Genomic DNA, 252,026 nt, shown 5'->3' with positions numbered 1-252,026 from the left:
ATCACTAAATCACTTTAATAATTCAAATTATTTTAACTAATAAAAACGTGCTTTGAATTAACAACGCAGAGAAACATGTTTAAACTGGGCTAGAAATTTCAAACAATTTATAACTTCACTAAGATTTCTTTTTTCTACATCCATGAGAATTTTTTGTACACAGTAATCTATCCCGATAATCCTAAAATAAATCATTTTAATGTGTCGTAGACCTTAGGATCTCGTAAACTGCTTGATAGATTAGTTTCTAATTTTGTGAGAAGCTTCATATTGGTCCATTTGTCCGTCCATCCGTGAGTTGTTCTTCGCTACTTATGGATGTTACTATCCCTTTACTTCTGGGGACTTTCTGGTAACGATTATAGAGTTGCTTTACTTTTTAAATCATACCCAACAGTTACAGGAATCATCACCCGAAATTTGACCAATTCTAACATGCCTAAATTAACGGAAAAGGCTAACCATGACATACTTACATTCGGACGGACTATAAAAAAGCTTTACTTGAAAGTAAAGAGATTATTTATAGAACTATATTAATGGCGTTAGATTGCTATTAAAGTGTGTGTGTATATGTGTGTGTGTGTATATGTGTGTGTGTGTGTATGTGTGTGTGAGATTGTGTATGAGATTGACTGTGTGTATGTGTTTATGGGATAAGAGTGTATTCTAGGATACATTACACGATGATTTTCATTCCTTAAATTAGTGAAAATTTTAACAATTTTTTCCTCTCCATACAGCAACTTTCTTTTTTATAAGTTCTTATGAATCTGCTTTATTGTTTTCCTTTTAAAAGAGAAGCTTTTCTATAATTAGGGTCGGTCCGTCCGTAACGGATAGCTTTTTTGTTAATATAGGCATGTTAGGATTGTCCTATTCGATTCCTATAATAGTTAGGTACGATTTAGAAAGCGTAGCAACTCTATAATCATCACCAAAATGTTCGTACGTCCATTTTAGACATGTTGATTTTTTACTTTTTTAACAACAAATTTTTATGTGATCTAATTATCCGATTGATCTGATTTTTGGTATATTGATTCCTGGGACAACAAAGTATAATGTAATAAGCGAAGCAACTCTATAATCAAGTCCTAAAAATGTAAGTATGTCCAGAAACATTATCCTGAATCAAGCAGTTTTTTGTCAACCAATTTACTTACAGAAAATTATGATTATACAGTTCTGACACTATACAAGTGTTAATGTCAGTTTGTCCTACCGTTTCAGTGCTTCGCTTTTATGGATGTTGTCATCCTTGTTCTCTTTCATTTTTAACTACTCTATTTAGCCTGTCTATTTTAGTAGCGCGGCAACTAGGGTTAGTCCGTCTTATACAGCAGTCTTTCAGAGTAAGTTTTAAACAATAAATTCATTCAGCTGATGTTCGTATTATTTTAGACATATTAGAATTGTCCTTTCGATTTTAAACTTTGTATAATCATTAGTGTAATTTCTATTCATCTGATTTTTGGGAATACTGATTCCTATTAAAACAAGATACAATGTTATAAGCAAAGCATCTCTATAATCAAGTACTAAATACTAAAAATCTAAGTATGTCCTTAAACAGTATAATGTATTTAAGCAGTTTGCAACAAATTTATTTTCAATTTTGTTTAGACTTATGCATTAATATTCTGCTTATTCAGTTCTGACACTCTTCAAGTATTAATGTTTGTGTCTACCATTTCAGAGCTTTGCTTCTATGGATGTTGTCATCCTTGTTTAATTTTTAAAAGCGAAGCTTTTCTATAATTAGGGTCGGTCCGTCCGTACGTCCGTCCGTCCGTCCGTAACGGATAGCTTTTTTCGTTAATTTAGGCATGTTAGAATTGTCCTATCGATTTCAAACTTTGCATGGTGATTCCTGTAGAGGTTGGGTACGAGTTAGAATGCGTAGCAACTCTATAATCATTACCAGAATGTCCGTACGTCCATTTTAAACATGTTGATTTCTTTACATTTTTAACAACAAATTTGTATGTGACATAATTATCCGATTGGTCTGATTTTTGGTATACTGATTCCTGGGACAACAAAGTACAATATTATAAGCGAAGCAAATCCTAAAAATGTAAGTGTGTCCATAAACATTATCCTGTATCAAGCAGTTTTTCAACAAATTTACTTACAACTTTGCTTTTACTCTTATACATTTACATTCTGATTATTTAGTTCTGACATTATACAAGTGTTAATGTCCGTTTGTCCTACCATTTCAGAGCTTTGCTTTTATGGATGTTGTCATCCTTGTTTATTTTTTTTGAACAAAACCGTTTACACATGGCTTTAAATATACATCTTTTTTTCATTTTCTTTTCTTTTTTTCTCTTTATTATTCTTCCATTTTCTTTCTGTTTCTATTCAGGGAAAGAGGGTACACTGAGCAGTGAACAGTGATTTATACTGCACCCTTACCCCTTAATGTTGAATATTAATTGGTTTGTTCTAACATTGTCCAAAATATCCAACGAACAATTTCAGTCTACACAAGAAGGGGTAATTTTGTTCATAATGATTTGGGGTTACATTAATTTATTGTAAATTACTGTCAAATAAGATCCCTTATTTTTATCTATCTATATTTCATTCAACTTTACTCCAGCTCTTTTCTCTTTTTTCCAACTCTCTGTCTCTCTCCAATTTTCTCTTTCTTTTTAACTCTCTGTCTCTCTCCAATTTTCTCTTTATTTCCCACTCTCTTTCTCTCTCCCTAATTTTCTCTTTCTTATTTCTCTATCTAAAAACCACACCTTTGACCTTTCCCGATATTATTTTATTTCCCTCTTTCGAGAAAATTATCCCCTTCCCCTTTGTTTCACCCAGAGTTAGTTTAGGGGGTGGGGGGAAGGGGGGAGTTATTTATTCCTTTTTGCCCATAATAATATTTCTATCGAAGATGTTTATTTAGAACCACAATTTCATAACAGCAAGCACTCAAGATTTAGGGTCCCTTTTAAATCCTCATTTGAACCCCCTCTTTTCATTTCTTCAGAAAAGAAGCTTTAACGTCCTTGTGTTAGACACTTCAAAAAATACATTATGCTGCTATATCAGGCGCATGAAATAAATGGTTTGGACGTTATTGCCGTTTATAGATAGTAGAGTGAAATAAATACTTCTTTTGTTACCGAAAATATTTTTTTTTATAAATCATTGATAAAAAAGGCAGTTTTAATTTCTAAATAGTTGTTCTATTGAGGTTAGGTTAGCTGTAGTTGAGGGTCCGTAGGGTTTCGAAAATGTTTCTATCAGCCCTTTTATATTGTTTTTACTATATTGAATAAACATATATTTCTCTGTTGCTTAACTTTTGTCCTGATATTTTTCTGTTTTCTGTAAGTTTCCTTAGAAATAACAACACAATTACTGCAAGTTGTCTGTCCATGGCAGCCTCATGCTGTAATGTGATGCCATTGCTACAGATGTCCACCAACCACTGCCGACAGTCAATGAGATTTCTTTTTACATCGAAACTCTGGCATTAAGTCAGGCAGAAATCTACCAGTTAAGAAAAACTTATCGCGCAGTTGGGTAGAAAAGGGTTGGGGACACTTAAGATAAATTATTTTGCCTCTCTGTAATACGCTATTGTTTTTCATTGGTTACTCGCAAAATGCAAATTTCGCTTTGACATGATAAGATTCTTTATTGGCAAAAAATGGTTTTTTTTTTCTCACTAGTAAATGATATTATTCGATTAAAAGTACTGATTGTTTGTATTTCCATTTTTTTGAAAATAGGTTTTAAAAGTTTCAAAATGTCTGCGCTGTTAAAGTGATTTAATAGTTATTTATCGCATCGTATTATAGACAGTTTTCGGCGGATATTAAAATGAAGAATTATAAGATCAACACTGGTATTAATTCTATGATTTTCTTCTAATGTATGTGGAAAATTGTCTGTAATGCGATGCTATACATGATTTTTCAGCATGGCTGAGAACTGGTTCTAATCCAGCGTATAGTAATCGGTTTCGAAGCCATTCTGGAATAATACTTACTGCCAAATTATTTTTGCTTTGTGCCTTCATTTTTTGTGTTTAGAAATGTTTAAAGGAGGAAAGGGCCCATAAGGGTCTTTATTTTCAAACAAGGATGACAACATCCATAAAAGCGAAGCTCTGAAATGGAAGGACAAACGAACATTAACACTTGTAGATTGTCAGAACTGAATTAGCAGAATATTAATGCATCAGTACAAACAATATTGTTAGTAAATTATTTGCAAAACTGCATAAATAGATGATACTGTTTAAGGACATACTTACATTTTTGGGACTTGTTTATTGAGATGCTTTGCTTATAACATTGTACCTTGTTGTAATAGGAATCAGTTTTAAAAAAATCAGAAGAATCGGATAATTTTAACATACAAAAAGTTAAAAATCGACATGTTTAAAATGGACGTACGGACATTCTTGTATTGATTACAGAGTTGCTACGCTTTTTTAATTGTACCTAAATAATCCAGGAATCACCATGCAAAGTTTGAAATCAATAAGACAATTCTAACATGCCTAAATTAGCGAAAAAAGCTATCCGTTATGGACGGACGTACGGACGGACCGACCCTAATTATAGAAAAGCTTCGCTTTTAAAAACAAATAATAATAGATTGTCAGGATAGGAATTAGAATAGGTTTCAGCGAAATTATCCAATTATGCTTTATGTAATCTACCTAAATTTATGATTTTAGATTTATTTATTCAATTATATTTCTTAGTTTACAATGCTATATTTTTTTTGTGAAAACACATAAACTAAATCTATTTTACTTTGAAGGGCTGACTAGAATTTGTTTTTAGCTAGATGATTCTTTTTTCTAAAGAATCATCTAATTAAGGTATACCTTTTCTATTTTACTTGAAAAATACAAATATCTTTATTCTGACGACATTCCTTACAAGTATTGTTATTAACGTATGGACGAACCTACCCTAGTTAGAGAAAAGCTTCTCTCTTAATAAGGTTAATCAACCTTTTATATTATACATTTTTTGGTAGAATCCAATTCTATGCCACAATACAATTTCATAACCCCCCTTCTTTTTTTATTTAAAAACTATAGCTAAGGAAAAGTCCTATTTATCCTTTCAAAAAAAGTAATCCTTATATTTAAGTAACAGGGTGTTTCTAGGTATGTCTGTCTGTATCGAAGGATCTCGTTAACCACTGAACCGATATGGTTCCTTTTACAATGTAGCTTCTCATGGGTCTTGGGGATTTTTTTAGTGGGGAGGGGGGCATATAACGACCTCTAAGGAAATCGCATCAAGAAAAAATACCCCCTCCTCTCTCAAAAAAAGGTATAAACCTTCCCAAGTTCCCAGGACCTCAGAGAAGATATATTTTAAAGGAGAACCATATCGGTTTCTGTGGTAAGAGAGATCCTTTTTACAAACGATCGTATTTTGAATTTGATGGGGGTTGGTGGATTTAATTTTACTCAGGTAATCAATAGCCCTGCAAGGGAAGTTTTAGCTTTGAATAATTTTTTTTATTATTTGATGTAAAAGTGAATGGTTGGGGTATGTAATGTTAATGGTTTACTTAAAAAGTATTTTCCCAACTATTATTTCTATTGTTAATGAGTTAAGTTTCTATTAGCAATTATATACAATTCTGAGAAATAAGTCCTCTTATTATATAAAGTAGTGAGGTTTTTTGTTTTATTTGTAGCTTATGATTTTGATGACTACAGAACCGATCGAGTTCTCCATTTGAAAGAAGCTTTACACAGGTCACGGGATGGTTTTTACAATATTTGATTTGGATTTAGTCTTGGTATAGTTTTAGGCTATTTTCTATTTTTCATTACCTTTTTAAAAAAAAGAGCCACAAAAAGCTAGGTGCGCAGCAACTTGTGCTCTAAAAGTCCTAAAGATACTTTTAAAATTCTAACAAAATATTGACCTTAAATAATTTTTCAAATAAAAAATGTATTAACTTTTTATTAGGACATTCATGATGTTAACAAACAGCTAATTCATCTATAATGAGGATTCTTATGATGATAGGTCATAGACATGTCGATTTTAACTGCGATAAATTGCATAAAAGATTATATGCAATGGTTAATAAGGATTCCTGGGAAAATTTAGCTTGGCAACTGTTTAAAAAAAGTTAGGTTTATTTTAAAAAAGCTTACATTCAAAATGAATTTTACGAATTTATTTATAGTGCCTATAAAAAAATTAAGTCCTACAGGCCTACCATTGCATTGGTAAATCAATATGTATACTGGCCTGCCAATGATTATTTAGTCTGTGTATTGGCTTATCATTGGTAATTTGTATTGTATGAAGTTTTTTTTACAGGCACTATAAACAGCTTCGAATTTACGACTACTAGTTTTTTAAAGTTTACTTGTCTATCTATGCTACCTAAGAATATAATTACCCTTGTTATATGTACGTCATTTGTTATATATACACTTTTTTGCTTACTTTTTTTCTTCATTAATTAACCACCTAATATTAATATAGATAATTATAATGAAAAGTTTCGGATCATGGAAAGAAAACGAAATAGTGGGGTTAGACGTATTTTCACAGTAGCTTTTTATAGGTTATCATAGGTTAGGTAAATGTCTTTGATTTCCCCCACAGGGTTAGGAAATGGCCCCGCGGGGGCTAGAAATAGGAGAAAATCTACTGTGAAAATACGACGAAACCCGATACTTTGCTTTCTTTTCATGATCCTTAGTTTCTTTTGGTATAAAAATAGATTAGATTTAAAACATATCTTAGCCCAATCCTTAAATCGTATTTAAGAGGTTAAGGGATGGTAAAGTTTTTCAATGAAACATTTCCCTTTATGTAGTTGATCTAACCTCCCCCTCTATATAAAATACCTTAAAACAGACAAAAGACTTTTATTCACCTTTCCAAAGGTCAATCGGTCAAACGCAACCTAGCCCCTAGAGGGGGCCTAAACCTTGCAGGGTGCTAACCACATCATGGGACTAACATAACCTAACTATATTCAACCTTAAAGAATCACCTAAGCCTAACTTTGTATGTCTCTAATGGCTATTCTGCAAAGCGGGTGCAATTCATCGCTATCAAAATAATTAACTTTAAGTTATAAAATAAACAATTATCTATAATACAAAGTAGAACGATGTCTGTCTGTCTGTCTGTTTGTCTGTCTGTTTGTTTGTCTGTCTGTTTGTTTGTAGCGAAGGATCTTGCTAACCGCTGAACCGATCGGGTTCTCCGTTACAGGGTAGCTTCTCATAGGTCCCGGGAAGGTTTATAAATATTTTCTTGAGGGTGGGACACCCCCAAAACCCCCAAAAAATGAAAAATAACCCCCCCCCAAAAAAAAAAAAATAAAAATTCTTTTTAAAACTAAAATTAAAATAGTGGGGTCGACTACCCCCCCCCCCCCAAATTTTTTTAAAATTTTTCTTTTAAATCTAAAATACGAAAAATTGGCTTGATCAAACCTCTTGGGGCAGAGCCCCTATAGAGGCTAGGGGCGAAGCCGCTAGTAGTCTAAATATTAAGGAATACCTTCCGACCTTGACCGAAGTAAAATTCTTTTCTTTTTGTCTGTTTATAAAACTTGGATTATACTCAGACAGACAGGCATTGATGTGAAGATTTCCTTATCTATTAATAGCTTCTTCTATGGGCGCTGTCTTCAAAGGAGAGAAAAAAGACGCAAAAAATAGCTTAAAACCTATTCTGTACTTTTTAAAAGCATCCCGAAAATATAGGAAAAAACTGATTCGGTTAAGCAGTTAGCGAGATTTTAACGGTCAAAAAAACTATTAACAATACTAGTTATTTACCACATCGTATTATAGACATTAAATATTAAAATGACAAATTATCTAAACCAGTTTTGTTAGCCCCGAATGATCAAAGGCTCGGGATAATTTTATTGCTTTTATTAAGTCATTCGTAAAAAATTGTCCATAATACAATGCTAAACATAATTTTTCAGTTAAAGTTTTAATCCATCGGATATTAATCGGTTTCAAAGTCATACTAGAAAAGAATTTTTGATTTACTTGGACGAAGCCCAAAATACATAACTTTTGCACCACGTCGTCTTCCTGTGACGTCATAAAATGAGGGAGATGAGAGGAGAAGTGGGAAAGAAAATCCCTAAAAAAGAGATGGAGAATATGACGTCACAGGAAGACGACGTGGTGCAAAAGTTATGTATTTTGGGCTATCTCATTTACTTGTAGTGAATTATTCAATTCTTTAATTGGATCATGGAAAGAAAACGATGTTGCCGGTTTCATCGTATTTTTACGGTAGCTTTTGAAGGGTTATTTTAGGTTAGGTTAGGTTAAGTAAATGTTAATGATTGCCCCACAGGGCTAGAGCCCCCCGCAGGGGCTAGACCCTTTAGTTCTTTCAGAAAGATTGAGAATTGTTTTTTTAATTGTTAAAAATGTTATTTCAACTTCAAGTGATGTAACTTAATATTAAATGCTACGCTTATGCTTCTTTTAGATATAATTGTCCTTGTTTTTAATAATTTTTCGTGTCCTTATAATATTGAACATTGAAAATTGTTTATATTTAAGTTTTGAGTTTTCAATTAACAAGACCTTTTACCTTATATTTTGTAACTTTTTTTCTCATTTTCTTAATTTTTGGAGCATTGTTTTTTATAAGCTTTAAAAACTAAATTTTTTTAACATTTCGGGTGCTTGCTCACGTTTTCAAGGTTCAGTATTTTAAATTACATCAAAATTAAAATCGATGTCTATAGTATTTATTAATGTCCGTTTGTTCAATTGTCTTTTTTTTTCAAGCTTCATATTCAATTCTAGCAGCTGTGCTCCTAGCATCTAGGAGCTCTGTATTTATAGGAGTAAAAAAATAAGAAAATAAATAGCCTGAAACATACAGGGAACTATAAGAAGCTTGCATAAAATGGAGAACTAAACCGTTTCAGTAGTTAACGAAATCTTAAGCTACAGACAAAAACCTTATTACTTTATATGATAGGATATATGGACTTTGAAATTAGTGCTTTTTAAAAGCGAAGCCTTTCTATAATTAAGGTCGGTCCGTCCGTACGTCCGTCCGTAACGTATAGCTTTTTTCGTTAATTTAGGCATGTTGGAATTGTCCTATCGATTTCAATTTTTGCATGGTGATTCCTTTAATAGTTAGGTACGATTTCGAAAGCGTAGCAACTCTATAATCATCACCAAAATGTCTGTACGTCCATTTTAAACATGTTGATTTTTTTTACTTTTTTAACAACAATTTTTATGTGATCTAATCATCCGATTGATCTGATTTTTGGTATATTGATTCCTGGGACAACAAAGTATTATATTATAAGCGAAGCAACTCTATAATCAAGTCTTAAAAATGTAAGTCCATAAACACTATCCTGAATCAAGCAGTTTTTCAACAAATTTACTTACAATTTTGCTTTGACTCTTATACATTTATATTATGATTATTCAGTTCTGACACTATACAAGTGTTAATATCCGTTTGTCCTACCGTTTCAGTGCTTCGCTTTATGGATGTTGTCATGCTTGTTTTATAATTTTCTATAACATTAAATACACTACCTGTCTTTGTAACATATATAAAACATGTTTAGAAGTTCGTTTGTATAATCTTTGTCTTGGAGCTCTATCAAAGCTTTTCCATAATTAGGGTCGATTGAGCCATTGAAATGGTTGGTGATTAATTCAATAATCCCATCCGCAATTGTTAAAAAGTAAGGATTTTAGATCATTTAACCCTTACAGATCGGGCCCCAATTCCCACCTTAATAGATCGGGGGGGGGGGGGGGGCTCAAAGAGCCCCCCCCCCCCCTCTATCTCGGCTCCTGGTACAGATGACGTAAAATTTTTTTCTGGTGGTTCATGTGTATTTTTAGAGAAAATTACTTTTTCTAGTCATAGCAGTCAGACCGCTCCTTAGCCGCTTTTTAGCGGCCAGCCGCTAAATTTTAAAACAGCTGTAGAGCGGCCAATTTTGCAGCTAGGATGACCAAATTTTGGGACAAACTTTTATTTTTCATAACAAAAAAATTACTTTTTCTGATCATCGCCGAAAAACGGCAAATAACGGAAACCGCAAATTTCCGGCGGTTGGCGGTGGTAAAACGGCGGTTGGCGGCGCAAATTAATATTTTTATCTGTTTATTATTGCTCAAGGATTTACCAAAAAAAATTATAGGTCTCTAGCTGTAATAGAAGCCACGATATTCATGATATATATCTGTAGTAAAAGCCGGACAAAAATCGGTCATAAAGTCGGTCAGGGAGCGGTCAAACGGTCATAACACCACTTTTCTCAGATGGTCATTGATATCTAAGTATTCACCAAAAAAATTTTAGGTTTTTACCTTATACACAAAAGTCATAATGTAGAAATTAAGATTTATTTAGAATTTTTTCTAATTTTTTTTGCTACCCAACCGACTTTGACCGGACACCACGACCGACACAGACCAGATAAAATAAAATCAACTCTTGCCGACGTATAATTACTAAACTTAAAAAGTCATGAAGTTACAGCTCTCCATCTTACCTACAAAAAAAATGAGATTGAAAAAACTGTAAGGGTTAATTAAAATCGGAATATCTTTGAACTTAATCATTCTTGGTGGTGTTTTTTTCTTGTGCACTTTGATGTCACTCAAAAAGGCACTAACGACTAAACAAGGATGATTACATGAAATTTTAGCGAAGCTTGCTTATCAAATAACAAATATTTAAACTTTAATGTAAAAAGATATACTTTACAAAAGGTAAAAGGGAGAGGATTTAGAAGTAAGACAAAGATGGGGAAGGCAGGGAGGGGACATAGGGTTATTAATTATACTAGACCAAAAGTTATATTCGTTGTCCTAACAACTTTAAGGACTTTTATTGAATTTTTAGTGGTTTGTTCGTTCAGCTGAGTGTAATATGCAGAAGGGGTAATTTTGTGTATCACCTTTGGGGATGTACATCAATTTATCGGCAATTGTCTTATCCGTTTAGATCACTGGGAAAAGAAAACTATGCCAAATGTACTTTACATCATAAAGGATAGTCATGTAAATCACTCAACAAGTCATATTTAACAAGAAGCCTCGCTTCTAAAATGCAAAATTTTTATTTACTTATTAAAATGCAATTTATTGCCTTATATAAGTTATTTTTACCTAAAATCAGACGTTTGGCGAAGATTAGTTTTTTTTTTTCATTGGGCACATGATCCCCTATCCTCTGGGAGGGAGAGGACGATATACAATATTAAATCTATCTTCTCCCAAATATCCAAATGAGATTTTTTTCTATTAGTCTATAAATTGGCGATTGAGAGTTGTAGATTTTTTAAGTTAGAAATGTTGATCCTAATATAAAAGTAATATAATGTTTGTCTATGGCTTAAGATCTGCTGTACCGATATGATTCTCCTTAAAGTGAATCTTCCTATAGGTAAGATTTATAGCTGTTTTGGAGAAGGTTACCTCCACCCTCAAAAGAGAAATCACCCCAGCAAAAAAACCTACCACCCCCCCCAAAAAAAAAATTATAAGTGGATGGTCGATTTACTGATCATAAAGTTTTTTTTATGATAAAAAGCAACAAAGTGTAGCAGGGTAACTAAATGCCAACCTGTTTTGCTAGTGGACAAAATTATTCCTGTCGTACGCCGTCATGCGTCACTTTAGAAGGATGACGCAAATTTCAGATCTCAGATTTCGCTATTTTATTTACTATTTTTCTCTATAAGATAAAAGCTATGCTTGCAAGATTATTTAATTCGCTCTAATATAAAGATAGATTTTTCTCAAATTACGAAATCTGGGATCTGAAATTTGCGACACCCTTCCAACGTGACGCATGACGGCGTATGACCGGGTGAAATGGCATTATTTGGTCCATTGTCCAGTGGCGTGCGAACCGAAGGGGGCATTTGGGGCAATCGCCCCCCCCTAGCGACCAAAACGCCCCCCCCTGCCCCCCCCTAGCCAACGCCCCCCCTGCCCCCCCCTAAATGTTGAAAAATGCCCCATTTTGCCCCCCCCTGGTCAACAAAAATGCCCCTTTTTGCCCCCTACCCTACAAAAAGCAAAACTATCCCAGTTTCCAAAAAAAAGATCAAGAAATACTCAACAAAAAACATTTTTTGCGCTTCGCGCCAAACAGACAGTTACTATTCATTTAAACCTTACCAAATTTTTTAATTTTTTAATTAGTGTAGAAATTAGGTTATAATCTTTTTTCACTGAACATAACAAACCAGGTAATAGGAAGTATTTTATTTTGTATAATATAAACTTTTTACCAAAGAAATTTTGTACATCCCCAATGATGATACACAAAATTACCCCTTATATAGATTAAAATTAGTGGATGAAATGTATGGAAACTCGACTTAATTAACAGACCAATCAAAATTCCGGTATTATCCTCTTAGAAATTTTTCCTTGCCTGCCTAGCCGCAGCGCTCGGCCCCCTTGCCTGCCTAGCCGCAGCGCTCCGCTCCCTAGCCTAAAACCTAACCTAAAATAGTTGTTCGTCGGTAGTGGGGGGGGGGGGGGGGGGTACAAAATTGAAAAAAATTGAAAAAAAATTTTCTAAGAGGATAACGCCAAAATTCCATTAGTTCCCCAAAGTTGTTGAGCCAACGAATAAGAAAATTTTATATGAAATATTGGGGACTAGTGTAATAAATAGCCCAAAAACCCCTCCCTCCCTGCATATTTGAAGAAAAAAATTTGCGCTTCGCGCCCTTCCAAATGGTTTCTGCTTTTTATCACATTGTATATTTTGTTTTTATTTCTATAAAAAACATGTGTAATAAGATATATAAGTTTTCCAGAATTTTAATGTTAGGGGGAGATTTGAAATCTGCATCAAATTTTAAGGATTTTTTTATAAAATTTGTTTTATGTATAATTCTTTATCTAAAAGCGGAAATGCATTTTAAGTTAATTAATTTTGACCAATAGGATAGGTGGATTTTAAACTACCTGCGCTCTAATTGGTTGAATGATGTACGCCATCCAATCAGAGCGCAGATTTTTTAAATCCACCAATCACAGATGCCAAAATTAATTAACTTAAATTGCATTTCCGCTTTTAGATAAAGAATTATAGAAAAAACTAATTTTATAAAAAATCCTCAAAATTTGATGCAGATTTCAAATCTCCCCCTAACTTTAAAATTCCGGAAAACTTATATATCTTAATGTGTAAACAACAAATATTTAATCAAAAAGTTATTTTATTTAAAAAAGAAACAGCGTTGATATTTATCTAAGCCTTTTTCTCAACACTGTATGTCTGTCTAAATAAATAACTATATATGATGTCATTTTATTTTCAGGATAAGTTTATCATTTTTTTGTGTACATACCCTTACAAAAAGACATGTTTTTTATGGCAATTTTCATTAAAAACCCTTAAAACTAGCTACACTCTATATTCCTAACTTGATAAAATACGCCACTCTTGTTGTCTTTAATTGATTTTAGTAAATTTAGGGAGTAAATTTTTTTAGGTGCGCTTCACGCACCGCCCTTATTCAAAAATTGACAGAGTTTTAAAGTGCCATTTAAAGAGGGTAGGATATGTTAATATAACTTTTTAGCTTCTCCATAATTCACTATGGCTGTCAGTATGTAATGCTAAGGGGGAAATGTGATTTTTTCAACTGCAATTAAAGATAGAAGGCTAAAACTTAATGTTAACATTCCCATCATTATGGAGTATAATTAACTATTAAAAATTCATGGAGGTCGGACTCCTTTTTAGGACGTTTTTGGCTATTTTTGTATCTTTTAAATTTCGCGTATAGTCCCTTTTGTGACATTGCCCCTTAAGGTGCATTTCATCATATTTTCACAGTAGCTTTTCACCTATTTATAGCTCCTGCGGGGCCAATTGCCTAACCCTGCGTTGAAATCACCTGACCTAACTTAACCTAGAATAACCTATTAAAAGCTGCTATAAAAATACGATGAAATGCCCCTTAAGAGGCATTGCCACAAAAGAGACTATACCCCAAAGTTTTCCATATTTCTATGAGATTTTTATATCTGTAGATGAAAGGACAAGTAATTTTTTTTATTTTTTACATTGTTCTTTATATGTTTGGTTTTTATGGTACGATAAATTTTTTGTGGATTATAATATTAAAAAAAATAAAATTTCTCGCTGTTTCGAGCATTCAGTATGTAATTTAATTTGACTGTCATCTCACAACATACAGGAAAAAGGATTTGTGACTTTTTCTACCTAAAATATATATTTATTTCAACAGATGCTCTTTAAATCTACTTGTCTGTATTCTTATTAACCCATTAGTGCCGAGCGCCACTTTTATGGGCCGATCGAGCTGTAAGTTTCAGGGAAGCTTTATAATGGTCAAAACGGAATTCGTATTTTTTTGTTTTGCTCTAGTGGCGTGCACAGGAAAGTTGCAAAAAAACCCGGTTCGGCTTGGCCATAAATACCAACCAGGCATTAACACCCGTTTTTGGTGCTTTCCCCCAGTTTTAAAACCCGGTTGACCTGTATAAACCCGGTTATTTTGACCAAAAATCGAAAAATGTAATTTTTGAACACCAAAAGTGAGATGAACACTTTTTAGAACTTTGATACGATCCGTAATTGAAAACTACACAACCTCATGTAATCTAAAGAGCTACAAGTATAATACGAAGCGATTTATTTCAAATTTAGTGTTACGGCTATAGGTGCCACCGTTTTCGGGTAAAAAAACCCGTTGCTCGAAGTTTTAAAAGACACACACTACAAAAAAAGAACATATAAAATTTGGGTGTTACATATCAGAAAACGATCATAAAACTATTGGGTGACACCTATAGAGATTACTAGGGTTATTATGGTGGCTCAAACCCTTACTAATGACGTTAATTGTTATTTTTATTGGTTGAAAAGTTAAAACCGGGTAATAAAAACCGAAACCGAGCCGGGTTTTAAAATTTTCGGGTATGTATGGCCAAGCCGAACCGGGTCATAATAGGGCGTAAAAAAACGATAAAAAAATCATATAAAAAATAATAATTTGAATAAAACGAATTCACATATAGATGTACTTGTCAATAAACATTAGATTTCACGAAAAAAATCAGCGACTTTACTATAAAAACAAAAAAGTTAGAAGGGGTATTTTGAATTTCATGATTTTCAAATTTTGTTGAGCTATACCATAAAACGGAAGTAAGCTAAACTGCCTGCTCCAGGGGGAAATGAAAGCCAGGGTAGTAGAGGAGGGATTCATACTGAGAATGATGCAATTATGGAGCCGGAAACCGTTTTTTTTTCCATTTTTCGGAACCGGGTTTTAATGTCCGGTTCGGCACTAATGGGTTAATGATTTTTTGTGTTTTGCTACTTAAAGATGTTGTCATCCTTGTTGTCATACACTAAAGAAATATTTGTTTTACATATTAGGTTAATTTTTGGTAAATTATTTCCAAAATGAGTGTTTTTATCTCCCCCCCCCCAAAATTTTTTTAATGGGGTTATTCATCCTTCCTGCTGAGATTTTATAACATCCCCTTCCACCCATAAAAAATGTTTTGTGGTGGGGGTGGGGGGGGGGGGGGAGGTTAAATTATCTTCTGTACTTTTTTTTTGAAGATGCTTTCTACCTCTCTTCCCTTCGGTCTTTGCAGGGTGGGGAGAAGGGATGGGGGAGAAGAGATGGGGGGGGGAAGAGATGTGGGAAGGGATGGGGAAGAAGGGATAAGAACTAGAAGGCCCATAATCAAATAATCCCACCCCTTAAAACGCCCTTATTTAAAATTAGTATATATAATGAAAATGCCCCCCCCTAAAGCAAAGTGCCCCCCCGGGGCACTTTGTTTTAGGGGGGGGCAAAATTTTACAAAATCTTCAAAATGCCCCCCCCTAGACAAAGTGCTTCGCACGCCACTGCCATTGTCCCTGTTTCATACTAATTACCAGAGAGTGAGGGAACAATGGGCTGTTTATTACATCAGTCCCCAAATGTTTTATAATTACATTTTTTTTATTCGTTGGTTTAACAACTTTGGAGACGTATGTGAATTTTAATTGTTTGTTTCAATAAGTTCAGTGTTCAATCGATTCAAAACTAATCTTCATCTACAGAATGGGTAATTTTGTGTATAATCATTAGGGATGCACAGAAGACGAAGAAAGTCCATCAATGACGTCATAAAAATGATGGATAAGGAGAGAAGGAGTGGGAAAGAAAACCCCTAATAAAGAGATTGATAATCCCTCGTTTTTATGACGTAACATGCTGATTTTTTTAGGGACTTTCTATGTCTTCGTATGCACATAAATTTCTCGGCCATTGCATTGTCTTATCCCTTTAGATACCTGACTAATTACGCAAAATAAAACAACAAAGACAAATTTGTCTAACCTGTCAAAAACTTTTGTTAAACTTTGTTTATGCTATTTTTCAAAATTATAAATATTTTACGTAAGTTTTATGGTTGATAACAACTATATCAGACGTGTGACATAAAAAAATGCATTATAACAACTCATACCAAGTTATCAAAAGCATTAAGCAACAAGTTATCAAGTGTCCAAATCGTTTTCTCCTAGTCCTATTATTTAAAGTATTTAGGTTTTTTTGTTCTGGAAAATTGATAGTGTTCTCCATTTTATCTCGTAGTTGCTAGAGGCGCAGAAGCTAGTAAATTATGAAGTACTTAAGGAATTTGGTTGTCGTTCATTAAAATTATATTCTTTGTCCTTTTCTACAATTTGTTGTTCATATAATACCTACTTACCTAACAAAACAATCAAAATTGTGATTGCTGTTTAGTTTCATGACTTCGTTTTTAAGGGATGTGCAAAAGTTGAGGGTGAGGTTCATATTTTAGCAGCAAAGATACTCTATAAGAGAAGCTTGCTGTCTGTCCGTATGTCCTTCGTCACAATCAGTCACACATACAGTTAACTTGCCCTCATGTGGGTGATTACTGATTATTAGCTTTTAAAGGCAGAATTTCACATCAATTATTTGCCTATTGTTGTATTATCCCAGGACGTTTAAGAAGATATTGTAAAAGACTCATATAAGACACTTTTCAATAAAGATATATTAAAATGCACGTCACATGTGCATTCTATCTCACTAATTACCACAAACGGGCGGGGATGTTGTCCATGACAATCAAATGCCAGATCCAACAACCTAGGATAACTAAGTGGAGCGAAATGTCTCCTTTTCTGTCTAAATACCCGGGGTATTAGGTTAGGTAACACCCATCAGACAATCAACTCTTAGATTGGCTTTAAGCATTCCCACTACTCAAACTATTAAAGTCGCGCATCTGACATATAAGCAGTAGGAACCATTTTAACCTCTTTAGTAATGACGCCATGTTTAGCCGAGATTCGCACCTATTACCTCTCTGACGACGATCGGATGCGCTACATGTTGAGCCACGGTCGCGGGTCATGTGCATTCTAACCCATCCCATTTTAAATGATGTGCACGCCCTTAGCTAAATCTTTTTGCAAGACTTTTGGTCGCAAACTTTGTCAGAAGTTTGCACATTATAAAACAGTTTGGAACATTTTTACTACTGTATTGTTAACTAGCGACTACGCCCCTAGAGGCCTCGGAAAGGAGTTAGGGAGTCGACCATCCATATCCAACTTTAATTTTTAAACGAAAAAAGTAAAACATTTTTCTTGTAAAGATGTATTGTTTCTATAACAATTAATCTTCAATGAGAGGAGTTACCCCCCTACAAATATTTTAAATCATCCCTAGACCTATAGAAGCTTTACTGTAAAGGAGAACCATATCAGTACAGTGTTTAGCTAGAAACTTCGCCGCTACACACAGACAGGCGGACATCCTGTTACGTTTATATAAAGATTGTTAACTAGGGATTAGATTAATTTATTTCATAAGCTGTGGGTTAATTATTTTTGGGCTGTAGCAGAGTTTTAAAAATAGCTACTATGTGTTTAATGATTATCACGCGTGTTTTCTATTTTTGTCTTGAGAATCATAAAGCCGCCAGTATAAGGCAAAGCGGAGCTGGCCGTAAAAACGGTGTCTCTTCATCGCTACTTTTAAAAATTCAATGCTATTTATTTTGTTAAAATATTTTCAAAACTTATTGCTCATGATTCAAAACATTTTCTATGGAAATTTTTAGTAGCGCAGCTACTCTGAAAATTGATTATGCCTGAAAGTACGTCAAAGTATTTGCGCTTTATGCACATATGTACACAAAGAATCATACCAATAGGATGTGTGCAATTTATATTTCATTAAACATAAATGAATATAAACTGGATTCTAGTAATAGTGTCTAACTTTTTATCTTTGTGACGTAACAAAAATCCATCTCTTTTTAGGGGTTTCCTTTCCCACCTCCCCTCTCATCCTTCAATTTTTGTTACGTCACAAAGATAAAAAGTTAGACACTATTACTAGGTTCTAGAAAATGTAACATTTCTTCAATAGATAAGTAAAGTTAACTATTATTTTTACCTAAATATTTTCTGCATTATATGTATTTATGCATTAAAGTAAAAAACCACAAAGGGCATTATCTATTGGTAATTCTGCCAATAGGATTTTGACCCTGTTGCGATTATGTATGAAGTCTTGAAAATCAGCTAATAGTGTCAGAAATATAATCCCAACAAAAGATCAGAAAAAAATTTGCCAGCAGACGAAAAGGGTCTTCACCGGTTTGGTTTGAAGTTATCTGGATTATACTTCTACTAGCGGCTACGCCCCCTGAGGCCTCTAGGGGTACTTGAGAGAGAGGAGAGTCGAATTTTATAACCCAATTTATTATTATAGGTTTTAAAAGAGATTTTTTAAAATTTTAGTTAAACAAAAAAAATTAAAAATTTTGGGGGGTGATTTTTTTCTAGGGGAGATATCTCTTGGATGGGTGGTGGTAACCTCCCCCAAAATAGTTATAAACCTTCCCAGGACCTATGTGAAGCTACCCTGTTAAGGAGAACCCGATCGATTCAGTGGTTAGCGAGATCCTTCGGTACAAACACACAGACAAACAGACAGACATCCTGTTACTTTAGTATAAGGATACTTAAACATTTATAATGTTCATAGTACCATGCTTCTTATGGATTTAACTGTGCTAGTTGTATTTTATTTGAATCTATTCGACTGCGTCATATTATAACCTTTTGACGTAAACATTTTGCCAGTATCATTTTAATTTCATTTTGGATTTTAAAAAGCCCCTTCCTATAAGTTTGACATATTCCTGACATATTAGTCAGAGTCGGAGAGGTCCAGAACAGATGTTTAGTTGTCATAAAAAGAAAAGAAAGAAAGAGAGAAACTATGCTTTAAAAGATTGCTAAACCAAGTTAATTATATACTGGATACTTATTTCTATAGATAATCTTTACTAAGGATTTCAGCTGTATATCCTTTAAAGCAGTCGAGAAAATTCCACCTATAGCGTTACAGACTGGTGGACGGAAGAAAAAGTCAGTAATAGAGTAGCCTTGATACAAATAAGTCATGTTTGTTCAGTCAAGTGTTCTTCTTAATCGCTGGTCTGATTTTCTTTTTCGTGAATTTTGATATATCTATTAACTTAATTCTAGGAGCGAAGAAGCCGCTAATCTTGCCATTTAGACCTAAACAAAAAATCACTTCCATATGAGATTAATCTATCAAATATAGTTAGGCAGTAGCTAATTTTTAGAATCCATTAAAGATATAAATATAAAATTAAGAAAGTGGGCTAAAACTGAATGCAGAAAGCAAAATTTAGGATATTACCAAGGGTTTGATTGAAAGTCTATTTGTTTCTTGCTAAAAACAATAGAATTCTTGCAAAAAAAGATATATTTCAAAATATTCAAATCAATTTATATTTTAATCACTTTTTTAAAAATTAGTTAAATCTATACAATTATACTGATAAAGTGTATAATTACTATCCCTCAGCAATTTTATGGTAAAATAGGCCTTGTATGTTTTTTGCTTTTAGATCCATCACAAAATTGTAGGAATAAAAAAATACTTTGTATTAAGCAACGCATTGCAGCCGAGCGTCAGCCGCCTGTAAGCCCAGATCAGAGAAATACCTTTTACTATTTTTTAAAAAGTCAAATCCTGACACAAATATGGCAATTTCTCTTTTCAAAAAAACTTTTCACAGCATTCAAATTTGAAACTTATCCGCGGCTGACGCAGCATCTGAATCAGTTCAGCGGCCATCACAGCTGAGCTTGCATTAGTTTCATTTGTTTCTGCTATGATTTTTCGTTTGCAAACGCAATTTAAATCTAATTATTTTACGAGATTTTGCCTATAGAATGTGGTGTTTTAATTGTAAAAATGTAATCAGTTAACGACAATCTAAGTTTCTGACAAAGATAAGGTTTTAATTTTGTGTCTAGGCGACGTAATCTAATATTGTTTTTTTTTTCTATTATGAGCGTTGGAAATCTTTCAAAAGTTTCATTGTACATAAAATATTATTTTGAAATGCCTAGAACTTTTTTGTTATTGAAGCAGAAGGCTTCAAATTTAGGGTATTGGGTCTACTTGTAGCAGTCTTTCAGCAGGCTTCCTTTAAATATGCTCTATGATGATGGGATGCTGCGATAAAATTTCAGCTGTCTATCTTTATAGAATCCGAGAAAATCACGTTTTGGAATTTTTTGAATATCTCCATCCTGGCGGGCACAGGATGCCAGCAAACCTGGCAGGGTCATCCAGGTAAAGAGCAAAAATATTTTTTTGATTAAAACAAAGCAGTTTATCATTCCAAAATACTAAAATATCCTCTAGTAGTACATCCTTATATGAAATACAGGTGTTCAAGTCACTTTCAGGTCTCCAGGTCCTAATCCTTCAGGTCTCCAGAAATCTTTAAAAGGCTCCTGTGGCCGCAATTTTTGACTTAGATACTTCAAATTTTAAACTTAAGCTTTTCTTACATGTCTACATAACATATTAAAATTTCATAAAGATCCGCTTCCGTTTTCCCGCCGGCCGCCGACTGCGGGGGCTGGCAGCTATCAAGTACAGCTGCAGCCGCTGAAATTTATATTTTGATATTTATAATGTAAAATTTACATAAAGATAAACATTTTCTGTAAAAAAATTGTTCTTCTAGCTTCAAAAATAAGAAAATTACAGCCGTTTAAAATTTGTAAGTAAAAAAAGACCTAAAAAACAAAGGTTGTTAAATAAAAGGGTGAAGGAAGCGAAAATTGACTTAGACTTATAAAAGGTCGGAAATTCATTATCAAACAGGGGACTTGCACAAAAAAATTTAGCCCTCTAGCTCTAATAGGAACTGAGATAATAAGGGGGGGGCGTTGAACGCATGCATGCATTCGTATTTACATCCAGCTATTTTAGTATATTTGTTAAGACCTTTTGCAGTTTGAATGATTGCTAAAACAAAAAAAAGTTGCAATTTCTGAAAGAAAAAGCAGTTTAAAAATGTTTTCAGACTGCAATTTGTGCCATTGAACTAAATAATAGTTGAAGAAAAAAAAAGAGTTTATTCTAACTATTAAAAATTGGAGGATGCCTGATGTAAACAAATGTTCCTAAAAACATAAAAATTTAAGTCTGCTTAAATTTAATAGATGTATAATTTTTTTACATAATCAATAAATCATTACAAGCAAATAAGTAAAATCTATTATAATAAACTCACATTATATTAAACTCTTAATATGTTTTCATGCCCTTTAATTATTTTAGAATGACATGGGAAAAAAACATGCAAACCATACAAAATATATAGATATTAGCTTGGGGATAAGATACAAATCTTATTCATGTCCCCTAAGGAGGTAATGTACTAAGTTACAGTGATGAGAATTCAAGTTCAATTCCAATCATGGTGCTATCACATGTTGTCTCAAATTCTCCTATCAATTCACACATCGTACCCAAAATTGCGGTAGAAGGGTTAATACCAACACATCCCTAGCTTTCCAGGATGAGGGATCTTTGTGCAAGTGCTGATGGCATAGTTTATCAGCCATTGAAATGGACTTTTGATCCATGGGCACAAGAGGTCTGCCTTAAATAAATGGAATAAAAAAAATGAAAAACCATGTTCCTTATTGCCTTATTGATTTTGTCACAGGTACTATCTGAGCAGCTGTATATCCAATTTTATGACGCCATCTGAACATCACAAATTATAGAAATGCTTGGCCAGGTAAGGGATGAATTACTTTGCAGGCAGTTAGATGCTTTATTAAGCCATAAAAAATAAGCCATAAAAAAAATAACATAATTAGTTGCATTTTAATTATATATTTTTATTCAATAAATTAAATCAAAAAATACTTCTTAAACACTTTGATTAAGAAAATCAAAAATATGTTCCTTAACACTTCAATGTTGCTTGCTTATAACTTTTCAAAAATCTTTAGTGTGGCTTTTGTATAGCTAAAATCAATCATAAAAAATCTACTGATATAAAAAATGTGTCTTTTTGTGCTTTTCATTCGTTTTGTTAGAACAATAAATTTATACAAAAAATAAAATTGACATAAAACCTCTTTGTCTTATTCCCCACTTGAACACACAATTCTTACATACCTAGGGTGGGTTAAATTTGATAAAATAATCATACCTGCATTAAGAAATCATAAAGCCCCAACACCACTTTCAAAAGTATTCACTTAGTACAACAATATACATTTTGTTTCTATAATGAATATCCAAACATCAATACAAAACAAAAGGAAAGCCACACATGGACATTCCTTGCCTCCAAGAGACAGACAGAACAAAAACTGCCCAACAAAAATTTCTCATGCATAGGTAATTTTTCTCTTTTTTGAAGACATACACACAATAACTATGACAGATTTTGAAATACAAAATGCAACAACTTAATTTAACTCACTTATATTTCAGATCTAACTTTAATAAAATGCACTAGAGTTTATAAATAATGATGGAGGATCTTCAGAGAGAGTGTGATCTTGTTGGTGTTCTTACTGATGCTCCTATTACTATAAAGGTAACCCACAACCCTGGCTTAACACATGGCGCATCCGTTTGTTGTCGTTGGAGGTGATGTGTTTGAATCACAGCTCAAACCTGCATCATAACTAAAGACGTTATAAATGTTTCATACTGCTGCTATGTCATATGCATGACATTAATAGATTAATAGATAGAGTAGGGGGAGCACCATGACCCAAAACTGGAGCAACTCATTGCCATATACGGTTATTCATTATCCATTATCTTATCTTTTAAGATCCCTGTTGTATGTCTATATTTATGCTATAACAGCACTGTAAATAATCAGTATTTAACTTTGTTACGAAATTTATCAGATATGCATTAATCTAAAGAGATAGGTCATCGGATGATAAATTGATGTATTCCCTTATAGATTAGGACAAAAATGACAAAATAACCTCTTCAGTACATTAAAATTATTGGTTAAAAGTTTGAGCTTTGCAAATTTTTTATAGTCCCCAAAGTAATCAAGATTTTGGGTACCAGTATAATTTACAATACAATATACAATGGTCTATATATTTCCTAAGATCTTACTGAACACACACACAGAAAGATTTTTTTTTTAAGACTTTAATGGAAAAGTACAAAGTTATTTTAAAGTTAGTATGTTTTTCAACCTATTTTTTAAAAAAAATACACTATTCTAAGACATGAAGATATATTTCGATTTTAGCAATCATTTTCAATTCATTTTGTCTAAAAAATATAGGTATGAGACATTAGATAACAGCAAATATGATCAAAGATATTAAACATACATTTATATAGAACAATGTCACAAATTATTTTGAATCTTAGGTATCACCATAAAATACAGATGACTACTGAAAAAGTTTGAAATAAAAGATTAAAACATTAGTTTTTTTAAAACAGGAGGAGTAGGGAATAATTCTTGGCCTTGTTTGAGTTATTGAGTAATAGTTTTTATTCAAGGAATTTTTTTGATGGTTAGGAAATAGGCGGAGTTTTGGATGGTGAGTTTGGTTGAAGGCGGAGACAGAAAAAAACTGGGAGGAGACAAAGTACAAAGTTTCCAAATATTAAATTAAATTTTTTATATAACTAATAAAATTCTTTTGAAATTAAATTTCAAACAACCAATAATCTGTCTTATTACTGTTTTTGTCTTTTTAAAAGCGAAGCTTTTCTATAATTAGGGTCGGTCCGTCCGTCCGTCCGTAACGGATAGCTTTTTTCGTTAATTTAGGCATGTTAGAATTGTCCTATCGATTTCAAATTTTGCATGGTGATTCCTTTAATAGTTAGGTACGATTTCGAAAGCGTAGCAACTCTATGATCATCACCAAAATGTCCGTACGTCCATTTTAAACATGTTGATTTTTTTACTTTTTTAACAACAAATTTTTATGTGATCTAATCATCCGATTGATCTGATTTTTGGTATATTGATTCCTGGGACAACAAAGTATAATTTAATAAGCGAAGCAGCTCTATAATCAAGTCCTAAAATGTAAGTATGTCCATAAACATTATCCTGAATCAAGCTGTTTTTCATAAAATTTACTTACAATTTTGCTTTGACTCTTATACATTTATATTCTGATTATTCAGTTCTGACACTTTACAAGTATTAATGTCCGTTTGTCCTACCGTTTCTGTGCTTCGCTTTTATGGATGTTGTCATCCTTGTTTTTCCACAGAAGTACAGTGAACAACAGTCTATAAGTTTGCAAAAAAAAACTAAATAAAAGTTGGTTTTATAACAGCGAATTCAAAGGCAATATTTGAAATTGAAATTATCGAACCAGTTTCCAAGAAAGTCAAGGATTTGTTTTCACAACATAGCTTAACAATGTTGTCTGACAAAAAAAAGAAATGTTTAGATTTGATTCATTTTATTGGAAAACAATCCATCTTATCGTTTTTAATTCGGGGAGTGGAAAGTTGATAATGCTATTGCTAGCATCAATAAGGGATAATTTTATTATTTCCTTTATTTGAATTAAGAACAACACCTGCCATACTCAATTATGGTTAATTGATATAAAGGAATCATATTATTAAAATGTGTCTGATTTATGATGTAAAATAATTGTAGAAATTAAGTGCTGCCTACCTTTAGATCTAGGATATACCTGGACATTGACAGGAGAAAATTTGTTGTAAAATTAGTTTAATAATATAAACCAAATTTATTGGTCAGTTCGTTCATCCAGTAGGATTGGAGGAGATGAGGTAAAGGGGTTGAATGGGGGATATCTTAATGTTAGCTAGCAGTATTGCTTAAACAGAGAACATGAAAACCTGATGCAACATCCAAGTAATGATATATCCAATGTTGAATCTCATTCTTATACATGAAAATTTAACATTAAACATAACAATATCAATGTACTATTATAATATGATTAGAAAATAAAAATAACCTTGAAAAAAATTCTAATAATAAAAAGCAAAAGTTTTTGGCCTGTAAGAACTTTCTAGAACTTTAGTTTGTACACTTTACTATTTTAGATACAATTACATAAACCTATTTTGCGTATGCTGTCAATTAAATAGTCAATTATTAAAAACTTTGGGAATAGTCCCTTCGTTGTATTTTAAAAATTACTTTTTATAGGTTATTTTAGGTTAGGTTATGTTATATTGGAGTAGGTGATTGCCACACAGGGTTAGAGCCCCCCGCAGTGGCTAGAAATAGGAGAAAAGTGAAAAATACCAATAATCGCCCCATAAGGTGCGATGTTATGAATTGGACTTTACCCAAATCTTTTTATAAAAACGTTTGTACATTCTCACAAACAAGGATTGCATTTGGAAGTGCAATTCTTTCAAATTCAAGCCAGAATGTCAAAGGTTATTTTTTTCATATTGCTTTCAAACAATGTTTTCTATCAGTATATGAATATTTGTTAAAGAAAATATTAAAATTATTTGTAATTGCAGATTTGTAGGTTTTACCAAATGGCATTACATCAAAACCATCAAAACATTTACTTCAATTGTTGTTATTACAAGAGTCTTTTAAATAGAGTGTGATATTTTTTTCCTGATTCCTACTTCCAAATTAAGCTGATAAATGTATCCCAAATTTTTTTTCTGAAACTGGAGCTATTCCTACCCCTCCTCTGCATACCTCTTGGTGCATTGATTTCATAATAATGTGAGAATCATAGTCATTGTTATTTATACTTTTCTTTATGATAAATCAATATTTGACCTTTCCTAAATTATGCATAAATATTTATTTGAACAACAAGTCATATTCTCATGGTAGAAAAGGGTTCTTTCCTTGTTTTTTTAGGCAGTATTCATACTCATCCCCCCCCCCCCCCTCCCTCATTCCTTCCAATATGATGGCAGTTTGGCTGAGTTAAATAATGACTGCAGTTGGATTAAGCCTGATAAAATGCTTTTGAAATCATATATTGTATAATTTGAAATATTTGATGCCAAATGTTGGTCACCAGCCATAATGTTTTGCAGAAGATCGAATATTATGTATTTATTTCATCTCATATGTGGTCAAAGAAAAGAAGTGCTTGAAAGCTACATCATCTATAGATTCATTTATTTTATACATATGTAACTTAAAATTTAAAAATAAATAAATAATTTCTAAAATGAAATAATTTTTTTTTTTGTTAGTCTAAATGAAAATTTCAAGTGCTTTGCAGCTAATAAAGGCTATTTTGAAGTTAAGATCCTATTTTTTCAAATGTGTTCTTTCAATTTTCTTATGCTAATTTTTCTCCAATCATTTTAATATCTATTTGCTTTGTTACTAAAATTTCAAAGTAATATTTTCAGTTATTCAAGCCAAGATTTTCATTAAAAACCAGTTAACAATAATGAGTTCAACTTTTTGAACAGACAAATGCCAATTTTTTCATTGATTTTTAGTATTGATAAATTTTGCCCAGTGCAAAGAAATGCAACCAAAAAAATCATTATTAAAAAGAATTATGAAATTGTAAAAACTGCTTTTGCTACAATTTTAATTTTGATGTACTTTTAGATAGATATCATTTATACCCACAAGACAACCAACCTTTTGATTGATTAACCCATTTAAAATCTGACCATGTATTATCATGATATTAAAATATACGTTTGACATTAAAGCAGAAGATAATGATAATAATAAGACTACTTGACTTAATTCCCAAAAGTTTGGGAAAAGGTGTTTTACCTTGACAATACAAATATAAACAAGGATGACAACATCCATAAAAGCGAAGCACTGAAACGGTAGGAAAACGGACATTAATACTTGTATAGTGTCAGAACTGAATAATCAGAATATAAATGTATAAGAGTCAAAGTAAAATTCTAAGTAAATTTGTTAAAAAACTGCTTGATACAGGACAATGTTTATGGACATACTTACATTTTTAGGACTTGATTATAGAGTTGCTTCGCTTATAACATTATACTTTGTTGTCCCAGGAATCAATATACCAAAATTCAGATCAATCGGATGAATTGATCACATAAAAATTCGTTGTTTAAAAAGTAAAAAATCAACATGTTTAAAATGGACGTACGGACATTCTTGTTATGATTATACAGTTTCTACGCTTTCTAAATCGTACCTAACTACTAAAGGCAAAGTTTGAAATCGATAGGACAATTCTAACATGCCTAAATCAACGAAAAAAGCTATCCGTGACGGACGGACGGACCGACCCTAATTATAGCTTTTAAAAAGACTAATATAATGTGCTTATCCTTTCTTATTCAACAGTTACGCCTTTAGAGGCGCTAAAGTGATTTGGGGAAAGTTGCCCCTCTCCGCTTATTCAAATTTTACTTGAAAAACCTTTCCGGGACCTTTGAGCAGCAAATTTTAAAGTAGAACCATATCAGTTCATCGGTTAGTGAGATTCTTTGGTACAAACAGATAGACATCCTTTACTTTTATATAAGAATAAACGTAACTCCATTTATTATTACATAATATATTATTTCAGGAATTAAAGAAACAATTTAAGAAGAAGTCAATGTTATTATTACCAGAGAAGCATCCCAGTGTCGCAAATGCCCATTCAAGATTTGTAGAACTTAATAATGCCTTTATTACGGTAAGTTTTTTAGTAAGTCTTGGGTACCTATCAATAATCAGGAAGGGAGGGGACATTGGGCTATTTATTACACTAGTCCCCAAAGTTGACTTGATAAATCTAAGGACTTTTATTGAATTTTGATTGAGGTTGGTTCATTAAGTTGAGTGTCAAAACGTTTCAACCACAAATTGTAATCTATAGAAGGGATATTTTTGTATCATCATTGGTGATGTATAAAAATTTTTCGGCCATTGCCTTATTTGCCAATTCAAAATTTGTATGACTCAATAATACTTTTATTGTGGCCAAAATTTTATTTTGGTCAGATCAGTGCATGCCTAATGGAGGTAGCCAGGTTTTAATCAAATGCTTTGCTTAAATCATGAAAAAATAGTTCCTTGAAAACTCAAATATTTAGGTTTTGCTGTGCCAATATGGACACAATTTTCCTTATTGAAATCAATAATTTTTGTTTTTCAAACAGTGAAAAGTTGTAAAAATCATTGCAATTGATTTTTCTTTTTATTCTCTGCCCTTCACCTCATTTAAACAACTTTATCATTTTTCCTTTTTACTACTCCATTACTTTTAGTATTGTGGCTTCTCTATATAAAAAGTCTAAAGTTGTATGTCTTTGCATTATGCTATTCTAATGGCATTAAAAAATTTTTAAAATTAAAGTGTATCCGACCTACTTTCTTGATGAGGTTGCCCAGTGCCTACGTAAGACCCTAACCCTGTGTGGCTACACTGAACACATCATTCCCCTAACTAATGCTAAATTACTATATGTTATAAATAATCATATATTAAAAAAAAAACAATGTGTCTTTTAGAATTAACTAGCGACTGTGCCCTTATGTATTTGTAGGAGTTGGATATGGCCTAAAAAAACATCCCAATACTTAAATCTAGGAATATTAGAGACTCAACCATACCCGGGACGTATAAGAAGCTTACCTAAGACTGAGAAATTTATAAAGTTTCTCTGAAATTTACAACCAATATATATAGACAAGCATTTTCTAAGATCATTAAACAATAAAAACCTACTTCTTTTTATAATATATTGTCCTTGTTAAATCAATTTAAAATCTATCAAAATATTTAATCTAGGTTACCTTCAAAATATTTTAATTTTCAAATCTATTTACAATTAATTCTTTTGTAAACACAAGGAAGAAAACATTCTGAAATAGCGAAGCAAAGCACAGAATTATGAAAAAATCTAAAATGAGATATTATATTAGACATTAAATCTATCCTATTAGATCTCATATGGATAAACGGACAGGATAAAAAAAGAGCAGTAGTCAATTGGAATCTTCCTAAAAAAGCATTCCAGTTGTCTATTTTTAATAGCAGCCGAGAAAAATAAGCAACATTTTTATTCAGATACTTGGGAGATTGGCACAGAACGGAGAACGAACGAGCGAGCTTTGCCCGGGCAAAATTAATACAAGTAAACTTCAGGTATAGATACAGATAGATAGATAGATAGATAGATAGATAGATAGATAGATAGATAGATAGATAGATAGATAGATAGATAGATAGATAGAAAGATAGATAGATAGATAGATAGATAGATAGATAGATAGATAGATAGATAGATAGATAGATAGATAGATAGATAGATAGATAGATAGATAGATAGATAGATAGATAGATAGATAGATAGATAGATAGATAGATAGATAGATAGATAGATAGATAGATAGATAGATAGATAGATAGATAGATAGATAGATAGATAGATAGATAGATAGATAGATAGATAGATAGATAGATAGATAGATAGATAGATAGATAGATAGATAAATATAGCAGTCCTAAAAAAAACTTTATTTGTTTTAGTTTTTGATACCCATAAAAACTGGGCAGCTGCAGTTTTGGAAGAAAGCCATCAAACAAACCTACCCAAATGTCATCATTGGCGCTCAGAGAAGAAACAGTTTAACATCGGTAAGATTAGGGAGGGAGGGGGTATTGGGCTGTTTATCACAATAGTCCCCAAAGTTTTTGAATTCGTTAGCTTAACAACTTTGGGGACATTTATTGAATTTTGATTGGTTGGTTCATTAAGTTGAATGTCCAAACATTTTAACTTTTATCTACAGAAGGGGTAATCTTGTATATTATCATTGGGGATATACATTAATTTATCGGCCAATGTCCTATCCTTTTAGAACCTTGGGTAAGACAGAGGGTCGGGGTTAAAAAAGTCATTCATGAAAACCAGCAATCTCAAGGGATAAGATAATGGCAGAAATTTTTAGTACATTTTTAGTACATTCTACATCCCCAATGGAGAAAAAGAAATTAACGCTTTTTTAGATTGAAATAACTTGTTAAAAGTTGCTAGTTTTAACCAACCAACTAAGATATAATAAGAGTACTCTTAAGGTTTCTAAGCTAACGAATAACATATGTATAAACTGTGTGTACCATAGTAATTTTTAGTCTAGTGTTCCTTCCCTCCCTCCATTCAATGAAAACTTGAAACCAATGGGTTGGAAAGACATTTTGGCCGCAAAATCATGAATTAAATCCTCCTGTAGACAAAAAAAAATTTTCTAGTTTTTATTTTTTGCAATAGTTCGAAAACGTTCTTGTTACATAAATAATTAATTCTTAAAAGTCTAATATTGTTTTTGTTTAAAGCAATAAAACAAGAACCAAAGAACCTTTAATACTAAATGGGTTGGTTGGAGAGACTTGTTTTGTAAAAATATTTTTATAAACCTTGTCTCTCATACTTTGATTAATCTTGGTTAATTAATTCAAACCAAAATCTTAAGAGAGGGAGGGGACATTGGAGTGTAAATTATACTCAATGTTTACAAATAGATTCCGTTTCTTTGGCTTAAAACCAATTGGATACTTTCTTAAATCTTGATTTTGTTGGTTAAAAATAGCAGTGTCCCAAAGTTAAACAAAGTTTGATACACAGAAGGATTAATATTGGTTATAAACATGTACATCAGATTATCATTCATTGTCTTATCCTTTAAGATTCCTGGGCATTTTAGAAAAAATTCATGCAATCAAAGTATAGGCCTGTAACATTAGAATGAACATTTCAGATCTTCTAATTTTCAAGGGTTACATTTTAAACCAGTATCTACAACGCGACCCTAGAGGCTTCTCCCACAGTTTGAAACCTTCCCTTGACCTATAAGAAGCTTAAATGTTTATTGGTTAGCAAGATCATTTGGTACAGACAGACAGAGACACTCAAAGATAGACATCCTGTTACTTTTATATGAAGATAAATATAGTTCTGTCTATTCTAGATGTCCAACGGAAAATCAGGAATCCGACATGTGGTGTTCTGGAAAATAACAGGAATAACAATTTAAAACTGAACTTTTTATTTCGTTTCAACACGCATAGTGTGTTTAATAAAACTTCGAATTAAACATGTTAGGATTGTCCAATCAATTTCAAACTTTGCATGATGATTTCTGTAACTGGTAAGTACTATTTAGAATGCGTAGAAACTCTATAATCGTTACTAGAAAGTCCGTATTTCCATTTCAAACATGTTTTTTTTGATAATTATTTAAATTATATAATTATCCTATTCATCGGATTTTAGGAATAATGATTCTTAGGACAAGAAGGTATAATATTCAAATCAAAGCATCTCCGTAATCAAATACTAACAAGGATAACAACATCCATAAAAGCGAAGCACTGAAACGGTAGGACAAACGGACATTAACACTTGTATAGTGTCTAAACTGAATTATCAGAATATAAAAGTATAAGAGTCGAAGCAAAATTGTAAGTAAATTTGTTGAAAAACTTCTTGATACAGGATAATGTTTATTGAGTTTATGGACATACTTACATTTTTAGGATTTTATTTTAGAGTTGCTTCGCTTAAAATATTGTTCTTTGTTGTCCCAGGAATCAATATACCAAAAATCAGATCAAACGGATAATTAGAATACATAAAAATTTGCTGTTAAAAAATTAGAAAAATCAACATGTTTAAAATGGACGCACGGACATTCTGGTAATGATTATAGAGTTGCTACGCTTTCTAAATCGAACCTAACTACTACAGGAATCATCATGCAAAGTTTGAAATCGATAGGACAATTCTAACATGCATAAATTAACGAATAAAAGCTATCTATCTCGGACGGACGGACGGACGGACGGACGGACCGGCCCTAATTTTAGAAAAGCTTCGCTTTTAGAAATGTAAGTATGTTCTTAAACAGAATCCTGTAATAAAGCAAATTTAAACAAATTGAATTTATTTGTATTATACTTAAATTAATATTCTGCTTACTAAGTTCTTTCACCATACAAGTATTAATGTTCGTTTGGCCTACCTCCAGATTTTAGAGTATTCATATTTGGATCTTTTCATCTTTGTTATAAAATCTGTTTAGATGGGTAAATTTATACTTTTCCAATTAAAAATGAAATTAAAAAGCAGGAAATTAAATTGTAAAAAAATGTTTAGATGCTGGTAATCAACCTTTGAAAGTGAATCTTATTCTTTTTGATAATGATACATTACAGGTAATTTTTATCTTTTTAGTAACTTGAGGCTTTGGCCAAGAAAAAAAATTAGGGGGTAAGGAATTCTAGTATAAGCCTTAAATATTATGTTGTCTTAAATGAACATGGATAGTATAGTAACACTGTAACTTCATTCACCAATTTATGATAAAGAATTGAAACCTAATAACCCACCAGAAATCAGTATTATCAACACTATATAGGTATACATTTTAAAGACTTAAATCAACCTTTCTATCTAAAAATTTTTCCAGAAATTTCTCCTCAAGAACAGCTATTATAATAAAGATTATATTAAATTTTCAAGAAAGGGGAAAAAATTCAATTCCCCAGCTGATTTCTATGAATCATAATAATTTTATTTCAAGGCAAAGGTTATTTATAAAATTATAAGGCACAGCATGATTATAGAATTACTGAAACTCAGGGATACAAAGGAACAAGGATGACAACATCCATATAAGCGAAGCACTAAAACGGTAGGACAAACGGACATTAACTCTTGTATAGTGTCAGAACTGAATAATCAGAATATAAATGTAAAAATGTCGAAGCAAAATTGTAAGTATAATTGTTGTAAAACTGCACGATACAGAATAATGTTTATGGACATACTTACATTTTTAGGGCTTGATTATAGAGTTGCTTCGCTTATAATATTGTACTTTGTTGTCCCAGGAATCAGTATACCAAAAATGAGATCAATAGGATTATAGATCACATAAAAATTTGTTGTTAAAAAAGTAAAAAAATTAACATGTTTAAAATGGACGTACGAACATTCTGGTAATGATTATAGAGTTGCTACGCTTTCTAAATCGTACCTAACTACTAAAGGAATCACCATGCAAAATTTGAAATCGATAGGACAATTCTAACATGCCTAAATTAGCGAAAAAAGCTATCCGTTACGGACGTACGGACGTTCGGACGGACGTACGGACGGACCGACCATAATTATAGAAAAGCTTCGCTTTTAAAAAGCAATATGAATAAAGATTTACACAAACAATTTTGACAAAAAAAAACATCCACTTTATTTCTACCGGTTGTTGAAATGGCAACGTCCAAAGAAAGGGGAAATTATTTTTAAACGCATTCTGCTATTGGTTATCTTAAAATTGCTTGTTTGGGGATAAAAAATCTCAATAATAATAGGGGATAATTTATTTTTAGATAGAGGGGTAAAGAAATTTTAAAACGCCTTTCACAAATATAAATTTTTGTGTCGGATGGGGTGGGGGGAAAGGGGAGGTTGTTAGGAAACCCAAATTACATCTTTAGACTAACAAAGTCAAATTTTAGCAGGGATCGGAAGCCTCACGTAAGCCGCGCATAAGCCTCAGTTTTAAACCTGCTTGTGAGCAGAAAAAAAAATTTCAGAAAGAAGGATTGTCTGCTGAAGAGCCGTTTTATACATCCAGCTGAATTTTATAGTGATAAAATCACGATTTCACTGAGGCTTACACGCGGCTTACGTGAGGCTTCCGATCCCTGAATTTTAGTCTTTAACTATAAAAAAACCTTACAAATAAAATGTCTTATTTAAAAAACTTAGCTGCAATTTATAGGCGTCCAAGGGGGGGGGGGGGTAATTGGGCGGTTACCCCCCCCCCCCCCATTTAAAATTTACCCCTACCCTGGGGGTGCCGTAGGCACCCCCAACCATTTAGGAGGGGGTATTCCCCCCCCCCAAAAAAAAATAAAAAGCTTGGACGTCTATGCTACAATTGTCTGTGTTTGTGTAATTAGCAGAGAGAGATGGGACAATGGCATGGTTATTACACTAGTCTTCAAAGTTTTATATCAACGTTTTTTCGTTGACTTAACAACTTTGAGAGATTCAGTAAATTTTGATTGTTTGGCTCAAACGTTTTAACCACTAAGTTTAATCTACAGAAGGGGCAATTTTGTGTATCATCATTGTGAATGTCCATCAATTTATCGGCTATTGTCTTATCCCTTTAGATTCCTGGTAATTTGATACCAGTAAAACGTGAATTCCCGATTAATAATTTTGTATTATGATTATTATTATTCCTTCTCTGTTTACAAAAAAAAAAAATATGAAAGGGAGCTAAAGTCATGTAAACAAACTAGAACATAATTATGCATTGCTCTACTAAATTAAAGCAATATCTCCATGGAATAGTATCAGTTTTATCCTTATATGTATCATAATAACAAGATGTCTATTTAATTGAAGCGAATTGTTTCTCTAACCGATAACAAATGCTGTTCTCCTTTTAGGTGAGAGGGTTCCTTCACCCTCCAAAGATAATTGCACCTAGAATATCTTTTTTTAAAGTGCAGTTTTAGGCCTCTAGGGTCGTAGTCGTTTGTCACTAATAGATTAATAAAAGCAGACCTATTTTAATCGTGTGTGAATGAGATTTTAATTAAGGAAAGATGTAATTTGCAATCAAAGGCATTATTACTAACTCGTTCCAAACAAGAGTATTTACATGACCATAGAGGACACACAGAAAACTGTCCCGAATTTGTATTAATTTTGAGGAACAAGACTCCAGTTACGTCATATTTTTCTTTCCCGAAAAAGGGAAGGGGGAAAGAAAAAAAAGGGAAGTGGGGAAGAAAAAAGAGATGGGAGAAAAGGGGGTTTTCCCCATCTCTTTTGAAGAGATTTTCTTCCCCCCTTCCCTTTTTCGGGAAAGAAAAATATGACGTCACTGGAGTCTTGTTCCTCAAAATTAATACAAATTCGGGACAGTTTTCTGTGTGTCCCATAGAGTACCACAGGGAACCTAACACTTACAAGGATATATTTCTCTTAGAAGAAAATTTCCCCTATCAAATCCATGGCATTTATTTACCATTTGCAATAAATATTTTCTTACTTTTACTTATTTTTCATGGCCAATGTGTTCTACACGGAATAAATGATAAGTAGATCGGTCCGCGTCATACAAAATGCATTGAAAATTGTAAACACTGCCGCTATGTCTGCAGGGTATGTCCGTTTTTCATCTCCTCTTTGAGGACGTGACACCATAAACTCTTATTTAAATGTATCTTGACCAGAATAACTCTTCATATCGCTCACCTGACATAGCAGCAGTAGAACCATTTATAGTGTCTTTAAATATGACGCGTTAATATGTTAAGATTCAAACCTATCACCCTTCCGACAACGAATCGGTTATTCCTAGTTATGACTTGCTTTATTTATGCTTTAATCACATTTATTTGAACAAACTGAGGTGGATTCTTTAGAAAAATAGGTTTGCTGAATCGGCTAGGGTCGCCAGATCCCAAAAATTGATTTTGTAAAAAATCCTCCAAAATCATATAAAAAATTAAAAATCTACAAAAATTAAATACATTATGTTGATAACCCTTCTATGATTTACACCTTTAAATTTCAATGTACAGTATAAATTTAATTATCTTGCTACCATAGCCGATTTAGCGATGCTTGATTTTTAAGAACGCATCTCTGATGCGTTACACACGTTGATTTGTTTATATTTCCCTTATCCTTCTTATATTTGATTATATTTCTGTTTATCCTGGACATATTGGTTGCATTTACTGCATACATTCTAGGTCAATTGACTATAAAACCATCAAGGATCTAAAGGGATAAGACAATGGCCGATAAATTGATGCACATCCCCTAATAATAATACACACAATTATCTCTTCTTATAATTAGGGTTTCAATTAAAGTTCCCAAAGTTGTTAAGCTAACGAATAAGAAAATGTTATAATAAAACTTTAGGGACTATTGTATTAAAAATCCCAATGTCCCCTTCTTCCCAGATTAACTATACAGAAAATATCAATAGGAGGAATTATTACTTGCCATGTAAAGGGAAGTTTAAGACGTAGTTTATTTATCAAACGCCTTTTTAAAGTCAAAGGGGCGTAAATAATACTTTCCTCATGGTTTTACAGTAAAATTGTCTGAAATTTTAAATACATTCGGATGAACTTTTTTAATTTTTACTTTTCTGTTGAAATTTTTAAAAAAATGTTAATTTTTTATAAGGTTCGTTCATTTAATCTCGAAAATTTGGTTATTTTGGTACTTGCGACGGAAATGAACTCCAAAAGATTGAAATAAATAAAAGTTTTGTTATTTTATTTAGTACTAGTGTATGCGCCCCCCCCCCCCCCCCCTAGCATCTAGAGGCTCTTTTTCGTAAGATTGAAAATAATAGCCTTAAACCATCCCGGGACCTATGTAAAGCTTCCTTAAACTGGAGAACCCAAACGGTTTAGTAGTAATCAAAATCTTTTACTTCATAAAAAAAAACGTAGTACTTTATATTATAGGATTTAAATATTTTTTATGAAAGTAATGTATTTAGATCATCCTTTTACCTGTGAGTCCTATTTGATCATTCTTATAATTAAGGTATCTGGATCATCCTTTTACCTGTGGGTCCTGGAGCACTATCACAACATGGCAAAATTGGCGGACACTCTGGCTAATACGGTAAGAACAGTCTTTTAGAGAAGCATTGGAAAGTGTCATGTGTGACGTCATTAAAATATGTCTAAATCCATCTCTTTTTTAGGGGTTTCTTTCCCACTTCTCCTCTCGTTCCTTCTTTCTAGGCGTATTTTTATGGCGTCACAAATGACACTTTACAGCACTTCCTTTTAGGAGTTTAGCTGCATTATACCTACTGCCCTTAAGTCAGTCCAAATATCAGAAAATTTGTCACTAAAGGATAAATCTTGTTTACTGAATATTTCATAAGATTTTTATTTAATTTCTGGTTCTTTTTCTAACTCTTTTAAAAATGACATTAAGGGTAAGTTAGATTTCAATTTTACAGCGGTTGCAGATATTTCAATTTTGGGGAAATACTGACATTAATTAAAATATGTAAAAGTTTAAGCAGTGGCGTGCAAAGACATTTGCGTCTAGTATGTTGGGTATATGAGCCTTGTAAGGGGGGGGGGGAGAAAAATACGTTGGGCATTCAACTATATTTCAATTCTTAAGAAGATGTTTGTTAAATTCCTCACCGCAGGCTTTTAAATCAGGGGTTTGGTTAGTCAATTACTTTGTCCCTTATTAGTAGTGAAGCTACTCTTAAAATCAATTTGTCTGTCAGTCAGTCCGTAACACTATGAGGGAAATGTCATTTTCTCGGCTGCTGTTGACGGGAAAATTCCTAAGACATATACGCATCTATTCAGTGAATTGTTTCGTCCAAATGTCTATTGCCATGGTTTAATTGTTTTTTTTTTTTGTTTTTTTCAAGGTTTCGTAAGTTTTTGCTTTCTTCTCTCTCTTTCTTATCTTTGTTATGTCAACTAAAAATATGCTTTACAAATCACTTTGTAAGTTTTTCAAGTCTATGATTTTTTGTCCTTCGCTCTACATTCTATCATCCTTGATAGAAATGGGATGCATTGATCATGCATATCCCATGGTTTAGATTTATCAATTTAAATTAGATCAATAGATGGACAAACGGACAAAGTGAATATAGAACAGACATTTAGTGGTCATAAACCAAGGGTATATTTATAAAGAAAAAAATCACAAAACCTTTCACATTCTATTTTTTGTAAGTTTAAATATTTATGTATATTTTTGAAGCATGACTGATAGGCCGATTTTATACTGGATGTTCAATGGCATAAGAATTTTTTCCAAAAAAATTACACTACCCTTATTGTGTTACGGTCTGAGGGACAGACAAAGTGAATTATAGAGAAGCTTTGCTTCTAAAGAGTAAAAAATACGTGATTAGCAAAGCTATTCTTCAATGTTACGTAAATATGATGTTTGTAAGTTTAACTGTAGATAATATTTATTATTAAATGTTTATAAATTGGCAGGCACTAGCCTCAAACAATGGTGAAATGGAACAGGAAGAGGTAAATTCAATGTTGGCTTACTCAACACCCCTCTATAAGATTGTGTATAAAAACAAGTGAAAGAACCTGAGATATGGCCAGGGCTCGGCAGCCGCGCGTCAACCGTAACTTAGCCTTAAATTTAAACCCATTTGGATGCTTTGATTTTTTTAAAGAGGGGTTACCATATTTGGGTCAGGTTTAGATTTCCAGTTGATTTATAAAAATGTCAAAGTTTGATATTTCCCTGAGATTTACAGGCGGCTGACGCGCGGCTGCTGAGCCCTGGTTATGGCATAGGTAGGCACTATCCTAATAGCAAACCGTACTATGCTGTAACTCAGGGTCTTTTATAGTTTCAAATAATGTTATAGAGATGAGTGTGAATCAGATAAATAAAGATTTAGGAATTAATCGCTTTGAATGTTTAAACTTTAAAATCAAAAAGAAGATTTTTGCGATGCCTCCTTCATTTCATCTGAGACATGTTACTTTATCAAGCGCAGTGGGATCCAGTGGGACATCCAAAAAATTTAAAATTGACTTTTATCTATCCTAGGAATTAATAATGGCTGTAAGTAGACAGCTAGAAAAGAAATTTTTAAAAAATATTCATTTTTGTCGGATTTATGCCATTTTTAAAAAAGGTAGTGAAAAATTTCTTTTCAGTTTTGATGATTTTCCAGATTTTTTTACACAATTTTTTCAAAGCAACAAAAAATACATTTATGTTCATCTTATGAAAATAATTTTTGATTAAGGTACTTTTCAGATACATGTACCAATGTCTAATTAAAGAAAAATTTTAAAAAAATATTTTTTTGGTGGTGTAAATTGACATTTTGTGAGAAAATTTCACCAAATATATTAAGATTTTTAACCCCAAAAAATCAGTTTTCTCCATTTTACCCAAAAATTGCCAGGATGCCCCGGGTTTTGCAATAATAATATTAATATGCAACATGTATTGTGTTTAAAACAGTTTTCATAACCTGGGGCCTCCCGGCCGTTTTTGAGTAATTGAGCATTTTACATTGCATGGTTTGAACAATTTCGTTCTTGTTAATTTGAAATTTTCCCTCGTTAGAGGGGGAAGGAGTCATTTTAGAGCCCAAAGTCATCTCTGCAATGTTTTCTAACTTTTTGAGGCGGAACTTTCTTTACTTTAGCATTATTTGCCTCCGGCCAACCGTTTCGCCGTTATTTGCCGCCGTAGGTGTGATTTTTAACGATTTTTGCCGTTCTCGCGGTTTTAATGGACATTTAAGGGAACAAGGAGTCCTTAAAAAAAGATGTCTTATAAATACTTTTATTTTAGCAATTAAATTTGCTAAATTTCATGTGTTCTGAAAAAAATTGTATTTCTAACTGGTTTTGGTTCAGCAGAAATTCAAATTCAGGGATTAATTATAATATTGCAAAAACATTATATATGCGTCTGAGAGAGACAGAGAAATATACGTTTGAGAGAGAATATAATATAAGCAATTATGTTTATATTCTTATACAAACTTTAAATGAAGATAGCTAGACTTAGAATAAAGATATTAACACAAAATCAAAAGTGTTTTGAAAATTATGTTATTGTTGTTTATATCTGTAAAAACAACATTAGAAAACATGCCTTATTAGTGTCCTATTTTACTTATACTAGACCTACCTAAAAATGCCGGGACTCGAACTGGGTGCACCTGACGTAATATTCATGTTCACAAACATTGTTTGCATTGAAGAAATATTTACATAGACGTTTATTTTGTTAAAATATTCCTATCCTAACTAAAGTTATGAAGGTTTATAGATTTTTTAAAAATAGGGTAGCTTCGCTCCTCTAAAACCGCAAGACGTACTTACCAAATGCACATTAGAAGTTAACAGGAGCAAAATTTATGTTATTTTTGAGTTAAAGCAAAAGAAATTACATCATTTCGTCAAATACAAGCTTTTTTATTGATGTTTACTTTTGTCTACCCTTAATGTCCCGTTTTTTGGCAAAAGATCCCACTGTGAAGCGCAGGATAAAAACATCATGTTATATATATTTGCTCTTGGAATAAGGTTTACTTAACCCCTCCCTCCCCCCCCCCCAAAAAAAAGAGGCTTTGTAGGTATTAAAGTGACTCTTATTCCCTCCAACATTATAAAAACTTTCATGAAAAGCGCAGACAAGATATAGCCGTTAAAAATTATGTCAAACAGATCCTAAAAACTAAATATATCAACATTTTTTTATAGAAAAAAAGAATTTTTTTATTTAAATGTTTTAAATAATTTAGAATACTAAATGAATGGCATATATTAAAATATTTTATTGATGACATAATCGTATTATAAGAGTAGTTAAAAATCTAAGAATAGACTGGATGTTTTAAATAGTTAAAAATTTAGATTGATGACTAAAATGAATTGTGAACTATGATTAGTCAGTTTTGATTTAAATTTTATTATGTTATGGTTGTGAAGAAATGGATTGTTAATAAGTACAAATGTGCTTGAACTTGGAGCTTGATTTGGCCCTAGTGGGTATACAAAAATGGCGCAGCCTAATCCCTGAGAAAATATGGCTAATCAATCAATCAAGGAACTAGAAATATCCCCAAAAAGATTTAAAATCAAGCTGCTAATATGAAAGTTCTTTATAAATTTGTTCAGCTACCCCTTTTTTAATAATTTTCAATTTGCAAATTGAAAAGCATTTACTAAACTTTATTAAAATTGATGTTTTATTTCTATTACCAACTACTTCCTCATAATGTATCATTAAGTATTAGATATGTATATTCGAAAACAGTAAAAGTGTCCGACTATGACGTCAGAAAAAATTAACAATTAACCAATGAGAGGCCGCTATATATTTTACCATTGTGAATACTGGCTTCTCATTGGTTAATTGTTAATTTTTTCTGACGTCATAGTCAGACACTTTTACTGTTTTCTGTATATTCTGACAGAGAGAAAATTAAATTATTCTATTCTATGTACTTTCCTAATCATTAAATGCATTCTTAAGTACTGAAGGGTAAATTTTTTTCTCCATTGTTTGTTGCATCCCAATCTTTTCTGTGTATTATCCATTTAACATTGTCTAGACTTCTCATAATTATTCAAATAACCTGTTCTTACCATAAAGCAAATACTTTATAATACTGGCAATACCTTCAAATTGTAAAATAAGACCTTCATAACCTAAAACGACTGCACTGTTGTATTTTTAAAAGTGAAGCTTTTCGATTATTAAGGTCGGTCCGTCCATCCGGAACGGTTAGTTCTTTTCGTTAAATTAGACATTTTAGAATTCTCCTATCGATTTCAAACTTTGCATGATGATTCCTATAACAGTTAGGTACAATTTAAAAAGTCACTCTATATTCGTTACCAGATTGTCCGTACGTCCATTTTAAACATTTTGATTTTTAATAATAAATTTCTAAATGATATAATTATCCCATTGATCTGATTTTTGGAAAAATGATTCCTAGGACAACAAAGTATAATGCTTTAAGCGAAGTATCTTTACAATCAAGTCCTAAAAATGTAAGTAGTTTTTCAACAAATTTACTTTCAATTTTGATTTGAGACTTTTATACATTTTTATTCTAATTATTCAATTCTAACACTCTACAATTGTGAATATGTTCGTTTGTCCTACCGTTTCAGAGCTTCGCCTTTATAGATGTTGTCATCCTTGGGTTTTTTTTATTGAAGTAGAGGAATTTTTTCTTTTGATTCAACCTAAAGACTGCCTAAACCATACCCAGGTTTAGAAAAAAAACTTCTTTTTACGAAAACTATATCTTAGTGTAAACATGCATCTTTTAGTTTCAAAACATTGATTTTATTATAAATGCAAGAATACAAAGACATTTTGTTATTGCCCTATTCAAATACAAAACTTTTAACGATATTAAAGAAATGTCTTAAATTATGAAGTTATCCTGAGCCAGTTCATTATTTTCATTCCTCTACTAATTTTTAAAGGCGATGCTTTTCTGTATTTTAGGACATGCAATGCATAATTCCGTAACAAAAAAACTCTGACTGTAGATTTTATAAAAGTAACATGATGTCTATCTGTACCGATGAATCTTGGTAACTACTGAACCGATATGGTTCTCATAGGTCCTGGGAAGGTTAATATTTTTTTTCTTTTTTACAACTAAACTTTTAAGGGGGGGATGGGGTCGACTTTTCCCCCCTCCCTTCCCCACCTTAACTCTTCTAATTGTGAGAACATAAACTCTAATTAGATTCAATAGCCACTCCAGTCCACTTGTATTATTTGCTTCATATTCTTGGAATTTATCAATCTTGTGTAATAATTATTTAGTCGGCTATTTTAGACTCAATTTTATAACTTTGTTTCTATTCAATTATCAACAGTTATGTAAATGAAATTTTTATATACATCAGATTACCCTCTCGAACCTTTAAAACCCCTTATTTAGAAGCAGCAGAAAAAAATAAAAATGACCAATTCAATTATCAACAGTTATGTAAATGAAAATTTTTATATTTTATTTTCAAGACACAGTGTTTCATATTGATGTCCAATTTAGAATTTTAAACAGTATTTAATATAGACGGCTAAATCGGTGTGCCGGTTATGCCACAAAATATCTGCTCTATAAATCACTTTGTCAGCTTGATCAACCATGACTTTATATGTCTCTCTTTTCCTAGATGCTTGGGGCAAAGCCATAGATTTCAAAAGTTGAGGTGATTTAGGGGTGTTATCAATCTTTGAAACCCCTTATTTATATCATCCTCAAAAATTTTAAAAATACATCAGATTACCCCCTCGAACCTTTGAAACCCCTTATTTAGAAGCAGCAGAAAAACATGACGTCATGCAATAAAAATGACCAATGCTGGGCCAGTATATACTTAACCATTGGTCATTAAAAATGTATACTGGCCCATCATTGGTCATTTGTATTATATTGCGTAATTTTTTATAGGCACTATAAGCTGCTTCCCTCATTTTACCCCCAGAAAAAATATTGGACGTCCTTGGGAAAAAACAAAATAAATCATTTTTAAAGGATAGTTTTATTAAGTTTAGCTTCGCTATCAAAATGAAATAATTTACATTGTTTTCTTCAGGCTTGTAATGATGAAGAGGAATGCTGTAACGATGGCCATGATGATTGTGGAAGTGGCGGCTCGTAAGTATTTTAAAACTATCCGCGGCATTCTGTTAAATCATGCGCATATATTGCAATTAAAATAGGGTTGGTCCCTCAATCTGTCCATATCGGGTAGCTCTTTGTGTTAATTCAGGCATGTTAGAACTGTCTTATCAAGTTCAAATTTCTGTAACAGTTAAGTACGATATTAAAAAAGTATCATCTCTGTTACTATTTAAAATACTAGCGGCTTCGCCCCTAGCCTCTAGGCCCTAGGGGCTTTGCCCCAAGAGGTGATAAAAAAAATTAAGGCGAAATTCGTAAAAGGACCAAAGACATCTTCAGCAAGAAAAGGGGGGATTTTTTTGTTTTTGGGGGGGTGGGGGGGGGGGAATAGCCTTAAACCACCACAGGACCAGTAGGTATTTTCCCTGAAGAGTAGAATCCGATCGGTTCAGTGGTTACCGAGATCTTATGTGACGAACAGACATCAAGCTACTTTGTATTATAGATGTTAATTTTACTTTAAAACAGTTTTTTAATGTTAAAATTATCCTATTCATCTAATTTTTGTATAATTGTTCTCACAGGAACAAGGTAGAATGTTATAAGCAAAAAATTTTTGTAATCAAGTCCTAATGACTTGTACATATATGTCCTTAAAAGTAACCTGTATTTAAATCATTTTCTCAACATATTTACATACAATTTTGTTAAGACTTTTGAATTTACTGCAAATGTTTAGGTTCGTTTGTCCTACCGCCTGATTATAGAGCTACGCTTTTATTACGCTTTTATGTAGGTTGTCATCCTTATAATAATCCATATTAGAACTATAGTCAGTTTTTCATCATTTGGCCTTTCATTAATTATTATATGTGAATTCGTTGTATTATTGATAGGGATTTTTAAAAATAAACATTATTACGTTCGTATCAAATTAGTGCATTTTAAAACTTAACAAAACGTTTAATATACAATTATGCTTATATAAATGTAGTCTTACTTAAAGGAACCATGCAAGAAATTCCTTTAGAATTTCCAGCCAATAAGAAGTCTAAGTCCACGCTAAGTCCAATGAACAACCAATCACAGCTGAGCATCTGTATTACTTTCATAGTCTAATTTTTTCCGGCTATGATTTTACGCTTTCAAACGCAATTTAAACCGAATTTTTAAAAAACATTTTGACTATAAAAGGGGGTGTTTTTATTGTAAAAATGTTATCAGTTACTGTCAATCTAAGTTTCTGATAAAGACAAGCTTTTAATATTGTCCATACGACGTTATTTAATAATGAAATTTTTTTTGTTATTGAAGCTGGAGGCTTCAAATTTTGGGTGTTGGGTCTACTCATGGCAGGCTTTAAGCAGTTAAAGCGGGGTATTTCTTGCAGGGTTCCTTTAAAGCATTGCTTAGTTTTTTGTTTTGATTAACAAACATTACAAATTATTTCTGCAAAACTATTCTTCAAGCTAAATTTTCGGTCAGTTAAAAGCATCCATTGTACATAAGGATCACAACGACAATAAAAACAAAATCTTTTGAAATATATTTATTAGAATTAAGTTTTGATAAAAAAACAATTAACTTTTTCTAGAATAATAATAAAAAAATACAATAAAGGGTAATAAAAATAATGTAACAAAAAAAATACTTATGAAATTGGAGTTTTCATCAAATTAAGATTTATCTTTCATGTGCTAATTTTCAACTTAATTATCCTTGTTAAAAGCAAATCCATAATGGATAGCTCATATCTATAATTTAGGCATGTTAGAGTTGTCCTATAGATCACAAATTTTGCATGGTGATTCCTATAGTTGTCAGAAACGATTTAGAAAGCAAATAAATTCTATAATCGTTATCAGAATGTCTGTATGTCCATTTAAAAACATGTTGATTTTTAACTTTTAATTTTTCATTGGATATAATTATCCTATTCTTCTGATTTTTGGAATATTGATTTATAGGACAACAAAGTACAATGTTATAAGCGAAACAACTCCACAATAAGTCAAAAAATGTAACAATTTCCTTTGAAAGTATCCTGTATTTCAGCAGTTATGCAACGAAAAGTGTTAATGTTTGTTTGTCTTACAGTTTCAGAGCTTCGCTTTTATGGATGTTATCTTCCTAGTTTGTTGACAAAAACAATATGAAACAATGTTTTAATACTATTAATCTGGGGGAAAATATGGAAAGTATGTTTAATCAAAATCACTAAGTATCCAAAGTTATTAGAAAAGCAATTTTAAGTAATAGATTTTTTCAACCCAGGATTATAAAAAAAAGTAATTTTACACCTTCCCCCCCCCCTTCCTTTACTCAACATATTGTTGTTTTATAATTTTGCCTCTGGAAGCTGGTAAACTATTGGGATGTAAAAGGTTTAATACATTGATTTTATGGTCACTATCCGTCTTAAAAACAGCTGATACCTATTCTTTATTTGAAGTGGTTTAGGACAGAATTCGAACCTTCGCCCATCAGGACATCCAGTCTAAAGGTTATACTATCCACATAATAATATCAAAACATTAACATTTTTATAAAAACACCGTAGTAGAAAGGGCTGGAATAAAAATAAAAGTTTTATAATTGATATATCATATATATAGATGTACATTTACTTGAGGGATATTTTACATCCTAATGTCCCGAGCCATGTGCTTTCTTTGTGCATTGTCAAAAAATAATTTAATAATTTTCGAACCCTGTAAAAGTGTCCGACTCTGATTGTGACGTAAAAAAATTAGCCAATGAGAGGCCACTATAAATTTTACCATTGGTCAATAACAGTGTATACTGGCCTCTCATTGGCCAATTTTTTTTACGTCATAATCAGAGTCAGACACTTTTACAAGGTTCTAATTTTCTTAAAATAGAATTAGAAAAGGCTGAAAATTTATGACTATTAGCCACTTACAGTGCTTTTTTTTCCCGAGATCTTATAGGACATACATTCCACATTACAGACATCCACTTACTTTATTATACGAGGAGAAAGGTTTTTTTCTTTATGAAAGGGACATTAGAAACCATGCCACAAAATGTCTTTTACAAGTGATCTTTATAATAACTTAGATTATTTTTCTTTTTGGAATGCAGTTTTTATGAACAGTTGATTATTGTAATCAGTGCCGATATAACTAAGACTAACTTTAACTAGCTTGGTTTTTTACCTAGATAAACTTTTATTAACTACAGTTTTATCAAAATAAAGTATTTGTCAAGGAACTTTGTGTCTAATAGTAGCGCAGCAAAAGAAATTTGTTAATAGTTTGGTGAAATTTAGAGTGCAATAAATTTTAAATCATTTATAAGAGGTTAAAATTCATTTGAATTATTATGCCATTATTCATACTTGGATCTTACACCAGATTGTCATGTTTTCTAATAAAGTGAAACTTTCAGCGGGCTAAAATAATGACAACCCCTATCAACCCCCTTTTCTCCTACTAGATGGAGTTCAGAATGGACGAATTTTTAAACCTAATATACAGATGCTACGCTTAAATATCGTTATTCAAATTCAAATATTTTGGGACAAAACAACATATACATTTAATATTCAACATTCATAAATGGTAATTACATTGCATTAAGAATTTATTAATAAACTATTTTTATAAACAATGAATACTATAGGTTTAACACAATATAATACAAGTATCCAAGGACTGAAAAACTGAACCTACTGACCATTTAATGAGCTCCATGTTAGCAACCTGAATTGACAACATTTTTTACCCTGTTATAATATCAACGTATATTCAACATCCTTTCATAAGTCCTAGTAGACAGGAATAAATCACCTAAAGAATCCATTTTTGTCTCCATCTTTTTCATTATTGCGAGGCTACTATACAATCATACACTTACAAAGCATAAAAAAGCATTTGAAAAATAAAATTTCAGAAAATAGACACCATAATTAGGTTTCAAAATGTTATGTTCAACTAAAAAAAGGTTTAAACTTACATGAATTATATTTTTTTATTATTACAGGTTGTTAAGGGCTCATTATTTTCAGGAAAGTTTCTTATTAGTCACTCCATTGCTCTTGATATGTTTTAAAGATTAAAAAGAAACTGATTTATAGAGGGAAGAATGGTCTGATCTATATTTCTCTAACTTATAGCCGTTTTTGGGGACATAATGGAAGGACAAACCAGCAAACTAATATTTAAAAATAATTATTTTAATATTATGTAAAGTTGTGCCAGCGAACAGTTCAAGAAAATAATAGAACACTTACAAAATATTGGGGAAGACATTGAGGATTTGACAGAGAAGGTAATCTTTCTACTAGCGAAGCTTCTCTAAAGATTTTTTTATGAGGGGTTGACCCCCACGCCCCCTAATTTTTAATTTTAGCTTAACAAAAAAAAATTTTTGGGGGGGGGGAATTTATTTTCTAGGAGCGATTTCTCTTGGGAGGGTGATGGTACCCTCCACCAAAATAGTATAAACCCTTCCGGGACCTATTAGAAGCTACCCTTTAAAGAAGAGTCACTACAGTTGAGCGGTTAGCAAGATCCTTCAAACAGACTGACAAAGTGACATCTTGTTACTTTATTATAAGGATTATTCTTAGGCACTAACCTCTATTTTCTTATCCCAAAAGGGAAAAGGGGTTAACCCCTACAATTTACAGCTCATATATGCATCTACGACCTTTTCCTTTGGGGGTTGCCTAAAGAGGGTACTTGTTGTAAATTTTTTCACAGAAGTCATCCGAATCTCCTAAAAAAGCTGAAAACATTTACTTTAAAGACAAAAATATAGTTAGTATGCTATCATATACAAAATATATTATAGGTGGAAGATTTGTCAATGGCCCAAGCAAACCATAGGCAAAAAACTGACGCAGATCACAACGCGACAACTAACAGGCTCAATGCTATGAGTGTAAAGGTAAAATATTATCTGCTGAACAGTTATATTGGAGATGGTTAGGGCGAACTCTTAGAAAAGGATGATTTTACCAAGGAAAGAGAAAACCAGGTAGACCAAAAACAACCTGAAGGAGAGAACTCCTAAATGTTCTTCAAGATGAGAAAATCTCATCTCTCAGAGGTGCCTCGGAACTTGCCAAATCCAAAAAAAATTTTGAAAACCATTGTGTTTAGCCTATGATAAAAGAGATTAAAGAAATCAAATAGCAGCTAAATGTTCTTTTTCATAAAAAAAATTGGTTTGGCAAATTGACATTCAATCTTAATATCTAAAAATTACGAATCTATAATTTGAAGAAAAATTTATGAATCAAAATGTTAAAAAAAATTCCAAATTTATTTTTGATATATGAACATTTATTTTTTAGGTACTTGAAATTCGGCAGCTGGTTGGCTCCTCTGCAATGGCTAAAGGCATTTAATTTTACGTGTTTTTATTCAGATTCCTTTTTATAAAAATACACTACAAAACAAAAGCTTATTTTTTTGTGTATTTACAAATTTATTCTAAGATAAAGTATAAGGATATCTTTCTGTGTGAGTGTATGTACCGAAGGAATTATCTAACCGCCGAACCAATATGGTTCTCCTTTACATGGTACCTTCTCAGGGTAGTTCCTGGAAAAATTTATAACTGTTTTCGGTAAGGGTATCATCACCCTCCCCAGAGAAATAGCAATTAAGAAAAAAAATTTATTTTTAACTTTTCTTTTTAAATCCACGCCCCCCTTAAGGACCCCTTGAGGCAACTTGGAGGAGCAACCGCTAGATTTTTTTAAAGGAAAATAAACATTAGAATTTAAAATGCATAATTTTTTATATATTTGTTTATAAGCTTAAAATTGACATAATTACTTTTAAAGACGTAATTATGGGGATGCTACGCTTCAGATTATTGTCCTAGACATTATTATTCAAAATAAATATAATTTGGAAAAACAGCTTATAGTTAAAAAGGACTATATAGCTCGTTTTCTAAAAGATTTTGCTCTCACAAATTTGAAATTAATGGGACAATTCTATGTATAGAATATAAGGATAACTTAAAGAGTAAATAGTATATCAACAAGTAAAATGGAATGTTTAGGAACGGCACCATTCAAAATGACAAAGGATATAAAGGAACCTGATATTAGTACAAGGTTGATTAAAATGCAAAGCAAAGCAACTTTAAAACATTTTAAAATTGCCAACTTAATTCCACCTCTTGCTGGGATGTTAAGGGTATTAGAAATGAACTTTAAAGCAAAGCTACTTTGTAAATAACAGTTCTGTAAATTTTACATTGACCTTTTCTACTGGCTATCTATTATCCTTATCTTTCTATTTTTAAGCATTCTTTTTTTTCCACTTTTATCTGTTTTACAAACCAATAGACATATATATATATATATATGATGTTGCAAAACTGAACTTTTTTATTAGGCAGAAATCTTATCTGAACTACTTATACAAAAATTAAATATGCCAATAATCTCAATACACTAAGAAAAACATAATTTGTATATTTGTCCTGAGCTGGATCTTTAAATCGTTTTAATGGTGCGCTGAATCAGGGCAATTCAGAGGTGAACTGTAGGTGCGCTGATGGTGCGCCACAGCGCACCTATAAAACATTGATTTTTAGAAGATTTTCGGCGCGGTGTTGTTAGATCGCTTGCGACACTCAATTAAATATCGATCCACGCCAGTACAACTTTATTACTTAAGCTGTGCCAGTACGGTATTTTATATAAAATGCCATGTCAGTATGGTATTTCATATAAAACAATTTATAATTTACTTTAAAAATAACTATAAAAATGTTATCACAATAGTTTTTCAATAAAATATTAAAGTAATTAAAAAAAAATATTTATTTATTAAATATGATTCACCCCGATTTGGCCCGGCAATGCCACTCGCTGAGTACGATTGGCGCGCAAGTACCGCGCCAAATCGCCCATGCCATTTCGATTTAAAGATTGGTATTAATAAGCTGATGGTGCGCTGAAATTAATCAACCCGGTTTAGCGCACCTATAAACGATTTAAAGATCCAGCTCTGTTCAATTTATGATTTATTTATCTAAAAGCTTCTATTAAATTTGTTCGTTCTTGTTTCTAATACACTTGATATCCAAAGCAATTGCTATGCAACCCTGATTCTAAAACCTCAAAGATAAATTCATTATTTTGCTAGTTGACAATCTAAAAAACCTCCTTACTGATTTTTAAAAAGACATAGTAAACCAGAAAAAGTAATTACGAGGGGCTGGTTTCCGTTCATTAAATAAAAGCTATTTTTTAGGGATAGGCCTGTAAAATAACAATAAGGGGGATGTTTATGGTTGTTCAGTTCAACTTGCAAAATACTTGATTTTGCCAAAACTTATCATTATGATTCTACAGAACTAGATGCAAAAAAAGTGCAAATTTTTATTGGAAAAAATCCTAGTTTTTTATTATTGATAAATACACTTGAAAATTTGTAACTTTTAAAAATTTTTTACCATTATTTTGTAGAATTATTTTTATAAATAAAAAGTTAAAATCGCATTTTTGAGAACTAAAAACTAAGGTCTTTTTTTAAATGAATTCATTGTTTATTTAAAAAATAAAACTAAACTAATAAGCATGGTGTGTGTTTTAAATTTTAGAAGATTTTTTTTTTTAATTTTAATATTTATTTTTAAGGGCATTTAAGTGGTAAATTCATTAAATTGATAAATCTTAAATATGAAATTACCACTTAAAATGTTCTACCTTTAATTTTGAACCTAAATGATGCCCGCTGGGGTGTGATTAGGAGAGGCCCCGTTCAAGCAGTTAGCCAGCCTGGCTAGAAATTTAAAGAATGGAGGTGTTGATAGTGTTATTGGGTCAGATGTTGCACCTCCACCTAGAGATATTACAAGGCATGTTTAATAGGTTGGGTCGATTTTGGACTTTTTTATCTGAGACCCAAGCGGGAACCTGCACATGATTTTTATCAGTATAAAGTATAAGTCTAAAAACCGTTGGCTTAGAACAAAGATAAATTTTGAAGCATCCAGAGGTGCATTAAACTTATAAAAATCATGTGCAGGTTTCCTCCTTGGTCTTTGATAAAAATGTCTAAAATCGACCCAATCTAATGATTATAATTGTTTTATTGCTACGCTATGGGCTCAGGGACAAAGAAAATTAAAGGCAGATATTTTACAAATAAGAAACCCTACAGTTATAATTAATAACTTTTAAGTTATCATACAAAACCTAATATACAATTGAAATGTGGGTTTTTAATCAGTAAATACCTTCAATTTTCTTCTCCCCAAAGCTCATTGTAACTAAGAAATTTTGACACTTTGTAAGAGTGCTAAGTTATTTTTAATGGTTTCAGTCACTAGTAATTGGCTTTACATTTAAGGATTATTTCAAATTTTAGAAATTGATTATTTTTGCATTAGATAAAAATTTAAATTAGATTTGAAAGTGAAGTGTCTAAATTTCTAAATCTAATTTTAGAATTGAATCCTACTTTTTTGCTTTATATATTGGTTTTAAGCTAACATGACTTTTAAGGAAATTCTATAAGTAAGGTTCAATTCTTAAGATTATTCTAAAGATGTCTGCGTTTAAGTAAGTGATTTGAGTTAAGGACTTATCCATAAGTAGCTTAGCATAAAATGCAAACTACATTTTTTAAATGAAAAGAGAACAATTAAGTATCTTACATTAAAAACAGTACACCTCACGGTAAAATGTTCCTGGTAACGATTATCTTCAAAAATCTATAAATTTTAAAGACTGCTAGCTGCCAAACGGCTGAACGTACATATCATGCCCGCACACCGTTTTTAGAGGCATAAGAAGGCATATAAATAATCTGGAATAGCTAAGATCCAATAATGCTTATGGAAAGATTCACTGAAGAAAAAAACGCTTAAAATAAAAAAATTTTGCTCATTTATATGCACTGCGAGATAATTGTGCATTATAGGTTTATGACTATTCCAGATTATTTGTAGGCCTTATTTTGTCGGTTAAAATTTTGTGCAAGCATAATGACTATAAGTTCCCCAGTTGGCCATTAGATAAAAGCGTTTAAAGTTTATAAATTTTTAGAGATAACCGTTATAAGGAACATTTTACCATGAACTGAACTTGGCCAAAAACAGTAAATTACTGACTATGATATTTTGCTGAATTAAGATGAAACGTTTTTATGTAGGTGACAATGGGGTATTCCTATCCATTTTTTTGTTTAGGAATGAATATTTTTTGCCTTTGTGAATAAATGATGAGCAGGAATATCATTCTCATTTAAACAAAAACTCATTTTTTCCCCCGAGGTAGTCATTTTTTTCCCCGAGGTAATTATGCTTTCTTTAAGTAATTAATAAAAATTCTAAAATCTTCCAAAAAAAAAATTTTAAATCTTCAAAAAAATTCAAAAATCTTCTAAGAATATTTTCTCAGATTTTCATATAAATATGACTGTATAGACATGGAAACTTCAGTCATGCGAGGCTTGTGGTGCAGAACTGAGATTCTGTTCACCAGTTGCCATGCTCGGGGGAAAAAATGACTACCTTGGGGATAAAAATGACAACTTGGGGATAAAAATGACTACCTCAGGGAAAAAAATGACTACCTCGGGGAAAAAAATGACTACCTCAGGGAGAAAAAAAAATACTTACATCCACTATTTAAGGGGTCGTTTATTTTAGAATGAAGATTCCTTCACACAAAATAGATAAAAAAAAAGCTTCCCTTAATCCCTGGGAATCTTCCCTGCAAAGGGGAGTTTTGACGATAAAACAGACGAGACTCTGTTACTTTTATCTGTTATGAAGAAAAAAGGGATCTACTGCAGTTCAGGGTAAAATATTGCTGGTAACGAATATTTCCAAAAATCTATGAATTTTAAAGGCTGCTAGCTGTCAAACGGCTGAACGTACAGATCATACCAGCACACCATTTTAAGTGGCATAAGAAGGCCTACAAATAATCTGGAATAGCAAAGATCCAATAATGCACAGGGAAAGCTTCACTGAAGAAAAAACGCGTAAAATAGGTCTTTTTCGCGCATTTCTCTGCACTGCGAGAAAATTATGCATTATTGATTTATGGCTATTCAAGATTATTTGTAGGCCTTCTTATGCCGCTTAAAACAGTGTGCGGGCATGATATGTACGTTCAGCCGTTTGGCAGCTAGCAGCCTTTAAAATTCAAAGATATTTGGAAATATTCGTTACCAGCAATATTTTGCCGTAAACTGCAGTAGATCCGAAAAAAGAAATAAATTTTGTTATAATTAATAATCTTTATTTAGCAAAAGAGATAGAAACAGCAAGTATGTATTACCTAAAATGAGAAAAAAAAAACAATACTTTATCTTATTTAGCTTTTATATTTATATTTTGTTTTTGTACATTATTATGTTATCATTATTATTCATTCGGTCGGTATGACTTTATTTTGCTTTTGAGATTATTTTTATTTTTTTTTCAATTTAGTATGTAGATTACATATTTTTAGTGTGATACATAATGTTTCAAAAATTATTTTTCATTTTTACCATATTAATAAATAAGGTAATTTTTTTAAATGGTGGAACCTAAAAAGTGCGGCTGGTATATGAGGCTGGCCAAATTTAGCACACGATAATTTTAGTATAAAAATAATCAAGAACAACCTTTACTGATGACGGTATAACAGGTTGTTACAGATGTAGTTACTGCTAGTAATTTTATGAGTAATCATAATAGGTAATATACAACATAATCATTGATTTTTTATATTGATTTTTTTGCCTATTCTTTTTTGACAATATGCAACTACGAGTTTTATTTTTATTTATTATTTCCTTAAGGCCATAACTTTGACTATCGTCCTAAAAAGGAAAATATCTTTAATTACACATTTTAATGAAAGTGCAAACAGTTTGACTATAAAATAGCATTTGATTAATTAGCAAGTAAAGTAATTAGTAATTCATTCATAATAACTTCCAATTGAAACTAAATGAATGTTATTCATCTTATAATTCATCATAATATTGATTAACAAAGGACAATAATGCTCCTAAGCGGTGCATAAATGATAAGCTTACATGTATTCTTAACCATCTTATACCAACAACGAAATTTATTCGGGGAAAAAAATCACGAACCTACACAGGATTTTCAGCTGTCATTGGGAGGCAACACATAGTAAATTTGGCAACCATTTTATTTGCCCTCGAAACATTATTTTAGATTTATTTCGCTTGTTGGCTATACCTGATTTTGACATATTTTTTTTAGATAACCGAATTTACTCACACTTTAAGTTTCTTAAAATATGCTAAAAAAAAATTTGAACAATATCTGATGTTATACATAAGAGTGTTTCTATTTTAATTTTTTTGCTTAAAAATAGTTCTTTCATATTACAAATACACAGGATACAAAATAGTATTAAATTAATGTTTACTAATTTAGTTATGAGAACAGCGATGTTGGTAATTCGTCGACAGGAACAGGTACTTCCCAAGATAGATTAAATTATAGATAAAGGGGGATGTGGAAAATAACCATCTGGGCAGGGGGGGGGGGTGTTTAATCGAGAACCCTTAGAGCTAGAGGGAGCTAATTTTGGATTTAAGCTTCTATGGGGCCAATGTTACTTTTAAAATTATCGTCGACCCCCCACCCCCCCCCAAAAAAAAAAAAAATTGGGGGGGGGGGGGGCAGGTGGATTATACTATAGGGTGTTTCTCACAAACGACTTGAGATAAATGGAGTAAACCTTAGGATACAAGTTTTGTAGGCCAATATTTGATTTTAGAATTATTAATCTATATTACAACATAATATGTACGTCCGTCTGCCTGATTCCTGAGATCTTGGTAAGCTCAGAACATATTGGGCTCTACTCTTTTAGGAATTTACATACTGGTCCTGTGGGTGTTTTTAACTATTTTGTTGGGAAGAGAACATCCCCCCCCCCCCCAACCCCTCACTTTAATATTTTTTCAGAAATATCAAATATGGCCACTATGCAATATAGGGTTCAACTTTACTTGATTTCTCATCTCATGGGTAAAATCCTCGAGTGGCTAGGAGTGAAGCCGCTAGTATTTTAAATTTTAATTATATAATGTCGGTGGACTTCTTCAAAGTGCCTTGCAAGCAAACCCCACCCCCCCCCCTTCATTTTTAAATAAATTAAAAATTAGGAGTGATAGTTCTTTGTGTATAAGTGTTTAGCTTTAAAGATAGATTAGGTTATGTTGGAAGCAGTGAAGCCCCGCAGGATTAGGGCACCGCAGGGTTATGGCCCCTCAGCGAGTTAGGCACAATAAAAGGATAAAAATATTTACCCTCCTACTTATTTTTTATTTTTTTTTAGAATCTAAACGAGGACGACAAAGAAGCCCAATGAAACGACAGCGGAGCCCAACAAAATCCGTGAAACGAGCAAGCGATGCTAATGGAGATTTTAAGGTAGATAGATAGAATAATAGAATAATTCGAAAAAGAGGACAACTTTTTTTTTCGAAATTCGACACTTTGCATCTTTGAAATGCTTTACATTTAAAGATTATTTCAAAGGTTTAAATGGATAAAAAATAAAACAAAGTTAAACAATGGTTTAAAGCATCTTTCTGTTTTTTTTAAAGCGAAGCTTTTCTATAATTAGGGTCCGTCCGTTTGTACGTCCGTCCGTCCGTAACGGATAGTTTTTTTCGTTAATTTAGGCATTTTAGAATTGTCCTATCGATATCAAACTTTGCATGTTGATTCCTTTAGTAGTTAGGTACGATTTAGAAAGCGTAGCAATTCTATAATCATTACCAGAATGTCCGTACGTCCATTTTAAACATGTCGATTTTTTAACTTTTTTAAGAACAAATTTTTATGTGATCTAATCATCCGATTGATCTGATTTTTGGTATATTGATTACTGGGACAACAAAGTATAATTTTGTAAGCAAAGCAACTCTATAATCAAGTCCTAAAAATGTAAGTATGTCCATAAACATTATCCTGTATCAAGCAGTTTTTCAACAAATTTACTTACAATTTTGCTTCCACTCTTATACTTTTATATTCTGATAATTCAGTTTAGACACTATACAAGTGTTAATGTCCGTTTTTCCTACCTTTTCAGTGCTTCGCTTTTATGGATGTTGTCATCCTTGTTTCAAAGAAGAATTAATGGTTTCAAAAGATATAATCCTTTTATAAAAGTAACAGGATGTCTGACTGCGTGACTGTACTATAATATCTCTCTAATCGATGGACCGATATGGTTCTCTTTTACAGCGAAGCTTCATATAGGTTGATGAAAAGGTTTATAACTCTGCATTGTGGGGAGGTTGTTTCCACCATCTCAAGATAAATCAACTCCGGATAAAAATGTCCTACTCACCATATTTTATTTGGGTGGGGGGGGAGGGGTAAAATTTTGAAAATAAAAATTTGGGGGGGTGGGGGTATCTTTATTTTATAGAGGCATTTTTTTATTTGGGGTGGGGGGGGGTAAAAATTGAAAATCCATAATTTTGGCAAATTCATTTGGGGGATGAAGGAAGATCTCGATCTCAGATATTAAGGATCTTTTCAAACCCGTTTACCCCTCCCCTATTTTCATTGTACATGAACCAGAAATTTCTGGATACACCCCTTCAAAGCTCTTTCAATATGTTGCTACAGTTCAACAAATTTAAATTGTAAATTGCCGTTACTAATTTATTGTTAATTACTAGCTTATATAACTATTAAATATGTAACAACGTACAGCCAGAAGTAAATAAAAACAAAAAACTATACTACTTTATATAAATGGATAAGGATAATAGTAATTTTCGATTAGTATTATAGATAGCTTCTCTAAGCCCCGGGCTAACAAAACTGGTAGGTATTAATTTTATGATTTTTATTATAAAATTCGCGAAAATTGTCTATAATACGATGCTATACATGATTTTTCAGTATTGTTGAGAACTGGTTCCAATCCCGGGGATCTTAATCGGTTCTGAAGCCATAATGGAAATTTTTAGTAGGATAAAAGTTATGCTTGAAAATTGTTTTATTAGCTATTATTATAAAAATAAATTTCATTTTTAAAAAACGTCATTTGCGTCATTTTCGCGTAATTTCTATTTTCAGATATTTTAGAGAAGCTATCCATTTGGGGAGGTGGGGGTAATCACCCCTTTACCCCCCCCCCTTGGATGTCTATTAATTTTTATCTTTACTTTTTCTTTTTAAAATTAAAAATAAAACAACCCCTGTCATAAGTGCCACTGTATATTTTATGTTTACTTTTTCTTTTTAAAATTAAAAATAAAACAACCCCTGTCTTAATTGCCACTGTATATCTCTGGGGGCGAAGTTGATAGAATTTTTATATATCAATAAGTAGATTGCTGTAAACTATAATACTTCACTTCATCAAAGGGCCCCAAATTCATTTAAATAAACTAAAAATCATTGAATTATGAAAACAATAATGACTCTTACTTTTATTTTGTGTCGTAATTTCAATGTACACTCAACAATTTGGGTTTACTTAAATTCTTAAATTTGTATTTGTCTACATTTTTTTATTTTCTCCTAGCTTATAAACCTAGCAGCAATTTAAAAACAAGGATGACAACATCCATAAAAGCGAAGCACTGAAACGGTTGGACAAACGGACATTAACACTTGTATACTTTCAGAACTGAATAATCAGAATACAAATGAAAAACTTCTTGATACAGGATAATGTTTATTGAGTTTATGGACATACTTACATTTTTAGGATTTGATTATAGAGTTGCTTCGCTTAAAATATTGTTCTTTGTTGTCCCAGGAATCAATATACCAAAAATCAGATCAAACGGATAATTAGATCACATAAAAAATTAAAAAATTAGAAAAATCAACATGTTTAAAATGGACGTACGGACATTCTGGTAATGATTATAGAGTTGCTACGCTTTCTAAATCGTACCTAACTACTACAGGAATCATCATGCAAAGTTTGAAATCGATAGGACAATACTAACATGCCTAAATTAACGAATAAAAGCTATCTATCTCGGACGTACGGACGGACCCTAATTATAGAAAAGCTTCGCTTTTAATTATTGATTTTGCCTAGAGAAAACAATGACATTTTTACCAGAATAGTAAAATTCTATTTTGAAATTCTTAGAAATTTAAATACGACTATGGAAAACTATTTGTTCTTGAATTGAATCAGTCTCTGAATGAAATAGTCTGGAAATAAGAAAATTGTATTTTTTAGAAATAAAAAACAATTTATGCCTTTTTAAAAAATTCTATCAACTGAACTATATTGAACAAGGATGACAACATCCATAAAAGCGAAGCTCTGAAACGGTAGGACAAACGGACATTAACACTTGTATAATGTCAGAACTGAATAATCAGAATGCGAATGTATAAGAGTCAAAGCAAAATTGTAAGTAAATTTGTTGAAAAACTGCTTGATACAGGATAATGATTATGGACATACTTACATTTTTAGGACTTGATTATAGAGTTGCTTCGCTTATAATATTGTACTTTGTTGTCCCAGGAATCAGTATACCAAAAATCAGACCAATCGGATAATTAGGTCACATACAAATTTGTTGTTAAAAATGTAAAAATAATAAACATGTTTAAAATGGACGTACGGACATTCTGATAATGATTATAGAGTTGCTACGCTTTCTAACTCGTACCTAACTATTACAGGAATCACCATGCAAAATTTGAAATCGATAGGACAATTCTAACATGCCTAAATTAACGAAAAAAGCTATTTTAAAAAGTAAAAAAATCAACATGTTTAAAATGGACGTGCGGACATTTTGGTAGTGATTATAGAGTTGCTACGCTTTCTAAATCGTACCTAACTACTAAAGGAATCACCATGCAAAATTTGAAATCGATAGGACAATTCTAACATGTCTAAATTAACGAAAAAAGCTATCCGTGACAGACGGACGGACGTACCTAATTATAGAAAAGCTTCGCTTTTTAAAAAGCTATTACTATTAGTGTTGCAAATTAGGGTACTATTCCTGCAAGGCTAGTCCATTCTTGAGTTGACCCTAACCTAACGTAATATAAGCATAAGAAAGAATCCCTTATGGGTCCATATAACACCTAGGTAAAACTGCATATTATTAAAAATTTCAAGACCATGTACATAATACACCATTCTTGTTGAATTGTGATAGAGTTGTATAAAAAAAACAAGAAAAACATTTATAATTAAACAAAACAAAACTTATTTCTCGTATTCATTCGAATCCGGTGGATAGGAACCGGTTCTCATCCATACGAAAAAACTATGTCTAGCATCGTATTATATCCAGCTTTCTACGAATATGAAAATGTACAATCATAAGATTAAAACCAGTTTTTTTTAGCCCGTGCCTACGGCACCTAGGGGCTAAAAAACTGGTTTTAATCTTATAATTGTACATTCTATATCCGCGGAAAGCCGTTTATAATACGATGTGAGAAATAACTATTACAACACTTATTCCCCCCCCCCCCAACATTGATAACAGAAGAAGACAGAACGTATCACATATTATTTATCTTCCCTCAAAGTATCTCTGTCTTGCTAGTCTAAAAACTATCTATAATACAAAGTAGCTTGATGTCTTTCCGTCCGTCCGTCCGTCTGAAGCTTAAGATCTCGGTAACCACTGAACCGATCGGATTATACTTTTCAGGGAATATACCCATGGTGGTTTTAGACTATTTTCTTGGGGTTTGGGACACCCCCAACCCTCAAAAAAACAAAAAAATCCCTCCCCCTTTTTTTTTGCAGAACATTTCCTTGGTTCTTTTTTTTGCAGAACATTTCCCTGGTCCTTTTTTATTTTTTTTGCTGAAGATTTCCCTGGTCCTTTTACGAATTTCGCCTTAATTTTTTTTATCACATCTTGGGGAAAAAGCCCCTAGAGGCTAGGGGCGAAGCCGCTAGTATACTTACAAACTGCGTAATAACATTATTGTCAAAAAAAATTCTCGAAAGCTAATTTAAGGTTTTTGCCGTAACTCAAGTTTCTTACTGCAATATCAAAGTTGGAAGTATGATATAATCTTTTCTCTATTAAAAGACAAGTTAGGATTTTCTGTTAAAGTTATATTGATTCACACCGAATGCAATCTTATAAAACCTGAAATTTTGTTAGTAACATAACCCTTTTGTGGACTAGTTTTAAAAATACAAAAATTTTGACACCAAAGAATATGCAAGTTAAAAAAAATCAGTGACAGTATCTCCTATTTTCTCACATGTATACCACATATAAAACTTTTTGTGCCTTCTTATAATGCTTAGATAGATGATTGCATATGGAATACATATTCCAGAATGACTTCAAAACCGATTACTATCCGCTTAATTAGAACCGGCCTTACAAAAAAATTATGTATAGCATCGTTTTAAAGACATTTTTTCATGAACAACAAAATAAAAAATCCTAAAATTGTTACAAGTTTTATTAGCCTGATCCTTTGGCACCTCGGGTCTAACAAAACTGGTTTTAATCTGAAAACTTTTTTATCTTAATATCCGCGGAGGGCTGTCTATAACATAATGCGATAATTAACTATTCGGGAATAGTCCTTTTCGTAACATCACCCCATAAGGGGCGATTCGTCATATTTTTATAATGGCTTTTTATGGGTTATATTAGGTTAGGTTAGGTTATATTGGGTTAGGTGATTGCCCCACAGGGTTAGGTAATTGGCCCCGCAGGGTTAGAGCCCCTCGCAGGGGCTAGAAATAGGAGAAAGGCTACTGTGAAAAATACAAAGAAGATGTTATTGAGAAATGCTGGTATACTCAACCTCCAAACTGTATTAGATTGCAAATTTGTATACTTATAATTCCCAAACCTGTCATTAGATTTTATTGAAAAATGTGGCAGGTGTCTCAACAATGTAGCAAATCTTGAGGTTTAAAAGTAGCTCAACCAGCTATTTAACAAATTAAAAAGGGTTTCATTTTATTTGTTTATCTCCGTTGCTTTAAAAGACTTTATTTATTATTTTTTTCATTGAGCTCTTTCTGAATTAATTTAGAAAATTGCTAATAATTGTAAAAAATTAATTTTGAAGTACAACTAAAAATAAGAATATTGTTATTATCAGCAGAATCAAAGTACATTTCATAGGCATAATTATAGAATTTTGGCTAACTTTATAAGAGCTGACTTTAAAATAAAATATGACTGCTGCTAAGTAAGGTGCAGGACAAAAGTAGTAAGATAGGGTGAAATACTTTGCTGATAGGACTTCTGGATACACATCATACAATCAAACGGATTTTTAAACATTGGATGTTACAACACCTAATACATTACAAATTTTGCACTGAGGACTTCTAGACAAGCATTGTACAGTCAAAGGGTTGTTTGAACATTGGATATTACCATACATAATACCTTGCTTGAAACATTATCTTTGTAGCTATCATTAACATCAAGGCCTGCCCTGACATTGTCATGGACAGTAGCATTTCCCATACATGGTATTGATTGACTTACTGTCTTGATAGACTTGTTCGGATTATGTGTTTACAGACAAAAATATTCATTTATTTTTATTTTTAAGCGGAGAAAGGTGTTTTAAACTAGATCCTTACATAAATCTTCAGCCTGTTTTTTTCAAGGTGGGGGGAACAGTCATCTTCTATTGACCTAACTACAATTATCAATTTTTTAGTCCTCTGACAATTCCTCAACTAGCTCTGAGAGTAATCAGGACAAATCCAGGAGAAGGGGATCTAAGAAGCCTCCCCCAGGTATTAAGATAGAGGGGCGGTGGCAATTTTACAAAAATATTTTTTTGGTTTGGGTGTAGACTGTAGATTCTTCACTAAATATGCAGAATTTTGCCATTATGCTGCCATGCAAATAAATATACATCTACGCCTGTCATTTGTACATCCAATAATTTATGTTTAGTGGCAAAATGCTTCCTATTTTTAGCAACATTTACATCTAAACTTTTATGAAACTAAATTATGTATATCTTATTCTAGAAATTATATTTGTTATCCCTTTCATCCTCCCAATCATATTTTAAGGCTAAAAAATACTGAAACCTTTCAAGTAATTATTTGAAACCTCATATACCATCACCTTAGGTGTAAGATAAAAAATGTAACAAAAAGTAAATATTTATGAAGGATCTCCAAAGAAGAAGACAAGTACAGCCACGAAGAAGGTGAGCAGATCAGAATTAGAATCTGTCAACAGAATGGAAATTAGTGACCCAGAGAAGGACAAGGATGATTCTAAGGTCAAAACTTTATTTGCTAGAAGCGCAGCTTCTCCTGTAAGCTATTTTATGATTAGTTTCTTGGGTATATTTATGTCTTAAACATATAGCTTTCAGATTGATTTGACAAATTTTTGCTTATAAAGGGATAGTTCTACGAAGTGTATTTAAAGAGTTAAGGTACTTAGAGTAGTGAACTTTTATACGTCTTAGTAGAATATATTAGGCATTGGATAGATATGATTATATGTTAAAGAATTTTTGATTTTGACCAGACCAAACTTTTTTTATTTGACAATATCTAAAAAAGTTAAAGTGATTTGCCACATAAATTACATGAGAATGGTCTATTTTTTTTCCAAATATGTATAGCCAAAACATTAATATCAAAGAATCTTTTTCCACATATTTCACAAGAGTTAAAAAAAAATTGAACAGGGGTTCCCCTTGGGACAAGTTACTTAAAAAACATAAAAAATAACGTACGGTTCATTAAAGGACAGGTTTTCTATAGATTCTTTTTAAAAAAATAAAGAAAACCGTCCGGTTTACTTACAATATAAACATTATCTCACGCGGAAATACCAACTAACCATACAACATATAAATATATATATAAAGACCATTCTCATGTAATTTATGTTGCAAATCACTAACTTTTTTAGATATTGTCAAATAAAAAAAGTTCGGTCAGGTCAATGTTAAAATTCTTTATCACAATCATATCTATCCAATGCCTAATATATTCTACTAAGACATATAAAAAGATCACTACTCTAAGTACTATATTAAATATTTTATTGGTCATTCTTTGTTTTTATGTGTACTTTGTTGTATAAAAAGTTTGAAGTTCTTTTAACTAGTAAATGCTATCTAAAGTTGTATTTATGACAAAAAAGTTTTTGCCATATATAACATGCAAAGAAGTTGAAAATAAAAATAAAACTCATTTTTTTAAGGAAAATCCCTGGTCAAATCTTTTAATTTTAATCAATAACTTTATATTATGCACTACTACGTTATTTAAGATAGAAAAAACTTACAGTTCACTATTTTTTTTAAAATGCACTTCGTGAAACTATCCCTTTTAAATAATTATATGTATTTAAGAAAACAAATTTTAGATAACATTCTAAATAAAAACAAAATCAAGAATGTGTGGTGAATGCAATCCCTCCACAAATAAACTTACTTTTGATCCATTAGTCATTTTCCAGAATCGCTTCGAAACCGATTAATAGCCTATGGATTAGAACCGGTTCTCAGCCATACTGAAAAAATATGTATAACATCTTATTATATTCAGTTTTCTACGAATATAAAAATGTACTAAATATAATAAGATTTAAACCAGTTTTTTTAGGCCGTGCCTTTGGCATCTAGTGGCTAACAAAACTGGTTTAATGTTAGAATTGTACATTTTTATATCCGCGTAATGCTGTTTATGATACGATGCGATAAATAACTATTCCCTACGATGCCAACAGATTGTTCTTGTTATTGTAGAGCCCCTCATTGAATGGCAACGAGAACGAGGAAATTGAAGAAATGATTGCTAACAACGAAATCAGGTAAAAAAAATAATATTTCTTAAACGCCATACAAGGGCACGGTATCCGAGGAAAGGCCACAGAAATTTAAGAAATCGGCTGGGTTTTGAATAATTGCGGATCTTAGATGTGGCTGCTGAGCCCCTGTAAGCCATACTGTATAAGTTATAAAATTTAGAATTTGTACATAATAAACTATGCTTTTTTATGTACAAAAATAGTTTTTGGGGTCTGATAGTCAGCATTTTTTTTTTAAATTAAACATTTTTGGGAATAAAATTAATCAAGAAAAATCAAGAATTGAATAAATTAAAGTCGCTGATTAACTGTTCCTAAAAAATATAATACTTAACATACTCTAAATAAAAATACAATTGCCTGCATTTATTTAGGTTTTAAATAAAATAATAGATTCAAAAATATTTTGAAACATGGATGAATTCGTTCAATAGTAGCAAAGCTGTGTGATTTCCACAATATTTGGTCTTTCAAAAGTAAATTTCTGCAAATCTGGTTTGCAATTGACATTAACTTCTTTTCTTTTATACGTTGATTGGAAATAACAAGTGGCATATCAACATACAAACTTGATAGCAGCTTTGCTCCTAAAAACATTTAATGGTATCGAACCAAAATAAAAGTTATTTTTTATTAATTGAAAAGGAGAAATCGTAGAAGAAATACTTCGTAAGGATTATTTTAAAACAGGACCAATTGTTTTTGTTAGGCTTAATTTTCATGATAGTATATAAAGGTGCTTTAAATGCTTTACACACTTTTAACCATAGTTTTTTTTCTTCATAATTTACAAATTCAATCACTTGCCAATTTATTTGCTCTTTTTGTTTTTTTTTTAAGTTTAATTTCGCCTTAAACGGACCTGACATCCTTGTTTTCTACTGCACTGCTTTGTTTGGTCGCTCCAAGTTAAGTTTGAAAAATAAATCTTTATCCTTTTATCTGTGTGTGTGTCTGTCTGAAGGATCTCGCAAACAGATGAACCGATATGGTTCTCCTTTACAATGTAGCTTCGCTAAGGTCATTTAAGACTTAATCGTTCGTAAAAGGGTGAAGCTATGATTAAATCTATAATTTAAAGTAAGTGATAGGGGACTACTTCCCCCCCCCCCCCTACCTACCACCTAAAGGGCCCGGGATAAAGTTGGTGCCTTTAGAAAAAAATTTGAACCAATATTAAATGTACTATACAAATTTCTCAAAGATTCTCTCTACTGAAATGGTCGCCACTCACTCCCCCCTTTAAATTTAGAATAGCAAGAGACTTGTGTGCTTACTTGGAGCGACCATACAAGTGAATAAGGCGCGAGGTAAAACTTTATGCTGTTAATATTTTGATTTCTTGTCTATATTTTAATCTAAAATATGCAACTTAAAGAATATCCTTCATATTTTATTGGCCTATAAATTTTCATTTTTGATTTCGGAACAAATAGAACGATTTTGATATAATAAATAATTGTGTTAAATTTTTAATGTAGCTTTCTTGTAGGTCCTTAAAAGATAATCATGACCCCCCTAAAACAGACATGGGGTAGAAGCTGTTTGTAATGCTTATAAAAAATAACAAATGACAAAATACAATACAAATAAATAATAGACCAGTACACAGGGTAATTAACCAATGGCAGGCCGTTTTACAATTTTATTGACAAATGGTAGGCCAGTATGACGTCATCTTTATATGCACCTTAAGAAGCTTCCATGGGGAAGTGTTTATGTCATCCATTTTTTTCACACAATGTGCACACCTTTTAGAATATTGTTGAAGCTATACTACAGACACCTTTAATTTTTAATTTGTTTATATTTTACTTTCTCTTTCAAAGAAAGGTTTTCAGTACATAGCTCTTTTTCCAGTACATAATTAAAGTTTACAAAAGGGGGGAACTACAAAGCTGCACGCGGGAAAACGGGACCTGATATAAATGTATATTACATATGTACATATTCTTGCTTTAGTAACCAACAGCTAGAGACAACACCGCTCACTCGGCATCTTAGCTGCCAATACAGAAGCAACACAAATATGAAATTGTGTTATTATAAATATACTTATGCTTATTTTATCGTATATATTTTTATTGTCTTTTTATTATATTGGAAAAAAAGTCTACTACTACTACCTATGGATTTTGTTTACTATATAGCAGCAAATGGAAAATTTTCAAAAATGCAGTGAATTTGTTATGTTATGATAATTCTTTTTATTTGTAACTTTGACTGTTGCAAAGCTTTTGATACTTAAAATGCGGGAGGGTGTGTCAAGACCCCATAAGGATTAAAATTGAGACCAACTTTTCCTTTTTTACCCCACCTGGGCTCGAACCAACCAACGATTATTTTTTGCACATTTTACTCAAAAGTTTACAAAACAAGCTTTCAGGCAAAAAAAAAAACAAGATAGAGAAGATGTATATATCTATAATTTTTTAATTAATTTAAATCTGTTTCATGTCTCTTGCTTTGTTCTGGTTTTGAGCTTAATATTGCTGCGCTACCCATAGCAACAATAGGACTGGTTTTACCATGCATAAATGGTTTTAAAATAAAACATAAAAGTTTTCAAAAGCTTGATATTAAAGAATACACAGACTAATTTCTTTAGTGTTCACTAGGCCCTCCAGGGGAACTTGAGTTAGGGGTAGGGGGATAGTTGACCCTTCACCTAAAATCTTAGTTTTTTTATGGCCGATTTATCTGAACCTATAACAAGCTATACTGTAAAGGAGAACCATATTGGCTAAGCAGTTGGCAAGATCAAACTAAGTCTATATCTGCAAAGGCTCAAACCTGGCGGTGTTATTACTGCAGTGACTTAATCCTGCAGGGATACCCAGTACCCTATATTTTCTAACCCAACCTAAAGAAATAAACAAACTATTAAATAAAATATCTTATTTTTAATTTATTTGAAACTTAAGAGGATGGGGAAGTGTTCTAGTGCTCAATTAAACACTAAAAGTAAAATTACCATATGTAATTACAATTAATAAATATACATAATTGAAAATTTTACTTAACGATTGTGCAATATTTCAGGGACGAGATGGATGAAATCAGCGCTCTGTCAGATGGTTAAATAACATTACAACATTTTCTTTTGGATGATCAATTTTTTTTTACAAAAATATGATGTTTTGTGATATAAATAAGGACAACATTTTCAAAAAGAATTATATATAAGAAAAATAAGGTGCTTTCCGTCAAAGTGCCTAGCAACTAAAGACCCCCCCCCCCTTTTTTTTTCTTAAAAAAACGAGAGAGGACAGTTTTTATTTTTCTTTGTGCCTAACCCCTGTAGACCCTGGAGGGCTTTGACCCTGTAAAATCTACACCTTCGGTGATATATAGCACGAAAAAAACTCCTTTTCTCTCTCTTATTTCAATATATATCCAAACAAGTGGGAAAATTCTATGGTAGCTAGGCAATTCCATAGGAAACCTTCAAAATACTTAGTAGCATATTTGGTCACCTAATTCACAAGTGAACTCTTTATCAAATGTGTCTCAAGGCCCTTTACAAACTTCACTTTTTTTCAAAGAATAAAATGTTCTTCCTTTTCCTCTGCCTAATTAATGGATTTAATCTCCATCCAATTCGCTACTTTTTAATTCTTAATAGACAATTCTACTCTACAGTACAAGTTTTTACAAGAACTAAACAGTGCAGTGTTTTGAATAGAATAACACAAAAACCCTGTAAGTATATTGATAGTAAAACAAATTCATTGTTTGTTGAAATGTTTTTTTTTATTCATATTGATTTTGCAATTGAAATTTTAGGTAACAAGGACACAATTTTCACTAAATAGCATAGCAAAACAAAGCTTAACCTAAGCTAGGGTAAATACCATACAATCTAAACTTTATATAGACTGTGTTGTAAACTATCTTTTAGTGACGCCGGACTGGCGTACAGAATTATTCTTTCATTATATAAAAGCTGCGAAAACTTTATCAAACCCCTTATATATATTAATTTTATTGTAAACATAAGATGTTTTTAATCTTAAAGTTTTAAATTTTAATTATTATAATGTAGAATTTCTTAAGTCTATGATGATATAACTATAAGAAAATTTTATATTTAATGTACATATATTATTATCCTGTGCATAATGACAGTTATAAGGCAACTAAGTAAATTATTTTGCCTCTATTGTCAGACAAATCAAATGTAATCATTTATATTATAAAATGTATTGTTAAGCAAACAAGGATGACAACATCCATAAAAGCGAAGCTCTAAAATGGCAAGACAAATGAACATTAACACTTGTAGAGTGTCAGAACTGAATTAGCAGATTATTAATGCATAAGCATAGGCAAAATTGTAAGTAGAATTATTGCAAAACTGCTTAAATATATGATAGTGATACTGTTTAAAGACATACTTACATTTTTAGGATTTGATTTTAGAGATGCTTCTCGTATAACATTGTACCTTGATGTAATAGGAATCAGTATACCAAAACTTAGATTCAGGATAATTCTAACATACAAAAATTTAATGTGATTTTTTTTTTAAAATCAGCATCATTTAAAAAGGACGTACGGACATTTTGGTATAATGTTCTTAACTATTATAGAAATCATCATGAAAAGTTTGAAATCGATAGGACAATTTTAACCTGTTTAACTTAACTAAAAGAGCTAACCGTAACGAACGTAGGTACGGATGGACCGACCCTAATATAGAAAAGCTTCGCTTTTAAAAATATCCTATACTTGTGTCAATAAAAAATTTAATTTTTTACTCATAAAATTGGATGCAAAAAAGTTTTTAGACTCTGTAAAATTACATGCATTTTTATTCCAAATTTATTCAAGATCTTAAAATTCTAATTTCCTAAGATTCAATGTAAAAGTTATTATTGATCTAATTCAAAGATGAGGCCTCACCATAAAATTATGCATTTATATACAAATATGTATAGAAAACAATTAAAATCACCCAGGAAAAATTCATCTTTTTTTAGATGACTGACAATTCAAAAATCCTCAATTCTATCACATCTCCAAAAAAAATTATGTTTCTTGGCTTTATAAGCAAAGAAGATAATTGTTAATGTTTTCAATTTAAATTTTTAAAAATGAGATTATTAAAATATTTGTGATATATTTCGGCGGCTGAATGGTTATTTTTTATGTCATTTACATATTATATTATTCCAGTATATTTATAGGTAGTTAGGATGTCTATCTGTCACCTGTGTGTTGTTCAAAATCTCAAGAATGGATGGTCCAATCATGTTTTAGACATGATTTACAATTTGCATAAAAACAAAATTTTGGAAAAATCATATGTTATAAGGGCAAAGTCACTAGTATTTAAATTAAAAGTGCTATAATGTAAAGTATATTATATAAGCTTTTACCAAGTCTATGCTATGCATTTAGATATACAATTGTTAATTTTTGTTAATTTAAAACTATGTATTAGTATTTAATTGTAATTAACACTACAAAATAGCTTATATTATTGGGACAAAAAAATAAAAATTCCACCAATAAGTGTTTAAAATAATACTAGTAGTAATAAGTTAACAAAAGTTAAAATTATGTATATTATTCTGTAAATATACCAATAACATTTAACCAAAACTGTATTTAATAAATAACCAATATCTACTTTAGAGTTTTTTATTTATTTATTGCAAATTATTTTTTTAAATGAAATTTTTTTGACGAAGCTGGTATATAAAACCCACCCTTCTATATGTTTTTTTTTGCAAAGGTGGGTCCCATGAATTCTTTGAGCTAACCCAAAACCAAAGGTCGTCAATCGCCCGACTGCAGATTGCTTAATCAAAATTTTAGGACTGCGATTGAGGGTGGCTGAGACTTAGAGTGGCTGAAGGTGACTGATTCATTACTTGCTGCTACTACTTCAGTTTTGTTTAGGCTGTTAGACTAAGTTTTTAAGCGGGTATACAGCTGATAAAAGTCTGATTGGTCAAGTGGTTGAGACAGAATAAGGCTTTGGGTGGCTGATACCCAGAAAAACTTTTTAAAAAAGTTAGCATGCTACGTTGTTCGATATCTCAAATGGTAGCTTATGAATTACCACTTAATTTTTTGGCGATAAACATTGGAAAATCGCCCTCTCAAGCAAAAGGTAGAATGCGAGTTCGCCATCGATATCGTAGCAGAGTAGCATAAATTAAAAGAGCGAGAGAGAGAGAGAGAGAGAGATATCATACCATTCCAGGCTTAAAGGGAGTGTGAACCAGAAATTTTCTGTTAATATATGTATAGAAGAGTGTTTTTGAAACAACATTAGATAAAAAAATTATCTGAAAGTTCCTTGTATAAGAAAATATTGACTTTTTAAACCCGGAAAAACCTTGTTGGGGAAGGGAAGAAAATTTTTTTGAGCAGCTGAGACTACATTTTTACTGTTTAAATCTATTTTCAATAACATTTTGGATGTAAAATAAAGTTTAAAAGTTTTCCTAACAGTGTCTAATTAGTTATGTTATATCGAATTTTTATTTTACTACTGTGTTACTGTGTAATTGTCAAAAAATGAAGTATTTTAAAATGGAAATTATCTGTATAATGTCTGGTTTAGGTTAGCACTGCCATCTCGTTCCTTACATGAATTTAATGATTGGACAAATGACTCCTGGGTATTTTTTCCGTTTTAAATTTTAGTTACTTATCATAGTTTAAAACAAAAAAAGTCTTTTTTGATAGTCTTATAATGTTGTAATTATATTTATCGCAAAATAGTTTGAAAAAAAAAATAATAATTATATATGTTTTTTACAAATACTCATTTGGGTATGGGTTAAAAATTACGACTAATATTTTGTCCATCTTCCTCTAAGGAAGAATTTACAACAGCTGTTTTTTGTTATTATTTTGTATCAGTCAAATCTAAGATTGGAAAAAAATATTTTCATATATTTCCGAGTTTGTTTCATATTTTTAATTGATTAAGCGTAGCAATTCTAATATGATCATTCCTTGAATTAAGTTAAGTCCACTTAAATTATGATGATTTCTTATGTTTTATGATGAGATTATGTTGTACGTACTTATAGCTGTGTGCCTAGTCTGCATATATAGGCGAAATAAAGGATAACCCACACAGACCAGCAATAACTTTTGCTTAAACCAAAATAAACTTAATACTTTACATTACAGACTAGCAGCTACGCCCCTGGAGCCTCGATAGGCACATGAGGTGGGATGGGGAAATCAACATTCCCCCAATCTATAATTTTGATTTTCAAAAGAAATAATAATTTTCCTCAGGGCAGTTTATCTTCAGAGGGTGTTTGTAACCTCCTAACGTACCAATAGTTATAAACCTTCCCAGGATATATAAGATCAAAGCTACATTGTAAAGTATAACCATATCGGTTTAGAGGTTAACGAGATCCTTAGTCAAACAGATAAGACATCCTACTAATTTCATGTAAGGATAATATATTTATTCTTTTCACTTTGAATTTTGATTTCTTGATTAATTAGACATAAGGGTATAAGCGAATCATCTCTGAAATTAAGTCTTAAAATGTAAATATGTACTGTACACATTAATCATTTTGATAATTTTACACCTATTTACACAATATTTGTCGTAAATCATACTTATCTATTCGTGATATTTGGTTTCACCTTTTTATTATTAAAGGTATGCCCCTTACTTTTGCCTATCAAATGTGCTATAATTTGTTTAATTTTATTTATTAAATTTTCAGAAATTAAAAATATGATAACATCTAAGTTGAACCACCTCCGTATTTCTTCAATTTGTGAAAGGTAAATATTTGATACAGATTTAGCTGAAAGTAAAAGCACGTCCGCTAGTGGTACTCTCCCCAAAAATACTTATAAACCTTCCCGGAACCTATAAGAAGCTACCCTGTTAAGGAGAAACTGATCGGTTCAGCGGTTAGCGAGCTCCTTTGGCGCAGACAAACAAACAATCATCATGTTAGTTTATTATAAAAGGATCATGTTTAAAATGAATTAACATCACCTTTTAATTATTGGCGTGCACAGGGTTTTACCAAGGGGTTCGTGAAGCGCAATTGAAAATTTGACTCCGTCTCATACATAAATCGATGAGGCTGTATAACCGACAACAAACTGGTGTATTTTTAGTGTCAAGGGGGTGGCCCAGGCCCCCCCCCCCCCAATATGTCCATTCACCCACTCGAAAATCAAACAAGTGTCCTTTAATTGAAAAATTGCGAATTGCGCAATTTTTTTACATTTCGTGGGGTGTATCCACCCCACTTAATTTTGCCAGGTGGTGGGAAACAACCCCGTTTTGCAAGCCTGTGATTTTATTGAAACAAGGATGACAACATCCATAAAAGCGAAGCTATGAAACGGTATGGCAGACAAACATTATCTCTTGTAGAGTGTAAGAACTGAATATACAAAAATTTTAATATATAAGTTTTGACAAAATTATACTAAAATATGTCACATAACTTTTTAAGTACAGAATTCTGTTTATTTAAGGACATACTGACATTTTTAAGACTTGATTATAGATATCAAAATATTGTACTTTATTGTAATAGGAATCAGTAATCCAAAAATCAGATCAATCGGATGATTTTATTACATAAAAAAATTTTTATGAAAAAGTAAAAAATCAACATGTTTAAATGGACGTACGGACATTCTGGCAACGACTATAGAGTTGCTACGCTTACTAAATCGTACCTATCTACTACAGGAATCATCATGCAAAGTTTGAAATCAATAGAAAATTCTAACATGTCTAAATTAATGAAAAAAGCTATCCGTTCCGGACAGACTGACTGACTGACAGATGGACGGACGGACTGACCGACCCTAATTATAGAAAAGCTTTGCTTTGAAAAAGAATAATTAAGGAGTAGATAAACTTTTGAATTAAATACATGTTGGCCTTCAAAATTAAATCAGCCCAAACTTTACATTTACATTGTCTTCAATCATTTATCTAATAAAATAATATTTTTTTGTTTAGACGACGTGGACAGTGATATCTAGACAAACTGAAGCTGATGATTCAAAATCAGTTAATAAGAAACATGTTCAATGGTTCAATTGTAACAATCTCAATTTTATATTAGTACTTTTTTCTGTTCAATGATGACAACTCGAGGGGGAAGTTATTAGTGTTACTTCTGAAACACAAACTTATTCAGCTTACATTTCTTGGTATCAAATACGATTGCACGCCTCCGCTATTGGAAAGTTTTTTTTTCTGTTGTCATTAAATCCACATATATGACTAAAAGTGGACTTTTCACGAACAAGAGGCAGTAATTTTAAAGCTTCTTTTTAATATATACATTTAGTTACATTTATGAAAAAATCATGACAACAACCATAAAAGCTAATAGACCTATAAAGCTGCTGGTGATGATTATAGAGTTGCTACGCATTCTAAAACATACCTAACAGTAACAGATATTTAATTACCCGTGACTGTGGCGCAATACTTAACACATACACTCATCGTCAGAGAGGTAAAAGGTTATATTCTCAGCTTAACATCCCTTCATAGTTAAAGACGTTAAAAATGGTTCCTACTGCTGCTATGTCAGGTGCGCGAAATAAATAGTTAGAGTAGGGGGAATGCCTTGGCCCAAAAAAGGCGCAACTCATTACAATGCACAGTTAGGTTTTACTAGCCTTCACACCTCAGTTATGACGCAGAGTATTAAAGGTGCATGAGAGGTATAGAAACCGAAGCGACACCAAGACCCCTTGAGGTCATAAACAGATATTATTATGACAATTTTATGACTATTTTAACATGCCTAAATAAACAATCGGACTTACCATTATTGTAGAAGAGTTTCGTTTTTAAAAATAATTTGAAACTACAAATACTAATACAAGCCTATATTTTGTGATGTTTTTGTTATATATGTATTTATATTCGTTTATATTATTTTCATAAAACATTAGTCCAGTCCACATTTTTTTTTCATTCATTTAACTAACATCACTTTGTTTGCTTCTTGCAATGTATTTGTACAGGTATATAAGTACAGTCCTCTTTCTAGTAAATATTTCGATAATAAAATTTATTAAAGTCCAGAAACAATAAAAATATTTCCAATCTAAATATTTGTTAAATACACTTTATGAAAAGATCTAATTTCATAAAATTTCCATGGATTATATCTTTCTTTTAATTTTACCTAGAATATCATGGAATGACTCCTTTAAATATTATGAAAGACAGCTGTAATTATGGACCTTGTTTGCATTTTATTTTTTGTAAAACTGTTATATATGTATGTACTAGCGGCTTCATTCCTAGCCTCTAGGGGCTTTGCCCCAAGACGTTTGATCAAACCAATTTTTTGTATTTTAGATTTAAAAGAAAAATGTAATAAAAAAATTCTTTGTCGGAGGGGGGGGGGGGGTGGTCGACCCCACTATTTTAGTTTTAGTTTGAAAAAGAAATTTTTTTTTGGTGGGGTTGGGAGTGTTCTACCCCCCAAGAAAATAGTCATAAACATTCCCGGGTCCTATGAGAAGCTATCCTGTAAAGGAGAACCCGATTGGTTCAGCAGTTAGCGAGATCCTTCGCTACAAACAAACAGACAAACAAACAGACAGACTTTGTATTATAGACTAGCGGCTACGCCCCTAGAGGCCTCTAGTGGCACTTAAAATGTTTTTGTTTGCTACGATAATTCTTTAGTACGATACCTCTTTATTTTACGTTTAAGTCTCCCGTATTTAACAAAAATTTTCGATTTTTTTGTCATTTCTCTTGGGAGGGTGGTGGTACCCTCCCCCAAAATAGTTATAAACCTTCCCGGGAACCATGAGAATTTACCCTGTTAAGGAGAACCCGATCGGTTCAGCGGTTAGCAAGATCCTTCGCTACAAACAAACAGACAGATAGCGTTCTACTTTGTATTATAGATAACTATAATACAAAGTAGTCTATAATACAAAGTAGAACGAAGTCTGTCTGTTTGTTCGTTTGTCTGTTTGTAGCGAAGGAACTCGCTAACCGCTGAACCGATCGGGTTCTCCTTTACAGGGTAACGTCTTATAGGTCCTGGTAAGGTTTATAACTATTTTCTTGGGAGGTGGGACACCCCCAACCCCCCCAAAAAGTTAAAAATACCCCTCCCCCCAAAATAAAAAAAAAATTTCTTTTTAAAACTAAAATTAAAATAGTAAGGTCGACTTCCCCCCCCCCCTCTACAAAAAAAATTTTATTTTTAGATTTATTTTTTAAAATCTAAATTACGTAACATTGGTTTGATCAAATCTCTTGGGGCAAAGCCCCCTAGAGGCGAAGCGACTATTAATAATATATACAATTTATTTATATCTATTAATAAAGTATATTTTAGAAAAGAATTTCTTGATCCATACATTCTATAAATCCATCGAGTTTAATTTGTTAGATAAGATTTAACATATCTAACTTCGAAATTATTAATGTTGAAAATAAGGATGACACCATCTATAAGTAGCAAAGTAAAAAATTAAAAAATGTAATAACATCTTTATGAGCATGACAAAACTTGTGCCATTGGAATCTTTACTGAAAATGTCACCTATCTATCTCCAGTAGCAGCCAAGATGCTTCAAAAAGGTAAAAAAAAGTAACTAAAATGACTACCTAGTTTTTATGAAAACTAGCGCCCGTTTGAAATGAAACAAGGATGACAACATCCATAAAAGCCAAGCTCTGAATTGGTAGGATTAACATTAACAGAGTGTCAGAACAGAATATAAATAATTAACGTCTAATCAAAATTTTAAGTTGAGGGAGGGGGGGGGGGGGGAGAATTAGTGACTAGTCACACGACATACCAGCAATTTTATTTTGGGTGCTACTCCCTTAGTTTCAGAGATAATTGGGTAAAATCTTTTTGGTTGTGTCTCCAATTACCCCAAGTTTTGGTATCTAACTTAAAAAAAATGCCGTTCACTGCCATCTTCTGCCGTCGTCAAAAAATTTGTTATTGCATTTCTCGCCGAATAAGGCAATTTAGAAACATATGAGACCATGTTATTTTTTTCAAATTCTCTGTTATCAAGGAATATCTTAAATTCAGTGCTTCTCCTGTGCTTTTAAAGATATTGAAACAAAATCTTTTGAGTTTTTAGGTTAGTATAGTCAGTAAAAAATATTTGAATAGAAAATGGCGGCAGTACCGCTTCTGCCATCTACTGGTGTTTTCCGCCGCCACCAAAAAATTGTTTAAAAATTGCTTAAGTAAAGGACATACTTACATTTTTAGGACTTATTTATAGAGATGCTTTGCTTATAACATTATACCTTCTTGTGACATACATAAGTTTTGTCAAAAAAGGTTAATAATTAATATGTTTTAATGGACATACATACATTCAGGTGACGAATTTCGAGTTGCTACGCTTTTTAAATCGTACCTTACTATTTTAGGACTCATAATTTGAAATTAATAGAGTAATTCTATCATGTTAAAATTAACGAAATGAGCTCTTATTTATTATAAAAGCTTAGAAAATATTCTAAAACTTAAGGTCTAAACAAGTTTAATATCAATATAAAGCAACCTTGCACCCTAAAATGACCTCTAGGTTAATATATAAACAAGGATGATAAAATCTATAAGGTGAAGCTCTGAAATGTAGAACAGACCATCAATAACACAATAACAGTGTCAGAACTGAATAAGCATAATATTCATGCATAAGTCTAACTAAAATGTAAGTAATTGTTATGATTCGCTTTTATCATTGTACTTTGTTGTAATAGAAATCAGTATTTTAAAATTATATAATTTTAACTTTGAAAAATTTGTTATCAAAAAAGTAAAAAATCAGCACGTTTTAAATGGACCTTTGGACGGTTTTTTCTGGCAACGATTAGAGTTGATGTGCTTTCAAAGTTTTATCTGACTGTTTTAAGAATCATCATGCAAAGTTTGAAATCGATAGGACAATTATAACCTGTTTAAATTAACGAGCTAACCATTACAGACGGACGGGCGAACTGACCCTAAAAATAAAAAAGCTTCGCTTTTAACAACTAACCAAAACACATTTCTATCTGTCCATGATATTTAATTTGTTGAATAACTGCTTGATACAGGATAATGTTTGTGGACATACTTACATTTTTACGACTTGATTATAGAGTTGCTTAGCTTATAATATTGTACTTTGTTATACCAGGAATCACTATACAAAAAAATCAGATCAATCGGATAATTAAAACAGATAAAAAATTGTTATTAAATAAGTAAAAAAATCAACATGTTTAAAATAGACCTACAGACATTCTGATAATCATTATAGAGTTGCTACGCTTTCAAAATCGTACCTAACTACTACAGGAATCACAATGCAAAGTTTGAAATCGATAGGAATTCTAACATGTCTAAATTAACAAAAAAGTTATCCGTTCGGGACGGACGTGCGGACCGACCCTAATTATAGAAAAGCTTCGCTATTAAAAAAGTCTATCCTTTGAGAATGTTTATATTTAAAATTTAACTAGAACTAGTTAATACATTCACATTTTTAAAAATACAAACAGATCAAGAAATCTTTGTTTATTTGATATTCAGGTTTTCTTGCATTCTCGACGAATTTCTTTAACACCTGAAAAATAAAATAAAAATTAATATAGAACATTTTGTATCTGTAGTTTATATTTTACTCGAGAACCCTTATAGCTTGAGTGAGCTAATTTTGGATTAAAGCTTCTGTAGGGACAAAGTTACTTTTAAGAATATCGGTGAACGCCACTCCCGCCAAAAATCGCCGTTTTCGGTGGGTTTTAGCGGGAGCAGCGAATACCGATATTCTTGAAAGTAACTTTGGCCCTAGAGAAGTTTAAATCCAAAATTACCTCACTCTAGCTCTAAGAGTTCTCGAGAAACCACACCCCCCCCCCCCCCCCCCCCACCTCCTGCCCAAACCATTTTAGTGGACATTCTCCTTTAATTATCTATAAGTAAGAATTAAAAATAAATTTTACTCTCAAAACTTTGTTCGCGGTTTATAAGCGATATGAGGGCAATTGCCTTTATTTTTGTCTCATTTTTAGAAATCTATAAAAGTAACAGAATGTCTGTATGTGTACATATGTGTGCGTATGTCTTCGCAGAAAAATATTGCTATCCGCTGAACCTATATGGTACCCCTGTACATTACAATGTCGCTTCTCATAGGTACTGTACTGTACCTTCCACCCTCCCACATCCTCATTTTTTTATTTTTAAATTTGTACAACTTAATTTAAATTTGGGCCCCAACCCCCCCCCCCCCCAAAAAAAAAAAATGGTTAACTGCCGATAGTTTTGATTCAAAGAAAATATTTTTGTCATGTTTATGTAAATTCCATTAAAAAAGTAACAGGCTGTATGTCTGTGTCTATGTACTGAAGAATCTTGCTTAAATAACTTTTTTACTACAACCATCCTTAGAGAAATCGCCCTTAGAAATAAGGGGGAGGGGAAGTTTGTACACTTATAGGAAATGAAATTCAGTACCAAAGTATGGGAGGGTCGTATGGGCTTGTTTTTAAAGTTATCAACCTAATTCTTTTTGTAGGCTCTCTTACATGACTTGATATACACGGAAAACTTTGAAAATTGAATTTCGGTACTTTCCTTCTAGGGGCTTGTGAAGCAAAAGACCCCAAAAACACTAAAAATATGAGTTCTGACCTTATTTTTAAAGATATCGACCTGATTTTTTCTTTATAATACTTATTTAACATACCCGAATCAACGAACCATTACAGATTTCATTTTGGGACTTTCCTTCTAGGGGCTTGTGGAGCAAGAGACCCCCAAAACACAAAAATATGAGTACTGGGCTTATTTTTGAAGATATCGACCTGATTTTTTTTTATAATACTTTTTCAACATAACTGAATTAACAAACCAATACAGATTTCATTTTGTGACTTTCCTTCTAGGGGCTTGTGGAGCAAGAGACCCCAAAAACACAAAAATATGAGTACTGGGCTTATTTTTGAAGACATCAACCTTCTTTTTTTATATAAAAATAATATTTTAACATGCCCGAATCTACGAACCATAACAGATTTCATTTTGGGACTTTCCTTCTAGGGGCTTGTGGAGCAAGAGACCCCCAAAAATCATAAAAATATAAGTTATGGGCTTCTTTTTTAAGATATCAACCTGATTTTTTATATAAAAATACTATTTTAACATAACCGAATCTACGAACCATTACAGATTTCATTTTGAGACTTTCCTTCTACGGGCTTGTGGAGCAAAAGACCCCAAAAACACTAAAAATATGAGTTCTGACCTTATTTTTAAATGTATCAACCTGATTTTTTAGGAACACTTTTTTTTAACATAACCGAACTAAGAAACCATTACAGATTTCATTTTGGGACTTTCCTTCTAGAAGCTAGTGGGGCAAAAGACCCCCAAAAAATATTTTTAGAGATATTGAGCTGATTTTTTTTCATGAAAACTTTTTTCACATGTTTGAACTAGGTAGCCACTAATAATTTCATTTTGGCACTTTCCTTTTAGGGGAAAGTAGGGTAAAACACCTCCAAACCAAAATAAATTGAGTTCTCAGGTAATCTTAAAAAATAAGCTCAGAACTCAGAACATAACCAAATTAAGAAAACATTACAGATTTCATTTTGGGACTTTCCTTCTAGGGGCTAGTGGAGCAAAGATTCCAAAACCACTAAAAATATGAGTTCTGAGCTTATTTTTAGAGATATCAACCTGATCTTTTTAAAATAATACTTTTTTAACATAACCGAACTAAGAAACCATTAATGATTTACCTTTGGGACTTTCCTTCTAGGGGCTTGTGGAGCAAAAGACCCCAAAAACACTAAAAATATGAGTTCTGAGCTTATTTTTTAAGATAACCTCAAAATCAGCTCAATATCTCTAAAAATATTTTTTGGGGGTATTTTGCCCCACTAGCTTCTAGAAGGAAAGTCCCAAAATGAAATCTGTAATGGTTTCTTAGTTCGGTTATGTTAAAAAAAAGTGTTCCTAAAAATTAAAAATAAGGTCAGAACTCATATTTTTAGTGTTTTTGGGGTCTTTTGCTCCACAAGCCCCTAGAAGGAAAGTCCCAAAATGAAATCTGTAATGGTTCGTAGATTCGGTTATGTTAAAATAGTATTTTTATATAAAAAATCAGGTTGATATGTTTAAAAATAAGCTCAGAACTCATATTTTTAGTGTTTTTGGGGTCTTTTGCTCCACAAGCCCGTAGAAGGAAAGTCCCAAAATAAAATCTGTAATGGTTCGTAGATTTGGTTATGTTAAAATAGTATTTTTTTATTATATAAAAAAATAAGGTTGATATCTTAAAAGAGAAGCCCACAACTCATATTTTTATGATTTTTGGGGGTCTCTTGCTCCACAAGCCCCTAGAAGGAAAGTCCCAAAATGAAATCTGTAAAGGTTCGTAGATTCGGTTATGTATAAATATTATTTTTATATAAAAAAGCAGGTTGATATCTTCAAAAATAAGCCCAGTACTCATATTTTTGTGTTTTGGGGGTCTCTTGCTCCACAAGCCCCTAGAAGGAAAGTCCCAAAATGAAATCTGTATTGGTTCGTTAATTCAGTTAAGTTAAACAAGTATTATAAAAAAAATCAGGTCGATATCTTCAAAAATAAGCCCAGTACTTATATTTTTGTGTTTTGGGGGTCTCTTGCTCCACAAGCGCCTAGAAGGAAAGTCCCAAAATTAAATCTGTAATGATTCGTTGATTCAAGTATGTTAAAAAAGTATTATAAAGAAAAAATCAGGTCGATATCTTTAAAAATAAGGTCAGAACTCATATTTTTAGTGTTTTTGGGGTCTTTTGCTCCACAAGCCCCTAGAAGGAAAGTACCGAAATTCAATTTTCAAAGTTTTCCGTGTATATCAAGCCATATAAGAGAGCCTACAAAAAGAATTAGGTTGATAACTTTAAAAACAAGCCCATACGACCCTCCCAAACTTTGGTACTGAATTTCATTTCCTATAAGTGTACAAACTTCCCCCCCCCCCTTATCCACCCCTCTAGTGAAGCTACTTATATGTCTACTACTTACTTCGTAAGGGCGGGATTATCCTTCGATGTATAAGTGATCATTTAGAGAATCCAGAGTATCATCTCCGTTAATGGGATGCAATACTAACACCCAAGGATATTAGGTTTAGTAACATACATCAGACAAAACCCTTTGATTGCACAACCTAACTGTGCATGGTAATAGGCTTTGCTGTTTTTGGGCCAAGGCAATCCCCCTACTCTAACTAATAATGTTGTGCATCTGAAATAGTAGCAGTAGGAAACATTTTTAGCATCTTGTCATGTCGCGGTGTCGGGAAGAGATTCGAACCTATCACCTTCCGTACGACGGGCGGATGCGCTGATTTTGAGCCATGGTCGTGTAAAAGTCTAATAAAAGTTTAGAACTCAATATCTATAATACAAAGTAGAATGATGTCAGTCCGTCCGTCTGTCTGTCTGTCCCTTAAGATCTCGATAACTACTTAATCGATCGGATTCTACTCTTCAGGGAATATACCTACTGGTCCTAGGGTGGTTTTAGGCTATTTTCTTAGGGGGTGGGACACCCCTAACCCCCCAAAACAAAATTTTTTCTTTTAATTATTTAAAATAGTGGTGGAGTGGGGGCTCTCCAGATAATAAAAGATGTAATTATACCTCTTGGGGCAAAGCCCCTAGAGGCTAGGGGCAAAGCCGCTAGTAAAAAATAAAATGAAAAACAATTATTTGATTAGGATAAGGGGAAGTCCCAAGAAATCAGCATTTAAACAAAAAAAAATTATTGATTTGAATATTTTTTTCATCTAGAGGCCTCTAAGTGCATTTGAGGAAGGAAAGGAGAAGTCCAAAATTTTAAAAAGAATATTTATTTACTGCATCGTATTATATATAGTTTTCCGTCGATATTAAAATAAAAACTTAGTTAGTTTTGTTAAGTTAATAATACTAAAATTAATCTTATGATTTTTATTGTAATATTTGTGGAAAATTGTCTATAATAATATGTTGCTATACATAATTTCTAATCTAGTGGAGATTATTTGGTTTCGAAGCCATACTTTTTTTCATAAAAATATTTAGGTTGGGTGAGGTCGTTTATTATGTTTCTCTTGTAAGGGTGGAAGTGCCCTCTCTCAAAATAGTTATTTACCTTCAATGGAACTTTGATACAAAAGCTCCACTATAAAGAAGAACCATATTGGTTCATTGGTTAGCAAGATTCTTTGCTGAACACACAGACAACAATTTTTTCGATCTTCCTTTTACTAACAACAGAACTGATTAAAATCTCCATTTTGAGTGAGATAAAAAATATTTAGAGCCAAACTTATAGTTAGATAATGTCACTTTAAACAGCATATAAACTAACTAATTTTCAATTTTCTTACCAGCCAATAAAATGTGTTACTCGAAGATCATCCCTATTTAATTCTCTCTATTAAAACAAAATTACCTGTAAGAGTTACGAAGCTGCCATGAAGCAAATTTCGGGGAAACAATCATAATTCTTGACTGGCACCTTCTATTCACAGTTCTAAATATTTAGACAATTTAATTGATGGTTAAAGGATGAATTTCTTTACTTACTCCCTAATGAGTCCCTATCCCCCCCCCCCTCCCCAGCCCTTAGAGTTTTTTTTTAAAACAAAAGTATTTCTTAAATTAATCAATCACGTGAGGTAAGGGTGGGGGGGGGGGGAGGAGAACGCCCTCACCATTAAAGTTGCTGAAATAGGGGATAGGAAAGGAGGTAATCTCTTCCCCCCTCAAAAAATGGATCAAGGAAAGAAAACGATGTTTCATCGTATTTTCACAATAGCTTTTGAAAGGTTATTTTAGGTTAGGTTAAATATGTGATAATGATTGTCCCACAGGGTTAGAAAATATGCCCCGCTGGGGCTAGAAATAAGAGGACGGCTACTATGAATATACGACGAAACCCGAAACTTCATTTTCTTTCCATGATTAAAAAAAATAAGTATAAAGAACTCGTCAAATGCCCTATCTTTTGGTGTTATTTAAGGGGGGGGGGGGGGGGGGGTTATGCAGCCATCTCGTAATCAATGTATAAATGGCACATAGAATTCGAATTTTTATCTGAAATTCTGCATGAGTAATCCTTGGTAGGTAATTTTCCCTAAATTGAACAAAAAGTTGAAAAAGTAACGAAATTCGAATTCTAAGTGCCATTTACACATTGATTACAAGATGGTTGCTTTACCCCCCCCCCTCCCCCGCGGCCGCCATCCCTAGAGCAGTTAACAAAATAATATTATTTCTCATATTTATTCGAATCCGGCGGATAGGAACCGGTTCTCATCCATACGAGAAAACTAGGTCTAGCATCAATTATATCCAGCTTTCTACGAATATAAAAATGTACAACCATAAGATTAAAACAATTTTTTTAGTCGGTGCCTTCGGCACCTCGGGGCAAAAAAAACTGGTTTTGATCTTATAATTGTACATTCTATATCCGCGGAAAGCGGTTTATAATACGATGAAAGAAAAAACTATTCCTTACTTAAAGCTTAACTAACGAAGAAGCTGAAATAGTCAACATATCCGAGTAATTTCTGCATTTTGTCTGAAAATTATGTAATATGTATTATGTTGGCGCTGGTAGCATTAGTGTACTAACAATATAAAACCCACGTCCAACTGAAATTCATCTGGATAAAAACCAGTTGGATATGCATACAATTTTACCCCACATGATATTAAGTAAATTTGAATGCCTAAATTTGTGCCAATTAAAACCTCGGGAATGGCATAGACGTAAAAATCACGTCGCAATTAATATGATAACTATGTACATTGAACGTTCTACTATATTACTAGTTTTGCCTACATTGAAAATCTTTCATAACAAACGTGATGTTTATTTAAATTTATATAATTTTCCAATCAGCTGTTTATATTTTCTGCTTCAAAATAATGGAGGGGAAGTAATGAAAAAAGGGAAGAGTGGAAATACTAGACTAACCTATTCCGAACCTAGAAAAGAGTTAATATATGTGTCACAGTAAATTTGTGGTGTCAATTTTGTTATGTAATTTTAATGGCTGATTTGAATTTCCAAAAAGAACATGACTTATTTCATTAATTTCTCTGTGCCTGGTTCATATTTTAATGAATAATTTACATCTACAGATAGCTTAACGGTTAGGAAAAGTCAAGAACTATGCGAAAAAGTTTAATTTTAGCTATAATGAGAGAAAAAGGCAATTTAATGCACATTTTATATAATACGGAAAATTTCTTCCTTTCCCCGTACCTTATAAAAATCAGCGGAAAAAGCCGTTTTTTAAGCAAACAAAAGCGCGTTTTGCTCTATCTGTGAGATATTATGAATGAGATAATGTTAAGATTTGATATTAAGATGAGAAAAATTCTCGTTCACAGTCCCTTTAACTTAATAAAGAGTAAGATATGTTTCTCTCTCTCGCTCTTTTAATTTATGCTACTCTTATGTCACTGTGTGGCTTCTGGTGGCTGAATTTGAAATTTTGTACCTGAACTTCGGGTGAATTATTCTTGCGATTGAGGATGATTGGTGGCTTAGAAAGCTGTGCAACTGTCAAGTCCTGCCCAAATCCCCTTGAAATGGGTATTCCTGTGAAGTTTAAAACAATCTAAATTCAAAATCTTTTTTATGACTTCTAAAAAATTTACTCGTGTTCTAACTGCAGAAACAAATAGCTATCTGTGGGTTGAATGCAATTTTAATTTGGAACCATGAATGGTTGATTTAGGAAGGTCGTCTTGTACAAAAGTTTGCTTTATCAAAATTAAAACATAAATAACTCAACATCTAGTCAAAAATATTATTTTTTTTTATCTTTTGAAATTCATAAGATTATAGCTTCGCCCCCTAATATAAAAATAGTTCCAATTCTATATAACAAAAAGCCTATATAAACATTTTTAGTCACCTTTTACCTGCACAAGGAAATCAAATGAAAAACTAACTTGCAATTCGTGCACAAAAGGCTATATTTATTACCCATACATTTACAACCTATTAAACACATACCACATTAGATTTAAACATAACAAATAACTGGTCCTAAACATCCTTGCAAGGCCGTTTTACTCCCTCACTCACACACACACACACACGCTCAACATGACTCTTAAAAAAACACAACAAAAAACCACAGACCTCTTATATAAGGCCAATTCTCTAATAATTCAACAATCTTTGTTCACATTTCAAATATATTTTTGATAATATAGCTAGCTATTAATAAACTTTAATGCTCACTCAATGAAGAGCGCCTAAAGCGTCTCCTCTCCCTTATTTCAAGCCTTTTCTTTCATTTTCACCCATATCAGGCTTATATAACACAAGACCTGCCAACTCATTATAGCATAGGGTACCATATTTAGTGGCCACTCTAAAGATGCACTTTGACTGAATTTTATTTCAAAATGGACGTCTTCTCCTACCCAGCCACCCCCCCCCCCCCTTACCCATCGATCAGGATAATATTTCAGATTATGTTTGTTTGTTGATATAAAATAGCCTAAAACACTGATAGGAGAAAGATTAGACTTTTCAAAATTATGTGATTCTTATTTTCTAATTGTTTTCCTGACCTAGAAGATTTTGGGTTGCAAGATATACATACATCCAAATACATAGAATTAAGAAATGGTATAGGATAATATTGCGATTGTTAAAAATTGGTATAACTTTATTGTTAGTTGGCAACTTAGCAATTTCTTTCCTGTCATTTTTTTCGTCGTAGTAGTAAAGGAAAACACTTATATAACTCCAAAATTATTTTGTTTCGTAACCATACACGTTTGGCGCCGTTGCGACGCCTAGAAATAACTTTTACTGGCTTAGAAACCAAATTAAGATTATTTTTAAGTTCCTCAAAAAACTTATATTAGGTTTTATTGAAAATAAAGCATAAAAAACATCACTTTACTTTACATTTAGTAGTTCTAACTGTGTTTTGAAGTTTAATACGAGAGATTTATTTCCAAATAAATAATAATTTGAAAAAGTTATATTACACATAATTGTAAAAAAAGTATTTTTGGAACTTCCAAGATATTTTTAAAACACCTTGCTAAAAAATGCACTCGTCTGGGTGCTTTGTCCAAATTTAGGAGAAAATTCTCCCCAAAAGTATCAAATTCCCCAAATGTAAAATTTACAAAAATTATAGTTTTCATAATTTTAGTGAACAATTCAAGTTTGAATAATTTTGATTGAATATTTTCTTGAAGAAAATTCGGGGAAAATAAAATGTAAGCTCGGACAAAATGCGGGAAACATAATGTTGTCAGTTGGCGTCCATGCTTCTGCTTGGATGGAGGGAGCTAGAAGCAGACACACAGTGACAGCTTCGTAGTGTTGTATTAATAGTACGTGTGATTATTATACAAATATCAGCTGATTATTAAACAAAATTAAGCTTATTTTATAAAATAAAAGTTAAGTGATTCATATTAATTAAATGGTTGATACATATTTATGTATGTATTTATATTATTTTATGATAAATTTAAATTTTAGCCGTTCAAATATAAAATTTCCCTTCAAAGTCATAGTATACGTGTACAAATATTCTGTTTATAATCTATCTATCTCTTCATTGCATCATATTTCTAGTGCTATCCTTAGTTCTACATGTGTTAGATTTATTTTAGTTAAAAGAAAGCCTAAATTTAATGAAGTAAACGTTCATTAATTATTTTTCAGAATAAAAAGCAAAATATACTAAAATAGTGACTTAAAACATATTTAAAAGTGAGAGAGTGTTTTTCTTTACATTGGTGATAGATGAATAATGTAAGTATTTCTTTACTCTTTTACTAGCGCAGCTACTGTTAAACCAGATCTTGTTCGTACGTCTTAAATGTCTATTCGTCAAAAGTATATTTTTAGAGAATATATAAATAATATTTAAAGCACTCTATTGCACAGCACATATCTTTACCTACCTAAAAAAGATTTAAATTGTCCTTTTAACTTAAGCTTTTATTAGATGTAACTCAAGAAAACAAACATTGTCAAAAGTATATCCTTAAAAACTAGCAGGTTGTCTTTCTAGCTGTTTGTATCAGTATATCCCAAGCCTCCACTGGGAAACCGATTTGCTTCTCGTAAAACAAGGGAAGGTAACTCTTCCATCCCAAAAAAAATCCTTCTTAAAAATACCCCCCCCCCCCCCCCCCCTCCCGCCAGAATTAAAGTAAAGTGCAGGATCTGAAGTCCTGTCGATCGTACAACTTTGCTCGTTGAATCATTTTTTTAGTTCAAGGCATTCCTTCTGTTATTCTTTTAACTAAACGTCTGACAAAGCAGCATAAACTGAAAGAATTAACCATTTTGATAACAGTTAACAATAATAACTCTAAACTACTTACCTATCAATTTTAAAGTACCTAGGTACTGGTATATGAATGAATTTAAAAGTTTTAAAATTCTTGTAGAAAGGAAGTAGCATATCACACTCAAGGATAGATATTTTATTAACAGACTAAAAAAATGTTTAGTTACCCAAAACTTTATTGCTACAAAATTAAATACTAATCAAAGGTTACTAGACTAATATATCTTGTATTAAGCTATCCCTATATTCACTACTGAAAAGTATAATTTTCAAAGCATAGAAAGCTTTCTAATTCATGAGCAGGGATAGAAGACAGTAAAATTGAAAATCTGTAAAGGTATAGTTTGAAAGATAAATCGTTTATCAAATATTTTAAAGAAAATAATATACTCAATTCAATAGTTATAATATCTGCGCAACATTTACCGCCTAGTTCCTAGGCGGAGAGCGTGACACCTGCCATACTCAGCGAGAGTGAGGTAATAAAGAGTAGCTTCCTTGAGATAGCGGGTCAAGTACTTGTACCAATCAATTAATATTTCAAGACTACAATAAAAATAATGATAATTTGTTTAATATAAGGCTGAACAATAACAAGGCAGTCTTCCAATTATTGTCACACGTCTCAAATAACAGTGATAGGTACCTAGTTTTTTCTTTCTTTAATTCTGATTTTTTATGTAAATATCTCCTTACTTTGCTTTGTATTTTGAGGAGGTTAATTGAGCGGTTTGATTGGGCGGTAAACACCCCTTGGTTGTCAGGGTGGCATAGTTTTTTCCATTGAAATATAATTCTTGTCTAAACATTACTAATACACCCTCCCCCCCCCCCCATCTTGCGTATGTTTTTTAAGCTGAATTAAGAAATCGCATCCCTCTCCGTACAATTTTGTGTTGTGTGAACGTAAAATATTTTCTAGTCATTGTTTTAGTACGTGAAACAGGGAACTAATATTCGCTAATTTTAATAGATTTTGTGACATGTTCAGTTCATTCATGTAAAAACATTTAATTTTACCTTCTCCCTACCTACTTTTCTTACCATGCATTGCAGTGAATCTACATATAACAAGGGCTGGATATTTGTAGAAAATAGTCAATTCATAAAAGTAATGGATATCTATAATTTTTTTTGAATGGTGAGGTTCGCCTTTTTTCATACCTGAAAAAATAAAAAATGCTAGGTGTGAACTTTGTTTCTTTTGGGTCATATAGAGATAGTTCTTCTCTGAAAGTTATAGACAAATTGGTACCTAGATAATACCGTTTCTGAGACCTTATTGGACATGTACGTACACATACTAACAGCAGCTTAACCCTAGTATAAATGATGGTAAAAAACTAATGAATTTATGTAATTTTCCCTAATTTTGTCTTCTGACCTTGAAAATTAAATTTTCACATGGAAGCTGCATGTCTTAGTAGTGCAGCTATTCTATTAACAAATCTTATAGCAACTCTAGTTTCAAGATAATTAAGACGTCCATTTAAGCATGTTATTATTTAAATGGTCCCCAACACCCAGGAATATTACAATAGACGATAAATTGATGTTGATTCCGAATTATGATACACACAATTACCTTTACGGTTGATTAGAATTATGGTTGGAAAGTTTGAACACTGTTATTGGTTGGAGCCAACCTATAACGATCCAAGGACCCATAATATTTGAGCCAACAACTAAGAAAACATGGCTATAAAACTTCGGATACCATTGGAATTTTCAATTTACAGTCAAATATCCCCCTCTTTCTGCAAACACCTAATTTTGACATTTTCATAAAATTACGAATTCTTGAGTTTCACCTTTGAAGATGTTGTCATACTTGTTAGTATTACCAAGTAGTAGACATTCACTTTAATCTATAAAAGCCAGGAAGGTAAGTTTTATAAACATAATCTCGCATTACTTGGTTTTAAAGCTTTTGGTACTTTTTTATTGTTCAGTCAATTTATAGTATCTTAACTTTTACCATTTGTCTTATCCCTTTAGATCCCTGTTAAAAACCAAGATTGTTAAGCAGCTTCGCTTTAAATATTATGATTTTATGATTCACTTTATTAAGGATTCATGTATGAATTTAAAACTGTCAACGTTTTAGTTATTTTTATATTTAAAGATAAGAAACATAGTAGGTAGGTTTATTAGAATTGTAAATATAAAGTTTGAGTACAGGGATAGAACAATAGATAATAATTCAATTCTCACCAGGGATTTTAGGAATGAAACTATGGATAAATAAATATGCCTAACCTTAGCTACTCAAGAATGATAAACAAATTACCCCTTAAAAAATTTTGGAAACTATTCCTTTGTATTGTCTGTTCATCACTCTAGACTCTTTAAAGTTTTAAAGCCAACGAATGTGAGGATGTGTTTTAAAATTAAATATGGTGGTTAGCCTAATGACACTCGATTCCCCTTGAATCTTTCTTTATCTTACAAAGTAAACGTAATTTAGGTTTGATGTATTTTTAGATTTAATTAATTTGGGTCATTAGACTTTCTTAGTTTATTGGCTTATTTAAAAATCAAGTCAACCTATTAAACCTAAATTTTATACCTAGTTGAATATTAATATATCCCCATGGCCCTATCCATGTATCCCTGGTGGAAAAGTTACTGCATTTTCTTATTCTTAGTTACTTTAGTGCAGTGACTGTGAGAGGAATTAAGAGGGGGGTAGGTTTCTGGTAAAATCCGTAAAAGTGTGTGTTTTAGGCTTTAAAAATAGTAGTAGAACGATAATATTCACTAAATATGTGTATTCCTTATTGAAAAGTACTATGGACAAAAGTATTAGTAAAAAATATTTAGTGAATATTATCGTTATTTAAGCCTTAAAACTCACACCTTTACGGAATTTTAGCACAACCTACCTCCCCCTTTCTTGGTTTAATTTCACCTTCCACTTCTAAAATCCTGTACCGAAGGATCTCGCTAACCACTGAACCGATCGGGTTCTCCTTAACAGGATAGCTTCTCATAGGTCCCGGGAAGGTTATAACTATTTTCTTAGGGGGGTGGGACACCCCTAACCCCCCCCAAAAATGAACCCCCCCCCCCCCAAATTAAAGAAATTTTTTTTTTAAAAACTAAAATTAAAAATGAGGGGGGGAAACCCCCCCCCCCAAAAAAAAAAAGAAAAAGAAATTGAATTATTAAATTCGACTCTCTCCTCCTCAAGTGTCCCTAGAGGCCTCTAGGGGCGTAGCCGCTAGTAAAATAAAAAGAATATAAATTGACCTAACCCCACTCATGAAATCATTTTTAAAATCTATTGTATTTCACGTAGCCAGATTGACAGTGGTGGAATAATTGGGTAATGCATTTCAGGGAAGCTTCATTTTCTTGCTTCGGTCATTTTTCATTATTTTTAAACTTATGTTTGTAAATGTGTTTTTTCACATGTAGCATATTAGAAACAATGAAAACTTTGTTCACAGGAATGATATTATGCTAATAATAATGATTTATGATTACACATTAGTTCTATAGTAACTGAAGCTGAAGCTTGAATTTAGATATATCCCAAATGATTATGAATTAAATAACCCCTTCTGTAGAAATTTTTTTGAATTCAAAAGTGAAGACACTGCTCTCTTTGAACCAACCAATAAAAGTTCAATATAACCCCAAGTTTTTTTTTACCTAGGCGAGGGAATCAATGCAATTTATAAACCGATATACCCTCCCTACCTGAGCTAAATAATTTTTAAATGGTATTTGTTTACTCTTCAAGTACTAGTCAGTAGGACAGACATACGGACAGACACTAGTTTTAAAGTAGCTACGATCCTAATAAGTATATTATCAATATTATGTTTCTATTTTACATTTTTATGTCTTCCATTCCTTTTAAGAATAAGGAGAGTTATTCGGCGATTTTAATCAGTTTTGTTATTGGAATGTTTGTGTGTCTTTTAAACATTATCTATATTACAAAGTACCTTGATGTCTGTCCGTCTGACCGTCTGTCTGTCCGTCCGTCCCTTAAGATCTCGGTAACCACTGAACCGATCGTATTCTACTCTTTAGGGAATATACCTACCGTTCCTGTGGTGGTTTTAGGCTATTTTCTTGAGGGGTGGGACACCCCCAACTCCCCCAAAAATAAAAAAAACCACCCCCCAAAGATTTTTTTTACATTTTTTGTAAAATCTCAGTAACTGTTGATCAAATTGGGCTCAACCCTTCTGGGAATATACCTACTGGTCCTCTGGTGGTTTTAAGCTATTTTCTTGGGGGGTGGGACACCCCAACCCCCCAAAAATAAAAAAAATCCCCACTTCCAAAATTTTTAATTTTTTAAAGTTTTTCTAAACAAAAACCAGTAATTGGGGTGGGGGAACCCCACTGCAACATGGGGCGAAGCCCCCACGAATCCCTTCCCCCCCCCCAAAAAAAAAATTTAAATATTTTTTTTTAAATTTTAATTTTTGTGTATGCGAACAGCCTAGGTTTAATTTTTACGAATTGAAATTTTTGTGTATACGGCAAACAACCTGGGTTTAATTTTACCACAGAGTAATTAAACAAAGAATAATTTTTTTGAATATTTCTATTTAGGAGGGTTGACTTCCCATTACTTTATAGGGCGAAGCCCCTAGAGGCTAGGGGCGAAGCCGCTAGTATTTAAAAAAAAATAATAAATCATCATAAAATTTCTATACCACCATGTCTATTGTCTACAGCTTCATACATTTAATTCTTTAATTACAACGCAACTAATGGACGTAATTGTTTTAATAAGAATCTTTATCAGTGCCCCTTCCCACGTTTGACTTAACTTTGTAGTTTGTATGAATAGATTTTTGACAGTAGTAAACTGTATGTTATTAGAGTACCTTGTAACCTTAGGATAACAGAGATTAATCATTAAATATTAGTTATGTGTCATATTTTGCCTTTTGTAGCCTTTATATAAAATGAGGGGAAAGGTTTGAAGATTATTTTTGTTTTCATTATCCTCCCTTCTTGATGTATTTGTCACGCTTCTGACTAAGCAAAATTATTATTGTAACGTCTTCAGTTATAACACAGCCATATCCGAAGCAATACTTTTATTATTTAAAAATGTAAAGTTAAGAGGTTTTTTGTCTAAAGTTTAAGATCTCGGAAATATTTGTCCGAATTTCCATTGGTTATACTTTACAGGGGATTTTCAAGAACCCCTAAGGTGGTTATAGGCTATTTTTCTACCCCCCTTCCTCATCCCGGGGATTCCTCTAGAGCAAGGGGCGAAGCAAATGATTATAAATAAACTAATTCTTGTTTTATAATTTCAGGTGAAATATGTTTATACTGGCAATCTACGGATTTATGTTAGTTTTCCTTCTCGTGTTCATGTTCCAGTCATGACAGCATAATCTCTCTACGCCAGCAGCAGTACCGACAGACAAAGAGACAGTACAACAATTTGTGAAAATTCATTCAGAAACAATCTTTAAATCAGGTTAGTGTATAATATGTCAAAAATAGTTATTCATCGCAACGTATTAAAGTCAGCTTTCCGCGGATATTAAATGAAAAAGTGTAATATTAAAGCCAGTTTTGTTAGACCCGAGGGGCAGAAGGGCCAGGCTAACATTACCAGTATTAATTTTATGATTTTTATTTTATTATTTGTGGAAAATTGTCTGTAATGCCATGCTAAACATGATGTTTAAGTAAGATCCGGTTCTAATCCACCTGATATTGATCGGTTTCGAAGCCATACTTTAAAATTACTACTGTGCCTTAAGTTTTTCATTACTTAACCATCATTGGGACAAAATTAAATGTTTTTCTGCTATAATTGTAATCAATGTAGAAAAGAACAAATTAAGGTGTTTTATAATTTTTAATGTTTTGTCTTCATTATATACCTATATTTTTTCATTATTAAATAAAAGAATGGCCACATACGAAAAGAGTTACATAAGATACGTTAAATGGACTGGGCAATGGAAGATAAATTATATAACCGTGTATAAAACCACCTATGGCATATTTTCTGGGTTTTTTTTGGTGTAATAAAAAAGTTTACGAGAATGTTTTATTACATTGTTATTCATCCTTCTTAGTTTCTACTCCAAGACAAATTTGTGTATTATTATTGCCATTAATATGAATCGCATAACATTAGGCATACCCATCTGCGAATGTAGAAGCTTTGTAAAAGCTTGGTGTACCTACATAATTTCTTAAAATTTTAGAAATTCTGTGATAACAAGGAAGATAATCAGCATGGAAATCAGGCATGATTGACAAAATTATATAACAAAACCAACTACACTTATAATAATACTTTAGTTGTAACTTGTGGGTTATTGAAATATCTTTAATGTTTTTTTTCACAGGAAAAATCATGTGAGAAAGCAAGCTAATATACATACGTTCAACTTCTAAAATACAAAGTAATTATGTCTGTCCTTTCGTCTGAAGCTTAAGATCTCAGTAACTGGTAAACCGATTATGTTGTGCTATTTTGGCTCTTTAAGTTAGAGGCTAGGGGCGAAGTAATCTAAATAATATTTTTATATTTAAATTATACATTGCAATTTATTTGCAATTTAATATTTATACAAGGACAATTATGCTCAAAAGCAAGTGTAGCTAAAAAAACAATAATAGAGTAAATAAAGTTAGTCTGAATTTTGTTGGGCATCGAAATAAATAAATCAGGTGAAAAATAAAGACATTTTTTGTTACTTTTACATTACATGTACGGACATACTTTAGTTTTAAGAAGCTTCGCTACTTAATACTTGCTTTTATACTATCAGTTTACATTAAAACTTCAATATAAACTAGCTATAGCTGGATTTTATCTTTATTTGTTAATTTTCTTTCATTTGTTTTTATTTGTTAATATCTGAGCTTATTCAGTAAATTGTATTATATACCTATTTCAAATGCATATTACTTCTAGAGCTTGCTTTTATTAAAAGTGAATGCAAAGGGGGTATTAAACCCCCTCCCCATTTAATGACATGATTTTTTGTGTGTTTGTGGAAGGGGGAGGGGGTTAAAATTACCTCCCGTTATATAGACCAAACCTGTCTAAAATCAAAATAGATCCTTAAAAAGCTGTTTTAAAGATCTCATTTAACAACTACATATCATCAAACAAAATTGTCCTTAAAATTTTAACAGTCTAAAAAGATAAACAACAAATTAACTGTTGCCTAGCTTTAGCTAGTACTGGGCAAATAGACGCAAAAAATGCGTCAATTGCGTCGTAGAATTCTTGTGAACATATATAAGAAAATAGAATGTAAAGTTGAATCGTTTTATTCGTTCGCAGTGATTTAATTTGTTTAGATTTGTTTATTCTTTAATTCCATTATATATTTTTAATGTAAGCGAAAAATACATGACTTAAAACTTTAGATATATTAGTCCAAATTTCATCATAAACACGAAGAAGTCATTTAGTTGGTCTTAGTTTTCTTTAAATTTCTTTAAGTGTGTCACAAAAAATCTCATTTAGTGCAATAACGGATACAAGATATAGTTCATATTGAAAATTGAATCCTAAAATGTTTGCATAGCTCTAAGATAACATACTATGAGTTGAGTATGACCTAAAACAGTTTTCTGCGTCGTAAAAAAGCTCTATTCGCATTAAACACACACACACACACGCACTGCACACACATTGACGCCCTTCTATGTCTGACATACAAAGAACTAAAAACAAGACATTTAATCAGCTGATCAAAGCAAAATAAACACAGAAAGAATAAGATGGAGAGAAAAAAGGTTAAAATAGGCCTGTTCAATAGAAAGATAGTTATACAGAGAGATTATTTATTAGGGAAATTTAATCATTTAAAAGAAATAGAGTTAAAAGAGTAAAAGAAATTAAATTGACAAAAAATATCTAAGAAAATAAAAATATAGCAATATTGAAAGTGAATTAAATGAGGATACTTTTATACCCACTATTTCTTATTACATAAAACAGTAAGGATTTTTTTGTTTTTGTTTGAAGCTTAAGTTTTTTTAACTATAAATCCGATGAAGTTGTCTACTTTTGGGAAAGTCCTTGGATGGCTTTAGCCTAGGTATATCATTTTTCGATTTAAGTCTAGGGTTCGGTTTAGGCTCTATTTCAGCCCCAAGAGCCTCTAGGTGTCAAGTGCACAGCCACTAGATTTTTAAAAAGTAATAAGGTATTGATATAAAATAAATTAGTGGGCTTAAAAAAACAGATGTACACTGATTTAAATAGTGTTACAATGAGGAGAAAAAAGTGTAATTAATTTCTATTTTAATGACATCTTGCTATTAATAACAAGGACAAATCATTATGAAGTGTATATACGTACACCTCTTTAAATAGTCCAAAAATTTTAGAATGATCTATCTAACAAAATATTCAGGGACGTCAATTTAGAGACTTTAGAAAATTATGGAATAGCTTCACCTTATATAAAACAAAGATTTTAAAAGACGGAGAGTAAGAGTGGGCCCATTACATTTGAAAACTAGGGATAGTGATATGAATTTTGAAGAATAAAATCGTTTTATAAAAGATCACAATTCTCATAATGTCGATTGATTGTTGTACATGACCAATATGCATCTTTTCAAAAGATTTTAGTTTCAAAAATCTCATTTGACACATATAAAAGATAGACATCCAACTGCTGAAATGTATAGGAATATTTTGTCTTCTTTGTTAAATTTTATTAGTACTTGTATCTTTTGGTGAAAAAACAACTTTGCATTCATAAATAACTCTTTGTGTTTCCCCCCCCCCCCCCCCAAAAAAAAGCATCTGATTTAACAAGAACAATTAAATCAATTTTTAACTTGTATTGGCTTTATAGATTTCAGGTAAATGGGTTCGGAAAAGAGAGAGGGACGTTCAAGCTTTTTATTTCAAGGGGGTAAAATAAGGGGTTTTAAAAGTTTTTCTTTAATTGAGGGGTTTAAGATGAGCGGTTTTATAGTTTGAGAGGGGTAAAAAAACCTTTTCCCCTCCCCTTGGTCGTCTATGGCTATCATTGATTATTTTTCCCTTTACTTTTCCACCAATAGGGGAAGAGAAGGGTGGGTGGGTTATGAAGTAAGATGTAGACATACTAACTGGAACTTGTAGATAGAAGAGAATGACTTGTATAGAGTGGATACGCTTCGATAAAATGGGCAACGCAAATATTTTTAGCGTCATTCTAGATTTTAGAAATTATTTGTTTGCCCTTTCTATGAAAAACTTGTGTTTACCATCCCACTCGAAATATGCTTTATCACTAATGCAATATAAAGTTTTTAAAAATTTCCTTAAATCTTATTAGAGTTTTCAAACCCATTTTAAAATTAAATTGTTAATTATTTCGTTGCCTTTGCTAATTTAATTCCTAATATTTTTTGTTAAAATTGTCTAACTGTGGTCAACGTGGTCTCTGTTTTAAAGGATACCTACGCATTTTAAGAGTTTTAATTATAGCTACTCTATAAATAGCCCATTTGTTTGTGTCCGATTGACTGTCCTTAATCTAATGATTGTAAGGTGTACCTCTCATTTGGGTATCTCCTTCGAAATCAAGACATCCTCTAAGAAATACTTTAATTACATGACCTTTCTCTGGAAGTCCTAACTGTACATGGTAATGGAGTGAGCCTTTTTCCAGGCCAAGACATTTTTTATCCTCTTACCATTATTCTCATGCGTCTTAATTAACAGCAATTGAAGCACTTCCTAGCGTCTGTGACTACATCCCCTCGCCCGACAGCATTCTTAAGTAATACATCTAACAGGTCTTTTTCATTCTACGCTGCGATTCTTCTGAACTTTACCGACCTTGTTATCATATGACTCTCTTTCTATAGCCAAGCTCAAGTTTAGTGCAGTTAAATATTTCCAAGGTGAAATGTGTGAAAGGTGTTTTAAAGGCGCAGCTTTTCTAGTTTTAGGACATGTCCTGAACGGTTAGCTCTGAACGTTTGATAAGATATATTAGAATAGTTCTCTTGATTTAAAATTTTGCATGATGATTCCTTAAACAATTGGGAGTTAAGAAAGCGTAGCAAACTCAATAATCTTTCTCAATTAGTCCATATATTATTGTTCATGTTGAACACTCTTAAACCAAATTTTTTCTATGTTTGTCAATGTCCGTTTGTCTGTCTGATTTGTTGAACTTAGCTTCAATGGATGTTGACATCCCCTTTTGTTTTTTTATCTATTTTTTTTTGTTTCCCTAATTTATTTTGATATTAACATAAATATTTTCTTCGCTTATTTAAAAGGGGGGGGGGGGGGGCAAAAGTGACACTTTTTGAAACCAAAACTAAAAGTCAAAGGAACTCAACTAAAAAAAGTTACAGGTCTGAGATTTTGCATGGCAGTTGCTTTATAGGGGTAAAATATGGAACTGAAGAAACGGCGTCGCAACCGCCGAAAACCGCCGTGAAAAGGCAAAAAAAATTCGGCGGGAAACGGCGGTTTTCAGCGGTTGCGCCGCCATTTCTTCACAGGTCCATATTTTACCCCTTTAAAGCAACTGCCATGCAAAATCTCAGACCTGTAACTCTTTTTTTTTAGTTGAGTTCCTTTGTTGACTTTTAGTTTTGGTTTCAAAAAGTGTCACTTTCGCCCCCCCCTTTCACATTAAAAAAAAATTCTCATGTAAGTAAACTGTTTTATCACGCGACGATAAAATTTAAGTTTCATCATTTATGTAATTATATTTTGATTGTATTTACATTTTAGCGTAGAAAGATGATTATAAGTAGCGCAGATACATTAAAAAAGGAAGAACCAAAAGGAAGAAAGGGAATTAACTTTGCCGAAGAAATTAATCTCCACCCACAGTATTGACACATGAAAGACCTTTATTGCTCATGAAATAATCCTAAGGGTTCTGGAAATAAATGGGGAAAAATTGGCGACAATTTAGGTTGCTATTTCCACTGTCATTTTTTGTACAGTTCGTTCATGTAACAAGAAGGGGAGAGCATAGGGTAAAGAGGGGGATGGGTTGATCGTTATTTTCGCCCGCTACAAGTTTGACTTTATTTAGATTACAGGATAATAAGGTGTAAGATCAAAGTAATAGGTAATAAATAAAATCCATTAATGTACCACTTTTCCTCAATTTTCTTTCGTAGTTTGAAATGTTGATGTCCTTGTTTACACTTGAAATTAAATGATTAAGTTTAATGTCAAATATTTGTTTGAATATTGACACGATATTAATCACTTATGAAACTATACATACATTTATCATTACAGAGCTTTTATATAAAAGTTTTTGTTAAGCATTGATAACCTCTCCACTTTATGTATGTTTAATAATTTAGGATGTTTTTTAGGCATAAAAATATTTCGTGAGTTTTACCATATTTGAATTAATTTTTTCTCAATAAGTAAAAATTAGGAACTATACCTACCTATCTGTTCATTTTTTTTGCGAGATCTTAAGGGATAAACAAAAAAAGTTCTTATGCTAATAAACTTAAAAATACATTGTGACAATATTATTATTGTCATGTACTCAATTGTTCTAAAAGAACAATGGGTATATATTAATTTTGAATTGCAAATAAAAAGAAAATAACTTTATTTTAATCTTACAGTCAACTTTTACAACATTTCAAATACTAAGTAGGTAATTCTATTTCATTTGCTTTTTTGGTTGAATTATTAGATATCTCACATACTAGAATAAATTGACAGGGAGGGAGGGGACATTGGGCTATTTATTACACTGCAATAGTCTCCAAAGTTTTATAATAGCGTTTTTTGATTCGTTGGCTTACTTACCTTCTTTGGGTACTTTTATGGAGTTTCGAAGGGGTTTTTCATTACGTTGAGTGTTCAAACATTTAAACTACTAATTGTAATCTATAAAAGGTTCAATAATGTAAATCATCATTGGGATTGTACATCAAATTATCAGCAATTGTCTTATCCCATTAGATCCCTGACAAATTGAATATCATTGAAATTATAGCTTTGGGCTGTAATCGAGACTTGATTTTTAGGCTTGAAAAATATAATGTCATATCATGTTATCAGACCACTGAGAGTTTTGACCGCCTTGAGGCTTTGCAGGCTGACCTGCCATGTGGAGTGCAACCAGGTAGAGGATACATTAGTTTTTACAAGCAAAGCTACTCTTCAAGGCATCTATCATGAGCTGTACGTCAATCTGTCAATCCTTACGAAAAGTTGGAATATCTTATAATTATTGTAGGTTGGACAGCTTTAAGATAAAGGTATATATGTAAGTAGTGTAACTCTTACTATAGATTTAAAAATGCCACTTATTATATTTTCATTAAATTCGTAGGTATAACTGCATAATTTTTAATGTAGATAATAAATATGATTTTAATGTGATTTGCCTTCCATAAAACATCGCAGAATTGTTTTGATTTTTTATGATTTTCAAGATTTGTTTACACCTGATTTTTAAATAAAACGCTATTTTATAAAAAAAAAATGATAATGGAAAAATTGGAGGCACAAAACTTTCCTTTAGATGCCATATCCCTGCCACTGCACTGCCGTGTTTATAAAAAGGTGGCGCCAGTTGCGTCATTCCTAAGTGCTTTTCCACGGATAAGAATATGTATTCACAAGAAATGTTAGACGGTAATTGAATATGAAACACCTGTTTTAACCAATTTCATTGATAGGCCATATTCTAAGAGATTGGACGTAATTCAACAAAAGATAGGTTTATAAATTTTGTAAAACCACAAGGGCCAGCTTAAGCTCCACGTTCATAAACAATAAAATTATGAATAAAACTTCTGAGAGCTCTTCATGTTTACCTCAACCTCTCTGTGTATGTTCTAAATATTGTTACCTTTAAGAATTGACACTATCTGCAGCTATAAGGAGAAGCTGTCATTATGTTTTGGTGCTAATCACAAAAGCTTTACAAAGATGTCATGCTGGCTTAATCTATGAAACTTTCTTGAAAATAAACAGTAACAGGTTACTTAAACAGGTTATGCTGATTGTTTTTTGGGGCTTCTGTTATAACAAGGGCCAAAAAATTTTCATACTTAAAAGATTCTGTTATAATATTCTTATTGAGAATTCTTGTTTCTTCCCCATTTTGTAAGTCGCTGTAATTTAGTAAGTCGCATTCGATGGGTCAAAAATTCTTAAGAGTAGTCTACAAAAAAAATTTATTCTTTATGTATACAAAAGAAAATATCTTAAATTCTATTGATAGGGAAAATTAATCCAATTGTTTATTATCTAACATAGTGTTTAATTTCAAATAAACTCTCTGGCTCTCTGAAAAGCATGTTATATAGCATTCATTAGTGAGATATTAATTTTCTTGAAGCACCTTATGTTAGCTTTCTTTAACATTTAATCTGAGACAAATACAGTGAAGCGTTTAAGATCTGCAAAACAAGGACATTTATGTCCATAAGTAGTGCAGCAATGACTTAAAATTAAGACATGTAGAAAATATAGGTATTTTTCCATTGAATTTTTTTGTAACAATTACAGTAAACATTTGACATTTGGTTACTGAAACAATGAATTAAAGGATGTTTTTAACAAAAATAATGCTATGGCTATTTTTTAACTAGGTAATAGATAAGATAGATAAAGAGACTGCTTATTTTAATTGTTATATCACACAGACAAATAAACCAAAAATAGAGAAGCTGTGCTTTTAAAAAAGAAAATAGTCAAATATGCAAAAAAAAAGAAATAACTCAATTAGGAATCTACGCTTCACTGTTTAAATTTAGAAATGTACACAGATTTCTAATCTATACATTTAATACCCAACCAAACTAAGTAAAATGTCAGGGAGGGGACATTGGGCTGTTTATTACACTAGTCCCCAAAGTTTTATGATAATGTATTCTTAATAGTTAGCTAACCAACTTTGGGGACTTTTATGAAATTTTCATTAGTTGATTCATTTAGTTCAGCCTCCAAACGTTTCAACCACTAATAATAATGTATAGAAGGGGTAATTTTGTGTATCATCATTAGGAATTTATATCAATTTATCGGCCATTTATGTCTTTGATAAAATGTCCAGGTTTTAGATATATTTTAAATGACTGGGCTATTTCTTTCATCATTTTTTTGGTCATTATATTTTTGTAATAGTACCTAAATTGTTATTTTATTTTTGTAATGTTATTTATGGACTTTTTGTTTTTATCCAGAAGTAAAAATTATCAATTAAAATAATTTCCCAAAATTAAATGCAGATATGGAGAGAAAAAACTAACCATTGTTGAATTTCTCTCTTTGTGTTCTTGATGGTTCTACAGTGTATACTGTATAGCAACTCTTTATGTAATTATTGTTGTATTAAAGTTTTCACATTTACTTTGACTGTTTTTTGTTACTTATATCTTCTCTATCTTTCTTCTTTGGCAATTCTTTTTTTCCTTTTTACTCACTTTTCTTTTTTTTAATTATTTATGTTTTCTTTTGGTATGTTTCTTATGTATATTGTAGAACTAACGATGGTGCTCCTTGCATCTAAAGGGTCTGGATTCTAAGAAGAGACAGAAAAAATAGCCTGAAACCATCCTAAAACTTATATTTTTATACAATTATTCTAATCTTGTGCCATATGTGAAGATTCTTTTAAAGAATTTCCATTTCCAGTTAAACATTTTCTAACCGTTTATCATTTAATCATTCTTGTATGTAAAATGAAACAAAAAATGCCTGTAGGTTATTGTTGAGACTAGAGAAAATCAAATCATTCATGGATGGTTGATTTTTATAGTTTTAGTCTTTGAACTTCAACTTCATAGCTTTCACTAAAAATTGTTAATTTTTCTCATTTTCAAGGTGATTTTGTTAATTTACAACCTAAGTGTTGAATGGAAAAAATGTAAAGAGTTTTTATTGGAGCAAAGCAGGGTTTAGGCCATTTATTGAATAGGTTATTATTAAAAAGTTAATTTTGGAAAAATTTAACTTAAAAGGTAACTTTTATTTAAGTAGATTTATACCAATATAGAATATATTATTATATAAATAATAATATATATAAACATATATATAATATATAAATATATATACACAGTTTATTTCTTTAACATTTTTATTGATGGAATACAATTGTTTCACTATTAAAATAGATCATCAGTTCCAATTTATTGTTTACATTAAATCAAAATATTTTAGGGTTAAATATAAACCATATTATTGTACATGAATACCAGCACCTATTTAGATAGCCTATCTTTTTTTAAAAAGTAATATCAGGAGATTGATTTATTTGTTTAATCATGAATATAAAAGAATTAAGCTTAGAAAAGTAAAATGCCATTACTTGATATTTAAAACTAATTCAGACATATTTATTTTGCATTTTCTTTTTGTAAAATCGTTCAGAACGTTTTTATCTTTTAAAGTGTAGTTTTATGGATGAAGGATAAGGTATCTAATCTTTTTTAAAAATATTTCATTGATATTACCTTCATATGTCATGTTATGCTTTCTCATATTTCAAATTTCATCATCGTCTACAGCTTTAAGCTAAAGACATGCTGTTTTTTTACCCTTGACATTGAAGTTTTTCATGCTTTCTTGAGATGCTAGCTGTCTTTTTAACATACTAGCGGTTTCGCTTTGACAAATAGGTATTTCAGATGCTATTTATTTTCAAAAAACTGCCTAAAAAAATTGTAGGGGGATTTTTTGTTTTTTGGAGGGGTTGGAACTGGGGGGTGTCCCATCTCTCAAGAAAAAAACCTAAAACCACCACAGGACCAGTAGGTATATTCCCTGAAGAGTAGAATCCAATCGGTTCAGTGGTTACCGAGATCATACGGACAGACATCATTCTACTTTGTAATAGATTTGTAAAAGGCAGGGAGGAAGAGGACATTAGACCTTAAATTGTGGCCGGTACTCAAAGTTTTATAAACAATTTTAAAATCTTGATTTGTTAGTTCAATTTGAGTCGAGATTTTCCAACATAAAATTTTCACCTATAGTAAAGTCAATTTTATTTATTGCTTTGGTAAATTTACAAATCGTTTTAGGCTATATTTATAGATATTGATATTATTATTGATTTTATACATTATCTTTTACATTAACTTGCTGTAATTGTTATATTTATAAATATTTAATACTATAAAGATATTGTCGAAAAAGTGGAGGAAGAAAGTTTCCCGTCAAATGTCATATCCATTTCTCTGATATTTATATAACTTGAAAGTCTAGACAGCGCAGTGACGTTTTGCGGACTCGGTCCTAGCAAAATGTCCACACATTATTACAAATAATCTATAATTTATATATTCTGCTGTATCAAGATTTATAGTAACCTATTATACTTATTTACAGGGACGGGTAAAGGAGACAATGCTGTTTAAGTCATTTCACAAACCTTTGCCACCAAAAATTATTTACTATCAAAATCATTTCACATTGAAAGATCATTGATTGTCCATTGTCATTTCCCTTGATCCATGGTTATTGTTTATGTTATCTTCTTGAAGTAACGGCCATAGGCCTCTTGGAGAATTTAAAAAATCTACATAAAGACTTATCTGAAGCTTTCTTAAAAAGGAGAACTCGGTCGGTCTAGTAGTTTATGAAATTTTAAGCTATTGTCATAAAAACCTTTCTATAAGCATTTTTTTTTAGGATGGGTAATATTAGAACACTATACTTAACATATCTATTCAACTTCAATTAGCGGTTTTTCAAATTTTTTGGTTGTTTTACAGAAGCAATTTTGCACAATTCCTCTCGGAGGATATTATTAAACAGCTTCTCTTTATTTCTCTGAGAGGTTTTCAAATATATAATTCTGTTCCAGGTGACATAACAGATATTTGTATTTCATATCATATAACAGCATCCTTTTATAAAAGAGGTGTCAGTCAGCCTGTCCTGTTACTTGTGATTTCTGGACCACTTAGATTCAACTGAAATATGTACAATAAGATATATAAGTTTTCCGGAATTTTAATGTTAGGGGGAGATTTGAAATCTGCATCAAATTTTAAGGATTTTTATAAAATTCGTTTTTTGTATAATTCTTTATCTAAAAGCGGAAATGCATTTTAAGTTAATTAATTTTGACCAATAGGATAGGTGGATTTTAAACTACCTGCGCTCTAATTGGTTAAATGTTGTACGCCATCCAATCAGAGCGCAGATTTTTTAAATCCACCAATCACAGATGCCAAAATTAATTAACTTAAATTGCATTTCCGCTTTTGGATAAAGAATTATAGAAAAAACGAATTTTATAAAAAAAATCCTTAAAATTTGATGCAGATTTCAAATCTTCTCTTAACTTTAAAATTCTGGTAAACTTGTATATCCTAATGTACAATATTCAGGAAAAGCTTCCACAAGTTTAATGCTTTTTTCTATGTTTCCATTGAAGATAGATGTTTAAAAATAATTTCTGCTAGTTTCTTATGGTAATCAAGTGCCTATTGTATAATTGTTTGATGCTTATTTAATATGTTTTCTTCCAGTAAGGAATTCTATCCTCCTTCCCTTCTTAGTTCTAAAAGAGGTAAAAGAAAAAAATGTAGCATACTTAAACTAGTTGCTATGCAATTACATCTTTTTGCAAAATCTGGAAATATGACATTTTTTGTTATATTCATGTTTATAGAAAACGACAAAAGCAAAAAATGAAATTAATTCTTGGAGTTATATCTAAAAAGTAATAAAAAGTATGGTGTATTTGTACCTTAGTTTTACAAGGTAAGAAGAGTTCAGTAGATATTTACTTTTACCTCTAAAAAATCCATGTTTATAGGAGGGGCTATACGGCTTATTGCTAATATTAGCTTTTTGGTAGTTACACTTACATTTTGCCAGTTTAAATTGACGGAAGAAAAGGGGAAGAAAATCAGGGACGACGGGGACATTTGACTGTTCATTACTATTGTCCCTAAAGTCTTAAAATACATAAAATAAAGTTTTCTTATTTTTTGGCTTAAAAACTTTAGGGACTTACATTAAATTTTCATTGGTTGGTTCATTATGTCGAGTGTCCAAACGTTCCAACCACTAATTGTAATCTACAAACGCTGTTATTTTGTGTACATCAATTTATCGGCCATTACCTTATCCCTTTAGATTCCATGGAGAAAATATTTTCATGAATAAAAAGGCAGATTTGAATTTTGAAGGGTTTTATTTTATACACGAAAAGGTTATTGAACTGGAATTTCTTTTCCAAGAACAAAATTAACTAAATGACTTATAAACTTACATTATTTTAACAGAATATGTAGAAATATGTATAAAGTAAACAGTTTTCATTCAACATTCCGTTTAACATCTAAAATTACTAACAAAAAGAAGAAAAGACGAAATTGGAAGGTTTTTTGTTGATGTATAATTTTGTAATGAATAACTTAATGCCCGCAATAGTATAGCTATGTAACTAAACCATGTTTATATTTTTTCATGATTGATGAATGTAATTGTCCTTGTGTGATTTTAATTTTGTATATCAGTGTCTGAAGGGCTTTGTTGTTAAAAGAGTAGCTGCGCTACTTTAAAAAAAAGTTTAGAATGTTAAGTCTAGATAATATATATGAATTGTCTGTACCTATTGTATGGTTTATCCAGAAAGAGAGTGGACAATGGACTGTTTATTACACTAGTCCCCAAAGTTTAATTACGACTTTTCTTATTCGTTGGCGTATTTACTTTGGGGACTGTAGTGAATTTTGATTGGTTGATTCATTTAGTTGAATGTTTAAATTTTTGACTACTAATTTTAATCTACAGAAGAGGTATTTTGAGTATCACCATTGGGGATGTACATCAATTTATCGGCCATTGTCTTATCCCGTAAGATCCCTGGGTTTTGCACTAGAGTTTCTGGTGGAAGGAAAACTAAATACTCAACAGTATGGTTGTATAACTACACTTGGTATACCCTGCTTTTCAATGGAGAGAGAGAGAGAGGAGAAAGAAGTAGACACAGACTAAATTTAAGAAAAAATGTTGGTAATTTAGCTTATCGAAAAAGTCTTCATATTAAAAATAAAATATTGCTACAATATAAGGTGCATGACATTTTTAAAAATCGAGAAAATAAATGCCTTAATGTATCGTCACATATGAGATTTTCAGACAGGTTGTGCAATCAATGTATTGTTGCTTGATTCTTGATAATGTAATTGTTACCAATAAAGAAATTATGATCATATTGTCTACTAATGTTAAGTCTTGTTTAAAAAAATGAAGGTGAAATATTTTTTCTTCAAAAGTATCCCTATCCATGTGAATTTGCTGCCGGTTTATGGTTTGCAGAATATTTTGGAGTGCGCAAAAAAGTATTCATTCAAAAATTATTAAAAATAAACAACTCTTATTTTCTGAAGAAACGGCTTGAGTTATATTTAGAGGAATTTGTATCGTCTTCTTTTTATTAGACAAAAGAATTTTGTTTTTCTGTAATCAAAGACCTTAGAAACTTTTCTCCCTTTTTGAAATTTCGCCTATTCCACATTTTTTAATCATGACATGCCTAATAATTTCACATTTTTCAACATTTCTTATTTTGAATGGATGCTTTTTTATGGAAACGTGACTTTAGAATTGATAAATTTCATATTTTTACAGGGATAAGACAATAGATGATAACTTTTAAATTAGTTAAAATTAATCATCTTTTAATTACCTTTCATGTTCCTCTTTTTTAAAAATCCTTGTTTTTTTTATGTTTTTAAAGCCACATGAGAAGTATTTACAGTTAAGGTTTCCAAATTTTAAAGGGAGTAGGCGGATGTGCCACTTTTTGAAACCAAAAGTAAAACGCGCATGATCTCAGCCCATAAAAGAGTTACAACTATAAGATTCGGCACAGCAATTGCTTTTGTGGAGAGCAATATGGAACTGCGAAGAAACGGCACCGTTTCCCGCCGAAATTCTTTTTGCCTTTTTATCGCCATAATAAACAATTTTCACTTGACACTTGTAAGATTTTTACAATTGCAATTATTTTTAATACTGACATGTTTTAAATTCCCCTACCTATAGAAAGTGTCACGTAAAAATATAAGGGAAATTTTTATGAGAAAAAAAAGTTTATCCCAGATGATTGAGAACTGTCTAATTTGGCGAAAAAAGGCAAAACAAAAAGCAGCAACTCTTTTATTGGCTGATATCATGCGCGTTTTACTTTTTGTTTCAAAAAGTGCCACATCCGCCTCCCCCCTTTGATAAGTATATTATCTATAAGTATAACATTTTTCAATTGTCAATTTTTTAATGAATGTCTTATTACATAACATTTACAGATTTTTACTTTTTAAATATGTTATTATGTAATTTTCTTGTTTCATTTTGTTTATATAAGCAATGCAAAATATCTCAGAAATATTACTTGAAATAGTTTATATAAGAATCATGGATGTAGCACGCAGAAAGGAAGGGTACAATGGGCTGTTTATTACACTAGTACCCAATGTTTTTTAAATACGTTTTCGTATTCGTTGGCTTAATAACTTGGGGACTTTAAATGAATTTTGATTGGTTGATAAACTAAGTTGAGTGACCAAACGTTTCAACTACTAATTTAATCCACAGAAGGAGTGATTTTGTGTATCATCATTGGGGATGTACATGAATTTATCGGCCATTGTCAGATTTCTGTGTAGCTACCTTGCTAGTATTTGTACTACAGTCAAGTACATCATTTTTAAGACAAAATGTTATGTTTTCTGCGGACAACTGAAATGTTGTAATTGTTACCACAATGATGGTGTACGGTTTGAGTCTTTGAAAACTGTGTAATGCAAGACTTCAGCATATTTTTGTTTACTGATTGTATTATTAGTATTTGAAAGTGGATTGGCATGGCCCATAATCAGTCAAAGGAAGTGAAATTAAAGGGTTTGTTGTCAACAGGATGCTTCAATGAGAAAGATTTGCTTTCTGGGCAAAACCAAATAAGACCTTTTGAAGTAGAAATGAAATTATTTATTCTAAACATAATTAGCCAATTTTTATTACATCTACCTGTTTGGTGAAAAATCAATAGATTATTAATTATCATGGAACTGTTTTAAAGCAAAACTTTGCCCTTGAGTGTGTGTTTGTCTATTTATGTGTGTGTGTGTATGTGTATTTGTGTGCATAATGCCTATCTAAAAGTCACGTTTCAAAGACTATTAAAAATAATTGCATACATTGCATACAAAAAGATAAAAAACAAGGATGACAACATCCCTAAAAGCGAAGCTCTGAAACGGTAGGACAAACGGACATTAACACTTGTATAGTGTCAGAACTGAATAATCAGAATATAAATGAATTAGAGTCAAAGTAAAATTGTGAGTAAATTAAATTTGTTGAAAAAACTTCTTAATACAGGAAAAAGTTTATGGACATACTTACATTTTTAAGACTTGATTCTAGAGTTGCTTTGCTTATAATATTGTACTTTGTTGTAGCAAGAATCAGTATACCAAAAATCAGAACAATCGGATAATTAGATCACATAAAAATGTGTTGTTAAAAAAGTAAAAATCAACATGTTTAAAATGGACGTACGGACATTCTGGTAATGATTATAGAGTTGCTACGCTTTCTAAACCATACCTAACTACTACATGAATAACCATGCAAAGTTTGAAATCGATAGGACAATTCTAACATGCCTAAATCAACGAAAAAAGCTATCCGTCTCAGACGTACGGACGGACGGACCTACCCTAATTATAGAAAAGCTTCGCTATAAAAATTCCTCCATTTAATTACTTGTATATATTTTTTTTGTATGTATTTCACTTTTTCATTTCAGAGAAAGATTGAATTAGACAGGGAGTGGCCAATGCTAGACATAATAATCTACACCCCATTCTATCCTCCCAATTCTATAACATTAATTCAAACACATTTGAGGGGAATGTTACTTTATCTTCATCCATTTCCCTATGCCTCTATTCTGAGACTCGGAGCAGGATTAACAAATGAATATATAATATAAAGTCTTGAAATTTTGTTCTTTCATTTTTGCTACTTTTATATATTTTGTTAAAATATAGAAACACTTTTTAAGATGAAATTGCATAAGTATTCTATGGGTTATACTTATATAACTATGTTTTACATTGTTTATTTTTCTTGTTAAATTTTTATATTTTCCTGTTTGCTTAAGTGCTGATTTACGAATCTTGAGAATGCATTATCTTTACTTCGATTATAAAAAAAATACTTATAATTAATTAATGTTTATATAACAGTATCAATCAAATAATTTTTGATGTTTTGTTTATGAAATGGCATATAGAGGAATATCTAATACATCTAATCAATTGAAAAATATTTCTCAAATCTATTAATTAGCCTTAAAGAATCTTAATAAAAAAAGTTAGGGGGCAGAAATTCTTTTATGATTATCTATTGCTCATTGAAATTTTTATATAAATCATTTTATTATAAATATTTAGCTCAAATTCATTCAAATAGTGGGTTTTGAAGGAATATAATTGAAAAGGGTTTAATCTAAAACTTGAAACGAACACAAATATATTTTATAGTAATATAATTGAATTTGAATCCCAGAATTATCTGTACATCTAAATAATGCAGACTACAAACCTGATAATTCCAGACAAAATTTAAAGTGAGGTGAGACATTCTTGCAATACATTTAAAGATGCAGAAGGTACACTTGAAAATAAAATAAAAAATAAGATGTGTTGTTGTTGTCTTCTATGTTCAAAAGAATTATTGAAATTTTGTTAATATAAGATGCAAAATTATATTATTTGAGTGATTTTAACCTACCATACATGATCAATGCACGATATTTGTTGACATAAATTATCCTGACAATTTCAAGTAATATGCAAAATTCTTTAAATACATAAAATATCATTTGGGTACACTTTATATAAGGAGTAAAATTACATGATTTAGAATTAATTTAAATCACTGGATATATATTCATGTACCTATATGAGAAATTCTAAATATATGTCAAGAAAAACTATTTTAGACAATTTATTTAGTTAATTAGACTCGATCAAAATAAAAAAAAAGATGATTGGGTGCTTTTTACACCTCACGCTTCGTTTTTTATTAAATGAATAAGTTGGGGTACAATGTTTGGCACTTTCGATATAATTAAATGATAATAAAAAACCCATAGAATGCGATAATAACTTCAGAAAAATCGAAGAAAATAGTTTTCATACTTAATTAACGTTTTTAAGTTTTTCTTCAAAAAGTTTAGATAAGATGCCTTTAAAAGTCGTCTATGATTTTGTCAGGGATAAAAATGTAACTTTAAAATAAGAATTACAACATATTTTTTCAATTAGTACAACGTAAAATTTTGAACATTTTATTGATCAGTATATTTTTTAAAATGTGAAGTAGAAACCTGAATATTTTATCATGAAAATTGTGTTATGATTTGATTGTCTGCTAGATTACAAGAAAAAAGATACTGACAGTACTTGTTGGTTCTTTTAATAAAATTAGGTAGATTACTTTCAGAACCCCTCTTTTTGCAACGTTATTTCAATAGAACAGAGCCGTAGTCTTAGTGTTCTCAATATCTAGACAACCAACCATTGTTTTAGAATTGTTCAATTTTTTTAACTTCTGATAAAAGCAGAATTAATGGTATTTTTGTATATATTATACCTCCAAGAAATGGCTATACTTCCCAATCATATGTTGTGTGATATTTAAGAGGAATTATTTTGATATAATGTCATTAAAATATTCGTTGAAAAAAGTGCTATTCTAGCTTATACTTCACATTTTAATGTGTATGATAATTCAAATAAAAGATAATGAAGATTTATATTATATTTAATTCTTAAAATTATAAAGAAAAACCTGGAAACAGTAAAAAACTGACTTTATTTTATTGACGTAGGGAAAATTTTGTCAAATATTTGAATAAAAAAACAATATTAAACAAAATAAATTATTTTTGATATAGTCACAAAAAGGCTTAATGAGTTTAGGAAATATTTCATTCACTAATCATGTCATTTAAACTCTATTTCACAGAATACAGTGTAAAAAGATGTTCTCGTTTTAATTTTAAGTAATTTCAAATGCATTTTAATACCTTTTAATGATTTATTTTTTGAAACATCTTTTTATAAAATGTTATTGATTTTTGAAGTTATATGTTAGAATGTTTTTAAATTTTGTTAACATTTTGTTTTAAATGTAGAAAATTGGTAATTCTAAACATTCAAAAAATGATTTTATTAAATTTTCATCACTTAAATTGCATGTTTGATGAAATTTTCAACTGATAATTCAAGAAAAATCGTTTAAGTTTTATTATATTTTACTTTGAATTGTTAAAAAAATATATTATTGTCAAAAAAGGAGAAGTTATGTTTTCCTCAAAAAAAGACCTAAAACATGAAAATTAACACGTGTAATGAGAATTTTTTTCTTTCAGGTTTAATTTTAAGTAATTATTGATATTTTTTGTAAAAAGGATTTTATATAAAAAGTTTTAAAACTCGAGTTATGTAGTGGTTCTAAAAAAGGTTGCGAATTTATGCAATTTTCTTGCAAAAAAAATTTTCTGGGATTTTAAAAATAGCAAAGGGTGTTATTAGACGTACTTACAGATACAATTGCTAAGTCATTTTGGCCAAACACTAAAATAAAGTTTTGACATCTGAGGGTCCAACCGTGACCTTGAAAAATATTTCATGATTCAAATTAATTATGATTTTGAATAAACTACTAACTTTACACTTATAATAAAATAAATACAGTAAATATAAACCTGAAATTGCAGGGCAATTTTAAGCTAGCTGAACATTTATTCAACAATTAAAAAGATTATTGAATACATTTTATATAACTAACAATAGCAATATATCATGATTTAAATCAATTTAGGTGCCTGAATCTTTTTACCAATTCAAAATTCATACAGGATAATTCAGCAACAGAGTTAAACAAATGTAGATTAAAAGTCTAAAACTCTTTAAATGCAAGCAAAGATTATTGGGTACATTGGACAATTGTACCCAATTATAAATTCAAAATCAAAAGGGGGGGGGGGGGTGGCGAAAGTGACATTTTTTGTTTGTAACCAAAACTAAAAGTCAACAAAGAAACTCAACTAAAATAAGAGTTACAGGTCTGACATTTTGCATGGCAGTTGCTTTATAGGGGTACAATATGGAACTGTGAAGAAACGGCGTTGCAACCGCCGTTTCCCGCCGAATTTTTTTTTACACTTCTCGGCGGTTTTCGGCGGTTGCGCCGCCGTTTTTTCACAGTTCCATATTGTACCCCTATAAAGCAACTGCCATGCAAAATGTCAGACCTGTAACTCTTATTTTAGTTGAGTTCCTTTGACTTTTAGTTTTGGTTTCAAAAAGTGTCACTTTCGCCCCCCCCCCCTTTTTACATTCATTTTGCTTGTTTTTTCACTTTCACTTTCTCTGTAATCCATCTATTACTTTATATGCTTTGCTACCTATGGATGTTTTTCTAGAACATTCTTTTTTATCTTCAAAATGACATGATGAGTGAAGATGTATGTGCATAATATGTGATAATTATTAACTGTACCCTTTTACTTAACAGAGTTTACCTAACCTTGAAGATCATTAGTCTAGGCTGTCAAAGATAAATATTTTCACATATTTTTACCTTGTGTAAGTGTATTGACAAAAAGTGCAATGGTATTTTTAAAGCTGTTTGAATTGTTTTTGTGGTAATGAGAAAATAAGGGGGGGGGGGAAGTTTGTACAGTTATAGGAAATGAAAATTCAGTATCAAATTTTGCCCTGGCCGTTTGGGCTTGTTTTTATAGTTATCAACCTAATTCTTTTTGTAAACTCTCTTATATGATTGGATCTACCTGTAAAACTTTGAAAAATGAATTTTGGGACTTTCCCTCTAGGGGCTAGTGGGGCAAAAGACCCCCAAACACTAAAATTTTAAGTTATGAGCTTTTTTTTTAAGATCTAGCTGATTTTTTAAATGGAAGCTTTTATTGCATAAATTAGTTGATTAGCCATCCCATATTTCATTTTTGCACTTTACTTCTAGGGGCTTGTAAGCTCAAAACTTATAAATTTTGTATTTGGGGGGGTTGTTTTACCCCAAAAGCCCCTAGAAGTAAAGTGCAAAAATTAAATATGGGGTGGCTAATCAACTCATCTGTGTAAGAATATTTCATCTAAGAAAGTGTTATTGTTTTATAATTTTTTGTAGCAAGGAGATAAATAAGTTAAATAATTTAATTTGCTTAAAAGCTCTTGTGAGAAAAATCTTCCTATTTGTTTAAATACTTTATTTGAACAGAGAGGGAGAGAGCATTGGGCCCAAAGTTTTCCCATTAGCTGGCTTTCACACTTAGTTTTTTAATCTAATTAATTGGTTGTTTAAAAAAACAATATCCTAACCTTTAAATTAGTAATTTTAATTTAAAAAAACTATTTAGGTACAGAATATTTATACATGTATTGTCTTATCCCTGAGGTTCCCTGTTATTTTATAAAACATATTAAAAAAAGTGTTTTTTTTTCAGTTCAGTTCGAGTTCAATAAAGAGCCATGGCAACTTATCTACACTCACACAAAGAAGACAGAAAGCAGATGTCAGCCCAAAACTTGTTCGAAGGTCAGTTTATGATTTATTGAAAGCAAAATTATTTGGTATTAATTTTAAGCCCAATTGTGCTTTTAGAGTAAAAAATATTATAGGTACCTACTTCATTAAGAAAGTTATAAAAAAATGTTTATTTTTATCTACTTTTCTTTCAGAGTTCGTCAAATAAATAATGCTTTGATTGAAACAAAGCATTTGACGGCTTAAGTATATCTAGCAATAGACAAGTTAAAAAAATAGTAAATAAAAATTAGTAAGTAAAAAGTTGTTGAAACTTTTTTTCATTACAGACTGTCAGGCATAAAATGTTTCTATTTACAATTATTTTTACAATTTCGTTAAGTATAAAAAATGTGCTGAATACAATGAAAATATCATTCAGTCTTATAATATTAGAATGTCATTTCGGAAAAGTTTGGACTAATTAAGTTTTAATATGAACCAAATAATTAGGATTTATTATAAGTAACAATAGTGTTGAAGCCAACAAATCAGAGAATGTGGGTAATAATTTAAATTCAACTATCTCTTCCTCCCAGATTATCACTCCATAACACTTGACTGTGTTTGTGGTATGTTTCATATAATATTAACATTTTGTTCTAAGTTAAGGATATTATCTATTCGTTTACCTACCTGTTTTTAAAAGCGAAGCTTTTCTATAATTAGAGTCGGTCCGTCCGTACGTCCGTCCGAGATAGATAGCTTTTATTCGTTAATTTAGGCATGTTAGAATTGTCCTATCGATTTCAAACTTTGCATGGTGATTCCTGTAGTAGTTAGGTACGATTTAGAATTGTAGCAACTATATCATCATTACAAGAATATCCGTATGTCCATTTTAAACATGTTGATTTTTCTACTTTTAAACAACAAATTTTATGTGATCTATTTATCCGTTTGATCTGATTTTTGGTATATTGATTCCTGGGACAACAAAGAACAATATCATAAGCTAAGCAACTCTATAATCAAGTCTTAAAAATGTAAGTATGAAATAAACATTATCCTGTATCAAGCAGTTTTTCAACAAATTTACTTACAATTTTGCTTCGACTCTTATACTTTTATATTCTGATTATTCAGTTCAGACACTAAACAAGCGTTAATGTCCGTTTGTCCTACCGTTTCATTGCTTCGCTTTTATGGATGTTGTCATCCTTGTTAAATAGAGAAATGTTGCTATCCAAGAAGAAAGGCGCCATTTAGACTAAAATTTTCTTTCATTCGAAATTGCAAAATTTTCTAATTTAGCATTTCAAAATACTGATCAAATAGTAGAATTTGTTATATAAAGATGCAAGCTTATTATTACTGTATGTAACAAAATTAATTGTTAGTTAACCAGAACAATTGCATCCATAAGAAGCGCAGCAGTAACAAGCTAACTGTGTTTATATGCAAAATGATAAAATGTTTTATATTTAAGTTTCATTGATCAGTGTTGTAGCAACAATAAGAAAATAGACATCAAACTATCGTTTTATATAAAGTAGTAGACCTTTTTTGGCTATGTCCTAAGATTTCAATAACTACTGAACTGCTTGACTTCTCCATTTTATGGAATCTTCTTATAGATCATAGCTTGATTTTAGGGTATTTTCATATTTACCTTACTCCTCCAAATACAGAGTTCATGTATGTATGTAGCCTTGATTCTCTGAAGTTAGGATTCAGATGCCCGAGGAGATTGGAGGTGAGAATCCTTTGGCCAATCCTAGATTGGTAAGCTTCGCGCTCAGCTGAGTGTATTATATGTTACATTGCAGACTGACCCGCAATTCTCGTGGAAGCTACTCAATTATTACATCACCCTGGCCTAGAGTTTTGGCAGGTGTTCCATATTAAGCCACCCTAATTAATGGCACTCTCATATGAATGAGGAGCATAGACGAGGGAAAGCACGATTACAGTTGCTTGATAGGTAGGATCCTATCAACCTAAGGGCATCTCAGGGAAGGTTGCGTGATTATATTCTGACAAATTGCAACAGCATTTGTCATCCAAGTGCAATATCTATGAGGGGACTTGAACTCGGATTTTCCCAACCACAGCGTAGTGCGCTAACCACTACTCTATGGGACACCCTATTTACAGAGTTCATAGATGCTAGGAGCGCACCCGCTAGTTTTATATAATAAGGATACAAATTATATTTTCCTAACTCTATGTTTTGCAGTTTTGTGGGAAAAAACACATGTTCTATCATTCTGTATTTTGCAAATTCCACGCATGCACATGTGTTTCATAAGTTTACTCAAAATTCGATTTAAATTGTCATAGTAACGCAAATAATTTTGGGTAGCATAGCTTCTCTATTAGGTTTGTTCTTCTTTTCTTACGTTTGTTAGTTGATAAAAAAAATTTAAGTCTAACACCTATATTGACCTATTATTTGAAAGGACTTATTTAAATTTTAAGGCTTTAAATAGAGATGCTTCGATAATATATCCACAATTCTTGCAAAGTTTGAAATGACGGGACAACTCTAACATGTCAAAATTAACGGAAAGAGTTATAACCGTTACGTATGGACGGACGTACAGAGTACAGACCCTAACTATAGAAAAGTCTTAAAATGTACCTGCTTTGTCTTTTTGAACAAGCAATTTTAGAGATCTTATTTTTGATAATATTTTAAGGTTGGAAGGAGTTCCGGCCTTTGTTGGAGTTGAACAGTTTAGAGACAGGGTTTCTATCGTTGAACAGGTAAAATTTATTTAACTTTAAGGTAGAATAGCCTTATGTCTTTCCAAGTTATTACTGCAACTTCCATTTTTTACACACCATAAATTTCAATTTATCTGATAAGATAGGTAGCTGTTATGTTTTAATATTTACAAGAGGCTACGCCCCTCTACTTTCAATTGAAGTTTTTTTTATCTGGGGAGCGTTCCTTTTTTCCTAAGGGCGATTTCTCTCAGGAGGGTGATGGTACCCTCCCCGGCCCCAATCCGGACCCATGAGAAGCTACATTGTAAAGGAGAACCATACCTATCGGTTCAGTGGTTACAGAGATTATTCGCTACAGACAAAAATAGTTTCTACTTTATATAGTAGGATTAATATTAACGGCCAAGAATAAGTTAGGACTAGGGAAGTAAATATACAAATTAGCAATGAATTGTTGGGCAAATCAAAAATAGTAAGAAATGCCCAACCTTGTCAATCACTATACCTGTGTCCATAATTTTAGGGTGGAGAATACTTATACGAGGATATCTACATGAGGAGCTGGGATCTTGCCAAAGGATTAATGGGTAACAATTTGTTTATTGTTGTTATGGTGACACTAGAGTTGGCTCAATATAACTATATCGCTATTGGCTAGTTTTCTATAAGTACATAGCTATTTATCTATTTCTCAATAAATCAATTTTCCTCCCCCGCCATTACTACCTAAAAGAAAGAAGTAAATATTTATTAATTTAAATGATTTTTAAAAGATTTTTTCAATTATATTTTTTTCACATTACCATCACCAAAGGGTTAATATAATTAAAGTTTTAGTTTTAATATTTTAACACAAAGGAAGTGTCACCACAATCGAATTCTTTTAAAATACAGTTTTCTTAGATTTACTCTATTATGAACGTATATTTTTTATTTATGAAATAAGGATTAAATACTTCAATGTAATTCAAATATCTACATAAAGTGAAAAACTTAATTAATTCCATAAACAAATAGGATAAAGGTCTTATCGCTTTGGTCAATGAGAGTTTAATGAGGATTATTGGAGCACTATGAGTTTTAAACACTTTACCATTGGAAGACTCGAGCTCATATATAGACGTTTATTTCCTATATAGATCTGTCATGGATCTTGATGCAATAAAGCAGGCTGTTTTGTAAATGTTAAAAATTGGAAGATTTCATTAAATAAAAGTAATCGCAAATATACTTAGTAAATAAGTGTTCTCAAGTAAAGGGATCTGATACAATGTTAGATAACTGCTCTTGGATAGCGGACCATGTACGTCCATCTTATTTTTTTTTGTGGGGGGGGGTTGAGTTACTTCACTTCAATAGGGGGTTAACCCCTCCCCCCACTCCTTTGGACATATCTGTTGTAGAGTAATTTACTTTTTATGAATAGAGATGAGTTTCAAATGAATTTGGGCATATTGTGACAGGGAAACTTATGTCTTCAATTTGGGTTGATATTGATCAATACTTTTCTTGGTCAAGAATCTCTCACAATAGCCATATATCCATTTGTAGATTTGATAGTGTTATCATCTAAGCGGATGAGAGAGATACAACCAAAGATTTTTTTCTGTAGTGATCATGTTATTCGAATGACATTAATGTTTTACCTATGTAAAAAACATACAAAGAATAGGTTTTTGTTAGCGAAAAAAGAAAATTTGTCTCTTATTTACATATTTTAACCCTATACCTTTATATATTTTTAATAAATTTATCTTTATAGGTTTGTTGGGTGATAACTGGACGAATAACAAGATTTGTCTGCTTTGTGATTCTGGACTTAGCCACATAATAACAGCTTGGTCCTGCTGGATGCTGGGAAATATTGTTGTACCTCTGCCAGTCAATTCTTCACAAGAGGAATATAAATTGATATGAAATTGAAAGAACTTTAATTAAGTCCTTTAAGCTTGAGAAAACAGAAATTATCTGTTTTAATTGCTGCTTCTTTTTTGTTTTAAGCATGACTACAAAAAATATTTGAGGGATGTAAATTTTGCTACAGTATCACAAGGACTCTGGCAGGAAATTGACAACTTATTCATACGTACTGTACTAAATCAATCTTTACGTGTACTAATTTAACCAAATTAGGGTTTTTTTTAGGTTTTTTATAATTCATACAACCCCCTTAAGTTATTCATTACAATAGAATACAATTTTAAAATTTATTTACTGTGTAAATATGCATAAATATGACGTTTTTACTGACAATTAGGTTGATTTTTACTCAAAGCATTTTTCTTGTAGACAATAAAATGATTATAACTTTCGTTCTATTTAAGATAAATTGATGAAATAAAAAGTATTTTCAATTTTATTATGCTGTGAAGTCACTTATTGGTTTTAAGAAATAATAAACCCCTTTGATTTGGGGAGGGGGGGGGGGGGCGTTGAGTATCGAAATAATGAAACTAATGTAAATTTCTTTTTATGGTGGGTTTTAATGATTCATATAGCAGCCAAACTGTTTTTAGGCAATACCCCTTTGTCTGTCTGTCCCTCTGTCTGTCTGTTTTTTTGTCTGTCTGTCACTCCACTTGTCAGTCTATCTGTCTAACTGCCTCTTTTTCGGATTTCAATGAATCATCTGGCATAGCCTAATTCTAATTTGTTAATGCCGCAAAAACTTTCTGTCTGTCCGTCTGTCTGTCTATCCCTCCATCTGTCTGATCATTCACAGGTTCTCTATTGGATTTTATTTAATGAATTGTCTATTATGGTCAAACTGTAATTTGATCATTCTTCTTGCCTGTCTGTCTGTCTCGTCTATCTGCTGAGTTTCTACCATTGGTCTAACAGACTGATTCACTTAATTAACCCCTTACGGTCGGGCCCCTTACCGCACCTTAATCAGTCGGGGGGGGGGGGGGGTCACCCCCCTGCAACCAACCCCTAGCCATCCGGGGCTTAAAAAAATCCTATAAATGAACCTAACCTTATTTTTCTCAGACACCATTTGACCAATAGGGATGATTTCTTAAACTTAAGCTTTTATGATTATAAACTAACTCCTAGAATATAAGTCACCCCCTGCCGCCAACCCCTAGCCCTCCAGGGCTCCAAAAACCCTAAAAATGAACCTTCCTTTATTTTTCTCAGAAACCATTTGACCAATAGGGATGATTTCTTAAACTTAAGCTTTTATGGTTATAAACTAACTTTTAGATTTTAAGTCGCCCCCCTGCCGCCAACCCCTAGCCCTCCGGGGCTCCAAAAAATCCTAAAAATGAACCTAACCTTAATTTTCTCAGAAACCATTTGACTAATAGGGATGATTTCTTAAACTTAAGCTTTTATGATTATAAACTAACTCCTAGATTATAAGTCACCCCCTTGAAAATAAAGGTTAGGTTCATTTTTATGGGTTTTTTTGATTCCCGGAGGACTAGGGGTTAGCAGCAGGGGGGTGACATCTATACCAAAAGCTAGTTTATAACCATAAAGGCTTAAGTTTAAGAATTCATCTCTATTGGTCAAATGGTTTCTGAGAAAATTAAGGTTAGGTTCATTTTTAGGGTTTTTTTGAGCCCCGGAGGGCTAGGAGTAGGCGGCAGGGGGGTGACTTCTAAACTAGAAGTTAGTTTATAACCATAAAAGCTTAAGTTTAAAAAATCATCCCTATTGGTCAAATGGTTTCTGAGAAAATTAAGGTTATGTTCATTTTTAGGGGGGTTTTGAGCCCCAGGGTGCTAGGGGCTGGGGGTAGGGGGTTGACTTTGAAACCATAAGATGTTCATACCCCTAAAAGCTTAAGTCCAAAAAATTTGCATGGTTCATCAAGTGGTTCCGGAGAACCCCCCCCCCCCCCCCCCCCCCCAGCATCAAAAAAGCTTCAGTTACGTCCCCCTTTTAAACGTAAGCTTTTCTTATATGTCAACATAACATATCTAAATTTCATAGAGATCCGCAGCCGTTTTCCCTGCTGACCGCCTGCTGCGGCCGCTGAAATTTATATTTGATATTTCTAATATAAAATTTACTTAAAGATAAACATTTTCTGTAAAAAAATTGTTCTTCTAGCTTCAAAAATAAGAAAATTACAGCCGTTTAAAATTTTTAAGTAAAAAAGGTTGTTAAATAAAAAGGTGAACTAAGCAAAAATTGACTTTGACTTATAAAAGGTCGGAAATTTATTATCAAACAGGGGACTTGCACAAAAAAGATTTAGCCCTCTAGGTCTAATAGGAACTGAGATAATAGGGGGGGAGCGTTGAACGCCCACCCCATCACCAACCGATTAAGGTGCGGCAAGGGGCCCGACTGTTAAGGGTTAATAATACATATTTAATAATTCATATTAAAATCGATAATACTGTAAAAATAGTTGAATGCTTGTTTCAATAGAAAATTAGATTTAACTAATAATAATGTTGAATCTTGTACCAGGAGATAAACAAATAACCTTGTGTTGCAATAAAAAATAAAAAAAATTATCCAATTTACTTATGAAAAAAAGTATAATACTGTATCTATAATCTTTTTGTACATAAATGATAATAATATCAGGTTATATTCCATTAATTTATAACCACCTAAATTTTTTGACACTTGCAACTTTTAACAGCTCCCTTTAACCAAAATCAAGGATAGTTTATTTAAGTATGTCACCAAAACTTCATTACATAAGTAATACATTTTTACAAACTTTAAAAAGAGGATTGGGAAATATCTCCCTCCCCAACATTAACTTTAATCACTATTGTAAACAATATTAAAAGTTATAAATATATATCAATCAAGATCTTTAGAGGTATTAACTGTGGTTTAATTACATATGTATGAGAGCTCCTTCTTGTGTCAATCACTTTTATTTACTGATTTAAATTTGTACAGTACAGTTGTACAGAATATTGCAAGATTTTTTTTAGTTAAGTCTGGAAATTAATGATTAATTTATCTAAAAATAGATAGCATAGAATTATCTTAATCAGTGGCTTAATTTTATACACCCGCCTTAAACACCTCCCCCCCCCCCCACTCTTTATTTTAAGGGGTGTAAATTTATTTCCTTTACACCCCCTTGGAATTTATAGAGGGGTGTATCTGAGGGTGTAGGCTCTTGTCAAGAGGGTGGACATGGGTGGACACCTAGGGAGGTGTATCCATCCCCCTTAATTTTACAAGGGTGGTGTAAACAACCCCTACACCAACCTTTTGCACGCCTTTGATCTTAACTATACTTTTAGTGTACATAAAGTTGTAAATTCAGTAACTATTCTACAAAAATTACCTTCCTAAATTGATATATGATTTTCAGGGTAATCTCCGGTGGACTAAACATTAAAATTTTATGGAAAAAAAGATATCTTTGGAACATGCATGACTTGAAATTATCCCCCCTTTGTACTCAATACGCATTTTTATTCTAAGTGCGTCAATTTTGCGTTTAAAGATACCCTTAGTTTAAGCATTAATTTCTCCAAAAAATGATAAAAAAAGATAAATTTTTTTTTGATAAAATGATAAAAGTATGTGTAAAATGAAATAACCAGCAAAAAAAATTACAAAATTACGTTAAATAGAACGAAAATTAGAGCGTTTTGTATGCCTTATAAAATGCGTATTTCTCATGAAAATTGTAACGATTTAGTGTCTTGAGTAAAATATTTACAAACTTCCCGCTTTTATAAGAAGCTAGAGCCTTTGTGGTATCTTATTGTTTTAATATAAGTAGTCATGGATTAGTATGAGACACTTGTTTAAACACCTTATCATTTGACACGCTGACTTTGAATTCCTACTTATTACTTCTCTCCGTTGCCAAGTATGGCAGGTGTCATGAATTAAGTAACTGTTATTAATAACTACCTACCTGAAATTCTGAACTGTTAATAATAATATGTTACCTCGAATTCAACATATCAATTTAAATATTTAAATAGAAACTAGAACACATAATTCGAGACAGCGGGGCCAACATTGTAATAACAACTAAAAGCCAGGTAAGATATTTTATAAGTGCTGTTACCCTTTAAATTGGTTATGTATGACTGACTTTCTGGCCAAGAGGTTTTAACGTTTAATTAGAGATAATTTTAAAGGAACGTTTCAAATATGTTTATGATGCATTTAGACTTTTAACTAGGTATCTGCTAAAGACTTAAAAATAGCTTAAATTAATATAGGATTAGGACGGATAAACGAATGGTTATGAATTTATATTTGATAAATATGAATATTTAGGTTGACTCAGTGAACAACATAACCAAATCTGCCGACATCAAGCTGATAGCGCTGGACGAGAGTTGGTGGAAAAATCCAGAATCCATAACAGACAAAGAAACCCCGCTACCACAACACTTTGTTGACAACTCATATTTCAAGGTATGGTTGAAAGCAGGGAGGGAGGAGACATTGGATTGTAATTTACACCGGTACCCATAGTTTTATAAATGCATTTTCTCATTCATTGGCTAGAAACCTTTGGGTACTTTTGGATTTTGATTGGTTGGTTCCAATCAAGTTATGTCCATACTTTTCAACCATTAATTTGAATCTATTCAATATAGTTATAAACCTTCACAGGACCTATGAGAACCTACATTGTATAGAGAACCATATTAGTTCAGCGGTTAGCGGGATCTTTCGGTACAGATACACAGACATACTGTAACTTTATTATAAGGATTAGTTAGGTATTATTCTATTGCTTTTTATTTGGTAATTCTTGGCATGAATAAGCAGTTTAATAAACTTAATATTTTAATTTTATTATAGGATGGCAATGCTCTAATAATGTACACAGTTGGAAGGACAAATGCATCCAGAGGAATTGTTCTCTCACATTCTGTTCTGGCTAACCAGGTCAGAATATATATTTCTTGTTAGTTCAATATATGGCAAAGAATACAGAAAAGTAATTAGAAAGATTTAATTCCCAAATACTAAGGCAAATGAATAGGGATTAAATCGTATGTTTTGCTCAAGCAATTTCATGGAAATTTCATAACATCATTCTAGAGAAGTTATTTTATCGATTTTTATAACAGTTTTATATCCAGCAGATACAAATTTTACTCATTTTTTAGCAATGATAGAATTGTCTGTTTGTTTTAAAACTTTAGATTTTTGGCTTTTGCTTTTTGGCTATTCGCTCTGTTTGGGATATTAAAAGTAATACCTACCTACCTAGTCAAAGAAGAAAACATTAATTTAATATCAAATCTTTTTACTCTAGATTAACAGTGTAATAGACAGCTGGGAAATTGGGCAAGATGACACTCTTCTACACTCTCTAAATCTACACCAGGTACACAGGGAGGGAGGGGACATTGGACTGTTTATTACACTAGTCCCCCAAGTTTTATATGAACGTTTTCTTATTTGTTGGCTAAACAACTTTAGAGACATTTCAAAGTTAAGTGTGCAAACGTTTAAACCACCAATTGTAATCTACACAAGTGGTAATCTTTTGTATCATCATTGGGGATGTACATAAAAGTTTCGGCCATTGTCTTATCCTTTTATATCCCTGCCAAATACATAATACAATTGTCCTTTATAAGCATTATCCATCACTAATTTTTGTTGGAATTGTCCTATTGTTAGATTTTTAGCTTAGCAACTTTTTTTATGATTTCTGAAACATTCCATGCCTGTTAACTGTTATTGGGTTTTGAGTGAATTAATTTATTGTTTATCTGTACTGATGTGTTTATTCTTAAAATAATGTTTTCTTGTGAAGGTGTTCCCTCTGGTATCTTGTTTGTATGCGCCCCTATCCCAGGGAGCAAAGGTTCTAGCACTCAACTCATTCAACGAAGGCAAGGTAAAGTAACTATCGAAGCTACTTTAGAGATTGTCATTGTATAGATTAATCAGTTTTTTTTAATTAGTTAAGTAAGCTTTTATTATTCAGATAAACTTTGAATAGGGATTAGGTGGTTTCAAAGTTGGGGGCGAATGTATCTTAAAATTTACAAATTCTCTGAGAAATTGCAAAAATTCTTGACAATCTGACCACACTATGACTATCTAATAAGTCAGCAATAAATAGTTTAGGTAATATATTAGGATAAACTTTACACGAGAAAATAGTGTCCAAAAATGTTAGCGCTCTTTTAATGGTTTTTAATCATTTGTGACAGCCTACCCTAAAAGGTTATTTACCTAATAAAAACAAAATCTTAGTCTACTATAAATTCTTTCATGTTTCATTGTGTCTGATGGACCATCTAAAGCCTCAAATCTATTGTCAATATCTTGTTTATTGCAGGTTTGGTCACATTTGCTAGGAGTGAATAAATCTCATCCAGTCACAATATTTCCATCAACTCCTACCATGTACCAAAAGGTAATAAAACTGTTACAATTGGTATTAAAAAAATCACGCAACCTTGTGTGTAAAATGTAAAGAGGAAGTAATTGGCAGTTACGGGGGAGTGGGGGGGGGGCAGATGTGTTATTACACAAAGGAATTCAACCAAAATAAACTTGTGGAACTGTGGGGCGAGAGTGGTGGATCCACATTGTACTATGTAAAGCAACTTACAAGCCAAATTTCAGTGCTGTAACCCTTTTTTTTGTTGATTGGTTGAGTTCACTTGTGTTTATGAAAAAAGGAGCTTTTTTCATTTTAACTAATTTACTGTTCTTTTTAGTTGCTTGAACAGTCAGGAACAATTTTCAAAGATAAGAAGAGCAGGGACTATGTTAAAGCTTCATGTACAAAGAAGATAAGGTAAGTGTTCAAAGGGGGGGGGGGGGGGGGGGATGTGGTGACTCGTCACACGACATACCAGCCAGCAATTTTATTTTGCTTGTAAGGGCAAAATTTTTTTAAAAAAATAACATGGTACAAATGACTCCAAATTGCCCAATTCGGCGAGGAATGCAATAATAAAAAAAATTTTGGTGGCGGCGGACGGCGAGAGCGGCGGTCCCGCCGCTTTTTTTTAAAGATACCAAAACTTGGGGTAATTAGTGACACAACCAAAAAGATTTCACCCAATTATCTCTAAAACTAAGGGAGTAGCACCAAAAATAAAATTGCTGGTATGTCGTGTGACGAGTCACCACATTTCTCCCCCCCCCCCCCCTTTCATCATAATTCATAATCATAATTCTAATGTAACAACTGGAGGGAGGGATGATTTAATTGTTTTTAAAACCTTCCTCCATAAAGTTTAATTTACATTATTACAACTTTTTGCCAATTGTATTTAGCCCTTAAAGAGAATATGGCTTTTCTTACTTTATATTTATTTGGGTGATTAATCTCAATGGCATAAAACCTGTTTTAGACCATATATAGCCAGACTTACCTGATAATTGCATAAAGATCAGTCCTGCCATTTACAACATCTTTCAGAATATTCACACACGCACAAAAGTATTCACACACGCAAACTTTCAACTTACTACTTTAGATAATAGAATTGTAAATTTATAAAGAATTGAAACATATTTTAAAAATTTCAGGTTAATGGCTTGTAACACAACAAAACTACCAGAACACATTACCACTGAATGGGCAGCACTTACAGGTTTGTTTTTTCTTTAGTTCAAGTAATAGGATGTCAGTATGTGTTTATAAAGAAATATAGTAAAATAGCAAAGGAAACTGACCAAGAACACTAAAAAAACATTCTTTAAAATGCTTTTTATGTGGAAATCTCTAAAAAAATATTTGTTACACAATTTTAAAAAGTTGGAAGTTTGGAGGCAGCTTATACCAATAACAAAATTAATTCGGGAAAAAATCACGAAACCTATACGTGTTTTTCAGCTGTCGTTGGGGGGCAACACATCGTAAAATTGACGACCTCTCAATTTGCCCCCCAAATATTATTTTAGATTTATTTCACTTGTTGGTTATACCTTATACCTGGTTTGGAAGACAACTTTAATACAAGTTAAAATATTTTATTTAATTTAGGTCACAAGATAATGCCAAGCTTTGTGTGTACAGAATCCAACTTTGTTATGACACCATCTTCACCAAGGAAAATAGATTTATTAACTTTGATAAATGTGTAGTAGGTGGCTTAACCACCAACCTTATTCTATTGACCAAGGACAATTATCTCCATTAGTAATACAGACAATTGGACACCCCTTAAACTAAAATAGAAGGGGGAAGTATGACTTTTTTATATTGAGACCCCCTGACTTAGATTTTTAAAAAATGATTTTCTAATTCTTTATCAGATTAAATAATTAAATAAAATTAAATGTAATATTTTCAATATTTTTTGTGAAATATATTGTAAAGTTATATGAAACTTCCCCCCACCCTTTGATCTTATAAATAAATTCATTTGATGAACAGGCATCAGAATAAAAATAATTCTGGAGGATCACCCCCCTCAAAACTGTGTACCACCCCCGTTCAAGGGGTTCAGATTAGAATTGTTAGATTCAGGTATGCCATAATGACTAATATTAATAGGTAATCCATACCTACGGGTCTATTATTTTAATATGTACAATATTTTACTTTGTATTGCTAATATTTTTTTATAAGTTTATATTACGTTTTAAATTCTTAGTACATAAATTTTAATTTGAAAGTTTTAAAATTCTGTTTGCCTGTAATTTATTACAAGGTTCAAATGTTACCTATTCGTGTATATTTTTTGTAGAGATCATCTGAAAACAGCACACGAAGTTTTAGTTGAAGATCAGGCTGATCACAATAACAACAACTCTCAAGGTGAGAAGTTTAGAATTTTGTTTAATGGTGCTTGCTACTGGGGAGATGGCTGATTTAAGTTTCGACCTTGTTTTATACTTTAATGGCAATAGATTACTTTCTTGTCATTGCACAAAATGGTGTCAAATCATTTAATAAATAACAAGATTATGAACTTGATTGACAGACAAATGAAATAGGATTCATTCAGAATATTTTTAATGCAGAAATACGTATATTGGACTAAGAGGGGACTGGGTAACATGCTGGGGGGTGGGGGGGGGGGGGCATACGTGTGGTGACTCAAACCTGATGGCTACCCTGAACACAAAGTAACCTCTTCTTACCTGACTTACAGTAATAACCAAACAAATAATATGCCCCCATTACTGTACCCGACTAGACATTCATTAGTTGTCATAGGAATAATCTATTTAAATAAAAAAAAAGCTGAGGTCATTTTGTCACCATTTTTCAAGTATAAAAGAGACCAAAATTAGCATTTTTGTTTTGTTTAAAATATTGTTTTGTTTTAGGCCTGCCTGGAATAGAAATTGATGTTGGAGGGGGTGGAGCTAGTACAGATACAATTATTGGAGAACTACTCATCAAAGGAGAAAATGTGGCTTCCAGGTAGGTATTCATTTGGGAATTAATATCATCCAGAAAACCTAAATCTCCAAAAAAGGAAAAATGTTTTTTTGGAAAGGGATAGTTGCATAAAGTGCATTTAAAAAATTTGATTGCAAGCATAAGTTACAAGAATACAATTAAACATATATAATTTTGTATTGCAATGAATAGCAATCAATTAGCCACAACCAAAATAGTCATCATGCTGTTTTTGTGAAAACAGGATAGCCATAAAAGTTGCGTATATCCAAAAAATATGATTTTGCTTTGTTTCTCACGGTGTGCCTCTGGTCTTCAAAAATATAAAGATGTACATAGTAGGTACTTTCAATACAAATATTACATTTATTTTTTTAGGTTTTTATCCGGATCAGAAGAGAAGGAAATTGTAAATTTTGACGGGTGGATTCCAACTGGTGATATTGTGGCTTATAAAGATGGTCAATATTGGGTTAAAGGTAGGTTATCAGGCTGTTGTGGGGCTTTTCTGTCCATATTGATTTATCAGAAGACACTTTTTATTTCATTTTAAAATCCTGGTTACTTGGTAGGTAGGACATTTTTTTATGGATAAAATTTGAAAGCAGAAAATTGTTTGGATGAGTTGGTTCTACGTAACTTAGATATCTTGTTAAAGATAGCGTTTAGTATTTTTAGAAAACCCTTAAAAAGATAAAAATTATTTTAAAGATTTTGTGGATCTACTGCATTTCACGGTAAAATATTGCTTGTAACGAATATTGCCAAAAATCTATGAATTTTAAAGGCTGCTAGCTGCCAAACGGCTGAACGTACAGATCATACCCGCACACCATTTTAAGTGGTATAAGAAGGCCTACAAATAATCTGGAATAGCCAAGATCCTATGATGCACAGGGAAAGCTTCACCCAAGAAAAAACGCGTAAAATAGGCCTTTTTCGCGCATTTCTCTGCACTGCGAGATAATTATTCATTATTGATTTATGGCTATTCCAGATTATTTGTAGGCCTTCTTATGCCGCTTAAAACAGTATGCGGGCATGATCTGTACGTTCAGCCGTTTGGCAGCTAGCAGCCTTTAAAATTTATATATTTTTGGCAATATTCGTTACCAGCAATATTTTACCGTGAACTGCAGTAGATCCGATTTTGTTTTATGTCAAAGAAACTTCTGCTTTACACATGTTTTTATCTTTTTTTAAAAGTTTTTTTTATATTATTTCCTCCTCTCACTTTACCAACATTTAAACATTGTAATGTTTTTTTTTCTCAGGTAAACTTGGTGTTAAAGGAGTTGAGGTTGAAGGTGAAGTTCTGAACGCCCAGGAACTGGAAAGAAAACTGCTGCGCTGTTCAGACATTGATGATACAACCGTAGTTGGACTTGGTGATACGGATGTAAGATTTTCTTAGTATTAGATAATTGAGAAATCAGGGATCTTAATGGATAAGACAATGACTGATAAATTAATGTAAATTCCCCAATGATGATACACAGAATTACCTCTTCTGTTGATTACAATTAGTGGTTGAAAGATTTGGACACGACTAAATGAAGACAATGAACCAACCAATCAAAATTGAAATTGTATAGTCATCCATTTAAGGCTGCCTATCTGTGTCTGAACTATATATCTATCTCTCTAGGCTGAACAGCAAATTGGTGCAGTGGTTGTAGTGAACAAGAATAAGAAAGTAACCCTAGAAAATATTCTTGCCTGGTGTAATGATAATATTGGTAGCAACAGTGTTCCTTCAGGTATATATATAAAAATAGATTTATTTTACTTTGATGATACACCAGATTATCATGTACTCTAATAAGGCGAACCTTGTTGCTGGCTAAAATAACGGTCTTCCCATCCCATCCCTCCTAGCGGATAAACGAACTGACCGATAAATGACGATTTAAATTGACAACAATCTTTCCCCTGTCATAATATCCACATATATTCTATATCCATTATGATGTAACATTTTAAATCTAGCCCTTTTTTGGTGTTTAAAATTGTTTAGAAATTTCTTTTTCTTCAAGTGATGATTTATAATGTTCCTTAATTTATTCATTTAGGCAAGAAATATCCATTCCTTCCTAAATAAGTGGTTTGAAATATTATAAAAAAGTATTTGCTTACCTACATTGGTTAAGAATAAGAAAGTAATGTAAAATTCTCAAAAATTATGTTTTTTTCAGTTTTAAAGATAGTAGAGAAGATCCCACGTGACAATACTGGACACATTGACAAGATGGAGGTATTCTCAATGTTCCCAGATGTCAATGTTGTGTGCTTCCATGACACAAAGTTCTAAGCATGGAGAAAAGCCCGCCTAAACCTAACTAAAACGACGACATTTAGAAAATGCCTGGAAAATTTGGATTGCAAAGAAAATACCCGCGAAAAAATTGAGACTACATGACAAAATAATAATATAGAGTGGACAATTAGAAATCCCGCCAAGAAAAGTTACAATGACGACAATTAAAGTTAGATTACTGCTAAAGCGAAATTAAGTTTTCTTTAGTTCAAAAGTCTTTGTTATATAATCGTCGATATTTAAAAAGTAAGTAATATCTAAAAATATATGAAAATAGTAAAATTATCATAAAATGGTCATACTTTTGATTAGTCATAAGCACAAAAAAAATCTTTCATCATAATTTTATATGATTTAGAATGATAATTGATTCTTATGACGATAAGGCTATGTTACCTTTAATGAAATTAATTGATTGATTGATTGATTGATTAATAAGCCACAGTTTCTTGAGGTTTGGACCAAAGACGTCATGGAGTAGGTTGAGACACCTTAGTATAGCCACAAGGGAAAACTTAAGATCCATATTAAAGCACAATATAACTTAATCCGCTATCGCTTTATTATCTTTATATGGCAGGTGTCCCAATCATGAACGTGACTATTGAGTATCCAAAATTACTCATTAAATTCCCTTCTTACACAACGAGGGGGAAGTTGCGTGGTATTTGTTACTTAGAACTTTGGTAATTTATTAAATATCTTTTGTCTCGCCTGGTTTAGTGTCTTTGGTCTTGTCTCATATAGATGAAAGCCCTGGTGTGAAAACAAATAAAAGAACTTAATTCAAGTAATTCTTGCTGATATTAAAAATAATGTGTTATCTAGTTTTGTTATGATATTTTATTAGTTTAGCATTATATACAAGTGTCACTAGTAGGTAGTTGTTAATCAAAATTTGATTTAAAAGTTCCTCTTTATAATTATATACAACCAGAAAATTATTAAAATTAATTTTATTGTAATTCATTCAGTAAAAGGGCGATTTTAAACCAACATTTCTATTTTATTACCTAACTATAAGAATTAACTTAATTAGTCATTAGGTGTTAATAAATCCCTTATTTTTGTATTTCGATTTGATAAATATTTTTAATTGCCTGACAGATTTTTCATGGGCCAAATTTTGATATTGAAACTAGAATTATATATTTTGAATAATGATATTTATGTTATGCAATGATGCAAACCTTAGATATGTAAAATTTATGTACGTTTTTCTTTGTTAAAACATCATTTATTGTGTACAAAAGGTGGATTTTCTCATTGAGTGTGTCAATATTAATTTTAAAACTTCAAAACAACATTATTAGAATAAGGCAGAGAGAAAGGGGACATTTGGCTGCTTATTACAGTAGTTCCCAAAGTCTTATAATAACGCTTGCTTATTAGTTGGCTTTACAATCTTGGGGACTTATTGGATTTTGATTGGTTGGTTCATTTAGTTGAGTTTCCTACAGTTTCAACCACTAATTTTAATTTTAATTTGGGAATGAGGGGGAACAAATATATGTTTCTTGTAATCAAAGTTGAATGAGCCCCTAGAATGCAAGAAATCAACTTTTTCAACTTGGGATGGGGTTGTATAAACTATAGCGTAACCTATAATTTTGGAACATTTACTGAGAAATATCCACCCTTTCTAAAATTTTAGTTTTTGTTTATGATATATTATCAACTATAATAACTACAAGTCTCCAGTTTTCAGGAAATATTTCCATCAAATGCCTTACATTAACTTTCTTAAGAAACCCTTCCACAAGTTATTATTTTACGTTTTTGTAAACTACTTGTAATAAACTATCATAGACTTTTTGCTACAGTTTAAAATCTGGTTGTTTTTAGAGGTTGAAAAATTTAGTTTGAACCAACTTTAGGGAATTGTACATTCAAGAACACAGGGTAAAGATCTTTTTTATCTCCCATTGTCCAATCCTTTTCTAGAATTCTTGGAAACTAGGATGACTCAAAATAACTTTCTACAATGTTTTTGTTAATATTTTTACTTCATAAAATGAGCTTATGTAAATCTGCTAATAATGAATAATGTTAAAAATTACTGTGAAACATCTTAAAGTGGACAAATAATAAATTAAATTTTGCAGTAAATCTGAGGTTTTTCATATTAATGTAGCTACTACAAAGCTGAGTCTTATTCTTGTATGAAAGTAACAGTATGTCTTTGTGTCTTTTTGTTTGTACCGATTAATCTCGCTAACTGCTGAACCGACATTATTCTCCTTTTTCGATTAGCTTCTCCTTGGTCCAAAAAAAACTACATAAAAAAATTATCTTATATTAAGAGAAAAAATTAAAATTTAAAGTGGGAGAGGGGGTAGAATTTTCCATCGTCCCCCCCCCCCTGACCCCCTAGAAGCTCCGTGTTAGCAACCTAAAGTTACGACAATATTTCAGGGTTCGGAAGCCGCGCATAAGCCTCAGTTTTAAACCTGCTTGTGAGCAGAAAAAGAAATTTCAGAAAGAATGATTGTCTGCTAAAGAGCAGTTTTATACATCCAGCTGAATTTTATAGTGATAAAATGAAGATTTCACTGAGGCTTACGCGCGGCTTCCGAACCCTGCAATATTTCTCCTGTCATAATGTCTACGTATTTTCCACATCCATTGCATTCCTTAAAAATTGTAAAAATGTCGTCTTGGTTAGTCAATTAAATTTAAAAAGTTACAACTGTTATGGCAGAACGGTTAGGTAATTGTACGCATGCTACGTCAAACAAGACTTATATGTATAAATGTGTATGGAGTCAATGTTATATTATTCGTTGGCTCAAAAACCTTAGGTACTTTTTTAATTCAGAGTTGTTATTTGTCTGAAGCATCTCATTAATCAAGTCCTGAAAATGCAAGTATGTTCTTAAAGTTTCCTTTTTTGAAGCAGTTTTGCAACAAAATTGTTTAAAATTTTTTTTAGACTTATATATTTAAATTCTGCCTGCTTATTCAGTTCTGACGTTTCAGAGCTTTGCTCTATGGATGTTGTCATCATTGTACATGTACAAATAGATCTTACATTCGCTACATTAGAATTTTGTTGTTGTCAGTGTCATACCCTATCCTTTTATATAAAGTAATAAGCTTTTTAACTATTTAGGGGAGGGTATCTCCACTCTACCCCCCCCCCCTCCGAAAAAAATAAGGTGGGTTGTTTTTTTTCCTACTCCCACCTTTAGTTCCCCTAGAGGCTTTTAGGCAAAGCCGCTAGTTCTTATAATTGCATCAAATATCACGTTAAAGTCAAACTGACAATAATTATATATCCTTTTTAAAAGCGAAGCTTTTCTATAATTAGGGTCGGTCCGTACGTCCGTCCGTCAGAGATAGATAGCTTTTATTCGTTAATTTAGGCATGTTAGAATTGTCCTATCGATTTCAAACTTTGCATGATGATTCCTGTAGTAGTTAGCTACGATTTAGAAAGCGTAGCAACTCTATAATCATTACCAGAAGGTCCGCATGTCCATTTTAAACATGTTGATTTTTCTACTTTTTTAACAACAAATCTTTATGTGATCTAATTATCCATTTGATCTGATTTTTGGTATATTGATTCCTGGGACAACAAAGAACAATAGTATAAGCAAAGCAACTCTATAATCAAGTCCTAAAAATGTAAGTATGTCCAAAACATTATCCTGTATCAAGCAGTTTTTCAACAAATTTACTTAAATTTTGATTCGACTCTTTTGATACTTTTATATTCTGATTATTCAGTTCAGACACTATACAATTGTTAATGTACGTTTGTCCTACCGTTTCAGTGCTTCGCTTTTATGGATGTTGTCATCCTTGTTCTATCCATAATACAAAGTAGAGCGATGTCTGTCTGTCTCCCAGTCCGTCTAAAGCTTAAGATCTCGGTAACCGTTGAACCGATGGGGCTCTACACTTCAGGGAATATAGCTTCTGGGTCCGGGGTGTTTTTAAGCTATTTTCTTGAAGGGAAGGACACCTCTATCCTCCCTCCCTCCCAAAAACAAATATGATAGTACAACTGTATAATATAAATTACTAAGGCTTTTTTGTATGAAATTTAAGATTTCTACTGAACCGATTAAGTTCTCCATTAGATAAGCTTCACATAGGTCTAGGGATGGCCTTAAGCTATTCTATTTTTTGATTTAAGTACAATGAAATAAAATGAAGAAAATTTTATTTTAGGACTGTATAAATAAATTTGAAGATCTATAATCTTTTCGTCATTGTGGCATTTAAATTTTTTATCTCAATCACAAAACTGTAGAATTTATTTGATATTAAATTTGGTTATAAATCAAATGCAGTGAGATTTTTTTTTTTTCATAAAAAAACCTAACATTTAAATTACTATACATATAATGTTGAGTATGCGTAAAAACATCAAAATGAAAAAATAGACTCAAGAATAATCAATATTATGAAAATTAAATAATAGTTATTTCTCGCATCGTATTATAAACGGCTTTCCGCGGATATAGAATGTACAATTATAAGATTTAACCAGTTTTTTGGCCCCCATGTGCCGAAGGCACGGGCTAAAAAAACTGGTTTTAATCTTATGATTGTACATTTTTTTATATTCGTAGAAAACTGGATTTAATACGATGATAGACATAGTTTTTTCGTATGGATGAGAACCGGTTCCTATCCACCGGATTCGAATGAATACAAGAAATAACAATTATTAATAGATGCTACAATTTCTGAAGACCCATGCCTCGTCTGGTACTCTTGTAAATCCAGCTCCTGTTATAAAACATTAATTTAGTACAAAAATATTTATTATGGCAAAACAAACAAAATCCGCGAGTCGGCTCCTTTTTTTCTGGCTCCCAATATCGAATCTCATATGTATTATAGTAAAGATTACAAGCAAATTTGCATACATAATCCCAGAATTTTTGGAGCCAAATACCTTCATTACACTAGCAACATTTTAAATCACAAAAACCTTTTTTAGTAGCGAAGCTACTCTATAATTCGAAATGTCCGTCTGTTAAAGACAAAAAAGGGTAATCTGATTTTCTAGGCTCCTATAAAAGATAGAAGGCTGATTGTCACCATTCCATTGGAGCATAATTAAGTATAAAAAATCAAAAGCGGTCGGACTGCTTTTAAGCAGCTTTTTACAACAGATTTTCTCTGATCCTACTAAAGTTACACGGTTCAAACTTATTTCCAATATTCTCTTCATTATGCACCATAATTAGGCATAAAAATCTATGGTAGTCTGACTGCTTTTAAGCAGCTTTTTAGCTGCTTTTCTTTTTACATCTTTTAAAGACATAACCTTATTTTTCTAAGGTTTTGTGATCTTAAGTTTTTGCATATTCTCTCTCTTTTCTTTGTACTGAAAACATATAATCTGCTCTATAACTTACTTTGTCTGTTGGTCTATTTCATAATAGATTTTGTGCTTCGCTACTTATGTATGTTGTCATCCTTGTTTTTAAAAGTAAAGTATGATTCCCCAAAAAGTTATTTATAATTTTATACAGCTTATACCAACAACGAAATTATTTGGAGAAAAAATCACGAAACCTAAACATGATAAATGATTTTCATTTATTGTTGTGGGGGGCAAAATATAGTAATGCTAGTGGCTACGCCCCTAGAAGCCTCTAGGGGCACTGGTAGGAGGGGGAAAAGTTGACCTTATCTCATTTTAAATTTAAGTTTCAAGAGTTAAAAAATTAAAATTTGGGGGAGGGGGGTGTAGAACCCTCCCAAAAATAGTTAAAAACCTTCCCAGAACCTATAAGAAGCTTCACTGTAAAGGCGAACAATATCGGTTCAGCGGTTAGCGAGATCCTTTGGGACAGACAAAAAACGTTTACTACTTTATATAGTAATATAATTGTTGACCTTTATTTCTGCCCCTCCCTCCCCCCGCTCAAATATTATTTTAGATCTATTTCGCTTGTTGAATATTCCTTATAACTAAGTTTTACAGCATTTATAATTTTACTGAAGGCATTAAAAAAAATATCTATAATACAAAGTAGAACGATGTCTGTCCGTCTGTCCCTTAAGATCTCGATAACCACTGAACCGATCCTGGTCCAGTGGTGATTTTAAGCTATTTTCCTGGGGGTTGGGACACCCCCAACCCCCCTAAAAATGAAAAAATCCCCCCCCCCCAATTTTTTTTCTTCCATTATTTAAAAATTAGTGGTGGAGTGGGGGCTTCTCACCAGGTACTTAATTTTTTTTTAATTATTTACCTCTTAGGGCAAAGCCCCTAGAGGCTAGGGGTGAAGCCGCTAGTAAATCTATATAGGTATAACATTTTTCTACTATTAATATAAGCCGCGCAATTTGAATTTTAAAATCTGCACATTTTTTGCACAACACTTAAATCCATAAAACTTCAAAAATAATGTCTTTGGAAGAACTGGTTTTTAAGGAATATTTTGTCGGAATAATCATATTTGATTTTTTGAAACATAAATGTCTTAGAATAGGTTTTCCAAATATACAAAGCATTCTAAATATATAGTTGTTTTTTTTCCATGCAAATTAAGTTTTTATAAAACGCATTTCTCTTGAATAACTTTGTGGTGGGTTGTCATTTATAATAGGCGTTTTATAAAGAAATCTCATGTTAGTGCCTAAATTACCCAATCTTACCTTTAGAAGGATGTGCTAGTGTCATACCAATATCCTCAAAATATTCATAGTTATCATAGGCATAGTAGAAGGCATTGGAGGCACTAATACCCCATCTGCTAGTAGATCCACCGAACTGCAAAAAATAACTATTTACTTGTATAGATTAATATTTGGTTTGGATTAAATTAGGTATGGCAATCTAAAATACAAAGTAGAATGATGTCTGCCTGTTTGTGTGTGTGTTTGTTTGTCTGTTTGTTTGTAGTATTAGAAATATAGGGATGGGACAATGGGCAATTTATTCAATTTTCGAGTTCTTGCTAAAGGGCTGTGAAAACCAGATTTGTCCAGAAAATTTGAAAAACTTAGTAGGTGCAAAAATAGGTTTTCATGTGTCACAGTGTAGTCATTATTCTGTAATTAATCTCTAGAAAAGTCGCCATTGGATCTCATTAGCCGCTATCAAAAACCAACCGACCCAAAGTAAGCTGGAATTTGAAATATTAGAGTTTATAGATTGTTTATTACAGGAACAAAATGTCAGAACCAACCAGAAAATTTTTGTTCAGAATGACTTTTATTGTCTGCTTGTTTAAATGTATGTCTTTCTTTGTGCTAGTCCCCAAAGTATCATAACTATGCAAAATAAGAAAAGTTGCACTAGGTCCAGTAGCCAAAGTCCAAGAAAAGGGATTTTAGATCCATATTGTCTCATCCCTAAATCTCAATTATATACAGTTATACAGTTCAATTATATACTCTGAAAGAGATTTAATTACCATTCCTGACCAATCATTAAATCCTAATTGATATTGTTGATAAATGAAAGGGATTGCTGGGGTGTATCTTTTACATTTACTTAAAAGCATTTGATGTTTTTTAAAGATCTTTTCACAGACATACATATACTTTCATCTTTGATATATGTACATCTAACCTACCTCTAAAGCCTCATGTGCTGAGAGAGACACAAGACTTGTGTACTCAGAATGATGAGCAGAAGTATGGTAAGACCATTTGGGATTCCCACCATTGTGAAGTGTTGTCAGATCAATCCAGTTGATGACATTGTGATAGTTTCCAACCATTATCATTTGCAGGCGACCACTAGAGCGCTTTTCAATTATAGTCAATCCGCACTGATAACCACCATAATATGCAGGTTTATTTATGGAACTCCATGCATCATTGGTGACATCATATCTGTACCAGTCAGTATTAAACACTCCAACATCTTTCAGTCCACCACCAACAAAAATATTACCATATCTGTCATCTGCTACAGCACAGTGGTGAAACATGGTCTTAGGTAGTTTAGCTACATTATTCCAACCTGTTGCCTCTGTCCACTTCTCTACAGAATCTAAAAGAACATTAGTGCTTCCTTCACCTTGTCTCCCACCAATAGCATAGGCAGCATCAGCATATGTTACAAGTTTGCCTGCCACACGGACATCAGTCATGTTGGCCATTGCTTGCCACTCCAAGAAAGGCTTGTTTGTTTCAAACTTAAAGCAGGAACTATATTCTTCACCTAATAGGGAGTTTTTTCCACCACAAACTATCAGATTGTATCCAACTGCAGTCACCATAGCAAAGTTCCTTCCTGGTGTCAGGTCAGGTATGATACCATGACAGGTTGTTAATCTACCAGGATCACCTTCATTACGTGATCTTAGAAACACATGCCATTTGGTTGGATAAACATTGGTATCTGATGTTGTTCCTCCCCAACCTACAGCAGCATAAGTCCTTGTCTCAGCTTGGCAATTTTGTAGTGCTCGGTAGTTTTTATTTTGTAATACTGTTGTCCAAACTCCCCCCTGGGCAGCATTCTGTAGGTGGTAATACTTTTCCTCAAATCTACGGTATTTTTGGTCAAATTTCCATAAATTTCTTGTACTCACACCATTAAGTTGAGAGTAACCACCAACCAACAAAGCATTATATTTATCCATAACAACCATTGACATGTAGTGATGATTGTAACTATGACGTAAGTTTCCCATGTGATGCCACCCAGTGTTTGTGCTAAAATCCCAATAATAAATTGAATTAGCCTCATGTGCAATCACACACATTATCATTTTACTATCAAGAACAGTATAGACAACGCCACAGGCTGAATCAGGTCTAACTTTTGGTAAATTAGAGTGTTCGGTCCAACTATTTTTATCAACCGTGTAGTATAAAACTTTTGCTCTGTCGCAACAATGCTGAGAATGGCCTCCAAATATCCAAATTCTTCTAGCTTCCTCATCAACACAAGTGCCAGCTCTATGTAAAGCAGTCCATAGACCAGCCATTGAAACCCAAGAGTTTGTATTATGGTTAAACCGGTAATTTGTTGACAATGAAGCTGTGTTATGTATAATCGTTCCTGCTGAATCAACTGTCTCATAATGATATTCTCCACCCATTACGTAAATAGAGTTTTCAAATGACACCATCATTTGATTTATATACATATTTTTTGGTAGGGACGGGGCACTTAGCCAACTTGCACTACCTGATTTTAAGTCATATTTGTAACAAGCAGCTGTTGGGAGTTTCTCAGTATGCTTCTTACCTCCACACACATACAACCAACCATCAATTTCAGCCATACCTCCACGATACTGTGGTCTTCCAACAAGAGGTGGAATTGTATGTGAACCACAGACTGTAACTTTATCTGTTACAACTTGAAGCTCATTAAAATATTCTGCTCCACTGTATCTGGTGTGTCCTCCTGCTCCAATGGCCAATTTTGAAGAGAAGAATGAAGAAGTGACTGGATTGCATATATATGACCCGATTGTATTTACACAAGTTGATGCACCTGCAAGAGGAACTATTTGAAAATTTCTCCAGAAAGTTTCACCACCAGTTGCAGTCTTAAATCCTACAACTTCAACAACAATGGGATCAACAGAAAATTTAGTGTCAGTGTAAGATAATAATACATTATCTCTGTTGTATGCTCCAACATCTATAAGCATTGATGTTCCACTAGGCCTAAAATCAATCCAGTAATGAATGTAGTTACGGCCTGGAAAGGAAAAGGCAGAGTTAATAGTTTTTGACACTGACACTTGTGCATCATTTACTGCTTTAAAGAATTGTACCGTGTCTGCAGATATTCTTAATTTGTATGACGTTGATATTGATCCTAGTTGAAGTGTAATTGTGGCAGTTGAAGATACATCAAAATCAAGGGAATGTGCTGTATATCCCAAATCTATGAAATCATAATCATGATATTGATATACATCACCTACTTCATCAGATGTTTCAGCATGCAATACTGTTTTTGGTGAGCAAGTGTGTGTTGCCATCCTACATTCATCTACGTCAACACAACTGCCCTCCACACCGGTATATCCATCATTACACACACAAACAAAGCTTCCAATTGTGTTGATACACATTTCTGTGACCGTATCACAATTGTGTGTTGATGTAGCACATTCATCTATATCTGTACAACCTTCATAAGCAACAAAACTTTGATAACCAACTTTGCAATTACAGTCATAGTATTTGTTTTGGTTAACACAGTCAACATTTCTGCCACAATAAATATATCCATCAATTTTTCCATTAGAAATATCACATTCATTGATATCCTTGCAGTAATAGTCGTTCTTATCGCAATAAAGTCCATCCAGGCAGTCAGTGTCGTCCAAGCAACCAAAAACATTCAGATCACATCTAGCTTCAGGTCTACAAATCTTATAACAACAATTGTCAGTGTCAGAATAAATATCTACTATATAATTCCAAAAGAACTTTTCTTGTGGAAAATAGTTTGTGTTCTTACAGTTGTTATCACCACAGAGCAGCCATGGTTGACCACAATCTGAATCATACTCACAATGGCCCTCACCCTCCTCGCACGGATGATTTGGTTTACATCGCCTTTCACAACAGTCATCCTCTTCATCATAGAATGAATGGGGACTTCTTGTTTCCAGACAATTGTTAGTCCCACAAATAAGGCTACCCTCACAATCTCCATCCCAATCACAATCTCCTTCATTCTCACCACATCTAAATATTTATTCATTAACTTAACTTTCCCTTAAACTAAAATTTTCTTTCATCCCATTAATATGGAGCATAATTATGTATAAAACACCCATAGCGGTCAGACTGCTTTTAAGCCTCTTTTTTTTTTAAATAGATTTTCTTGGCTCTAACAAAAGCACGGCTGAACTTCTTCCTTCATTATGCACCATAAATAGGTATAAAAAACTGTGGCAGTCTGATTTCTTTTAAGTAATTTTGGACTTTAGTGATATTATCAACTTTTAAAAAATACTAGTGACACTATGCCCTTAGAAGCCTTTAACTTTAGGGGGGGGGGGGTCGAAACACTCCCCCATTATCTTTCTTTTCACTCCACTGTAAAGGAGAACCATATATGTTCAACAGCTAGCGAGATCTTTTGCTACAGACAAAAAAGTCTTACTACTTTATAAATAATATAGGATATCATTTACCCATAGAGATGTTCCCGGTTACAGCAACCTTGGCCACCTCTGCAGTACATTGGTATGGTAGGTACAACATCATACTCTATAAGTATACTTTTAGCCTCTTCCCCAGAATCAGGATCTTCCAGAAAATCCAGGTACGCCAGTTCACATTGTTGTAACTCTTTGTTGTAGCTAAAATTAGATTGTTTAACTCATCTCCAGAATCTTAAAGGACCACAGGCTAAATTGAACTAAATTAGGATTAAGAGAGCTCAGCAAGGTTAATTCAGCTTGCAAGGGTTAAATAAGATCTAGGTTAATTTTTTCAAACAGCCAATTGTAATCTTCTTAATTGAATAGCAATTAATTGTAGGAATGGACAAACACTAGTTATTCTTAGAGTAGCTGTAGTACAAAGATGAAGTAAAGATGGATATTTATGCCAATGAAACACAAACAAATTTTTTGACTTCATACAAATAAGAACAAAATTGACCTGTAACTGTTACAAGAATCTTCTTGAAACTTCCAGTAGTTGCATTTGTAGCCACAATCAAGAATATTCTTGGCTGGTGTGGTTCTTGTTTTCCGAGCATTCCAGTTACTTACTGATATGTTGATTGTCCTAGAAAAAAAGATATGGAAGAGTATAATATGTTGGATGAATTAAAATATAATTTATCCTAGATTTCTGTGATTTTTGATTTAAGAAAGTTATAGGCATGCATATGTTACTCTACCTACAGTGTGGTGACCCTGTGCCAACTTGCATTCGGGTCTTTGAATAATGAATATCAGCCAATAGTTTTGGAAATATAAACACACCCAAGTCGCTTCAATAGGCAGAGAAAAAAATTTGCTGGCAGGTTTGTGTTTTATACATCTATACTTTTAAATTTATTGTAAAGGATAAGACTTAGACAGCAAAAAAGTATTTAATTTAGATTTTTGATTTTACTATTCCTTTTAGATCAAATAACCAAAAATTCTTTTGAATATCTGACAATGATATTGTTTGAAGTTAGTTTCAACTTATAGGTTCTTATTAAAATTAATGGTGATCATCATTCCTACCTTACATATGTAGTTTTCATTGAGGCTAAGCAGCCAAATGGTTGCAGTATCAACAGAGAAAACACCACTTCTAACAATTTCATTTTTAACAAATTTTTGTTTATATATCAGTATTTCAATATAAACACATGTCACAGAACTGTCAGTGTCATGAAATCTGAATTTTTTTTTGTTTTAGGACAAATTTTGAATAAACATTAAATGTAACTTTAACTGCTTAAGTTAATATATCTTTCAAAGTTAAAACAAAAAATATCTGTAATTGTAAAATTGTAAACTAAATAGCAGAGGGAATGCCTTAGCCAATTAAGACTAATCACTGACTATACACAGATACGTCTTTTAGATTAAGGGGAGCTGTTCTGGAAATGAAACCAGTGGCATGCACAAGGCACAAGGGGGGGGGGGGGGGGGGGATACAAGCTTTGAGGTATTTAAAAAGTCTAGCATTCCCAATCCGCATGTATGAATTGGTATATTCTTAATTGGATGTTGGACTAGATTTTCATATACTCTGATAAAGTAATATTCGCAGTTGACTAAAGTAACGAACCTCAGCGCTTCCCTAATTTCATGCATTCAGTGCCCTCTCATCCTACAGGAATGAATTGACAAATAAGTGAGGTTCATATTAGCAAGCTTAATTGAGGAAACGTTTTCCACTGTCATTATATATACCACGTATAACCTATATCCATTAATGGTTTAAATATATAAATTTGATATGAGTTATGATCCATTTCATATTTTCAATTGTTATATTTCCATCCGTAATTAATGGGATGGAATAATAGTGTGATAGAATAGTTATTTTATCACATCGTATTATAGACAGCTTTTTGCGGATATCATAATAAAAAATAAGTTTTATGTTATGATTCTTTTTAATATTCATGGAAAATTGTCTGTGATACTCTGATATACATGATTTTTCAGTATGGTTGAGAACCGGTTTTAATCCAGCAGATATTAATCGGTTTTGAAGCAATACTGGAATTTTTTATACGCCAGCTATAATAGATAGTTCACAAACATGAATTCATTAATAATAATCAAAGACTTTCTATGAGACGTTTTTTTCTATACTAAGGACTGATTAGTGATTAGTCCTATTTTAACCAGTTTAAAGCAGGAATAAATGAATATTTGTTAGAATAAAGAAATTGTAAATATGTTTATTTTTCATTATATTAAATTTTAAAAAATTTAATTCAGTTATAATTTTGTATTAGTTTTTGGTTTTATATTTATTACAATTCCTCTCTCTCACTCTCTCTCTCTCTCTCTCTCTTCGCCTTAACATCCTTCCATTATCTAAAGAAGGTTAGTAAGGTCATAAATAGCTTAAACCCATCCCAAGTCATTTATAAAGCTTCCTTAATAATTACAACCAATTCTGACTAGTATTTTCCGTGATTTCTAGATTCAGACAACAAAACCTTAGGAAATTCATAACCCTTTTCAACTTACAGCTACTATAATGACATATATGTAGAAGGATTCTGATAATATTACATGCCTTTTCCCAAAAACAGATATTATTTATTGTTAAGCAAAACTTAATTTTACCGATTAGGACATCGTAGATATCATGGAAATTGGGTCTCATAATAGAATGTCACCAATAACAGACATTAAACATATTTTTGGTTTTACCAGAATAAAAGTACTTTGTCTTTCATTATGATATTATGCAATAATTATTTAATTTCTCTCAGTTGTCCATCCCTTTATCCATGATTATAATTTGATTGAGGGTAAATTGTATCTTTTACTATCAATTACCCATAATTACTAAAAATCAACCGTTGGATTCACGTGTGGATTGCAGTGTATTAGGATAGCTCTTGTTACAAATTTTGTTGCAATATCAGCACACTCATAGAGTGGAAAAATCCAATGTAATAATACTGATATAATTCAATTGAAAAATTGAACACAATTTTATATTAATCTGATAATAAAGGTATGTGTATTAATAATTCTAATGTACTGTAGACCATACATGTATCTGACTAGTAAATATAGTTCATACCCTTCACTGTAAAAAAGGTTTCAAAAAAATATCCTTCCTAAATTAACCAATTTTTTACACATTCCCTAATGCAGAATTTCACACGAAATTCTTAGGACAAGAGAAGGATGTGAGTAATTCCTTGTAATTTTTTATTGTATTTTTTATGGTACAAAATCTTTACAAAAAATTTTTTTTTTTTTAGAGTATAAATTAAAACCACATTCATAGGTATAAAAACTAATTGTGGTATGTCAGTTTTTATTCGACATAGCTACTCTACATCTTTTATTTGTTTGTCTGTCTTTCTAGTAACATCAACTTTTTTGGAAAATGGCATCTGCTAAAAAATATTTTTTTTCAACAAAGTTCATTTAAAGTATTTCCATATTTTCTGTGTTGATAACAGAATACAGAACATGATTTGAGGTTTTAGAAGCAATACCTATTGTCTTAAATCATTAAATTTTTTGTATAACTAAGGTTCTTTTCGTCTGTAGCTTTAGATTTCGACAACTACTGAACCGATTGAGTTCTCCCTTTGAGGAAAGCTTTCCACTGTTCTTGATATGGTTTTAGGCTAGTTCTCTTCAAATACATAGACCCTAACTGCTAGTAGAACACAAAGTACATATTTTATCAAAACAGAAATTATAGTTTTTTTTACTTGACGATTTACTTTATTAATTTTTAATAATTCCAATTATATTTAAGTTGAGTGTAGGAATAAACTAAAAACATGTTTCAAGCACATCTTTTCCATCATTGGTTTTGTCTATCAATAGCATTACGTTCAGTCCTTTTTATCATAGGACCAGTTTACTAGTGGGAGTCACTGTGTCTAATGCCTGAGTATATTTGCTAGTGCTTCGCCCATAACCATCCCAAGGATTGTTTTTAAAATTGAAACAGACTAAAACCATCAGAAGACCTATTTAAGATGCTTACCTCAAAAAGAGATTCCAATCGGTTTAGTAGTTAATGAATTCTTAAGCTTCAGACTAAAAAAAAACTTTATATACACAATTGCCCTGAAGTATGATACAAACATTCAAATGAATTATTTATGTTTTAGTTGGGCTTATAATTGACATTTATGGAAATTAACTATATCTACTACTAGCGGCTACGCCCCTAGAGGCCTATAGGGGACACTTGAGGAGGAGATAGTCAAATTTAATAACCCAATATCTTATTGTAAATTTTAAAAGAAAAAGTAAAAAAAAAATTTCTTTGGGGGGGGGGGGTGCCTCCCCCCTTATTTTTGTTTTAATTTCTCACATTATTTTTGTTTTAATTTAAAAAATTTAAAATTTTTTTTTTTTTTTGGGGGGGGGGGAATTTTCAAAAAAATAGTTATAAACCTTCCCGGGACCTATGAGAAGCTACCCTGTTAAGGAGAACCCGATCGGTTCAGCGGCTAGCGAGATCCTTCGGTACAGACTCACAGATACACAGATACACAGATACACACACAGACAAACAAACATCCTGTTACTTTAGTATAAGGGAAATTTACTATATCTACTATATTTAAAGGTACAAACTATAAAGTAAAATTCCTAATATTTGGTGTACCTTCCCATAAACCCATTCTTGACCATAATTTAAATTATCGATACGTTCGTACGTCCGTAAAGGTTAGATCTTTTATTTAGGCATGTTAGAATTGTCCTATCGATTTCTAACTTTGCATGATGATTCCTATAACAGTAAGGTACAAATTAGAACATGAATTTGACAACTTTCTTTTGTATGATATGATTATCCTATTCATCTGATTTTTGGAATCTAGATTCTTAGGACAACAAGGTAAAGTATTATAAGCGAGGCAACTCTATAATCAAATCCTATATTACAGTATCCTATATTTACGCAATCTTGCAACAAATCTGCAATTTCGTCCAGACTTAGAAATTAATGTTCTGCTTATTAAGTTCTGACACTCTATAAGAGTAATTGTTCCGATTTTAGAGCTTCACTGTTTTAGATATTGTCATCCTTGTAAAATTGAATATTATTAGCGGGTGGGGGGAATGCTGATAAAGCCGCAGCAGGAAACATTTTAACATCTTAAGTTATGACGAGTGTTGGGTCGAGATTCGAACTTAGTCCTATCCGACAACTAGCGGTAGTAAAAATATCAGATCTACTGCAGTTCACGGTAAGATATTGATGGTAAGGAATATTTCCAAAAATCTATGAATTTCAAAGGCTGCTAGCTGCCAAACGGCTGAACGTACAGATCATTCCCGCACACTGTTTTAGGCAGAATAAGAAGGCCTACAAATAATCTGGAATAGCCATAAATCAATAATGCATAATTATCTCGCAGTGCAGAGAATGCGCGAAAAAGACCTATTTTACGCTTTTTTCTTCAGTAAAGCTTTCCCTGTGCATCATTGGATCTATGTTAATTTAGATTATTTGTAGGCCTTCTTATGCCGCTTAAAATGGTGTGCGGGTATGATCTGTACGTTCAGCCGTTTGGCAGCTAGCAGCCTTTAAAATTCATAGATTTTTGGAAATATTCCTTACCAGCAATATTTACCGTTTACTGCAGTAGATCCAAAATATTTACGTACTAAGTAAAATTAAAATATTTATGAAACAAAAAGCGGTATAGATTGTATAAAAATTATACATAGTCCATTTTTTATATAAAATTCAGAAATAGATACGTATGTTAAAAAACAGATAGAAGAACATGAAAGGCAAACTTGTTTTGTTCGTCTATCTGTCGGTCATGATTCAATAGACATAATTCTTGTTTCTTTGGGTTTTGAGGTTTTGATTATTTGTTCTTCTATATGTATGTTCCTTAATTAAAATAAAAATCGCAACTGGCTGCTAAATTTTAAATAGTTTAAATTTACTGCGATTTATTTTTTGGACAGCTGGCGCGACCCAAAGTATAGCTGATCTTTAATGATGTTGTTACAGCCGTCCGTGTTTGTTTAACAGCGGCTGCAAGTCAACAAAACAAACACAGCCACAGTTCCATTTATTTTAAAATCTTCAACTGCAGCTATAAAACTAGGCGCTGCTTTTATTTGTCTAATACAATTCCCTAAATCAAATTTAATGAGTATAGTTTTTATAAGTAAAAGTAAATTGGAATTTAATAGCAATGGCCACCAGAATTTGTGACATATTTATATGAATGATAGACATACAAAAAAAAGGACAGTTAAATTCAATAGCAACAAAACATCAAACTTAATTTTCTGTGTTTTCAACTTTAAACGTATATGTACACAATTGGCTTTTACATATTTTTTTATGTTCTTGAGCTTAAAAATTAAATAACTGAAATATCTAAACTTTCAATTACCTCATATGGGTGAGGCTGCAAGCGATGACACACTAACGTCAGAGCAAAAAATCTAGGATAACAAAGAGGAGCAAAATCACTCCTTTTCTGTCCAAACACCCGAGTTATTTGGTAAAGCAACACCCATCAGACAACCAACTCTTTGATTGATTGATATTTGTCTGAAAGTTCTAACTGTGCATGGTAATAAGTTGCGCATTTTTTTAGGGGCCAAGGCATTCCCCCTACTCTAACTATTAATGTTGTGCACCTTAAAAAAAAACACCAGTAGGAACCAGTTTTAACGACTAACGTCGCAGTTCGAAATATCTAAACAAACAAGAAGCTAAATAAATACAAACAGAGTTTCGGACCCGAAGCTGTATAGAAAAACTTTGCATTAATGAAAATAATGAACCTTTTTAATAACAAATCTAAACTATAATTCGAACTGTTCTTCCGTCTGTAAGAAACCCAGAAACACGAATTTCTATTGAAATACGGCTGAAATTTGATGTAAAAATTCCATATATCAATGAGCATCCGGTATATATTTTATACTACTGGAACGATTAAGTTCTCCATTTAATCAAAGCTTCGCGTTAGTACCTGTACCGTAATGGTTTTTGGCTATTTTACTTAGAAATTAAAGTCTTGAGGTGGTTTTCTGCTATTTATCTGCTGTTTTACATTTTTAAAAGCGAAGCTTTTCTATAATTAGGGTCGGTCCGTCCGTAACGGATAGCTTTTTTCATAATTTTAGGCATGTTAGAATTGTCCTATCGATTTCAAATTTTGCATGGTGATTCTTTTAGTAATTAGGTAATATTCAATTTTACAAGGATGACAATATCTAAAACAGCGAAGCACTAAAATCGGAACAATTACTCTTATAGAGTGTAAGAACTTAATAAAAAACATTAATTTCTAAGTCTGGTCGAAATTGCAGATTTGTTGTAATGGGACATCAAAGTATAATGTAATAAGCGAAGCAATTCTATAATCAAGTCCTAAAAATGTAAGTATGTCCATGAACATTATCCTAAATCAAGCAGTTTTTTTTAACAAATTTACTTACAATTTTGCTTTGACTCTTATACATTTATATTATGATTATTCAGTTCTGACACTATACAAGTGTTAATGTCCGTTTGTCCTACCGTTTCAGTGCTTCGCTTTTATGGATTTTGTCATCCTTGTTCCTTTAAAAACGAAGATCATATATGTTAGGGTCGCAGCCTCTAGATATTTATATATCAACATAGTCTGTCCACACATAGTATTAGTAAAATTAGCCTGATCAATTTTCTGATTAATTAAGTTTTATATTAATTACTATCATGAAAGAGACAAACCTATCAATATTTATAACAAATTTTCATACATATTCAAACTGAATGATCAAGAAAAACCAGAATGACAACATCCATAATTGCAAACCTCAAAATAAGACGGTAAGACAAACGAATATTAGCAATTTTAGAGTATAGAAACTAAATCAAAAGAATATAAATATGTAATTCTTAGCAAAACTGTAAATAAATTTGTTGCAAATTGCTTGAATACATAATACTGTTTAAGTCATGCTTGCATTTTTAGGACTTTAATGTAGAGTTGTTTCGCTTATAATATGTACCTTATTGTCCTTGGAATCATTATTCCAAAAATAAGACTAACAGGATAATTATGTCATACAAAAATGTTTCATCAAAAAGCAAAAATCCAGCATATATAAAATGGATATACGGACTTTCTGGTAATGATAACAGAATTGCTACGCTTTTTAAATTGTCATAGAAATCATTATGCAAAGTTTGACTCGTTAGGACAATTCTAACATGTCCAAATAAACAGTAAAAGCTATTTTAACAAACAGACGTATCCTATTTAAATACATTGTATGATCCAACATTTTATTTCACAAAGAAACTATAAACCTTCACAGGGATCTAAAGGGATAAGACAATAGCCGATAAATTGATTAATGATGATACACAAAATTGTCCCTTCTGTTGAGTAAGTGGTTAAAACGTTCGAAAATCAAATCAAAGGTCCCCAAAGCTGTTAGACAAACAAATAAGAAAACGTTATCATAAAACTTTTGGGACTAGTAGAATGAAATTAAATTAATGTCCTCTCTCTCTCTCTCTAAAACCTTTAACACAATATATTTTTTTCTTTTCAAGTTTTTATGTTCATGGTACAGTTTAGTGTTATTGATTTTGTAAATTGGTCTTAAACAAAAAAGTAAAAAAACACTTTGAAAGTGTCATATTAAAATATTAAGACTTTAACAGATAAAGACAAAAAACATAGATAAGGTGAGAAAGGAATATTTAAAAAAGTTAGAGCTCAAATATAAAAAAAGTTTAGATAATTATAAGTTATATTATCATTTTTTGTAATGAAACTACTCTATAATTCTAAATGTTAGAATATAAAAATTCTTGCTAACGTGCAAGCATATCTCTAAGACACTTGACAAGATCTTGCAATTGAAATATAATTTTCATGAGTGCTGTTTATGATAGACTGATTTTTTGCTTCATGGAAAAGTATCCAATAATTTTTTTAAGTAAATACTAACATGAGCAATAAAAACTTATTAATTTGATTGTTTAAGTAGCACAGCCACTCATATCTTTAGTAATCTTTATTTGATTAATATATCATATTTATGGCAGATCATTGGAATTATAAAAAAAATTCATATCCTAAACCATTTTGGTTCAGAATTTATTTTAGAATCCAGAATTGCTCCAAATCTGAATAATTTTCCCTACATTGAAACATGTTTTGATTTTTTCCTTTTTCCTTTATGCAAAGCAAAAATATTTACTATTTAATTAAAATTGTATTTGCCTGTTTTGACATTAACCTTTTTTTTTAATTTGTTCAATATCTAAGCAAATATTAACATTTGCCAGCAATTTCATTAGTTATAGTACTTTTCATTAAAACATTAAAAGAGCAACAACAACACTAAAATGAAGTTTAATTTTTACCCAGCCATGTTTAGCTGTTTCACCAGTGTTGGTATAATTCCAACCACAAAGTTTCAGCTCTGCCTTGTCTGCATTCTGTCTGTTTTGTTTGTTAGCTGTGGAGGACTTGCATCAGCTTATCCACTTTTTAAAGGTAAAAATATAGGTAATATTTCTAGTTAACTGGGCATGATGATTCCTGTACCAGTTAGGTATGACCTAGAAACCTTAGCAGCTCTATAATCCTTACCATAAAGTGTATTATTAATTTACAAAACTTTTTACATGATATTATTATATTTATATATGTTTTCACCCTTGTTATTTTAACTTTGTAGGTAAGACTAGTGCTAGTTCTATCTTTATGGTGGTAACTGACATTTCCTTTATCCTTATTGGAGCTGTCTGTCCCTTTCTAAACTTTAGGATACAGAAACATATGAAAAATGTCTTTCAAAAACAAGATTTTAAAGGTAATACTTTTAATGAATATGCATTAAAGGAAGCCTGCTAAAAACTTTAATCCTAGGACAAGGTTAAATTTTTTAAAATTAGTTTGAGATGTCCTTTTTCTCAAAATTTTAAAGTTTTAAGCTCAATAACTAAAAAGTTTTATGCTTTTTTGCAAACTTAGAACTTTCTCACTATATTCCTTAAAAAAATTTCATATTCATTACTTTAGAATATTTTAGAAATAAAATATGAAGATGAACATTTCTGTTTTAAAAATTTGAAATTATGGTGTTGGTTTTTACCTTACCTATGTCAAATTAATGTTTATTTCAATCACCAATTAATCACTTATCTTTACATAGGTCCAGTGTGTCCCAAGCTTTTGCTGTTGGCATTTTTGGTGATGATAGTAACTGATGTTGGATACTATGTGTCAAATTTAGATTTTTCAAACCCAGAATGGCTTGCTAACCTAGTAGGACTCATAATAACAACTTCTTTCTTATTCTCAACCTTATTGATATTCTCCCATTTGATTTTCTTTGGTTGCTGCATCAAGTTTGCTGATGATGAAATGAAAAAAGTAGATCTAGTTGGTGAAGAAAATGATGACATGCTAAATGATTTTTTTCAACTTCAATTGAAAGCTATGACAGATTTTAAAGAATCTGTAAGCTTTGGACTGTTTCTTATTTTTACATCACTAACAATTGTTTCTATTATTTTTATATTTTCTACAACAGTTATGGTAAGTCATTATAATACAACCACTACAATGTGTAATATTGGCTTGTGTTTTGGATTACTATTGATGTTGGGATACATTGGACTTGCATCAGATGAAGCTGATCAAAAAAGGCAAAAACTTACAAATATCATGTGGTAAGTTTATACTTTATATATAATTTTGACAATATCAAAAATGAATATAATAAAAACATATTATGTACAAAACTATCTTATTCAGGTCAAAATATGTAATGATGGAAGAGTCCAACAAACCCCAACTTCTGTCAACCATATTCAAGTTTCAGCTTGTTGGGCCCTTATCTGCTGAAGGATATTATGATGTCAATAGAGGACTTTTAGTGGCCCTAACTGGGACACTTTTGACTTATATTATTATATTGATCCAAATGAAAGATATCTTATAAGTGCCAAAAATGTTAAATAACTGTGTTTTCTATAAATATTTTGGAAATAAATGTATGTTGTGCATTGTTTTTTTTAAAATATGCTAAAATGATCTTTTATATTACTAATATAATACATGAATTTTATATCCAAAAACAATATTACATCCTTTTAAGATTATAAAACCCAATTTCTGTTGTTCATGCATGTTAGAATTGATTTCCTAAACATATTCTGCCTTTTAAGTTTTGCCACTATACGAGTATTCAGTTCATGTTCGTTTCACCCACCATTTGATTTTAGAGCTTTGCTATTAAGGATTTTTTTGACTTTTGACTCTAAAGGCGTGGTGATGCTTCGGGTACAAGTCCTCTACACGTCATCACCTTTTAACATACTCTGCATTTTCAATTGCAATGTAACGTGCTCAATCAATTAGGGTATCAACACCCATCAGACAACCAACATTTTGATTGCACGACCTTTCTCTGAGAAGTACTAGCTGTGCATGGTAATGAGTTGGACCTGTTTTGGACCAAGGCATTCCTACTCTATCTATTTATGTTGCGCATCTGACATTTTAGCAGTAGGAATCAATTTTAACATCTTTGGATATGACCCAGTGTTGTGCTGAGCCACAGCCGTGGGTTAATGCTATTAAGGATATTATTAGTACTTCTAAAATCAAGTTCTAAAAATATAAGTATGTCCTTAAACAGAACCCTATATTCGTGCAATTCTGCAACAAGTTTAAATGTTTTTACCTTTAAATTAATATTTTGCTTATTAAGTTTTTATACTCTATAAGTGTTCTTGTTTGTTTCTTATACCATTTTATCTTATAGCGTTGCTTTTATTTATGGATCCTATTATCCTTGTTGTAACAATTATTCCTAGGACAACCGGGAACAATAGTCTAATTATTCATCAAATTATTTATAAAATCAAGTCCCAGAAAAGAATGTATGTCCTTCAACAGAATCCTTTATTAATGCAATTCTGCAACAAGTTTATGTACAATTATATTTATACCTATAAATTAATATTCTGCTTAAAGGTTTTTACACTATACAAGTGTTCGTGTTTGTATCTTCTACCAATTGATTTTAAAACATTGCTGTCATGGAATCATGGATGTTATCAACTCTGTTGTAACAATGATGTCTAGGACAATCAGAAACAATAGTTTAAGCGAATTATTTCTAAAAATCAAGTCCTAAAAATGCAAGTATGTTCTTAAACAGAATCCTGTAATTATGCAAAACTGCCACATGTTTATATACCTTTGAACTAGTACCATTCAGCTTATTCAATTTTGATACTCTTCAAGGGTTCATTTTTTGTTTGATTTCAGAGCTTTGCATTTATAGATGTTACCATTCATTTTAAAATAGAAAAAGATCAAAACTAACATACAAGGTAATTGTTCTGACTAAAGAGCTTTAAAGGTACGTACAAATGGCAGCTTAATTTCTGTTTATACCCAAATAGAATGAATAAAACCATAGAATGAATTGTAGGAATATTCCTTGTAAAGAAAAAGCTTAATATGTCCGGGTTAGGAAAATCTTTGTGTTCATCCAGACTGACTTATACTTTCTATAATAGACTAGTGGCTGCGCCCCTTGCATCTAGAGGCTTTGTATTCGAGGGCCTAGAAATAACTTAATATCATCCCAAGGATTGTTTTTAAAATTGAAACAGACTAAAACCATCATAAGACCTATTTGATGCTTACCTCAAAAAGAGATTCCAACCGGTTTAGTAGTTAATGAATTCTTAAGCTTCAGACAAAAAAACTTAATATACACAATGGCTCTGAAATATGCTACAAACATTCAAATGAATTATTTATGTTTAAGTTGGGCTTATAATTGACATTTATGGAAATTTACTATATCTACTATTTAAAGGTACAAACTATAAAGTAAAATTCCTAATATTTGGTGTACCTTTCCTAGAACCCATTATTGACCATAATTTATTATCGATACGTTTGTACGTCCGTAAAGGTTAGATCTTTTATTTAGGCATGTTAGAATTGTCCTATCGATTTCAAACTTTGCATGATGATTTCCATAACAGTAAGGTACAAATTAGAACATGAATTTGACAACTTTCTTTTGTATGATATGATTATCCTATTCATCTGATTTTTGGAATAATGATTGTTAGGACAACAAGGTAAAGTATTATAAGCGTGGCAGCTCTATAATCAAATCCTAAAAATGAAAGTATGTTCTTTTACTGTATCCTATATTTACGCAATCTTGCAACAAATCTGCAATTTCGTCCAGACTTAGAAATTAATGTTTTTTATTGAGTTCTGACACTCTATAAGAGTAATTGTTCCGATTTTAAAGCTTCGCTGTTTTAGATGTTGTCATCCTTGTAAAATTGAATATTATTAGCGGGTGGGGGGAATGCTGATATAGCCGCAGCAGGAAACATTTTAACATCTTAAGTTATGACGAGTGTTGGGTCGAGATTCGAACTTAGTCTTATCCGACAACTAGCGGTAGTAAAAATATCAGATCTACTGCAGTTCACGGTAAGATATTGATGGTAAGGAATATTTCCAAAAATCTATGAATTTCAAAGGCTGCTAGCTGCCAAACGGCTGAACGTACAGATCATTCCCGCACACTGTTTTAGGCAGAATAAGAAGGCCTACAAATAATCTGGAATAGCCATAAATCAATAATGCATAATTATCTCGCAGTGCAGAGAAATGCGCGAAAAAGACCTATTTTACGCGTTTTTTCTTCAGTGAATCTTTCCCTGTGCATCATTGGATCTATGTTATTTTAGATTATTTGTAGGCCTTCTTATGCCGCTTAAAATGGTGTGCGGGTATGATCTGTACGTTCAGCCGTTTGGCAGCTAGCAGCCTTTAAAATTCATAGATTTTTGGAAATATTCCTTACCGGCAATATTTACCGTGAACTGCAGTAGATCCAAAATATTTACGTACTAAGTAAAATTAAATATTTATGAAAAAAAAGCGGTATAAATTGTATAAAATTTATACATAGTCCATTTTTTATATAAAATTCAGAAATAGATACGTATGTTAAAAAACAGATAGAAGAACATAAAAGGCAAACTTGTTTTGTCCGTCTATCTGTCGGTCATGCTTCAATAGACATAGACCAATTGTTCCTTTGTGCTTATTCTATATTTTCTCTCTTTTTTTTCTTGGTTATCAGAACTGAACATCTGCTTTATAACTCACTTTGTACGATTGTCCATTTCATGATTTTTTTTGCTTAATTACCTATAGATGTAGTCATCCTTTTTTTTTATATTAAAAACGCTGCTAAATTAGGGCCGTTTAAAGTAGCTGTGATGAACATTTTAGACAGCCGTGGCCACTCAAATGATGGCTGATATTCAATGATTTTGCCACAGCCGTCCATTTTTGTTTAGAAGCGGCTGGAAGTCAACAAACACAGCCACAGATTCATTATCTAATCTACTAAAGGCCTCTATAAGGGGATATGTGTGAGTCGACCATAAAGAAAAAAATATTTTTTGGGGGGGGAGGGGGGGAGGTTAGCACTAGCGGTTAGCGATATTCTTCGGTTCACAGAGATAGACATCCTGTTACTTCAATTTAAGGATATATGCAGCCGAGAAATTATAAAATTGGGCGCTGCTTTTATGTGTCTAATACTAATCCCCACATCAAATTTAATGAGTAGTTTTTATAAGCAAAAGTAAATTGGAATTTAATAGCAATGGCCACCAGAATTTGTGACATATTTATATGAATGATAGACATACAAAAAAGGGACAATTAAATTCAATAGCAACAAAACATTAAACTTAATTTTCTGTGTTTTCAACTTTATACGTATATGTACACATTTGGCTCTAAGTCTTTTATATTGTTTTTGCTCTATAAAACTTTAAATTTTCTCCATGAAAAAAAAACAGAAACATGTAAACTAACAAGAAGCTAAATAAAAACATACAGTTTCGGTTCCTATGCTGCATAGACCAACCTTTGCATTAAAGAAATTAATGAACTTTCTCGTAGCAAAGCTACTTTTTAATTTCAAATGCCAGTCCGTCTATATGAAACCCAGAAACACGAATTTCTATTGAAATACGGCTGAAATTTTATGTAAAAATTCCATATATCAATGAGCATCCGGTATATATTTTATACTACTGGACCGATTAAGTTCTCCATTTTATCCAAGCTTCGCAATAGTACCTACCTATACCGTAATGGTTTTTGGCTATTTTACTTAAAAATCAAAGTCTTGAGGTGGTTTTCTTCTATTTATCAGCTGTTTTACATTTTTAAAAGCGAAGCTTTTCTATAATTAGGGTCAGTCCGTCCGTAATGGATAGCTTTTTTCATAATTTTAGGCATGTTAGAATTGTCCTATCGATTTCAAATTTTGCATGGTGATTCTTTTAGTAATTAGGTAATATTCAATTTTACAAGGGTGACAATATCTAAAACAGCGAAGCTCTAAAATCGGAACAATTACTCTTATAGAGTGTCAGAACTTAATAAAAAACATTAATTTCTAAGTCTGGTCGAAATTGCAGATTTGTTGTAATGGGACATCAAAGTATAATGTAATAAGCGAAGCAATTCTATAATCAAGTCCTAAAAATGTAAGTATGTCCATGAACATTATCCTAAATCAAGCAGTTTTTTTAACAAATTTACTTACAATTTTGCTTTGACTCTTATACATTTATATTATGATTATTCAGTTCTGACACTACCGTTTCAGTGCTTCGCTTTTATGGATGTTGTCATCCTTGTTCCTTTAAAAACGAAGATCATATGTATATGTTAGGGGCGCAGTCTCTAGATATTTATATATCAACATAGTCTGTCCACACATAGTATTAGTAAAATTAGCCTGATCAATTTTCTGATTAATTAAGTTTTATATTAATTACTATCATGAAAGAGACAAATCTATCAATATTTATAACAAATTTTCATACATATTCAAACTGAATGATCAAGAAAAACCAGGATGACAACATCCATAATTGCAAAGCTCAAAATAAGACGGTAAGACAAACGAATATTAGCAATTTTAGAGTATAGAAACTTAATCAAAAGAATATAAATATGTAAGTCTTAGCAAAACTGTAAATAAATTTGTTGCAAAATTGCTGAATACGTGATACTGTTTAAGTCATACTTGCATTTTTAGGACTTTATCGTACAGATGTTTCGCTTATAATGTGTACCTTATTGTCCTTGGAATCATTATTCCAAAAATAAGACGAATAGGATAATTATGTCATACAAAAATGTTTCGTCAAAAAGCTAAAATCCAGCATATATAAAATGGACATACGGACTCTCTGGTAATGATTACAGAATTGCTACGCTTACTAAATTGTTACAGAAATCATGCAAAGTTTGAATCGTTAGGACAATTCTAACATGTTCAAATAAACAATAAAAGCTATTTTAACAAACAGACGTATCCTATTTATGGAAAAGCTTCGTTAAATACATTGTATGATCCAACATTTTATTTCACAAAGAAACTATAAACCTTCTAAAGGGATAAGACAATAGCCGATAAATTGATTAATGATGATACACAAAATTATCCCTTCTGTTGAGTAAGTGGTTGAAACGTTCGAAAATCAAATCGAAAGTCCCCAAAGCTGTAAGACCAACAAATAAGAAAACGTTATCATAAAATTTTTGGGACTAGTAGGATGAAATTAAATTGATGTCCCTCTCTCTCTCTAAAACCTTTAACACAATATATTTTTTTCTTTTCAAGTTTTTATGTTCATGGTACAGTTTAGTGTTATTGATTTTGTAAATTGGTCTTAAACAAAAAAGTAAAAAACACTTTGAAAGTGTAATATAAATAGTAAGGCTTTAACAGATAAAGACAAAAAACATAGATAAGGTGAGAAAGGAATATTAAAAAAAGTTAGAGCTCAAATATAAAAAAAAGTTTAGATAATTATGAATTTTATTATCATTTTTTTGTAATGAAACTACTCTATAATTCTAAATGTTATATAAAATAATATAAATAATAATAATATATAATATAAAAATAAAAATTCTTGCTAACGTGCAAGCACATATTTCTAAGACACTAGACAAGATCTTGCAATGGAAATATAATTTTCACAAGTGCTGTTCATGATAGACCGATTATTTGCTTCATGGAAAAGTATTCAATAATTGTTTTAAGTAAATACTAACATGAGCAATACAAACTCATTAATTTGAGTATTTTAGTAGCACACCTACTCATATCTTTAGTAATCTTTATTTGATTAATATATCCAAATAATCTTTTAATAATCATATTTATGGAAGATAATTTGAATTATAAAATATTTACATATTCAAAATCATTTTGGTTTAGAATCTATTTTAGAATCCAGAATTGCTCAAAATCTAAATAATTTTCCCTACATTGAAACCTGTTTTGATTTTTTCCCTTTTCTTTAATGCCAAGCAGAAATATTTACTATTTAATTAAAATTGTATTTGCCTGTTTTGACATTAACCTTTTTTTAAATTTGTTCAATATCTAAGCAAATATTAACATTTGCCAGCAATTTCATTAGTTATAGTACTTTTCATTACAACATTGAAAGAGCAACAACAACACTAAAATGAGGTTTAATTTTTACCCAGCCATGTTTAGCTGCTTCACCAGTGTTGGCATAATTCCAACCACAAAGTTTCAGCTCTGTCTTGTCTGCATTCTGTCTGTCTTGTTTGTTTGCTGTGGAGGACTTGCATCAGCTTTTCCACTTTTTAAAGGTAAAAATATAGGTAATACTCAAAGAAGATAAAGTATAGAATAGAATCCAGGTAGAAGATTCTGCCTGGCTAGCCTGAAATAAAATTGGAACTTTTGAAAGCCCTAAATGGCTACAAGGCATGTAGTAAAATCTAATGATTTCAGATATTATCAAGAAATGATATGAAAAATAAATGCCTTTTTTAATAGTATACTAAAAGCCATACAGCCAATCGTCCAGCCATATTTGTCCTATTCACAATGGATTAAAACCTTATAGTATGAGCAAAACTTTAAACAAAAATTCATTTCAACATGAATTTAGTAAAAAAGTGACTTTAAAAATATTTGGTTAAGAAATAATGATCACGGCATTTGTATTAGGGTTGCGCATGAATTTCTTTACAAAAAATCCTTAGCAGCTGATTTTTAATTCTTTCAAGGTCTGAGAGTATAAGATGTTTATAATTTTTAAGTATTTTAATTTCAATTATTATCATAAATTAATTTATTAATTGTTGAGTTATACGCAGGTTACGTTTACATTTCGTAATCGAGTGATTATGCAAGTTGCGTCATAAAGTGCATTGACAGTGGTGAAATGTAAACAATATTAGATAAACATAAATTTAATTTTTATGCAGTAGAGACATAAAGTTAGAGGAAAAATCTAATACTTTTCGATATATTTTCATTAAAAAGATATTATTTCAGTTTTGTCCCAACATGATATGTGTACCATTCAAGTTTCATATTATGTTTTTATTGCGCAAGCGCAACTTTTCTTCAATATTCCCTAAAATATTTGAGGTTTTCATTTCTATTCCTCCTTATTCTATGGTAATACTTCTAGTTAACTGGGCATGATGATTTCTATACCAGTTAGGTATGATTTAGAAACCTTAGCAACTCTATAATCCTTACCATAAAGTCTATTATTAATTTACAAAACTTTTTACATGATATTATTATATTTTCACCCTTGTTATTTTAACTTTGTAGGTGAGACTAGTGCTAGTTCTGTCTTCATGGTGGTAACTGACATATCTTTTATCCTTATTGGAGCTGTCTGTCCATTTCTAAACTTTAGGCTACAGAAACATATGAAAAATGTCTTTCAAAAACAAGATTTTAAAGGTAATACTTTTGATGAACATGCATTAAAGAAAGCCTGCTAAAAACTTAAATCCTAGGAAAAGGTTAAATTTAGGTTAAGATGGGCCTTTTTTTCAAAATTTGAAAATTTAAGTCTCAATAACTAAAAAGTTTTATGCTCTTTGCAAACTTAGAACTTTCTCACTATATTCCTTTTAAAAAATCATATTCATTATTTTCATCTGTAATCAAACTATTTTTACATAGGTCCAGTGTGTCCCAAGCTTTTGCTGTTGGCATTTTTGGTGATGATAGTAACTGATGTTGGATACTATGTGTCAAATTTAGATTTTTCAAACCCAGAATGGCTTGCTAACATAGTAGGACTCATAATTACAACCTCTTTCTTGTTCTCAACCTTATTGATATTCTCCCATTTGATTTTCTTTGGTTGCTGCATCAAGTTTGATGATGATGAAATGAAAAAAGTAGATTTAGTTGGTGAAGAAAATGATGACATGCTAAATGATTTTTTTCAACTTCAATTGAAAGCTATGACAGATTTTAAAGAATCTGTAAGCTTTGAACTGTTTCTTATTTTTACATCACTAACAATTGTTTCTATTATCTTTATATTTTCTACAACAGTTATGGTAAGTCATTATAGTACAACCACTACAATGTGTAATATTGGCTTGTGTTTTGGATTACTATTGATGTTGGGATACATTGGACTTGCATCAGATGAAGCTGATCAAAGAAGGCAAAAACTTACAAATATCATGTGGTAAGTTTATACTTTATATATAACTAGCAGCTACGCCCCTAGAGGCCTCTAGGGATACTTGAGGAGGAGGGAGTCGAATTTGATAACCCAATTTCTTATTTTCGATTTTTAAAAAAAAGTATAAAAAAAATTTTTGGGGGATGGCAAATTTTTTTTGGTGGGGGGCGGGAGGTTGCCTCTCCCCTCATTTTTAATTTTAGTTAAAAAATTTAAATTTTTTTTTTGCGGGGGGTTAATTTTAATTTTGGGGGGTTGAGGTGTCCCACCCCCCAAGAAAATAGTTATAAACCTTCCCGTGACCTATGAGAAGCTACCCTGTAAAGGAGAGCCTGATCGGTTCAGCGGTTAGCGAGATCCTTTGGTACAAACACACAGACAGACAGACATCCTGTTACTTTAGTATAAGGATTTTGACAATATCAAATATGAATATAATAAAAACATATCATGTAGAAAACTATCTTATTCAGGACAAAATATGTAACGATGGAAGAGTCCAACAAAGCCCAACTTCTGTCCACCATATTCAAGTTTCAGCTTGTTGGGCCCTTATCTGCTGAAGGATTTTATGATGTCAATAGAGGACTTTTAGTGGCCCTCACTGGGACACTTTTGACTTATATTATTATATTGATCCAAATGAGAGATATCTTATAAGTGAAAAAAATGTGAAATAACTGTGTTTTCTATAAATATTTTGGAAATAGATGTATGTTGTGCATAGTTTTATTTAACCCTTTTCTATCTCATTTTCTGTGTGTGAAAGATAAAGAGCCCAAACTACGTGACTTTTTAAGTTTGGGTATGACACATAACTGAGAATTGGAATTTTTTGAATATCTCCATCCTGGCGGCACAAGATGCCAGCAAACCTGTCAGGGTCATCCAGGTAAAGAGCAAAAATATTTTTTTGATTTAAACAAAGCATTTTATCTTACCAAAATACTAAAATATCCTCTAGTAGTACATCCTTATATTAAATACAGGTGTTCAATACAATTTCCTGTGGCCGCAAATTTTGACTTAGATACTTCAAATTTGAAACTTTAGCTTTTCTTACATGTCTACATGACGTATTAAAATTTCATAAAGATCCTCCGCCGTTTTCCCGCCGTCCGCCGACTGCCGACGGCTGAAATTTATATTTTGATATTTCTTATAAATATAAAATTTACATAAAGAACATTTTCTGCAAAAAAATTTTCTTCTAGCTTCAAAAATAAGAAAATTACAGTCGTTTGAAATTTTTTAGTAAAAAAGGACCTAAAAACAAAGGTTGTTAAATAAAAGGGTGAAGGAAGCGAAAATTGACTTTGACTTACTTAAGGTTGGAAATTCATTATCAAAATTAATTTCCTAAACATATTCTGCCTTTTAAGTTTTGCCACTATACGAGTATTCAGTAAGCTATAAAAATTGGAAAGAATTTTAATGAATATAATAGATTTGAAAACTGCATAAAATTTTAAGGAATTTTTATAAAATTCGTTTTTTGTATAATTCTTTTTCTATAAGCGCAAATACAAATTAAGTTAAATAATTTTGACATCTGTGATTGGTGGATTGAAAACTATCTGCGCCCTGATTGGAGAAGCTTAAGTGACGTACATCATTCAACCAATTAGAGCGCAGGTAGTTTCCAATCCACCTATCCTATTGGTCAAAATTTATTAACTTAAATTGGATTTGCGCTTTTAAATAATGAATTATATAAAAAACTAATTTTATAAAAAATCCTTAAAATTTTATGCAGATTTCAAATCTATTATATTCATTAAAATTCTTTCCAATTTTTATAGCTTAGTATTCAGTTCATGTTCGTTTCATCCACCATTTGATTTAAAAAATTATTAAGAATTTTTTTGACTTTTGACTCTAAGGGCGTGGTGATGCTTCGGGTACAAGTCCTCTCCACGTCACCTTTGAACATACTCTGCATTTTCAATTGCAATGTAACGTGCTCAATCAATTAGGGTATCAACACCCATCAGACAACCAACATTTTGTGGGTGAGTTGCACCTGGACTGAACAGTCAACTTGTCAACTCAAGGCCAGACTCTTGGTCCTTCACCTCATACCCGTGGTACAGTACATTACAGACAACCAACCCTTTGATTGCACGACCTTTCTCTGAGAAGTACTAGCTGTGCATGGTAATGAGTTGGACCTGCTTTGGGCCAAGGCATTCCCCCTAGTCTATCTATTTATGTTGCGCATCTGACATAGTAGCAGTAGGAACCAATTTTAACATCTTTAGATATGACACAGTGTTGTGTTGTGCTGAGCCACAGCCGTGGGTTATTGCTATTTAGGATATTATTAGTATTTCTAAAATCAAGTTCTAAAAATATAAGTATGTCCTTAAACAGAACCCTATATTCATGCAATTCTGCAACAAGTTTAAATGTTTATACCTTTAAACTAATATTTTGCTTATTAAGTTTTTATACTCTATAAGTGTTCTTGTTTGTTTCTTATACCATTTTATCTTATAGCGTTGCTTTTATTTATGGATCCTATTATCCTTGTTATAACAATTATTCCTAGGACAACCGGGAACAATAGTCTAATTATTCATCAAATTATTTATAAAATCAAGTCCCAGAAAAGAATGTATGTCCTTCAACAGAATCCTGTATTAATGCAATTCTGCAACAAGTTTATGTACAATTATATTTATACCTATAAATTAATATTCTGCTTAAAGGTTTTTACACTATAAAAGTGTTCATGTTTGTTTCTTCTACCAATTGATTTTAGAGCATTGCTGTTATCAACCTTGTTGTAACAACGATGTCTAGGACAACCAGAAACATTGAGCAAATTATTTTTAAAAATCAATTCCTTAAAAATGCAAGTATGTTCTTAAACAGAATCCTGTAATTATGCAAAACTGCCACATGTTTACATACCTTTGAACTAATACTATTCAGCTTATTCAATTTTGATACTCTACAAGGGTTCATTTTTTGTTTGATTTCAGAGCTTTGCATTTATAGATGTTACCATTCATTTTAAAATAGAACAAGATCAAAACTAACTTACAAGGTAATTGTTCTGACTAAAGAGCTTTAAAGGTACGTATAAATGGCATGCTAAATTTCTGTTTATACCCAAGTAGAACCAGAATTCAACTAATTTTGCTATTTGAAATCCAAAATTAAATTCAAAATCTCATCAAAGGTTCAGCAAAGTAAAAAATCAGTAAACACATTGAACTAAAATTTTGTTAAAATCCAAAACATAATTTTGTTTTATTGAGTAAAGAAAATTAAATTTCCACAAACCAATCATTTATAGAAACAGTATTAGAGAATATTATTAAGAGACAAAACAAAATATGAGATTTTATATTCTTCTAACAAAGAGTCCAAGGATGGTATCAAAGATGCTCAGAGCAGATAGACCTAACCAAAGACCCAGAGAACTTCCAAGATCTATTACAAGGCTGAAACCATCATAAGCATAAACATCAGTGTAAACAGTCACATTATCCTTGAACTGAACTTGAAGGAAAGCAAAATCATCGTGAGTTGCTTGATGAAACAATTCTTTCATTGTCCATTTCATGACAAGACATGGTGGCAGACAAGCAGCAAATGTGTTTGTTTCCATTCCTTTTATAAACCTAAATATTTCATCATCAGCTTCTTTTGGTGGAATCTTTGCTGTTACATGAACATCACAAGTCAAGGTGTTATTTGTTGGAAACCAGGGGGGCAAACATCCATACCATTCCAACAGTTTTTCAGAAAACGCACTTTCAATACAGTTTTGATAAGTAGAATTAAACTTTTCATAATCTGTACAAGATATGCCATCATGGATTCGATGATTATGTACTTCAATCTTTAACTCATACAGATATCCATCAAATGTGTTGTCTCCAGTTGGTCCAAATTTTACATTACCATTTTCATGTCTTGTTATCATTAGGTTATTTACCTTATTAGGGTCATCTAACAGAAGTCGTGTCTTCTTAGTTGTATGAAATTCCATCTCTTTCTTCGTTTGCATTGGTTTCATGCAAAATCCATCGGGAATGTGAAAAACTTTATTCACCGCCTGTATATTTTTCTCTAGAATAGAAGTGAAATGTACTAAATCTGAATAATCAGACTCAAACAAGGTATCTTGCAACTTCTGGAAAGTCATATTGTTATATCTTCCCTTCCATGTAATATCATCAGAGTTAGACAACTGCCCAGAAGTAAAATGGCTAATTTGGTTATATCCTGTTTCCTTGGCCTTGGTATAGCTGAATTGATTGTCCTGGCATATGTAAAAAACTGGCTTTGAAATTGCATCAACTGAAGTTATTGAAGAAACTTTAATAACAGGTTTATCCAAAACTTTTTCAACCGAATTCTTCATCTGATATGCAAAGATTCCAAAAGCAATTAATTCAAACAATAGTCTAAATAACATCATTTTAATTACAATTAAGTTTTTATTTTTATTTTAGTTAAGCCAGCAGTTACAAGAAAACTGATATATGTTTAATGTAATTTGTAAAAAATTTGTTTACCAAGCAATTTGTCTGATTATGTTTGCTAATGTAATATGCAATTGACAATTAAAAGTTTAATTCTAAAAAAAGGATGAGGTTCAGCCATCAAAATCTTTCATTTTCTGAAATAATTTCCTTGAGGTGTAATTAAAAGATTTTACAAGATATTAGTTAAAAAATTTTAAACATGTTAACAGAACTGCAGCTTTATTCTATAGAATTGATGGTCTAATGTCAATCAAAATATGTATAAATATACATATAATTTTCACAGACAGAAATCCAGCAATCTTATAAAAGGATTGAGTCCTTACAGATACTCTTTTTGGACATTGCCCTTGTTTTTAATAAATTATCATATTGCCATATTGCCATAAGTTTCCCCTTTGAACACTGCACTATAAAAAATATTATTTTCTTTTATCAAAATGAATATTGAAAAATTATTTGAGTTAACAATTTAACCATATAAAGAAAAAAACAATGTTAAAAGAAATTTATAACTAGCATTCAGAGGAAATTCAATTTATGACTTTTACAGTTTAAATGTGCAAAGTACAAGTTTACATCCAGCAGGAAATTCATTAAAATAATTAAAAATGAACAAGGTTACATATGACCATAACAAGCAATGCTAAAAATAAAAGTAAATAAATAAGGTCAGAAATACTTTATCACTACATGACTATGATAATGATATTATCTCAAGGAATTAATCAATATAATTTCCATTAACATTTCTGCTAGTGAGATTGTATCTGTTGCTTACATTTATTTGTACAAAAACAAGGATGACAACATCCATAAAAGCGAAGCACTGAAACGGTAGGACAAACGGACATTAACACTTGTATAGTATCTGAACTGAAAAATCAGAACATAAATGTATAAATGTCGAATCAAAATTGTAGGTAAATTTGTTGAAAAACTGCTTAAAAACAGGATAATGTTTATGGACATACTTACATTTTTGGACTTGATTATAGAGTTGCTTCGCTTATAATATTGTTCTTTGTTGTCACAGGAATCAATATACCAAAAATCAGATCAAACGGATAATTAAAACACTTGAAAATTTGTTGTTAAAAAAGTAGAAAAATTAACATGTTTAAAATGGACGTACGGACATTCTGGTAATGATTATAGAGTTGCTACGCTTTCTAAATCGTACCCAACTACTACAGGAATCATCATGCAAAGTTTGAAATCGATAGGACAATTCTAACATGCCTAAATTAACGAATAAAAGCTATCTATCTCGGACGGACGGACGTACGGACGGACGGACCGACCCTAATTATAGAAAAGCTTCGCTTTTAACAAAGTAAGCTGTGGCTTTTAGAACATGCCTGTTTAAAAAAAAAACTTGTAATTCATTGAAAATCAATTAAACAAATAAATTTAATGCTTATGTTTTCATGGGAAAACACATTGTAATGTGTGTACTGTGTATATCAACAGCAATGTTTCGTAACTTTTACTAAAACAAGGATGAAAACTGAAGTAGATAATCTCTTAAATGTAAAAATAAGAACAGCAAAGCAAATGTAAGGAAAAAATTAACATAAAGAGAGACAGGCGGACAAAGTAAGTGCACAGTAAATGGATATACAATATTTTGGTAGCGACTACGAGTTTTTAAGCTTTCTATCATTATAAACTTTTACAGTAAAAGTTTAAATTCAATAGGACAATTTTAACATGCCTAAATTAAATCACGTTTAGCTGTAGTAGAGTGGAAGTGCATAGAACAATATGCCATATCAAGTATACAATCATCAAAGCATGGATAACACCATGGCCTGTGTTATGTGATTAGTATTGCCTTATATAATAGCTGTTTCAATTCTAAGACCTTAATTCTTCAATCTTCTATTACATGTAGTTTAGAATTTCTCCGCTAGATGACTCAATTTAATTCTTTTTATAGATATAAATAAATATACCTATTTTCATTTATGAACAATTACCTTACCTTTTAATCATGTTATTTGTCTAAATCTTTCTTAGATCTTGTTTTCAGCATTTATTCTTTAAATAAAATTAAAAGTAATTTTTATAATTTTATTTTAATCAATTGTTTGTTCAAACTTTCAAACATGATTTACACGGACAAACGACATACCTAGTTATAGAGTAGCTTTGCTCATTTAATTTAAACGCGACAGCGTCCATAATTAGCGTAGCAAAAGCTTTATTGTTTTATTGAGGGCTTTAATCAAGCCTTTTTACTTCCTGAAATGTCATATTACACTAGCAACACAACTGAAACATTGTAATTGTAATTGTAAGTTATATATGTCAGCTTGTTTGAAACTTATGATCTCTCTAATCGCTGGACCAACATAACTAAATAATGATCTATGTTACTAATGGACAAAATTGTCATTTACAAATTATAAAAGAAATAACTGCGTATTTTTTCTTCTCAATCTAATTCTAGAATAATCTAAATGTCGTCATTTCCGTATAAAATTCTAATTTAATCAATCTGAATTTTCCCTTCAACCTCTTGGAGATGATGGTTTAGGTAAGGAAAATGGCCTAAAACTATCCCCGAGATATTACCAAAGCTTCCTGGAAAAGGACATCAATATTAAAAAAAAGAAAATCTTCGAAATTTTCTGTTTAACAACCCGACCAAAATCAGCTGTTACTGCCTAGATAGTGGATGTTGGAAAAAATATACATTGATAAACTTTCCCACGAGCATTAGGAGAAAAATTAATACTATGCCAATTTGTTTTTTATTAATATTGTTTTCATTCCTAATCAATAGCTGTAAAAAATCACTGTATGTTCGGATAATAAAGATTTGAAATTATGAAATAATTAAATTAATGTGTTTCTAAAGGGGAAAATTTTGCAGGGAAAACTTGTCTACCAGAAAAGGCCCTATCTATTTATTATTGCTAAGCTGCAGCACAAGTGAAATCGTAAACAAAGCTGTTTTTACCAAATATAATTTCTACAATTCAGTTTTCTGCGCGTTAAACCAAGAGTTATGAAGGTGAGTTCTATTTTATTAAACAAAGAATTAATTTATAGATAAAATTAAACGTTTTATTAATATGATTTAATTTTAAAAATGTATATAAATATTAATTTATAATTTTTTATTGTAGAATGTCCGATGGTAACGGAGTGAAGTGGTTATATCCAGGTCTGAACAATAAATATTCCTTTTAAAGAAAGCTGGCCTATCATTTTATTTTTTGTATTGCAGCTCTTTCTAAGTTAGGTAGCTTTAGATCCGTTCGTTTGTCCGTCCATATACGTTTGTTTGGCGTCTTTATACTGTTGACAAAATTGTAATATTATGACGCAATATCAAATGTAATATATTTTATACTAATAGATGCGCTCTAAGTTTCTATATGGGACTATACAATGCAAGATAATAGCGATAAATAGCCTAAAACTACCCGTATACCTAGTTTTAAATCTGAAATAGTTAGAGAAAAGCTTATAACCAACCCGAGAACTATTTAAAGATTTCCTGAAATTAAGACTTGACAGGTATGTTAAGTGATTATCGAAATTTTAATCTATAGTAAAATAAACCATATTTCTTCATATTGTAGGAATTAATGTGTTAGCCTTATAAAAAAGTAACAGGATATCTGTCTGTTTGTCTGGGTGTACCGAAGGATCTCGCTAACCGCTAAACTGATATGGCCGGTTCTGCTTTCCAGTGTAGCTTATCATAGGTTCTGGGAAGGTGTACATCTATTTTAGGGAAAGGAATCATCACCCTTCCAAAATAAATCGCATAAAAAATAACCCCATATAGCGGCGAAAAAAATATCTTTTGGTAAGCAGCTGATCTTTTCACATGTAAATTTTACGTACCCTTAGAGGCGTTTCCGTTAGACGTAAAATACAACTAAAAGAACAACAAAATTTAATACAGTAAACAATAAACTGAAAATTATTTTTTTCAGGTGCTGAGGAAACAAATAAAGAAAACAAAGAAATGTCTGAAAATACGGTAAATATATATATTTTGATACACCTTACACAGTTTTATTCCTAAAGTGTTGTGTAGCACAGGTTTTTGCCATGGGTAAAGGGGTTAGCGAAATTATAAAAACTTCACTGCTTAACACATTAAGATACAATGCTATTTTTTCATTGATATGTTATCTTTTATATGCGCACGTTAGAAATAGAACTTTTGAAATGGTTAATCAATCTTTAAGGTTAAAACCCCTCTGCAGTTAGCTGTTATACTTATATTTGATAAAATATTTTAAATTAAGGAATCTGTTGAAAGTAGCCCATCAAAATCGCCGGCTAAAACACCATCAGAAGCAGCAGCCGACATCAGCCAGAAAATGACGGCAGCCACATCCTATGTTGGCAGTCTTTTTCAGGTTTATTTTAATCCTCTTTTTCTGGTTTTATTCATTTTGCTTAGGTATGTTATCTGTCCAATTAGAAATTCGATAAACGAATTTGTTTATAATACATACCTAACTTTGTTTAACTTAAAGCTCGATAGATACACAAGTTTTTAAAAAAGTTTTACGAGTAGGTATACCTTAGTAATTTTTCTAAAAAAATTTACTTCGGGGGTTGAATACCCTCTTTTAAGTGTGAAGAGACCAAAATTTACTTGATTTGTAAAAATTAAAAGCATTGACCATGCAGCGCTAATGATTTTGTTATGTGTATCCAAGGTTGTGGGGAAGTGGCTAGGGGAGGGGGGGGGGGAATCAACTCTTTACTCTCCCCCTTGGTCATATCTAGACTGCTTATTATGTTGGTCAAGATACTGCATTCAAGGGAGCATCCAGTATTCCTATATATCTATATTTTAATGAAGGTTCCATGATTTTATAATATTTTTACATCTTTTCTTGTTCTTTCTCTCTTTTTTGACAGTTGAGAATCCGCTTTATAACATCGCATTGTCTATTTGTCCATTCATGTTTTTTTGTGCTTTGCTAATTATAAATATTTTCATCCTTGTTCATTGTTTAGAATTCTTGGTACGGAGGTGGGGGCAAGTCCAAAGAAGCACAAGGAGAAACTATTGATGAGGACAAAAAGGTTGAGGGTGAAGATAATAAAGAAACAACAACTGATTCTACACAGGATTGCACCAAAAAAGTTTAACTAACTTTCTTACATCCCAGTTATTGTTGCAGACAACCAACCCTTTGATTGCTTGATTCTTGTCTGAAATTTCCAACTGTGTATAGTAATAAGCTGCGATTGATCTGGGCCAAGGTATTCCCCCTACTCATATGTCGCGCATATGACATGTTTCACGCCTTTAGTTATGATTGGGTTTTGTTCGAGATTCGAACTTTTATCTCCCTAACAACAAGCGGATGAGCTACGTAATACACTTAAAATAACAAAGTAACTTTTTGATGTTAAAAATTGTGCAGAAAAGCTCTGAGACTGGCAGTGGTATTGCTAAATCTACTTCTGCCTTTTTCTCTAGCTTAGGTAGGTATTCTTAGATTTTTTTATTTTAGATTGGTACCTAATTTAGGCGGGATTCTCCTTCGATTTCAATTAATCATCTAGAGAACCCAAGGGCATCATCTGAAATAACTACCAAATACCTTTATGGAACAGGATCTTGACATTCCCCCTACCCTGACCATTTTTAACGTCTTTAGTTATGACCTATCATCTCCCCGATAACGAGCGGATGCGCTATGTGTTGAGTTACGGTTGCGGGTTATATATGAATTTAAGATAACTAATCCATCCTAAATTGCAAAATAAGTTGTAACTTTGACCGCCACCAAAAATAACTAAAGCAATATAGAATGGTAACGTTTTAAATGAAATGTGAAAAGAGGAATATCTGTTAGGTATTTATTTTTGTATTAGTTTTTAAGTGCAAGATTTTTATATGGAGGGTGAACTTCGATAAATACTTTAAGTCATAATAATTTAAAGTGACATGTTTAAAATAGACTTACAGGCATATTGGAATGATTACAATTTTGTTACGCGTCCTGAATTATACCTTGGCATTAAATGAATCATACTAAGCTTGATATTTCTGCTCTGACTATTAAGATCTATCTTTTAAGCCACGATATGACGGATGAAAAAAAATATTTGCTTTTAAGATTTTATTCTTTTTTTCAGTGAGTGGAGTATCTAAAGTAACAAGTCCCACAGAAGAAAAATCACCACCAATTCAAGGAAATTTTTATTTAATACCATCCTACCAAGTAGCAAAAACAAAATAAGCAGTGCAGCAATATACCTATGCTTGATACTTGGCTTCTTAATTTTCATTTTCTCTTCTAACGAGTTGAAGATTTCAATATTTTTTAGCTTTGATCAAAGCTGACTACTGATTTGACATGTTATATTTTACTTAGTAGACTATAAAAAAATTGCTCCTTCAGGCCTTGATGGTTCTACTTATGTCTGTCTGTGTTTACCAATGATCTTGCTAACCGCTGAACCGATATGGTTCTCCTTTGCAGTGTTGCTTTTTATAAGCCATAGTAGGATTTAAAGCTTTTTTGGGGGAGGGTACCACCTCCTTCCTCAGTTTGCCTCTTTAAAAAATCTGTTTTCTTTTCTTTACAAAACTAAAATAGAAAGAAGAGAATCGACCCCCCCCCCCCCTCAAGAAACCTAGAAATCTTGTAGGCTAGAATTTAAACTATATAACATAAAATCTAAAAATAAAAAAGGAAATAAATAAAAATCTTGCAGGTGAAGGTTCAGAAGAAAAGGCATCACAATCTGGAAGCGCCAAACCATCCGGTTTTGGAATGCTTTCTTCAGCATTTAGGTATTTTTTTTTGATTTAGAACAACAACGGAAATCATTAAAATAAGTAGCGCAGTAAAATTAAAATAAATAGGTAGAAGTATTTTTAATAGGTACCTAGCAATATATAGGTAGTAATAAATTATAATTTTAATTTAGTTGATTTTTAATTTAATGGCCTTCAAAGTCATTGCTCTCATGTGCACTTTGTAGATGAACTGAAGAACGTTAAACTTTAATTTCGAAGATTTTTTGAACAACAAAAAAAATACCTACCCAACATTATTTTTCTAGTAAAATATCCCTACCCGGTGCTGCTGGAATAACAAGCCCTCTTTCCCCAACAGCAGGTAATTAGTATTTCTTTTCTTACACGAATAAATGTATAAGTATAGATGTATAACCAAGACAACTACCTAGGTCCAGTGTTGGGGACCTTTATCGTCTGCTAGGAAATTTCTTACTACTCTTTTGTAGCAACTTGGCTGTGTTAATATTTCAAAGCTATTAAAGCAATTAATTGATGTTTTTCTTTACATTCGTGCTCCTATCTTCTGATATTTTGACTGAAAAAAATGCTGCCAGTCTATGTTTGTCCGCCTGATTTGTTGAGCATATCATTTATGGATGTTGTCATCCTTGTTTCCGAATTCTTTATTGATATGCGCATTTAAATTACCTATTTATGAACTAAAACAGATGTTTTCATTGCAGCTTAAAAATTAGGAATAAAAAAATATCATTAGTTATAAGTTAAATATCATGGAGTTAATACAAGAAAAATTAATAGAAGGATACTCTCTCTTTTATAAATATTATTTTGGATGATGCCGATTTTTTAAGGGCCAAGGCATTTCCCAAAGACAAGAATAGGGGACAAGGGTTATGTATTTACTTAGAATTTTTAAGGGTTAAATTATTCATTGTACTATCTTCTCATTAAAAAAATAAAAGAAACAGGATGTCTTATGGAAATAACCGCTGCACCGATATAGTTCTCCTTTACAGTATAGCTTTGTCTAGGTTCAGGAAAGATCAAAATATTTTACACACTTAAAAAATATTTTTTTTGCAATTTCTCTTGGGAGGGTTTTCACAAACCCATCCAGGACCTATGAAAAGGATTGTAAAGGATAACCATATTGGCTCAGAGGTTTGCCAGATCCTTCGGTACAGACGGACAGACACACACAGATCCTACTACTTAAATATATTGTTAAATGAAAGAGTATCCTTTTTTTTAAAACAGGTGAAGGTCTGACACCTGTTGATGGAAGTGAAGCACCAACTACGCAAGAAAATCAACAGGACAGAAAATTTTCAATAACTAGCGCATTTTCTAAGGTAATTTTTATCTTTAAGAACGATCAAGTCCAAAAAGTGTTGATCCTTTCGGGTCTTTCTTTTGAAAAAAACTAAAATTTTTTTAATCTTTACTAAACCTAGCCTACATTCAGCATTTAAAATATTTTTTGAATAGTTAGTTTGTGGTCCAAATTTAATATCAGGGAAGGATATGTTAATAATTTCAAAAGAGAAAAAGTACAGTACTCCGCATGTTAGACCTTAACGACTAATTTTTAATTCAACTAATTTCATGTCAGTGATATGACAATGGACTACAAATAATATCCAGTAAAGAATTTATATTTGTGAAATTCTGCAATCTAATTATGATAAAGTTTCGGATGAAAGAATGTGATTACCTATAAAACGATTAAACCGGTATTTTCCCCTTCTCACAACTGGTTAACAAACGACCTTCATTCAGTAGGGGCGTTGTCGTTTCTAAAACAGGCTGGCAGAAATACAGTGGAATTTTTTTTTGTCAAAATTGTTATAGAGCAACTGTTATTCTTTAGTTAAATTCATCGTAGCTGCTCTATAAATTGATTTTTATGTAGGTTGGTACAGCTGCCTCAAGTTATAGCAAGGTTCTCACTGAAACGGTAGCCCCAATTTTCAAAGAATTTGAACAAGAACAGCAAAATTTTATAAAATCAAAGGTATGTTTAATATTTTCTCTAGTATAGCTTTAAGACCGACTAATATACGCTGCATTAGAATCGATTCTCAGCCATACTGAAAAAAAACATGCATAACATCGGCCTCTCAGGTCTAACAAAACTGGATTAAATCTTATAATTTTTAATTTTATATCCATGAAAGCTGTCTATAATACGATACAATAAATAACCTAAATTAATTATGAATTACCTAAACCATTTTTTAAAAAAAAATCTCAAGATATTAATGAAACCTTTTTTTTAAGGGCGAAGAAGACATTCCAGTTTCCCCTTGGAGTGCTTATGAGGTATTATTATTATTAAAATTTGTTTTTTTCTTTTTTGCCCTTTAAAGTGCCTATTCTGTTTGTTAATTACTTAATGGTCGGGTTGGATTATTTTGGGTATGGTTTAGGGCGCCGCAGGAATATCATATGCCCCACTTGGTTAGGGCTCCCTTCGGGGGTTAGGCATTAGTTTTCATAAACCTAAATATGTTGTGTTATTATCATTTTGTAAATTTTAGAATGAAGATGAATTAAAAGAGAAGATTCTATTATTGTCAGCTGATCAACGAAATTTTCTTAGGTACCTACGTTGTTTTTTTTGTGTGTGTATGTATACTACCTACCTATACATAATGTTCTCATTTATTGAAATGGATAAAAAAATAAGAAATGTCAATAACATACCTACCAAATTGATAGAGATAACTTACATTTGTATGGCATATGTCCCACTTTATTATATTCGGAAATGTCACGAAAAGAAAAATCATATGTTTTTAAAATTGTCTTCTAACTAATTTACAGATTATTAGTAGCAAAGCTATTGAATAGTTCACTTTGTCTGTCCTTCCTCCAGTCCTCCCGAAATGTCATGGGTAAAATATGATTTTCTCAGATGCCATTCAAGATAGACAGCTGATTTTTTGTGAAGATTACCTATACCAATAAGCATCCAGTATGTAATTTACTTTGTCGGTCTGTCAGTCATGCTATACAATTTTTAAAAAGTGTGATAGGCTTCATGATTGTTTTATCAAATGTATTTCTATTCTTGATTTTGAAAAATGCTTTTTAAATATTCTTTTGCGTATTCCCATCCATGATATTTTGTGCTTCGCTACTTATGGATGTTGTCATCCTTGTATTACCTAAGTAGAACTTAAAAAAGTATAATTCAAATTAACTCAAAATGGAAGTTTAAAAGCCTATAATACGTAGATTTAGTATTTAGAATATTGTGTTTCATTCCTATTCTCTATTCACTATGAATGTATTTACTAGAGCTCCGCCTGCTGGGGTGGAGATTGAAATGGACTCAGCAATGCTATCCCATCACGCCCTTTTTCTACTTAAGGTAATTAATCATTTTTTAAGTTGAATTTACCTATTATTAGTATGTCAGGTGTCTAACATTCAATTTTATGTATGGTCTTAAAGAATTACAGAAAGCTAATAGAATTTTTTTGTGGCTTCAGCTTCAAGGACGTCAAGGTTTTTTTTTGAAGGGGGTAAAATTAGGAGTTTTTAAGTTATTGGTTGGGTAAACTAAACTAATGTATTTCTATAAATTTTGAGGTGCTTTAAATGAAGGGGTTTGTAGGTAGAATATCCCTTTATCCCCCCCCCCCTCCCCCTCCCTGGACGTCTAAATATGATTACCTTCTAATTATTTGCAACTACTTGTTCAGGAAGATCCTAGGCTAGAAAAGATTCGATATGAACTCGTTCCAAAACAAATCAAGGTAGGATTTTTTTTAATCAAAGCTTTTCTACAATTTGTTCGATCCGTTCGGAATGGTTAGCTCTTCGCCAAATAAAACATGTTAGAATTGTCCTATTGATTTCAAACATTGCATGATGATTTCTCAACAATTAGGTACACTTTATGAAGCGTAGCAACTCTATAATCGTTACCAGAGAGTCCATTTGAAACAATGGGATTATTTACTTTTTTGACAACAAATTTTTGTAGGTTATTATTATCCTATTCATCTGATATTTGGAATGATTTATTTAAGCAGTTTTGCAACAAATTTACTTACAATTTTGTTGGGACTTATACATTTGTGGATATAAAAAAACTACATATATTTTATTATCCTCTTACTTATATTTCTTAAATCTTAGAAGTGTTTCAAAGTGTCATATTTCAATGTATATTTTTTTGTGTTATGTAAAAATACTCTTTATGCTAAAATTAGATATAATCGTGCAATTATTTCTATCTATATAGAAAAAAAATTACAAGAATGATTAGTTGAACGTTTTGCTTTTTGATATCTTATCCTTGTTATATTTGTAGGAAGAGGCATTTTGGAAGAATTATTTTTACCGCGTGGGAGTTATCCAACAGTCTTACGAAATGAAACCAGTTCAGACCATCAAAGCTAAGGTAGCAAAAGTCAATCCTCAATTTTCAATGTCAGTTTCTAAACGAAAAATTTCTAAAACAGTTTTTGGGTCGGTGGGCCTTTTTTAGGGTGGTGGTACCCAAAATAGTTATTAATCTTCCCAGGACATATGAAAAGCTATATTGTAAAGTAGAACCATATCAGTTCTTCTGCGAGATACTTCGGTACAAAGAGACAGATAGACATCCTGTTTCTTTTATATAAGGATTGATCACTCCTAGAGGGGTAATAATAATCAGATATAAAATAATTATAATTCAGGACTCACAAGAAGCATCCAAGGATGGTAGTGATGTTGCTGGAGCACCTGGCACCAACCAGAACCTGGAGACAGAAGAGGACAACAGGACTCAGTTCTCCACTGAACAGGATGATGAATTTATTTCTGATTCTCATCAGGTAATGTTTAATTTTTAGATACTTATTGTTGAGAGTGTCAACTTTTTTCTCCCACTAAATTCTCGCCCCCTCACCACAGAAGCAAAGATTTCTTATTTATATACCTACCTAGTTAATACAACCCAAAACTTTGTGAAACTTTTCAGTATGATATGACTGAGAACCGGTTCTAATCTAACGGATATTAATCGGTTTCGAAGCCATGCTGAAAAGTAAATTATCATGCAATATCAATATATAAATGAAATGCATGTCCACTTTCAGGTATCCTCCTCCGACCTTCTAGAGGCTGATGAAGCCATTAAGAAGCTAGGGCTTGCTGAAAACCCAGAAAAGGTAAATTATTATAGGGGACATCCTATTTACCCCCTCACAATTTTACATTACCGGGGAGGGGGTTAATTACATTAATAACATTTAAAACAATAAGGGGTATACTTTATAAATGTCAACACCAGCAATTGATTTAGCAATAGGGGGGGGGGGGGGCGGGGGGGTTAGATTACACATTCATTTAAAAGTGGGGGAGGTCAAATCACCCATTCAACCTTCCCCACCCCCCAAAAAATCACCCTTGTTTATCTCTAGGGGGATGCGGAATGGGAAGCAGAGTTGGAGGGGGAGCTGGAGTATGAAATGATTGAGGGGGGCACCTCCTCCCCCAGCGAAGATAATCCTGAGTGGGAACAACAAATTCAGGTATGACTGATATGATGTTTGTTTGTCTGTATGGTTAGATCCATTTGTAAATCAAGCAAGGATGATAACGTTTAGTAGTAGCGCAGCTGTTCGAAATTATAAAAACATGTTAAGGGTAATGGTATGATGGGACTGTGAAAGAAAGTGAAAACGTGATAAATCGCGCCACATTCACATTACAGTTTTTCAGGACAGACTCGAACACTTACAGAGGAGCTTCGCTATTACAAAATAATATTTTATTATACAATAAATGAATCATAACTAACCCTTGGAGCTCTTAATCTTAAGTATTTGGATAGATAGATTTTACTTTTCCACTCATTAATTTTAGTATATCTTGGCTATTTTTCATAGGATTTAGATTCTGCAAAAAAAAGCATTAGAAATTCCATAAAGTTTTTTACATCTGTACAAGAAAGAACTATTCATTTTTCTTTCATTTTAAGAGGCGTAAGCTTTAATATAACATTTTATTTCAGGAAATGCTAGATGCTGAAGAAAATGGCGGAAAATAAACATTTTTTTTAATACATTCTAAAATAAATTTTGATTTTGATGAATTTATATGAGTAAAGTATCCTTATATGGCATGCAATTGCACAGAAATAAAGATTTTTAAAGAACTATTGACAGGGTGGTGTTTAGTGATTAGAGGAACATGTTGAACTACTTTAAAAAAAAACCAGATAAAATTAACTAATTAAATTGCAGTTTTGATTTGCAATTTCTAACAGCAAAATAAGATATAGAGAAATAAAACATTTTTTTTTTCAAATATTAACAAAATAGTTTTGAACTTCTTTATTTCTGTTCTTTTTACCAATATAGTAATGTTATGTATTTTACATTTTGAGTTAGAAGAAAAAGACCATTACAAGAAAAATCTCTGGTCAAATTGGGACAAACTGAGTAAAAAACATGCTATACCTAACAATTTTCTTTTTTTAATAAAATAAAGCAATCATTTATTTTTTTTGTATTTCCCAAAAGTATTTATTTATAAGTATTTGTTTGATTATTTTTTTATAATTAAGATTATTTAATATCCATATTTTATTTGTGTGCTACTTATGTAAAATTATAACTTTTGTTGAAGAAAAGGGGGTAGGGCATTTTTTACCTCATTTGTAATTAAATCCTGAGACAAGAGAGTGGATGATAAATTGATGAAAATTGTCGGTGAAACATTGCTATACATGATTTTTCAGTATGGCTGAGAACCAGTTCTAACCATGCAGATATTAATCGGTTTCGAAGCCATCATGGACTTGTATTTTTATGCTTTGTACCATCCAAACATTAAGTCAATATTTGATTACAGGTAAATTTTGACAAGTGTTATGAAGAATGTCCCACCCCTCTTTAAAATTTTTATGTGCCTGTTTATTTTAAAAAATTATTATGTTATTTATATACCAGAAAATTGTATGTATTAAAAACAGTTTTATCCGCTATCGGAATACTATTTAAAAATTATTAAATGTGATTAATAAAAAGTCGCTTGTTTGATTCTAAACATACCCTTTGCACTGTTTAGTTTTTATTTTTAAGTTGTATTTATAGTTTATAAATAAAATTTATTTAGAAATTATTTATTTTTAGTAGCGAACCTTCGTTACATTTCTTTGGTGTTTAGGTTGTTCGTCTTAATTTACTTTTCCTATATTATTTATATTCTTTAATAATTAAGTTATTATATAATTCTAATTTGCCGTAAGTTATAGTATGTTTAAGTTAAAACGTAATTTTCTCGGATGGTATCCAAATTAATTTTTAAAAATATTGAACATTCATCTAACAAATGCGCATTTACGGAAAATCTTATTTGTCCGTTCGTCCGTCTATTTTGATATTTATAATGAAGATGCTTATTTTCTCAGCTGATTTGAATGACAGATACCTGTTACTTATATAAAAATCTTAGAAATAAAAACAAGCATTTTGGAAACCTATCAAGTTAATTATCTTTCCCTTTTTTCAAGCAGTAGCATCTGGATTTAGGAAAAGCTTGGATCTTCAGGGATAAGGCAATAGGCGATGAATTAATGGGTTTAAAGGGCCAAAAACTAAATTACTCCTACACAGAGTTTCGGAGCCGCAATATTTTGCTGGAGCTGAAGCCGTTATTAAAAAAAATATAATTTGTTAACTTAAACTATTGTGTCGTGTGCAAATGCCCCTTTTAAGTTTTTCAAGTCCATTTTTATCGACTTTTAAACCTTCAAAAGTCAAACAAAGACTTTGCAAAAAAATGTTGAGTTTTTCTTGATTTTAGGTCGGAGCCGCACCAAAATCAAACGGCTCCGCATCACTGCTCCTACAGATTATAATTGTGAGAACACTACTTGTTTAAACCAACTAATTAACATTTAATTATAGCACACAAATTTAAAACTTTGGATACCAGTAAAAAATGAGAATTTGGCTTTTCTGTTTTTAAACTTAAGAAAACTTCCTTTTTAACAATTGCAAAGATTTTATTAATTTTCCTGAAAAATAAGTACCTAAACATGTCAATGGCCTTGTAGCGAAGTTCATAACTATAAAACATTTTCAAAAAATTTGACTACAAAGCAGCTTGACGGACGTAGTGGGTTACAAAGTTTCTAGAGGCAGTGTAGCTTCGATACTAAAAATAGTTCAATATTACATTATTGACAAGAATGACAAAGCAAAAATATACAAGATATTAAACACCTTATCTATGTCAATAACAAAAAATGTAGAAAATAATTAAAATGTGTATTATATTCTATACTTTGAAAATCAACCAATGGAGTCGGTAATATTATCACAGCCAAGTAGCAGAAAACAATTTGCTATCAGACAAAAAAGAGTATTGGAAAAGGGGGGAGGTAGTTATCTGTATAAGCATCTATACTATAGATCTGTTACTCTAACGCCCCCTATTTTTTCTTAATTTGTAATTCTCATATTATTTGTGTTTTTTCTCATAGTTTCATTATTAGTTCAGCTACTCTATAATCAAGGTCTGTCTGAGTGTCCACCATCCCTTAGTTACAAAAAGTCTAAATATGGCGATCTATCTTTCCTTTAAAAATTGATATATTATCACTAGTTTTTCATGTATTCCATAACGTGATGCTCGCAACTGGCTAAAAAACCGATACCCTATCCCCTCCCTCCTACTGGATGAACGAACTGACCAATAAATTAGGTCCATATTAGGTCGAGCTAAATTGTCGAAAAATTTCCCCAAACGTATATCCAATTCATTCTTTGAAAGCACTTTGCATCATATACATAGCAACACAATCTAACATTTTCCTGTACAGACCAGTATGACACATAATTCAATGTTTTTGCTGCGCCATGCATGAACAAAATCATCTTTGTTGTTACAAAGTTATAGATTTTTAATTGTATTAGTCATTTTAACCTAATTAGACTAAAATAACATTTGGAAATTTAATGTTTTGTGAACTATTTTTTGAGTGATGTGAAATAAAGAATATGATTATGAACAGTTTAAAAAACAAGGATGACAACATTCATCAAATGAAAGCCTAACATATGTAACGGAAAAACTGGCATGAACAGATTTAATTTGGAAGCTTTTAAGTATTTTTTTAATCATGCCTTTTCGTCATAGGCATCACTATTTCACAATATAAGTTAATTGAGAAATTTGCATTATTTATGAAGAATCTCGGCTTCTGTAGGAAATAGAATTTTTAAATTTCTCACAAAAATTCGTGGTTTGGCAAATTATGGACGTTATAATACTTGTTTGAACATTAATCTAAAAAAATTATACACAACTTTAGAAGCCCTTGAGAGGGCCTAGAACCCCGTAAAACACCCAATGGGGTTGTCAAGGTAAAAGAAAGGCACCCAACCACTAATTGAGTATGTTGATTATGTAGAAGTTCAAGTTGGACAACTACCCACCTGACAATACAATTACACCCCTATTGATTTTTAAATTTAGGGGGATGTCTATTTTCGGGTCAAAACTCTTTGCACGCCACTGCTTATAACCGTCTTCTCCATAAAAGTGTTATTTCATCTTTATGTTGTGCCTTTTTATTCTTAAACCATTTTAGGGTTCTTATATTTGGATTATCATAATAATTACGTTTTTGCCTCAATAATTAGGGTCCCTAACAATAATACAAAGCATTTGGATGTGCTTCTGAATATCGGGGAGGTTATGGGTTCAAATCCCTACCCAGCACCTTGTAATGCTAGTTCCTACTGCTGCTTTGTTAGAAAAACGACATTAATAGTTAAGGTAGTAGGAATGCCTTAGCCCCAAAACAGGAGCAATTCATTACCATACACAGTTAGGACATCTAAATAAAGGCCGTGCAATCAAAGGATTTTTTCACTCTAAGACATTTGGACACATAAATAGTCATGCATCTTACTAACTAAGAAATACATCAAAAAATCAAGGTTATGGGTTTCCTAGTACATAGACGTCCAAGGTGGGGGGGGGGGGTTAAAGTGGGGATTACTCCCCAATTGAAGGGGGGGTAAACAAAATTTACCCCTGCCAACAGATTTCAGGGGGGTAATTATCCCCCCCCCAAGCAAATTTTACCCCTGGGGTAAAAATTTTAGGGGGGTTAAAAAAATTTTACCCCCACCCCTAAAAAACGAATTACCTCCCCCCCTTAAAAAATTTTTACCCCCCCCCCCCAAAAAAAAAAGCTTGGACGCCCCTGTCCTAGTACTATTCTGCTTAAAACATTAAAAAAAATTCATTCAGTTTAAAATTTGTCAGAAAGTTAGGGAGCGTTTTCCCGGTTTTTATCTCATCTTCCCTTCATAATTTCAGGTCAGAACAGAGAAATATTTTCTTTAATATAGACAGTTACATTTATTTATCGGGAAATTAATATGAAAAATCTTATTATAAAAGCAGGTTGGGTTTAGGCTATTTTTCTAACACCCCCCCCCCCCCTATTTCAAAGAATACAGAGCATTTTTGGGGCCCTTTTTTGGAGAATGTTTAAGGTTAGGTTAAGCTTGGTATATTAAAGCCATTTTAAGGCTAATAGAAAAATGAGGGAACATCATATTATACATACATATTTTTTGGTTTTCTTTGCCGTTTTTTTTTATCATATTCTACATTCTAATAACAATACTGAAATAGATTGATATTCTATTCTACATTTATTTTTATAGAATGTGCATATCTGTCCTGGGCTCATACATAATGTTCCATTTTATTTATACATTTAGTTTTATAGAATGTGTATATCTGTCCTGGGCTCATACATAATGTTCCATCTCATTTCTACAATTAGTTTTATAGAATGTGTATGTCTGTCCTGGGCTCATACATAATGTTCCATCTCATTTCTACAATTAGTTTTATAGAATGTGTATGTCTGTCCTGGGCTCATACATAATGTTCCATCTCATTTCTACATTTAGTTTTATAGAATGTGTATATCTGTCCTGGGCTCATACATAATGTTCCATCTCATTTCTACAATTAGTTTTATAGAATGTGTATGTCTGTCCTGGGCTCATACATAATGTTCCATCTCATTTCTACAATTAGTTTTATAGAATGTGTATATCTGTCCTGGGCTCATACATAATGTTCCATCTCATTTCTACATTTAGTTTTATAGAATGTGTATGTCTGTCCTGGGCTCATACATAATGTTCCATCTCATTTCTACATTTAGTTTTATAGAATGTGTATGTCTGTCCTGGGCTCATACATAATGTTCCATCTCATTTCTAAAATTAGTTTTATAGAATGTGTATATCTGTCCTGGGCTCATACATAATGTTCCATCTCATTTCTACATTTAGTTTTATAGAATGTGTATGTCTGTCCTGGGCTAATACATAATGTTCCATCTCATTTCTACATTTAGTTTTATAGAATGTGTATGTCTGTCCTGGGCTCATACATAATGTTCCATCTCATTTCTACAATTAGTTTTATAGAATGTGTATGTCTGTCCTGGGCTCATACATAATGTTCCATCTCATTTCTACAATTAGTTTTATAGAATGTGTATACATGTCCTGGGCTCATACATAATGTTCCATCTCATTTCTACAATTAGTTTTATAGAATGTGTATGTCTGTCCTGGGCTCATACATAATGTTCCATCTCATTTCTACATTTAGTTTTATAGAATGTGTATATCTGTCCTGGGCTCATACATAATGTTCCATCTCATTTCTACAATTAGTTTTATAGAATGTGTATGTCTGTCCTGGGCTCATAAATAATGTTCCATCTCATTTCTACAATTAGTTTTATAGAATGTGTATGTCTGTCCTGGGCTCATACATAATGTTCCATCTCATTTCTACAATTAGTTTTATAGAATGTGTATATCTGTCCTGGGCTCATACATAATGTTCCATCTCATTTCTACAATTAGTTTTATAGAATGTGTATGTCTGTCCTGGGCTCATACATAATGTTCCATCTCATTTCTACATTTAGTTTTATAGAATGTGTATATCTGTCCTGGGCTCATACATAATGTTCCATCTCATTTCTACAATTAGTTTTATAGAATGTGTATGTCTGTCCTGGGCTCATACATAATGTTCCATCTCATTTCTACATTTAGTTTTATAGAATGTGTATATCTGTCCTGGGCTCATACATAATGTTCCATCTCATTTCTACAATTAGTTTTATAGAATGTGTATATCTGTCCTGGGCTCATACATAATGTTCCATCTCATTTCTACAATTAGTTTTATAGAATGTGTATGTCTGTCCTGGGCTCATACATAATGTTCTATCTCATTTCTACATTTAGTTTTATAGAATGTGTATGTCTGTCCTGGGCTCATACATAATGTTCCATCTCATTTCTACATTTAGTTTTATAGAATGTGTATGTCTGTACTGGGCTCATACATAATGTTCCATCTCATTTCTACATTTAGTTTTATAGAATGTGTATATCTGTCCTGGGCTCATACATAATGTTCCATCTCATTTCTACATTTAGTTTTATAGAATGTGTATGTCTGTCCTGGGCTCATACATAATGTTCCATCTCATTTCTACATTTAGTTTTATAGAATGTGTATGTCTGTACTGGGCTCATACATAATGTTCCATCTCATTTCTACATTTAGTTTCATAGAATGTGTATGTCTGTCCTGGGCTCATACATAATGTTCCATCTCATTTCTACATTTAGTTTTATAGAATGTGTATGTCTGTCCTGGGCTCATACATAATGTTCCATCTCATTTCTACATTTAGTTTTATAGAATGTGTATGTCTGTCCCGGGCTCATACATAATGTTCCATCTCATTTCTACATTTAGTTTTATAGAATGTGTATGTCTGTCCTGGGCTCATACATAATGTTCCATCTCATTTCTACATTTAGTTTTATAGAATGTGTATGTCTGTCCCGGGCTCATACATAATGTTCCATCTCATTTCTACATTTAGTTTTATAGAATGTGTATGTCTGTCCTGGGCTCATACATAATGTTCCATCTCATTTCTACATTTAGTTTTATAGAATGTGTATATCTGTCCTGGGCTCATACATAATGTTCCATCTCATTTCTACATTTAGTTTTATAGAATGTGTATGTCTGTCCTGGGCTCATACATAATGTTCCATCTCATTTCTACATTTAGTTTTATAGAATGTGTATGTCTGTCCCGGGCTCATACATAATGTTCCATCTCATTTCTACATTTAGTTTTATAGAATGTGTATGTCTGTCCTGGGCTCATACATAATGTTCCATCTCATTTCTACATTTAGTTTTATAGAATGTGTATATCTGTCCCGGGCTCATACATAATGTTCCATCTCATTTCTACATTTAGTTTTATAGAATGTGTATATCTGTCCCGGGCTCATACATAATGTTCCATCTCATTTCTACATTTAGTTTTATAGAATGTGTATGTCTGTCCTGGGCTCATACATAATGTTCCATCTCATTTCTACAATTAGTTTTATAGAATGTGTATATCTGTCCCGGGCTCATACATAATGTTCCATCTCATTTCTACATTTAGTTTTATAGAATGTGTATGTCTGTCCTGGGCTCATACATAATGTTCCATCTCATTTCTACATTTAGTTTTATAGAATGTGTATGTCTGTCCTGGGCTCATACATAATGTTCCATCTCATTTCAACAATTAGTTTTATAGAATGTGTATGTCTGTCCTGGGCTCATACATAATGTTCCATCTCATTTCTACAATTAGTTTTATAGAATGTGTATATCTGTCCCGGGCTCATACATAATGTTCCATCTCATTTCCTCTGTCCTTTAATATTTGTCTTCGTACCCATATTTTATGCCACTTTTGGTTCTCAAGTTTTCAGCGTGGCGCAGCTTCTCTAAAAGATATTCCTGACAGCCCGTCCGTCTGTCTGTCTGTCGTTTTTAGCTTAGAGCAACTTTGTTTGAAGTTTAAATGCTTGCACCACAATGTTTGTAATTAAAAATGTACAAAAAGTTCATAGCCCACAATGGATGTAGAATATACGTGGATATTACGACATGGGATAGATTGTCAATTTAGGTTGTTAAGATGGGCATAACTTGTTGGTCAGTTCGTTCATCCAGTAGGAGGTGGAGAGGATGGGAGTATAGGGGTTGGATCGTAATTCAAACGAGCTACAAGTTTCAAATTATTAGAGTGCATGATAATCTGGTGTAAGATCCAAGAAATATTAAATAAATCCAGTACATAAAAATGCCTATGTTTCTTCAAAAATCCATAACTATCATATTTCAGTAAAAAAAATTGTTGTTTAGTCAAAGTTTTATAAAATAATTCTAATTTAAAGCTTACACGCCAATGGAAAATATGATATATTCATGATCTATTTCTGTTAAGGGTAAGTGGGTTAAATTGTAATTTTATCCTTTTAAAAACCACTCTATTTGTTAACAGAGCATATTTGTGTGTGCGAATGGGGCGTTTGTCCATAGTTAGGTATGGAGACCGCTCTTCTATGAGTACTACTAAAACCTAATTTTAATGCAATACACATAGACATTCTCATCGTCGGTTCGTTTGTTTAGAATGCTTAACCCTCTATTCCCACAAGTATAATACGAATTTGGTTGAGCTGGTGGAAGCTCAACAAAAGACCCACGCGAAGTATTATGTTGCTTTAACCTAAGAATAAATGGTTGGTTTTGATATTCGATCAGAATTGTATAAGTATATTAAGTATTAAGGAAGGAAAATGGTTTTATAAAGTGTATTTATATCACAAGTGCATAAGTTAAGTATGAAAATATTTACAGGATAAGTGTTAAAATTATAAGTAGAGTAGGACAGAAATATGCCCTAAGTCCCAAGCAGTGAATTGTGCTAAGTGTTAGAGTTCTAACATAAGGCCTGAGCTCAATTCATGCTAAGTACTAAGGGGCCTAAATTTAAACTACAATGCATGCCAAACAACTAAGTCATTACCTTTTAAAGCCAGAAAGAGAAGTTGATGGTAGGAGAGTTAGTAAATAACTGAATAAATTCAAGAGGTACATGCTATAACATTAGCTCTGGACCAGGATTTTAGTGTTTGTCTGTGCAATTAAATATCTGTGTGTTAATATGTGACGTAAATCAGGCATGGTTGTAGGCATATATATTTGAACTAGTTGTTTGTATGATTACATTAACTATAAACATAATATCTTTAATAAACATATACTATTAGCAAATCACATACAGATTACCATGAATAGGCTAGCGTTACCCATATATGGTGTCATATAGGTAAGGATAGGCCTATGAATGCATAAATTGATACAAATAATGCCTTGGGCCTAGCTAAAGTAATTGTGTCTTGCCCCTGAGTGCTACTAGTTAATTGCAGGGCACGTGTCAATCAAAGGTTCATAATATGATCTATAAAGTGTTGACTTTATATCAAGCATAGATAGATAGTTGTGGATGCGAAGCATTTCTGTAAAAGTCTCATATGTACGTTCAAAGAATTTGAAAATTGAGGATCGCATCTCCAATGGGGGTAAGTTGTTAAAAAAGAAAAAAGAGAAAAAGAAAAAGTTTAGTAGTCCCAGTATATAGGCATATATAATAAACTATAAATGTATTCCAAGCTAAGCTAAATACGCTTTCCATTAAGAAAGTATGCTTTGCGTATTTTCATAGCTGGGTATACAAGATGATAAACCTCCCAAATAGAATACATTCTTTTCTTGAGGGGTTTAGTTTTATCTAACATTGTCACATCAATAAATGTTTTTGCGTTGGTTGTTCTGGATAGTTCAGCTTCTTCTGATGATGAACTAGGTGGTGAAGTGCTCTCGTTCGAAGTGTAGGTTGAAGTTGGGGGTGAGGTAGATATGTAGCCAAGGGCGTCCACTTGTGCTACCTCGTTACCATTCTCGTCCAAGGTGATTGAGTGATTTTCCAGGTCATAGTAGAGTTGGTTGAGGTCATTTGTAGAGAGGGATAGTGTGCTGCTGGAGCTAATGTCACTATCGGTCTCCACTCTACTATCTTCTCTGGTATTCAGGGCTGTATTTAACAAGAAATTCCTGATGGTGATGGACAGGTTCTCTGAGAATCCATCGTACTCTGGTGTGGTGATAATGTTGTTGTTCTCGTCTATAGTGTCAAGGTGTTGACAGGAACACAACCGCAATCCGTCCAAGGTAGGGTGGTGGTAGGGCTCCAATACTCCATGATCATCTAGGTTATCTCCAGGCTGGTCCATGGTAGATCCTAAAAAGAGTTAGTGCGCGTGCTCCAACCGGTTCCTTGGGGTATCCTGGCTATGGTAATCTAAACAAAAGAAGTTTTAATAATCTTTTATTAATCCTTTTATCCCTGGGATATTCTAGAAATTCTTTCGTTACAGATAGACCTATAATGGATTGGTTAGTTATCTCTATTTCTGTTAAATATAACTGTTTCCTGAATATAAACAATATTTTATATAAAAATGTATAAGTACAATTAGTATTTACATATCGTATTATTTTCTTTGGTTACATTACTCGTATGTATGTAAAAATATAAGATTTTACTAACAATAGTTGGTAACCCTTTGTTTGTATATTTTGTATATGTACATATGGTTTATACCATTGTTGGCATTAGCTGTATTTATGTTATTTTTAACATGAATAAATTTTAATCATTTTAAAGACTAATATCTTACATTACGTCGTTGTCAAGTGTACCTTATAGACTTAATATCTACAAAATATATCGTTCGACGTCCGTAATTAAATTTTACGTAACAATAAGTTGTCAACCCTTTGTTTATGTTTTGGCGGTCAAAAGTGATAGGGGTTGGATTTGAGCGAGGTTATAAAAAGCTGGCGGCCCAGTAATTATGCTCATTTTATTAATAATTGTCTTTGCGAGCGGAGCTTGCGTTCGAGTGTTTAATTTTACCGCTAAATTCCAAGAGAATTTATATAAAAGTGATAAAATATAGTAACCCGTTTGTTTTATATGAATGTTTTTATGTTATAGATTGTTGATATGCTCATTATTGCATTCGTTAGCCGTTATTTAGGACTCAAGAATCTTATTTTCTTCGTCGATAAGGCCTTTATCACTGTATTTTTAATCGAAAGTGGGTTAGAAGCAATATGGGTACATCTTCAATATATGACAATTTTGTTTTATATAATATTTGTAGTTTTGATAGGACATATCTGAGTCATCAGGTAAATTGATGTACCTTGTTTTGTTTACGTTTTCCGTCTGCAAAAGTTAAATTCGTTCATCGTAAACAAAACGTATATTGACACAGATATGTTCCATCATTCTATTCGTTTTAACTTTTGATTACAGCATCCCCTTTTTATAATCAAAATTTATCGAGTCCTGATTCAAATCTTCTAGGACAGTTTTACTATAGGTTTTAAAATAAGATTTTCTTTTACTTAATTCAATTATAATGACGCTAATTGATAGGTTATTTACGTTACGAGTAACTCAACCATATTTATTTTAAAATGGTCGCTTACAAAAATTATATTTAGCTAGCTTTATCTAAAGTGTTTTTAAAACATCATTGAAGATATTCAGATTTAGCTAGTACATAAGTTTTTTAATTGCTTGATACATCATAATGAATATGTTTTTTGATAGCTCAGCGATAGCTATTTTTAAGCGTTGAATCATGTAAAATTAATTACATATTCTTTAACTTAATTGAATCTAATAAAACAAAGTTTTAATGTTTGAATAGCTTAACGATAGCTATTTTTAAGCGTTGAATCATGTAAGATTAATTACATATTCTTTAACTTAAAGAATTTTACTTTTAGATGATAAATCAAAGTTTTAATGGTTAGGAGGTTCAACCATAGTTGCTTAGAATACAAAAAAAAATTCGTGTGTACAGTCCTTTTCATAAAATTAACTTTACTATGTTGCCTTTCAGAATCTCTAGTCCTCTATTTTAAATTTACATTCGCTCATAATGTATATACCTGACAGTTTGGACGCGCATCAGAATATTAAGGAAAGATTCGAGGAATCAATGAGAGCGGCTGCGGCCACTCTTGCCAATTCCTCGTTTCTTGAAAACTCCTTAGACGACTCGAGTTCAGTGTACAGCGACCAGTCTGGGATGCCAAGCCTTGCTGATGTCGATGACTATGGGAGTACAAGTACTTTTGATACTGTAGAGTCCGAAAGGGATCAAGGGGAGATGTTTGGCAACGAGCATCTCTCACTGATGCTTAGTAGAACGATACAAATCATCTGGTCTCTCCTCAATTCGGTGATGCAGAACTCCTGCGGTGACATTGGTGACGATGTTGCCGGAGGTGATTCTGGGTCTGCCGAGTCGAGGAGAGACCAGAAGACGAGTCTGGACACATTCAACATGGATGGCTTAATTAACATGTTGTTGGGTTTAGGCTTGTTTTCATGTGCTCTCATAGTGGTCTTCTTCGGTGCTGTAGGGCTTGAGACTCTAACACGTATTGACAACACCTCAGACAGGTCGCTGGCTCGCTGGATAAGAGATGTATGTACGCGCCTCCGAAACATAGGCGTCAGGACCATTGAGCTTCTTCACTGCGGTAACAGGACCAACAGGACTAGATCTGGGGCTATGTCGCCAACTGCGGAGCCGTCGGACACCATGTATGAAGCCGCGTCCTCTGAGATTGATGATATTCTGTCAGATACACAGGTGAGTTTTCTTCTGTTGTATATTTCTTTTCTGTTTTGTATAATTTTTTTTCTAGCCACCCGTTTTGTCTAATAAAGCATCATGTTGTTGCAGGGTTGTTCTGTCCTATTCTCACTTCCTCAACGTTGACTTTCGGCTCTTCCATATATATCGCTCACCGTTTGTCGTCGTTTTATGTCGCCAGAGAAATCCGCTCGGTTACCGCAATTAAATTGAGATACCAGTTAACCTTTACTAAAATCTTAATTAGCAACCTAATATTATTTCCCTCTGGGAAGGTTAAGAGTTTGCTCGTGCCGCACGTTTCTCATTGGGGGTTTAAATGTTAGATCAAGACTTTAATGTTTTCTTGTTGTTTTAGGCTCCCTCTGCTAGTCCATCGACTCCAGCAGAAGTAAGGTCCAGAGTTGGGCTGTTTGCCGTACACCGTCTGTCTGCCACTGAGGATCGAGTTACTGGAAGTAATGTGCCTGCGGGATTGGACACATCGACGGGAAGCCCTGGCTTCCGTCCGTTGATCTTTGATCAAACAGAGCGTTTACATGTAAGTATCCATGCTTTAGTTTTTCTATTAATTTTCAGAAAGAGGCTGTATATTTGTACACGTATCTAGAGGTATTTGCAACTAAAATTCTTTTATTGGTAGAATATTAATCTTAAAATGTATGGTTGCATAAGCATTTTTGAACCGATCTAAGATTTTAATTCTAGTATAAAATGGGTTGAATTGCTACCTAATCATATAGCTTTACAGGATTTTAGGCATTCTCATTTCCTGATTTTCCTAGATTCTTTGTTGGCGTCGCGATTAAACTAATAAGATCTATTATATTTTAGGCGACCAACTCAGTCAATCTGGAGGAACACTATACAAACATGCTAAGGTTTAGCCCACCCAGTACTGGCGGGTCTGCAGAAGGATTCAGCTATAGTTCATCTCTGTGCTTAAGTCGCATTGATTCCCCATCTGCAGCGGACCTTTCAGCGGTAAGTTTGCTACATTCGTTTAATATTATTAGTCGCCAAAACTACGTGACTTGAGGTAAAGAATTTGGTGACTTTAGCTATGCGTATATACAATAAGTTATTTTAATCATGGTGCTATTCCCGTTCCAATGGTTAGCATTATGACTTTAGCGGAGTTAATAAAAATTTTCTAAAAGTATCAGGGCTGCTCAATTATCTATATGGGTAAGCATTATTATATTATTCCCTGATTATTTGTTAAGATGTTCTGTTTTAACTAATATTTACTTCCCTATTTTAGGAAGCGGAAGATACACTTCCTCTGGTGAACGTGTTCGAGATCGATATACCATCCAGCCAGTTCGGTTCCATGGGTAGTGAGATTCGGTTCCCATTGCCAGAGAGAGTGGTTGGAGGTTTAGAGCGGCTGTGTCTTACAGTCGAGACTCCCACCCCATCTCTTCCGCCAGAGACTGCCTCAGAGACGGCTAGCCTGACTTCAGTTGCGCGTTCGTCGGATAACAGCAGGGAGGAGTCCGATGCTGAAGGTGTCCCTCGGCGACGGGGTTCTGCCGGCCCTAAGCGTACGCGCTGAAGTGGCGAATGTTAGCTTGGTCATAGACATTGTAAATTTTACTAGACAAAAAAAACTGCTCAGACACGTGTGACAAAATTCTTAATCTATGTAACTAGTCAAAATAGTGATTACTATTTAGTAAAATATTAGACGTTATGACTTTCATACTGTACAAGACCAAATAATTTACACCAATGTTATTTTGTTATATCATTACATGTTAGCTTGTAAGGGACTTAGTATGTAAGGAAATAATGGTATAAGGTTGTATTTTCTTTTCCCCTAATTTAAAACTTCGTGTAATCTCAAATACTTTTGTCATAGTTGAACTAAATTTCTTTTCTCAATATTATATTAACAATTTTAATTTTCAGCCTTATATCACAATTTATTCATTCTTGTTAGCTTTTAAGGGTTATGTATATAGATATTTAATCGAACTTGCGCCTCAGTACCTTTTCTCTGATCTTTTCATTTATATCCATCCCTGTGCATAATCGTGAATCTTAATTGTGCTGTGATATATATAGAGGACCTGTAAATAGCATATATTTTTTTTTGTAACCAATATCTAAGTAGACTGAAGGACTGACGTTAGACAAAGCTATTCAAATATGCTTATTCAAGTACTTGTAAGAGAGATATGTAAAGACTGTTTGTAAATTTTAATATTTGAGCAATTAAAGTAGTTTCATTGATCGGGTAATTTCATTAAGGAAGATTATTTAACTTATTAAGGTTTAGAGTATATATCATTCCTCTTCAAAACTATAGAAATTTACATCCCTTTAATTCTTACTACAATAGCCGTAAAACTTAAGTTTCGGGGTAAAATTTTCTTAGGCCTGTCATTAAAGTTAAATCTAAATTTTTATTTCCACCAAATAGAATTTTCCTGATTCAAGTAGAGTCGTTGATAGGCTGTGTGCCTATATATATATATATATAAGTTTTTGCATTTATTGCTCAATTGTTTTTAATGATCTCGGAATTTTTTTTCTTATGTGCCAGTATACAGCTTAAGTCAAAAAAAGAAATATATTAACTAAATTTGTTAAAACTTGTCAGAAATCTTTCTTATTATCACAATTTTGTTTTCCAAAGAGTTTGTTAAATGAAAATTTATATTCTGTTTTCGAAATTGTCTTAACTTTATAATTTTCACCAAAGAGAAATATTTGTCAAAATTTTATACCTTTTTCTAAAGATTATCTACTTTTGTTAAAATAAATATAGAGATTTTAAGTTACATATATACTTGTTAATTACTGGTTTAATATATGTAAAATTCTATTTACGTAGCTACTCTATAAGCGTTACTTGTTCGTTTGTCACGTTAGTAGTGATAATAATTAAATTAGATTGTTACCTTTATGAAGCGTTTAGCCTAGTTTTTTTTTTTTTTTTTTTTTTTTAGTTCGCTTGTTTTATAACAATTAAATGAGTAATAACATTACCTACTATGTTCTTTTGGTATCATAGTTACTATATATGTGGCTTTATTTTCTTACCGTTTCTATCATTACCCTTTTAGATAACTCATATAATAATAACGTGGAGATTTTTATAAGAACGTACAAGAATATAAGTACAATATTGTATAGGTAATTACGAGAGTGTTATATTTTCCGTTTGGCAAAGTCTTTTATATCATTGGGAATGTCCGTAAGTCTTTCCATCTGGATGCATTAGAAGTTAAGTCATAGGAATCATGTTAACTTGTATATTTATCTAACTATTCTGTTTGAGTTTCTAGGTCGATAACTAGCGGTAGTCGCGGCGGGGTGACCTCTCCTGCCGTAGATTACCGTTAGGTTATGATGATGTGCATCTGGTCGTTGAGGGATAAGCGTTCTACCGCGTATACGCAAACTCCTCTGAAATACTCTTAATATTCTTTTCAAGAGTCTGACTAGGAATGTAGTGATCCTGTCTAATATTATGACCATGATAATTGTTATCGACACGTATATAGCTATTTCTTCTATATGAGCGAAGATAGTTCTAATGGTCAATGGTTCTTTAGGTTTTGGTGGACACAGTGATTCTGACGCAAATGGTAAAGTTCGTGCCGTGGTCTGTCGGTCATATCCTAATGCGAACTGTGTGATCGTATCTCCCAATGTGAGATTATATGATCCTCCTGTTATAATAAAAGGAGTGGATGTAATAGTTATTGATGCATTCTCTAAACTGCGATTAGTATTCTCACTCAAGCTAGTAAAGACAATTCCATCTTGCACATGAGCGTAGGGATAAGTCTGTTTTGCCAAAGGGCAGTGCTTGGTTATCAATGTTTCATTAACACTAAGTAGTCCCTTAAGGCACTGGTCAGCTTCAACCGGTAGATAAGCGTTATAGTAAGATTGTCTGTATACTCTTTTGGTTTTATCCAAGTAATAAATGGAATCGATATAGCACTCATCAAAAGGAATTGGTGCATATCTGTAGATTTTTATTGGCTCAGAACTTAATTCCATGGATAGGATAGTGGTGAATGATGTGGTACCACCACTTAAACGACTTTGGACTTCCAATCCAAGATTATGAGTATAGTCCAAGTTAAGCTCTTGCCTTACAAAAGTTTTAATAGAGTCTGTGATGTCTGTCTTTGCAAGATCTTGAATTAGAGTAAGTCTGAAGTTTAAGTCTGCTTTAAGCTCTTCTAAGTTCGTGATGGCTAAGTTGCTCAAGCTATCAACATAAGAGTATTCTGCTGTTTGCACAAAGTTAGCTGCTTTGGCATGAAGAGTTATACCACTTACAATTTGTGGTACTATCTCCGCAAGCAATAACTGTGTAAAATCAAACTTATCATGATCTAGCTTATAAGAAAGTTTATTTATGTTATTAGTCACTTCAATGCGGTTAGAACTTATTAAAGGAGTTACTGTTTCAATAGCTTCCTTGATTTTGCGGATAAGTTTTATTACTTCAATAAGCAAGTCCTTAATCTTTTTGGTATATAACTTGCCTATAAGTTTTGTTTGTGCTGAAGTGAATGTGCGTCCATCGTAGCTAATGTCTAATTGAGTCTTCAGGCCATCATAGATTGCTATTTCAGGCGCTGTATTGCCTACAGATATATCAACTTGAATGGATTGAATTGCTACAGCCGTGTAGCCTATATATTCTCCACTTTGATAGTGAGTGGGTATCAAGTCTGTCATTGTGTCTGCTGTTGTACTATAGTAGTACGTACTTAGTATTATTAATATTATCTTAGAATACATTGTTACACAGTTAAGTTTATTTAATAGATGCTTATATCCACAATCAAAAGTTACTTTTCTGACTGATACACTTACACTAATAGTTAAGGTCTTCACTGCTTGGAGTTCTATGATAAACTAACTTATTTTTCCAAAATCTATTTATTATCCCACTTTCGCTACTGCTAGATCCTGAGTGGGCGTTTCCGGTTTCTAACTATAATTAAAGTTTTTGACATATTTTTTTTGTATGTAGATTGGTTATAAGCTTAATAACTAATCAAGTTCATCTCAATTCAAGGCATATATATCTAGGTTGTCTAATAATATTTTTTATGCTTGTGTGATTTACGTAGTTTGTATTAGATATTTTAACTTTTAACTCAATTTTGTATATATTGGGTTACGCAGTGACATGCGTATATTTGTACAGTTTGTATTACACGTTTGACTCTGTTTAGATTATACAGATTCAAAACTTATACATATACAATTTTCCTTTTATATATTTTTGTGTATAAATATTTTTGAAGGGATCGACTTATTTAGTCGACGTGTATTGTATATGGTTGGTCTCCCCCTGTCAAGAGAGAAGACGTAAATTTTACCACTGGATATATAACCTTGAGTGGGAAAATTCTACATAAATTATGATATCTCTGTTATCAGATTAGAATAACATACTATTTATTATATTGTTCCCGAGTTTACAGGGTAAACGGAAATGCAAGTGATTGTTATTGGACTTGATTTATATCTCTCGAAATCTGATATTATAATTTATGTTTAATGTTTTATAGATATGAATTCTGTACGTGTGCAGAATTATAGGTTTTGTATTAATTAAATTTGCATTTTGTTATAATGGTAGTCATTCTGCCGTTATTTGTGCATATAGGGATGACTGTGCATATATTTCTGGTCGCAGATTTTGCTTTGGCCAAAATTATAAGCGGAAAAGTCTCGTTTAGTTAATTATCTTTAGTCCATGACTTTATTGTAAGACTTTATAATTACTCTTTTGTATTCTCTATGAAAGTGTCAAAATATTAGCCAATTGGTTTGAAACTCTTTGATTTTGAAAGGGTATTTAACTTGTCTGTATTTATATCAGATCTCCTTTCAACCATGTTTATTTTGAAAACTTGCAATTTATTAATACTGTGAGAGGATATGTGTGATATTAGGATTGGTCTTACGTGGAAAGTATTTAGTTAATTCCATGAATTTTCTGTAAGTTTACCTTTATTTTATTATGTGATTTTTAGTTGTAATCTTATCTTTAATTAGCAATTAAAACAGGTGTTAGCATCTTTTAAAATAGATATAGGGGAGTTTTATTATTTAAATTTTTAAATATCCCTGTTTTATCAAAATTTGCGTACAGCATATAATATCGCGTAAGCAATAGTGTTCCCTTCTTATAGTATGAGCTATAATTAGTTCATATGGTTTATAGCTTAAATATTTTATGGCCTTATTGTTAGTTGTGTTGTTGTTATAGCAGTTCAAATCTAATTTGGTTAGAACTGTAATATACCTGTTAATCATTTGTTGACAAGATGCATTGGTATTTGGGTTATATTATAGTTCTGAAGTTTAAAGTTTTAAAGAAGTCTGAGTACAATATGCGAGAAAGAAAACTTAATCTTGTTTTGATTGAAATTTTCTTTGAGGGTAGGCAATGGTTTTTGCTTAATTACTAGATTTTTAAATAAAATCATTGATGGGTGAAATTGTGGCATATCACAATGTATACTGTTGCTGTGTTCTTAAATAAGAGCATTAAAGATATAGTTTTGTTCGTACAGATCCTAATTGATAGTTTTTGTCTTTATCACAATTATATACAAATTAGATGCACCTTTGCCGCAGCATGGTTTTGGGTACATGTTTCAAGCATTATTAAAGGCTGATGGGTTAAGTATCCGAGATGTGTTTCTTAGACTTAATGTTAACTGCAAGGTTACTTGGGAATTATAATTCATAGGGTTTTCGAGATAATCAAAATTTAAATTCAAGCGATTCAATACTGTTTTCCCTTGCTTGCAAATGCAACGGTAAGCTTGGTATCTTATCACCAGGAGTGATATAGTATTGTATGCTCATATAAAGATTAGATCAGGTGATAGAAGTGGTCTGTGAGTTCTGATAATGCAGTTCAAATAAGACTATTATATAAAAGCTAGAGGTGGTACTAGCTTTATTTGACAGGGTTATTTTACATGTCAATGTGCTAGTTAATTCTACCAAAATTGGTCCAATTGCCAAACTTTCTTAGTGTCCTCTAAGTTTCACCGTTGTGCTAGGATTGAGACAAAAGTTCATCCAACCCGAAAGTATAAGTGAGACCGAATGTGCTATTGGTTCATTTATGCCTATTGTTGTGAATATGCGCATAAAAAGTCTTCTTTCAGTAAAATCTGTAAGTCCATACATCTTTTGAAAACTGCTATGCTTGTTTTCAATTTATACTGCGATAGACATGTAAACCTAGAATCAAGGAAAAGTTACAACTTTTCAAGGTAAGTAAAAATTTTCTCAAACTAAATTTTCTATCTTTTATGTGCGTATTCTCCACAACTTTCTTCAGAATATTCAAAATGTATGCTCAGTAATTCTGACTTCGGTTTTAGATAGTTCAATCAATTTAATGATACTCCCTAAGTATACTGGGCTCCTGGGGTGGAGTGTACTATCTAGGTCATGTCCTAATATATATATTTATGTTTTACAATTTTGTCTTGTCTGTCTTAGGTTGAGTTTTAGTGTAAGATTTGCTTCACAAGTAATGATAGTCTTTAGACAAAGTCCCAGTGGTATTTTGGCACTGTTGATTGTTCAGGACTTTTTGTCTACATGTGAATGTATGAAGATTTTAGAATTATGCCATAAAACATTAGCCATATTACTATTCAAGTTTCTCTCTTTTTTTTTGTTGAAATAGTAGTGTGTGAAATTTTTCAATCTTGACCATACACCTTAACCTAATTTCTACAACATCATCTATGTGTTCAATGAATTTACTGTATTCAGGAGTAGATGAGACTGGAATTTTTATTAGCATTAAGATGATAATCAGATTAAGATCACTCATGATATGTGAGTGCCCTGTTCGATAGTTGTATGAATTAAAGTGTATCTATCAGCTTAATAAGTTAATCAATGTAATTATTGATTTTGTGTTTCAGATTGGTATAAGAGTATTATTGGGTTGGTTACTAGTAATTAGAGTGATCTAATTAATAGCTGGCGTGTTTCGTGCTATGGCAAGTTGATCCAATTCGTCATCAGATTCGTCTACTTCTGGTAGCATAGGTAGTCCATATATGAATGATCCTGAGAAGTCAAAATCAACGACTACCTCTCTGACAATAGATTGGTCGCTGGACTCTATGTAACCAGTGATAACTGTGTTGGTGATAGTGTGATTGGAGTTGTTGATTATTAAAGCTCTGCCACTGAGTTGTCCATCATCATTGATAATGAGTTGTGTTTGTCCAGGTAAGATCTTGATTCCTGCATTTTCGTTTGAAATATGATCGTCGCTGAGGATCACTTGTGTTCCAGGTGCTAGGTTGAAAAAGTGGTTGATATTCATTACTATCACTTGGGTTTCTTTAGCTTTGATCTTTTTAACTACTCCTGTACAGAGCTGGAGCTCAAGTTCAGAACAGAAGATACTGCTCAGCGGTCCTTCAGGGTGAAGAATAGAATACAAACACGGTGCTAACCGGTATTTGTCTGTGACAGGCGTCCATGTTAGCTGTAGGCTTCTAATACCATTCAGTCCAATTATCATAGGTGCGACATCCTCATGGTCTTCAGCTACAATTGAAAAGAGAATTGGGTAATGACGGCTTGAAAATGATGTGGGGCGAATCATGAGAGTTACTTCTCTGGGTTCGGGGATCTTGTGATCTGCGCATGTAACTGGTAGATCATGACTTTCTTCCAGCTGATTTTTATCATCGTTCATTACTATGCCAAACAACTTGCTATAGTACCTGGCTGATATGATGTTTTTATCTGTTGCTGAGTCAAGTAAAGCTGTCATGCGTACATCATAGTCATATTTACAATCTATTTCTTCTGGCATACAACCAGAGCAATGAAGGTACAATTTTCTTTCTTCCTCCTTTGCTGGTGTAATGTTATCTCTTACTTGATCTTTAGGCTCATTGGGAATTATTTCCGCTGTGGCAGCTGTGATTCCACTGAGGTTACAATCTCTAGATGATTCCTCAGCATTGGCTTTAGCCCAGTTTTCATATGTTTGCCTGAAGACACCACTAGGTTTCACCTTACCACTATGGTATAGTTCCATCATGGCTGGCCTTCCAGGACATAAGTGTCGAGAATGGTATAACTCTTTACCATATGTCTTATAACAGTTTGTACAGAAAGCTGATGTCAATACAGTTGGGTATAACCGCCCTGTATCATCACATAATAATCTACATCCATCAGATATGTTGTGAGAATATTGTCCACATGCTACACAGTAGCGTCCAGGTGATAACCTATAAGAAGCCTGATAATCCCGCTTGGTATTCCTTTGAAAATGCCTGTCCCTGTTATCCCTGTGATGAGGTTTGGGATTGGGTGATTTTGTAGCCATTTCTTTAACGGTGGATTTTCTTCTATGATAATTTGAGATGGCCTCTATTTTGGCAATTTGTCTGTCTCTGTAGTTAGCTCTTCTCTCTTTAGATTTCGAAGTGTTGGTGGTGTGGATTCTCTTGTGTTCTACACTCGTTGTACAGTTTGTGCAGAGATTCCTTCCAACTTCAAGTGAACCACTCGTGGTAGGTCTACCAAGTTGTATTGTGTTCAGTTTCTGCGAGAGTAGAAGTTCTTCTGCTGGTTCTGCTACTTTTGTCCGCCTGCGGGAAACAGTTTTCCACGAGTCTGATAAGTTAGCTTGAGTTGATAGTGAGGCCAGAGATATCGCATTCAATTCAGGGCTCATATTCCTCTTGCCAATTTGTTCTGATTCTTCTAGATTGGATATTTGTATTTCCTCATAAGCATCGGAGTCTCTAATGTCTGTATTAGCTGAAGGGGTATTTATACCAGGTGTTGTCGAGCGTCCCCGACAAGGAGTGGTTTCCTTACCAGCTTCATCATCCTGCTGGCCTTGCTTGCGGGCAGATGACATGTTAATAGTTGTAAAGTCTTAGAACTAATTGTAAGTTCTTTTAGATGCCAGTGGAATGTTGTACTATTTTTATGATAAAAATAGCGGAAGTTCGAGAGGAGTACAAATAATGGGTATAGTTTAAAACAATCAAGAATCTGATTAAGTTAACAATTCTTTGCTTTAAATTGTGTTTAGCTATAGATGGGTATGATATATGCTTCACCTATAGTTGTTTCTACGTCGTATATACGTGCATGTGAGCTTTTGATTGATATTCTAAAGATGTGCGCTAATGCACCCTTATCCTTAATTAAGCTCAACTGTAGAAACACTCCTACTTAACTTTTATATAGTTTTATTTATGGAGTCAATTTGAGCTAGTTAGCTATTCAAGTTGGTTATTAAGTTAAGTAATGTTTGCAGCGGAGTTAATTTGGGTATGCTTATATACTATCGCAAATTAACTTTTAGTTTGCTCAGGAGTCGACTTTCCTAGCAAATTATGGTTGTCGAGAAAAGAAAACAGCAATTTATAATCCTTGTTGAACTCTTACTTCACTCTAAGGATATGTGTTTATAGCCTACGATCTACTTATTCCTGTAAGGCTATTATGAATATAACTTACTAAGGTTCACTCCCAAAGGATCGTCTATATTCTAATAATATTGCAACAATTTTGCCTGAATGTCAAAGATCTCGCCACCTCTTACTTATAGTTGTATTAGGGGTTTCCTTCCAATCCTATAACGTAATTTGCGCAAAATTGGGGCTTCACTTATGACTTCAATTCTTATAACTGTAGTAAGATATACAATTTAGATATACCTATATTTATATATGTAAAGATTGTTTTCAAAATTATCTGACCGGATGTAATCTAATTATAATTAGTAGTAATACAGTATTCAAGTGCAAGTTTACTCTGAGGAAGTGTGAGATCCTACACTAGGTGGCCAACCTATAATGTGGAGGTTGTCAATCAAACTTCAAAGGAGCTTATCAACTTTGAATTAAACAATACTTATACCTTATGAAAACTAATCTGACTGATTTTAGTGCACTTTTTTTTTCTAACTTATCTAAAAGTAATCTGTTAGGTTATAAAAACTCTGGGCTATATGTAGACACACTTTTATGTTACTTGGTTATAGTCTATGTGCTAGTAAGCCTAAGTAAACATACGTTTCTCGATATGTAAAAAAAAAATGTATGATTCCGGATATTTAAAGACAGTAGGGTACTTTTCCGTAGTACTTCTGCTACTTCTTTTAGAGACGTCCTACTCTCCCAAGGTAGGCTGCTGCAACCTCCTGCTGCGTTTGGTTTATAGAACTTTGTCTCTTAAAGTGTGCTATTCAGTACATATAGGGCCTATATTGTTGACTATACTTTTATATCACTAATGGTCACTATCACTAGTAATTAACTTGTCTTCACTTTCACTGCTGAATCCTGGTGGTACATGAAATAGAAATGTTAGCACTAGCAAAGTAAGTAAAAATTTAGTTTTCATGTCCTACTTATTGTTGAGTGAACTGTTTATTATATTTATGTATGTGTTTGTAAGGAACATACAAACAAAAAGATTTTCTAAGTTAAGATTGAATTAAAAACTTTCTAAGTCAAAATAAAATAGAATCACTCTAAGTCCAAAGTTGGAAAATTTTGACTAAGTCCAAAAAGTTTCTAATGAAATTATTCTAAGTACAAAATCAATAAATTTCGGCTTAGGAAAAAAAAATTCTGAAAATATTTTAAGTGCAAAATTAATAAATTTTGACTAAGTCAAAAAAAATTTTATTGAAATTATCCTAAGTACAAAGTTAGTGAATTTTGACTAAGTCCAAAAAATTTCTTTTCAATGAAATTATACTAAGTATAAAAAATAGTGAATTTATCTTGAGACAAAAGAAATAGAATTACTCTAAGTCCAGACGTGGAATATTTTGTCCGAGATGAAATTTCCTAACAGTTCATTCACAAAGCTACTTTAGAGATTGCCTATAAGTCAAAAGAAATAGAATCACTCTAAGTCCACTATTGGAATATTTTGACTAAATGCAAATCTCGCTAAGTTAAGGATTTTAAAATTATAAAGTATTAGAGCGTTAGAATTATCCTTCACCAAAAGAAATAGAATCTCTCTAAGTCCATAATTGGAATATTTTGGCTAAGACAGAAATACTCTAAGACAAAATTTTCTTTTAAGTGTGGAAAATGAAATTTGCTAATCTAGTTGGAAAAATCGTAATTATTACAAGTCCGAATTTTGGTAAATTTCCAACCAAGTTCACAATTTCATAAAATTACTATAAGTCCAGAAATTCGAGATTCTCTCTGTAACAAAAGAAATAGAAACGGTGCTAAGTCCAAAAGTGGAATATTTTGCTCAGAGTCTCAGGAAGTCTCTGGAGTTATTTCTCTGATTGCATACAGCAATTTGTCTACACTTATATCATTCCAACCGATCGATGTTGAGAATATCTTTAAGACTTTGAAATACTTTGTTTAACTCAAAATTTTAGAGGCGATAGTTATTTTGATACATCCGCATATAAATCAGAATTGCATTAAGAATATAAGTCCTAGGCATGTATAAGTAAGTGCAAATCTCAGAAAATCGGTTCTAACGGCACCAAGGTATTAGTACAGTTTAACTTGAGTATAAATGCTACAAGTTTGTAATAATCTTTTGGCCCTTTACTACGACTCAAGAGAACTAACTGCTTTCGGCATATTGTTTCAGAAACATGGCTCCAAAGACAATATGTATCCCAACTAACAGCGTTTCCCGTGTTCTATAGGATTTGCTCCTAAGTTTTCATTTAATAAGGCAGTTCAAAATGGTCCTTTACAAATAGTATTTTGATAGCTTATAAATGAAAAGTTACTCCATGCTTGATTCTTAATAAGTTCTGGTTTAAGTATCAAAGATTCAAGTATTTCAACACTTAGAGAATTTCCGAATAAGTAAAAATCATACTAAGTCCGAAGATTTATATATATACTCCGCCACCTAGCACAACTCCTAAATTTCAAAATTCTGACTAAGTCCAGAAATCAAAATTTTGCACATAGCTCAATCATAGATTATTCCAAATCAAGTGTTTTACTAAAGAGAGGCGGACATGGAGGTGCCGGTGTGCTGGTATTCTCTAGGGCCTCTAGAGTGTCAACCAGTGCGAGTGTCCTTATAGGGCGGCGACCAATGGCCACAAATATGCTAGCATTCTCTAGGGCCTCTAGAGTGTCAGCTAGTGCAACTGCTCGTACACGAGGCTCTCAATTGCATTTGTGTCGTGCCTTTCAGTCCCTATCTCTTCAAACGCCTCATAGTCCTAACCTTGCTCTCAAATAGTATCACAGGTTTTGGTAAATCCGATTTTGCCATAACTACAATTATTCGATTTTGGTAAAAATACCTGCCTTAGGCGGTTCGGGTACGGTAAGGAAAAAAAAGAAAAAAAATTTATGAAGTAAAATTTTCCAAGATACAACCGGTAAGTTGCACCATTGTGTGTGCGAATGGGGCGTTTGTCCATAGTTAGGTATGGAGACCGCTCTTCTATGAGTACTACTAAAACCTAATTTTAATGCAATACACATAGACATTCTCATCGTCGGTTCGTTTGTTTAGAATGCTTAACCCTCTATTCCCACAAGTATAATACGAATTTGGTTGAGCTGGTGGAAGCTCAACAAAAGACCCACGCGAAGTATTATGTTGCTTTAACCTAAGAATAAATGGTTGGTTTTGATATTCGATCAGAATTGTATAAGTATATTAAGTATTAAGGAAGGAAAATGGTTTTATAAAGTGTATTTATATCACAAGTGCATAAGTTAAGTATGAAAATATTTACAGGATAAGTGTTAAAATTATAAGTAGAGTAGGACAGAAATATGCCCTAAGTCCCAAGCAGTGAATTGTGCTAAGTGTTAGAGTTCTAACATAAGGCCTGAGCTCAATTCATGCTAAGTACTAAGGGGCCTAAATTTAAACTACAATGCATGCCAAACAACTAAGTCATTACCTTTTAAAGCCAGAAAGAGAAGTTGATGGTAGGAGAGTTAGTAAATAACTGAATAAATTCAAGAGGTACATGCTATAACATTAGCTCTGGACCAGGATTTTAGTGTTTGTCTGTGCAATTAAATATCTGTGTGTTAATATGTGACGTAAATCAGGCATGGTTGTAGGCATACATATTTGAACTAGTTGTTTGTATGATTACATTAACTATAAACATAATATCTTTAATAAACATATACTATTAGCAAATCACATACAGATTACCATGAATAGGCTAGCGTTACCCATATATGGTGTCATATAGGTAAGGATAGGCCTATGAATGCATAAATTGATACAAATAATGCCTTGGGCCTAGCTAAAGTAATTGTGTCTTGCCCCTGAGTGCTACTAGTTAATTGCAGGGCACGTGTCAATCAAAGGTTCATAATATGATCTATAAAGTGTTGACTTTATATCAAGCATAGATAGATAGTTGTGGATGCGAAGCATTTCTGTAAAAGTCTCATATGTACGTTCAAAGAATTTGAAAATTGAGGATCGCATCTCCATATTGACGAAGGGTTTTATAATATGTTGTAAATTTACTCAATAATATTACCTTCGAAAGTTTACATACCACAGCAGGGATAAGACATTAAATAATAAGCTTTGGTCAACCCTTAATTTTAATAAACAAAATTTCCCCTTCAGATCATTAAAATTATGGGTGGAAAGGTTAGGACACTAATAGTTTGAACCAACCAATCAATATTTAATACCAATATATACTTCAAGATTTTAAGCAAAAAACTAACGCAATTTAAAACTTTGGGTACCAGCCAAATGTCCCTTCCCACGTTGCATAACAGTCATTTATGAAAGTGTGCAATCCAAAAAAAAACTTTCTTTATATTTGCAATTTTTTCGAGTATAAAACATCATTTGAATATGATAAATTGATATGCGGACGCTGTGCTGGTATTATATCAATACAAGGTATTATACAAGTTTCCAAGATGCCCATGATTTTAGCCTGGATAGAGTTTGGAGGCAGAGGAAATGTTGGAAAACGCGTTCAAAATTAAATAAATATTTACCTAAAAATCACGAAACCTTTTATCTAATATTTCTTAGTGTTAAAGTATTTATTTAGGTGGTGATAAATAAACAGGCACTATTTTGTAATGGATGGTGAATTGATTATTGAAATAAATCAACAACCCTTTCTCCCCCAAAACTTTTAGTAGCACTTCAGGAAATATTTGATGGTTATAATAAGAGAAATTCCACAAGAAATATATCATGCCTATGATATAGTAACAGGATCTCATTCTGTGTGTGTGTGTGTCTGTGTGTGTCTCTGTCTGTACCGAAGAATCTCGCTAACCGCTGAACCAATGTAGTTCTCCTTTACAATTCAGCTTTTTATAGGTCCTGGGAAGGTTTATTACTTTTAAGGGAAGGGTACCAACACTCTTCTAAAAGAATTTGCCCCTAATAAAAGTTGAGTGAGGGGCGGGGGTAGAGCGGGGCGGATTCAATCCCCTCTTATGAAAAACCGAGTAAATTAATTTCTTTAAATCGACGGATAAACTGACACAAAGTCAGTTATGGTTTTGATGCTCAGAAAAAAAGGTACACAAAAATTGAAATCATAGAATCAACGATCTACGGAATTACTGACAAAGTAACTTTACTACGAAACTAAAAAAATAGAGAGATCACAATAATTTAGATAAATCTATCAGATAAAGTTACCCCTTTTAGGTCAGATCTAATGAAGCAAGAATTTAAAGGGTACCAACGGAAGCCACTAACAGTCAAATATTTGTTTCATTGCAGTGTTCAAATTTTGTTTTTTAAGCAAGGATAATTTAGTCCATTTACAACACAGTTTCAACATACAATCACACTTTTAAACAAACAGAGAAGTAGATTGTATGGAGCAGCTTATAGTGCCTAATAAAAAATTATTTCATACATATACAAATGACCAATGACAGGTCTGTTTATAAATTTTAATTGACCAATGGTAAAAAATAGCTGCTTCAGATTATTTTCTATTTCTTATTAAACAAGGATGATGTTGCATCTAGAATTGGAATTTTTGCCAATAGTCAAAAAATAAATAAAAAAATGGTACTACGTCAAACCCTAGATACGTCAAACAGTAGATGCGACAAACGCTAGACAGACAAACAGTAGACAGACAAACCCTAGACACGACATACGCTAGATACGACAAACACTAGAATGCGACAAACGCTAGAATATGACAAACACTAGATTTTTTCTAAAGGCGACAAACAATAGATAAGACAAACGCTAGAATTAATCCTATTATGTAAAGTAATACGCTTTTTTGTCTGTAGCGATGGATCTCACTAACCGCTAAATGGTTCTCATTTACAGTGAAGCTTCATATGTTTCCAGGGAAGGTTTTTAACTAATTTTATGGAGGGTATCTACCCCCCCCCCCAAAAAAAAAAAAAATATTTTATTTTTTAAAACTTAAAAAGAAAATAAAAAAACATTCTTTTATGTATGTAGCAAAGGATCTCACTATCCGCTAAACTGATATGGTTCTTCTTTAAAGTAAAGCTTCATATAGGTCCAGAAGGTTTTTAACTAATTTTGTGGAATTTAAATTATATTGCCTATTACTGACTAAAATTATAAGGTGATTATTATTTAAAGTAGTGCCTGTGGTAGGGGTTTGTAGAGGGGCGACAACACCTCCATTTAAGTTTGAATTAGTATTGCCTGCATTCCAATATTTTTCCCAAAAATTACCCCAGATGAATCGCTGCACTGATTCAAAGACAAGGACAATATCATATGTAAGTAGTGCAGCAACATTAAGGCAAGATTTTTTCTCTTGTAATAAACAAGTATTGTTAGTATGAATCTAAAAAGAAAAATTTCATTACAATTGAAATTATTTTATATTCATTATATTTATTTGATTTAACCCACGGCCTAGGTGAAATAGATTTCTGTAAAACGTTTCAGTCAAGCAACGGATTGTCAGAATTATAGATATACATACATACACTTACTACTAAATAGCTGCGCTGTTGAAATAGTGTTGTACGGCGAAGTCATAAATGGTCAAATAATTAATGCTCATAAAATATTGCTCATCTTTATTACTCCGCCCGTTTATATCTCCCTTTGATGTTTAAACAAAGCAACTGTAAAAAAAACTTTATACAAACATGTCATTTAAAAATAAATATATTTAAATTACTAAAATTCTTTATCTCTTTAATTATATTAGACTTAATCTAATAAACCTTCTTTGATGTATCTTATAACTGTTAATGACTATAAATACCAAAAAAATAACATATGCTGGTTTAGTTTTAACTGTATTGCAAAATCACCTTTTCATTGCTATATCACATTTTCTGCAGGGAATGGACAATTATAGCAGAGCGAGAGGGGACAATGGGATGTTTAGTACACTAGTCCCCAAAGTTTTATAAGAACCTTTTCTTAATCGTTGGCTAAACAACTTTTGTTACTTAAATGAATTATGATTGGTTGGTTTAATAAGTTGAGTATTCAAACGTTTTAACCACTTATTTTTTGCTATAGGGGATGTACATAGTTTTTTTACGGCAATTATCTTATCCAGTTAGATCCCTGCATTAATAGAAATATAAATTTAGTATTAATGAACGAAAAAATTTATAAATATTTTATAAGTTTATATTCTAGCGTATGTCGCTTCTAGTGTTTGTCGCATTTTACAAATTCTACTGTTTGTCGCGAAATAGCAAATTCTACTGTTTGTCGTAGTCTAGTGTTTGACGTATCTATCGTTTGTCTGTCTAGCGTTTGACGCATCTACTGTTTGTCTGTCTAGCGTTTGTCGCATCTACTGTTTGACGTATCTAGGGTTTGACGTAGTACCAAAAAAATATCCTTATACTAAAGTAACAGGATGTCTGTTTGTTTGTGTGTTTGTATCAAAGGATCTCGCTAACCGCTAAACCGATTGGGTTCTCCTTAACAGGGTAGCTTCTCATAGGTCCCGGGAAGGTTTATAACTATTTTGGGGGAGGGTATCACCACCCTCCCAAGAAAAATCGCCCTAGAAAGAAATTACCCTTCCCAAAAAAGAGACTTCAACGAAACATAAACCAATTAAATAAAAAAAAAGCATTCAAAGTGCCACTAGAGGCCTCTAGGGGCGTATCCGCTAGTTTAATAAAAAGAAAGTTTGACATATTGCTCAAATAGCCTAGATGTTAATGAAAGTTTTTCTAGGTTTTCAGAATCAAATCTACCTAATAATTCACTTTATATCTTTATAGTCCGTCATTCTCTCAAGTTTGCTACAAAAGAATTGTAATACATATATAGGTTTCGTGGTTTTCTATTATTTATTAAAACATTTTTGTATGACTACTTAACATTAGGTCTTAAACTCACTTTGATCGTTTGTTCATCAAGAATTTTTAGTGTACTTTGTTACTTATAGATGTTGTCATCCTTGTTTTCCCTATTTTATTGAGATATCCCTAAAAATATGTGTATGTTTCAAACATAACAAATACAGAAAAGGATACATTTTTATTTAGAATTAAAAGGGAGAAAATTTGAAAAGGGATTTTGGGTATAAAAGAGGGGTATTAATGATACAAAATGCTTTTGGTACAATAAGTAGGGGGAGGATTTTTAGGTTTTTAGTTTTTGGTACCAAGATAAAATATTTTAGACTAAACAGGGAACAGTAAAATGTAGTAAATATATATTTTTGGGTGGTGTTTAGGGGAAGGAGGTTTTTGTTTTTATTGGGAAAAATCTCTAAGGAATAGTTGACTTATTTTTCTGACTAAGTCTAAAATCTGTTCATTCATTGGTCTATAAACATATTAGACCATTCGCATTGGATGTTTACGAGATCTTAAATGCAACACATACATAATTTTACTATGTAAATAGTTAAAAACAGGGTATTTCTATATTAGACCAAGATTTGTTTGCTTCAATTGGGTACCATTTTTTTATGATTTTAGAATGTAGCATGCTTGTTCTCCAAGGATACTCTGACTTCATCTTAGTGGTCCATCTGCCAATCTACAAAATTGGTTCCATAAATTTGTACAGTGACAATGTCACAATTGTATTATAGACTAATTTAGTAGATACATGGTTGTGATAATATTTGTTTAGAACCCGGCCATAAGCCTCAGTACCATATATCCTTTGCTACATAGGCGATGACAGTAGTTCGAAATCTCGGATTTTTTAAAACTTGTTTTGTTCCCCCCCCCTTATTTTTGTGCATTAACTGGTGTTTATACAAATGCGCCAATTTCAAATCCCCTACCTAAAAGTTTTTTATAATATTTTTTATTAAAACTCAAATTAAAAAGTAGAAAGGCGGTTGACTTATCCCCCTCCAACTTTAATAATACCTAAAGGCTTCTAGGGGGCGTTGCCCCTAGTCTATCTTAAAATAAAAGCTATATCTTGCATTATTTTTTTCAATTAGGTGTTTGAACACGAATTGCATATAGTAAAAATATTTTTCTTTTTTAATTGTTATCCTAATAAGATAAAAGTTATACTTAAAAATTGTTTTAATAGTTATCATTATATTTTGCATTTTTAAAAAAACACCAAAATTGACCAAAATATGCGTATATATTTTGTACTCACTTGCGTAATTTATATTTCAGATTTTATTTACCCGTCATCACATAGGCAACCATTGCATGTACAGAGAAACAAGGGGAAAATGGGGTATTGGTTTTGTAGATCATAGTAAAGTTGATTTTGTGATTATATTCTAAATGATTTATTAACTGTTTATTTATATGATACTTGGGGCTTCGCCCTAGTCTCTATGGGCTTTGTCAAAAAAGTAAATGGGAAGTATCAACAATCGCCACAAAAATAGCTTAAAACCCCCACAATACAAGCATCTATATTCCATGAAAAATACAACCTTGTCGGACGAGATCTTAAATTTCAGACGGGTAGACGGACGGACAGACAGGGCGCTACTTTATAATATAGTTACTGATATTATAGGTATTATTTATATTATGTGAATAAATCAACAGTTTGAACGTTTGTCACAAAAAGATTATCAAAAATACAGTCCTTACGCTGTCTCTCTCTCTCTCTTTAATGTATCTCTATACAACCCCCCTAAACATAGAAAGGAGAAGAAGGGGACATTGGATTGTAAATCATACTGGTACCCAACATTTTATTTTATAATCACAAGATCTCATTCATATGGTCAAGAACATTGAGGACTTTTGAAATCTGAATAGGGTAGTAGAAACCTACAATGTCCCAAATTTTCATCCAATGATTTTGATCAACAAATGGAGTAATTTTGTTTCTCGTATTCATTCGAATCCGGTGGATAGGAACCGGTTCTCATCCATACGAAAAAACTATGTCTAGCATCGTATTATATCCAGTTTTCGATGCTGTGAGTATTGGTGCAAAAAATATGACGTAACAATGAGAGGCCGTTATTGACAAATGGTAAAATTTATAGTGGCCTCTCATTGGCTAATTTTTTTTGTTACGTCATATTTTTTGCACCAATACTCACAGCATCCAGTTTTCTACGAATATAGAAATGTACAATCACAAGATTAAAACTAGTTTTTTTAGCCGGTGCCTTCGGCACCACGGGGCTAAAAAAACTAGTTTTAATCTTATAATTGTACATTCTATATCCGCGGAAAGCCGTTTATAATACGATACGAGAAATAACTATTATTGTATTTCTGGGTGCATATCAAATTATCATCCATTGTCTTATCCCTTAAGATTCATGTGTAACACAATTGTTCTTTGGAAAGCCATATTGAAACCACTAAATCATAATTTTTAGTTGTTATATTGCCATTGCTGTGCAACTTTTGACAAATGTGTCTTTCAGTTTCAAGATCTACAAAATAACCAAACACCCCACGTAGCGTCTGTATTTCCCCCCTTGGTGTTGCACTCCCTATGGCATAGCCTTTCTTATCTCAACCTCTAGGAGATGAGACAGGGGTGTCCCTATAATATCTATAAATTCCAGATACACACAAAAATCGACAAAAAAAAGGCATTTTAATCGCTTGAAATGAATTGGAAGTAAAAGGGGGCGGGATTATGCATTACTTTAGGTTAGACGTTAGGATAGGTTATATTTGGTAGAGTATAGCCCCAAAAATTTGGGGTATTGCAGGTAATTAGGGCCCCAAAGACTTACTAAGCTTTTTCCCTTATTTATAGTTTAAAAAAACATAAATAGAGGACGGTTCTTCAGAGACTTTCCGGGAAAGCAACCAATTTTCTCTTTAATAATTCAAGATTTCTAGAAAAACTGTATGAGTTAAAAATTCTACAAGAAAGTGTAAACATCATCGAAAAAGCGACGCCGCGACCGTTAAAATCTCTTCTTATCTTCATGTATATGTTGTAGATAGAGAGGCAGCTGCTATCAACACAAGAAAGACGATTAAGTCCAATTGTAGCATGACAACATTTAAAATTAGATAGATAGATAGGGAGAGAGAGAGAAAAGAGAGAGAGAGAGAGAGGGAGAGAGAGAGAAATGAGAGAGAGAGAGAGAGAGAGAGAGAGAGAGAGAGAGAGAGAGAGAGAGAGAGAGAGAGAGAGAGAGAGAGAGAGAGAGAGAGAGAGAGTAAAGGTGAGCGAGAGGAAGGAAGAAAGATAAATAGATTTAGATGAGAGAGATATTTGTTAGTTATATTAAGTTATGATTCTTTTGACGATTAGGAAAGATAATATGATTAAAGCTTTGTTTGAAACAAAAGCTAAAACATAAACTACAATTCAATTGTATGATTTATTGTTTATTTCAAAGTCTATATTAGTGAAATATAAAGATAGGATCTACTGCAGTTCACGGTAAAATATTGCAGGTAAGTAATATTTCCAAAAATCTATGAATTTTAAAGGCTGCTAACTGCCAAACAGCTGAACGTACAGATCATACCCGCACACCATTTTAAGTGGTATAAGAAGGCCTACAAATAATCTGGAATAGCCAAGATCCAATTATGCACAGGGAAAGCTTCACTGAAGAAAAACGCATAAAATAGGCCTTTTTCGCGCATTTCTCTGCACTGCGATATAATTATGCATTATTGATTTATGGCTATTCCAGATTATTTGTAGGCCTTTTTATGCAGCTTAAAACAGTGTGCGGGCATGATCTGTACGTTCAGACGTTTGGCAGCTAGCAGCCTTTAAAATTCATAGATTTTTTGGAAATATTGCTTACCAGCAATATTTTACCGTGAACTGCAGTAGATCCTAAAGATATTTAGCAATTCATTAAAAGTACGTAACATGATGTGGCTTCTGACTTTGGTATGCCTTATTGAAATTAGATAAAAAAAACATTATACCTATATTTGAATAAATTTAAATTTGTCAAATATACTGCTCTTTTTAAAATTGATTAGGTGCTGCTTTTAAGATTGTTTATCTTAATTATAGTTAAGCCGTTTACGAGATCTTATTGAACCTCTTATTACTTTTGTAGCTAGAATTTACTTCTTTAATAAGTAGGAAACTATTATGGGCAAAATTGTTTTAGTTTATGAGGATGAATAGAAATAAGTTTAAACAAATACATTTATAATTACTATTTGCTTCGCCCCTAGCCTAAAATAAGCATTTTAAGATACTAAACAGAGCATCTTATAATTTACTGGTCTAAAACTATATATCGACAGACCACTAACACTTTTAACCAGTGTTGCGGAGCTGGAGCCGGAGCCGTAATTTTCGTTAAAAAACGGCTCCGGCTCTGGACTTGATAAACAAAGAGATTTTTTATAAATTATAATTTGGTAACTCTGTTTTATCATGTGCAAATGCTCGTTTTAATTTTTTAAAGTCAATTTTTATCAAAAATTTAACTTTTAAAACCTTCAAAAGTCAAAAATAGACGTGGAAAAAAAATATGTCGAGTTTTTCTTGATTTTAGGTCGGAGCCGGAGCCACACCAAAATCAAACGGCTCCGAAACGCTGGTTTTAACATTATTGCTTGGATGTTGCAACAGATTTTCAAGTACTCTGAAAAAGTTATGCTCGCAGCTGGCTAAAATAGATACCCTCTATCTATTCCTTTTACCCCATCCCTTCCCTACTACTGGATGAACTATATGACCAATAAAGAGACCCACATTAGCAAGAATTGAGGACAAATTTTCCCATTTAAATATATCCCCGCATATTGTATATCAATTATAGTAACTCTATCATTAGGTCGAAAATGTTTGTATACTTGCTATCCTTATATGGAATTGTTAATCCTTGTTTTCTCTTTACACATAAAATGACCCCCATAAAAAAAAGTATAAAAAGAAAATCCTTTAATATGGTATTTTTTCCACCCACCTATTTCCTTTCTAGAGCTTCTTATCCAACTGACTTTTTTGGGGGAGCGTTGTCAAAATAGAGTTTTTTAAATAGACTGTTGTTTTATTTTTTTGTCCTATATTCTTTCTTAATTCTTTGAAAAAAAGATTGTTAAATGATTTATTGAATATTGTACCTTCATTAGTGAAGAAATAAACTAAAAAATATATACAAAAAGCTATAGAAAAACAAAACATTTTGGTTTACTAACGATCATTCTATAAGAAATTGTACGAGAATTTGTTTTCTTAGAAGTATAATTTTTTGAGAGATTTATTTATTTCTATATGTTATTGCTTTTAAATGTCATTGTACTTTCTATATGATTTTGTGCTGGGTTTTTTTTTTCTTAAAAAAGGAAGTTGTAATCTTGTTTTTTTTTTGCTGCGCTCCTTTTAATAAAGATTGATCTATGTTATACACTCTAATATAAATTAGTATATGAGGGAGAAGAAAGGTTAAGTGGTCACACTTGGCTGAGAAGTAACGTCTTTTAAGTAACTTAAAAACAAGGATGAAAACATCCATAAAAGCTTGATTTTTTGTAAAATGTTGAAATAAGCAGAATATTATAAGTAGATTATATATTTGATAGTGGCATATAAATTAATCAGTGTGTTGTAGGTAAAGCGTACAAGCTGGATGAAAACCGTACTGATAACAAAGACAAACGTACAAAGTAAATTATATAGTAGGTGCGCTCCCCCCCAGTGGCATATAAATTAATCACTACTTTACTGCACACCAAGGATAAAAGAAAAGATAAGATAATGACATTTATATCCATACAAAACAACTTTTAAACCTTTTCAGTTAATTGATTTATCATTTTATATATCTATCTATCTATCTGTCTATCTATCTATCTATCTATCTATCATCTTTCTATCTATCTATCTATCTATCTATCTATCTATCTATCTATCTATCTATCTATCTATCTATCTATCTATCTATCTATTTATCTATCTATCTATCTATCTATCTATCTAAATATCTATCTATCTATCTATCTATCTATCTATCTATCTATCTATCTATCTATCTATCTATCTATCTATCTATCTATCTATCTATCTATCTATCTATCTATCTATCTATCTATCTATCTATCTATCTATCTATCTATCTATCTATCTATCTATCTATCTATCTATCTATCTATCTATCTATCTATCTGAATTGTTGGCTAAAATAAAACATTATAAATATTGTAAGAACATACAAGGATGGTATATTACTTAGGGCAGGTGGCTTATTTTTTTTCTTATAGGTGAGAGAAAGAGAGAGAGAGAGAGAGAGAGAGAGAGAGAGAGAGAGAGAGAGAGAGAGAGAGAGAGAGGAGAGAGAAAGAGAGAGAGAGAGAGAGAGAGAGAGAGAGAGAGAGAGAGAGGGAGAGAGAAAGAGAGAGAGAGAGAGAGAGAGAGAGAGAGAGAGAGAGAGAGAGAGAGAGAGAGAGAGAGAGAGAGAGAGAGAGAGAGATAGAGATATACAGTAGGGGGGAAGGATGATACTTATAAGAATAAACCAATAAACCACGTAATGTAAGATAAGGATGGCGAATTTAATCGATTTGAATTTGTTATGTATGTATGTACACTGTATGTATATATTTGAATTAGTAAAGTATTACAATAATTGCATATAGGGAAAATGAGAAACAGATTGAGATATTTGATATACATACAATGTACAAAAGTTTATTTCGACTATATGACTTTGATAAAATGTGTTAATGACATTAATAATAACGACATAATGCTTTGCTGTATTTTCCAAGCGGACAGTTTTATGAGAACACTCATCCTAATACTTGCAAGATTAGGTTATAACATAAGATTTCCGGGGAAGCCCCCCCCCCCCCCCCCCCATGCCATCAAGGGGTGTAAGGGTTAAGTAAATAATTGAGAGAGGGTAAATAAAATTATTTAATATGTTCTATCTCTCACTCAAACAATTACCCGTACTACATTTGCATATTTCAAGCCTTATCTATCTATATTTTAGAAGATTATTTCTTAAGACGATAAGGCACAATTTTACTGTTACAGGAATCATCATGCAAAGTTTGAAAATGATAGGATAATTGTAACAATAATATTCTATTAATTTTATCATACAAAAAATGTTGTCAAAAACACTTTGTTTTGTTAATGTTCGTCTGTCTGAATGTCTTATTTGCTAGGCTTTACTTTTATGGCTGTTGTAATCCTTGTTTTCATATTAATGTCACCAAAGTATTATGATAATATTTTCTTATGTGTTGGCTCAAATTCTTTGGGGATTATTATATAATTTTGATTGGTTGATTTATTAAGTTGAGTGTCCAAACGTTTCAATCACTAATTGTAATCAACAAAAGAGCTTTATATATCATCATTGGGGATGAACATCAATTTATCAGCCATTGTCTTATCCCTTAAGATCCATGGGTTAAGTCAATGGTTTGGGAGCAATAAAAAAAGAGGGAGGGGAAATTATGTAAGAACGATGGGGGGGGGGGGGAGCCCGGGGGGGGGGGGATTTGAACGGTTTACTGAAGTAGACAGGAAGGATGTAATTTGATGCCAAGAAATTGTGCCCCGCCCAAATACATTAGTAGTTATAGACCCTTGCAGAGACATGGACAAGGAATACGAAATATTGTAATTACAAGGTTAAGACAGTGAATAATATATAAATTGAAGCTTGTAATTTTCAGTATAATGTCCCTCTCTCTCTCCTGCAACCCCCTCTTTCTCTATCTTTGTATACCAATTAACCAATAATTTCCCCTGTTCTTTTAAAAGAAGGAAGAATATTAGACTTATTTTAGACCTTTCAACTTTAGAGTGACTTTTTGTGCTGTTATGTCATACTAAAGCTTTCATGGTATTAAAAGAAGTCTGCAGAAAGTTTATTATTTTTTATCAAATCAAAATAAGATGAACTCAAGAGAAAGACGATTCCAGTGACGTCATATACGTTTCGGGAAAGAAAAAGGGAAGGGGGGAAGAAAATCTCTTCAAAAGAGATGGAAGAAAAGGGGAGAGATTTTCTTCCCCCCTTCCCTAAACGTATATGACGTCACTGGAATCGTCTTTCTCAAAGTAGGACAGATTGGGGTTCGTCCAAAATAAGCATGTAGTTACTAGTTATATTGTCATTAGAGTATGTTTTTACTTTCGTAGATATCATGTCACCTATGACCACTTTTTTATATCGCATGTAAACAGAATGTTCATTATGACCCTTCGCTTTTAAAAATCAAAATGAGATTTTGGAGGAATTTTGTTGAAAACAATTTAAAGAAACATGAATGCATTTCCGGCTTAAGATTTCCAACTATCATCTTTCATAATCAATTATTGGTAGTAAGGACGTAAAAGCTTTATTTTTTTTTAAATCCAATATATTTTTTAAAATTTCGCCTGTTTTTTTTGTGATGAGAGTGGGATTACCTCTAGCCCCCCCACCCCCTTGTCAGTACTGTACAAAACCAAGTTTTTTTGTTTTTAATTGTTGGCTTATATATTCAAAATATTTCTACATTTATATTTATTATTATATGTATAAACACATTTAATTTTTTTAACTATTTATTTGCGGAATACATATGTTTCTCTATAAAAATAGATCATCAGTTCCAATTAAGATGTATAAAATAAGAGTTAAAAAGATATATGTCCATGCATTTTGAATCCTTTTTAAAGACTAACAATAAACTAAATGAGAAAGAAGTGTTAGAAAATTGTGCCCCATGCGGGTTTTTTTTACTGCCTATATCCTCTTGGGGTTGGGGGGGAATTAGCATCTTTATATAAAAAGGGGGAGGTGTTTAAAGGGGATCTTTAAATAGACAAAATTAGGTCATATTTATCATTTGCAGTTTTACAAATTAATACATATTATATAAAAAATATTTTATATTTAGACGTCTTGTCCGTCCGCAAGGGACAATTTTTCGACTTCAAACTTGGAATGATGATTCCTACTACAGTCGGGTACAATTTACAAAGCGAAGCAAAGATGTAATTGTTACTCGAATTATGTTTATTAGATGTATATTGTATATACAAACTGATTTTTGTCAATTTTGAGAACATTTTTTCCCAGTATAAATAAAAATATTTGGCTTGACTTTCGAAATAGTTATTCCTAGGAAAATTAGGCATAATGTTATAAGTAAAGTATTTCTATAATTATAAAGTTTTAAAATTAGATGGTCGCTTAATGGGAGAGGGGTGTAGAGCGTGTTTCTACCCCCTTGAAAATTAGGAGTGATGGATTTACACTTACACCACTCTTCAACCCCTCTAATTTTTTTTTTAGTATTTTTGAAAATTTTAATTAATCTTTGAAGCTAAAATAATTAAACCGAAAAATTTTCTCAGCTTATTTGATTAAATTTCCATAAAATTGTTAAAATTATTCCAAAAATTGTCCAGATTTTAATATTTAATTTTGTCCAAACTTTTGTCTAAGATTTTTGCATATTCCACCCTTTAAATTACACGCACACAAACACATACATACACACGAACAAACACACACACACACACTAAAACACATAACTCTTCTAAGCTCCCTTTGATCAGAACAAACATTTGGAGTGTCCTCGGGAAAATTTGTCACAACTACGTTTAAAGGATTGTCTATGTAGTTGGTTGTATTAAATTTTATCATTGGAGGTGAGTGTGGGGGCATAACAGTACCTCCCTCCCCCGTCACACCAATAAAGGTGGGATTTCCCCTCTCCGTTGCTTTCAATTGAAAAAAAGAACTAAGAAAACAAATTTCAAAAATACCTTTCTTAGGGGGAGGTGGTTTTACTTTTTCCACCTTTTTCCTTAAAACACAAATTTACAAAGGCTTTAAGGTTGATAATTTACTGAAATATTCATAAAAAAAGTATCCAAGTCAATTTTATGTTCCAGATATGATCCTTTAGGTCTCCAAATTATTTGAGCCACTCCTGTGACCGCCAATTATTATTCTTTGACCTTTTCTTGAAATATTTGTAACAAAATTGCATAAACTTTAGCAATATAATGAAAATACGTGATGTGATTCTTTTGGTGGATGGTTCCCTTTAAAAAGATGGTAAAATTTGACTGGGACACTGACAGTGCCTATTTCAACACAGGGACCTACGGGATAAGACAATGGCTGATAAATTGATGTACATCTCCTATGATGATACAAAAAAATTTCCCCTTCTGTAGATTACAATAAGTGGTTAAAACATTTGGACACTCAAGTAAATAAACCAACCAATAAAAATTCAATAAAATTTCCCGAAGTTGTTGTGCCAACGAATGAGAAAACTTTATTATAAAACTTTGAGGGACAGTGTAATAAACAGTTCAATGTCACCTCCCTCCCTGATTTCAACATGTTTGACCATTATCCTCGAGTAGGATAAAACAATGCTCACACTAATTACAAATTCTAATTCTAAAATATACGGAGACACACACTAACACACACACACATAAACACACACATACACTCACACACACACTCACACACACACACACAAACACTCACACACACACACTCACACACACACACAAACACTGAAGGGATTTAAATTAAGAATTTTCATTTTCTGGCAAAACTATGGGATTATATACTCTAAAGTTAGATATTAGATGACCATATTTGCTAAAGATGATCCATTGCAATAAATAATTATTAATAGATACATATTTTCCTTTGGTTATATCCCAAGGGCAAGAACCACTTTAACCCTAAATTTACCCCTATACAATTTTTCGACATTTTGAGGTTGAAGTCACTTGTGATGACGGCTCGGATGAAACTTCTATGCTGGAAACCCGCCCCATAAAATTGACCAAGAAGTAACTTAGATATTAATAGATTTACGGACATATTTAACGCAAAGACAGGCATTCAGTTTATTTACTAATTGAAATTATTTTTAGTTTTTATCTTATTTTTCTAACTTCAATAATAATATCCTTGAATAAAACAGTATGGTAGCTATTTTAAAGGACATAAATAAGTATACTCAAAAATTTTCTTACTTATTTATCCACAGGTTTCAAAGTAATTTTGTTGTAGACAATCTTTTTAAAAAATAGTTTTTCAAAAAGTAGAAAGGATAAAATTTTAATGTTTGATTTCAAATTACTACAAAAATAAAATATTTATATAGGTTTGAATCTTGTTCTCTAATTGGTAAGATTTATTTGAGATAAAATTATTAGTTTTTTACCCCCATTATACAATTTTTATACAAAACCTGCTCCTGTCCTTGATTTGTCTTATCCATAATGGTCAGTTTCTGCAGCAAGGATATAAAAGATATAGCATACAAAGACTTTTTTTTACAATGTAAGTAAAAAAATTTTGTTTTTCATGAAATTGTTCCAACTCTCATTTGCTGGTATGTTTTTTAACTGTCATACCCACGTCAGAACATCTATGTAGGTAACGAAGAGAGAGAGAGAAAGTTGGACAATAGAATGATGGATGTTCAAACGGACAAAGTGAGTTATATAGCATATGTGCATTGATTTTTTACCCTCAGATGCAATATCCCTTTATATTCCTTTCTTATATTGAAGTTTTATATCCCCAAACTATCTTTAATAATGCCGTAAAAACACTATACTCAAAACCATAAATTTTACATAAATCAAAAGAATTTTCTGTTTTTGTTATCATAATTTAAAGATTCAATTCCACTTTTTAATAAAAAAAAATGGGAAGCAAGTGCCCTTTTTAAGTTAAGGTTGTTACCCCTTTCATTGAATTTAAAAAAAATTCTTAAAGTCTCTCAATGAAAAAAGAGGCATTTATTTTGCGAAAATTTGACTTGTAGCAAGCTTTTGATTTGATACTTCTCAAAGAGATCATTTTAAAACATGTAATTCTAAATTTATATTTATATTTAGATAAAAAATAAAAAAAATATTAAAAAAATATATTATACAAATTGAAAAAGAGAGGAAAGGGGGGGGGGGTGATCACCAGAACTCAATACAACCTTAATCTTTTATAAAACAAGGATTACAACATCCATAAAAGCGAAGCACTGAAACGGTAGTACAATCGGACATTAACACTTGTATAGTGTCAGAACTGAATAATCAGAATATTTCAAATGTATGTATAAGAGTCGAAGCAAAATTGTAAGTAAATTTGTTGAAAAACGGCTTGATACAGGATAATGTTTATGGACATACTTACATTTTTATGACTTGATTGTAGAGTTGCTTCGCTTATAACATTATACTTTGTTGTCCCAGGAATCAATATACGAAAAATCAGGTCATTCGGATAATTAGATCACATAAAAATTTGTTGTTAAAAAAGTAGAAAAATTAACATGTTTAAAATGGATGTACGGATATTCTGGTAATGATTATAGAGTTGCTACGCTTTCTAAATCGTACCAAACTACTACAGGAATCACCATGCAAAGTTTGAAATCGATAGGACAATTCTAACATGCCTAAGTTAACAAAAAAAGCTATCGGTCTCAGACGTACGCGGACGTACGGACCGACCCTAATTATAGAAAAGCTTCGTTGTAAAAAAAATATATCAGCCAAGCAATTACTGAAAACTATATATTATATATTAAGATAAAAAAAACTGAATACTTTTTTATTATGGAAAGAATGTTGTAAAGCCATTTACTGCAAATATTAAAAATTTTGCTTCGTTGTAAGTTGAAAGTCCTTGTTTAAGTTTATATTTGAAATTAAGTTGAATATTATTATTAACAACTTCTAGAACATTATTCTAATACTGCAATGGATAAATTAGTTGTGGGTAGATGGTTGCTTGATTTGTACAGTTTGTCTTTGTTTTGATAAATTTTGAATTTAGTGAATTGTTTTCATATTGTTTTTTCTATTGAGTAAATCAGTCAAAGGAAAAACTTTTTTCCAGTACATTTAAATTAAATGGTAATTCTTTCTTACGGTTTTAATCACTCATAACTATTAGATAAAAAGTCCAAAACCCATTTTTTAAAAATAAATGCAGGGGGCTACACTCCTATGGGGCCCTCACTCTTCTTGGTAAGTTCCTTGAAGGACTTTTCCCTTACTATTACTTAAAATAACCTCAAATCAGCATTCAGAATGATAATATTTATTATATTGTACTGAACAAAAAGTGTCCATTTACCCATCACCTCTAAATTCACTTTCCTGTAGAGCCAAACAAACTTGAAGTTATTACTAGTTATTCAACCTTTAGTAATTATTAATGTACTTATACACCATGTAATAGGAAGATAACAAGGATTATAATATCCATAAAAGCAAAGATCTACATTAAGAATAAAGGAAAAACGAACAATAACTCTTTTAGAGTGTTTGAACTTAATACGGAGAACATTAATTTGTAAGTCTAGACAAAATTGCATATGAATTTGTTGTAAAATTTCGTTAACACAGGATTCTTATAAGTAACTACATACTTTATTTCAAGTATTTAATTATAGATATGCTTCTCTTATATTATTGTACCTTAGATGAATATAATAATTAATATAAAAAGTAAAAAATGAGCTTATTTTAAATGGACGTACTTTCTGGTATCGATTATAGAGTTACTACGCTTCCTAAATTGTTCATAATTGGTATAAGAATTATCTCGCAAAGTTTGAAATCAATAGATAATTCTAACATTTATAAATTAATGAAAAGAGCTTCATACAGACCCTTATTATAGAAAAGATTCGCCTTTAAAAAGAGTAAGGAAAAGCAAGAGAAGGAGAAAAGCATTAAAGTTTGTTTTAAGTTTGCAGCAGTTACTTTACTTTACCTCAAGTTAATAATTAAACCTTTCAAACCAAAACTTGAAATTGTCTTCAGCTCCTAGAGAGATTTCTTTGAAGCAGCAAGACGTATATGGTCTATAAATATTTTATTAGGCTATAATAAATAAAACATTAGTAAAAAAATAGTTTTTACTGTGTGAAGTAACTTAGAAACTAGTGGCTTCGTTCAGAAATCAGTAAGGGGCTTTACTTCAAGGTTTGGTAACTGCAAAAGCCTTATCGAACACAAAAGATACGTTAACATATATAAAATCATATAGCAGAAATGAAAATTTGAGAAATTGATCCAACTCTCCAAGAAATAGTTACATTAATTTAAAACCATTAAGAACATGCACTTAACAAGTTGCAGAGAAAGAGAGAGAGCGAGAGAGAGAAAGAAAAAGAAAGACAGAGACAGAGAGAGAGAGAGAGAGAGTGAAAGAAAGACACAGAGAGAGAGAAAGAAAGAAAGACAGAGAGAGAGAGAGAGAGAGAGAGAGAGAGAGAGAGAGAGAGAGAGAGAGAAAGAAAGACAGAGAGGAAAGAGAGAGAGAAGGGAGACTTGATAATTAAAACCAAAGCTTTTCTATTGCTAGGGACTGTACGTCTTTAGTTTAACATTTTGGTCTGGTATAAATGGCCCATAAATTATTAGATTGAAAATTATTTAGTGCCAGGGGTTAATTTTGGCCTATTTCAGTGTTTCTGGGATACATTCCCCTTAGTTCAAGTATAAGCTAAGTCATGTAGTGCCAAAGAAGAAATATTTTTGGGAAAAACCAATTTGATTTTCCATTTTTTTAATATTAAAAAAGGCTTAAATTTAAAATTTAAAAATATTAATTTATGAATGTTATCATCCTTTTATAATTTCATTGTAATTTAATTCTTGGAAAAAAGGCCTTAGTTTTAATATGTCAAATTAAGGGAAGCAAAATAATGTGGTTTAGTGACAATACCAGCAGATAAAAATAAGGGTAATATATCTAATTATGCTCTTTTTTCATTGTAAAAAAAACATTTTATGTTAATGTCTTTTAAAAAATTATACCTAAACTGCACATTGAAGAGAGAGGAAATTATGTTTATTACAATAGTCTCCTAAGTTTCACAATAACGTTTCATTATTTGTTGGCTCAACTTTGAGTTCATTAAGCTGAGTGTCCAAACGTTTAAACCACTAACTGTAATACTTCGAACGCTGTTAGCTGATTCAAAAAACGGGACAGGGTTGAACTGTGTGGTATATAGTTGCATACAGGTCATGTCCCCTCTATACTTTTACTTCAATGTGTAGCCTTATAAAAAGTGACAATAAATGTATTACTATTCCACCATATAAGACATACAACTTGATGATAAACATATTTACACAAAAAATCATTTTTCCTACTTTTTTTTTACTTCTTGCAGTATAACAGTTTATATTCATCTAATATAAACTTATTTAGTCTAGGATCAGATCCTTTTATAGAGTATGAACTATAATTTTGTTGCTGTTTTTATATCAATATAAGGCTGTAATGATTTTTTTTAGAATAATGACCAATTAATGATATATTTTTCTATGGACCATTTTATTTAAAGTCAAAGAGATGATGTCATTTGAAAAACACGACATCTTTGTTTACATAGAATAAAACAGCTTGTCGATAATATGCGCTATCAAACAAAGTAACCTCTTAAGCACCGAGGGGACGAAGCCCAATCTGTCCCACTTTTGAGCTAGACGATTCCCTTTTCTCCCATCTCTTTTGAAGAGATTTTCTCCCCCCCCTTCCCTTTTTCTTTTCCCTTTATATGACGTCATATAGGAATCGTCTTGCTCAAAAGTGGGACAGATTGGGCTTCGTTATTGAGGGGTAGATTTTTGTTTGTTTGTTTATTACTTATTCTGTTAGGTTATATTAAACACCGCAGTTACAGGCCCCTCAGGATTAGGCCCCAACCCCCGAAGGGGTTTTAATAACCCTGCTTCTTTTCAATTTATCTAAAGACGGGAACGGGTTATCAGTTATCAGCTACCTTGTAGAAAGCACTCAATAATCTTTTTATAAAAACTATCTATATGTGTGTCGCAAAAGGAACTAGAACCGTATATTTGTTGCAATAAATCCATTTACAGCATCAAGTTTGCATTTTCTGTCTGTACACTTGAACAGGGAATTACATTATACAAGTAACAGGATCAGTGTGTGTGTGTGTGTGTATGTCTGTACAGAAGGATCTCGCTAACCGTCGAACCGGAATGGCTTTCCTTTACAATGTAGTTTTCCTATTTTTGGGAGGTTACTACAAAGCAACCTCCCCTAAATTTGTCAGCCCTATTAAAATTATTTAAGATTTCTCTTTTAAACTGAAATTTCAAATTTGGGGGATCGTCACCCTTCCCCCCGTCCCAACCTATAGTGCCCCCAGAGGCCTCTAGTAGTAGAATATAGCCGGAAAAAAGGATAAGATTTCAAAATTAGAGAAAAACTGCTTTAATAATTAAGCATAGCTACTCTGTTTAATAATTGTGTCATACTTATCAAAAAATCTTTAGCTGTTTGGTTCCAATATTTGATTTTCATCCTAGATATTCCTGTCCCAATTCTTTTCCCGCCATTATGTTCCCGTACTACCAGTCCCAGGGGGCTCAACAATACAACGTCTCAACCAATTACAGCCGAGAAGGCAGTCACGTGACAAGCATCGACCAATGGGATGTTTGGATTAAACAACCGTCAAATGCTTTTATGAGGTCGTAAGGCATCTTGAGATATAAACTTTTTGAGGGGTTGTTCGGACCAATATAAGGGTGTAATTGGCCTAAAATTAAGGGAGAATCAATTATAGAAATAGTGGGGCATATACCCACTGATTTCTAGTAGCAAAACTACTCAATTATTTAAATAACTGTCAATAAGATATTCTGTAACACCATGGAGGAAATTGGCAACATAATTGATTGAATATGTATTTGAAGTTTATTGTGAAGATTCTACCCGTTTATTTTGTCTAAATTTCTATGGTTCACACTTAAAGATTTTTTGTGAGACTGATTAACTAAATTTTAAAGTTACAACGCTCTCAAAAAGTTCTAAACCGAGGGGAGGCATTAGACGTTGTAAATAGTGATATAAAGATGGAGTTGACAATATCCTGTTTATTTAATTTGGAGCTTTAAATTAAACCCTCTTGTTATGAATGTAGATTCTTTTAGCTGCAAAAGATTTTAATCAAAGAAGACTGTATTTCAAATTTAAAAAAAAGAACCAACCTTTATACCAAAACAATCCTCTTAACCCAACTTTCCTTCAAATGCTACAAAATACTGGGCAAGAAGCCAATTTTATTTCTGATTTTCTTGATATCATTAGAACAATATTATTTATTACTACTTTTTTCTTATCAATTCCAAGCTACTAAACTATTTTAATGTAACTTAACTTCCATATTTGACAATGATGAATATACTAAGAGGACATAGGTGAAAGTTAACAATGGTCTTTTCAAATTTTCGACAATAGACTAAAGAATTAACCCTGGTATAGGGGGTCCGTTTCAACTTTAGTGGATATTTGGAATGAGTTTTGTAAATAAAGATTTGTAGACAAGATGCAATACATTTATATTCTGCAAGGGACACAATTTTACTACAAGCCAGGGATACAGAGATAATATATTTATATTCTGAAAGGGACACAATTTTACTACAAGCCAGGGATACAGAGATAATAAATTTATATTCTGCAAGGGACACAGTTTTACTACAATCCAGGGATACAGAGAAGATATGTTTATATTCAGCAGGTGACACTATTTTACTTCATGCCAGGGATACAGACATAAATCATTAATATTCTGCACAGGGGCGTCCAAGCTTTTTATTTTGGGGGGGGGTAAAATGGCGCGCGAAGCGCGCCGCAAATTTTTTTTACCCCCCCCAAAATTTTTACCCCGGGGGTAAAATTTGCTTGGGGGGGGGGGGGTAATTACCCCCCTGAAATCTGTTGGCAGGGGTAAATTTAGTTTACCCCCCCCCAAAAAAATTTTTGGGGGGGGGTAATTTAAATTTTATTAAATATATAGTATACTAAAATACTAAATACTAAAATATTTATTACATGAGATCAAATTGACAATATGTTTACAAATAAAATATTTTATTAATTATTACTATTGTTGTATATTGTAAATCATGATGATTATGGTCGGGTTCATAAAAGGTATGATCCATGTGATCCAGATTCCAAGAAGGCATGTAAGCTATCCACTGTTACAAGGAAAGCTTGCCTGTAAAGCTGGTTCCGGAATAGAGTAAGTAATATTAATAGTAAAATGGTGATGTTGTTGTCAGGAGTGGTGGCTCGGTGGTGGCCCAAGCAGGACAAGGTGGGTTGGTTCAGGTATAGAAGTATTAAACTATATTAGTCACGTATGATGTTAATAATAATATTTGTTGGTATTAAAAATGCGCGCGCAAAAATTTTTTTTATTAGAGATTTTTCATTTTGGGGGGGGTAAATACCCCCTCTTAAATGGTTGGGGGTGCCTACGGCACCCCCAGGGTAGGGGTAAATTTTAAATGGGGGGAGTAAAATAAAAAAAAAATTGGGGGTGCCTACGGCACCCCCAAAAACGTTTGGGGGGGGGTAATCGCCCCATTACCCCCCCTCTCTTGGACGTCTATGATTCTGCAAGGGACACTATTTTACTTCAAGCCAGGGATACAGACATAATATATTTATATTATGGAAGACACACAATTTTACTAAAAGCCAGGGATACAGAGATAATATATTTATATTCTGCAAGGGACACAATTTTACTACAAGCCAAGTATACAATATAAATATTAGTTTATTAATTTTGTTTTTTTGAATGATTTTCTGTTTCTTAATAACATCTAAAAAATGTAAGTGCCAATTTTTCTACAGTTTTTTTAGCGAAGTTCCTCTTCAGGTCTTTATTTGGTTGGTAAACAATGTTTGATCATAATTGATCTAACTAGTAACAGAAGTAGACTGCTTGACCTAGGAACAGCCATCATGAAGAAATTGAGTTGTGCTATTTGTATGAGTTGATTGTCTGATGAATAAAGTCAAAGAATGTAGAAGAAAAAGTCGAATAACCACTCCAGTATTGACCCTCTGGGCATCTACAATTTTTCAGCTTTTACTTGAAGTGATGAATTTTTTTTAAACTTATAATAATACACTGCAACATACACCTTTGTTTTGGAAAATATAAATTCATAAATAGTAATTTTAAGTGGTTCGATGTATTACAGGCCCTTAAAGTTTTCGCATCACGAAATCTAGTCATCCTTGTTTAAGTTAACAAAAGAAATCATCCTTGTCATGTTTTTTTTAAACTACTTTTCATTCATTCATCTGTTTTAAGTTGCGCAACTACTCTATAGCTAGCTAAGGGATAAGACAATGGACGATAAATTGATGAATATCCCCGATGATAAAAATAAAAAAATACCCCTTGTGTAGATTATAATTATTAGTTGAAAAGTTTGTAATCAAAATTCAATAAAGTACCCAAAGTGATTGATCAACCAATAATATTACGTGGTTATAAAACTTTGGGTACCATTGTAATGTACAGTCTAAGGTTACCTCCCTCCCTGATAGCTAGTGTACTTCTCAGCCTCTAGGGGCTATTTCTTACAGAGACAATAGGGAACATAATATATATATATGCTTTTTATTCATTGAAATTAATTTGTTAAATTTGAACATTTAATGTTTAATAATTTTTGTATTTAATTTTATTTTTATCAAAAATCAGCCAAAATATTGTCATAAAATAAATGTGTATACAAATTTTGTATTTCATTCAAAATATTTTGTTAGGAATAGAATTATGAAAAAAAGTTATTTTTATAAAAGATAAAGATATCTTTACATTACATTCCTGTAACTTAAAATATTGAAGATGAAATACAGGAAGTTTTGTAACCGCATTACCTTATTCGTTGGCTCAAAAACTTTAGGTACTTTTATTGAATTTGGATTAGTTGGTTTTAAAATAGTGATGTCCAAACTTTTCAACCAATAATTTCATACTACAGAAGGGTTATTTAGTTTATCATCATTAGGGAGGTATATCAATATATCATCAATTGTCTTATCCCTTATGTTCCCTGGTAAAATCTCTGTTAGAAAATACCTACTAATTTTTAGTAGCGAAGCTACTCTATAATTTGAAATGTCCATCTGTTTTTTTTAAGACATGATAATTGGTTAGGGTGCTAGATTGACTCCTAGTTTTTCAATTTTTCGACCACTATTCAAAATAAACAGCTGTAATTTTTATGGATTAATTAATTCAATATTATACATATTTTCACCAAGTTTAATAAAGACTTGCTATTGGAAAGATCGATTCCTAGATTTTACGTTTACTTCTTAGCTTAATGCTTCAAAAGATATTATATGTTTTTAAAAAGTTTCGTGATTTAATTCATTTATGTCATTTTAACATAATCAAAAGATTATTTTTTCCTAATAATAAATTTTGAGCTTCGCTACTTATGGATGTTGTCATCCTTGTAATTACTTATTATTCCTAGATCTTCAATAAACATAATTTACTTTTTTAATGATTATATTTTTCTCTGTTAATTGTACATCATTGATTGTTGACCTTTTGTGTCAGTTTGGAAAATAATTAAATACACAAATATTACATATTACATACATATATTCATCATGGTTTGTCACAGGGAGGGAGGGGACATTTGGCTGTAAATTATACTGTTATCCAAAGTTTTAGGAACACGTCCCCTTTTACGTTTGCTTAAAAATTTGGGTACTTCTTTTAAATTATTTTTGGTTGGTTAATAGAATCAGTGTCCAAACTTTTCAACCAATAATTTAAGGGACTAGAAAAACATCCTAAAACCAACCCAATGCTTTAATCTAAAAATAAAAATTGCCTAAAATACCAAAACCTAACTTCTTTGAATAAAAGAAGGATAACTTATTTTAAACTTCTTTTAGAGTTTCACTTTATATTTCTAACTAGAATTTGTCATAAGTTTTAGTAAAATGTCTAATTTAAGCATGAAAAAATTATCTTACGCCCTTTTTTTCTAAGTAAACAAAAAAATTTAATCAAACAAAAACAATTTCAATGTTTTAACTTTTTATAGAATATTACATAAAATCATGCAACCTTTTTATCTCAAGTTTTAGTCAGATTTTTACACCCTTTGCTTTTTGAGCTGCAAATCTACTCTATAAAAAGTATCAAATGTTTGTCTGTTGGTTGGTTAGCATTAAACCTTAATGAATAGTTAGGATATATGAATATTTTCCTGACAATTTAAGAAAGATAACTTTATTTCATGAAAATATTAACTGTTTTTTATTTATTTGTCTCCCAACTTATTCTTCAGGCGAAGCCCCTAGATTCCATGGGCAAAGCTACTACAAATTTCATATACTTACATTGTAGATTATATTTATTAGAAAAGGGTAAAGTTTTAAAGTTAAAATACATAAAAAAGACTAACAGTGAGACCTACTAAGTGTAAGGATTATTAAGTAGCTTCGCCAAACGTAAAACTTCTGTACTATAAATTTTTCTCGTATTCATTCGAATCCGGTGGATAGGAACCGGTTCTCATCCATACGAAAAAACTATGTCTAGCATCGTATTATATCCAGCTTTCTACGAATATAAAAATGTACGATCATAAGATTAAAACCAGTTTTTTTAGCCCATGCCTACGGCACCTAGGGGCTAAAACACTGGTTTTAATCTTATAATTGTACATTTTATATCCGCGGAAAGCCGTTTATAATACGATGCGAGAAATAACTATTACCACCAAAGATGCTTTCAGCAATCAATTAATAAAGGAATTTGTTATTATTATCTTTCAACATTTTAACGGCTGACTTTACTTTTAAGTACGAACAAATATATGACATTTCAGACAGGCTTTTTGATAGGTTTGACAGCTCAACACATCGCCATGACTAAAGATGTTACAAATGTTACCTACTGCTCCTATGTCAGGTGTGTTAGTTAGATGGAATTCCTTAGCCCAAAACTCATTACCATGCACAATTGAGATTACACTTAAGTAGTAGTAACATTTGGTTCAAAATTAAATGAGCGGGTACGACCCTAGTATCTAGAGGCTCTGCATTCGAGGAGATAGAGGTGGGCTAAAAAATAGCTTAAAGCTATTAAAAGTCTTGAGTCTTAAAATGAAATAGCCTAAGACCTTCACCGGGCCAATGTAAAGCTTACCTAAAACAGATAACCCAATCAGATCAGTAGTTTTTCAGATCTTAAGCTTTAGACAAGAAATTGTCTAATATACTTTTAAAGATATTTGTAAATTGAAACTGAGTTTATCTTATTCCCTTAGTGTTGAAATAATTCAATCAAAATTGACAACTAGAATATTTAAAGAAAATTCCCTTAAAACACAATCAAATACAGAGAAAAGTGGATAGTTAGTTATACAAGATATTCAACTCAGTAGTTTTGAAAAGAATAGCATAAAACCAACCCTGGAGGTATGTCAAGATTCCCTAAAAAATCTGAGAAAAGTATAAAACTATAAGAGAAATAAAAAATAAAGAAAAGAAGAGATGAAAATGGATAGAAAGAATTAGAGAATGGAGGCAAGAGATATTTAGTGAAATAGAATGAGCGAAAGAGAGAGAGAAAAAAAGATAGCATGTAAGAGAGAACATGAGAGAGCATGGGTGCGATGATCAGTGAGGGTGTGTGTGTGAGAGAGAGAGAGAGAGAGATAAAGAGAGAGATAGATAGATAGAGAGAGAGAGAGAGAGGGAGAGAGCGAGAGAGAGAGAGAGAGATAGATAGAGAGAAAGAGAGAGAGTGAGAGAGAGAGAGAGAGAGAGAGAGGGGGGGGAGAGTTGCCCTATATAAGTAAATTTAAAATCTTTGCTTTCTCTGGATAAAATCGTCCTTGTAATATAAAATTATTCCCTTAATCTTGAGAAAAGGAATTTACCAAATTAATGATAATATAATAAAGTGACAACAGACAAAAATATCAAACAAAACAGCAGAAAATAATATTTAAATTATTATTTTATTATAGTTTGATAGCGGTTACGCCCCTAGAGGCCTCTTTAGGCACTTGAGGTGAGGGGATGAGGTGGTGAAAGTTGTTCCTTCTTCCTTTAAATTTAAATTTAAAAAGAAAGATTTTAATTTATTCCCAGGCCCTATGAGAAGCTACACTGTAAAGAAGAATAATATAGGTTCAGCGGTAATTTTCATATTTTCTTTTTTATTATTCATTGACTATTATATTTCATAACTAAGTTTAGTGACAAAGACAAAAGTTGGCGAAAATGATAATCAAACAAATTGCGCTTTACAATTTTTGTAGATTTGTATAAACTACTGGGAAATGAAATCTGAAACTTTTGTGTAAGGAAATACTTTGTCGTCTAAGGAAACAATTGATTTTATCAGGGAAGGAGGGAACATTGCACTGGAAAATGATTAAAGTCCCTCCACAGATTTTGACGTCATACGATAGAATAGCCAATGAGAAGCTAATATACACTGTTATTGACCAATGGTAAAATTTATGCTGGCCTCTCATTGGTTAATTTATCGTATGACCTCATAATCTGTGGAGGGACTTAAATCATCTTCATTGCACTGTAATTGATAAATGTATAAGTAATATAGATGCATATTGTATAACCATGACAAATGTCTGGTTCAAGTGGCAGGGACCTAGCACTGTGTTAGTATTTTCGACGCTATTGTCTGATATTCAAAGAACCAATTGAAAGACGGCACAGGGTCACCACCCCGTGGACATACAGTCATTTAACCCATATCCCCTCTATTCTTTTAGTTTAATCTGTAAATTATACTTTACCAGAGTTTTATAAAGACGGTTTTACATTCGTTGGTTGTCTTCAATTTATAATCAAAACCTATTATTTATTTTAATTCGAATATTAACGTAGAACTTTAAAATAATCTTTGAAAAATCTACCAAATTATAGAAATGAATTAATATAAATGAAGCTAAAGCAAATACTTTCATTATTAAAAGCAAACATTTCATTTAACAATTGAAAGTTAAAACAGAAATTAAGTGACAGCTAAAATTAAGCAAAGCATGGTACATTTTATGCTGTTTTCAATATCATATCAACATAAGACTTCTTAATATTAAAATAAGAATAATAATATGAATGGTCCTCTATCCAAATCTATCCTTTTCTGTCTTAACACTCTAGGGAAAGTAGATTAAGTAACACCCATCAGACAATCAACTCTTTGATTACACGACCTTTGTCTCTGCTTGGTAATTAGTTCTGTCTGTTTTGGGCCTGGCATTCCCACTCCTCTAATTATTGATATCGCGCTTCTGACATAGCAGCAGTAGGAGCTATTTCTAACTTTTTAGTTATGACGCTGTGTTGAGCCGAGATTTGACCTCATCACCTCCCCAACGATGAGCGGGTGCGCTGCATATTAAGACACGGTAGCTGGTTAACAATTTTCAAATATTAATGCTTTGATTTGGTCATGTTTTGGTACATACTAAAAAAGCATATAGCTTTTGAAAATAACACCACTTTCATTTATTCTTTAAATTATTACACAATTTACCACCCTCTCTATTCCAGAATTAATTGCTATGCAAAATTAAAAATGGTTTCTGCCAATTTTGATCTATTTATTGATAACTTTAAAGTACTTTGTTTATAGTTCTTTAATGTAAGTTAATAGCGGTTGCAACCTAGCATCTAGGAGCTATGTATTCAAAGAATAATGGAATGCAGAAAAAATAGACTTTAATCACCCTGATACCTACTTGTATTATCGTAACATGATAATTATACCAAATATTAATTGTGTTTAATTTGTTTCATTGAAATAAATTTTATAAACTAACTAACCTATGTGAAGCTTCCCTAAAATGGAGAACTAAATCGGTTCAATAGTTATTGAAATGTCAAATAATTTTACAACTTTATAAAATAGGAAAAATACATCTAAATTTGGAACTAATTTATTGGTTGCTTTCTCCATCCAGTAGGAGGGTAAGGGATGGGTTAGGGGGTGGAAAGGGGAAATATTTATTTTAGCCCGCTGCGTGTTTCATTTGATTAGAGAACATGAAAATCTGCTTTTAGATCCAAATGTAATATATCCTTTATAGGGGCAATTTGGAGGTAATTTACAACTTATTCAAATATATGACAAATTAGCAATCTGAACATTTAGAATTAAATGAAAAATAATATACCCATAGATATTTAACTTTTTTTTGCCTAAATTTGAATACTTCTATTGATAGTAGCACACTTTACCTTATCAATAGATTTACAGAATAGATAAATCGCTCTACAAACTTAGTTGTTTGCGCACTTTTTTTCTTGGTACTTTTTTTTCAAGAGAGTAATAAAGAAAAAGTATTTTTTTTTGGGTGGGGTCAGTTTTATCTAGGGACGATTTTTCTTAGAAGGGTGGTGATACCATCCCCCAAAATAGTTATAAATTTCCCCTGGACCTATGAGAAGCTTCTTTGTAAAGGAAAACCACATTTTTATTGGTTAGCAAGATCCTTCGGTACACACATACATGCACACATCTTGTTACTCTTATATACGCATTGTGGCGTAGAGGTACATTTAGAATAATACAACAAATTTGCAAAAATTAGTCCTTTAAAGTAATTTATCTATTGCTATTATAAATTCAACAATAGAAAAAGAGCACACTTTTCTCAAATAACCTTTATCTGACCCTGGTAGGGAGATGACATTGGATTGCAAATTATAATGGCATTCAAAGTTTTATTTAAAATGTTCTCTTATTTGTCAGCTTAAAAACTTTGGACACTTCTATTAAATATTCATTTGTTGTTATCAATTGGCAATGTCAAAATTTTCAACCAATAATTTCAATTTACAGAAGGGGTAATTACCATCATAGAAAATCAAATAAGGTAACGTATTACAGACAATTTTCTATTAATATTTCATAAAAGCATGAAATTAAGACTAGTTTTGTTTGCCCGGGCCATCGGTTTTAACCTATTTATTTTTTATATCCGCGGAAAGTTGTATATATTAGGATGCGGCAAATAACAATTATATGATAAGTAGTAAAAAGGTCAAGGCTTACAGTAAGTTTAATCAATAATCAAATCAATATTTTTTGAATTAGAAGCGTAGCTACTTTATAATTCACTTAGTCAGTCCGTCCATAGCGTTATTTGTGATATTTGTTTGGCTGTTATATAAAAAAAAACAGCTGACTTTTTAAAGCATCTAGTAAACAACTCATTTGATTAGTCGGTGTGTCGGTCATGCTCATGAAGACTGTTATCAAAGGAAGAATGCTGATTTTTTTGGTGATGATTTTGCTGACAAAATGAGCATATTTTCTACACTTACTTTATCCGCCGGTTTGTCTGTAATTGTCCACAAGCATACATTTTTTTCATTGGAAAGGTATTTTTTTCTGAGTTATTACGTTGCCAAATTAAGAAAACATTTATAATTAAGTTAAATTTTCTTTCAAATAAAAAGATTTTCTTAGTTAGTACAACATTTATATATAAGTGGAGCTGCTAGTATGAAAATTAATTCAAATAATTACACTCATTTCGCAAAAAAAATTTAATAATACTCCCTCTCAGAATGATGCTAGCTACGCCCTTACTCCTTAGCTAAACAAAGAAATCTAATACTGATTAGACAAAGCAAACCAATGGCAAAAAATGGTTCTAATAAGAAAAAAATAAAAGTAGTGCGACAATTCAGAATCAGGCTTAGCGAGGCTTCAAATATATTGTGATATTTATGAATTTTAAGGTTCTAAGAACTGATTAAGGTGTGTCGTACTTTTTTGGACGTAGAATAGCTTCTATATAGTTTCCTTTGTCGACACATATTTCCCTCTGCAGTTTCTTAGCACTTAAATGTCATATAATAGCGACAGCACCCCTTGGATCAAGGAGCTTTGTATTCTTAGGGGTAGAGAAAGGGATGCAAAATAGCCCAAAACCATCACAAGACCTATGTGAATTGGAGAATAGGTTCAGTAGTTTTCGAAATCTTTTGCTACAGAAAAAAAACCTTACTAATTTATATTATAGGATTGCCTTAAATTTTTAGATTACAAGCGACTGCCACACGTACCTTTGGCCTCTATGGTAATAACGCAATTGTTCTTCTAGTGATTAGCACGTTCTTAAGAGACAGATAGGCAGATATCATATTTATTGGAAATGGAAATGCTGTAATAGTTATTTCTCGCATCGTATTATAAACAGCTTTTCGCAGATATAGAATGTACAATTATAAGATTAAAACCAGTTTTTTAGCCCCGAAGTGCCGAAGGCACGGGCTAAAAAAAGTACTTTATATTATGCTACAAATTAACATAATTACCCTTGTTTCCGCAAATATAAAAATCATCAAGGTAGGGAGAATCAAAAAGGGAGGAGAAATAATCGCTAAAAATAATATTGGGCCCTACTAAAATACCATAAACAAATGAAATATCGTAAACCGATTTATACTAGAAATGTTATATTTGTTATATTATTCGATTTATATTAATAAAATAATAATTTCATTGATTTAAAATGGAAACATTTGTTTAATTATAAAATTATTGATTAAAAAAATAATATTTGTTTGAATTTTTAAAAATTGTTCGTTTGTTAGGGATTCGAACCAAAGGACACATTGTCGAAGTGTCCCCAAGTATCTACTACGTTCTTTATCAGGGGTTTCCAATAGACGGAAAAGATATGTGATTAATAATTACATTCAGAACATTGTAATAATGACCTATTTTTTAACTTTAAATGTAGAAAAAGAGAGGCAATTTAACAATCATATCATAATCGCAATATTTTACTTAATATCCTTATATAAACTGTTTGTATATGAGTACAGCATGACCCTCGAAAAAGTATTTTTAAGCATCTGCAGCCTATATTTCTCAATAAAATATTAAAAGATTCATATGTACTTGTTCTCTATAATTTTCTACATCAAAGGATATCAAAATATTTTTTTTACATCAATTAACAGCCGAGATTTTTAAAGCCAAAGTTTGGAAAAAGTGCTTGAGAAACTGGATATTGCTAAATATTTCTTAGTTTTTTATTAGTATATTACTTTTTATCAACCAGTTAAAAACACAAATAAGAGAGAAGAGCAAGTTTACAATTGATACATTTTTTATTGCATTTAAAAACGTTACTTTTACACATAAAAAACTACTTTTCAAATTTTACTGAATACATTTTTCTTATAACCATTTTCCCTCAAATCTTATAATATCTCCCACTTATTAATATGACCTTAAATAAACCCCTCCCCAATTTATGCTCATTACCAGAAGGATTAGCGCAACCTTTACCAATAAATTCACGCCCACTTATCAAATTAATCTAAGACACATAAAAATAATTTAATTTATTAAATGTTTAATAAAAGTTTGTAGCTGTAACTTTTTGTTTTTTTAACTTATTTTGATAAAATAAAAAGTGTTTGATTTTTGTTTATGTAAACTTTCAATTTGCTACTATTTTTTATAGGATTTCTTTCTGTAAGGGTGTTTTTGCAATTTACACTAATCTAAAAATGCCTTTTAGAGCAAGTGAAAAAAGTGCTTTCAGCATGAAATAAATTTCTTGGAAACATCTTTATATAAGTTTTATAAAAAATATTGAAATTATGAAGAAAACACGTCATTTCACTTTAAAAAAACATTTTTCTTGAAAAGTTTTTTTCCTCAGCCACTTTTTCAAAACTTTGGCTCAAAAAATCTCAGCTGTTAATTGATGTAAAAAAAATATTTTTATATCTACTTATGTGGAAATCTACAGAGAACAAGAACATATACATTTTTTGATAATTCATTGAGAAATATGGGCTGCAGATGCTTAAAAATACTTTTTCGAGGGTCATGCTGTATGTCTGTGTGTATGTACCTAAGAACAAAGCTAACTGCTGCACCTAAATGGTAGTCCTTTAATGTAGCTTCTCATAGGTCCTGGGAAGGTTTATAACTAATTTGGTAGAGTACCACACCCTCCAAAGAGAAATCGCCCCTAGAAAAATTAAGACTGCTTCCCTAAATTTTTGCATATTTTTCTTTTAAAACTAAAATTGAAAATAGCCAGGGGGGGGGGGTTTCCACAAGCCTTAGGGTGTTCTAGCACTTAGTTTACACGAATAAAGGACAAACAAGGATCGATCTACTATAGATTTACTCAATAAATAATATAAATTCTCTATTTTAAAAACTCTATTATAGGGTCCAAAGCAATGATTGAAGATAAAGAGAAATAAATAAGAAGGGGGACATATTTAGTTTTTCATGCATTAAATTGTTGAAAGAATGGACATTAAATTAAATGAGCATAACTGCGAATAAAACAATTACCAACACAAACTTCAGTGTATTTTGGTTGCTTTTTTACTGAAATAGTAAAATTTACCATGCCAGCCTAAGGTTTGTTGCTTTTAATAAAAAATAAAAAATTGTCTGCTGTCGTCAATCTGTCGGATTATTGTGTTCTACTTAAATCCCTATTTTTTATTACATAGTGTAAGCTTTTTTCCATGTAGGTAACACAACCCCTTCCATAATTTTTAACCCCATCCCCCCAAAGAATTAATTAAAAGATAATGAAGCATTTAATGATGAAGCTTTTCTCCACCTTTTCCGTATGGAAAAATTCCCTAGAGGCTAGATATGAAGCCTTCACTTTCAAAGGTTAATTCAATAAGATTATATGCAGTGATTAAAAACACTAAGTATCATAAATCATAAAAGAGCATGTGTTGTTATTGATTTTTTCTTAAAAATCATAATTGGTAAATCTTTATTAGTTTTAAGCTTTTGTTTTTAAATATAACTTATTAAAAATAAATAACAACTATTGGTGGAATAGTTTGAACACTGCTTCACTGTACAATCCAATAAAAAAAAATAAGTCACAAACCAATGAATAAGAGAACATTGTTATAAGGATAGAAAAAAAGCATAAAACCATCCCAAGACTTAAATCAAAATAAAACAGCCTAAAACCATCCCAGAATCTCAGTGAAGCTTCCCAAATAAGGAGAACTCCATGAGAACAGTAGTTGTAAAGATCTTAAGCTTCAGACAAAGAAACATTAATACTTTATTAAATAGGATTTTATTTTCAATAAAGTTACTCTATGAAAAGGTAATGGTTAGACTAAAGCATACATAGAACAAGGATATATAGGATATATATTTTATTCTTAATAAAGTTACTCTATGAAAAGGTAATGGTTAAACTAAAGCAAACACAGAACAAGGATATATAGGATATGTGTTTTATTCTTAATAAAGTTACTCTATGAAAATGTAATGGTTAAAATAAAACAGACATAGAACAAGGATACATATGATATGTATTTTATTCTTAATAAAGTTACGCTATGTAAAGGTAATGGTTAAACTAAAGCAGAATAGAACAAGGATATATAGGATATGTGTTTTATTCTTAATAAAGTTACTCTATGGAAAGGTACTGGTTAAACTAAAGAAGACATAAAACAAGGATATATAAGATATGTGTTTTATTCTTAATAAAGTTACTCTATGAAAAGGTAATGGTTAAACTAAAGCAGACATAGAACAAGGATATATAGGATATGTGTTTTATTCTTAATAAAGTTACTCTATGGAAAGGGTAATGGTTAAACTAAAGCAGACATAGAACAAGGATACATATGATATGTGTTTTATTCTCATTAAAGTTACTCTATGAAAAGGTAATGGTTAAAATAAAGCAGACACAGAACAAGGATATATAGGATATGTGTTTTATTCTTATTAAAGTTACTCTATGGAAAGGTAATGGTTAAACTAAAGCAGACACAAAACAAGGATATATAGGATATGTGTTTTATTCTTATTAAAGTTACTCTATGGAAAGGTAATGGTTAAACTAAAGCAGACACAAAACAAGGATATGAAAGATGTGAAGACCAAGGGAGCCAAGTTAATACTATGGGAAAAATAAAACAATTTTGGAGGTTTAAATTAAATTTGAAGTATTATAAGAAGCTGAAATTCATTTTTGTGTGTTTACTATTTTGTTTTTTGTTTTGTCTGCAAAAGTTTTACTAACCAACAAACCTTAGAGGTTATTATTTTTGTTTATTGCCCCCCCCCCCCCCATCGGAAAGTTTAAACCTTTTTGGGGGCTTTCCCTGCCGGGCTATTTATCTCATAGTCAACAAGCATAAAATTTGGTTACATTTGCCATACTTTTTTATTTTTCTGAAATCTTAAAGTAAAGATATATCAATAGCATTAAAATGTACAATGTTGTTTGTTTCTCTCCTTCAATAATATTAAGGTAATCAACCATTCAATATTTGATAATATTACCCAAAGTTTCTAAGCCAACGAATAAGATAACATGTTTGTAAAACTTTGGTTACAAGTTTCATGCCATCCATAACTGTTTAAAAAATGGCTCTTTAATTTGGTTGCGCCTTATAGTGTTTTTTTTATGTATTTAATCTTTCTAAAATTCTCCATAGTGTAGTATTTAGTTGCAAGGGGAATTTATCACGCATGGATGCTTATTAATAACAAAGAAACAAGGACAATTATCAACATAAGTATCGTAGCGATAACAATTTAGTTAATACATCCGTAGCGCAGCAATAATCAATATCATATTTGTAGAACAGTTCTGAAAATAACCACGACGCAAAATAATAATTACAGAAGAACAGTTATGGACATTAATAGCGCAGCTAGTATTATTGTTGTAAAAGAACAAGGACAATTATAAACATAAAAAGCAAAGCAATAACAATATTAGAACAATACCTTTTTGGTTCATAAGTATATCAGCTATAATTATATTATATTTTAAATTCTATATGAGTATGATAATCTCCAATATTAGCAGGTCAAAAAAATTAGCCAAAACAAGAACAATCACACACACAATTACAGTAACAACAAGCAAATATTATGTAAATAAGTTTGAACTTTTAATTTCAATTATTATTAGGTGCCTCTAAAGATAGGTGTTTAATTATAGAGAAGGAATACTATTAAAAAAATCAATATTATTACTATTTAAGTAATGATTAAGTAAGAATGCTTCATAGGTAGACAGATAAGGGGCCAAAGGACACTACGAGTGAAAAATAATCATTTTAAGACAAGTTGTTTTGTTAATGCGTAATGTTATGTTTTTATTGCAATTTTTATTTTAACTGGTGAAAAGTCGCCAATAGCTATAGTAGCCCTAGCTAATTTGGTTAAATAACTTAAATAAACCAAGATAAATAAAGATATTAGTTCGAATTGAATTATATTCAAAAACTTCAGATGGTGCTTTCTCTGACACCTATGGGGGCCCTAACCCTGCGGGGATAACAAGTATCCGATATAACATAACATAACCTTACCTAAAGTAATAAAAAACGAGAAACTACCCTCCCCATCCCCTTACCTTCAATATTTTCTTAAAACACAGGGCACATTAAGGGAACACTTTTCTTTACTCTATGGGTTTTAAACCATTGAAGTATCCAAGCTGATATTGTGTAAGTGCTTGTGATGAGTCATTTATTCCTACAAGATTAAAATTCAGAGTGTCCATTTATTACTTAAAGTATATAAGTGTCTGTTTATTGATTTTTTCTGTAGGTTACGGTCCAATAACTTTGTTTGGTCAAAATATCCTTATCATATAAAAGTGATGGGATGCCCCTCTGTCTATGTATGTCATTTAATATCTTGCATTGGCTATTATTATTATTTGCTTTGTTTAGAGAAGCTTCATATAAGTATTGAGAAGAGTTGTATAAGTTATTTAATGTTCATTCTTATTTAAAAAGTAACTGGATGTCTGTCTGTTTGATTGTCTGTCTGTGTTTACTGAAGGATCTCGCTAACTGCTGAACCGATATGGTTCTCCTTTACAATAAAGCTTCTCATAAATGTAAAAAGGCTTCACTTCTAATATACAGACGGTCGTATGGACATACAGTCTATAGAGTAGATTCGATTTTTTTCTAATTCAATTTAAAATAAATGTAAGAAATTACGTTTTATTGCACAATCATACTTTTTGTTTAAATTAATTTTAATAATTTATAAATTTTGCAATTGGGTCGATAATTGTTCGGCAAACAGTTTGCCAAAACTACGTGTTATGCTATTGGGGCCCTTTATGTTTAAACTTTAAATCGTAGCATGAAAAAGAAAAAAGTTTCTACACCCTAGTACGAATTGAAGTCCAGTAAGCCATACAGTGGCGAAATATTTTTATATTTTATTATCTAGGGGCGATTTCTCGTGGTATGTTGGTGGTACCCTCCCCCAAAATAGTTATAAACCTTTCCAGGTCCTATGAGAAGCTACATTGTAAAGAAGAACCATATCGATTCAGCAGCAAGTAAGAACTTTCGGTACAGGTACAGACAAATAGATCCTGTTACTCCAGAAAATAGCCTTAAATCACGATATGATCAGTTTAGTAGATACATTTATTCAGATTTTAATAGGTCTAGCAGTTGGCGAGATCTTAAGCTTTCTATGAATTGATTTACAGTCAGACATCGCTCTACTTTCTATAATAGATTTTGTGCTTGCGCGCGGAAAATATTTTAAATCTACCAAGATATTTTTGGTGCAGATGCGAAACAAATTAATACTATTATCAAAACTTCAAAAGCGCATCAAAACTGATTAAAACATATGCTTAAGTGTATTTTTATTTTTTTGAAAATTGCATAATATCGTATTTCTAAATAAATCTTATACATTAATGTACGTTTTCATAAATACCTTTAATAAATTTTGATTGTTAAATTTTATATTGATCTTACTAGCGGCTACGCCCCTAGAGGCCTTTAGTGGTATTAAAGGTGGAAGGTGAATTGTCGACCACCCCCCCCCCTTGTTCAATCTGAGTTTTTAAAAAAGATAAATAGATAAATAAATATTATTGAGGGCGAAGTTGTCTTTTTTTATTGGGAGGGTGTAGATAACATCCACAAAAAAGTTAAAAACTTCCCATGACCTATAAGAAGCTTCACTGAAAAGGAGAACCATATCGGTTCAGCAGTAAATGAGATCCTTTGCTACAGACAACAGGCTCACTACTATGTATAATAGGATTACCCTTTTTATTAAAAGCGAAGCTTTTCTATAATTAGGGTTGGTCCGTCCGTCCGTCCGTCCGTCCGTCCGTACGTCCGTCCGTCCGTCCGAGATAGATAGCTTTTATTCGTTAATTTAGGCATGTTAGAATTGTCCTATCGATTTCAAACTTTGCATGATGATTCCTGTAGTAGTTAGGTACGATTTAGAAAGCGTAGCAACTCTATAATCATTACCAGAATGTCCGTACGTCCATTTTAAACATGTTGATTTTTCTACTTTTTAAACAACAAATTTTTATGTGAACTATTTATCTGTTTGATCTGATTTTTGGTATATTAATTCCTGAGACAACAAAGAACAATATTATAAGCGAAGCAACTCTATAATCAAGTCCTAAAAATGTAAGTATGTCCTTAAACATTATCCAATATCAAGCAGTTTTTCAACAAATTTACTTACAATTTTGCTTTGACTCTTATACTTTTATATTTTGATTATTCAGATTAGACACTATACAAGCGTTAATGTCCGTTTGTCCTACCGTTTCAGTGCTTCGCTTTTATGGATGTTGTCATCCTTGTTCATTTAAAAAGATGAGGTTATATGTTTAGGGTTCATTGATTTGTAGTTATTTCCGGTCAAATTTTAAATTCATTAGATTATATAAAACAATTAATTATTAATATGAATTAAAACTGTTTGTATCAATATGATTTTGCTAATTTGTGTGTTCATATACTTGGGACATATCTCCTGGGGGGGGGGGGATTAGTACCCCCCCCCCCTAAATATCTAAAATCCTGACTTGGAAAGTTATTAACTGTATTAAAATAATTGTAATTTTTTTTGCTCTTTTTGACTTTAGCTTTTATCTTATATTGTAAGTACACCCAAACTTTCATTAGTTTGGCTAGTTTATTATTGCTGTGCTACATATGGTCAAAGACATCTTTGTTATGAGTAAAATAATCTTAGTATGGCATATAATGGTAGAAAAACGGTTAGATCTTTCTACACATAAAAGTAAACTTATAGGATGAATGGATAGATGGTCGAACTTAAAAATATTTGAGTAATTATTTAGTCTAAATCAAATTACATGATTTCCTATAATTCCCATAATTTTTTACCCCCTTATCAAATTTTTAATATAGTGTCCCTTTTGCTAGGGGCGCAGCCACTAGTATAATGTGTATTACATTTATAAACCTATTTATATTTATGTTTGACCATTTCGAAAAGTCATTTAATTTAATGTTAGTAACACAGTCTCTATGCATTTTCTATTCGCGTATCTGTCTATTGTGCTATTAGAGTATCATTAAGCTTTATTTTACTTTCCAACCATTTTATTAAACATTTTTTAGTGAATAGGTCCAAAAATGTAATGAAATAAATCACAAAAGGACAAATTTGCATATCTCTATTTTCCTGTATATTTTGGATGTTAAATGAAAATTCACACCTGCCCTATTTCAAATTCATCTTTGTACATCACTATTACTTTCTTTTTAAGAGTGAAGTTTTTCGATAATTAGGGTAGGTCCTCCGTAACGGTTAGCTCTTTTCGTGAAATGAGGCATGTTAGAATTTTCCTATCGATTTCAAACTTTAGATGGTGATTCCTGTAGCAGATATGAAAATTCAATAATCATTACCAGAAAGTCAACGTGTCCACTAAAAACATGCTAATTATTCTTCTATTCATTATTGATTTTTGGGACAATGATTCATACGACAACAAGGTTGATATTTCAAGCGAAGCATCTCTATAATCAAGTCTAAAAAATGTAAGTATGTCCTCTAATAGAATAATGTATTTATGCAATTTTGCAACAAGTTTATTTACAATTTTGTGTAAAACTTGATATTTCATAACGTGATTATGTACTTAAGTTTGTCTGTTCATCTATCTGATGTTAATTTTTAGATATCTCTACTACTTTTTTTCGGTATTCAAGGAATAGTTATTTCTCGCATCGTATTATAAACGGCTTTCCGCGGATATAGAATGTACAATTATAAGATTAAAACTAGTTTTTTTAGCTCCGAGGTGCCGGAGGCACTGGCTAAAAAAAACTGGTTTAAATCTTATGATTGTACATTTTTATATTCGTAGAAAGCTGGATATAATACGGTGCTAGACATAGTTTTTTCGTATGGATGAGAACCGGTTCCTATCCACCGGATTCGAATGAATACGAGAAAAGTTGTTACTTTATTTGTTCTAGCTACCCTACTCTATAATTAGGATACGTTCCAATGTATGTACTTATTTTTATTACACAAAACATATTCAACATGTACAATTACATTGTACAATACTAGTGGCTTCTCCCCTAGCCTCTAGGGGCTTTGCCCTAAGAGGTTTAATCAAACCAATTTTTCGTATTTTAGATTTAAAAGAAAAATTAAATAAATTTTTTTTTTTTGGGGGGGGGATTTCTTTTTTTGGGGGGGAGGGGATAGTCGACCCCACTATTTTAATTTTAGTTTTAAAAAGAAAATTTTTTTTCTGGGGGGGGGGGGGTATTTTTCATTTTTTGGGTGGGGATGGGGGTTCCCACCCCCCAAGAAAATAGTTATAAACCTTCCGGGACCTATGAGAAGCTACCCTGTAAAGGAGAACCCGATCGGTTCAGCGGTTAGCGAGATCCTTCACTACAAACAAACAGACAGCCAAACAAACAGACAAACAAACATCGTTCTACTTTGTGTTATAGATGTATACAACATTAATTTTACTTAATTTTTCGAAGCGACGCTCCTCTAGTTTAATGACGTTATTTATTTTGTCGCGTCTTTGTTTTTTAACCAATTTTTGCTTTCTTTGCTCGAAGATTTTTGGCTAAAATGGTCTATTTTTGCATATCCTTATACTAAAGTAACAGGATGTCTATGTGTCTGTCTGTCTGTCTGTGTGTACCGGAGGATCTCGCTAACCGCTGAACCGATTGGGTTCTCCTTAACAGGGTAGATTCTCATATGTCCCGGGAAGGTTTATAACTATTTTGGGGGAGGGTACCACCACCCTCCCTAGAGAAATTAAATTTTTTTAAAATTTACCAATTTTAGAAAGAGAGTTCAACGAAAAATAAACATCAAACGTAAATTTTTTTAACTTTTTCTTTTAAAATCTAAAATAAGAAATTGAATTATCAAATTCGACTCTCTCCTCCTCAAGTGCCCCTAGAGGCCTCTAGGGGCGTAGCCGCTAGTGTTCTTATAAGGGAATGCATCTGTCAAGAGTTAAAGAACTGTTAAAATTTGATGGCATATCTTTATACATTCAATACATCGTACAGACATCTGCTTTACCTAAGAAATGTAACACAAGGAACAGTAAATTTAATAGTAACAGAACATTTCAAAATATTGATGAATTCATTAGACAGCAGCATATTTTTAGATTGCTAAGACATGGCTGCGGCGGCGTATATCATGTGATATACAGCGGCAAGATTTGTCGGTCAGCGCTATCAAGCTATACAATCTAGTAATAGAATCTGTAAATTATAAAATTACTAAAAATTTGATCCCATGTATATAAGTCAGAAATAAAATATGTCATTGATACAAGGATGGGACAGTGGACTTGTATTTTATTCTTCCTCTTATTCTTATGCGCCAATTTTTGCATTTGGTACATAAAAACATTGTAGTATAATGCCATTGCCTTTTCCCTTCTGTGAGATATAGATTGTTTACTTTGTTTTCTTTTCTTTCTTTGTCTAGAGCCCTACCAATACCATTACGTCATCTGCATTTCAGATCAAACAGACTGACAAATAGGTATTGAAGATAAGCTGCATGCTGTATCCCTAGAAATCTTGGTTTCTACTGGTAAGATGAAAAAAGCAGGTGCCCGCCCCAATCAAAACCATTACAGACAAGTAAAATGGGTAAAAACGGTTATTCCATCAAGGAAAATTATGTCCTCACGTGGCACAGCATAAGATCATAAGATAAACAAGGATGACAACATCCATAAAAGCGAAGCACTGAAACGGTAGGACAAACGGACATTAACACTTGTATAGTATCTGAACTGAAAAATCGGAACATAAAGGTATAAATGTCGAATCAAAATTGTAGGTAAATTTGTTGAAAAACTGCTTAAAAACAGGATGATGTTTATGGACATACTTACATTTTTGGACTTGATTATAGAGTTGCTTCGCTTATAATATTGTTCTTTGTTGTCCCAGGAATCAATATACCAAAAATCAGATCAAACGGATAATTAAAACACTTGAAAATTTGTTGTTAAAAAAGTAGAAAAATCAACATGTTTAAAATGGACGTACGGACATTCTGGTAATGATTATAGAGTTGCTACGCTTTCTAAATCGTACCCAACTACTACAGGAATCATCCTGAAAAGTTTGAATTTTTGAAATCGACAATTCTAACATGCCTAAATTAACGAATAAAAGCTATCTATCTCGGACGGACGGACGTACGGACCGACCCTAATTATAGAAAAGCTTCGCTTTAAAAAAAAGTATTTTAACATATCAAAAGAATGATATTTACCATTGAAGTGTAACAGCATTTTCATGTTTCAAGGCACAGAAAAATACACTTTTCTCATTCGTTTTAAAATTAATTGAAATACCACTTAGTTGATGTAGAAAAGTTTGCGCTTACAGTCGAAATTTGTGCCTAGTTCTAATAGAAATCCAATCCTATAATAAAAAGTAGTAAGTTTTTTTTGGTCTGGAGAAAATCTTCAAATTTTGTGTCGAGTACCTAAAAATAAACATATGTTTGCATTGAATAAAAAAGTTAAGGTGGATTGGGTAATTTTTTTTGACTTGACACCATCCTTGGCTGTTTTTGTCGGGGGTGAAAATTGTAATCAAAAAGGTGACGAGGGGCGAAGGGTGGTTTACACCTAGGGACCCTCCACCCCCTTCTGAACGACGCTTTTGTGCAATTATTCTATAGTAATTTATGTTCTTGATTACTTTAAAAGTTGAGATAGAGACATTTTAATTTAAATAAAAGTATCTTTAATGACTGTTGTAGAGCAAATAATATAAGATTCAATAGTAGCGAAGCGGTTTAGAATATTAAGCAAAATATACAGTCAAGTATCAGAGAGTCAGAGAAAAAAGAATAGACAACAGTTAAATAATAAAGGAAAAAGAAAAATTATTCAAAACATTAGAAAATAAACAGTTAAATGAATATTAATGTATTACTATTAAATACATATATTTAGAAAATTTATTTTCCTCTTTTCTACTATTGGATATTATCGTCCATTTTTTTGAATATATTATCCTGTTTCCGAGATATGTAATGACATTAACTTGAAATCTTGGACAATTAATATATCATGTGTTACATTTATCATGAAGTTATATTTTCACAATATTCCTTTTTAGGAGAGAGGAAGGAAGGGGATATTAGACTGTAAATTACACTGGTATTCAAATTTTTGTTAACACGTTCTCTCATTGGGGACATTTGGTACTATTATTATATCTTGATTGGTTTGTTTAAACTACCAGTGCAGTGGTGACTTTTTGTACTATAATTATATTTTCATTTGTTTGTTTAACTTGGAGAAGGAGATTTGCATCATTTTCGTATTCCTCAAAATTTCTGCCCATTTTATTTGTCCTATCTGTAAATCCATCATGATTTATTTTGGGGTCAAGGTGATACTATTTCTAAAACATACCATTGCATTGTAACGATCTGAATAGGGATTAGGTATAAGGTATAACCAACAAGTGAAATAAATCTAAAATAATATTTGGGGGGCAAATGGAGAGGTCGTCAATTTTACGATGTGTTGCCCCCCAACGACAGCTGAAAAACACGTATAGGTTCCGTGATTTTCCCCCCTGTATTAATTTTGTTATTGGTATAAGCTGATTAGAACTCATAAAGATCCTGCCGCCTTTGAAAAGTAGCGTTACACTTTAAGCTTAAGCGTAATGATAAAGTTAACACTAATGGCTGCACTTTCAATGGACAAAGGAATACTAAAATCAAATTATTCCAGGGGTTAGGGAAACTTAAATTGGTCCAGTTGTATTCTCAAATTCCATGGACCCCTTAATGAGTGCAGTTATTCTATAAATGAAAAATGACAGTACATCCGTCCAACCGACAGTAAAAAAACGGACGTACGGACTTACGGACGGCACTAACTTAATTATAGAAAAGCTTCGCTTTTAAAAATGGTGGCTTAACTCAAAGAATATAGTCGAGGGAGAGCAGTAAAATAGAATTCAATCGGTTCAGTGGTTACTAATATCATAAAGGATAAACAAAAACCTTGAACTTTTTCAATAGGATACTTGAAATAAACTTAAATTGCTTTAAATAAAATTTGACAAATTTTTTTCATAAACATTAATTTTGGGGCGCTACTTTTGGACATAACTGTTCATTTCAGTGTTATATGATATTTAAAACCTCATTATTTATCCAATCCTCCCTGAAGATTATTCAAACTAGAGGTGTGCACATAGTAGTAGTGGTAATGTTAGATAGCAGGGGGGGGGGGGGGATTTGAAGCTTTGTCATCTTGATGTAATTTAAAGGATATCTCTCAATTAACATGGGGTGAGATCAACATTGTTAAAGATTATTTAAATATAACCTTCAAAAGTTATTCTTATTATGTGTGTGTGTCTTTAACGAAGGATCTACATAAATTCTTAGCTTCTCATTAATCCTGGGAAGGTTTATAAGTCTTCAGAGAGGCCTCTAGTGGCGAAGCCGCTAGTAACCCATATAATACACGTAACATGATTTCTTTCTGTGTGTCAGTATGTATAAATGTACATAAAGATCTATTAAACAGATGGACTAATAATTTTACTATTTCTAGGAAAGTGTAACATTGGGTTAAGGAAGGTTTTAGGCTATTTGTAAGGCATAGAGGTGGATTTTGGACAGTTAAAAATCATTATGACTAAAATGCTTATGCTTATAAAGATGCTCCACTTTTCAAATTAAGAATTATCCGTTACTAATGGATATACGATTACGGATGAACCCAAAAGGTAAAAATTTTGCTTAATAAATCTTTTTAATTTTAAGTTACTTGTCTAATCCAACGAAAATTAGGCGGATTCGAATCCATAATGGAAAATCAATTAAATGCCATTAAATTTTCAAATCCTTAATATGAAAAATACTTATTATATAAGTGGACTTTTAAAAACTTTATTCTTCAATAAAATTAAAATGAATCAATTGGTAAAAATTCATGAAAGATACAAGTAAAAAAATATTCAAAAGTTCCTGTATAGATTTTAAATCTGTTTTAAGTATACATTTATAACAAAGCTTTATTATAGCTTGACAAATTTCCATTTATACGTTACATTTATTTCCTTATAAAATCGTCCTGTTGATTAAAAACTTCCAATGATGATTCTTGGGACAGTAAGGTACTAATAAGATACATTTAGATTTTAAATGTTACTATGAATAATTTTCCTTTTTGACGATTTCTACAAGTACAAAAGTACGTTTATCGAAATGTCAGATTTGTTGAGCTTCGGTTTATAGATTTTGTCATCATTGTGAGCTTCGCTTCTTATAGAAAACCTATCCTTGTTTATGAGAATAATGCTTTAAAACTAGTAAAAATAAATAGTTGTTCTGTAATACATTAAATAAAAGAGCATATATTCATACATTCAAAGTATATTGTAAATCGGCTGCGCTGATAAAAATTGAGAATCAAAATAGATCCTTTTTTGACCACTTTATATGATTTAAAAAGGAATTGTAAACTTAATTGGATTAAATTCAGATTTAGAATTTATGGTAGTCCTTCATAAATGCTAAATATATCATATAAAAATAGCAAAATGTAAAACTTTTTTATTAATGTTTAGCAAAGTAAGCAACTATCTTATGTGGTTCAGAGATACACAAAATTACCCCCTCTGCAGATTACAATTAGTGATGGAAACGTTTGGACACTCAACTTAATGAACAAACCAATTAAATTCAACTAAGGTCCCCAAAGTTGTAAAGTCAACGAATAAGAAAACGTTATTATAAAATTTGGGGGACTAGTGGAATAAACAGGCCAATGTCCCTTCCCTTACTCTCTTGAGACTTTTTTTTTGTAGGAATATAAGAATTGGTTTTAACTTGGAACTTTAGATGAGGGGAGATAGGAAAGGGAATAAGAATATGTGGTGGGAAGTAAAAAAAAAAGGGAAATGGCCATACATACAATATTATTGATATGAACAACAGAAAAAGTTCAATAAATACAAAAATAATCGGATCTACTGCAGTTCACGGTAAAATATTGCTTATGCTGCTTAAAACAGTGTGCGGGCATGATCTTTACGTTCAGCCGTTCGGCAGCTAGCAGCCTTTAAAATTCATAGATTTTTGGCAATATTCGTTACCAGCAATATTTTACCATGAACTGCAGTAGATCCAAATAATCAGTTATAACAACCCATCACTCAAATTGCTAAAAATATTGGTAAAATTCTGCCATTAAAACTCAAGAAACTTTATTTTAGATATATTTTTAAAAGTAAAATCTCTAAATCGGGTTCCTAAGTTGAGAAGCTTCATATTATACCTAGGCAGGTTTTAAACCTGGACTTGTAAAAAGCTT

At 31.9% G+C, this 252,026-nt stretch overlaps 4 protein-coding genes and 1 long non-coding RNA gene across 9 annotated transcripts; 3 read left to right on the top strand and 2 right to left on the bottom strand.

The window, feature by feature from the left end:
- The first annotated feature begins 22,858 nt into the window (after positions 1 to 22,858).
- Positions 22,859 to 69,203, top strand: LOC145332104 (uncharacterized). 2 transcript variants are annotated; one of them, XM_080177032.1, is made up of 20 exons: positions 22,859 to 22,984; positions 27,930 to 28,040; positions 29,418 to 29,495; positions 29,880 to 29,987; positions 31,319 to 31,370; positions 32,506 to 32,564; positions 36,946 to 37,026; positions 38,388 to 38,426; positions 43,509 to 43,570; positions 47,752 to 47,830; positions 48,356 to 48,451; positions 48,861 to 48,906; positions 51,280 to 51,388; positions 54,941 to 54,981; positions 55,851 to 55,945; positions 62,189 to 62,267; positions 62,655 to 62,767; positions 64,253 to 64,317; positions 64,960 to 64,983; positions 67,357 to 69,203. In XM_080177032.1, the coding sequence occupies exons 1-20, from the start codon at positions 22,916 to 22,918 to the stop codon at positions 67,394 to 67,396; spliced, it is 1,446 nt and encodes a 481-aa protein (XP_080033158.1). In that variant the 5' UTR covers positions 22,859 to 22,915; the 3' UTR covers positions 67,397 to 69,203. The 2 variants fall into 2 exon arrangements, with proteins under 2 accessions (XP_080033158.1, XP_080033159.1); XM_080177033.1 differs by lacking the exon at positions 38,388 to 38,426.
- An 8,564-nt stretch (positions 69,204 to 77,767) lies between these two features.
- Positions 77,768 to 83,957, bottom strand: LOC145332766 (uncharacterized). Its single transcript, XR_013884294.1, has 3 exons — positions 83,847 to 83,957; positions 82,776 to 82,856; positions 77,768 to 77,904 (listed from the first exon to the last, which is right to left on the bottom strand). It is a non-coding gene; the product is annotated as an uncharacterized LOC145332766 (long non-coding RNA).
- Positions 83,958 to 86,984: 3,027 nt separating this feature from the next.
- On the top strand, positions 86,985 to 132,618 carry LOC145332364 (malonate--CoA ligase ACSF3, mitochondrial-like). Of its 4 annotated transcripts, XM_080177364.1 has the most exons (24): positions 86,985 to 87,131; positions 92,970 to 93,136; positions 93,879 to 93,920; positions 99,695 to 99,758; positions 114,153 to 114,244; positions 116,875 to 116,941; positions 117,429 to 117,492; positions 118,668 to 118,804; positions 122,830 to 122,889; positions 123,131 to 123,271; positions 123,665 to 123,751; positions 124,125 to 124,196; positions 124,632 to 124,715; positions 125,163 to 125,240; positions 125,548 to 125,627; positions 126,368 to 126,432; positions 126,825 to 126,892; positions 127,219 to 127,310; positions 127,531 to 127,601; positions 128,117 to 128,213; positions 128,571 to 128,671; positions 129,467 to 129,591; positions 129,841 to 129,952; positions 130,388 to 132,618. In XM_080177364.1, the coding sequence occupies exons 3-24, from the start codon at positions 93,910 to 93,912 to the stop codon at positions 130,501 to 130,503; spliced, it is 1,884 nt and encodes a 627-aa protein (XP_080033490.1). In that variant the 5' UTR covers positions 86,985 to 87,131; positions 92,970 to 93,136; positions 93,879 to 93,909; the 3' UTR covers positions 130,504 to 132,618. The 4 variants fall into 4 exon arrangements, 2 of the variants coding, with proteins under 2 accessions (XP_080033490.1, XP_080033489.1); XR_013884170.1 differs by lacking the exons at positions 86,985 to 87,131; positions 92,970 to 93,136; positions 93,879 to 93,920 and having other exon boundaries at positions 99,601 to 99,758; positions 130,388 to 130,755; positions 131,652 to 131,762; positions 132,164 to 132,618; XR_013884169.1 differs by lacking the exons at positions 86,985 to 87,131; positions 92,970 to 93,136; positions 93,879 to 93,920 and having other exon boundaries at positions 99,601 to 99,758; positions 130,388 to 131,762; positions 132,164 to 132,618.
- A 2,292-nt stretch (positions 132,619 to 134,910) lies between these two features.
- On the bottom strand, positions 134,911 to 141,328 carry LOC145332516 (uncharacterized). Its single transcript, XM_080177518.1, has 4 exons — positions 141,309 to 141,328; positions 138,060 to 141,150; positions 137,137 to 137,251; positions 134,911 to 135,252 (listed from the first exon to the last, which is right to left on the bottom strand). Exons 1-4 carry the CDS (start codon positions 141,326 to 141,328, stop codon positions 135,191 to 135,193), a joined length of 3,288 nt encoding a protein of 1,095 aa, XP_080033644.1. The 3' UTR covers positions 134,911 to 135,190.
- A 27,265-nt stretch (positions 141,329 to 168,593) lies between these two features.
- Sap47 (Synapse-associated protein 47kD) lies at positions 168,594 to 179,580 on the top strand. The gene is made up of 20 exons (XM_080177362.1): positions 168,594 to 168,720; positions 168,836 to 168,873; positions 169,655 to 169,701; positions 169,973 to 170,086; positions 170,697 to 170,810; positions 171,110 to 171,170; positions 171,828 to 171,885; positions 172,411 to 172,488; positions 172,761 to 172,816; positions 173,716 to 173,810; positions 174,371 to 174,472; positions 174,739 to 174,780; positions 174,999 to 175,060; positions 175,762 to 175,834; positions 176,169 to 176,222; positions 176,783 to 176,872; positions 177,153 to 177,290; positions 177,555 to 177,626; positions 177,879 to 177,989; positions 178,472 to 179,580. Exons 2-20 carry the CDS (start codon positions 168,837 to 168,839, stop codon positions 178,505 to 178,507), a joined length of 1,440 nt encoding a protein of 479 aa, XP_080033488.1. The 5' UTR covers positions 168,594 to 168,720; position 168,836; the 3' UTR covers positions 178,508 to 179,580.
- Positions 179,581 to 252,026: the final 72,446 nt, after the last annotated feature.

The sequence above is a fragment of the Acartia tonsa genome, chromosome 11, assembly GCF_053477335.1.
Source record: "Acartia tonsa isolate MP-2025a chromosome 11, ASM5347733v1, whole genome shotgun sequence".
Lineage (NCBI taxonomy): Eukaryota > Metazoa > Arthropoda > Copepoda > Calanoida > Acartiidae > Acartia > Acartia tonsa.
The sequence above is the reverse complement of the archived record's forward strand: the minus strand, read 5'-3'. Positions and strand labels throughout refer to the sequence as shown.

Excerpts from the sequence above, each read along its gene's own strand:
- LOC145332104 (XM_080177032.1), top strand. The coding sequence starts at position 22,916 with ATGATGGAGGATCTTCAGAGAGAGTGTGATCTTGTTGGTGTTCTTACT. Across the intron at positions 29,988-31,318 it reads GAAGAAACAGTTTAACATCG|ATGTCCAACGGAAAATCAGG; the intron begins GTAAGATTAGGG and ends TGTCTATTCTAG. Across the intron at positions 48,452-48,860 it reads TCAATGCTATGAGTGTAAAG|GTACTTGAAATTCGGCAGCT; the intron begins GTAAAATATTAT and ends TTTATTTTTTAG.
- LOC145332516 (XM_080177518.1), bottom strand. The coding sequence starts at position 141,328 with ATGAAGGAAGAAGTTCAGCC. Across the intron at positions 141,151-141,308 it reads ATGAAGGAAGAAGTTCAGCC|ATGTGGTGAGAATGAAGGAG; the intron begins GTGCTTTTGTTA and ends ATAAATATTTAG. Across the intron at positions 137,252-138,059 it reads CAGCACATGAGGCTTTAGAG|TTCGGTGGATCTACTAGCAG; the intron begins GTAGGTTAGATG and ends TATTTTTTGCAG.
- Sap47 (XM_080177362.1), top strand. The coding sequence starts at position 168,837 with ATGTCCGATGGTAACGGAGTGAAGTGGTTATATCCAG. Across the intron at positions 175,835-176,168 it reads ACGCCCTTTTTCTACTTAAG|GAAGATCCTAGGCTAGAAAA; the intron begins GTAATTAATCAT and ends CTACTTGTTCAG. Across the intron at positions 176,873-177,152 it reads TTCAGACCATCAAAGCTAAG|GACTCACAAGAAGCATCCAA; the intron begins GTAGCAAAAGTC and ends ATTATAATTCAG.
- LOC145332364 (XM_080177363.1), top strand. The coding sequence starts at position 99,675 with ATGTCATATCATGTTATCAGACCACTGAGAGTTTTGACCGCCTTGAGG. Across the intron at positions 127,311-127,530 it reads ATTAGAATTGTTAGATTCAG|AGATCATCTGAAAACAGCAC; the intron begins GTATGCCATAAT and ends TATTTTTTGTAG. Across the intron at positions 128,672-129,466 it reads TGGTCAATATTGGGTTAAAG|GTAAACTTGGTGTTAAAGGA; the intron begins GTAGGTTATCAG and ends TTTTTTTCTCAG.